Source organism: Emys orbicularis, chromosome 2, assembly GCF_028017835.1.
Source record: "Emys orbicularis isolate rEmyOrb1 chromosome 2, rEmyOrb1.hap1, whole genome shotgun sequence".
NCBI lineage: Eukaryota > Metazoa > Chordata > Testudines > Emydidae > Emys > Emys orbicularis.
The window spans coordinates 58,845,947-59,134,304 of NC_088684.1; the positions used below are offsets into that span (position 1 = coordinate 58,845,947).

Sequence of the window (288,358 nt, forward strand, 5' to 3'; positions counted from 1 at the left end):
AGGTATGTGTAATTTAGGGAATGACTATACCTCGTGAGGATTTAATTCCCGCCTTGAGGAGACATACCCACAGTAGTGCTCATCAAACTAGTGGACTAAAAATAAAATATAGCTGAGGCAGTAGGAGGAGCTCACTGCCCTGAGTACTTGCCCATCAGAGGCACTAGGTAAGTAGTCGGGCAGCTAGCCTCTCCTGCCACTTGCACTGTGGCAGCTACATTCAATTTTTAGTATGCTAGCTTGATCAGAGCTAGCGTGAGTTTGTCTCCTTGAGCTAGGAATCACACCTCCATATCGAAGGGTAGACATACTCTTAGAGGGGCACGGCAGCGCTATACCCTGCCAACTAAATTACATGTGGTGTAGAAACAGTGAACCCAAGGACTGACCATGTGGTTTTGTGACAAAAATCCAGAATCTGGCCTTGAATGTTGAATGTTCCACTCCTGTTAAATGGGAGTTACATGCATGCATCTAAGGCCAGAATTTGGACCCAAACTTTCAAACCTCTCTCTCTCTCCGCGCCCTCCAACTCCTCTTCTCCCCCCCCCCCCCATGTGTTGCTTGCAAGGAAAGAAATTTTTAATTCAAAATATTCCATGTTACTGAGAAGAAGGAAATACTACTTTGGACTGCAGATTTCAAACTGAATAGATATAAGAGCAATATAGTGCGTATACAGTTGTTTTTTTTAATGGATTTGAACTATTTTATCTATGGAAGTTATTTTTGTGGAGCATAGCAATAAATTTGAGTTTTCTAGATACTATACACTTATTACTATACTACACACTCTTTTATGTGTCTTATATAAATGATTTTTTAAAATGTATATAATATGTTAATACAAGGTAACACCGAGAGATGACTGAATAATAGCAAATGCTAGAATGAGTGATAGCAAATTTTAGAATTGTACTGTATTTTTTTAGCAACTTCTAAAACTAGGACCGAGTTAATGATCTTACTTTTCAGAAATCTGCTATTCCTACTGTGTGCAAGTGATGCTTCCATGAACAGATGGCTAAGAGACATAATTTTAGCACACACTTAAACTCTGAAAAATAAGAATGTACTGCCTTGTTGTCTTTTAAATACATGCAAATTTACTTAGTATAAATCTTTTAAAATGACAGCTGTCAAAGAATAATTGTAATAGTAATTTATTTTTAGGTGTGCTTCCTCAATTATTATGCATTTCAAATCTTAACTGCCTGCCTCATGACAGCTGTTTATTCACTTGTAGTGTAACCACTGGCATGTTAAGTTCAAATTGGAATGTCATGGAGAATGCAGCTAATATATTTAGTTCCTATCACCAGACAGCACAAGGCACCAGTGCGTCTCGCTTTCAGAGGAGAGGCCAGCCACTTTCATTGCACTGTTCTCCTTCAGTTAATATTTGTTATTAGGGGGAGTTTTAGTTCACAGCATTATCCTGAGTTTTACTGTTACCTAAGGTGATTTAAGTAAAATAGGTAGCCCTTGAAATAATGAGTTGTTTCAGGAAAATAATTATTCCTAAATAAGCAATAGAGAGAATACTCACAGGATTGATTTTGTTTTTAAATATGCACAGTCTTTGTATATATTTACATAGTGAATTGTAGCAAGAATGGATGCAGGAGGGTTCTAGGACCAAATGATCAGAAACAAGCCATTGTAAAATCAATTATAGAAAGGGGGAACTTTCCCTAGAGGGTAGTGCAAGGCTTCTCCATATTTCTAGAAAATGTGCAGCTGTCAGGCTTTCTTTTATTGCCCTGGCAAAATGCTGTGTCAGGCATTGTGGAGAAGTTCTGCAATGCATTTAGAAAATTAATAGCTTCCTTACATGAGAGGTATAAAATAAAAATATGTACAATTGTGTAGGTAGTATATTGATGTTTATATTGAATGTTATTTCTTTCAGTGTATAGTAATGTTCAATAATACTTAAATGAAGAAGAAACATAAAGATGTACTTTAACGGTCTTTCAAACAAACAAGTGTTCATGGGGTCAGGCCAATATTAGCAATGTCTACCTTACTAAAATAAGTAATGCACTCTCGAGACCAGTTGTCATTCAGTCACAGTGAATTCCAGTTGCAGAGCAAATTACTGCAGTACTTCCATACAGGGAAAATTTCGTACTGCCAAATTCATTTCTGTCACTTGGTTCCACTGGTGCGCGTTGATAGATTGAGTAAGGTGTTGGGCAGGCAAAGTGACAGCCATAGAAATGTCTTAGTTTCAAGCTCCACCCTTTCCTGTGAGGCCTTGCAGAGCTTTAATTTTAACATAATTAGTGCTCACATCAACAGCTTGAACAATCCAGAATTTACAGTGTTGGTGATTTCTTTCTGTGACTCAGTAGCTATCGCTGCAAATTGACAGGCCCGGCAGTCTTGGGAAACCTAGCAGGAAAGATGTGTCCTGTCAGAAAAGTTGACTTCCCCCAGAGAAAAAACATTGTGAAGAGATCTATATTGTTACCCCTTTTGACTCAAGGAGTTAGCCAGTATTTGGGGTCTTGTGGTTTTTTCCCGTGAGGAGGAGAAGCTGGTGAAGGAGTCAGGTATTTCTTGGATACAATCCAGTTCAAACAGCAGAAGATAGTTTCTTTGCCCACAGTTCCAAGCCTCTTTAAGCCAGCACTTTACCCCAGAAGTGCTCTCTAGGCTTTTCTTAAGGCCATGCTGCCAGTGCTTGTTTTAGTTTTTTCTTTGGTTTTCTGCTGCTCCTCCTCCCATCCACTGTACCTCTCCACAGCCTCCCTGTGTTGGAATTTGGCCCACAGTGAAACTCCTCCACCCTCATTGCACCGATTCCAGATCAGCCTTGCATGGGGCCTGTGTTTCATGTGATGGCTCCTATTGTTGCAGCTATCTAATTCCATTAAGGACATGTTACACCCACTGGCTTCAAGGACATTTCTCCAACCCCCAGTGTAACAATACGCTAAAATGAAAAACAAGGGAGTCTAGCCCATAGCGCAAGTGGCTGAGGAACATGACTTAGGGGACCCGTTGGCTGAAGAAAGCACATGCAGTCTGTAACGCTTTGAAAAAGTGTGGTGGGAACTTCAGGAGGTAACTGTCAGCACAATACCTTTAGCTACGGAGTCTCCCATTTCAGCTCAGAATCTGCAAAAACCTGAATAGATTGGTCATATTCTTCTGATAGGAATTGATTGAAACATCGCACGAGGTGTATATAGCTCCTCAGCATTTCACTATGAAAGGAGTGGAGCTTAGGGCTGTTGTTTTCTGCTCCGCGCAAGGCAGAGATATCAACATCTCTTCTTTCTCCTGATGGCTGTATTGAGTCTAACTGAGGATGCACAGAAATTGCAAAATTATTAAGAGTTGCTCCTGAAGACTCCTCTCATAAATCCAATGGATCCTTCTTCACTCCTACTGTTGGCTTCAGCACAAGTGTTGTAACAGCAGTGATGACCTAAATCCATCCAACCTTATAATCAGGAGTCTTGTAGAGCTGTGAGCAACAGCAACAATGTAAATAGCCCGATTCTAGGATGTTGGTGAGGGGCATTGTCAGGGAGGGATGTGGTGTTCCCCCGTTGCTGATAACATTGGGCTCCCTGATGAGCAATAGTCACATCTCTGCACTGACTTGTGACAAACATTGCTCCTGGGGTTTCTTTGGACTTGTCTTCACTATGGGGGTGAGTCGACCTAAGTTACGCTACTCTAGCTATGTGAATAATGTAGCTGGAGGCAACATAGCTTAGGTCGACTTACCCTGGTGTCTTCACGGCGCTGAGTCGACGGGACATGCTCTCCAGTCGACTACCCTTACTCTTCTCGGAGAGTTGGAGTACCGGGGTCGACTGGAGAGCTCTCTACCATCAATTTAGCGGGACTTCACTAGACCCGCTGCATCAATTGCAGCAGCATTGATCTCTCCGGTAGTGGAGACCAGCCCTTTGTTAGTGCCAATTAGTTACGTTCTCTTATAGTTCTCTTATTTCAGAGACTTCCTCATACTCCTGTATCATCAGAGACCTCAAGGTTTAGTATCATTTTGAAGGCAGGATGTCATTTCAGAAACTACTCATTATGCCAGTTACAAATGCAATTTGGGTTCTTCTCATTTACTTCATGGATTTTTCACAAATTTGGACCAGTACAAAATTCTGCACTGACAGCAAGAGACTTAGATCATTTTCAAACCAAATTCTAGAAAGGTAATAATTAGGGCTGTCAATTAATCATGGTTAATGCATGCAATTAACACAAAACAAATGAACTAGTTTTAAAAAATAGTTGTGATTAGTCTCAGTTTTAATGGCACTGTTAAACAATAATAGAATGCCAATTTAAATGTATTATAAATATTTTTGGATATTTTCTACATTTGTCAAATATATGGATTTCAATTGCAACACAGAATACAAAGTGTACAGTGATCACTTTATATTTTTTATTTCAAATATTTGCACTGTAAAAAGATAAAAGAAATAGTATTTTTCAGTTCACCTCGTACAAGTACTGTAGTGCAATCTCTTTATTGTGAAAGTGCAAGTTACAAATTTAGAATTTTTTTTTAACATAGTTTTGTTTTTGAGTGCAGCTATGTAAAACTTTAGAGCCTACACATTGAAGCATGAAGGGGCATATGAATGTTTATCATATCTGGCACATAAATACCTTGCAATGCCGGCTACAACAGTGCCATGCGAACGCTTGTCCTTACTTTCAGATGGCATTGTAAATAAGAAGCGGGCAGCATTATCTCCTGTAATTGGAAACACATTTGTTTTTCATAGTGATTGGCTGAACAAGAAGTGGGACTGAGTGGACTTGTATAAGGTGAATTGAAAAATATGATTTCTTTTGTTTTTCTTTTTTACAGTGCAAATATTTGTAGTAAAAATAATATAAACTGAGCACTGCACACTTTGTATTCTGTGTTGTATTTGAAAATTAGAAAACATCAAAAAATACTTAGAATACCAATTTAAATTTATTATATTATTGTTTAACAGTGCGATTAAAATTGTGATTAATCATGACTTTTTTTAATCTCGTGATTAATTGCAATTTTTAAAATCATTTGACAGCCCTATTAGTAATGGAAGGTGACCTGCTAAGAAGCCTCTCTTTTTTTTTTCTTCAAAACATATATTAGAGTTTGAAGTTTTGCTCCACAATAAAAATTGTATATACTTGTCACTAAGCTATTTAATCCATTTACAGATAAAGGAAGCTTAACAGCAGGACATGTGCTATCAATTTGTTTTTAATTTTGTTAACTGATGCCTTGCTGTCGCCTAGTGTGACATTAATGTTCATAATTTCTTTGATACGGAACTTATTATTTTAAAACAGGTTTGTAATGTCAAATAGCTTTTAGATCTTTGGAGTCTTAACTGAAATCTAAATTATACCTGTTCTGTTGACATTGCAGGCAAATCAGACTTGGATAACGTTCTTAGCTATAAACCTGATGCTGCATCCATTAGGGCACGTACTCTTGTGTAGAGCCAGGATATTAAGCTCAACATCTTCACAGAAAAGAAAGAGGACCTCATGTGATTTTTAACTTGCTCTTGGAGGCACAAGCATTTGTAAGCCTTACAGTTTAAATGAGTTGTTCAGACTCTCTAATCTTTATCTCCTTCAATTTTAGAGGAAAGTAAGTGTGTTTTAGTTTGAATTGGCCAGGACCATATGTGGATGAGGGACTTGATGACAAAAACAGAAAATAGCAGTATTTGTTTTCAGTTACTGCTACTCCGTTATTGTATTAAGAGAAACAAAGGTACTTTGTAATTATTACTCATTCAGTTTTTGAATTATGATCATTCCCAACGTTCAAATGTACTCTTTTTTTTTTTTTTTTATGCTTAATCTTTTAATGCTTGTTTACAACTTGATTCTGGAAATGCTTCCTGTCTGGGTGTCTTGCTAGCTATTATAAGTGGCTGCACTGAAGTAAGTGCTACATCTGGTAGTAAGTGTTTGCAGGATCAGGCCCCTTGCATTGCAATGCGAGGAGAGGAAGGAGGAAACACCTACAAGTTACACTTTTAATAAGGAGTCAAAATCTGCTGTGTATTAGCACAAATACAGATTTACTAGCATTGATACATTTAATTTGACAGTAAAGTAATTGAATAGCTTTATGAAGTGTAAAATCAGAACCATTGTAGAAACCAGAATCAGAATTGATTCAGGGGTCCCCAGTGCAGGTGAAAATGGAGAGGAAGGAGGATGAGGGGGTACAATTTATAGTTATGCCTCTTATGAGGCTGAGCTGCATTAGTGAGGGGCAGAAGGTGCATCAGCCAAGCAGGGATTCTTGGAGGAAGGATGATTTTGTTAAAGTATATTGCCTCCTGGCTGCTGGGAGAGCACATTTCTACAACTGTGTTACCATTGTAGCTAGCACTTCCCCAAACCTGTAGTGCAGTCATGTTTATAGAGGTACACAAAGTCATGGGAAGACTACTTGGGCCTTCTTCCTCTTCTGTACCCATCTAATTCTAAATGGTTTGGATCTGGGTATTTGTTGTTTTTTTAGTATTTTGGAACAATTATGGATACAGTAAAACCTACCTTAGCGACCACCCCTGAAGAGACACCACCTGTCATGAGTGACTACTTGCAGAGGCCACAGAACCTTTTTCCCTATAAGTTAACTGTGAAGAGAGAGCGTCTGTCATCACTGACAACATTTTCTTATCCCTTCAGTGTTGGGCACCCGGCCAGCGGCCACAACTCTTCAGCCACCCAGCTCTGAAGGCAGAGCAGAGAGTGGCATTGTCTGGTTGGGCACCCAGCTCTGAAGGCAGCGATGCCACCAGCGTAGAAGTAAAGATGGCAATACTCTTTTGAAGACAGGTTTCAGAGTGGTAGCTGTGTTAGTCTCTATCAGCAAAAACAACGAGGAGTCCTTGTGGCACCTTAGAGACTAACAAATTTATTTGGGCATAAGCTTTCGTGGGCTAGAACCCACTTCATCAAATGCATGGAGTGAAAAATACAGGAGCAGGTATAAATACATGAAAGGAGGGGGTTGCTTTACCAAGTGTGAGGTCAGTCTAATGAGATAAATCACTTTAACAGCAGAATACCAAGGGAGGAAAAATAACTTTTGAAGTGGCAAGAGAGTGGCCCATTACAGACAGTTGACAAGAAGGTGTGAGTAACAGTAAGGAGAAATTAGTATTGGGGAAATTAAGTTTAGGTTTTGTAATGACCCAACCACTCCCAGTCTTTATTCAGGCCTAATCTGATGGTATCCAGTTTGCTAATTAATTAATTTAATTAATTTTGAAGAGAGACCACCTCTTACAAACGACCACTTTTGCTAACTCCCATGAGTGGTCGCTCTTGGCAGGTGTTACCTTAGTTGCTTTTGTTCAAAGACTTTAAAAAATTGCAATAAATGAACAGACATTTGGCTAGAAATGGACAATATTTAAAGCTGGATGAATGCCTTGGTTCAAGTGAAAGAACAAATTAGGCAATAGCTGCTAGTATCGTTTGTGGATATAAAGCTAAGCTTCAGACCGAATAAAGGAATATTATGAAAATGTTCCTTTTACAGAAGAAAACAAAGTAGTTATTAAATTTTGAATGAACATTCATTTCCATTAATGCTTATTATATAATCAGCGGTCTTGATTTCTAGGGAATAATGGTGGCCTCTTTACAGAATTGCATGGCTCTTGGGAGAAGTTTATACTTTAGAAGCTTTTCCAAGCACATGGCCAGTAATTTTATATCAATTTGTTTAACTGATATTGTTTATGGCAAAGCAGTAAACAGCTTTTGTGGCAATTTTAAAAGCTGAAACAAAGCTGAAAGATTTGATAACCTCAAAAATTATTTAATGCAACTAATCTCTAATGCTGTGAATGTTGTTCCCATTATATGAAAACACAAAACAAATTCAACAGACCACAATGCTATTTTCCCCTTGCTTCTTGAGTTTGGAAATTGTCATTGCTTTCTGAGATTTTTCCACTGATGTCATTTTGGGGACCACTATATAACTAGTAAACCATGATAATTAATTGGGTAAATGCATTTGTATACAGATGCTAAGGCACCTTCCTACTAATTACACTGGTCTACAATTTTTGAGAAGTCGTCTGCTTCAGAGATAAAATGTGCTATTTATTATGTATTTTGATGTGCTGAATTCAAATATGACAATTAAAACAACTGATTGGCTACTGTTTCTAAGATATTTAAGTTTTTACATTTTATGTCTATGTATATTGTGTAGATAGTAGAGTTTTAATCATAAATTGTAAACCTAGGTCTTTTCATGTGTTTATGGTTGCTTTACACGATAATATTTCACCTGTCCTGTTTATGTAACACTTTAAAAATCAGCAAAAGGGTTATATAAATAAAATTTATTATGAAACAAAAGGCAAAAAACTATTATGTACATAGTTTAGTCCAATTCAGTGTCTACTCAGCGCTTCTTGGCTTGTGTCTTGTATTCATTAAATGGAGCATCTCCTGTCACTGTCCAGCAATAGTCTGCAAGCATTGATGGGCTCCATTTGCCCTGATAGCGTTTCTCCATTGTTGCAATGTCCTGGTGAAATCGCTCGCCGTGCTCGTCGCTCACTGCTCCGCAGTTTGGTGGAAAAAAATCTAGATGAGAGTGCAAAAAATGTATCTTTAGTGACATGTTGCAACCAAGGCTTTTGTATGCCTTGAGGAGGTTTTCCACCAACAACCTGTAGTTGTCTGCCTTGTTGTTTCCGAGAAAATTTATTGCCACTAACTGGAAGGCTTTCCATGCCGTCTTTTCCTTGCCACGCAGTGCATGGTCAAATGCATCATCTCGAAGTTGTTCACGAATCTGAGGACCAACAAAGACACCTTCCTTTATCTTAGCTTCACTTAACCTTGGAAATTTTCCACGGAGGTACTTGAAAGCTGCTTGTGTTTTGTCAATGGCCTTGACAAAGTTCTTCATCAGACCCAGCTTGATGTGTAAGGGTGGTAACAAAATCTTCCTTGATTCAACAAGTGGTGGATGCTGAACACTTTTCCTCCCAGGCTCCAATGACTGTCGGAGTGGCCAATCTTTCTTGATGTAGTGGGAATCTCTTGCACGACTATCCCATTCACAGAGAAAACAGCAGTACTTTGTGTATCCAGTCTGCAGACCAAGCAAGAGAGCAACAACCTTCAAATCGCCACAAAGCTGCCACCGATGTTGGTCATAGTTTATGCACCTCAAAAGTTGTTTCATGTTGTCATAGGTTTCCTTCATGTGGACTGCATAACCAACTGGAATTGATGGCAAAACATTGCCATTATGCAGTAAAACAGCTTTAAGACTCGTCTTCGACGAATCAATGAACAGTCTCCACTCATCTGGATTGTGAACGATGTTGAGGGCTGCCATCCCACTATCGATGTTGTTGCAGGCTACAAGATCACCTTCCATGAAGAAGAATGGGACAAGATCCTTTTGACGGTCACGGAACATGGAAACCCTAACGTCACCTGCCAGGAGATTCCACTGCTGTAGTCTGGAGCCCAACAGCTCTGCCTTACTCTTGGGTAGTTCCAAATCCCTGACAAGGTCATTCAGTTCACCTTGTGTTATGAGGTGTGGTTCAGAGGAGGAGGATGGGAGAAAATGTGGGTCCTGTGACGTTGATGGTTCAGGACCAGAAGTTTCATCCTCTTCCTCTTCCTCGTCTGACTCAAGTGAGAATGATTCTGGTGCATCGGGAACAGGCAGTCCTTCTCCGTGGGGTACTGGGCGTATAGCTGATGGAATGTTTGGATAATGCACAGTCCACTTTTTCTTCTTTGACACACCTTTCCCAACTGGAGGCACCATGCAGAAGTAACAATTGCTGGTATGATCTGTTGGCTCTCTCCAAATCATTGGCACTGCAAAAGGCATAGATTTCCTTTTCCTGTTCAACCACTGGCCAAGATTTGTTGCACAAGTGTTGCAGCATATGTGTGGGGCCAACCTCTTGTCCTGATCTCCAATTTTGCAGCCAAAATAAAGGTGATAGGCTTTCTTAACCATAGTGGTTATACTGCGCTTTTGTGATGCAAAAGTCACTTCACCACAAACATAGCAGAAGTTATCTGCACTGTTCACACAAGTACGAGGCATCTCTGCTCACTTTGGCTAAACAGAAATGTGTCCCTTTGCAAAATCAAACACTGACAAATAAGAGAGCACGACATTGTATGATTTCTAGAGTTGATATAGGGCAATTTGTTCAGCAGAGTGATGTAAGCTTCGTTATGATTGCATCATTCATGACTTCTAGGAATAACATGATGCAATTCATATCATGTATGACGCAATACCAGCTTCAGATTGCATCATTCGTTGTTTTGCCTAAAAAGCAAGTACTGTCCAAACCCAGTCATAGATTTATTCATAGATCCAGTCAAAGATGTATTTTAGTCATTTCTGGTTTAAATTGAGATCCCTTCCCTTTATAACTCACTTATCCTCCGCCATTCCCAAGTCAAGGGTCGTATATACTGACCCAATAGCATATCTTGAAAACTAGAGCCAATCAACAATTTTAAGCATCATTTTCGTTCCCAGAATTAGTAAAGTTTGACTACATTTATTTCAGAAGCATTTTGGCTGTAGAGCAGTGTTATTGGTGCACACCTGTACATGCATATTTTAAGGCAAACTCAGATGAGGAATAAATGTTTGAGTTTGTGGCTGAAACATGAGGAACCCATTGTTGAAGGCCGTGACTTGCATACAAAAAGGTTATGACTTCCTTTGCCGTTTTCCAGCCAATCAGGATTCATAACTGAAAACCCAGAATATTGCAATTTATTTTGTAATAGCCACTTAGATTTCAAGAATGATTACCAAAGACTAGTTTTAACATTGGAGTCCCTCACATATCCAGTCAGTTTTCATGCAAGCAAACTGTTGAGTCTGCTCAGACTGCCCCAGTGACCTTCATCCTGACCCCTTCCCAGGAGCTGGAGGTGAATCAGACTCCATGCTAACTGAGTTGTCGGGGTGTCTCTGCAATACAGAATTTCAGTTGTATTAAATTACGAAATCCTAGTTTTATAGTGTGGGCTGCGTTCTCTAGGGACTGAATTGGGACTGCCAAAGTTACTTCAGTTAAGGCCACACATTCACTGGAACCAAGGGCTCAAGATGTTATACACTGAAGTACCACTGTGGTAGCTTCTATTTTTTTTAATGTGGGGAGGCGATTTAGATTTAAGGGTTAATCTCTCCACAGGGCCGGCTCCAGCATTTCTGCCGCCCCAAGCAAAAAAAAAAAAAAGCCGCGATCGGCGGCGGCAGTTCAGCGGCAGATCCTTCGCTCCTAGAGGGAGTGAGGGACCTGCCGCTCCCGAATTGCTGCAGGTGCCGCCCCTCTCCCTTGGCCGCCCCAAGCACCTGCTTGTTAAGCTGGTACCTGGAGCCGGCCCTGTCTCTCCATAATCCTTTGGCATGAGAATTTTCCAACATCATTTAGAGTTGTCCCAGTACTAAAAGCTCCATTCAGCAGTTTTTTAAAGATTGTTTTTTAGGCCTGTATGATCTTTATATTTTTAAACTTTGAGACATCCTTTCATCTAAACAACAGGGAATTTCTCAACATGCATTAGTCAGACTTAGTAAATTATTCAAAAGGTGGAAGAGGAGTTCTTCAGTAAGACAGCATTGCTCTGATTTTTAACAAACGTATTCACAAGTTCAAGTGTAAATACCATGGTGATATGCATGCAGATTGTAAGCTCCTCACGCTGATGACTCTTATCTCTCTGTAAAACACCATACATGTTCATAAAATATATAAATGATAAATAACTGGTTAAATTTATTTGGAAACCACTAGTGAGGTACCTCACTAATAAATGTGGGTGCATCCTGTACACATGCATCCTGTACATACACATGTGACATCAGGTTTCCATAATTTAAAGAAATTTTCTATAATGGACTACATTTACTTATCCTAGTCAGAGTATACAAATATTTGTACTCAGTCTTTCACTCAGCCCCTTTCTTGTTTTATTTGTTTGGGTTGTATTCTTTCAAAACCCCAAAGAGCAACTTTACCGGTCATGACTCAGTGAGGAAGGTGTGGTTCAAATTCAAAGTGCCCCAATGATGCGTGTGTGTGGGCGGGGGAGGAAAGTCACTTAATTTTTCTAGGTATTTGACTTTTTAAAAAATTACTGAGAAAATTCTGTTAGTATACAGACTTATTTTTAAGGTGTAGCTGTATTTCTGAAACATGACTAGTTTGATAGTAAGACTAGTTATTTGTCATGCTGTGATGATTTGCCATGTATTCCAAGTCTTTGGCAACTATTTTTGAAAAATCATGGTTTCTCAATAGTCTTCTGCAGAGCACCTTTTAGCATTCAGTTAAAAAAAAACCCTGTTTCTAGCCGTTATGGTATGAAGATAATCTTCCCAACATGAACCAAGTGTAGCCAATGAATTGCTGGCTTACTGCAGTAAGTCCTACCAGCAAATAGTGCTTCTGCAGGCCTTTCCTTTGATATTTATGTATTATCGTTATTATTAGTATTTATTGTTTGTATTCCCATAGTGCCTAGCACCCTAGTCATGGACCAGGGCCTCATTGTGCTAGGTGTCATACAAGAGATGTGTTTAGAGATGACTGGAGAGGTATAAACAATGTAATTAGCAATGTATAACTACATTGTCATGAATAGTGTGGGTGAAATCATGCACATGCTGAAGTCAATGGGAGTTTTACCATTGACTTCAAAGAGGCCAGGATTTCACCTTTATGTGCATTGTGTATTTTCCTATTTTAAATAATTTAGTATGTCAGATTTGTGCTGGTATAAATTGTCATAGTTCCATTGTAGAGCTATGCCAGTTTACACCAGCTGAGGAGCTGGCCTAATGCATTTTAAAGTATTTTTTAAAATAAAAATACTTTGTATAATTATTGTAAAAATGTGTAATTTAATTTTTGTCATAGCAAAAAAGGTAGAAGTCACAATTTAAGTTGAAAAAATGCTGTCTGTGCTGTTTGACTTTGATGTGTTAGCTTCAGTGTCTATTTTAGAAAAAGCTCATAGAATTCTTTTGCAAAGACCTCTACATCTCCTCCAGTTATTTCCTTAGATCCATAATATTTAATTGCCTTAATTCATAAGGACAAAGATAAGCTGTCTAGAACCACCTTTTATGTAGGGTATCCTGCTGAAAAGATTTCACTGTTCCCTGATTTCGTCACTGAAGTTCAGAAATACAACTTTATAGCAGTAAACAAACAAAAAAACTGAGAGAAAAATAACATATTTAGTGATACTCATCCCAACATGTTTAGGATTCAGTGTTAGTGAGAAGGATGTGGGGCTAATCTGTAATAATTTATGAATATTATATGTTCTGTCTGTTTGACTTTTGTAAGGGAGGTACTGTATGAATAAAAGCAGTTTATTTAAGCAAGGGTTGGCTGTACCTATGCAGGAAAGAGGACAATAGCTTCAGATAACCCACACATGAGGGACAATACTAGACCCATTAGTTTTGATATCCTACCTCCGACCCCCTGTCCAGTTCAATGGACCAGTTTGTAGACACAGGAGAACCAAAAAAACCTAGGAACCTGAGACAAAATGCTTCTGGAGTGATAAAAGTGACCTTCTTGAAGGAGAGGAAAAGTGTTTTTTGAGAGCTCTTGATGAGAAGTGGTTCTCACAGGGATACACCACAGGTCAGGTCAGTGGTATAGAGTAAAGAGGGACCAGGCTAGGATTTCCACCAAGGGATACCAAGCCTCTAGGAGAGAGAGAGAGACATGCATATAGGCCTTTTGTTGTGTTGAAATCTTTTTTCACATATGTTACACTTTGTTCCTACTGTTAAGACTAAACAGCACTTTTGTATGAGAAAGCTGTCTGGTCACCAGTATTAACCACTGGTTGCAAGCAGGGCCGGCTTTAAGCCGATTCGGCCGATTCCCCGGAATGGGACCCCGCACCTAAGAGGGCCCCACAAAGTCCGGGGCTGCCGGCGGAGCGGGGAAAAAAAAAAAAAAAAAGCCACGTCCTGCTTCTCCCCCCTCCCTCCAGCGCTTGCGCCGCCATACAGCTGATCAGCGCAACCCTGGGAGGGAGGGGTGAGGAGGAGGAATGCGGCATGCTTGGGGAAGATGTGAGGCCAGGGCGGGGATTTGGGGAGGGATCCAATGGGGGCAGTGAGGGGAGGTGGGGTGGAGGTGGGGCAGGGGCGGGTCCAGGGCGGGGATTTGGGGAGGGATCCAATGGGGCAGGGAGGGGCGGAGTCGGGGCGGGGCTGGGGCGGAGTTGGGGCGGGGGGGGGGCGCGAGACAATTCGCGTCCCAGCGTGGGGCCCCGCACCTGCTAAAGCCGGCCCTGGTTGCAACCTGACTTGCTGGTGCTAAATCCAGTTGGACCTGCTTGAGAAATCACTGTTGGTACATCAGGTGCTGGAGCCCCAGGACCTATTCTAAAAAGCATGAGAATTGCAGGATTCCCTCCCAGAGAAGGTAAGGGCATGAGTCTGAACACCAGAGAGGGTGCACTCAGAGACAAGGTGCAGCTGGCTCTGCAGCTGTGACGGTTAAAAAAACTGAATTCTTCACATGTAAGGTGAAGAACTTTTTTGATGGCAAACTTAATTGCAACAGTGGAATTTCAAGAAATTCTAGTGAAAGTGTAACTAGATTCAGGAAACTGAGTTCTAAAAAAGCTCAACCACTCCTAATAACCTTCTGTGAAATTACTCCAAATCACTTTGGTGCAAGTTACTTTTCTGTATTAGATTCCTTGTTTGTTACTGAAAGACTGGTGGTAGAGCCTCTGAAAAGTACGTGTGTGGATTTATTAATAATCTGTAGCTGCCTCTACTTTCTAACGTAAGTAAAATTGATTACACTTCACACCAGAGAGCTTTGTGGGCCTGACTATCCATTGCCTTGTCCATGTGTAGCCATTTACACCTGTGCAAAGTAGATATAAAACATGACCATTTTGGTTTGGTAGCATTATACCCACTCTGCACTGATGTAAATGTCTACACAAGTGCAGAGCAGTAGAGAATCAGGACCTATAAGTTCTCACTTAAAAGAAATCTCTCAAGCCACATTCTCTATATGTAGGGGAAGCAGCATGGCCCAGAGGATAGGGCATTGGACTTGGAGTCTTGAAAGCTGGGTTTTATACTCAGCTCTGCCAGTGACTTGCTGTGTGACCTTGGGTAAGTCACTTTACTTCTGTGTATCCGTTTCCTCATCTGTAAAATGGGCATAATGATACTTTTGCTCTCTTTTGTAAAGAATTCTTGAGATCTATGAATGAAAAGTTTCCCTAATGTGTTTAAGGCTGCTTAGGGACTGGAGGAGGCAGAAAAGGGATAACAGTGATAGACTAAGCATGTGCATAGTTTGTAGAAACAGATGTTGGTATTTCTTAATGACATAAGTAAATTAGGAGATACACCTCTACCCCGATATAACGCGACCCTATATAACACGAATTCAGATATAACGTGGTAAAGCAGTGCTCCGGGGGGGCGGGGCCACGCACTCCGGTGGATCAAAGCAAGTTCAATATAATGCGGTTTCACCTATAACGTGGTAAGATTTTTTGGCTCCCAAGGACAGTGTTATATCGAGGTAGAGGTGTAATTGCTTCTGGCTGTACCTGCCTAAATATTGTCAGTTGACAATTTGTCATTTGCAAAAGACAGTCTTAAGGAGGGACCTGAAGGAGGACAGGAGTAGTGGTTTTATGGTTGAGTTTGAGAATGGCATTCTTTGCAGAAGGGTCAGTGTGGGAGAGAGTGCATGGGTGCTTCTGTGAAAATCGGACAAATGAACAATTACTACTGATACCATTGGAGAGTAGAGGGCACCAGCAGTATTGTAAGATATGATATTGTCTGATCAGATAAGAATGGAAGGGCTAAATTGTGAAGGTCCCTAAAGGTGAGGAAAGAAAAATTGTATTTGATGAGATGAAGGAAAGGAAGTCAGAGAGATTCAGGGTTAGTGTGGTTAGAGCAATGGGCTAGGAAGATTATTTTAGCGGCAGTGTTTCAAATGAAACTGAGGGGACAAGTTGGCCGTCTTGCCGACCAGAGGAAGTTGGAGTAGTCAAGTCTTCTAATTTTAGAAATACAAATTCTTTTAGTGTTGATGGCTAAGTTCAAATGCTTTTTATACAAGAAACTTGCCTGCCTACTACACAAATACAAACATTAAAGCAGTTATGGGTGAAACCAGTATTTTTAGCTACTGAAATCTTAATATCAGGAAACAGTGACTTTAATTGGTAAATCTTTGCTATGGAAGGCCTCCCAGGCACTCTTAGACCCAAACATAATAAAGTAGTTATAGGATGTTTATTGGGGAAACAAATACTTCCAGTCTCTGAACATGAATTGCATCCCCCTCACCCCAATTACTTTAAAATAACTAGTATTTAGCTCCATTTCTTCATAACTTACTCTTTGAGGAAGAGATTTTGTATATCCATTAGATATGATAGTGGATCAGTCATTAATGGCCATGTTCACTAGGCAAATGGACTTCAAAGCTGGTATAAGATAGCTAATGACTTGGACTAGTTGAAATTTGTAAACAAGAACCCTGTTTCAAGAATCTTCGTTTTGTCCTTGGCATGTAACTCACATTCTTATATAATTTTTCTCTTTCTCCCTAAAAATTCCTTATTTCAAGTTTGTGAAACAAAATACCTATCCAGGGCTTCCCTGATTAGTTACCATATTGGCCCAACAACAAAATATCCTGATTACCAGGCACTAGTAAAGTATTCCCCCTTTACTAACCCACAATGGTTTCCAGCTTTCTGAAATGCAACTGCATTAGATATTAAATGGGAAGTTTTCAAAATCACAATTAAGGCACATGCTATATTCTAGAGCACCTGTTTTTTAAAAGGAAATGACTGAAAAAATTAACACGCACTATAAGACACAATCTGAGTTATAACAGCAACATGTATTAAATCATTCAGGAGAAACTGCAGCTGAACTAACACAGTCTGAACAAATAAACTCTCCATAACAGATTCTTCAGCCACTGAACACTTGTCATTTAAATCTAAACAGAAAGGCTATGAATGATTTGACAAAATAAGAAATTGCTGGCATGGTTACTTGGAAAAGATATGTCAGAATTATTCCTGCCATAGAAAAAGATGATTCAGTTATGTACAGTTGAGAAACTATTAACTGCACCTTTCAGTTTAAACCTTGTGTTTATCTGGTATTTAACTCAGAAATAGTTACATGTTTCTTATGAAAATGCTCTTTCTATAAATTAAATGAAAAATCATGCTTGATAAGCCTATTAGTAAAGAAGATGTCGTGCATATCATTAGAAATCAATTCCAGTGTGGGTAAACATCAAGCCAAATTGTTTCTTAATAAGCACACCTACATAATAAGTATTCCATTGAACATTTTGAGCAAAGGTTCTGCAAACTGGTCAATCATGCTTTCACCCAAATTAGATGATCTAACTCAAATGAAGGTAATATTACAGTCCTTGCTAAGCCTAATAAAAATTCTTTGGAGGGTGCCCTTTACAGCCAATAGTACTTCTGAATTCAGATCTTAAAATATTATCTAAATTACTAGCTAAATAAGCTGGAACAGGTAATTTGTTTTCAGTGCATTATAAAATTAATCAGGATGTATACCATATTGTTCTACATCAGATAATCTCACAAGATTATTTCACATATTTTATGTACAATCCAATTTCAAAGAACAGGAGTAATCTGTTCTTGGTAGACCTGGAAAACGCTTTTGATTCTTTAGAATGGCACTACTTATTTTCAGTTCTTAAAGCCATGAACTTTGGAACACCTTTATATACTAGGTGAAAGTAAATGCCTAACAAGGTAGTGCACTAGGAACCAATCTTTTTTCCCCCCTCCTGTCTCTTTTACCAAAAAAACCCCAGTACTCCCCAGAGCTGTCTTCTGTTGATCTCACTTTAGGCAGCTGCTGTAGAGCCATTAGCTTTGCATTTTATGTCATTATAAAGAAAGGAATCAAGGTTAAAATGTGGCCAACTGCATATTTTCATATGTTGACAATGTTTTGATTTAGTCATCAAACCCAGAGTTTACAAATGCCTCAAACTGCATTAACTTTTGAAGAGATTTAGTGCTAGATGTTAGGGGGTAGAGATGCAGAGGATACAATTTACTTATGTATGGATATCCAAAGTATTCACCATGTGGATGGGGCCATGGAAATGGCTGACCAGGGGATCTCTGTTCACATGGAAGGGATCCTCCACTCATTGATCCTACGGACAGAATGATTTCCACCAAGATGTTCAGTAGAGAATTATTGTACGACAGCATTCATTATCATTAATTGGGATAAACCTGTGAAAACAGACATCTCTGGATCTTCTAGCATGATCCCCAAATGATAATTTACAAAAGAGGAATGTAGACAGAAATATCATGAGATATCAGGAGCTGGGTTTTATTACATTTGAGAGCTTCAACAATTTCTCTCATCTGCTTGTACCATCTTACCAACAATCAGCTGGAAACCTGGTGAAAAAAGCTTCTGGTGGGGTAAGCAACCTTTATAGAGGTCTCAGGGGCAGTTGCAAAAAGTGAAGGCTCTGGCAGCGAGGATGCAGTGGAGTCAGGAGCAGGTGGGAGCAAAAGGCCTCCAACTCCTCCACCTGGAAGTTTCTGTCTTTTTGTGTAATTTTATGAGGTTGACTGAGTTCTGGGTGTGGAACTGCACCTTCGTTCTACAGAGCTGCAAACTTCACACTCGGCTGAATGTTTGGGGAAAATGGCATGAGGAATTCCCCATGAAATAACAAGCTTTGATCTTCAGTAGGACTGCTGATGTGGGTAAGACGGTCAAAAAAGTGGCCTTATGGACCTGATTCAGCAAGGTAAGCACGTGCATAGCTTCAAGTGTATGAGCGGTCCCACTGATGTCAGTGATACTACTCGCATGCTTAAAGTTATGCACCTACTTTGAGACCTTTATTAGAATTAACAGAAAGCGTCCACTGGTTCCATATTTCCTTTTTTTCTCATTTATTGAAAGATAGTACACTGAACAAATATCAGACCAAATTCATAATGCACTTTTATAAGGCATATAACAATCCATTGTAAATTGGAACATCCACTATGTAATAAAGGACACGCCAAATGAAGAATTCCTTGTAAGAGCTACTCATAATGGAGGAAAGTGAAAGAATTTTACTTAATTTAGGACTCCCTTATACTGTACATCTCCCAAGAGCTACACCTACTTCACTGGTCCAACTTCCTGCTTTTTTGACTCAAGTAAAATGTTTTTGCTTAAACTGGATGCTGTTGTGACAGAAGTGGCAATTTCCTGCAATATCTTTGGGAGATTTTACTGTAGTAAGTTTATGTACGATTGTGGGCCAGGGATTGTATGTAATTCCACAGGGGAGGGTGATCGCACCTCCTCCAGAACTAAGAACAGTGCGGGATGATGAGGACAATTCATTCAGGTTGTACTACCTTCAGAGAAGGATGGCGCCACCTGAAGACGTTCACATATACTAATTCAAACTGGATTCTCCAGAGACCAACAGACAAAGAAATTACTCTTGAATAAATAGCCCAAGTTTACACTAACACGAGGCTTCTGTCTGGTCCAGCAAATGGACAGAACCTTCTGTCCAACCAGGAGGTAGGGTGGGGAGACCAGCTAATCCTTGTGGAAGATTAGAAGGATTGACACTGACCAGAACCCTTGTTGGAGTTGGGGGTGATCTCTGGTAAACCTTTTAGCATGTGTGTAGGTTCTTTTATTGTTTTTGCTGTGTTTTCTCTGTAATGTTTTTATCATAAGAATAAATGTGCTTGCTTAGAAAGAGCTGTGTGGTAACTTACAATTGTTGGCAATTATGTTCATAGACTTCAAAAAGAAAGCAAAGTGCAGATGCTAGCCTGTTTAAGCTATCTGGTTTGCTGGGAATATCACAGTTTAGGCAGGGAACTATGCAGCCTGGAGAAACCCCTGCTCAGGCAGGAGAGAGACCCATGTCCCTCCACAAGAGAGGTGATAGCTGAGAAGCCAGGAGCCTAGAATTGGTGTCTGTCACAGGGCACTCCCTCTGCTCTGTGGTGTGCCACATTGCATTGTCTCATTCCGTGACTTCATAGACCCAATTCCATCATGGTCATAAGCATGCCCAGGCTGTTTTCCCTTAACCACATATACCATTTATTCCACCGTTCTTTGGCAAACAGAACAAGACACAGGCATATTGCAACAGGAGCTTTCCACACAGTGTGTCTCTTTTACATAGTTTTCCCTCTGAGCCCTCCCCTTCCTGTTCCTCCTACTTATATCCTCCCAATTACTGCCAGTTGTATCAATAGTTTGGTAATTACAACCCAAGTGCTCATGATCCCACAATAGAAAGTGATTAACTGCTTCCCTCAGAGCCTGCAGCTTTTTTTGTGCTGGAACAACATCAGTGATCAGGGTGCTGCTGCTAGCACTCTGTCACAGTGTCCTCAAGGGACGACGGAGGGGAATATGGGTGCTGTTGCCCTGAACTGTGACAGTTTTTACTTACTAGTTACATTAAATAGTATTTTTCATTGATCAGGAATGGGGACCCCGTTGTATTAGGAGTTGTAAAATCACAAAGAAAGGCCCGGTCCGTTCTCCATAGAGCTTACAATCTAAGAGGTTAACAGTAGTAATGGTATAAACAAATTCTTATCTGGTGATAAATCAACCAGGGTAATTTCATATGATTCAAGTTATATCTAGGTACTTGGGGCCTGGTTGCCTTTCCTTCATTGAAAATTGTGAGCAAGTTCACTGGAATCATTATTAGTGAGAGGAAAATCAGTTCCTTAAAACGATGAGCAGCTTTGGATAATGACAGTTTTGAAGCGCTATTGTAACAAGTATTTGAATTGTGTGAATTTTAAAGTGAACAATATGTTATGGGTTTGTTACAGTTTAATTTATATATTTATTTTATTTTAAAATGATTACAAATTAATTATATGGATCTGGGAACCCAATTTTATGTGGTTATGAGTAGGGGGAATCTTTCAGATGTTATCTGTTTGCATCTTTAATTCAAATTGTTTTATTATACTTCTTGCACAATTTATAATTTGCCAGAGCTTGAAATGTATACTCAACATATACTATCCTGAGAGCTAATCAAGAGAGAAGAAATCTGCCCTCCCTCCTCAAGTCATACCACTTGTAATTTAAAGGAGTGGAATGTTTGGTACTGTTACCGTTAAATAAAGTTGACTAACGAACAGTACACAATCAACTTTTCCTCTATTTTTTTGAGGGTTGTTTTGGTTGGAAATTCAATTGACCATAACTGTAAGCTCTAAATTTTCGTGATGGTGCGGATATATGTATATAAAGTATGTATTTTGATTGCATTCTTCTTTCCTATTCTTTGAACATTGTTGTTTTAGGCTCTGAACCGGCAAAGACTTACATGTGTGCTTAACCTTGTGCACTGAAAGTAATATGGTTTAAGTCAATGGGACTGCTCACAATGGATATGAATGTAAGCATGTGCTTACAACTTTGAAGGATTGGGCTTTTGTCTGTAAGCTCTTTGGGGCAGGCACTGGGCTGATGTTTGTGTGTGTGTGTGAGCAGTGCCTAGTGCATTGTGTGTGCTACCAGGACAGAAATTAATAATAAAAATAGTGTATAAATTTGCTCACTCCAGTAAACCACTAGAGGAGAATAAACTAACAAAATTTAAAAGTACCTACAGATTTAATCAGCAGATATTCTTGTTGAAGGCTGATGACCTTTTCTTCATTAGTATGAATTTACCTTCAAGGCAAACATTTTTCAATCAGTGCTAATTTGCATATAATTTATCAAGAGAGGAGAGCAAAATAATTTTATTTAAAGATTTCCCTTTGTTTTAAGTGTCATTAGCAGTTCTGACTAATCAGATTTTTACAATCTCATCAGGCGCTTTTAGAAAAGCTCTGTGAACTCATCTGGAGGATGCATTTATTCCTAAGTGTCCTGTATTGCATTACAGCACAGTAACGAGTCACCGACTGCTACAGATGTTTATGTGAAATGCAATTAACACTCTGCCAATTTAGTTTTTATAGGAACGCAATCAATTTTTATTCATTTTAAAACCAGAATGCCTTCTTTTATTGTGTGCTGCCTCTCTGCTGATTATATAGCTAAACAAATTATTCTTCTGTTTGTAGTAAATGGCAGTGTTTAGGCAGTAGAGTGGCACATTATAAACGGAGCACACATAAAGCAGATATTAAATATTGGTTTATGACAGTACATGCAAGAAATGTTCCTTCTAAAGGCTAATTCTAAAAATAAATTTTAGTTTTGTTTATTTAAAAAAGCACTTAAAAATATTTTTTGGCAGTTGGATTGCACAATTTGTAGATTGATCTTTTTGGAGGGAGGAGAATTATGATGTTTCTAGATGCTTATAAAAGGCCTGTTCCTATAAGGTGCTGAGTATCTTTAATTCCCATTGCCCTTTTGGGGAGTTAAGGATACTCAGCCCTTACAGAATCTTTCCTAAAAGTTGTATATTGTGCCACTTCAATTAACGAATCAAACTTATTATCTAATTGCAATGAAAAGTACTAAATTATTATAAATAATGGTCTCTAAGTTGAGAGAGATCCAGAGGAGTCAGTATACTCAACAAATAATGAGCTTTATTCTTCAGTGATATGCAAGGGCTGCAAAGGCTCATACAGACTAAAGATGGATTGAATATAGACTCATCGTTGAACTCTCAGCTTGTCTACTGATGATATTGCTGTGGTGTTAGGCATTCGAGATCAGATAGGCATTGTGTGTGCAGGGGGAAGTGCAGAGCCAAAAAGAGTGTGGGCAAACTGGAAGGGGGTTTAAGACTCTTTTGCATACAATACACTTTGCTGCAGTGGCCATCTGTGCTAGGAAAAGGCAGTTAACACTCCCATCTTAATATAGGTTCCCAGCTAACCTTAAATGGGGACAGATGTGTGCCATGTACCATTATGCAAAAGGGATTGCTGTGTGTTAGGTTTTCTTCTGTTTTGGAAGCATGCATGCACTGCTTCCTACATTTCCTGGCCTGTTTTTTCTCCTCTTGACTGCCTTTTTGGTCCACATGTAGCCCAAGAATCTATAAAGCAATAGTATCAGAGGGGTAGCCGTGTTAGTCTGGATCTGTAAAAAGCAACAGAGAGTCCTGTGGCACCTTTAAGACTAACAGATGTATTGGAGCCTAAGCTTTCGTGAGTGAATACCCACTTCGTCAGACACATGTAATGGAAATTTCCAGAGGCAGGTATAAATATGCAGGCAAGAATCAGTCTGGAGATAACGAGGTTAGTTCAATCAGGGAGGGTGAGGTCCTCTGCTAGCAGTTGAGGTGTGAACACCAAGGGAGGAGAAACTGCTTTTGTAGTTGGCTAGCCATTCACAGTCTTTGTTTAATCCTGATCTGATGGTGTCAAATTTGCAAATGAACTGAAGCTCAGCCGTTTCTCTTTGGAGTCTGGTCCTGAAGTTTTTTTGCTGTAAGATAGCTACCTTTACATCTGCTATTGTGTGGCCAGGGAGGTTGAAGTGTTCTCCTACAGGTTTTTGTATATTGCCATTCCTGATATCTGACTTGTGCCCATTTATCCTTTTACGTAGTGACTGTCCAGTCCAGTTTGGCCAATGTACATAGCAGAGGGGCATTGCTGGCACATGATGGCATATATAACATTGGTGGACGTGCAGGTGAACAAACCGGTGATGTTGTAGCTGATCTTCATCATCTGGACCCATGGGAAGGAGACTCTGGAAGAATTCCACCACGATTTCAACAGCTTCCACCCCACCATCAACCTCAGCCTGGACCAATCTACCCGGGAGGTCCACTTCCTAGACACCACAGTACAAATAAGTGATGGTCACGTTAACACCACCCTATACCGAAAACCCACCGACCGCTATGCCTACCTTCATGCCTCCAGCTTCCACCCTGGACAACACCACACGATCCATCATCAACAGCCAAGCGCTGAGGTACAACCGCATCTGCTCCAACCCCTCAGACAGAGACCAACACCTACAAGATCTTCACCAAGCATTCTCAAAACTACGATATCTGCACAAGGAAATAAGGAAACAAATCAACAGAGCCAGATGTGTACCCAGAAGTCTCCTGCTATAAGACAAGCCCAGAAAGAAACCAACAGAACTCCACTGGCCATCACCTACAGTCCTCAGCTTAAACCTCTCCAATGCATCATCAGTGATCTACAACCCATCCTGGACAACGATCCCTTGCTTTCACAGACCTTGGGAGGCAGGCCAGTCCTCGCCCACAGACAACCCGCCAACCTTAAGCATATTCTCACCAGCAACCACACACTGCACCATAACAACGCTATCTCAGGAACCAATCCATGCAACAAACCTCGATGCCAACTCTGCCCACATATCTACACCAGCAACACCATCACAGGACCTAACCAGATCAGCTACAACATCACCGGTTCGTTCACCTGCACGTCCACCAATGTTATATATGCCATCATGTGCCAGCAATGCCCTTCTGCTATGTACATTGGCCAAACTGGACAATCACTACGTAAAAGGATAAATGGACACAGGTCAAATATCAGGAATGGCAATATACAAAAACCTGTAGGAGAACACTTCAACCTCCCTGGCCACACAATAGCAGATGTAAAGGTAGCCATCTTACAGCAAAAAAAACTTCAGGACCAGACTCCAAAGAGAAACAGCTGAGCTTCAGTTCATTTGCAAATTTGACACCATCAGATCAGGATTAAACAAAGACTGTGAATGGCTAGCCAACTACAAAAGCAGTTTCTCCTCCCTTGGTGTTCACACCTCAACTGCTAGCAGAGGACCTCACCCTCCCTGATTGAACTAACCTCGTTATCTTCAGACTGATTCTTGCCTGCATATTTATACCTGCCTCTGGAAATTTCCATTACATGAGTCTGACGAAGTGGGTATTCACCCACAAAAGCTTATGCTCCAATACATCTATTAGTCTTAAAGGTGCCACAGGACTCTCTGTTGCTTTATAAAGCAATAGTTTATCTTTTGTTAGCAATTCATCTCATGTCACCCCCTGCCTTTAGTTAGCTACCTGTAGTTTATATGGCAGCATAAATATTGCCAATAGCCAGCAAAAACAATTAAAGACTGTATCATAATGAATATGCGGCGGGGGAGGGGGAGATTAAGGTTACTTAATTCTGGCATTTCCTAACTTTTTAGTTCTTGACTTTGAAACCTTAATAATCTTTTAGCATAATATTTTGTGTGTTTAATTTCCTAGATTTCTAAAATCCAAATGGAAATAACAGAAATGCCATCGTGAGGCATCATATTGATACCTGAATGGGTCATCAGCAAGAGTGGAACCTTTAGATTTACCCCACCCCATTAGCTCAAGTGGCAGAGGTATGTAACTGAGAGCAGTAGTACATTGTCATCCTGTGTGTGGGCCAACACTAGAAGATTGCCATTTGGTTTCACAGATGTTTTCTCGCAGCAGAGGATTGGTGAGACTTAGGAATCTTGGGTTCCATTCCAGTCTCTGGAGGGAAGTGTTCTCTAGTGGGCATAGACTCTTTTGTCCTCCATCCCCCAAGCATGACTCCTTCTGGCCTTACCCTTCCAACTTGTACTTGCCTTAGTCCTGTCTCTTCCTCACCCCCGACTCCTCATCCTAGTCCTATTCTCCTCACCTACACAGTGCTGCTCTCCATTCCTCAGGCTTCTCATCCCAAGTCCATTGTCCTTGCATAGCAAGTCCTAGTCTTACTCCTCCAGAGTCCCTACCATTCCCAATCCCAGTCTCCTTGCCCAGCCATCCACAGGTCACTGCCCACTTGCAGCTCCTTGCCAAGATTCCCCATCTTCTGGCTCCTCATCTATTTATCTCTCTGCCTCACCACCCATGTTCCCTATTCCCACCGACTCCCAGACTTAATCTGCCCTCCTTTCTTTCTGAGTTCCTTATCCAATCTGTCCCTTCTCCCGCTACTTGTCCCAGTCTTTTTGAACTATCTTTTTCCTCATTCTCCTCCCCCCAACTCGTCATCTGATCTGTCTTCTTGCTCCACTGATTTTGAGTCCTAGCCTGCTCCCCCACAAGCCTCAACTGATCTAATTGCACTCAATAATGTATTTTCCCTTGCTGCCATCTCAGAAATGGCCAAAAAGTTGAACCCGAGGTAGAAACCCAGCATAGAACATTTCAGTCTGAATAGTTAAAGTTTGGGGAAATTATAAGCAATTGAAAACTGTGTCTTATAATGGGAAATGTTGGGCAATCTTAACTGGCGATGCTACCAGCCCCATCTATAATCTGATTCAGTTCTTTTGCTAACTGTTCTGCTATATTTTTTTTAAAAGATCTGGTTTGAAAAATAACATGCAGTACCAAAGATTTTTCATTATAGACCTGTTTCACCATTTCTTTGACAAATCTTTGCTCAACCTGTTTTGTGATGAGCAGTTCCTTTTTGGATCACTTAACTTTGGACCTAAGCATGGCTGTGTTTTGGTTTGTTTTTCTTCTTCCAATTACCATAGCATTGATCTGTTTGGTTACTGTGTGATCATAACTCCTTGAAATACTAATGGAAGTTTTATATGCAGGCCTCAGTGCAGGATTACATTCCTAAAAGAAGAAACAGAATGAAAAGTGAGATTAGGCTGAGAAAAAAGAGTAATGATAGCTAGGAAATGAGAGTACTGCCAAGGAAGGAAGGAAGTGATATGGACCTAGTTTTCTTCATCTTTAAAACTTCCATGTAGGGTGTGTATTTGAGTCTTCTGGGCTCCACCAGCCAAGGGACCAGGAGCTGCGATGCCATCTGTGCCAGAATCTGAGACTTCCATGACACAGTACTTCTTCCAAGCTTCAAGGCCAACTGCCAGAATCCTTCTTGCCGCAAGACTCTTACCGGTTCATTAAGATTAAATGTAGCCACATACGGAACATCAGAACAACCTACGTTCACGTATGGAACAATTCATATGTTCAATTGAACTAAAAATGTAAATAAAGGAAAAAATGTGAGAAATTCTACCCGGCCACCATCCTCTTGTTCATCATGGCTCTTCCCCACCCTCTCAGTATGTCTGCTGTGCTCAAATTGTTTTCAGTCTACCTTGACAGTTATAAGCCCTTGAGAGCAGGGACTTTCTTGATATTTGCCTATAAAACACAATGTATATTCATGGTACTGTGCAAATAATTGGTTATAATGTTGGCTTATTTAGGGCTTCGTTCTGCAAGGCGCTGAACATTTTGGCTCTCATCAAGCCAAGCACTTAAGCATGTGCTCAGGGCTGTCCTTACTCATACGCAAAGTACGCAGCTGCGTAGGGCACCAAATTTCCTGGTGCCCTGCGTGCTGCTCCAGCCCCTGCTCCGCCTCTTCCACAGGGCCCCCACCCTGTTCCACCCCCACCCTGCCCCAGCCCCGCCTCTTCCAGCCCCTGCTCTGCCCCAACCCTGCCCCCACTCTCCTGAGCTCTGCAGCATGGCCAGGCCTGCACTCACCGGCGGCGGGAAGTACAGACCCGGCCCCAGCCACGCCGCCGGTGAGTGCTGGAGGGTGGTTTCCCCCTGCCCCCCACGCCAGTCCCCTTGCTCCCACAGAGGCCTGCCCCCCCCGTGGGGGGCAGCGTAGGGCCCCAGAATAGCTAGGGACGGCCCTGCATATGCTTAATTTTAAGCACCATGCAACATAAAGCTGAGCATGTGTTTAAATGTGTGGCTGGATTAGAGTCCAAATGCTCAGCACCTTGCAGCTCTTAATCTTTAATTTTCCTTTTGAACCACGATTAATATCTGAATTACACAGATATTTTTGTGTAATTAAAAAACTACTGAATTTTCCATCACAAATCTAGCCATAAACCATTACATAGTTTTATGTATTTACAGAAGAGAAAAGTTGAAGTTCACTTATTTGTTCTTGGTAAAATACATTCCCTTCCTAATAACTTCACAAAGTGTTGCAATTCAGATTTAAAGAGAACATTTGTAAAGTTTAATGAAAAACTATTTTAAGTCTGACACCTAAAGACAAATCATGTATTCAGATTTATTCTGTAGAGATTTTGTTTTTCTTATTCAACTATTTTGACCTCATCTAGCTTGCTGTGGAAAGTAACCAAATACAGCCACCAAAGGTGCTAATACTAATTATTCACAACCAAGCTCAGAGGTTTCCTAGGCCTCCCTGCAGACAGCATTAAGGCCTCTTGTTTCACTTCTAAAAATTTATTAGTATTCAAGTTCAGTGAAGCCTTGATGAATAATTGCAGAAAATAAACACCCATAGGAAGTATGGAAAAGGTGAACTGTAGGAATTGTTCTGACGCTTTGCCTAGAAATTAGATGAGATACATATTTGACTTTCTTTCCTGTTTCTGCTGGCATTTTTCAAAGGAAATGCTAAAATGACTGTGATGTTTTAAAGTAGTATTAGAAAGATAAACCATTGTAAAACGGGGAGTGAGGGGGAAAGGCTGAGGGGGAGAGAAAAAAAATCCAAAAATGACCAGTTAGGATACTTTAATGAATGGTTGAATGCACCTCAAAATGAAAAACAGATGTTCTGTGTTAACTTTAATAGCAAGCCTTCTATTCAGATTGAGGTAACTGGACCATCTACTTGGATAGAGGACAGGAACAATATAGATCTTGTGCAAGAAGAATTTATACATGTTATATGTTCCATAGATAGTATTGTACTGGTATGTTTCCATACTTTTTTTTGCTGTTAGCTTTAAGGCATATTTAGCATGAGGACTGAAAATAGATAACCTTGTTGTACCATAAATGTTGCTTTGAACAGGGCTTTTAGCTGGTATTTAAGAGGACTCTGCTTTTATATGAAATATAATTTGCATGATATACATAAAAGTTTTTTGTAGTCTGACCTTTCAGTGGACCAAAAAAACAAATACAATATATAATTATACAATATACAAATAAAAGGAAATTGGAAGTTTATCTAAGATCTTCAGTGTGGTGCAGTATATATTTTGATTTGGTATTTGGATAATGCATTCTTTTAAGAGTTCTGTTCCTCTTGTCATTCATTTGAGTTGGGCAGCATAGATGTAATAGATTGGGTATGGAATGGAAAACAATTAACTCTTGATTTGTAATCCTGAATCTCCGAATGACTCAGTCTTATTTTCTTCATCTGTAAAATGGGCATGATAATGCAATTGATACATACCTGCCTCATGGCGATGTTATGAGGATTATGAAATTCAATAAATACTAATGCAGAGTACTACACTTAGGAAGGAAAAATCAAATCCCCAACTACAAAATGGGTAATAACTTGCTACATGATAGTACTGCAGAAAAGGATTTGGCCATTATTGTGGATCACAAATTGAGCAGGAGCCAACAGTGTGATGTAGTTATAAAAAAGACCAGTATTCTGCGGTGTTGTACATGAGATATAGGATCTAACTGTCCCACTCTACTCAGCGCTGTTCAAGCCTCAGATTGAATACTAGATCCAGTTCTGGTTGCCACACTTTAGGTGAGATGTGGACAAATTGAGGAAGTCTAGAGGAGAGAAACAAAAATGATAAAAGATTTTGAAAACCTGACCTATGAGGAAAGGCTAAAAAAAGGGCATGTTTAGTCTTAAGAAAAGAAAACTGGGGAGACCTGATAAGTCTTCAAATACTTTAAGGGCTGTTATACAGTGATCAATTGTTCTCCATGTCCACTAAAAGTAGGACAAGAAGTAATGGGCTTCATCTGCTCAAGGGAGATTTAGGTTAGATATTCGGAAGCTATAAGAGTAGTTAAGCACTGGAATAAGCTTCCAAGGGAGGTTGCAGAATCCCCATTATTGGAGGCTTTTAAGAACAGGTTGGATAAACATCTCTCGGGGTGGGGCTAGAATCATAGAATCATAGAATATCAGGGTTGGAAGGGACCTCAGGAGGTCATCTAGTCCAACCCCCTGCTCAAAGCAGGACCAATTCCCAACTAAATCATCCTAGCCAGGGCTTTGTCAAGCCTGACCTTAAAAACCTCTAAGGAAGGAGATTCCACCACCTCCCTAGGTAACCCATTCCAGTGCTTCACCACCCTCCTAGTGAAAAAGTTTTTCCTAATATCCAACCTAAACCTCCCCAACTGCAACTTGAGACCATTACTCCTTGTTCTGTCATCGGTACCACTGAGAACAGTCTAGATCCATCCTCTTTGGAACCCCCTTTCAGGTAGTTGAAAGCAGCTATCAAATCCCCCCTCATTCTTCTCTTCTGCAGACTAAAGAATCCCAGTTCCGTCAGCCTCTCCTCATAAGTCACGTGTTCCAGCCCCCTAATCATTTTTGTTGCCCTCCGTTGGACTCTTTCCAATTTTTCCACATCCTTCTTGTAGTGTGGGGCCCAAAACTGGACACAGTACTCCAGATGAGGCCTCACCAATGTCAAATAGAGGGGAATGATCACGTCCCTCGTTCTGCTGACAATGCCCCTACTTATACAGCCCAAAATGCCGTTAGCCTTCTTGGCAACAAGGGCACACTGTTGACTCATATCCAGCTTCTCGTCCACTGTAACCCCTACGTCCTTTTCTGCAGAACTGCTTCCTAGCCATTCGATCCCTAGTCTGTAACAGTGCATGGGATTCTTCCGTCCTAAGTGCAGGACTCTGCACTTGTCCTTGTTGAACCTCATCAGGTTTCTTTTGGCCCAATCCTCTAATTTGTCTAAGTCCCTCTGTATCCTATCCCTAGCCTCCAGCGTATCTACCACTCCTCCCAGTTTAGTGTCATCTGCAAACTTGCTGAGAGTGCAGTCCACGCCATCCTCCAGATCATTAATGAAGATATTGAACAAAACCGGCCCCAGGACCGACCCCTGGGACACTCCGCTTGAAACCGGCTGCCAACTAGACATGGAGCCGTTGATCACTACCCGTTGAGCCCGACGATCTAGCCAGCTTTCTATCCACCTTACAGTCCATTCATCCAGCCCATACTTCTTTAACTTGGTGGCAAGAATACTGTGGGAGACCGTATCAAAAGCTTTGCTAAAGTCAAGGAATAACACATCCACTGCTTTCCCCTCATCCACAGAGTCAGTTATCTCCTCATAGAAGGCAATTAGGTTAGTCAGGCATGACTTGCCCTTGGTGAATCCATGCTGACTGTTCCTGATCACTTTCCTCTCCTCTAAGTGCTTCAGAATTGATTCCTTGAGGACCTGCTCCATGAGTTTTCCAGGGACTGAGGTGAGGCTGACTGGCCTGTAGTTCCCCGGATCCTCCTTCTTCCCTTTTTTAAAGATGGGCACTACATTAGCCTTTTTCTAGTCATCCGGGACCTCCCCCGATCGCCATGAGTTTTCAAAGATAATGGCCAATGGCTCCGCAATCTCATCCGCCAACTCCTTTAGCACCCTCGGATGCAGCGCATCCGGCCCCATGGACTTGTGCTCGTCCAGTTTTTCTAAATAGTCCCGAACCACTTCTTTCTCCACAGAGGGCTGGTCACCTTCTCCCCATACTGTGCTGCCCAGTGCAACAGTCTGGGAGCTGACCTTGTTCGTGAAGACAGAGGCAAAAAAATCATTGAGTACATTAGCTTTTTCCACATCCTCTGTTACTAGGTTGCCTCCCTCATTCAGTAAGGGGCCCACATTTTCCTTGACTTTCTTCTTGTTGCTAACATACCTGAAGAAACCCTTCTTGTTACTCTTAACATCTCTTGCTAGCTGCAACTCCAAGTGTGATTTGGCCTTCCTGATTTCACTCCTGCATGCCTGAGCAATATTTTTATACTCCTCCCTGGTCATTTGTCCAATCTTCCACTTCTTGTAAGCTTCTTTTTTGCGTTAAGGTCAGCAAGGATTTCACTGTTAAGCCAAGCTGGTCGCCTGCCATATTTACTGTTCTTTCTACACATTGGGATGGTTTTTTCCTGCAACCTCAATAAGGATTCTTTAAAATACAGCCAGCTCTCCTGGACTCCTTTCCCCCTCATGTTATTCTCCCAGGGGATCCTGCCCATCAGTTCCCTGAGGGAGTCAAAGTCTGCTTTTCTGAAGTCCAGGGTCCATATTCTGCTGCTCTCCTTTCTTCCTTGTGTCAGGATCCTGAACTCGACCATCTCATGGTCACTGCCTCCCAGGTTCCCATCCACTTTTGCTTCCCCTACTAATACTTCCCGGATTGTGAGCAGCAGGTCTAGAAGAGCTCTGCCCCTAGTTGGTTCCTCCAGCACTTGTACCAGGAAATTGTCCTCTACACTTTCCAAAAACTTCCTGGATTGTCTGTGGTCCTGCCTTGGTGCAGGGGTCTTGACTAGATGACTGCTTGATTTCCATTTTAGCCCTATATTTCTGAGAGTCTAAGTTTAATGAATTAAAGTTTGAATAGCATATGTATAAAGTGCTGTACATTTTTAGAGCACATATGTTCACATGCAAATAAAGGGACCGACTCACTGCTATGTGACTTTAGTTTTACAACGGAATTGCACTGGTATAAAGCTGGAGTATTCCAGTGTTGAATCAAGCCTTTAGACTGCAGGGATAAGGATTTAATCAGGGTAGTTAAGATTTTAGATTGAAAATCTGTCTCTAACTCATAATTATGTGTTTTGCCTTATTGGGCTGGATACTGCAGTCCACGAGTTCTCTTTGCACCATCTGTGCAGTGCAAAGTGAACTTAATTTGGTTGGACATTTGGTTTGCAGAGTCTCTGGTGTGTAGGGGAAATTTCTGAAGACTTATAGCTGGTGGAGGCAGCATAGCTATTTCCTACATCAGCTGTTCCATCTTTCCTAGCATAAGAGGGAGGCATAGGTGCTGACTCCATGGGTGCACTGGGGCTGGAGCACCCATGGAACAAAAATAGTGGGTGCTCAGCACCTACTGGTGGGCCCCACTGATCAGCTCCTCCCCCTACCTCCCAGCACCTCCTGCCCACTGGTCGGCCCCACCGATCAGCTCCTCTCTCTCCCTCCCTCCCAGTGCTTCCCACCCACCATGGATCATCTGTTCAGCGGCAGGCAGGAGGTACTGGGGGGAGGGGGCAGAGTGAGGGCGGGGCGTACGGAGGATGGGGTGGGAAGAGGCAGGGCAGGGGCAGAAAGAGGTGAGATGGGGGTGGTGGTTTGAGGGAAGGGGTGGAGTGGGGGGGTCGAGCAACCCCGGAGAAATGAGAAAGTCAGCGCCTGTGGAGGGAAGTGTAGTGAAAGGAAAACTCACAAAGAACTGTTCCAGTTTATCTTGTCAATAATCCACAAAGTAAGCCATCCCCAAGTAGACGGTGACATGAAGCATTATGCTTTCCAGAAGTAGACCTTGATGTGGTAGATCATAATGGCACATATGGGGGGACAGGGTGTGGTGAAGCCAAGCTGCCCTATACCTGATCTTCTCAAGATTATGGCAGTGGCAGAAGTTAGAGTAGGCCCCCTGCTGCTTTAGCTTGACAGCTGAGTATCAGGGAGCCACAACTGGCTCTCTCTGGCTGCCCCTCTCCATTATATCTGAGCAGTGCTCAGGCATCTTATGAAATGGAGGCCATTATTTTTGTATAGTTCATGAATAATTTGTCATATGTGCCATTATGATCTACCAACGTCTACCATAAGGGCTAATATAGAATGGCTAGTACTGTTGTACATACCCTGTAGTGATAATTGTATCAGTTCTAACTCTGTGTTAATTCTTCTTTAATGGTTGTTATGATGTTTAGATGTTTAGTTGCTTGGCAAAATTGAACCGATGAAACCATAGTGCTAAATCTTCTTGTTCTTCTGATGTCATAGGCCCAGATTCCTCTCTTTCTATAGATCCCAGAGATATCAATTGAAATCTGTTAATTAGATCCCGTAGGCTTGATTGTACTCTCCTTTCTCTGATAGAGCAGAGGTGCACATTCTCTCTGCACCATTAAAGCATCAGTCTGTTTCCACTGAGTGACTTTGAACATTGTGCCCAGGGTTTCAGTGTTGGGGGAAGTAAAATATTATTATTTTTTATTTTGCATAGCCAGTGGATGTTTGTTGTTCTCTGTTGGCTGCAGAAGGTTTTTTGGTTTATATGTCTCATATTTTAAATAGTCTGTTACTTTTCTTAGTCACACAAGTTTTCTCCAGAGGTCAGTGGATCTTTCCTCACTTGTACTGTTCTAACATCCTAATCTAGTCAGATGAACAAGCTGTGGCCCCTTTCCCCTAGTTACATTCTATGCCCTTTCTTCACCTCTTCAAGGTTATCAGCCCTGGGATGAGGACAGAAGGATGAGAATGAAAGAGTTAGTCCTTATTGGTGGTTTTCTTCATTAAATTTTCATTTCTCGTCCAAAAGTGATTTTTTTATTTTATCATTTCACTTTTGGTCATTGGTTTCTTCTGGAACTTTTGTAATTACTTGTTCATTTTTCCATCTGTAGCCATGATCTTGGCTTTCTATCTTCACCAGTGGACTCAGAAGTCAAATATTGTCATTATTAATGAAATCCTAGATCCTAAATTTCCTCTAAATTTGCTTCTGAGAATTTCCTTTAATTTCTCTTTTTAGACCATCTTCAGCAAATTAGATCATGTTTCCTGTTTCTTAATGGTTTTCCTAAACATTTTGGGAGTTCTGCTCCCCTTCCTCTCCCCAAGGTCCTTATCTTGTCTCCTTATGTGAAATCTTAGTGAGTTCTTTAATAACACTTAATTTTCAGGTTAAGGAGCAGTATATCAGGCTTGGTCTACACTTACCCCCCAATTCGAACTAAGGTACGCAACTTCAGCTACGTGAATAACGTAGCTGAAGTTCGAAGTACCTTAGTTCGAACTTACCTCGGTCCACACGCGGCAGGCAGGCTCCCCCGTCGACGCCGCGGTACTCCTCTCGTCTAGCTGGAGTACCGCAGTCGACGGCGATCACTTCCTGGTTCGACTTATCGCGTCCAGACAAGACGCGATAAGTCGAACCCAGAACTTCGATTCCCAGCCGCCGAACTAGCGGCTGGGTGTAGACATACCCTCAGAGTCAATTGACCCAGGCTCGGAGACTCACTGCTGCAGGTGTTTTTGCAGTGTAGACGTACCCATGGGCACAGCACATGGTTTTACCAGCCACTTTGTGTATGTCTACATTGCTGCTCCCCACCCAGCTAGACAGATTCTTGCTAGCATGCTAAAAACAGCTAGGTGGACGTTGCAACACAGGCTAGCGTACAGGCACGCAGGCTAGCGTACAGGTTCCCACGCTCACCAGAGCCCATGCTCCAGCCCGAACCACAATCTCCACCTGGCTATTTTTAGCGCACTAGCTTGAGCCCCACCAGCACAAGTTTGTCTATCCAGGCTGGGAGGTTCACTCCCAGCTGCAGTGTAGACATACCCTAAAAGATCTGGCAAACTTGTACCAGTATTGGAATGGGTAGGGTATTGCTTTTAGCTGCCTCTTTGGTCACAGGCTTACAACAGTGTTGCAAAATAGATAGTCTTGGACAGCTAGGCCAGATTTATTAAACAGAAGGCAAAAAGAGAGTGATAGGAAAGAGGAAAAATAAGGTGGGGGGAAGAAAAGGACATGTGGGGAAGAGGGAGGTGTATGACAACAGGAACCCAAGTCTCGTATTCTAGGTGCTGTTCAGGATTTAGCTCAAGTTGGTGGAGATGGTGATGTCATCTGGGTCCCTCTCTCTGGCCTGGAGTGGCCAAGACAACTCTCAGGATCACGAGGATGAAGGCCCAGTGGTGTCAAGGTGGATCCTGGGGTGGCAGCCATGATGATAAAATGGTAAAGCTTGCTCTTTTCAGTCCATCTGTCCTTCATGTCGGCATCATAATTATACCTCCCCAAAATCATTTTTAAGGACCCCCAAAATGGGTGATAAGCAGAATAGCTCACCTTCTCGTTATTTTGTCGACCATTTAGGCCTAATTTCTGACACACCTATTTTGGTTTATTAATTTCTAGTTCCAATCTCCTCTTGTTTACATGATGTGATGTTAACATAGTCCTTGCATTGTATTAGTAGATCTTTTTGTTTGAACTAATTCAGCCTTTCTGTCTCCTTTTTGTCTCTTTTCTATCAACGTTCATTGTTACAGGTTCCCATAACATTTTGTGAACCTTCATCCACATTCCAACAGTTGAGATCACAATAGGGATAGACCTACTAGACCCCTGTTGTTACAACTCTTTAGGAAAGCCTCAGTGTTACAGAATTGCTATTAGTTGTCTTAGTTAATTTCTAAACAAAAATAGTTATGTTCTGTTACTCTGACTGGATTAGGACATTGTAACAAAATCTAAGACGCACCTTGAGTCGCTTTACTTTTGACCCAAAAGCAGTTGCAGACCTTGATCAAGCCCTCCCTCTTCCCCCTGCCCTTTTTTTTTAGATGCTCCAAAAAATGGTTGTGATATGTCTGGAGTTACTCATTAAAACCTGTCACTTACAAATTCAAGGGTGCAGAAATAATTGGTTCTGCTTTGTGAATTCAGAATTAGGGCTTTGCAGACCGCTCGGTTTCAGGTGAGCTCTGGGGAGTCTGTGCAGAGTGTATTCTGTGGTGTTCGCCAACAGGCGGTTCATAAAAGTTCCTTCAGCTACCCTACCTGTTTGCCCAGCCCTCTGTAGGTTTGGTGCCTTCAGAAGAAAACCAGTGGCCTGCTCCTGGGCTGCTTCTTCCTGAGCCTCGGTCCTCTCACCTGGCCCCTGACACCATCACAAAGATCTCTTGGAAGTACGTCCAGCAGAAAATTTGGGGGCAATTTGTTAATGTCAACAGGCTTTCCAATTCCTGACTGACAATCTGAGGGGTTTGGCAGGAAGGCTCCTTCTCCCACCTCCCCAAAGGCCAGAGTGAGCTGCTTTAGTAAAATCAAAGGTAGAGATGTCTAATCCCTAACACAGTAACTGGAGAACACACGAGGGATTACAGGGCTTCTCTTCCATATGTGGTCACTAGGGATGATGGGGCATTTCTGGTCCAGAGCCCAGTATTCTGACTGGAGGTGGAAACAGGAATGTTTTCCCTTTTCCTACTGCAGTATAGGAATGTGTGTGCTGGGGATTTTGGTGCTTCCTGCCCACCCCTAGAAGGCCTTTGGGAAATCCACTACCCCTTAAGGCTGTAGGGAGGTGTAGTAGAGGGCCATTTGTCCCCAGGAGATTGGAATGGAAGGGGAAACCAATTATTGGGTCCCTCTGAAGGTGACAAAAGGTAAGAGAGGGCAGGGGAGGGATCTTTTAGTATTGAGGTGATGGGAGATGTGCGATGTCTATGAAGGAGGAGATTGGGGTCTCGTGGAAATTCATGCTAGCCTCTCTTCAAGCAGATTTGCTAAGGGTAGTTTGCCAACACCCTGGCAACAGACCCTGAAGGTTTGTGTTCACAAAATACACACGTGGTTATGGTCAAAAACTGCAACTTTGAACCGTTCTGTACAGAACATCCCTCCCAGCCTCTAAGCAGGAAAAATATTACTGTTTTGGTTTCTTTTTATTTTAAGTAGACATCTACTGTGTAACTGAAGTTTTGTTGTTCATTATGCTGACTAGTATGTCTCAGAGAGAACTCAGGTCATGGAAATTGTCTGGGGAAGGATTTCACAGCAGCAGGAAGAAATCCAGAAATGGCAGTACAAATGTTGCTTTTGATTGGTTATTGCAATCTGTTAAATTGATGTGGAGGTGGGAACACTTATTACATATGAACTGGTGAGTTGAGAAGCAGAGATTTTATTTTATTTTGGCCAGTAGCAGTTTAAATTGTAATTTCTTGTGTTTCTGTTACTATTTTTTGTAAAGGGTAGGCCAAGATCTTATAGTTCTAATTTGTTGAGAGAAGGCTCTAACGCCTCTTCTGGGAAGCCATTTTTCAGCCCTGAATTCAGTTTGAATATCAGACCCAAAGTGTATCAAAGTTTCTCAAAGATACTTGTAGAAAATTGATGGATTTCTAGATCTAAATGATAATTGTAGTGTGGTAGAGTTGCATTTACAGGAGACTTCCTGTGAATCTGAGTTTCCTGTTTTAAAAAAAGAAAAAGAAAAATTTAAAACACACATGCAAACAAAAAATAAGATCCCTAACGCAAATTATTTATACACAAAAATAGGGTTTAAAATGAGTTTTGGCAAAATGGTGAGTTCACATAACTATACAAATATTCTTTCTAATGTTAATTCTCTTTCCTTAGTGTCCTCATCTGGGCGTATATCAGTGTAATGCATATCAGCAGAAAGAAGAACTTTTTATAAAACGCCTTGCTAATTGACTCACTATTGCTGGATACTCATTCATTGCCACAAGATGGTAAAGCATTGAATAAGCAGCTAGAACAAAATGGATTAACAAGCTTAGTTTGTTACTGAAGTTATTATATTTTCATATTATGCAGTGATCATAATACATTATAAGATGCATGGAAACCAGCCTCATGGCAGTGTTAAATTCTGGGCATTCAAATGAGCCCAACTGGCTGCCAAAGTTGGGAGTTTAAATTGCCTGTCAGGAATTAGTACAAAGTAAAAATGAGTACAAATATGTGAAGTAAAGAAAGAAAGGCAGTTATGTTGGGTAGATTTGTTTATGGTTTGATTCCCCACCAAATTTAATCTTTTTTCTTATTTGAGCTCTCCACCCCCCCACCCTCCTTTGTGACTCATTTGATTGCTCTCTTACTATGTGGGGACTTGTGGGTTGCAAAGGAAAATAGAAGTTGTCAGTTATAATTTTGATCTATGTTGTGATATCTGTTGCAATGCCAGATATGGTTGTCTGCTAAGCTTTTTTTTTTTTTTTTTAATGAAAATACTAGATCCGAGACACAAACTGAAATAAAGTTTGTAATGTTAGCGGGAGAAAATAAATAGAACATTCTAGCTTTTTTTTAAACCACCAATATTTGAAAGCCAAGAAATTCAAAATTAAGGTTACACTTCAAGCAATTATGGAAAGGATAATTTGAAGGCGACTTGCAAAAAGGAAAAGAATTTGTGCCCTTTGTTGTTTATTATATAAAAGAAGGCCCAAAACGTAATTGCACAATGTTCATCTTAGTTTTTTTTAACCTTAGAAGTGCGATGAATATCAAGTATCATCATACTTACTTTTGCTGGCCATCTCTTTGGAGGAGCGGAGAACTAGACTGGGAGCTTCCTTAGCTCTTAATTGAAGGGTGGGTTATTAAATGTTCAGCAAAGAAATCCTTCCTCCCAACTGTTTCTATGGCTTTTGAATTAAATAGACTTGAATAAAAACACACACAAAACCCAGAATTTTAAACAGTTGACTGTGCCTTAGGAAGTGGGAGAATGGAAAAGGACAATTAGTTTCAAACCTGGGTTCGTGAGGCAAGGCATTATAGTAGAAATGACCTGGTTTGAACACACTCAGCTTTCCCTGAAGTCAGTAGGAGATGAAAATCTCTGAAAATCAGGCCACTTATTTAATTGTTGAACTTTAAGCAGAAAATGTTGGCCTTGATGTCTCTCACAATACGTAGAAATTGCTGATTGCCTTCAGAAGCATAAAACAAACAGACTACTTTAAAAAATAATTTGTGATCATTTCTCTAGGGAGTTTTTGCTAGTTCCCTTAACAAGAACCATCTCAATCATTCATTTTCGGAAAGTCAGTGAGAATCAGTGGCTCCTCTGAACCACCAGGTAGTAAACAGAAAAATTAAGGAGGAAAGGGACTTTCAGAGAAGCTAAATGATTCCTTTGCATCATATAATAAAGAAAATATATACAAAGACGTACTCTTATAAGGTAACAAAGATGAGGTACTGCTGGAGTTTGCGGTTCCAAGAGGAGGTGCTGAACAGACTAATGAACAGTAACAAGTAACCAAGAATTCTGAAGGAAAGTGAGAAGTGAATGGCTGAACTGTTCATAAATAGAGTTGGTCAAAAATTTCAAAATTTGATTTTTTTTTAATGAAAGATGGTGAGAATTTCCCCAAAGTATTTACCCAGTTTTCAACCAGTTCTATTAATTAAAATATGAATTCTCTCATTAAAATCACCTGCTATACTGGAGGTCTGGAAAGCAGCAAATGTTTGATCTTCATAAAGGGTGCAGGTGATCTTGGAAATTACAGGACAGGTGAGCTATACTTCCAGGTAAATTGGTTGAAACGATTATAGAGTTATAAAACACTTAGATCAATATGGATATGACATGGACAAACATGTGAGGCTTCTGAATTCTTTGTGTCATCAAGATATAGTGGATAAAAAGAACTAGGATATAGAATTTATTTGAAATTTCAAAAAGCTTTTGGTGAAATCCCACACTACATGATATTCTGGGAACTAAGTAGTCATGAGGTTAGAGGTAAAATTTTGTCCAGATTAAAAACTGGCTAAGAGACGAAAAACAGAATGGGAATAAATGGTCAATTTTCACCATGTCAAAACTTTAATTGTGTAGTGTCCCAAGAAATTCCATGTTCAGTATTTTCACTTGTCAATCAGAATAAGGGTTAAGTGCTGAGGGGGGCAAAATTTACTATTGAGACACAATTATTTAAGATCGTAAGGAGTAGAAAACACTGAGGAATTTCAGAGGAACATAACGGGGCTGGGCAACTCGGAAGCACAATGACAGATTAAATTTAATTTTGACAAATGTAAGGTAACACACATTGGAAGGGATGATATGAACTATTTGTGCACAACATGAGATTCCAAAGTAACTGAAACCATTGAGGAAAAAGACCTGGGCATCATTGTGGACATCTCACGGGAACTTCTGTTTTATGCACAACATTAATCAAAAAGGGAAATATTAGGATGTTGAATGAACAACAAGGGGGGACATCAAGGAAACTGAAAGGTAGTTAATTTAAATTGATAAATGAAAACACTTTTTTTACATAACACATAATTAGCCTATGAAACTCACTTCCAAAAGATATAATTGATGGCAAAAAATTCACTTGGATTCAAAAAGGATTAGACATTTATTTGGATGCAAACATCTACAGTTACATTAAATGGGATTGTTTAAAAAGTTATGTAATTATCATATTTCAGGGCAGAAGCCAATGTCTAATTGCTTGGAGCTAGTAAGAAACTTCCCCTTATGGGCAGGCTGTTCTATAAGGGTTTCTCTCTTTAAAACCTCTAGCCCTTGCTAGCTTTGGAGAAAACCTGCAGGACTGATGTGGCATGGCAATTGCTATGTTGACAGTTTGCGAATGAACACAGCATTTTCTAATATAATGGTAGTTTGTATATCTCATTAGAAAAGAATGTCTCCTTAGTAGTTTTAGATGACAAAGCCACTCTGTTCAGTTTTTAGGTCTTGTACTTTTACTGTTTACAAGATGACACTTTTCTTATCTGAAAAGATATACCCTTCATCATTGATATTAATTCATAACTGATCACCTGTAAATGAGATAACTGCTTAGACTCTATGGTTTTAGTATCCTAGTCTAGCTAAGTGCTTCTGGAGACTCGAAGCACAAAACTCTGCTTGCTCAAAAAGCTTGTTAATGGGTCCCAGATGACATAGCTATCAATTTTTTAGTATCAGATATACATGCTGTATCCATTATAACTTTCACTTAGAGGCAGACTCGACCTAACTGTACAGTAGCTTGTAAGGTTTTTCTCTTATTTTCATTATGAGAGGGGGACAAAATTTAGCAATGTTAGTTGAAGTGAAATTACATATCTGAAAAGAAAATGTATGGTGTGTATGACGACACTGAGACAACTGATGTCTTTCCAAGAACTGCAAGACTTTTTTGTTCTTTTTTTTTTTTTTTAACATTTCCCAGGTTGTTTAAATGTGCTTTGTAAGCAATGATAAAATGACAAGTTATCATTGATCTGTCCTTTCCTCCATCTCCGAGGGATTCATTAAATAATGCATGTACCCATGTGAATTACCCTTCTTCACTATACTATCCCCAGACCATTAGCCAAATATAGCAATACTAGCATCTTTCAACCCCTAGAAACCCTTTGGCTTTCATTTAATTAAATTATCCCATTATGAAAACTCTTATAATGAGATTAAATTTAATTATTTATCAGACACTTATTTGCACTAGGGATCCTATCAATTATGTATGGTAGTGCTAAACATTTTTCAATCCATCACCTTTTCTTTTCATGGAAGGTGCAATTTATTAAGTGCATCTGAAGTACTGTAACAGTGGAGCTATAGTAGAAATATGCATGCCATCCTGGTTCAGTTAAGAGCAAATGAAATGGGAAAATAGAGAGGAAAATTCATTTCCCATTCATATTTAAATACAAAACACAGATACAGTGTCCTGTGTTGCTTTAATTATTTGGTGTAACTTTTTCAAGTGTTGTTTAATAAGGCTTGCAACCAGTCTCTTTGGATTTGGTTTATTTTTTCTGGTTGTATTATGCCATGTTGAGCAACTAACAGATACCCAAGTTATGCACAGAAGTTTTAATGTCTAATTAGAGCATTTAAAAGAAAATATATAAGATAGCTTAAACTGATATAACTATTAAGCATATAATAATTTCTTATGCATTACTGGAAGAATATAACATTCTGAGAATATAAAGTAATTGACCGTAGAACTACATTTTAAGGCTGCACTTAATGTATGTAGGAAATAAAATGTCAGTAACCAAGTCTGCAGTTGCCAGAAATACTGCATCACTTGATCTTTCAAAAAAAGATAGAAAGAGGAAAACATTTAGGTCTCCAAAAATTGTTTCAAATGGAATACTTTCTGGTGAATGTTATGAAGAAGACATAAATGTCAACACAGCTCAGAGCTCTTTTTTATCAGATCTCGTCAATATGTAATTAATTATTTATCTGGAGTTCTGTGGGGCTCAGGGCAGGATTTCAGAGAGCTTGTCATTTTCAAAATTGCATAGTCATCACAAGATTGCTTGTTTTTCGCTTTTACAAATAACACGGACATAACTGATCAGCAGCATCTGGTTAGATGATGTGTACAACTGAATGGTAAACTTAACAACAATAGCCTTTAAATATAGCAAATGCTTTTAAAATGTTACAAAATTCTATCCACCTTCAAGAATGCTCATGTTTCTTGTTCAAGTGAGACTGTACGGGGGAAGGGTGTCAAAGTGTTTTATACCCTTGTTTCCTCACGTTAGTGCTGAAAGAGGATGTTTGCTTCATTAACTTAGTAATTCACTGCTAGAATAAACTAAATATTTGAGAGAATTTAACTGAGAATGGCCACAAATTTTGACAAATTACTATTGAATATTTTAATCCTTCTCATATTGAAAGAACTAGATATGATACATATAATTAATAGAAAAATAACACATCTGACAAAAGTCAATTGCATCCCCTGGCTATCATGTTATCAAAGGCTATATAATGTAATACATGGCACTTTCCACCTGAGATAATAAATATTAACTGATTAACCCTCACTACACTCCTGTAAATTAGATAAAGGTAGGTAAGATATTTTGATAGCCATTTTTCAGATAGGGAGACTGGGGCACAGCAAGCCAGTGTCAATGCCAGGATTAGTAATCAGGTCTCCTGGTTAGCAGAACCAAGCTATGAGAACAAGTACAAACTCCTACTATAGCTATGAAATATAATTTTGCCCAAAAAAATGTATCACACTTTAACCGATGGGATTGCCATATACAAACAACTGTATGGTGAAATTAGAGTTAGAACGCACATTAGAATCTACAACAAGGTATAATAAAAAAATTAGCAAAAAATAGAAAGGAGGTTAAATAAAAGTTATAGAATTAATAGAAGTTAAGAGAAGAACTCTTGTCTCTTTTGCCATTGGTACAATGTTGTTGTGAATGCTGACTGAGCAGTTCTGTACAATTATATCTGAAGGTACAGATCTCCTTTCAAGGGCTTACATACTAGTATATGCTCAGTCAAAACAGTTAGGACACATTTAGGTGGATGCCAGCATTGGTTGGAGGTGGTGGTGGTGGAAACCTGGAAGGACATTTCTGAAGGCTTTGCAGAATAACTATGTTTGAAGGAGGGATTTGAAGGTGAGGGGTATTGCTGTTTAGTCTTTGAGCGAAGAGTAGGAGCCACCAGGGAAGAAAGTGTGAAAATGAGAGTGGAATAAGGATACAAGAGTAGATAGTAGTAAGTGGAGGATAGGAGAAAACAGAGATGTCTACAGGGGTGGAGTTGTTCAAAGCCTTGACTGTGCATATGAGATACTTCAGTGTGATTTAGAAGGCAAGGAGAAGCCAGTTAAAGGATGTGGATCCTGAGAGTGGAATGCAGAGAGCTGGACAGGGTAAGAAGAGTGTTTAATAATAGTTTTTTGGATAGGCTGGAGTGGAGTGAACTGAATAGCAGCGAGTCAAGAAAGGAGGATACCGTAGCCACTATGAAAGATGATCAATGATTTTTAGGACCCTTTGGGATACAGAGGGCAGGACAGATGTTAAGGTACTTTAAAGGAAGTACTGACAATATTTGGTGCATGGAGTAGAGAAGAGTTGAATATGCCATTGAAGTTGTGAACTTGGGTGACAAGGAGGCTGGTGAAATTTTCTATTATAATTGAGAAGGGAAGGATGGCAAGGGTTTGGAGGGAAAGAATTAAATTTTCACCATGTTGAATATGACTTGGTGGTGAGACAACCAGGACGAGAAGCGAGAAAGAGCATTAAAACAGCTTGACCACAGCTGGAGAAGATATGGATAAAGAAGTGGATTTGAGAGTCATTGGCGTAGATATAATTTAAACTATGAGAGTAGATTGAATCACGTAGAGTAGAAAAAAGGAGATTCCTAAGGAACTTGTAGGGATACCAATAGAGAGCAAGAAGAGGGAGTAGTAGAAGCCATTGAAGGAGAAACTGATTGGTTTTCTTCTGTACATTATGTAAGTAATTTTATGGTATGTATGTTTTGTTGATGACTCTTAATAAAAAGAGCACAATCCTCCTTTCCCCACCCCACAAAAACTGTATATTTTTGCCATTAGCTAACAGTTCCAAGCATTTAATTTAAGTATTCAGAGTAACTAGGATTCGGAAAGCCGTAAATCTTAGCAAATACTTGATTCTTCTCCCTGTCTTTTGCATTCTGAATCTTGAAAGCTTTGTGGGATGACTGGCTGGCAGACCACAACTATATTTGAGATTGAGGGTTGGTAAATTGGCAGTTTTCCCCTTCCTCCTTCGTTTCTTGAACTGACTTTTTTTTTTTTTTTTTACATTTTCAATATGAGCAAGGAGATAGTGGGCAGTAATTTAGCAAATGAGCTGGATGTGTGCATGAATCTTTTATACCTTGAAAATATCTACACCCAGCCACCTGTTTAAATTATGACCAACCATGTGGAAATTGTTTACTGGTAAGTCTATTCTAGTTTTACACGTATATTTCACAAAGATTTCAATATTTTTAAGTCATCTGTGATTGTAGGTCCTTGTTTATTTCTCTTTCTTTTTTCAGGTGATAGTGATTATTCTCCGAAGAGTTATTAAACCCCTTTTGCTTCCTGCAAATTCAAATTCAAAATGAACATGTAAATAGATTTGATCCTCAGTAAGAGCTTTAGATGATGGAATAGTAAAGAATCTGCACATCCAGCTGGTATCATGAACAGTCTTCCAGGAGCCTGCGGCTCCATAAAATGGTCCACAAAGGAAAAATTCCAAGACTGAAGATCCCAGTCAGCCAGAGAGGTGATCACTGGCAAGCTACTGTTTCTCCTTGATGTTTTCATCATTAATAAAGCAAGCTGATATCGCGAACGTCCTACATAAGCTTTTCATTTACAACTCAAGAGTGTAAGGCAAGAAAACTTTTAGAGTAACATTTTCTTATGATCCTAGAATAAGTTAAATTTTAATTAAATGCAAAAACTTGTTAATAGAATACTGTACAAAAGTCAAGACATCAAAATGTTATAGTTTTTAGACTTTGCACGTGTCAAGCTTTAAATCTTTGCATTGTTAAATGTATACCTAAATGTCTTCAAATTATATTAAATGGACAAGTAAGGTTATGATAACTTTTTTTTATTCCTGATTGTTGTGCATTTTTTCAAGCACTAAATTAACATAGTTCTACATTTAATTTCTTTGTTTTAAAAATCATTTAAGGAAAAGGGAAATACAATTTGTGCATGCTTAATAATGATATCACTTAGAGCCTTTGAAGTTTCCACCTTGTTGAGCTGAATGGGGTGGGGAGTGGTTGTGTTCACGGCTTGTCTGCTGTTGCTGTTTGTTCAGAAACAGTTTTCTGCACTTTTGGGTTAACAGAGGAATAACATATCAGTTTACACTATGATATCTATGTCTTAACAATATAGAAAATTTGATTTAAAAAACAACTCTTCAGATTATAAAACACAGCAAAATTTGTGAAGAAACCTTAAAATCAAGGGACCTTCAATTTTTTTTAGTTTTCTTGTCGTACTTTTGTGTGGGGGGGGGGGAGGGTTGTTATGGAGAGTGCAGTAGTTGCTTCTGTTTCAATGGAACATCGACAGTTTTCCCAGTGCAGATTGTCATAGCTTGAAATTACCATCCTCTGTGTCTAGCAGACTCCATGTGGAGATGAATAGTGTTACCAGGCATCCAGTTTTCGACCAGAATGCCCAGTCGAAAAGGGACCTTGGCAGCTCCAGTCAACACCACTGACTGGGCCATTAAAGGTCCGGTCGGTGGCGCAGCAGGGCTAAGGCAGGCTCCTTGCCTGCCCTGGCTCTGCGCAGCTCCTGGAAGTGGCTGGCATGGCCCTGCGGCCCCTAGGCGCAGGGGTGACCTTGGAGGTTCTGCGCGCTGCCCGGGCCCTGAGCACTGGCTCCGCAGCTCCCATTGGGCAAAGGTGTTCAGTTTTCTGATATCAGAAAGTTGGAAACCCTAGAGGTGAAGGAGGGAGAATTTGTGGTTCTTCCAGCCACTGTGAAGCTATCTGTCTTCACTTTGGGGCCCAGGGTGCTGAAACGCTTCCTTACTTCCTTGAAATAGCCTGAGGGTCTCCAGGATTCCCAGCTTACTATACTAAGACCGGGTTTATATAAAATGAAGTCATTCTGTAGCTAATACACACAGTCATTCTTGTGGGGGGGTGGGGGAGGCAGGGGGGTTATTGCTCTTTTTGGAGTTGCTAAGCCAAGAACAGCCCTCTTCCCTCAATACATCCATAATGTGCTCTCTCATTTTATTCTCTTATACTCAGCCAAATAAACACCAGTATCATAAATACCTCTGCAGCTTCTTGTCACTTCAACGGGAAAATCATTTCCCTTACTGATAGCCAGTTCACTCTTGATCATCTGCTAATGGTGAGATGGAAGAATTGAACTTCTGATGAATACTGCAGAATGTTCATGAAGTGGTGTGTACTCCAGATGAGAGAGGATAGCTACTTCCTTGGCCATAGCTGTGTACAACATCAGTTTGAGATGCCTCTCAATTTAGGACACTGGAATGACTTATAATATGGAAGAATGGACCTCTCAAGCTGAGATGCATGAGCTCTGGCAAGAAGAAAAACTCAAAGAAAAGGTAGAAGGTTTCTGCATCTGTAGTTTCCTTTCCTTTCCTCCATTGACTCTATGATGAACTTGTTTTCTTGAGATGTAGTTTTACTACTGTGGCTAGGTACATAAGAGATTTCCAGTGACTGAGGATGTATCGCATTATTACTTCTCTCAATCCAAAGAAGTTGCTCTGTCAGCAAAAAATGGAATTGGCTGAGGTGGGAAAATTGGATTAAATAAAAACCCTCAATATAATTTGGTTTGATGATCATAGAATCATAGAATATCAGGGTTGGAAGGGACCTCAGGAGGTCATCTAGTCCAACCCCCTGCTCAAAGCAGGACCAATTCCCAACTAAATCATCCCAGCCAGGGCTTTGTCAAGCCGGGCCTTAAAAACCTCCAAGGAAGGAGACTCCACCACCTCCCTAGGTAACGCATTCCAGTGCTTCACCACCCTCCTAGTGAAATAGTGTTTCCTAATATCCAACCTAGACCTCCCCCACTGCAACTTGAGACAATTGCTCCTTGTTCTGTCATCTGCCACCATTGAGAACAGCAGAGTTCCATCCTCTTTGGAACCCCCCTTCAGGTAGTTGTAGGCTGCTATCAAATCCCCCCTCATTCTTCTCTTCTGGAGACTAAACAATCCCAGTTCCCTCAGCCTCTCCTCATAAGTCATGCACTCCAGACCCCTAATCATTTTTGTTGCCCTCCGCTGGACTCTTTCCAATTTTTCCACATCCTTCTTGTAGTGTGGGGACCAAAACTGGACACAGTACTCCAGATGAGGCCTCACCAATATCGAATAAAGGGGAACGATCACGTCCCTCGATCTGCTGGCAATGCCCCTACTTATACAGCCCAAAATGCCGTTAGCCTTCTTGGCAACAAGAGCACACTGTTGACTCATATCCAGCTTCTCGTCCACTGTGACCCCTAGGTCCTTTTCTGCAGAACTGCTACCTAGCCATTCGGTCCCTAGTCTTTGGCTGTGCATGGGATTCTTCCATCCTAAGTGCAGGACTCTGCACTTGTCCTTGTTGAACCTCATCAGGTTTCTTTTGGCCCAATCCTCTAATTTGTCTAGGTCCCTCTGTATCCGATCCCTACCCTCTAGTGTATCTACCACGCCTCCTAGTTTAGTGTCATCGGCAAACTTGCTGAGAGTGCAGTCCACTCCATCCTCCAGATCATTAATAAAGATATTAAACAAAACCGGCCCCAGGACCGACCCCTGGGGCACTCCGCTTGAAACTGGCTGCCAACTAGACATGGAGCCATTGATCACTACCCATTGAGCCCGACGATCTAGCCAGCTTTCTATCCACCTTACAGTCCATTCATCCAGCCCATACTTCTTTAACTTGGCAGCAAGAATACTGTGGGAGACCGTATCAAAAGCTTTGCTAAAGTCAAGGAATAACACATCCACTGCTTTCCCCTCATCCACAGAGCCAGTTATCTCATCATAGAAGGCAATTAGATTAGTCAGGCACGACTTCCCCTTGGTGAATCCATGCTGAGTGTTCTTGATCACTTTCCTCTCCTCTAAGTGCTTCAGAATTGATTCCTTGAGGACCTGCTCCATGATTTTTCCAGGGACTGAGGTGAGGCTGACTGGCCTGTAGTTCCCCGGATCCTCCTTCTTCCCTTTTTTTAAAGATGGGCACTACATTAGCCTTTTTCCAGTCATCCGGGACCTCCCCCGATTGCCATGAGTTTTCAAAAATAATGGCTAATGGCTCTGCAATCTCATCCGCCAACTCCTTTAGCACCCTCGGATGCAGCGCATCCGGCCCCATGGACTTGTGCTCGTCCAGTTTTTCTAAATAGTCCCGAACCACTTCTTTCTCCACAGAGGGCTGGTCACCTTCTCCCCATATTGTGCTGCCCAGTGCAGCAGTCTGGGAGCTGACCTTGTTTGTGAAGACAGAGGCAAAAAAATCATTGAGTACATTAGCTTTTTCCACATCCTCAGTCACTAGGTTGCCTCCCTCATTCAGTAAGGGTCCGACACTTTCCTTGACTTTCTTCTTGTTGCTAACATACCTGAAGAAACCCTTCTTGTTACTCTTAACATCTCTTGCTAGCTGCAACTCCAAGTGTGATTTGGCCTTCCTGATTTCACTCCTGCATGCCTGAGCAATATTTTTATACTCCTCCCTGGTCATTTGTCCAATCTTCCACTTCTTGTAAGCTTCTTTTTTGCGTTTAAGATCAGCAAGGATTTCACTGTTTAGCCAAGCTGGTCGCCTGCCATATTTACTATTCTTTCTACACATCGGGATGGTTTGTTCCTGCAACCGCAATAAGGATTCTTTAAAATACAGCCAGCTCTCCTGGACCCCTTTGCCCTTCATGTTATTCTCCCAGGGGATCCTGCCCATCTGTTCCCTGAGGGAGTCAAAGTCTGCTTTTCTGAAGTCCAGGGTCCGTATTCTGCTGTTCTCCTTTCTTCCTTGTGTCCGGATCCTGAACTCGACCATCTCATGGTCACTGCCTCCCAGGTTCCCATCCACTTTTGCTTCCCCTACTAATTCTTCCCTGTTTGTGAGCAGCAGGTCAAGAAAAGCTCTGCCCCTAGTTGGTTCCTCCAGCACTTGCACCAGGAAATTGTCCCCTACACTTTCCAAAAACTACCTGGATGATCATATAGTCTGTTTTATTTCTACAGTTTTACACTGTGTTGCATTCTGAATGCAGTGTGTGCAGCAAATTTGCTTCTATAGTTTGAGGACCAGTGGGACCTGCAGGGAGAGAGCTACTGATGAAGTGAAGAACTGAAAAATAATAGTGTGTGGTTTTCTCTTGTCCTTACTCTTCTGGTTGATTTCTAGCAAGGGAGGCTAGACTTGAAAACAAAAAAGGTGCATTGTTATTAATATTTCCAAGTTACAGTCACCATTTATTCTGTAACAGAAGCTAAGTATTATTACTAATTACTAGGTGCATAGTGTGTTTTATTAAATGCAAGAGTAATTTTAAATATAATTTGTATTTTGTTGCTGCTTTATGCACATTAATTTCTTGAATATTTAAAGACATTAAACATTTGCATTTTTACACATCTACACATCTTTCAGTGCTTGGCTCGTTGATCAAAATACACAGGAGAATAACAACATAGACACATGAATGGATTTAACTTTATTAACTTGAATATTCAAATGTTGTGGAGAGGTTGATCTCTGCCTTAACTAGTAGGCATTAATTGGGTCCAATAGAAGGATGAATGACCTCACAACCAAGGAATGCTCCCTTAGCTAAATCCCTTGTAGCCCATTGCTGAGTATCGCCATCTTCTCCTGGAAAAGGTAACACAACTAACCTAGGGATGAGAACTGGCTCTTGTAATCAAATCCCCAGTACTCAATTCATAATTCAGCCCAGTGATTAAATCCACCACTCTGTCTCCAGGAGGGGGAACGAACATTCAGGTGAGGAGCTCAGTCTGGGAGGATTTAAGACCTCCTCTCATTTCACAGGCTAAATGGGTCCACCAATCTCTCCTGGGGCCTGTACTCAGGTTTATCCCGGGTGCTGGCCCCTTGAAGCCTCTGACCCTCACTGAGTACTCACTGCAAGTTGTTTTCTTTTATTACCTCCTCTTCTTTATTTTTTTTAATGTACCCTGTCTTATCCTTATTATGTACCAGTATGTTCCAGGATGTTATGAGTAAGGTGGAAAAAAACCCACTGGATATCTTGTCAGTCTTGCCCCAACGGAAAAATTCTTTCCTGATCCCTAAAAGATTAGAGGCACAGCAAACCTGGAAACTCGCTATGACAACTACACTGCCTGTTGGGTAGGGTGGGTGGACAGGCAACTTTCAACACCAAAATGCTTAAACACACAGGGAGGCAAGGTTTGCTGGAACCAGTCTGCTTTCTCCCATTCCTGAATTGGCCAATGGGCAGCTTGGGGAGGTGGAGGTGTGCTCCACTGTCTCTGCCACACACATGAACTCTGCATGAATTCTGGGTGTGGAGAGAGGACAAGGATGAGTGCACACCCATCCTCCAACCAGGACCCTATGGGTTGGCCATTCCCCATCAGTCAAATTAAACTCCCCCTGCTAACATGAGAAGAGAGATTCTCAGTGGGCTCAGTTTTATGCCCATTGCTGTTTAGCATGTATAGCTACAAATACTAATTAAGGATCATGTTCTAACTGGACAGTTATGGGCAGAGCTTGCCTTTGTGGTCCCATAAAGCCAGCAGACATGGGATCCCCATTATTTTAGAGGTCCAAGAAGTATAAAAGAATCTCAGCTTTCATTTTATTAAAAGTAAGTTTCTTGGCTTTTTCCTTGGGAAGTAGCCTTGAAAATATAAACCAATAGCGAGGATTTTCTGAGGCTCACAGGTTACTCACCATTCCCTCACAGCCACCAAGGACTGGGTTTTGGGATTCAGAGGAATCCTAACTATAGGTCTCTTGCTATTTTTAGGAAGATCCCAGAATCAAGTTGATAGTTACAGGTGACAATGCTGCCCAAACTGCTGTTAACATCACTTTGGTTCTGCGAGCCCCCACCAGCTGGCTGCCTGAGGCTGAATCAGAACCTCTGCTGGGCAACCAGTTTGACCTCTAGCCAAACAATGGGAAGCTTAACAGCATATAAAGCAGAATCAGGGCTACACCGAGGTCTTGGGGGGCCCAGGGCAACATCTGAAACTGAGGTCTCCTGCCCGTCCAAAAAAATTGCCATGCAGACAATAGAGGGTAAGAAGAGGGCCCAGACCTGTAAGTTTGCTGTTCTCCCCACAGGCATAACGAGACTCTGCCTTGTGTGTGTTTGTTGGGGGAGACTCTGCCTTGTGTGTGTCCCTGAAGTCCAGTCCCGCTGCTGCTCAGAGAGGTACCCGTAATCCAGGCTGTCAGCATGACAAGTCACCTCAGGCCTGGGCGATGATGCCAACGGCAGCAGCAACAGTGGTTTCTGGGCCCAGTTGGGCAGGGGAGTCTGTCCAGGTTGCAATGCCTCCCACTCAAATTTGGTCTGGCCACTCCTCTGTAGTTTTGGGAGGCCTCTCAAACAAGGAGTGTAGGGCAAACTGCCCCTTTTGCCCCTGCCTTTGTGCAGCCCTGAGCAGAATAGTCAAGGTCACTGAGCAAGGACCTATTCCCAGCTCTGACAATAACTCCCTTTGTGGCTCTTGTTAAGACACACACATGAAAATTTTCATCAGGCACCTGTAGATGCTTAACTTATACACCCATGTTTTAAAATGTTAGTCTCAACCTCTTTGTGCCTTAGTTTCTACATCTGTAAAATGGGGGTGATAATTCTTACCTACCTCACTGAGGAGTTTTGACAACTATGTAAAGTGATCTAAATCCTAAAACTTACAGATTGGAGGCAGACCCTTCCAGAGCCTGCGCACCTAATGAGAGTGGCTAAGGAGAGAGGCACTGTTAAGAAGGGTCTGTTAAGTTTGGAATTATTTCATTAAACCTCTCCAAAATCATCAGGCTAACAATAGTGAGAAGTCATGGACAGGAATCCTTTTTCCAACAAACCAAATGTTTTGCAGGCCCTCCTGAAAATGCAAAAGTGAGACAACTTTGAGTATTGTCTGTTAGATCTTGATTCTTGTCAATCTGGTTATAGACCTGGTTATGGGATGGAGTCTGCCTTAGTAGGAATGATAGATGATATCATGAATGAATATCAGATGTTCATGATGATATTGTTAGATCTATCAGTTGCCTTTGATGCCTTTGATCACAAGTGTGTGTGTTTGACTTGCCAGCAAATCATAGTAGAAGTCAATACTGCTGCACTTATGTGGGTTTGTTCATATCTCTGAGAGAACTCAGAGGGCAGTTTTGGTTACTCATTGTTTTGCTCCAAGTGCTCTCTCATGTGGGATTCAGAAGGGTTTCATTTTGTCCACCTCCCTCTTATATAGTATAGCAGTGCTGTCTCTCTAGTCTGGCTTTGGGCTAGCTGCTTCCACAGTTGCTCTCCCTCAGATTGGCTCTCCTGACCTTCCAGCCTGCTTTGGATGCTGTGGTGATTTGCTGCAGTAACTTTGCCCTTGGGTTAAATAATAAAAGTTAAAGTCCATCCCTTCCAGGGTACCCATGTCCAAACAAGAATCTTCCACCCTAGCCTCAAGCTGGGCAAAACCCTTCCTGAGCGACTGTCTTTTCTTCAGATTTCACTCTTCAGCCCCCCACGCTGGGCTCATCTCTCAGTCCTCAGGCTCTCCTGGGCTCCCTTCAATCTCTCTCTGCTCTCTACCAAGCACCAACTCTCAGGGCTTCCTATCTGGAATCTCTCTTCTCTTTTTGGTTCTCCACAGGCTTCTGTCTTGTGCCTGGTTTAGTCACATGACCTGCCTGTAATTTTTTCCACATGTGGAGATGAGCTAAGTGTGTCACAGGTAGATCTGGACCCATCTCCCCTTGAAGGGCCAGTCACCTTGTGACATATAGAAGTATAGGAATTGCTTTACCAGATCAAACCTGTGGTCCATCTAGAACTGTGTCCTGTTGCTGGCCAGTGCCAGATGCTTTAGAAGTAAATGCAAGAAATGCTGCAGTAAGCAGTTATGGCATAGCCTACATATATAGAAAATGGTTTGCTAAATCACATCTGTTGGAAGTTGGATCATGCTGTGAACAAGGATTCATCCTTTCCAAAACTCTTGGGCTTTTGGGCAGGGGGTGCCCAATTATATTGAATGCTTTAGTGTTTTAATAAAGAGAAAGCATGGATGAGGACTAGCAGGTTGAAGCTCAGTCCAAATAAGACCAATGTGATAGGCTGGGGAAAACATCTGGAAGATGGGGCAAGGCTTTAAGACGGGTATATACTCACCATTTATTGTTAGAGTTCATAATCTGGGGATACGGTTGCACCCGCAGCTGTTGTTGGACAAACATATAGCAACAGTAAACCAGGAATACTATTTTCTTCTTTGATAGGCCTAGAGATAGTGATGATTTTTTTTGGATGTAGACCTTGACCCTGTAATACATGTCTTTGTCACCTCAAGATTATACTATTGCAATGCATTCCGTAGGGGGTTATACCTTAAATGATTCAGGAAAATGATGTTGGTGTAGTAGGCAGGCTACTGCATTCTAAGCTGCCTAGCTTCTCATGAGCACATAACACCAAATTGGCTGGGTGCAATTTAAGGTAGTGGTTTTGTTTTTGTATTTATAGAGCCCTAAATAGCTTTTATCCTGTCAGTTTGAAAGACCACCTCTCTGCCCACACCACACTGCTACATTTGCAATCCACAGAGCTCTAGCTAGCGCTCGCTTGCTATCTAAGATGGAGTTGTTGGCAAGGTATAAATCCTGGGGAATCTCTCAACTTTGGAATTCACTCCACCCACACCCTGGGTCCAAAATAAGTTGGATCTGACCTTCAGGGCACCCTGAAAGACATTACCCAAGCTTTGGAGAAGGAAAGGCTGATACAGATGGGTGTGGTGAGGTATTTTTTGCCTTTGAAATACCTGGTTGGTTATTTCTTATTCTGGTTTTAGGGAAGCTGTTGGTTTTATCTTCATGTAACTATACTTTTAATTATGTAAGAGGCTCCCAGGATAGGCGCTTTTTTTAGCTTGTATATCTAAATAAATAAGTAAATTGACATAGGATTTGGTAGAAGCAGCTTTGGAACCAGGATAACAGCAGCACTAGGAGTTTTGTAATGTGATTAAGTTGAGACTCTTCCTTCTGTGGATGAAATACTATAGGAGTATCCTGAAGTAGCTATATGGAGAGAGAGAGAGAGAGAGATGTCTCTTGCATATTTATAGATTGCAGAATAGGGAGATGCAAAGACTACATACTTAGAATAGTACACTTACTTTAAATGGTGAAAAGCAGAAGGCAAATTTTCAAATTAGAATGCGAGAATGTAGCCATGTGACTCTCATTAACATTAATAGGAACTGCTTAGCTCAGTCTCTGTGCATCACTTTGAAAATTTTCCCTAGGTGTCTCCCTATGAATATTTATGCAATCAGAGACAAAATGCACAAGGAAGCAAAACCCCAAGATAGTGACATAACCACCACATTCACACAGAAGCAGAAAACAAACTTGACTGGAAAAAGAGATACTTAAATACAAAAACCTGTAAAATAACTCATTTTTCAAAAATATAAAAAGAGAAAAATACTTTTCTTATTTAGACTTCGAGTCATCTGAACCAATAAACACTTGTAAAAATAGAAGAAGTTATAGTTAAGGGTACGTAATGAATGGCAGATGACTGTCTCAATCAAGAGGGTAGATACAGGGTCAGATCTCCCAGTATAATAAGACTGCTTTGCACTGCGCTGGCACTGGCCATACAAATCAGTCCCAAAGCTGGCTTAACCTGCTCTGAAGCTGCTCCGTCTGGGGACTGGACCTATGATCAAATAGCCCAAAGATCCGGGGAGAACAAAGTTGGGCTTAGAGCCCACATCTACAGTGTTCTCCAACACTGTTGTACATTAAAAAGTTGGGGTGCTAATGCTTAACCAAATCATGAATGGAGTTAACTTCATTAGTCACCACCTTTGCATTCAATGGCATAAACCCTAAAGCAGATGACTGACATCTGATAGTCTATTCACCAGAAGGGGAAAATGCAAAATGAAGCCATAGTATACATCTGGAAAATGATCATCATCTTTTGCCATCTTCTCCCTCTCCCATGATAGGACTTGAGAGAATGAAGCTCCCCAAAAGAATTTCCAGTCCCAAGAGCATTGTATTACCCTCTTGGCCATCCTAAAATGGCCATCAAAGAGTGCTACAGCTGACTGACAGAACAGTGACCTCCAGGGAGTATACAAGGGCTGTCTAGATGCAATAGTACCTTAAAACCTTTCAAGTAAACTAGCCACCCTCTAGCTGCTCCCATATAGTGCTAAACAAATAGTTGTCTAAATAGCTCCTACACCCAGAAAGCTGGTCACATGCACCAATAATCTCCCCTCAAAATAGTATCCCTGGATTGTAGTTCAACACCAATTAGTTCCTCGCTCCTATAGGTTAGAATCTTGTCAACTTATCTTAACCTCTCTACCACCACCAACAGAATCCTATGATAAAAGACAACTGTTCAAAGATACTAAAAATAATAAAACAGCTTAACATATGTTCATAGCCCCAAACCTCCCGCATTGGAAGGTCCAGTAGACTTCACATGTAACCTCCCCCTCAAACCGTATCCCTGAATAGCATGCCAGTTAGATCTCCTGGGTCTCCTCCCCACATGACGAAGGCTGCTTGCATCCCCTTCTAAACTGTCTGCCACCAAGGTTAGGATACTGGAATAATTTTAGGAGGAACCTAAAAGAGATGAGGAGAAATGTATAGCAACCTAACCCTGGGGCAAGAAAAGTGGTAAAAAAAACCACCCTCCCTATCAAACACAGAGGTATAGGCAGTGCAGCCTCAGAGGGCAGAATCCGAGGGGAGAACTAGAGGTGTTGTTAGAGGACAAGCCAATGTTGGAGGCAGAACCGAACCGAAAGACAGAACCAGAGCAGTAGTCAGGAGACAAGCCATGGACAGAGTCAGGAGCCAGACTAGAACCCAAAGGCAGAACTGGAGTTGTGGTCAGGAGACAAGCCAATGGTCAGAATCAGGAGTCTGAAGTTCAGAGGAAGGTGGGGAGTAGGGTTGGACCAGGAGAAAGTTTGGGTTGGAGCAAGGACCAGTGCAGGAAGCAGGTCTGGTGACGTCGTGGGGATACAATGCATCGAGCAGCTGTTGTTGGCTTCAATGGTGCTCTGTTGGCCCTTCTGTCCAATCAGGGACCACAGTCACTGAGCAAGAATTGATTGGGTCCAGCAAAGCTTATTGGGTTGTGAGGTGACCGTGGCCGGAGTCAGCTGAGATTTTCTCTCCAGTGAAATTTAAATTAGATTTTTATCTCTTTCATTACTCAAGCTTTAGAGAGCAATGGTCCTAGTCGTGTAGTGGTACTAGGTAAATACAGCAGCTCAGCAATAGCTCACATGCAGTTGGATTTGGAATCTTTTTTATTGACAGGGAGAGTTGGCCAGTTCAGTGATGTTATCACCTACTATGGCATTTATCTAGGCACTACGATTATAGGAATAAATCATTCAGAATCTGTACTGATAGGCTTATTCCTCTCTGGATGTTGAGATATTGCAATGTCTTTGGTGATTCAGAGCAGGAGAACTGAGACAGCCGACAAAAGAACACGTTAACATGAACTGTCTTTACTTTCTTCTGTTCCCTCCTCCCACCTTCATCGGTAAAGTTCACAGGAGGGAAATGAGCTTCTCATACTCAGCTCCACAGGACAGTCACCAAGGGGTGTGGGAATTGGTTCTCCAGTAGATACTATAACTTGATTAGGGCCCAGACACGGTGTTGAACAACACATTGACTTTTCAGTAGGCACTGTCTGAAAAGTAATTTCCTGAGCTAACAAGGAATTATGTAAATAGAGGAAAAAGCAAATAAGATGGTTGATCAAGATGGAATAAATTAAACACTCTTGCATGATATAGATAACATGAAAAGATGATTTGGGTACATTTAGCAGAGTTGCACTAAGAAAGCCAATTGTTGTGATTACAGGCAGATGAGAGAAAATAAATTAATTCACTCAATAAATGTGTGTTTATTCTTCTGTATTTCCTCTTGGTTTGTATGTAATCAAAATTGTGTCTGTTTCAGGATAGAGCTGGTTGTAAAATGGAAAAACAGTTTTGTGTGAAAATTTGAAAAAAAAAATCTGTTTTGACATGTACCCATTTTCCATTTTAAACAAAATTTCCATGATATTTTTATCAGTACTTTATACTGAAATTTATACCAAAATCATACTCAGTAACTATTTCAAAGATGACTTTGATAAAAATGTGAAATCTTGCGAAAAATGGAAGATTTCAAAGAAGTCAATGATTTTGCACACAAAGTTCTGTTTTCAAAGAAGGTCTATTTTCTTCAGTTTGTGTGTGTGTGTGTGTGTGTGTGTGTGTAACAATTTCTGTTAAAAACAAGGTGCACTTCCAGGTTTCATAGAGAATAGATACAAATATTCTAAATGCTTAGACCACAGACAAAGGGACCGATTCTTCCACTGTTACTCGTATTAAGTAATATTTTACTGCAAAAGTAGTTCAGTTTAAATCATACATTCACTGTGAATGGAATGGTAGAATCAGGCCAAAAGAAAGTCTAAAAGTTGTATCTAATTGAAAGGAGATCATGTTGTGTTGAAGCAGGTGTGTCTGCAAGTGTGACTGCTTCACAGGTTGTGGCTGAGAAATACACTAAGCACCCAAGTATGGGCTAATTTCTGAATGTGAAATTGTGGGGAAAACTGCTGAAGTGGAAAGATAACACTGCTCTACAGCCAAAATGCTTCTGAAATAAATGTAGTCAAACTTTACTAATTCTGGGTCACTGAGAACAAAAATGATGCTTAAAATTGTTGATTGGCTCTAGTTTTCAAGATATGCTATTGGGTCAGTATATACGACCCTTGACTTGGGAATGGCGGAGGATAAGTGAGTTATAAAGGGAAGGGATCTCAATTTAAACCAGAAATGACTAAAATACATCTTTGACTGGATCTATGAATAAATCTATGACTGGGTTTGGACAGTACTTGCTTTTTAGGCAAAACAATGAATGATGCAATCTGAAGCTGGTATTGCGTCATACATGATATGAATTGCATCATGTTATTCCTAGTAGTCATGGATGATGCAATCATAACGAAGCTTACATCACTCTGCTGAACAAATTGCCCTAGATCAGCTCTAGAAATCATACAGTGTCGTGCTCTCTTATTTGTCAGTGTTTGATTTTGCAAAGGGACACATTTCTGTTTAGCCAAAGTGAGCAGAGATGCCTCGTACTTGTGTGAACAGTGCAGATAACTTCTGCTATGTTTGTGGTGAAGTGACTTTTGCATCACAAAAGCGCAGTATAACCACTATGGTTAAGAAAGCCTATCACCATTATTTTGGCTGCAAAATTGGAGATCAGGACAAGAGGTGGGCCCCACACATATGCTGCAACACTTGTGCAACAAATCTTCGCCAGTGGTTGAACAGGAAAAGGAAATCTATGCCTTTTGCAGTGCCAATGATTTGGAGAGAGCCAACAGATCATACCAGCAATTGTTACTTCTGCATGGTGCTTCCAGTTGGGAAAGGTGTGTCAAAGAAGAAAAAGTGGACTGTGCATTATCCAAACATTCCATCAGCTATACGCCCAGTACCCCATGGAGAAGGACTGCCGGTTCCTCATGCACCAGAATCATTCTCACTTGAGTCAGACGAGGAAGAGGAAGAGGATGAAACTTCTGGTCCTGAACCATCAATGTCACAGGACCCACATTTTCTCCCATCCTCCTCCTCTGAACCACACCTCATAACACAAGGTGAACTGAATGACCTTGTCAGGGATTTGGAACTACCCAAGAGTAAGGCAGAGCTGTTGGGCTCCAGACTACAGCAGTGAAATCTCCTGGCAGGTGATGTTAGGGTTTCCATGTTCCGTGACCGTCAAAAGGATCTTGTCCCATTCTTCTTCATGGAAGGTGATCTTGTAGCCTGCAACAACATCGATGGTGTGATGGCAGCCCTCAACATTGTTCACGATCCAGATGAGTGGAGACTGTTCATTGATTCATCGAAGACGAGTCTTAAAGCTGTTTTACTGCATAATGGCAATGTTTCACCATCAATTCCAGTTGGTCATGCAGTCCATATGAAGGAAACCTATGACAACATGAAACAACTTTTGAGGTGCATAAACTATGACCAACATCAGTGGCAGCTTTGTGGTGATTTGAAGGTTGTTGCTCTCTTGCTTGGTTTGCAGACTGGATACACAAAGTACTGCTGTTTTCTCTGCGAATGGGATAGTCGTGCAAGAGATTCCCACTACATCAAGAAAGATTGGCCACTCCGACAGTCATTGTAGCCTGGGAGGAAAAGTGTTCAGCATCCACCACTTGTTGAATCAAGGAAGATTTTGTTATCATCCTTACACATCAAGCTGGGTCTGATGAAGAACTTTGTCAAGGCCCTTGACAAAACACAAGCAGCTTTCAAGTACCTCCGTGGAAAATTTCCAAGGTTAAGTGAAGCTAAGATAAAGGAAGGTGTCTTTGTTGGTCCTCAGATTCGTGAACTTCTTCGAGATGATGCATTTGACCATGCACTGCGTGGCAAGGAAAAGACGGCATGGAAAGCCTTCCAGTTAGTGGCAATAAATTTTCTCGGAAGAAACAAGGCAGACAACTACAGGTTGGTGGTGAAAACCTTCTCATGGCATACAAAAGCCTTGGTTGCAACATGTCACTAAAGATACATTTTTTGCACTCTCATCTAGATTTTTTTCCACCGAACTGCGGAGCAGTGAGCGACGAACACGGCGAGCGATTTCACCAGGACATTGCAACAATGGAGAAACGCTATCAGGGCAAATGGAGCCCATCAATGCTTGCAGACTATTGCTGGACAGTGACAAGAGATGCTCCATTTAATGAATACAAGAGACAAGCCAAGAAGCGCCGAGTAGACACTGAATAGGACAAAACTATGTACAGAATAGTTTTTTGCCTTTTGTTTCATAATAATTTTTATTTATATAACCCTTTTGCTGATTTTTAAAGTGTTACATAAACAGGACAGGTGAAATATTATCATGTAAAGCAACCATAAACACATGAAAAGACCTAGGTTTACAATTTAGGATTAAAACTCTACTATCTACACAATATACATACATAAAATGTAAAAACTTAAATATCTTAGAAACAGTAGCCAATCAGTTGTTTTAATTGTCATATTTGAATTCAGCACATCAAAATACATAATAAATAGCACATTTTATCTCTGAAGCAGACGACTTCTCAAAAATTGTAGACCAGTGTAAGCATTCCCCAACTACAAATTAAGGAAGATCAGACAGTATCCTTGATATATACACTGTGGGTGAAATCGTTGCTCCACCGAAGCCAATGGCAAAACTCCCTTTGAGTTCAATGGGACCAAGATTTCACCCTCTATTTCTCCCCATCTTAAACATAATTAGTAAAAATGTGTGGCAATGAATATGCAGATTCATGACATGATTTGTTTTTATGTAAAACAAATGTTAAGATGCCTCAGGCTTAAAATCATGAAGATGGATGATTATCTATGGCTTATACAAAGTACCTTTTTATTGGAGTAAGCCTGGAGTTGTAATACCTGTTGTTTTCAGGTTTGCCCCAAATACCCCAATTGCTTGGGCTGGACTCAGTGTTTTCTCACCAGCCTTCAGCACACACTAAATAGCTATAGTTTGGACACAAATTAGACAGGTCTAAGACTGAGGCCACTCCGTGCTGAAGCGTTTTGTTTCTGATTATGACTGTTAGCTAACAGTCAATAATATAAGATGAATAATAGAATACACTTCATAAGTAATGTATATTACTGTGGCCTCAACTCAGTGTTTAGAGACCAGTTTTAATGTAAGGACTTCAAACTACACATTTAGAAGACCAAATGTTTGATTTTGGGGGGGCGGGTGTCAAACAATTTTAAAAAAGGATATTCCAGACTTATTCATGTTTAAATTAGTCTTTGAAACTAGTTTCCAAATAGCTTGAATCCAATTGCACATTTTACAGAGGAGAATAAAGATCCAAATAATAAATTATTAATTGGGACTTATTTCCTGAGCATGGACCTGATCCAAAGCCTGTGGAAGTGAATGGGATTCTTTCCATGGAGTTTTCTCTGCCTTGGATCAGGTCCTATGTTAGTGGAAAAACAGGTTCTGCCTGTCCTCCACCCCCAACCATGGTCACCTTGGGTTTCAATAATAAAAAATGACTTATGGGTATTAAGTCCTACATTAGGGGACACATCCTACTATGCAAAGAGAATACTTAACAAATTAAGCATCTCCTCAGCTGAGCCACACTGATATGGTTATATTATACAGATATAGGCATTTATAAGGTCTGAATGTTGTCATATATATTCTTATTATTTATTATTTTAGATACGTCCCACTGATCTCACCACATGTATTTTCGTGTTTGTTTACTGTCAACTTTAAAATTGATGCTCTGTTGTTGTTTATGTGCCATTTGAGTTTTCAGCTATTTTGAGGGAAGACTTATTGGTATTACAGGCTTAATTAACTGACATGAGTAAAGTTATGCACATGCTTAAGTTTTCCAAGATCAGAGCCAGAGCTTGAAATTTTTGCCCATATCTTTAAATTATTCAATAAGATGTTAAGGTTAGGGTGACCAGATGTCCCGATTTTATAGGGACAGTCCCAATTTTTGGGGCTTTTTCTTATATAGGCTCCTATTACTCCCCACCCCCATCCCGATTTTTCACACTTGCTGTCTGGTTACCCTAGTTAAGGTTAAAGATTTAGCAAACCAAGACTTTAGAAGTACTCTCTTAAATCAATATGATTCTTTTCCCCAGTGGATTTCTGAACCAATACAAAACTCTGAATCAGGGCCTGTAAGGGTATGTCTACGTTGTAGCTGGGCGCAAACCCCCAATCCAATTAGTCAGACACACACTAGCAGGGCTCAAATTAGCATGCTAAAAATAGCATTGTGGATGTTGTGTCTCAGGCTCTCAAGCCTAGGGAGTAAGGTGGGCTTGAGAGTCCAAGCTGCAATATCCACACTGCTGTTTTTAGCGCACTAGCATGAATCTGTCTGCCCGAACTAGGCGGTTCACTCCTGGCTGCAGTGTAGACATACTCTAAAGCAGCAAGTCAATTTCTCTTAGGCCTGGTCTACACTAGGAGGTTATGTCGAATTTAGCAGCGTTAAATCGAATTAACTCTGCACCCATCCACACAACGAAGCTATTTAGTTCGACATAGAGGTCTCTTAAATTCGACTTCTGTACTCCTCCCCAACGAGGGGAGTAGCGCTAAATTCGACATGGCCATGTCGAATTAGGCTAGGTGTGGATGGAAATCGACGGTAATAGCTCCGGGAGCTATCCCACAGTGCACCACTCTGTTGACGCTCTGGACAGCAGTCCGAGCTCGGATGCTCTGACCAGCCACACAGGAAAAGCCCCGGGAAAATTTGAATTCCTTTTCCTGTCTGGGCAGTTTGAATCTCATTTCCTGTTTGGACATCATGGCGAGCTGAGCAGCACTGGCAATGATGCAGAGCTCTCCAGCAGAGATGGCCATGCAGACTCAGAATAGAAAGAGGGCCCCAGCATGGACTGATCGGGAAGTCTTGGATCTGATCACTGTGTGGGGTGATGAGTCCGTGCTTTCGGAGCTGCGATCGAAAAGACGGAATGCAAAGATCTACGAGAAGATCTCAAAAGCCATGACAGAGAGAGGATACAGCCGGGATGCAACGCAGTGCCGCGTGAAAATCAAGGAGCTGAGACAAGGCTACCAGAACACCAAAGAGGCAAACGGACGCTCCGGATCCCAGCCCCAGACATGCTGTTTCTACAAGGCACTGCATTCCATCCTAGGTGCGGCCGCCACCACTACCCCACCAGTGACCGTGGACTCTGAGGATGGGATATTGTCGACGGCCGGTTCCTCGGAGATGTTAGCGGACGGGGAAGATGAGGAAGGAGATGAGGAGGACGAGGCAGTCGACAGCGTTTACAATGCTGATTTCCCCGACAGCCAGGATCTCTTCATCACCCTCACAGAGATCCCCTACCAACCGTCCCCAGGCGTTAACCCGGACCCAGAATCAGGGGAAGGATCAGTCGGTAAGTGTTTTAAACATGTAAACATTTATTTTGAACAGAACATTAATATTAACAGTGTGTTTTTCATGATTTGTTTGCCCTAGGCGCTTAACGTTTCAGTCCTTGGCAGTGCAACTACTGCAAAAAAATCTAACAATGTCCGGTTTATCATGATTGGTTTGCCCTAGGCGCTCTACTGTTTAGTCCTTGGCAGTGCAGCTACAGTAAAATTCGGTCTATATGTCCGGGGATAGAGCTGAAATCCTCATGGGACATCTCCATGAAGCTCTCCTGGAGGTAATTGGAAAGCCTTTGCATGAGGTTCCTTGGGAGAGCGGCCTTATTGTGTCCTCCGTAGTAGGAAACGTTTCCGCGCCAGGCTATCAGCAAGTACTCCGGGATCATTGCCTTGCAGAGCATGGCGGCATACGGCCCTGGTCTTTGCAGGCTTTCACGAAGCATCCGTTCTTTCTCGGTCTCTGAAATCCTCATCAGAGTGATGTCGCTCATGGTGACCTGCTTTGAATTAGGTAGGGGAATGTTAGTATTGGGACTGCTTGCCTGTTCCTTTACAGAACTGTAACCGGCGGTTTACAGCCACGCGGTGGAGGCGGGAGAGGGGCAGCATACAGGGATCTTTCCCTGGGACAGCCGCGAGGGGTTGGGACAGGGGCAGAGTTAATGCTTGCCGGATTGCTGGCAGCAGGAACTGGCCAACGCTAGGAGCATTGCTTTGAACGTGAAAGGAGGCCAGTGCTATTATTAAAGTTTTAAGCAGCCACAAGTCTACGGCTTACCATGTCAGACTGGTACCCAAATTCCGCTGTCCTGCCCCGCTTGTCAGATCTGCACTGCAAGACCCCAGGCACTGAATGCGAAGGCCGAAAATTCGACCTTGTCCTGAGTGCGCATGTGATAGGTGCTGTGCATGGTCTTGTTCACAGAGAAAGACTATGTTCTTTGTTCACAACAAAATTTATCTTTCCGAGGAATTCACTCCCTTTTTCCCATCCCACAGCTGCAACTGTCTCCCGACCTACCCTGGCATCACACTCCCAGAGGCTAGCGCAGATTAGGCGTAGAAAGAAAAGGACACGGGACGACATGTTCTCAGAACTTATGGGCTGCTCCCGAGCCGAGGCAGCCCAGCAGACCCAGTGGAGGGAGAACATGTCCCAAATCCATCGATCACACATTGAACGGGAGGAGAGGTGGCGGCAGGAAGACCAGCAGGCGACTCAAACACTGCTTGGACTAATGAGGGAGCAAACGGACACGCTCCGGCGCCTTGTGGATGTTCTGCAGGACCGGAGGCAGGAGGACAGAGCCCCGCTGCAGTCTATCTGTAACCGTCCTCCCCCGCCACAAAGTCCCATACCCCCCCTCACCCAAAGTCCCAAGAAGGAGGGGCGGCAGAGTCCGTGAAAACTCTCACTCCACCCCTGCAGACCGCTCAAGTACCAGAAGGCTGTCATTCCCCAAAATTTGATAAGTCCTTTCCTTCCCGCCTCACCCAAGCCCCCGTCCCAGTTTCATCCCCTAAGTGTGTAGTTGCTAATAAAAAATACGCTTCTGTTCATTACTGTTTCCATCATGTTCTTTTAGAGGAGAGTCTGTTTGAAGGGGGGGAAGGGGGTTGGTAATTGGACAGGACAGTCACCTTTACCAGGGTACAGACGCGGGGGCATGTTCAGCAGCAGGTCACACACACATTGCAGTCACTAGGCACCCTGGTCAGTCTGGGAGGTGGTTTTCATGTTCTGTGTGTGTGGGGGGGGCGCTATGTGACTTTGTGGCGTGGGAGGGCGGTTAGAGATCTTATGCAGCGGTCCTTAACCTGGATCACAGAGCCACGCAGCAGGGGATCTGTAACCGTCCTCCCCCTGCCACAAAGTCACATAGCCCCCACACACAGAGTCCCGAACAGGAGGGGTGGCAGGCTCCGTTGAAACAACCAGTCCACCAGTGCGGACCACTCTAGGAGCAGGAGCCTGTCATTCCTCGAGTTTAGAAGCATCCTTTGCATCACTACACTACACCCGCTCCCCACCACAATCTGCGTCCCAGTTTCAACACTTTACCGCAAAAACAGTAATAAAGAAAACTGTGTTCATTAACAAATTTCCAGTGATTTTATTTTTAAACGTGTGTTGGAAGGGGGTGAACGGGGTGAACGGGGTATGTGACTGGAGAGGATAGTGAACATTCACTGGGTAAGGAAACGTGGGCAGGTTCAGCTTCTCTGTAAACAAACTTCATAGTCACAGGTTACCCTGCTCACTCAGGAACCTAGCTTTCAAAGCCTCCCGGATGCACAGCGCGTCCCGCTGGGCTCTTCTAATCGCACGGCTGGCTGGCTGGGCGTAATCAGCAGCCAGGCTATTTGCCTCAACCTCCCACCCCGCCATAAAGGTCTCCCCCTTGCTCTCACAGAGATTGTGGAGCACACAGCAAGCTGCAATAACAATGGGGATATTGGTTTAGCTGAGATCAGAGCGAGTCAGTAAGCTTCTCCATCTCCCCTTGAGACGGCCAAAAGCACACTCCACCACCATTCTGCACTTGCTCAGCCGGTAGTTGAAGAGTTCTTTTTCACTGTCCAGGGCGCCTGTATAGGGCTTCATGAGCCAGGGCATTAGCGGGTAGGCTGGGTCCCCGAGGATGACTATAGGCATCTCCACATCCCCAAGAATTATTTTGTGGTCCGGGAAGTAAATACCTTCCTGAAGCCGTCTAAACAGACCAGAGTTCCTGAAAACACGAGCGTCATGAACCTTGCCCGGCCATCCGACGTTGATGTTTGTAAAACGTCCCCTATGGTCCACCAGTGCTTGCAGCACCATTGAAAAGTAGCCCTTTCGGTTAATGTACTGGCTGGCCTGGTGGTCCGGTCCCAGGATAGGGATGTGAGTTCCATCTATAGCCCCACCGCAGTTTGGGAATCCCATCGTGGCGAAGCCATCTATGATGACCTCCACGTTTCCCAGGGTCACTACCTTTGACAGCAGTACCTCAATGATTGCGTTGGCTACTTGCATCACAGCAACCCCCACGGTAGATTTGCCCACGCCAAAGTGGTTTGCGACTGACCGGTAGCTGTCTGGCGTTGCAAGCTTCCAGAGGGCTATGGCCACTCGCTTCTGGACACTCAGGGCTGCTCACATCCGGGTGTCCTTGCGCTTCAGGGCAGGGGACAGCAACTCACAAAGTTCCAGGAAAGTTCCCTTCCGCATGCGAAAGTTTCGCAGCCACTGTGATTCATCCCAGACCTGCAGCACTATGCGGTCCCACCAGTCCGTGCTTGTTTCCCGGGCCCAGAATCGCCGTTCCACAGCATCAACATGACCCATTGCCACCATGATGTCCACGGCGCGGGGTCCCGTGCTTTGTGACAGGTCTGTGCCACTCTCAGACTTCATGTCCTCACCGCGCTGCCGTAACCTCCTCGCCCGATTTCTCAGCATCTGCCTCTGGAAAAGGTGGATGATAAGGTGCGAGGTGTTGACAACGGCCATAACTTCACCGATGGTCGCAGCGGGCTCCATGCTCGCAGTGCTGTGGCGTCCGCGATGTCACTCACCAGAAAAGTGCGTGAACTGATTGCCCGCTGGCGCTTTCAGGGAGGGAGGGCGGGAGTGACGGTTGGATGACGACAGTTACCCAAAACCACCCTCGACACATTTTTTTCCCCAGAAGGCATTGGGGGCTCGACCCAGAATTCCAATGGGCAGCGGGGACTGCGGGAACTGTGGGATAGCTGCCCACAGTGCACCGCTTCCAATGTCGACGCTTGCCCCGTTAGTGTGGACGCACAAAGTCGAATTACTGTCCTTAGTGTGGATACACACGTTCGACTTTGCAATATCGATTCCACATATTCGATTTAAGTAAAATCGAACTACTCTCGTAGTGTAGACATACCCTTAGTGAATTAATAGGACATGTTTTTACTCTGTAGTAACCTTTGGCTATTTTTTAATTTGCTGTTGTGCTTTTCAGGTAATTTTATGGTACATCTCACCAGTTCAGATTTGAGGAAACCAGGGTATTGGCAGGCAGCAGGAAGTCCAAATGTCATGCAGAGATCCTGCAATCTGATCCATGCGGGTGGACTTTTATGCCTGCACACACTCCCATTGAAGTCAATGGGGCTCTGTGAGGGTCTGCCCATATGGGTCAGGTCGCAAGTTTGGGGCCTACCTCACGCAACTTCTGAACTGCTATAAATATTCACAGCATTGTCCTACAAGAGTGTCTGATATACCTATAATATATGCACAACTGAAACATACTGTGCAGTGCATACATGTTTCAGCTGCTAAAAGTGAAAGAGAGATTCTATCACTTGCAGACTTCTGTCACAGATTATATTCAGAAATCTTTGATCAGCCCAGAATTATTTTATAACCGATTAAAATGTACTACAGTGTAAGTACTTTATTTACTTTTGAAGACATAAATAAATAGACAAAAACTCCATAAGCCATCATTTTTGGTGGCACATTTTTTATAAAGGCCCTGCTATACATGGAATACTATATTGCATATTGTTAAGTTCAGCAGCTTTCTGGAAAAAATTGATTCCACAAAAGGAGGGTCCAATGCAAATTGGTCTTCTTTCAATACAGTGTCTAACGGCTGTATTAATTATTTGATCAGTTTGTGGTATTTTGAAGGTGAAGACATTTATAGTGTTCTCTTAATTAAATCTATGTGAAAAGTTTTAAATAAGAAAAATACCTGCAGATGTACATCCTGGGCAGGGTAGAAGGGATCCTATTACTGTTACTAAGGATACTGTGATAGCACCTAGAGAGCACAGGCCCCACTCTGTTAGGTTTCAGACACACATAACAAAAAGATGGTCCATGTTCGTTCTGATTTTCCCCTTCTCTTCTGAACTAGGGTATTATTTGCATCAGGGGGTAGCCGTGTTAGTCTGTATCTACAAAAACAACAAGGAGTCTTAAAGACTAACATTTCTTTGGGCATAAGCTTTCGTGGGTAAAAACCTCACTTCTTCAGATGCATAGTATTATGTATGGTATTATTTGCATGTGCTAAATAGTTCCTGAACCTCCTGTTGAATTCAAAATACTTTGTTATGCATAAGAATCCTCATTAGATGTCTCCATTCTGGGGTTTTGTTTGTTTGTTTGCTTTGCCTTTCCCCTCCCAGCAGGAGAAACAGTTCATCTCTGGCTGGCTGGGAAAGGAAGAAAAAGTGAACAGCCCTCCCTTAAGGCCACAACTAATTGGAGCTCTATGGATCAGCCAGCAAGGGTTTCATGATTGCTGTACCAAGAGTATCCTCTCTCTCAAACAGGCTGACATCTCCGTTATTTGTTTTCCCAATGACAAAAGACAATTACTTGAATCGCAGTCAGTCTGTATCAGTACAATTAGAGTTTTGGTTGGATATGTCAAAATATACCTTTTCTCTTCATTATTTTTTGTTTAGCCTTCTTATTAGTCCAAAATCTATTGAAGGGAAAATAAAGTAGAGTGTCAAATATGCTTTAAGCCACCTTCCACTGAATTGTACACAACATATCTAACTCCGGTTTTGCTGCTTCTAAAGAATATCGGAAAATGTGAACGTGACGAATCCTCAGTGAATGAAAAACATTAGACAGAGTTTCTGTATCGACCATATTTTTAAAAAAATAGACGCAAGTATCTTAAAATAATTATGAATAAAAGGACAATAATATGGGTCCACAAAGCCTGCCTATAAATGTTGTATAAAAGTTCTTATCACAGATGCACCCTATATACAAATATAGCTGTCAAAATCTAGCTTTTTCAAATCAAAATACTGTATAATAGTTAAAATTTAGCAATGGAATTTGACTCTCTTTTTCTCAGCTAGGCTGATTTGGATATCTAGGCTTCAAATTCTTCATATGTATTGACCCACTGTGTTTATAGTCACATTTCTTGTTTCCCCTGACCATGTTGACTACCTGTAACAATTTTTCTATTATTAACTATTCTGTAAACAATGGGTTGCTTATGGTCAATTTTATACACCCAGAGACAGATCCTCAGCAGATGTAAATTGGCATAGTTCTATTGACTTCAGTGGAGCTATAACAGTTTGTCAGTTGAGGATTAGGTCACCCATTTCCTTTTTTTCTTTTTTATCCATGAAACTCTGAAATAATAATTTAGCAATAGTGTTGGCCTATTTGATGTATTTTGCTAACATAAGAATTTTTACTTCCAGATATTTACAAGACGACCTTTCGGCCTGGTCCACACTAACCCCCCACTTCGAACTAAGATACGCAACTTCAGCTACGTAGCTGAAGTCGAAGTACCTTAGTTCGAACTTATCGCGGGTCCAGACGCGGCAGGCAGGCTCCCCCGTCGACTCCGCGTACTCCTCTCGCGGAGCAGGATTACCGGCGTCGATGGCGAGCACTTACGGGATCGATCCAGGATCGATTTATCGCGTCTAGACAAGACGCGATAAATCGATCCCAGAAGCTCGATTGCTTACCGCTGGACCCGGAGGTAAGTATAGACGTACCCTAACAAGACAAACTTTCAAAAGGGAGGCCTAACTTCTGTGGGTGATTTCAGAAGTATCTGGGCCTTTGACTACTTGATTATGGGAACAAATTAGATAGTTGGAAGGGCAAGTACTCGGGGTAGTGCCTGCAAAAAAGGAAGCCGAACCCTGGCCTTTGAGAATTTAGCCCTATATTCTTATTGGTCCATCCTGAAGACTTCGGGCCAGTCTCCCCCAGAAGTAGGGTGACCAGATGTCCTGATTTTATAGGGACAGTCCTGATTTTTGGATCTTTTTCTTATATAGGCTCCTATTACCCCCCACCCCCGTCCCGATTTTTCACATTTGCTGTCTGCTCACCCTACCTGGAAGTCAGTGGGAATTTGGCCTGAGAGAGGAACTACAGAGTGCCCCCTATGATATTTGCTCTGCTGCTTCTAACTCTGAAAGGGTCCTGGCATCTTGTGTTCATGGAATGACAATATAGGTTTTCTTGATCTATAACTGAATTGATCACAGTGGCTCAGGAATTAGACATCTCTTAAAGGAGCTCTGTTTTCGGGCAGGAAGTATAGATTGAAACACATCAATAATAATGTGCTTAATTATTTTTTCAAAATTATTAGCACCCTGAAAGTATGCAAGGACTAAAGAGTTTAAGGTTTGTTTACATTTAGGCTGTAAGAGGTGCCTCTTGTAAGTATTAAGATAAACAAACTGAAGCTGTTGTTTTCATTAGCATGTAACACAGAGTCCAGTTTCCTTACCTCACATAACACTAAAGTAAAGTTCAGTGGCAGAAAGCAACTTGATCTCCTGCAAGTATGAGTCTAGATAAACTACAGTACAGGAAAAAAATCCAGATTGTATACCTATTGACATTGCTTAATAAAAACATCTAGAATACTGGTGCTTCTGGGTGTGTTTCCAATAGCAATGTGATTACAGTGCTATATGGATTAAGTTACAATCCTTTGAATTCTGACCTTCAGTCTAAAACAGCTTTAGAGGTTACTCTTTTTCCGATTTGTGAGATTGCAGCAAAAAAAGAGTTAGTGCTGCTGGAAGGAAGCAGGAGGAGGTGGGGGAGGGGACTTTGAAGCCATATGAAAGGTTTTCCTCTGCAGTTGCTTTGTAACAACAAATATAGCAGCCCGATTCTAAGTGATTATACAATGTTCCAAAATCTAGTATGCAGCAATTGGGATTTCTGTGAATATAATTACAACTGAGACCCAATGGGAGAAAGATTGGACCCTTGGCAAACAAATGAATGTGCATGATGTAATTGCTAGTAAAGATCAAAGCAAATCACTAGGGTTGATTGCAATTAAACAATTCAATGGGGAAACAATTGATGGAAGTGTGAAAATAGTTGTCCATGTAATGATTATTTTAATTTAGACTTGCACTTTTTCCTTTTCATTACAAGGCCCAAAGCATGGAATATTTATGAACTTCACTTTTAGAAGACATTTCACCATTCCTGTACGTCGAAAGAAAAATACTTGTGGCTGATTGAGTATTTGAAGGTTGAGGACATACATATTTATTATATTCAACTAACCCAAGGTTTGTGATTTAGAAAGTTATGAACAAACTTACAGTGTGTGTTTTATGAATAATTGTAAGTCTTTTCGTAACTATTTTGTCAGATTTGAGCTTGGACATTTAATTTTTACCATTCCTCTTAGATGCTTAATGTTTTTAAATTAAGCAGCAAATTCACCTTTTATTAATTTTAGTCTTGTCTGTCATTGGTCAAAAACTTATCCAGATACTGACAAATAACCAAGATACAGTAATTACCCACTACTCCATCTACTGTTGAACAGTGACTTTACCAATGCTAGGAGGAAAAAAATATATGGCATAAAGTTAGGAAATAATAACAAAATGGGATTCACAACAAATAAACTCATAATTTCTGTGGTTAGTTGACATGCATGTTGTTCTTGCAGAATTTAAAAATTATGAGCTGGTTTGTAATTCAGAACTGAAAAACAAACAGTGATTTTCCAGCTCCTGTTACACCTTATGGGAGGTACTCACAAAACTGGTTTTGTGCACGTTACCGGAAAAATGGTTAGAGAAAAGACAATCCAGTGTTGCTGAGATGGCTTATGTTATACAGTGTACTGAATTTAAGTAGCTGGCAAAGTTATTGCTCTGAGCAAACTGGTAATGATATTGCTACTTCCATCTTATACGAGGTATCAATAAATCAAAGATGAGGAAAGTTTTTAAAAAGTAGGTCTTGGAGAACTAACTACCTAAAAGCTTCAAATTTGCAAAATAATATTTTATATTGTTTATAGTGGCCAATTTATCATAATGTCAGAAAACACCTGATTATTCAGTTAGTTAAAACACAATCTGTAAGTTGCGTTTAATTCTTTTATATACTGTCACTAAACACTGTTAGGAACTGTTCATTATAACTTATATTAATAATAATAATCTATACAGTTCATCATTAGTGTATTTGATGACTTGCTTGTTATAATGAATAAACAAATTATCTATAACTCTTTATAATGACTGGTGATTATATTACTGGTTTTGAATATATTCTGTCTTTTCATGCTGAGATAGCATAAAGGCGGTTATGTAAATCATTAAAAATAGTGTTAGCAGTTCCCAGCTTGCTCTTTCCATTTAGGCCCTCATCCTACAAACATTGCATAGCTTTACCCAGGAACAGTCCCATAGATTTCAGTGTGACTGCCCATGTGAATAAAGTTACTCACATACTTAAGTGTTTGCCAGATTGAGGTTTTAATATTAAAGAGAGAGATTCTCAAAAGTACCTAAGTGGCTTAGGAGCACATGTCCCATAGAATTTCAATTGGATTTGTGCTCCCAAGTCACTTAGGCACTTCTGAAAATCCCACCTTAAAAGGTATTTGAGGGACCTGCTTACCATTTAAATAATATTCAGAAATTCAATTAGCTAGATGTAATATTATTAAAATAAAGGATGTTGTCCTTAGTGGAGTTGTTATAGCATCTTGCTGGGAATCTCTGAATCAGGAGTAAGGTCTTGATCCCGCAGCTTGGGCCAGTAGCATGTCATGGCAATGGCCTGCTCAACTGTCAGGGAAGTGGTGCCATTGCTGACTAGAGTATCCACTTCAGAACATTCGATGGATCACAGCTATTAGTGGTTTCATATGAAAGCCAAAAACATGTTTTCAGTACAGAGACTGCTGAGAGAGGAGAGTGATAGATTTGGGGGAATGTGGAGTAAGACAAAATACAGGAAATCTCTATATATAGTATTACAGATATTTAAAATGTACTGTCACGTTTAAACAAACAAACAAGACAAGACAAACCCCAAACACCGCAAACAAACTTTTTTTGATTTTCTACTGGAATACCATATATATCTATATTCCTCTATATTATACTATTTATATATGTAATATATATACTTCTGTCTTACCTCTTACTGTACCTCTTGTTTAGTGAAACCCTTCAAACATATATACTCAGTGCATGCCTAGAAGAGCAAATGATAGACATAATCTTCCATTATGAGGGTAAAAAAGAAAGTGCACATCACACAATTTTTTTGTTCATGTATTTTTAGATGAAAAATAGTGAATCTTCAAGATAAGTGCTATCAAATTAGATTTTGAATACAGACAGTATGCATTCCTTCTGCAGAAAGTCTATGGGTTACTTGACTTTATAGTCATTTTACAATCTATAAGTACTGTATCTCAGAGTCACAGAAATTAATGGATTATTTTAAAAAGTGGTATTTAATTTAATGTAGCCATTGGTATATCTTTTGACTAATAACTAGTCAGCAGTTTGCATGTTTAATGATTATGCATTATACTTTAATTCATCATTACACATATTAAGTAGAACATAATTGAAAGAACATAATTCAATGTGAATAATTTATTAATCAAGCCCTGTCCTTCCTAATCTTAGTGATATTTTTCAGAAGTAATTGTTTGAATGGATGACTTCTGCCACTGTTTTTCTTTGCTTGTAATCACCAAAGACTTTCTATTTTTGATCAACGCAGTAGCATGAAGCACTAAGAGCTCCCATCAAACATTGCAAACTTCTACTACAGCTAGGCATGTATCTAGGCAACAGCTGCTGTGTGTAAAATAAAACTTGTTTGGAGACATAGGAAAGATATTGTCTATTTGAAGGGATTCGAATGTTATATTAATGTTGTTGTAGGGAGTCCAAAAATGAACTTCATTCAGTAATAAAAAAATCTTAGAATGTATTTTATTTTTGTTTTCAAGCTAAAAAATATACAGGTAGTCATCCTGTGCATCGGTTTAATGTTTATGTAGTACTTTTTATGTGGAGACAAATACTGAAATACTTAATACCACTGTTCTACATCATGATCTTCTGTTTTTATCTAGTCAATTTTTGTAATATGCCTGTCACTGCAATATATGTAAATGCCCCAAAATTACTGTTCCAAGGGATCCCAGTTTCAAAACCAGTGGAAGGACTTGTGGAGCAAGGAATTATTTAGTGCAAGTAAAGGTGGTGGAACTGCTTCCTATGAGCTTATCTTACACTTGATATTGTATACGTATAAAGAGCCCAGTCTTAATTTCTTATAAATCCTTGGATGGCGATTGGGTATACAAGGAATACAGAATAAGGACAAATTCAGACCTGGCGTAAACACGTGCAACTGTAATGAAAGTCTCTTCCAAATTCAGCAGTAATATAAAATTATATAATTTACTGGTGGGGTGCAAGTGGTAAATAGCATAATCTGTGCTGATTGGGCATTCGGTGACATGAGTGTTCAAACCAAGGTGGCAGATCAAGGAACACAGCTAAGGGGAGGCTGTAAGGTAAAGCAGAACCCTGCTTTATGTATTAGATATACATAATCTGGCCTTTTATAGCTATCTAGGATGAGATCATCAGCTAGTATAAATCAGCATATTGTTACTGATATCAATGAAGCTATGCTGATTTAAACCATCTGAGGATCTGGCCCATAATATCAACTGTATAATAAGTTCATAGTTTAGACCATAACATGAAATAAGTATATTGACTATCTGATGTCTGAAGACTGGAGTTCAGCATAAAGAACTTTAAATCACAGTTTAATGTCTATATAAACAAAGTGAACCCTATTTTATCTACCAGCCTCCTCTTTTTTGCTTTATTATATATGAAACTGTTGTGTTTAAATAGCTCCAATTACCATATTATCTTCTACTGCCAACATGAATGCTATGGAACATGTTAAAATATTCAGAATAGATTTTTTTTCCTGCAGTGCTAAGGGCCCTTTTCCTGACCATCTTATACCTGACTGTAGCTCACCCCATGTCTGCCACCACTGTATTAGACTGTCTGTGTGTAGTTTTTTTGAATACAGATATAGGACACACTCCTGATATTCTTATTCAGGCACTTCCATTAAGGACTGATCCCTTAGTCATACAAATACAAAATTAAACCATAGAAGGTGTATCTGTTTTAGTAAGCAAAGGTTTCAAAATGGCTACATTTATTTCATATAACTGTGTATTTGATTTAAAAAAAAATAAAATGAAATGTGTTTGTGTGGCAATAATCTACATTACTAGGAGTCTTGAGTCTTTACTTATATGTTTAAACTATTTTTGTCTTTACATAGCAACTTCTGGATTTTTAAAGGTTTGTTTGTTGATTTATTTATTTATTAAAAAGGGATATTGAGTAATGTTTTAAAATGTTAGATAATACATAACAACATGTTTCAGTTTTGAAATTTCTCCAAAATAACTCGGGCCTTCATTCTGCAAAAGCATGTGTATAATTTTGTTCATTTAAGTAGATGGATCTCCTGAAGGGAGTAAAGTTGAGCTTTTTTTTTATATATTTTTTTTAAGTGTTAGCAGGATTGGCTAGAGTTTTTTTTTTTTTTTTTTAAACAAAGTAATTAACACTTATACATGCCACACCAGTAAGGACTTCAAACTAAACCCTTTTTGAAACAGGCTGAGATTCCACAGAACAATTACTGTTTATTTGTATTTCATTCTCTTATTTAATTTTACCTGACAAAACTGGATATCTCCATGATAACATATTTGTATTTCTTTTACAACTTAATATAAAACATCATAAACAGTATTTTTAGCATGCGAAATGTTATGTGAGTATAAAGAAGTAAACTAATTCAGTTTATGCTGGCTACATGGGCAGGCCCAATAGAAATCTGCTTATTTTGACCTGAACTCCCATATATGGTATGTGACTATCCCGAGATTGCTTTTCTGCACTAAACAAAATGCAACCCTAGGTGTGTTTGCAGCTTGAGGTCGTCTTGTAGCTTTGGCAAAAAGGTTTGCTTTTCTGAGGTGCTTTCTCCAGAAAATGTCACTCACTTGGATATGATAGCCAGAAGATTTTTCTCATCTAGAAGTATTGCTTTCATTAGTTAAATTAAGGTAAGGCTATGTTACCAGTACAGTATATAACAACAAATTTTGTCAATGAAAAACATTTTAAATCTGTTTATTCCAGATAAGACTAAATTTTATTTAATACATTAGAACTGGGCATAGTCTCAAGTATTTCTATTGCAAATAATCAGACTGGTTTTCTCATCATACTTTGATTATTTTTGCTCTAAAAGTTTGGAAAAATAAGAGTTAAGCTAACTGAAAAATATTTTATAAAAGAACAAAATCATCCAAAGAAAACGTGTCAAAATTTAGTTACTACATATTATATATTCAATGTTTTACACTTAATTTATATATATTTTTTAATTTTTAATAGGCCGTTTTCAATGGTGAATAAACAAAAATGCAGTAATATTAACTTAAGACATCTGAAATGAGTTTATATTAAAATACATTTTACATTAAATAAATTATTTAACTACAAGAGTGGTGAGATCTAAACTTTATATATTTCAGTGTTTAATTGATGTCACATCTAACTTTTTAACTACATAGGTGTACATTTCCTCTCATTTCATTGGAAATGGCCATTACACATTTTTGAAAAAATGATAAAACATTAATACTGATAATTGAGTACTAATACTTTAAAATACAAGTCAAATGCCTTGTAAACTCAGTTCTGATTGTTTTGAGACATACAGGTATTTCACGTGTATCTGTATGTTATGCACTGTTAGGAGGTTCCAGATATTGTGTTAAATAGCTTAAAATTGCATTGGGCAGACTTCAGTGTGAAAAAGGTTGTACAGTATGAGCAGACATTTTCTTTACCAGGTAATCTTTGAATTTGTAACATTTACCATCAAATATCTATCAGAATTGCATGTCTACACTTATATTTTGTGTGCTTAAGAGTTTCTGTGAATATCCTTGTTTAGCTTCACTTATTGAGGTAATAATGTTTGTTTAATTCCGGCTTTTCTATTTGTTGTGGCTTTTCTTTAAACCTGGCTTAATGAAAACGGGCACGTTTAAACTGAGTTAAATTTTTAAAAATATATTACTGAACCAAAAAAAGTACTCACTACTTTTTCTAGCGAGAAGCAGAAAAAGATGGAAAAGAAATCTTGTATAATTGCCACCAGAAGATATGAATGGCTAGCTGGAGGAGAGACACTGCTTGTTGACAGAGCGCTTGAGCTATGTTCTTCACCCACAGCAGCTGTTTATTCAGATATCATAGGCTCCTTCATTTACATACTAAATTTTTCTATAGCAGCAGGGTTGAGTCAGACAGCACAGGGCTCATTTCAATTGTTACATTTAAACCAATAAGGTTAGGACAAGAGAATAGCTGTGGTTTGCATTACAAAAACAAAACAAAAAGCCCTGAAGCTACATGGGCAGACCTACAAGACTGAGCAAACAAATAGAAGGGATGAAGATTCTGCTGTTTCTTTGTCTAAGGCTCTCAGATATTATCTGTTGCTGTTCAGTGGGGGGAACAGCCCATTCCTCAAAGCTGTTACTAAACAGAACAGTGGGAGCTGATGGTTCAGAGTTTGGTGCTAGACACAAACTCCCCAGTGCCACTTCCGACTCTAAGTCTTCCTGTGAAAGTCCACTTGGTGGTTTTTCTTTCTGGAAAACTTGCTCCCTCTCTCCCCCCCCCCCCCCCCCGACGCTTTTGCAGGCAGAGCCTGCAGCAGCAATCACACAAGATTTTGCTCTGAGCTCGGGTTTGCCCTCCAGAGACGCTTCACTTCTGTTCTCGTGTTCGAGTGAGAGCTACTAAAAACCAGGGCAGTCGGCAGCAAAGCTCCGCACTCTACTTTACCCAGGAATAAAGCTATGTGAGGAATGGTGGTTTAAGTCAGAGAACGTGAAGGGAGCACATAAAACTGGTGGATACAGCAGATCCAATCACTGTAAGTACAAACCGGCTGTTTTAAAAATTGCATGGAGTGACAACAGCTGTCCTGCGATGCAAAGCAGGAAGATAACACTAGGTCTTTTCTGTTGAAGCTTAAAAAAAGCCAACAGCCTCATGAAATGGCCTAACTGCAAAACAATGTGTACTTTTCCAAGTACTTCAGCAACTTTGCATGAGATCCCATCCATAAGTACTTTCTCTATTTCATGGTTAGGTTAATACCCAATTATAAATCAACAGTTTTAACAGTTAATTTTCGCTATGTTTCAGGCTTGGGTTTGTAGGCTTCCCTCAAAGCAGATGTTACATGGCTCTATTTATTGTATTCAGTCAGAATTTTGTTCCTCCTATTTGGTTTCCTGCAGTGTTAATGGTTCATTGAAAATAAATAACACGATGATGAGTTGTTAGGGGCGGAAAAGGGCGGGAGGCTATATCAAATCTATGGACCTGTGCAGAAGAGGTGCAAGAGCGTGAGAAAAATAATGAAGAAATTTGGAGGAAGAATGCATGACAGAGATCTTGACAGTACTTTCTGAAGCAGGAAATCCTTTTGCTTAATATGTTTAAATTTTCCAAACACCAGGCAAAACATACAGTTCCCCAAAGGAGAACTTTTCGAGAAGACAGAACAAACATCTACACAGCTAAAATATGTGACGTTTATTGACATTTTATGTGGCTCGTTTAGAACTAAGAACTTAGAATCCGGAAGTTAAAGCTCTTTAAAGTATCATTAAATTTTACATCTTGCTTTGGAGCAATCAAGACTCACAAAAGATTCACAAGTATGTATTTCTTAAGGTGTTTTTGACAAACATCAATAAAATGGATGGCTGCTGTAGTAAAAGACTTATTCTATAAAAATAAAGGTGTCACTGACTTTAAAATCATTCCTTAGATGCAGATATATTTCAGCGAAGAGACAAGCAGGAAAACTTGTGTGTAACTTTTTAATGCTGTTTGTATCTTAAATAATTAAAAAGACAATGTTGACAGGAAGTTTTTTAAAATATTGTTTTCTATGTAGTCAGAATTCTTTTTGCCCCAGTCATACTTTTCAAAATAAGTATTATTTACAGTTCCTTACTGAAATTTTGTCCAGAGTATTTGAGATAATTAAGGGTGTATAAATGTGTGTATATATACACACACATACACACTCACAAATCATGGAGTTCCTTACTGCTTTATTTCTAAAGCCCAGTATGTTCTACTATTGAGCAGCCGTAGTCTTTCAAACCTCAAAAATCTGTGTGGTGACAGACACAGAAACCTAACTGAGCCGCTCTTCACCTTCTGGAGCACACAGCATAAGAATGCGCAACTCCAAAAACAGGGCTATCATTTTCTAAGTTTTGATAGATACAATTTTTTTTGTAAGAGCCAAAAAATGCTTTGAAGACCAGAAAGCTAAGGGTTCATTTTTAAATTTCAGTATGTATTAGATGTATTGACGCAAAGTGGTACTGGTCTCCTAAAGAGAATAATACTGTTCCCATTTCAGTCAGATGTCAAAATATTTCATTCGTAAGTGTTGGGAATAGGTGAATGAGAGAGAGTATTTTTTTTTAAAATAAACTAGTATTTAAAAATTAGAGAGCTGTGATCATCTGCTTCTGTTCTGAAAATTATTCTTTTTAATCTCGTCTTTGAAGTAAGTACTTGAATTAAAAAAACTGGACTTCCTCATATATTCTGTACTTCTGTATATTGGTAGGATTACAAGAAGAGTGAAAGTGTAATGAAAGAGTTTGCCAGTTTTTGAGCTGACTTTTTCTCTAGTATCTTTTTCCTTTAATTTCTTCATATTTAGCTTTTGAAATCATTACATTTATTTGTGAATGGAAAATGTTTTCAAAGAGAAAAAGAAGGCCGTTTTGAAAAAAAATGTATATTTTTTGCTGTTGAAAAAGACAGTATTTTCCTACAAAGAAATATTCTGATTAGAAAATTGCCATTGTCTTTGAAATTTTGGGGTAGAATAGAACTGTGGTTGAAAAAAACTAGCTCATATGCCAGCTATATTTATTTGGATAAGCTTAGTTTTTTCACTTTGAAAATTTATTTTCAGCTGGAAAAAATGTTTTAAATTATAGTCATTTTATAAAAATTGCTTCTCGCAAGCAAAAAAAGTCTGTGGAAAACCCATAATTTAGACAAGTACCTACACTTTATTTGCTCTGTGCTGCCGAGATTTAGAATCCCTTCCCATTTACAGTTTACTTTTCACAGAACATTATTAACTTTTTGGCTTCATACATGATCTTCTGTCAGATGCTTTTGATTTGTAATTTAGCAAAGTATAATAAACAGTGCAAAAGTCATGAATTTTCCTCCGCATCCTGAGCTCTGTGGTAGGGAAAATGTGATAAAATGTGTACCTTAAGTCTTGTTTGATGATCTCTCAAAGCAAGTTTGCCTTCTGGAAATAATTTCTGGGGTTGAAGAGCATGGTATTAACAGATTTAATGTGGCTATTCAGTGGATTGGTGGAGTACTATGTGAGGTTTAACAAAATGAGAGAGACAAATTGAACATCAACAAAACCTACATCTGTGAAGAATTATAAATTTAATTAGTAAAAAAGGCAAACTTAAAATACCTCATTAAGTAATCAGAATTTGATGTTACTGGTTTAAGATTCCTAAATAGGTGAATTTTAAGTAGCTCTGATGTCATTGTCCTTTCTTTTCCTTGTCATATATAATACAGTCCCAGAATCTGTTGTCCATGTTAAAGATGAAGAGGTGAATGTTACTTAAAATAATTTAAATTATAAATAGTAATAACTTGTGATGCATTTTGAAGAATCTATATATCATTTATCATTTTAGGCAATTTTAGTCTAATCAGGATGCAGAGTATAAGTGAGCAACAGCAAAAAAACTTTCATTGTGTATTTTTTATGTGCCCCCTTGAATGGACTCTTAAGGCCAAAACAATTTTTTCCCTTTGCTTAAAGGAGAAATGTATTTAAATATTGAGTTACTAAAATTATTTTAGAATTTCGTTTATATAGAAGCCTCATGGCAAAGGTGGGCAATCATATAAGAGTGAGCCAACGCCACCCAGAAATGTGTTTTTCTCCCTAGTCGTCATAAGTTTGTTTCTTTACAACATTGTAATTTTGTACCACACATAAAAAACTGAAAGCATGTGAAGTGTAGCATTTTGTAAACTGTAACTAATTTCACTCACATCTGTGTCTAATTGTTGTCTGCATTCGCATTCTTGAGAGTAGATTTATTTTTCCTGGACCACTATGTGGATTCAGCTGACCAGCCTAAGTGAGGATTAGTTGTTTTAAAGTTTTGATTAAAGAGTCATTTTTAAATATGGTAACGAACAACACATGGTTTAAATAATCCTTGAGACACAAAGGAATATATCTGAAGTATGCCTAATGAAAATGAAGATCCTGGATATGAACTTTCTGATTTGTGACAGTGTGAAAGGACATATAAGGTATATATTTAATTTTCTAGGCTACAGCTAGTTGAAAAACATACAGCCAAGTTGTTTTTTCCCCACACTAAATTGATCTAAGTTTTTAAAATAAAAATAAATAAAAACTATTATTTTGGGAGTAATTACATGTTTGTTAATTTTTATTTTGGAATTAAAATTGTTAGGATTAAATGCATTTCAGAAATTGGTAAAGTAATAATAATATTAAATATATACTTCTGAGACTATGCCATTTAGAGTGTGTGTGTGTATATATATATCTTTTAAAAAGAAAATATTTTTTCTTGTGTTCATCTGAGACGTATTTTAAATGACCTTCCACATTACTAAGCAGAGATAGCTCTTAAAACAAAGTTAGTTCTCACCTATAATTTATTCCAGGTGTATAGAAGTACCAGTAGAGAAACATATCCTTAAGGCATTCTGCTGCAGTTTCTGGGGTTAAGAGTAAAAAAGTTTCCATCTTACATTTTACTATTTTTCTTTTTCTTACTTAAAAAAAAAAAGTATGGTGTAGCTGCTGCAAACACACATCTGATATTTCAGTTTGATTTGGCTTGGTAAAGAGAATTGAAAAGCATACTATGCAATACTTTAAATACACAGTTATAAAAAGATTGAAGTTTTTCTGTATGCATTATTGCATGCTTCTTGACATCACTTGTAACGTTATACATTGCCTGGCTGCCTCTAGCAGTGGTTTACTCTTGCTAAAGTAGTAATTCTGTCTGTGATTAAAAATAACAAAAACTACACACACATAAGTGAGATTTGCTTGGATGGTTTTTATGGCACTTAAAATGCCTCATCTCTCTTGTCTTTGTTCTGTGATCATCTAAGAGATGTCAGTTCAGGTTGAATGGAAATGCACATGAAAGATTCTGAATGTAGACATTTAGACATTGTATACCCTTGCTGGAAAAGTTTGTTTGTGCATTCAAGCCAACAGCCTATCTTCACCTGCGCGTTATCACCTGTTGGCAATTGTTACTGGCTTTAGAGAAAAGTTTACTATCAAAGGCAATTCATTAAGTGATGTCCAGCAGAATCCACATTCATAAAGTTTTTCCAATCACATCAGATGAAAATATACTAGTCAGCTGGGGTTTTGAAATGATTGTTTTTATTAAACCGGGAAGACTGCTAATTGGTTTCCACTGTAAAATCCAAGTTCCCTTCTGAATCTCAGTATGACCAAAAGCAAATAATGGAAGGGTCACACCAGTTACATTTTTAACAAGAGAACTATAGTCTTTTAAAGTTTGGTATCTGAAATTCTTACAGTTAATTAGAAACCTTACTAATAGATCTCTGTCGTGCAGAAGTGTGTTTTCTGCATTTTAATCTGTTTTGTTTTGCAATATGGTGACATCTTTTAAAACTCTAATCTGCACTGTTTAGAGATGGACATGGTTTTCAGATAGTTGCACAAAGTGGTTGGTCATAAACGATTTTCAGCTCTACATGGCAGATGTACTTCCCATTTTAAGAAAATATCTGATCTAGTGAATGTTAAATGACAGACAGATGAGGAAGAAAACCAACATGATAAGGTTAAGAAACTGTTGAGTTAAAGAGTGGGAGGGAGATATATTTCAACCAGTGATAACAAAAGATGAAAGATCTTCTGAGGATGCTGAGCTTGAGCTACTTCTGTACAACATGTTCCCTGTGTTAACACCTACCTTTTTCCAGACACCTCTTTCTAGCTACCTTAGCAAGGCTGCTTTGCATGTTGATTGGGGGAGGGGTAATCCAGTTTGCAGCTGTCATAGGCCGGTGATGAATCACTATCCCGTCATTTGGCTGCCTTCCCCCTGACATGGGGAGGAGGGGGATAGACCTGCAGGAGGAAACAACAGTTGAGACTTCAATTTAAAGACAATATGCTTTTCACTGTTGCAGTATGCTCCTTTTCTTTTGGTTAAAGGACAGTATTGTCATCCGCAGTAATATTCTTGTTTAGATTAAGAATTGACATTAAAGCAGAATAATAGAGGCTTCTATTTGTTTCCTGGGTTTGCAGGTGCAAAAATCCCAAACCAGTTCAGATGTTGCTGTTTTCTCAAGTTGCAGGTAAGGCTATGATTGATATTTGGCCTCTCTATAGAAAGTACTGCTTAGAAGAATGTTTTTTTACTTCAGGTAAAAGTAAATGTTAATTATTATTTTCCACTTTAAACTGAAGAATATTACGTCAATGCTTGGAGATTTCTGATGGGAATAAATACAATAAAGTCTGTAAACTATGAATAAATTCAGTTCTGCACTAAAATATTTTTCATTTATATGTTAGATAGTCTCTTGCTTCTGAAAAACAAAACAAAAACACCGTAGAACTGTAGTTGGGCTTTCAAAATGTGTGGTTTGGCTTTACTAGTGAGAGTTAAAATGAAACAATGTATTAAAGACTTCCACAATAAAATCTCATTATAAATGTGAAAATCAGATGGTTAAAACAACATTTGTGTTTAAGAATATTTACACTTCTACTATGGAAAGAAAAAGAAGTTTTGTGTTTTTTAAATAAATATTAAAAAGTGCCTTCACTATAATTTTTAAAGTGGAAACAGTCCAGGTTCAAATGCATTCGTAGAAAAGTAAACTATACACATTTTCTCTCAGGAGAGGCTATTTAGAAAAAGTAAGTCATTGGCATTATCATAAGTTTTTGGAACAATGGAAACTAAAGCAATATATACTTGTTTACAAACTTAACAAATGCAAGCTGAGAGATTTGTAACTGTGATCATGGCCAGAGGCCTGTTTTCCTTTTTATGAAACTGTTAATTGTTGAATCGAAGATATTTCTGGGGAATTTAGCTGTTTGTGTACTGCATAAATGTTTGGGTTTTTTTGCATTGAATCTGAATTGTTTTTGTTTTATTTTGACTAACTGACAGCTGAGATACTGCAGAGTGTTAAGGCATACTAACGCCTGTATGGATTCACTGTAGGTTGCCTTATCCCTTTTCAATTGGGCACACTTTATGTAATCCACAAAGCAAACAAGGGAGCAGACATAATAGTGTTTTAATGCTGCATTTGTTTCAACGGAAACAGGAACAATTAAGTAGTTTGCCAGAGTAAACACATACATCAAGAATATCTCATTCCCTGTCACTAGACTATAGGTTTCAACAATTGCTTCAAGTGTTTTATTTGGTTTGGAGGCCCATTAAATTCCAATTGGGTGGTAAATTTTGAGAAGGCACAGTGTTATCTTATTGCTAAGGGAATGTATTGTTTTATACATTGATGAAACTGCCCGTTAAACATAATTTAAAAAGTGTAAGATTATAAGAATCTCCTAGTTATAGTTTTCTATATTTATATTTTATTCTATTAAGGGTTACAATATTAGATATGACTGTTTATTATGAGTTGAATATATGGAGTGACAACGCAAGAGTTAACACTTTGATGATGAGAAAAAATGATCATGATAGGGAAAACTATTGATTATTTACAAAGTATTTTATAATCAAGTAGAAATAATGGATTAGATGTTGTATGGACAAATCCTCCATAATTAAAGTTGAACGTATCAGTAAAATTGTCTGCTTCTTGATTTTAGGTCTATGGAAATGCAGGATCTAGCCAGCCCGCATAGCCGACTAAGTGGTAGTAGTGAATCCCCCAATGGTCCAAAACTTGATAACGCTCATATAAATAGTAATTCCATGACACCCAATGGCACAGAAGGTGAGCTACCATTTTCTCTGACTATGTTGTTCTTTCTCAAGAGATTGTTTCATCAATCTTTAAGTCAGTAAGTTATATATAGAGAAAATTGTACTATTTTAGGTGTTCCATCTTTGTGTAATATGATGTATAAAGGCTATGTTCAATGTTTGTCAGTAATTAATATTATCGGCTTTCAACAATAGCTCTCATACCATGTTTATATTCCCTCCACATATTTTCAATGCATTTGAGTGGTATTATGTTGCTTAAATTAAAATAGTTGAAATCCATCAACAAAATAATTTGCATTTTAGTGATGAGAAGAACAGGAAATATCTACAGTTAGCTGCTATAAACGGTAAATTCTAAGCAGTCATTGCCATTTCTCTATTTTAATTTTGGATTTTCATTTTGTGCAAGTTACTAAGTTTATGAAAGCTTTGCCATGTAGGCTAATACAAAGCTGTCCTTAAAAATTATGTGTTGATATTTCCTAAAGATAAATTGATTGGCTGTATTCAGCTTCCGTTCTTATGATGGATTGTCCAAAATTCAAATAGTTATAATAATTCAGTGAAGGTAAAATAAGATACATATTTTTCATATTTTGATAAGAGGAGAAATAGCTGAAACAAAAAGCAATTGACTTATCCACTGGCTATATTTGTTCTCAGTATAATACTAAGAGTATCTCAACACATCTCCCCTACAAATAATGCCTTCTGTAAAAATGTAGAGCTGTTCAGGTAATTGTGGAAAGCAGTCTTTACTACAACCCTGCAGCAAAAGAAAATAAAAGATCATGAGTTTCTAATGTATTCTCAGATCTGAAACTTAGACTCACATTTTGTTATAAAACAGATTTTTATAGCGTACATTTGAGTATTACTTGTTGTAAAGACGTACTGTGTGTTAAAAGCCAACATATAAATAATGAGCCAAACTGTTTTAGATATGCACTGCGTTCTTCCAGGAAAGACATCTGTCAATCAGATAGATGTTGTCCCCCCTGAGCTCCCTAAATATCTCTGTTATCCACTCTAATTGGAGTCGACTGTTGTTTGGGATGGCTTATCAAAAGCTGACAGTAAATTGTGCTGGAGTTGTGTATAATTTACTTTATGCTATTGCTACAAAATAAGGTTTGTAAGATTAAACTTTAAGCAATTTTTAATTCTAATAACCTATAGTATTAACCTCTCGGGTTCTTTTTGTTTGTTTTTGTTTTTAAATAAATACTTACATATGATTGTGGTTTTCCTGTTATTTTAATTAAAGTAGAAAAAATTAAATATTCTATGCCCACAAAAGACTCTTCTGTCATTTATATGTTAACAGATATAATTTTGGAACAGGGTAAATGTCCCATTTTCAAAAGTTACTTGGGCACCTGAGAGCCTAAATTCCATTGACTTTTAGTGGGTCTTAGGTTCCTAAGCCTTGCATGGTGACAGGTTTCAGAGTGGTAGCCGTGTTAGTCTATATCAGCAAAAACAACGAGGAGTCCTTGTGGCACCTTAGAGACTAACACATTTATTTGGGCATAAGCTTTCGTGGGCTAGAACCCACTTCATCAGATGCATGAAGTGAAAAATACAGGAGCAGGTATAAATACATGAAAGCAACCCCCATCATTTCATGTATTTATACCTGCTCCTGTATTTTTCACTTCGTGCATCTGATGAAGTGGGTTCTAGCCCACGAAAGCTTATGCCCAAATAAATGTGTTAGTCTCTAAGGTGCCATAAGGACTCCTCATTGTTTTTAGGTTCCTAAGTGACTTCTGAAAGTGGGACTTAGGCACTTTTGAAAATTTCACCCATATCTTAATTTCATTAAACCAGCACATAGCTATTAATAGTGTGAGTTCAAAGCCCTGATGATCACTAAGGGCTTTATTATAAATGTTCCCAGTTTTTGGCCCTTCTGTTCAATCTGGAGGCACTTCAGCAACACAGAAGTCGAGCATGTTTCTTTGAACCACAAGACCCTTCCCTTGATCTGGCCACAGAACTCCTTATTGACCTAATCGGAGGTGTGCACACACACAGAACAAAGATCACCTAGGGCCCTAAATGCTTTGTTTTTAAGGAATGAGTTATATGTATAGTTTCCACTTGTGCCCCAACTTCAGCCAAATACCATTCAACAAATAAATTGCAAATAATGTCTGTATTTTAGTGAGTGTAATGTTGAGGTTTATTGAGAAATGTAAACTACTGTAATTTGTTTTTAACATAGTTCATTTCTGACTTTAGAATTTTTAAGTTCATGTCTTACTCATTTAGGTTAAATTCTACCAAGAAAAATGTAGTTTTTCAAAGAAATTTTACAACCTGAGATGAAGCCCAACAGTTTTCTTTTGTTTGCAATTTTCCTTCAGGTGACATGACTCTGCTCAACACTGCAGACTGGTTGCTAAGTACTAGTACACAGACCACTGCAGGTTTGTGTAGCCATGGTGAACACAGCAAAAATGTTAGCATGCATTTTAAGATGATGTCAAAAAAAATTTTTTTGAAAAGTATCTCATGCCCACTGTTTCCAGTGTAAGTTTAAGTTTATAGACGCTGCAGTAGTAATTCCTATAATTGTGGTTACCCTCAGTGACAAATAATTAATTTAAGTCTGTGAAAGAAATATCAGATAATTCATTCTAGAATCAGATATGCACTTAGGGTCAAATTCTGTTCTCAAATACAGGAATAATTCCAACTGAATTTAGTGGGAGTAGCATAAGAATCCAAAAGCAGAATTTTCTCCTGAATCTGCCAGTGTATATTTCTTGCTCTGGGGAAAACTTTTTTTTTTTAACTGATTATCAAGCTTTAGAAAAACAAGATGAATGTAGCGGGCTTTTTTTTTATTTTTATTTTTTTATTTTATTTTTTTAAATTAAGCATAAACTAAAATTATTTTTTCTTGCACACTCTTCTGAAGTAGGACCTGGTTTAAAATGAAATTACAGATTCTAGGGATGTACATTGTATATGGCTGCCAAATACTTCCCTTAAAATGCTACAGTATGAAAAATGTGTGGTTTGCTTGTTTGTTGCATGTGGAGTGGAAACGTGTTGTTGAACATTCACGTGTTAAATGTAATATGCGAAAATGACTGTTCAAGATGACTATGGGCTTCATTCTCATTTAAACAAAGGACCCCTTTACATCACTCTGCTGCTTTAAAGGGACCTTAATGTAAATGAAAATCATGGCCTCAGGTGTATACATTTTTGCAAGTTATAAGTTTGTTATAAAGATATGTTAAGTTTCATTTCACTATGGGTGTGAGTTGGGCAGAATTCCATACCCCATAGTGCAAAATGTGTTCTGTAAATTAGGGGGAGGGGGGGAATCTGTCCCAAAGTGAAATGGCCCTGTTTCAAACAAATGTTCTTTAATTCCTCTCAGACACGTTTTCAGACATGCCTCTTATTGATGTTGTACTACAAGAGGATGTGGTTGCTAGATAGATGACTGTTACTAGCTAATATTTTTAGCTTCACACTTAGTAGTAAGCTTTCAAAGCACTGAATGGGGATTTAGTTGTGTGACTGAATCATGCAGTTTAATCCTTGCATACTGCTTTGATAATACACCCTTTAGATTGCTTAATGACACATGGTATGGCACCCACATTTGTTGCAATGCAAAATGTGCCCTGGTACAAAGGTGGGCCACACAATCTTAGGCAATTATGAACACCTTGTAACCATGGTTGTCAGTGCAGAGATTCCATTTTATTAGCTATTTACCTGTTCCTAATAGGTTGGGTAAATTTTTTTACCTATCCAAAATAATTTCAAAGAAGTTTTGATAAATCTGACTTATTCTTGCTTCAGATGCCAATTTCTCTATGAGAAGATCTCTCAAATTACGGCAGTTTCTATAAATCAAAGCAATATTCATTTAAATTCATGGCAGATCATGAGAGAGTCATTACGGCCTGTGTTGGTGTGTGGTGAGGAGGAAATAAAATTTGTTCATCATTTTAGGAAAAGCCAGAAATAATACAGTAATTTCTTACTGGTTCATTTGGTTTCTCCTATCCTAATATGCCAGCCTAGAGTGTAAATCCTCCTACCAGCAGATGGAGAGGGAACAGGGAAAAGGAGAGCTCTTGTCATATACTTCTTTTTTAAAGGGAGATGGCTGTCTGGCTGATCCTGCTTAGTTGGAGGCTTCCCAAGCAATAAATTTGATAGTAACACTAAAAGGTTTGTTTGAAAATGTTCAGGAAAAAGTCATCTCAGATACCAAAACAGGAAAGGATATCTGTAATATTTGTACTTTACCCCATTACTGTAGTATCTGAGCGCCTCACAATCTCTTAATGTAATTATCTTTACCACACCCTTGTGAGGTAGGGAAGTACTATTATCACCGTTTAACTGAGGTATGGAGTGACTAAATGACTTGACCAAGGTCACACAGGAAGTCTGTGGCAGATCAGGGAATTTAATCTGGGTCTGGGTCTACTGCTCTTACTGCTCTAGCCCCTGCGCTATTTTTCCTCTCAAAGAAGGGCTGCCATGGTAGGACTGACACAAAGGGACTGGGAAAATTCAAATTAACAGGTAAGAGATTACCATTCTTCAACTTTACTTTTTACCAGCCAGCCAGTGGCAGTTTCAGCAAGTGTCCAGCTTCCGAATGCATGGGGTGGTGGGTACAGAGAAAAGGCTGAGTTTAGCAAACCGTCCTGCACTAAAGCCACCTTCTGAAGGAGCTCCCAAAAGTGGCTGCTACATTAGATTGCTCATTCTACCAAGGGATAATCACTTCGAAACTAAGAATTAGAAATGACTCTCAGGGAATTAACCTAGGCAGAAACTGGAACCTCTGCCCACTTAGTGTCTTTATGCAGTATTAAACCCACCAAAAATAAACAGGGGATCTGTTTTTTCTAATTTACAGCATTCTCTTCACACTGAGGGTCATAGAGGTGCTTCTGTCTCATTTTGAGGGGCCAGATAGGAGGGAAAAGAGATTTCTGGTCCCAAATAGATGTGGGAAACCAGATAGCAAAAAATTAGGTTGAGATTTTCAAAGATGTCTAGTGGCACATTTAATTTCAAAAGCAATTGGATGTCAAAAATCCCTTAGGTGGCTCTGAAAATCTCAGCCTTAATCTGTAAAGTATCTGACTTGATGGAGAACCAGGATGAGATGCCTTCACAAAGGCAATAAAAGCTCCCCACTGTCCTGGCCAGGCAGGCGTCCATTAGGTAGTGTTAAGACTGTTGAATCTGAATCCTCCTTCACGGATTCAAAAGAAAGCACTGGGACTGTTTGGCATGATCTTAAAATACCACAGGGTGCAAAATGTTAGATATTAGACTGGTTGTATATTTAAAATAAAAAAAAACCCACCTTATCCCTTCTGGATGGCAATTTGCAGAGGAAAGCTGTACCTTATATTTCAAGATCCCATTGCTACTTCCTGGGTGCTATGGAAGTTGACTTTCTTCCTTTAACCAGCCCATATTGAGGGAAGGCAAGTTTGTTAACTATGTTGCATGTTCTCCAGACTCTGTAACACACATACAAACAGAAGTCTTTATTAAAAAGGATTACATTTAAAAGCATGTTTCACTACCCAAAAGTATTACATTTTCTTTAGAAATATTCTCTAACTTAAAAACAAAAACACTTAGTCTAGAAATAAATCCCACTCTCATAATTCTTCTTTATTCACTTACCACTCCACCTGACTTACACTGTCCAATCAACCTTTACTTTACTTCTTTGTTTTCTTCTGTAATAGAAATATATGTTTGGATACATACTGTAGATATTATATATTATTTATTAAATGTGTAGCTCTGTAAGTTGTCAGTGTGATGTGTTGGTGGAGTAGAGGAATATTTTAATCTACAGAAATGGAATAATTGATTTGTTTTGTATTATGAAATATGTTGAGCATATGGTGGGGCCGGTTTCTATTAGCATACAATATGTTGAGCTTGCGGGTTTGTATTTTTAATAATATAGCATCTAGAGCCGCTTTTTTGCAGTGGCTAATGTTGTAGTCTAATTTTATAATATTTAGGAAATGGATCCCTTTAATAGGAAGTAGGATTTTTCAAATTTTAGTAATTTGGTATGTTAACCATTATAAATAATCTTGTATATTATAGGGAGCAAAATTAAGGTTTAGTGGATGATGATAGTCAGAGAGGTAAATGGCCAGTGATGAAGAATTCTTTGGTAGTAGGGGAGTGTCTGGTTCCATTCTTTGTTCATTTCCAGCTTCTACCACTTGGCTATTTTGAAGTTTCTAGATCTCATGATTGTGAAGAAAAGCTTGTAAAGGTTAAACAAGTCTAACTGATTCAGAGACATCTGCCTGTGCGCATATAGTGCTCCTGTGAGAATTCTGTGCCACCGCACATGCGCAGAATTTATGTCCCCCGCAGATTTCTTTGCTTCCCTGCAGAAAAACGACTTTCTGATGGGGAAGCAAAGGGAAGCCACAAAAGTGGTCATGCGACCCTCCCCAGCAGTATGTTTCGGGTGCCCAGGGCAGCTGGCAGAGAGGTAAATCACTGTGGGGCAGGGGATGGGACTGGGACTGGGTAAGACCCAGCTCTCTACCCTGCTCCAGGCTCAGCTGCTAGTCCTGACTGGGCTGAGAAGAACGGGACTTTCTCTTCCCCTGCACGGCATCTGGAGCTGGGTCAGACCCTCCCCCAGCTGCAGGAAGCCCTGCAAACTCCCCCCACCCCAGCTTCCTGCTCCCATCATTCCTCGCTCCATCCAACCCCTGTGCATCCAGACCCCCTCATACCCAGACCTTCCCGCTGATCCTGACCCCCCTGCACTCAGAAGCCCCTCCCCCCGAGAAGCCCCACTCTCCCTGGACTACCCCGACGAGCCACCCGGATCCCCACCCCACTGAGCCCCAATCAGCTGCACCTGGATCTCCACCTCACTGAGTCCCACTCCCCCAGCATCTAGACCCCCCCCGCACTGAACCCTCCACACCTAGACCCCCCTGATGAGCTCTATTGCCTCCATATCCAGATCCCCCCTGCTGAGTCCCAACCAAATTCACCTGGACCCCCCTGCAGAGTCCCATTACCGTTGCACCCAGAACCCACCAGTAAGCCCCTGTGCATCCAGATCCCTCCCGCACCCGGATCCCCCACTGAGCCACCCGCACCCAGATTGCCCTATAGAACCCTCTCAACCCACATGTGGATCCCCCCACTCTAAGCCCCTCCACACTTGGATCCTGCCTTTCTGAGTCTGCCTGCCCACACCTGGTGCACCTTCCATGGACGGGGGGGTGCTTCTAGGACAGTCCTAGTCCTTGCGCTGTGTCAGGGTTGCGTGCAGCCTCACCGCTGAGTCCGTGTCTGGGGTGGGGGGAGCTGCACAGTGATCTCCCACCTCTGTGCAGCCAGTGGCCTGTGCTCCCCAATGCAATGCTGGAGTCTCCACATTTATTTGACAAATAAAATTTGCAGAATTTTAAAATATTGTGTGCAGAATTTTTAATTTTTTGGCGCAGAATGCCCTCAGGAGTAATATAGCCTAAAACAATAGCTCTGAGAGGTGGAACTACCCAAGCATCTTAATGGGGTGTGAACTCCAAGACCCCTCTGCCCTTAGGGCTCCACCCCAGCAGAGGACTTTGTGTGTGACAGGAGAAGAAGATGACAGTGGGCCCAGTCCAACTACCCATGCAACTACACCCTGGTTGTGGGTGTGCACTGGTCCCCCTCCTGCTACCACATCTGGGAGGAATAAGGGAGATGCATACGACTGCCCCTGCTTCTCTTGGAGGAAGGTAGAGCTGCCCCTGCCATAACCACTCCAAGGAGGCCCCCCATCACAGTGTTCCTAGGGCCCTGGGCAGGCTTAATCTGGCCATCCCTCCCCAGCTGTCTGCTTCCTTCCATGCCGCTCCTCTTTACCTACTTCCATCACCTGCCAGTCTACTATCCCATCCATGCTCTTGTTCTTCTACCTCCCCAATCCAACTCTGTGCCTCTTCTTAGCCTGCCTGGCCTCCTGTCCCGCTATATTTCTCGGCTCTCATGCCTTATAACCGCTCCCCCGCGCACGTACACACATATACACACACTCTTCTCTCTCTTGTGGCTCAGCCCAGTAGCCCCATACCAAAGTTTAATCAGGTGGAATCAGGAACAGGACAGTTTATAAATGTTTTTAAATATAAATATATTTAATATTGTATTTTAAACATTTATCTGTATATATGTGAAAACAGGATCTTTGTAATTCCTCCAAACCTTCCTTCAAACACAAAAAGGTGCTTCATTTAAACATAGGCCAAGAGCAAAACAAACTTGGAGTTTCTAGGCCAAGCCATTTCAGTGAAAGATAATGTTACAAAAAAAAGTGATGGAAAATTTAAAGTGGATGAAAGTGACATTTCTGAAATACCCTAACTTCAATAAAACTTCTTTTTCTAAGCTTCCCAAGTAAACCTCTAGTCTGTAGCATGTGACATTTCAGGGAGATTAGAGGTCTTTAAGGGGATTTTAGTGGAGAGTAGGGATGTTTAAAATCAGATTTATAATGGCAAGTGGCTTCAACCATAAGTATGGAGCAGCTCCCACCATTCCATAGTGAAAGATGGAGATCTCTTAAGCACATGAAACAGCATGGACATCAACTTCCTTCTGTGTGGGGCTGCTCAAGGTCCAGGAAACAGACATTGGTAATCAGCTTGATCCTTAATATATCGGGCTCTAAGTTAGAAGTTCCTGCTGTAGCAGAAGAAGAGGGTGCTGTAGAGAGAGATTTAGTGGCTTCAACAAGTCATGCCTCCTAGGATGGTTTGGAGCTATCAAGACGACACAGTTTGGATGTTGCAATTTTCTGAAAAGCTCTGCTTATCATAGGGGGAGAAAAAAGATGTACGCCTCAAAGAGTAAGAGAGTATCTGATTCCAATCCCAATGACTCCTGGAAACTAGAGGAAACTGTCTGTACCTTCTTGTTTGATTGGGAGGCACTGGTTGGATACACTCTGCCTAAAACTTCAGATTCTGCTTGAAGGTGAAACCTCTCTGACTTTTAGCCGGCCGATTCTCTGTCATTGGCTGATGTTCTTGTGACATCATGTGCCAATTGCATTAACATCTAAGCACTATTTACAGAAATTAAAGAACTCAAACAGTTTAGCCACAGACTAACAAGGGTAACACACAAGCCATTGTCCATGCTCAGGAAGGTCTCCACAGCCAGATTATTTGTGGTGGGTTTAGTGAGGAAAAAATTAAGTGTGATCTCCATCCCAAAAATCATCTCAGCTCTACTGTCTGAACGAAGGAGAGATTAACCTAGGAGCACCCCAACAGATACTCTAATTTTCTAACCACCAGCAAAGAGAATATTTCAGCTCTGTAACAATGATAAATGGGTCAATCTGAGGTCAGATTAAGGTGGCCAGTAGTAGAGAAGCCAAAGTTGCAGTGTTGGAATGTTAGCAGAAACTTCTTGATGGTGGAATTGGTTAGTTGTGGAAGTCCCATTGCTTGGGTTTTGAAAACTAGACCAGAAAAATCCCAAGTAAAATTCCTGCATTGGTAGAGAGATGTACTAGGTGAGGGTCAACTTCATTCTAGTAACCATTGTGCATAAAGCAGGACAGGCCCCCTGTTGATCTGCTGAGCTCAAAAGGCAGTTTTGCCTGTCAGGCAAGCATTAGGGGTTCAATCTCAATAAAGCTGGCACATGGTGACTTTTGCTGAACAACGGGTTCCGTGGATCAACCCAACACTCAGAAATTATTCCTGGGGGAATTCTGCAGGACTGCGCACCCGCAGAAAATGCCCCCCCCTTCACCCTCCCCCCCAAAATTCCTGTGCTTCCCTGCAGAAAATGCCAGGGAAGCAAAGGGAAGCTGCAGGGGAGAGGGGTAGGGTGACCAGATGTCCCAATTTTATAGGGATAGTCCCGATTTTTGGGTCTTTTTCTTATATAGTCTCCTATTACCCCCCACACCCTGTCCTGATTTTTCACACTTGCTGTCTGGTCACCCTAGAGAGGAGGGAAGAGGGGGAACTACCATGGATGCAGTTTTTTGGGGGGGATTGCCCTCCCAAACAGAGGCGAGGCATGGGGGGGCACATGGGTTACGTGCCACTGACCCCCCACCCATTTCTGCAAGCCCAGAGCTAATGAGCTGAAGGAGGCTGCGTCTTTGCTCCACTGACTCTGCAGCTGAATGCTACCTCCTGGGTCTTAGTGCCAGTTGTGCTCCCCTTCTGTGTTTTCTGTGCAACAGTGAGTAGGGCTGGATAAGGGGGGAAGGGGTAAGGAGAGAAGGGGGATGGCGGGAAGAGGTAGTGGGGAAGGAAGGGGGTGGAATAGCCCCAACCAGCTGCACCTGGACCCTCACCCCATCAAGCCCCTCTCCCCCAGCACCCAGACCCCTCCCCGCCGAGCCCCATTTCCCCACAACCAGACCCCACCCCCATTGAGCCCCAACCACCTTCACCTGGATCCCCTGCAGAGTCCCATTGCCTCTACATCTGAAGCCCCCCAACGAGCCCCTGTGCATCCAGATCTCCCACTGAGCCTCCCGCACTCAGATTGCCCCACACAGAAACCTCTCACCCCACACCTGGATCCCTCCACACTAAGCCCCTCCATACTTGGATCCTGCTGGGCTGAGCCTGCCACCCACCCCTGGTGCACCTGGCACAGAGGAGCAGGGCCCCAGGGTGTTTCTGGGGCAGGCCCAGCCCTTGCACTGTGTTAGGGTTGAGTGCAGCCTCACTGCTAAGTACTGTACTGGGGGACATGGGGGCTTCAGGGTGAGCTCCCACCCTAATGCGGCCAGTGGCCTTTGCTTCCCACTGCCATGCTGGAGCCACATTTATTTATTGACAAATAAAATTTGCAGAATTTTGTAGAATTTTAAAATATGCACAGAATTATATATATATATATATATATATATATATATATATATATGGTGAATTTCCCCAGGAGTAAGGAATCTAGTGATTCATGGCTGCCACATCATAACTTTAAATGGAAATCTGTGTATCTCCACAGATATTTTGTTAAGAAAGAGGTGGGGTTTTGTAACAATATCTACTGTTGCATCTTTGACTTAAGTTTTTTCACTAAAAAGCAGAATAGGGTGTTTCTATAGCTATGCTTTTCAAATGATCATTAAGAACATAAGAATGACTATGCTGGGTCAGACCAATGGTCCATCTAGTCCAGTATCCTGTCTTCCAACTGTGGCCAGTGACACGTGCTTCAGAGGGAATGAGCAGAACAGGGCAATTATCGAGTGATCCATGCTCTGTTGTCCCATCCCAGCTTCTGGCAGTCAGAGGCTAGGGACACCTGGAGCATGGGGTCATGTCCCTGACCATCTTGGTTAATAGTGAGAAGTTACAATAGTGTCCAAAGTTGTGATCAACATTTCAGCCTTAATTAATAGGCAGCAGATTTAAAACAAACCTAAGGAAGTACTTCTTCACACAACACACAGTCAACCTGTGGAACTCGTCATGGAATGTTGTAAAGGCCAAAAGTATAGGTGTTCAAAAAAGAATTAGATAAATTCATGGAGGATAGGTTCATGAATACAATTGTTGGTGTTATTGTAACTTATCATTGCCTAAATGCTTTTATTTAAAATGTTGCTTTTGGACATATGGTATAGTGACTATGCCATAACTTTTTAATATTAAAGAATTTTTTGTACTAGATGTCTATGTGCTTGGGGGTATGTCTGTTATAATGTATTATATACTCAAGAAGAGGAGAAGATGAATGCAGTCAACAGTTGTCTCTGTGGGAAAATAATAATTCTGCGGCAGTAAGAGCTAGGTGGTATTATTATTTCTATGTATTTATTAGTGCCTTATATATGATTACTTGTGACTTCCTAACATGAACATGACTTTCTACGCTGAGGCTATAGCTGCTGTAGGACGTTAGAGAAGACAGCAATGTCCCTGATCCTGCAAATACTTACACATATGCTTAACTTTACCCACTGTGAGTGGTCCCAAGCAGATAAAGTTAAGGATGTATATAGGTGTATGCAGGACCCAGGGTAAGTAAGTTTTCACTACAGTGAACACTAAGCCTCAGGTAATGGTGGTGCAAATGTAGCATCTGTTGCAACTATTTCCTTGATCTTTTTAATATTTCTTTTTTTTAAAGACATTTTTTTGCCGCCTCCTTTTTAAGCATCAGAAGAAATATTGGGGCCTGATTCTCATTTTCATTAACGCTCCTTTACATTTGCACCACATTTATGAATTCTTTACTCTGCCAGAGCAGTGTTAAGATGCCAATGTAAATGAGAATCAGCCTCTTGGGCCCAGATTTTTAAAGGTATTTAGGCATTGGTGCGCTCGGCATTGCGATCCCTAGTAGACTGAGAAGCCTGCATCTTATTTTCAAAAGTGACTTAGACCTAGTTTATACTTAAAATTGAGGTTGTCATAGCTACATTGCTCAGGGATGTGAAAAATCCATGCTGACCTAAGCCCCAGTACAGGCACAGGTGGATCAGTGGAAGAATGCTTCTGTCGACCCAGTTACCATTGCTCAGGGAGGTGGTGTTCCTACACCAAAGGAAAAACCCCCCTTCCATCCGTGTAGGCTGCGGGATTATGCTGATTAAGCTACAGCACAGTAGCTGTGCTGTTATAATCCCTGTAGTGTAGACATGGCCTTAGGCACTTGGCAGCCAAAGTCCCACTGTCAGTAGTAGTATAAAAAGGAAGTAATGGATTTCAAGGATGAATTTTCACTATTGTGTTATTTGCTATTTTGCAAGGAAACTAAGAGAGAACACCTATCTTTCTTGACATGGACCAAAATTAATGCCATTTGGGAGTTTGTCTGGTTACACAAATGTTAATGGGAAACAAGTTTTGGAATCTAGTTCAGATGATAGTTTGGAGATAAAACCACATCAGATTAGAGACTACCAAGCAGGCAGAATGTTGAATTACCATAAATGACCAAGTTCTCTGAATTTTCAAATGAACGTTAGACTTGAATTGGACATATAAAGGATGTTGGACTAAACAAATCTTGTTGTTTGATTAGTGGTAGATATATGAAATGATATTTCAGAAAAATGCTCCATCACTGAAAGCCTGTATCTCTACTAGCATAGCATTTAACTGCTGATATAGTGTGGCATATTGGGAATCTGATGATTTAGATGTGAAAATTGTCTACATATGTATAATGTTAATGTATACATTTTAATACCTACAGAAGCCTATTACCAGAGCCAAATAATATATAGCAGAAAAGGAAATTAAGAAATATAAGCAAAGAAGAAAAGAGATTTTCAGATGAAATTTGGAATGAGATTTAGAGTTGATGAGGTAGAGAGAGAGGTTATTCCAGATAGTAGAAACTGCAGAATAGAAGGCTCTTTAAATGTGTATATTGCAAGTATAATTTTAAAAGTAGATATAGATAGACGATTATGCTAACTTTGCTACAGAAATCAGCACTGGAATGTCAAAGAAATCCAAGGGAAAATATAAAGTAAATATATTTTCTTAGTTTTTGCTGGTGCTATTAGAAGATTCTTTAACTTCTAGGCTTATTAATTCTGATATTTTCATTAAATTTCGTCATTAGAAAAGTAACATCCTTAAGTGAACTGGCACTTCCTAAGAGAGGAAAGCTTATTTTGCTGAAGCTGTTCAGAAGTTTGATTCTTAGTTCTACGTATAATGTAGCAATGCTTCCTGGCATATTTCCTTGAGATCAAATAAAGAAGATAAAATTGGACCCCGATCCTGCAATTGGATTTGTCTGAGTCGATGCTTGTGCCTGCATAGAGCCTGAATGATTTTAATGGTGCTCTGTGTGCCACATGGATGCAGGCAGCTGCCTGCCAGGATCGATTTTATGATTGAGGTCTTAGGGAGTAGCTGTTGTATGTTTTTATGAGTGTAGGGTATGTGTATTTTAGGATTCACTCAAAGTGAACATTATAGGTAAGGTGGGGATATAGGTTCCATTCTTTTAAATGAAAAAGGTAGCATTAATTCAGTATCAAAGATGAGAAATCATGCACTCATAAATGAGAAGTTCCAGAAATTAAGGTTTGTACTACTGCAATAATTCATATATATCTGAGCCTACCTCTCATTTTGAATACATCTCATATATATATTTTCTGCCCTTGTTTAAATGTTAATTAACAGAGAGACAAGATGGATGAGGTAATATCTTTTACTGGACCAACTTCTGTTGGTGAGAGAGACAAGCTTTCGTGCCACACAGAGCTTTTCTTCAGATCTGGGAAAGGTACTCCGAGCATCACAACTAAGGCAATGTCTACACTCCAAAATTATATCAACCTAATTTACATTGGCATACAGCCACTGAAGTTACTAAATCACTTGTGTGGGTTGGCTCCTTGTGTTGGTGATGCATGTCCTCACTTGTTTCAATTGTATTGTCAGTGTGGGCATTGTGGGACAGCTCCAGAAAGCCAGTAAGGCTACGTCTACAGTACGAAATTAATTCGAAGTTATTTTATTCGAATTTCCAGAATTGAGTTCATACATTCGATGTTATGTGTCCCCACTAAAGCGCGTGAATTCGGCGGAGTGTGTCCACAGTACCGAGGCTAGCATCGAATGTCGGAGCGGTGCACTGTGGAAGCTATCCCACAGTTCCCGCAGTCTCTGCCGCCCATTGGAATTGTGGGTTAAGCTCCCAGTGCATGATGGGGCAAAAACATTCTCACAGGTTTTTCTGGGTGTGTACCGTCACTCGCTCCTCCCTCCGTGAAAGCTACGGCAGACGCCATACTGCCAGCAGACGGTGCAGTACGGTGCACTGCCTGTCTCCTGGTTTTCTCCTTCGAATGTCCTCGGCCATCGTGAACAGAGCCGCACAGCTTCCGCCGCTTTCTCCAGATTGTCGGTCCTGGGCTCCCGTGAAAGCTACAGAAGGCAACAATTCCCCGCCGTTTCTCGGCCATCGTGAACAGAGCCGCACAGCTTCCGCCGCTTTCTCCAGATTGTCGGTCCTGGGCTCCCGTGAAAGCTACAGAAGGCAACAATTCCCCGCCGTTTCTCGGCCATCGTGAACAGAGCCGCACAGCTTCCGCCGCTTTCTCCAGATTGTCGGTCCTGGGCTCCCGTGAAAGCTACAGAAGGCAACAATTCCCCGCCGTTTCTCGGCCATCGTGAACAGAGCCGCACAGCTTCCGCTGCTTTCTCCAGATTGTCGGTCCTGGGCTCCCGTGAAAGCTACAGAAGGCAACAATTCCCCGCCGTTTCTCGGCCATCATGAACCGAGCCGCACAGCTTCTGCCACAAACTCTGCTCACGTTTCCGCCGCAATCTCTGCTCTCGCCGCTTTTTCCATGTTGTCGGTCCTGGGCTCCCGTGAAAGCTACAGAAGGCAACAATTCCCTGCTGTTTCTCACCCATCGTGAACAGAGCCGCACAGACAATCTGGAGAAAGCGGCGGAAGCTGTCCTGGGCTCCCATGGAAGCTACAGAAGACAACCATTTACCGCCTTATATCAGCCATCTTGAACCGAACAGCTCATTTCGCGCCCTTTTTCCAGGATTACCCATGCAGGCGCCATTGCGCGGCAAACATGGAGCCCGCTCAGATCTCTGCTGCAGTTTTGACCATTGAAAATACCTCGCGCATTATCCAGCAGTATGTTCAGTACCTGCAAAACCGGGCGAGGAAGCGACGACATTGTGATTACTATACTGATGAGGACATGGACACAGACGTTCCTAGATGCACGGCATGTGGCGATTGGGAGATCATGGTGGCATTGGGCCAGTTCATGCCGTGGAACGCTTATTTGGGGCCCGGGAAACAAGCACAGACTGGTGGGATCGCATAGTGTTGCAGGTCTGGGATGATTCCCAGTGGCTGCGAAACTTTCGTATGCGTAGGGCCACTCTCATGGAACTTTGTGACTTGCTGTCCCCTGCCCTGAAGCGCAAAGACACCAAAATGAGAGCAGCCCTCACTGTGGAAGCTTGCAAAGCCCGACAGCTACCGGTCAGTCGGGAATGAGTTTGGAGTGGGCAAATCTACTGTAGGGGCTGCTGTGCTGCAAGTAGCCAACGCAATCATTGACCAGCTGCTATCAAGGGTAGTGACTTTGGGAAATGTGCAGACCACTGTGGATGGCTTCAATGAGCAGGGGGTTGGACTAGATGACCTCCTGAGGTCCCTTCCAACCCTGATATTCTATGATTCTAACTGTGGCGGGGCGATAGACGGAACGCATATCCCCATCTTGGCCCCCGCACACCGTGGCAGCCAGTACATAAACCGCAAAGGGTACTTTTCCATGGTGCTGCAAGCACTGGTGGATCACAAGGGACGTTTCACCAACATCAACGTGGGATGGCTGGGAAAGGTGCATGACACTCGCATCTTCAGGAACTCTGGTCTGTTTGAACAGCTGCAGGAAGGGACTTACTTCCCAGACCAGAAAATTACTGTTGGGGATGTTGAAATGCCTATAGTTATCCTCGGGGACCCAGCCCACCCCTTAATGCCATGGCTTATGAAGCCGTACACAGGCACCCTGGACAGTAGTAAGGAGCAGTTCAACTATAGGCTGAGCAAGTGCAGAATGGTGGTAGAATGTGCTTTTGGACGTTTGAAAGGGCGCTGGCACAGTTTACTGACTCAGTTAGATCTCAGCACAACCAATATTCCAATTGTAATTGCTGCTTGTTGTGTGCTCCACAATATCTGTGAGAGTAAGGGGGAGACTTTTATGGCGGGGTGGGAGGTTGAGGCAACTCGCCTGGCTGCCAATTTCGCACAGCCAGACAACAGGGCGATTAGAAGAGCGCAGCAGGGCGCGCTGCGCATCAGAGAAGCTTTGAAAGCCAGTTTCATGACTGGCCAGGGTACGGTGTGACAGTTGTTTGTTTGTTTCTCTTGAAGTTACCCGCACCCTATATATATATGAAAGGAAATAAAGTCAAAATTGTTTAAAAACTGTTCTTTATTATTTGATGCACAATGCATTGAGAGAAATTAAAAGGTAGATTTGGATGGAGGAGGTTAGAGGGGTGGAGGAGGGAAGGACAAGTCCAGAAACCAAATCAAAAGTTCGCATATGCCAGCTTTATGGTGCTTGGGCGATCCTCTGGGGTTGAGTGTGTGGGTCCCCGTAGCCTCCCCCCTCGTGTTCTTGGGTGTCTGGGTGAGGAGGCTATGGAACTTGGGGAGGAGGGAGTTTGATTATACAGGGGCTGCAGCGGAAGTCTGTGGTCTTGCTGCCTTTCCCGCATTAGATCCACCATACAGCGGAGCATGTCAGTTTGCTCCCCCATGAACTTGACCATAGCGTCCTGCCTACTCTCATCACGCGCCTCCCTCCTCTCTTCGTGTTCCTGTAATGCTTTACGTGACTGCAATTGTTTGCCTCCATGCATTCAGCTGGGCCCTATCAGTGTGGGAGGACTGCATGAGCTCGGCGAACATGTCGTCCCGAGTTTGTTTTTTCCGCTTTCTAATCTGGACCAGCCTCTGGGACGGAGTAGATAGGGGCCACGTTGAAACATTTGCACCTGTGGGAGGAGAAAAAGGGAGGGTAGTATTTTAAAAAATACATTGCAGAGAACAAAGGGGGCACTTTGGTATGAGTAAGCCATCACACACGGCCGGACAACAGAATTCATCTTGTAGGCAGCCCCTAGGGGCGCACGGGGTTCTGCTTCTTCTACATTCATTTCAATGCTTTCAAACTACTGGGCCCCCTTTCCCACAGCAAGCAATGCCTGGTGGGTTTGCCATATAAAAGGAGGGCCTGCGGGCTCTCTGGGATGATCACTGCACATAACACCTCTCGCCCCCCACCGCGTGGCTCCGATCAGGCTCAGAGCAGGGATGAGCTGAGTCATTTACTCTAAACGCGAACAACCCAGCGCGGCTGGGTTCCCCCCACCGCGTGGCTCTGATCAGGCTCTCACTCACCAGAAGTACCTTCTCCAGGGTCAGGGAACAGGAGCCCGCCTTGGGAGTGAGGGGAGGCTATTGGATCCAGCATTAAGATTAGTTCTTGGCTAGGGGAAAAACGGATTCCCCACTTGCCGCCTGTACACTGTCCTCCTCCTCCTCCTCTTCGTCCTCCAATGTCTCTTCCTCCTCGCTCCGTGCAACTCCCCCCTTGCAGGTGTCCACGGACAGTGGTGGGGTAATGGTGGCATCACCCCCCATAATTGTATGGAGCTCACGGTAAAAGCGGAATGTATGGGGCTGTGACCCAGAGCCCGCCCGTTTGCCTCCCTGGCTTTTTGGTATGCTTGCCTGAGCTCCTTGATTTTTGTATGACACTACTCTGTGTCCCTGGAGTAGTCTCTTTCCGTCATGGCCCTGGAGACTTTAGCGTAGGTATTTGCATTCCTTTTTTTGGAACGTAATTCTGCCATAACAGACTCATCTCCCCAGCATGCGATGAGATCCAGTACCTCCCGTTCGGACCATGCTGGAGCTTGTTTGCGAATCCGGGACTGCGTGATCTCCTGTGATGGTGGACTCTGCATGGTCACCTGTGCTGCTGGTGACCAAACAGGAAATGAAATTCAAAAGTTCCCTGGGCTTTTCCTGCCCACCTGGCTAGTGCATTGGAGTTGAGAGTGTTGACCAGAGCGGTCACAAGGGAGCATCCTGGGATAGCTCCCGGAGGCCAATAACGTCGAATTGTGTCCACAATACCTTTAACCCGGGATTGTGATCTCGATTTAAGCGCTACCCACTTGCCGAGGTGGAGTACAAAAATCGAATTAAAGAGCCCTTTAAATCGAAAAAAAAGTTTGGTCATGTGGACGGAATCTTTTTTTTTTCGAAATAACTCAGCTAATTCCGAAATAACAGGCCTTACATTCAATGTAAGCAACACGGTTGTCTACACTAACACTGTGTCGACCTAATTACATCTACTGTTACTCTATGCCACTCACGGTGATGGTGTTCCTAAATTGGCATAGAGAGGCACTTATGTCAGGTGGAGCCAAATTTAAGTGAAGACCTTCCACTGCTAGGTCAACCCAAGGCATCTTACGTTGACCTAACCATGTAGTATAAACTGCTCAGTGCAAGGTGGAGCAGAAACCCCCTCTTTTTGTCGTATGACTACAGAAGTGTTAACAGGCCACTCTGCCTTGAATGGACCCTTGCAATATGCACTAACTACTTATGCTAAACAATCTATTCCACTTTGCATTTAGCTGGGACTCTCAGAGTACCTTTCCCAGACCTGAAGAAGAGCTCTGTGTGGCTCAAAAACTTGTCTTTTTCACCAACAGAAGTTGGTCCAATAAAAGATATTACCTCACCCATCTTGTCTTTCTAATATCATAGGACCGACAGCTAAAACTACTTTGCAATTAACTAACAGTAATACAATCACTATTAAGTGTACAAGATGTGTGACATGTTCAAGTTCATATTGCAGTAGGAATCTTATCTTCTGGAACCTCTGACTTCAGCATGCTTGAATTTGTAATCTTAATGTTGCATTAATGCTAATTTTTATATTTTTTATTATCAAGATTTTAAAAAATAGCTTGAAGGTAGCTTCCCAAATCTATAGTTAAGAACAGGGTTTTAAAAAGTGCTTATTACCTGGCAGCTTCTAGTGTTGTGTGATATTTGTGCATTTGCGATTGGTGTGGCAGGTGAGCCAGCTAATGCTTGTGGGTTGTGTTGTATAGCTATTTCCTTTAGTGGTGTTCAAAAACTAATATATGAGTAATTCTTGATAAATTTTTAAAATATCTATGCACAAACAGGATCCGTTTAATTTATATTAAATAACAAGTCTTCTATGAAAGTAGCTCAACATGCAATGAATCTAATGCTGCCTCAACAGCTTTGCTAACTCCAGTTTTTGCCTGTTGTATTTTCTTGTTTGTGTGTGTGTTTCATGCAGCTTTCTGAACTCTTATCTGCTAGCCTTAATAGTCTGCTTTTTGTTTTTTTGGTTCTGTTTTGCTTTTTAAATCTGATTAAAATGTCAGAAATAATGGGGAAAGGAACAATTATACAAAAGAATAGTTGGCGCAAACATTCCACTTGCACAGATTGTACAGATTCCTTTGATTTACAAACCAATCTAAATGAGTTGTGCATGATGTTGACGCTATTCCTTAGCAAGGGATGTTTGCAGCAAAGAACCCATCTGGGTTCTATTCCTGGAACTCCTACGAACAGCCTGGGCATGATTCACCTCTGTTTTAGTGCAGCTTTGTGTCACTGGTGTTTCAGCAGCATAGAAACTCAGCAGCACAGCGATGAATTGTGCGCTCTCTATGAAGAAGGAGGGATAATATTTCACTTCTGAAAATACCTTGAAGCTGTGCCATTGTAAGCGATGTAAACCCAGAGTTATTAGAACTCGATTTAGCAGTCCCTGGGTTTGTTAACCAAGGGCTTGAGCATCTACACTCATTTGTAACCCCAGGTTAGGAATTGTTGAACTCTGGGTCCCAACCGGGAGTTCCAGCATCTATGCTGCATTATGCAGGTTCGAGTCCAACCACCCATATCCCAGACTTCCTAGCGCCTTCTCAAAATGTGGCTGTAGGACTTGAACTGTAGGTCCCAGCTTGATACAGGCTCAGCCTCTCCATCCCTTTAGGGTTCTGGGACCCTGGGTCCAAGCCCTGGGTTAGGGCAATTTGTGTGTAGACAGAAGGGGAGCTAGGCTGGAGCCTGAGTTTGAACCCTGGGCTTGAGTTGATTCAAGTGAAAGAAATCAAAACATATCTTAATTAATAATAGTGCCACCTCCATTTACTAGCTTAACATTCAGTTTGAGCTACTGAGCAGCATCAGTGGGAACTGTCAGCCAGTCCTTTCTTCTCTGTCTCACAATTGTTAAAAATTATCCAGGAAAACTTGCAATATGTGTTCTGCATCGTTGTGGTACCAGTCCCAATGGTAGCTCAGAGACATACTGAGCTTAGAGCAGCTTGCACATACTTTATTGTATGGGAGAGAAGTAGAGAAGTTACAGTCCGCAGCACATTTAGGAAGCATTTACTAGGCAACAGGGAAAAAACAGCACATGCGGTAAGGAAGGGTGGTACTGTACTTGCTATGAACAGAATAATGTACCATGACTTTCCAGAGTTTTGCTTCATTGGATGGCTCCATTTCCACTTGATACACATAGATCAGTGAAAAGAACGAGGAGTACTTGTGGCACCTTAGAGACTAACAAATTTATTTGAGCATAAGCATGCATCTGATGAAGTGGGTTTTAGCCCATGAAAACTTATGCTCGAATAAATTTGTTAGTCTCTAAGGTGCCACAAGTACTCCTGTTCTTTTTGCTGATGCAGACTAACACGGCTGCTACTCTGAAATAGATCAGTGAAACGATGTTCTGATAGGGTTGCACGTCTTGCTTTTATTCCCAGCTCATCTCTTCTCTTCTCTTTTATTCCCAGCTCATCTCTTCTCACTGCCCTCTTTTAGCTTCTCTCCTCACCATTCAGTTAGGTCAGTTTGTCTTTTGGATGGGTTGAACAGTGCTCTCTGCCGTCAGAATCCATGGCTGTTTGTAAGTGATTTCTGCGGGATAGAATGCTATGCTGTCATTTCTGAATGTATTTCTTTGCGTAACAAACTATGAGCCTCCAACGTTACTTTCTTGGGTCCTAGGCAGATCAAAGTATGCAATTACTTGCTGACATTTTGATAAAACTGTGGCTGCTTGCGGGAGGAAGGCTCTTCAGTTCCTATTCATCACTATTAAATTACTGATTAACTGCAGCATGAAGCTCTATGAGGGTCATGATTCTTCATCGTGAAGGTCTAGTAAAGCTTATTTGTAAATTACACTTACAAATGAGAATCCAGATCAGGAACTCTGTTGCATCCTCACTTTCTTACCCTAATTTTCATATATGCAAGAAACATAACAGTTGAGATGGGACGTATTGTAGAGGAATTTGGGGTAAATGGTGTCAAATTTAAATTGTGTCAGTCATCTGTTAGTGTTACATTTCTTGCTTTGACCATGCAGCTCCCAGTATATTTTATGTATTTGTTTCCTCTTTATTTTAGGAAGCATTATATGGTTGAAAACTTCTAAACTGTTTCTAAACTCTAAAAATTATTGCAGTAAAATATTGTTAAGTCATAGAGGGTGAAGCTAGACTTTGATCATTTTTTTCCTTTAATGGCTCTGTAACAAAAATATGAAATCCAGATGAAATGCAAGCAGCAGATATGAACCAGGTTTTTATTTCAACTATGGCATTTTCTTCCAGTTAGAAAATTAATATTCCTCCAAAAAAGGCATTCTCCAGAAGAAATGATATGTTAGAGCTCTGAACCGTGAGAGCACCTGAATTGCTGCAGATGCCAGCAATGCAGTGGCCCTGCATATCTGGGAAGAAGGTTATTCTATTCCATAAAAGCCAAAAAGGCATAGAATGGGCTCCACAATACTGAACAGCGGAGAAGCTTGGGGAAACAGTGCTAGTGTAAATTAGCTTCCATCTATCGCAGCTCCCAAGCGAGGTTCAGCTTTTTCTTTTCTTTTTCTTTCTTTTTCCCCCATCCCATTTGTTAACCAGAGAACAAATCCCCCAGCATCATTCCCATGAGAATAACTGCCTTATGAAAATTGGGCTAGAAAGAGTCACAAAGTGGTGGGCAGGGTGTGGAGTGACACTTATTCACAGTGTATAGAGGGATACATGCATACTCTGCAGAGAGGCAGCTGGTCTAGTGTGTAGGGTACTGGACTGGTATGTGTCCCAGGAGACCTGGGTTCTATTCCTGGCTCTGCCATTGATCTGCTATGTGACCATGGGCCAGTCATTGGGCTCTTTCTGCCTCTGTTTCCCCGCCCTTTCCCTATTAACAGGGATTTTTTTTGGTGGAGTTATTAGAAGTAGGAGTAGTTCAATGAGTGCACTAGAGTTTATAAACTCTGCCTGGGCCTAATCTGGATCTCCGTGAGATAGGGATTACAGGCAAAGAACCCTATATGGGAGTGAAAAGAGAGTAGCCAGGAAGGAGAAGAAGCTTGAGGGGTTAGGGATAGATCATTTGGCTGAGGTCAAGTAAAAGGGGAAAAGGCATGCACAGAGAGCTAGGGAAGACAGGGGCCCCTTCTGTCAATCTAATGACTCCCCCTGAATAAATTATATTACCTCACACAGTCATGCTAATATGCACACACTAACATGCACACTCATGGCTGGGAAAATGGGAGATAGGGCATCAAAAGGGGATTTGATCTAAGGACAGAGAGAAAAAGATACCTGGGGAGACCCCTGCACATTTTGCAAGCTCCACGTGGATTCCTGTCAATGATTAGCTCTAATTCCCAGGCAAAATCATTTGCTAAGCTGGATTCAAGGCTGTAGATATACATTTAGTTGCTTAAAGCATGGTGTACTCGGAAAGGCTGGTATGATGAAATGGCATTGTAGGGTAGCGTATGTTGTCTTAATGATTTCTTGTGCAAAGCCGTTGCCTTTAAATTTTGCCCATAGTTACATCCAAGCTAAATTAGGGCCAGATCTGTGCCCTGCCTTCTACTTGAGGATCTGGGCACTAAGTAAGGTTGTATTGGAATAACTGAGAATAGAACTAATAATTTTGTTGATGAAGCATGAGCCGGAAGAGAGTCTAGCTCTCTTGCTCTTAAAAATCTGTGTTGGCTCTGCCATGTAAACCAGAGTAAAAAGTTGTAAAAACTTTTCTGTCAATAAAGTAACTAGCTGCGTAGCTGAATATGAACAGAGTTGCTAAGTAAGAAGTCATTCTTATGCAGTCACTTTTCAGAGCAGAATTCTGAGAAGAGGCCATTGGGAGATGTCTGGGAACCCAGCGGGGTTGGGGGGGAGGCAGCCAAGCAATTTGCTGGCACCTCCTTGTGGCAGATGTCCAGTGCAGGTACTCCATAGGGAAGGGACACAGTGACCCGATAAATGGCCTGGTAAAGGATTTAAAAAGGAGGTGTTAGTTAAAGAAACGGAATGGGTGGGGGGTAGGGGCTCCTATGGATGGTATGGCAGGGAACCAACCTCCCTTTCTTACAGCCCACCTTAACCCTCCTCTGAGGGGGAGGGGTGGATGGTAAGGTCCCAGCAATGGGTTGTCTGGGGGACCTGGATGGAAAAAGAGGGAGAGCTGGCAGAAGCCCCTCAGGTACTTACTGAATGAATATGGCGTTACCTGCACTATACACTTTTATCTGCTGTGTTGTTCCAGACATCTAATAATAAAGTTATGGCCTGATTAAAATAATATAAAATGTCTCCCATCCTTCTTTCGGTATAGCCGGACAATCACTTTTCAGAGCAGAATTTTACTTTGAGAAAGAAATTAGAGCTGGTTGGAAAATAGGGATTTTTTTCCAAGGAAAATTTCAGTGAAAATTGAAGAAAAAATTTGTCTAAATTTCCCATTGACAATTCTGGTGGTTGTTTTTTTTTGTTTGTTTGTTTTTTGAAGGAAAAAATGAATACTGAAAATAATGTGGATTTTGGCTAAAAAAAAGATAATTTGTCTGGTGTTCAATTCTTCAAAATACTGAAATTTTCAGCTGGAAGCAGACGCTTTCCATGAAAAATTTTGTTAGGTTGAAAACCCAAATTTCCATCACAAATATTTTGGACAAAAAGTTTTCAACCAACCTAGAAGAAATCCATTAAGAGAATGCTTCAATTTTTGCCTCATTCAGATCATTCTGAAAACTTATTTCTGCAACCAACAAACCATGGCTCTCTGAATTGTTCTTATAGATACATTGGTTCTAAAGGATAAAGAATCCTAGGAGTGCACAAAGTTGCATGGGGACTCATTGGGTGATCTGTCCATGACAATATCTTCTAGTTTGTTACAGTGGCTTTTATTCCTTGGGGACAGAAACAAATCTTTGTGTGTGTGTGTGTGTTTATATTTACACAAAAAGACAGGTAGCAAATATTTGTTAGAAGATTGTGTTTAAGTGGTATTTTGTGAATAATGTGTGTGCATGTGTATGTGTGCATGAATATTAGGAGCATTTAGATTATTTATGGTTTATACTTCTAGTTAAAACAGAACCAATGAGCAGCAGTGAGATTGCTACGACTACAGCAGACGAGTCTTTAGACAATTTCTCAGGATCAGGTAAGAAATAAATAAAGATATTTTTCACTTACTACACCGCTACCTCGATATAACGCAACCCGATATAACACGAATTCAGATATAACGCAGTAAAGCAGTGCTCCGGAGGGGCAGGGCTGCGCACTCCGGTGGATCAAAGCAAGTTCGATATAATGCGTTTTCACCTATAACGCAGTAAGATTTTTTGGCTCCCGAGGACAGCGTTATATCGAGGTAGAGGTGTATTTTCTTCCCCTCTTACAGTCTAAATACTGTATGCAGAAGTTAAAAATAAAAGGTTGTGTACAGTCTGTAGCTCGCACATTCTATCGGGGCCTGATCTTACACACCTTACTCAGGTCAGTGGGAATTTTCCATGAGTAAGAAATGCGAGATCAACTCATTGAGATCCATGGATAACTTCACTGGGAGCTCCACTCAGGATTGGGGCAGTATTATGGCTCAAACTGTTGTTTTGTTTTGTTTTTGTTTTCTGATGGCTAGCAGATCCATATCTGCATGCTCTAGTTTGCATTGTGAATGGGATAAAAGTTTAAAATCCTCCTCCTTGCTTGCTTACCTTTATGATGCCTTCTGAATTCTGGCTGCTCCCCAAATAGTGCAAATATTTACATTTTCCATTTGTGCAAATAGGTCTCTAAAAGGTGGGGAAAGGGTGCATATTAATCCAAAATGTGTGAATGAACACTGTTATTTCTATATTACTGTCTTTATCGTTTGGAATTTCGACCTAATTCTGAACTCATAAGTTACAATCATGATTGCAGAGAGATGCAATAGAACTATGGAAATTACAGTGGTATTTGCAGACTCAGGTCGACTTCAAAGATTCACCTCAAAAATTGACCAGATGATGTGTCTTGATTGATTGATATAGGCCACATATGTGTGTGCTGATGTGCTAAAGATTGGCCAATAACTGCTTGTAATACCTTCAAGTACATTCAGAGATCTAAACTCAAGATTTTGAACTTAAGAGGAATAGGGATCGGTTGTACATTACACTCCATCCCCTTTGAGCCTCTCAGACAGGGCAAAGAGGATAGATTCTGGCTGTAGCTGGCCAGCAAACAGTTCCCTAGTAGCGGGTAACTGCCAACTGACATAAACCCACCAGAGGCAATTCCTATACTAGACCACACATTCACTCTTCTCAGTGTAGGGTATATGTGAGGGATATGTTGGAGGTAAGATGAGGGGTGTGACGACAGAGCCTTGTGTCGAACCTCTAGTAGTATAAGGTATGTGGGCGTAAATTTCAGCAGATCCTAGACAATCCAGATGCTTGGTCTACACCAGATTGGGTAGATATAACTGGTTCCATGACAGCCTCTGCTGTACAAAACAGAGGTTTGATGAGGGAAATATTGAGCCCATCATCATTGACTTTAACAATCCTTGGAATACTTGGGTGCCAATACACTAACTTCTCTGAAAGATACTGTCCTGATTTTATATCTCCATTTTTTCACAGCTGTTTGAAAGCACAGTGTGTGAGAACACTCTTAGACTGTACATTATTTACAGAGATTCCTGTAATATATATATATAATGTCATGTAGATTATACAACTGGGGTGTATTTACTTTGGGCTTGACACAAATGAGATAAAGGTAAGGGAAAACAGGAAAAAAATTCTTTGCTATCTTTCTTGGTAATGCTCACTCAGAAATAATTCTGTAGTACTGAGAACAAATCTGCATGCTTCATAGGGACAAAATCAGATTCTGCCCAGCTTGACAGTCTTTGGAAATTATATCAGGTGGTACATTGTGCGTGCTCTATTTGATTCCAAATGCCTGACAATAGGCATGTAATTTTCTGCTTGGTTCATACCAGGAAAGATATTTTACGGTGATCTCACAACCTGAAATTGACCTCTTCCCTGTGAGGGACTCAAAAGAGATCTTGGGCGTAGAGAAGAAATGGGACCCAAATAGTAATCGGAGAGAAGACGGCTTTCTTCTTGGAACCTCTAAAAAAAATAATAGGGACATAGAACTGGAAGGAACCGTGACACTATGCCCCATATTCTTCATAGAGACATTATTGTGATATGAGTATGGCATAACCATAATGTGTTTGTGCAAGATAAGGTTTGTGAGATATCATTGAAAAGGTTATGATTTACTGAATATGATTAGCCTATTTGGATGCATTTATCATTTTGGTATCTGAAGTTAGGAATATTGTCTATGCATCGATTACAAATGTGTTTACACCTGGGGAACGCCCACTAAGCAGAATGCAATCAGTCTAGATGGTTGGCTGAGAAGGGCCATTAGGGAGAACAATAGGTCTTAGAAGATGCTAATCTCCCACCTGGGAGCCTTCCTGAGGATGCTACAAACAGCCTCCGAGTCATGGCTGCTGTGTCCCTCAGGGGCATGTGACCAAGTCATCTGGTACTGGACTCCATCATAGAATACTAGTGTTTTTCCACTGACTGGGTGTGAGAATCAAACTGGGAGACAAAGGATTCCCGCCATATGCAAAAGCTATTTAAGGCAGGGGAGTGACATCATTGTGGTTCTTCACTGATTCCCCGCTCAAAGGAGACACTTGGAAACACCTAAGAAACAAGGACTGAACTGGGGGAGAAGGGCTGAATCCAGGCTAGAGGGATTTCTAGCCTGTGAAAAGCATACCTGGGGTTTTAAACTGCAAGCAAGTGCAGCTTGCCCTTGAGAATCTTTGCAAACTGCCTAAACCAACAGTTAGGTGAGAATTTGCTACTCATCTCCAATTTCTTTAGTATATTAAGCTTAAATAGCATTTTTGTTTTATTTGCTAGGTAATCTGCTTTGATCTGTTTGCTATCCATTATAATCACTTAACATCTATCTTTTGTAGTTAATAAACTTGTTTTTGTCTAAAACCAGTGGGTGGAAATCATAACTGGGGGCAGAAAGCAGTTGAATATCTTCAATTGAGGGAGGGGGTGAATTTCATGAGCTTATGCTGTACAGCAACCTGTGTAGCACAACATAGTATAATTTTGGGTTTGCACTCCAGAGGGGAGTGCGTGCCTTAGGAACTGGGAGGTGCCTTAGCTGAGCCTTCCCATGGAGAGCTGATCTCAGCATCTGTGTGCAGCTGCAGCTGGGTGTGTCCCTACCTGTATGTGTGCTGGAGGGGGCTTGAGTGCCTGTCACAGCAGTACAAAGTAAAGAGAGCCCAGACTGGTGAGTCAGGCGGGTTCAGGGATACCCCAGTTCCAGGTGACACCCTGCAGGGAACCTGACACAGGAACCTCCTGGATCCTTCAATCCAGTCCTCTGGTATCTTTAGAATTTGTCATATAATCCCATTAATAAATTTATCAAGCCCTGTTTTAAAGCTAGTTAGATTGCTTGCCCTCTCTATTGCTATCGAGAGGCTATTCCAGAACCTCACTTCTCTGATGGTTAGAAACTTTCTTCTAATTTCCAGCCTAAATTTACTCATAGCCAGTTTATACCCATTTGTTCTTGAGCCACCCTTGTCCTTTAGTTAAATAACTCTTCTCCCTCCCTTATATTTAGTCCTCTGATGTATTACATCTCCTCTCAGCATTCATTTTGTTAGACTAAGCAAGCCAAGATCTTTTAGTATCGTCTTGTAAGACAGGATCTCCAGTTTCCTAATCATCCTAGTACCCCTTCTCTACACCTGTCTCAGTTTGAATTCCTTTCTTTAGCATTGTATGCAGTATTCCAGATCATGTCTTACCAGTGCCTTCTTCAATGGCATTAATATGTGCCTACCTCTAACAGAAATACCTCGCCTGATGCCATTTGGGATCATATTTGCCTTTTTCATGGCTACATCACATTTGTAGCTCATAGTCATCCTGTGATCAGCTAATACACTCCCAAAGTGTATGGCCTTGCACTTTATAGTATAATGATGAGCAGAAGGCACAGCATACAAATGCATAGCTGACCTTCTTTCTCTTTAGTACCCTGAAAGGTCGCAAAGATCTTCTATGAATTTTAAACTTCTGTGTTAACAGGGATTGGTTGTGGGGTTACAAATAGGAAGTTGGAGCTCTTAATCTGAGCTTCAGAAAAAAACACCTGTTAGGTTAATTTCTTGGTCTTACACACTTAACAGTGTTTCATTAAGACAATATGCTATTTCATTATGACATCTTTATGAAATACTAAAAGTTATCAAAGTCTGAAAACGGATTAGAAATAAGTATATAGTGCAAGGAAAGAAGCTGAAAGTGGAAGCTGTAGTATAGCCTTTGTACAACAGAATTATTTTAAAACGAGACACTTGCTATGAAGTTACCTGTATGTTTTCAATAGGAAACATACTTAGAATTTTGTTATGAAATACAGATCTTTGAATACAAAAAGTGGAAACTTGGACAAATTGCTAAGATGGAGTACAAAAGAATAGCAAAAAGTATGGAGGGACAAAATCAGAAAGGCTAAAGCAAAAAATGAGTTACAAAAGGAGTTATACCTAGCAAGGGACATAAAAGGCAGTAAGAAGAAGTTATATAAACACATTAGGAACAAGAGAAAGACAAAGGAAAGTGTAGGTCTTCTACTTAGTGGGGAAGCAGAGTAAATAATGGATGACATCAAGAAGGCTTAGGTGTTTAATGCCAAATTATTAAACAATCAATTTGTAAGCATCTAGAGAATAATAAAGTTATAATAGCTAACCTGTATTTGTCAAGAACAAATCATGCCAAACCAACTAATTTCCTTCTTTACCAGGTTTACTGAGATAGGGACTATTATAGGGAAGCTGTAGAAGTGATATATTTTGATTGTAGTAAGACTTTTGATAGAGTGTCATGTGACATTGTCATAAACAAATTAGGGATGTGCGGTCTAGATTAAATTACTATAAAATGGGTACAGAAGTGGTTGAAAGACCATATTCAAAAAGTGGTTATCAATAGTTTGCTGTTGAATTGGGAGGAGATATCTAGTGGGGTGCCATAGGGGTCTGTCCTGGGTCTGGTATTATTCAACATTTTCATTAATGACTTGGCTAATGAAGTGGAGAGTATGCTTATAAAATTTGCAGAATACACTAAACTAGGAGGGGTTGCAAGCACTTTGAAAGACAGGATTAGAATTCCAAATGACCTTGACAAATTAGAGAATTGGTCTAAAATCAACAAGATGACATTCAATAAGGACAAGTACAGAGTGTGACAGTGAGAAAGGAAAAATCAAATGTACAACTACAAACTAGTGAATAACTGGCTAAGTGGTAGTAATGCCGAAAAGGATCGGGGGTGGGGGGGGACATAGTAGATCATAAATTGAATATGAGTCAACAATGTGATGCGGTTGTGAAAAAGGCTAATTCATTCTGGGATGTATTAATAGGAGTGTTGTATGTAAGGCATGGGAGGTAATTGTCTCATTCTACTTGACACTGTTGAGGCCTCAGGTGGAGTACTGTGTCCATTCTGGGCACCACACTTTAAGAAAGATATGAACAAATAGGAGAGAGTCCAGAGGAGAGCAACAAAACTGACAAAAGATTTAGAAAATCTAACCTATGTGGAAGAGTTACACAAACTGGGCTTACTTAGTCTTGAGACAAATAAACTGAGGGAAATAATTGGCTTAAACTGCAGCAAGAAACATTTAGGTTGGATATTAGGAGGAACTTTCTACTATAAAGGTAGTAAGGTCTGGAATGGGCTTTCAAGGTTGTGGAATCCCCATCATTGGAGGATTTTAAGAACAGATTAAGCAAACACCTGTCAGGGATGGTCTAGGTCAGTGGCTCTCAACCTTTCCAGATTACTGTACCCCTTTCAGGAATCTGGTTTGTCTTGTGTACCCCAAGTTTCACCTCCCTTAAAAACAACTTGCTTACAAAAGCAGACATAAAAATACAGAAGTGTCACAGAACACTATTACTGAAAAATTGCTTATTCTCATTTTTACTATATAATTATGAAATAAATAAATTATAAATATTGTACTTACATTTCAGTGTATGTATATAGAGCAGTATAAACAAATCATTGTATGGAAAATTTTTAGTTTGTACTGATTTCACTAGTGCTTTTTATGTAGCCTGTTGTGAAACTAGGCAAGTGTCTAGAGGCAAATATCTAGATGAGTTGATGTACCCCCGGAAGACCTCTGTGTACTCCCAGCGGTACACATACCCCTGGTTGAGAACTACTGATTTAGGTTTACTTGGTCCTGCCTCAGTGCAGGGGGCTGGATTAAATGACCTCTTGAGAGCCTTCCAGCCCTACATTTCTATGAGTCTAATATTCTAAACATTAATAAAACATTGTGCTGGAGTATCGTAAACCTTTGAAAATATGGAAGGACATGGTTTCCAATGGCAATCATTTGAGAATAATTTGTTTCCCTTGAAAATATTGTCTGCCTGCAAGCAAAAATAAATTATTGCTCTGGAGTTGTGCAAAGAGGGGCAATTTAATCAAGCATTTAATTTTAATATTGAGCATTCCTATACTGGTACCTGTCCCTATTAAAACATTACTTTGTAGGTCAGAATATTAATGATATTTGGACTTATTTAAAACCTTGTTAAAATTCTGAAATTCTGTTACCAAAAAGTAATACTTAGCTTAGATGTGTGTGTTTACATTTTGATGTGCTTTCCTTTCTCCTTGGGGCAGCAATTGGAAGCAGTGGCTTCAGCCCAAGACAAACTCATCAGTTCTCCCCACCACAGATTTATCCTTCCAAGTAAGTTATCTTCTTTAAATAATAATAATCGAAATAAATAAGCAGATTTTAGCCTCATTTAGAATCATAATTGGGTTTTCCTGTTAAATCAAAGTTTAACCCAAAGCTTGTTCTTGAGAAAGTGTGTGATTTTATTTTATTTTAGCTGTTTGTATTTTAGGCCTGGTCTACAATGGGTGGATCGATCTAAGTTACGCAACTTCAGCTATGTGAATAACGTAGCTGAAGTGGACGTACTTAGATCTTCTTACCGCGGTGTCTTCACTACGTTGAGTCGACTGCTGCCGCTCCCCCATCGACTCCGCCTGCACCTCTCGCCGAGCTGGAGTACAGGAGTCGACGGGAGAGCACTCGGGGATTGATTTATCGCATCTAGACGAGACGCGATAAATCGATCCCTGCTGGATCGATCGCTGCCTGCCGATCTGGCTGGTAGTGAAGACATACCCTTAAAGGTTTTTTAAGAACTTCTGTTCTCTCATGCAGTCTATGACCATGTGCTAATCAAGCTAATATAATAAGGCTGTCAGTTAACACAAGTACTCATATGTCTTTGTCTAATACAAATTCTATTTTCTGTCATTTATAATCAATAGCAGACCATACCCACATATTCTTCCTACCCCTTCCTCACAAACTATGGCCGCATATGGGCAGACGCAGTTTACGACAGGAATGCAGCAAGCTACAGCTTATGCTACATACCCACAGCCAGGCCAGCCCTATGGAATCCCTTCATATGGTGAGTAAGAGTCAGTATCAATATTTTTTAATTCTGGGGTAAATATTTTTACCCAGAAGGCTCTATGACCCTTAGAAAGTGTTTTCTCTGTTTTTAATATGACAACTGTTCATGCATGTTTGTAGTCAAAAACCTACATTCCCTTTCGGTGAAGTGGGGAAAGCTTAGAATATGTATTTACTGGAGTCTAATTAAGAACGTACATGACAAATGTGTCTTAGACAAATCCATAACAACTCTCATAACCTCCCATGGAATAGTTGCTTTTACCTTTTGTTTCTGTTTTTAATGCGACCTTTAATAGAAAACATGGAAACAAATAGGTTAAAGAGATGCATTCATCAAATGTTTTATGTTAGAAATGGTCAAAGCGGAAATGTAATTTAAGGAGCTAGTACTGCCCTCTCTTACTCCTGTTGACTTCAGTAAGAATTGTGCAATCCAAGTGCATTAAAGGGTAAATTGATAAATACAGGGCTTGATCCTCAACTGGTGTAAACCAATCAAGCTCTTCTGATTTATATCTGCTAAGGATCTGACTCAAGAAGTCTAATTTGAGTAATTTTGGAAATCTGCTGTGGTGGAAATTGAAATAATGCCATTAAGGCTCTAAAATGCTGACAATATGATGATATATAATCCAATTGCATTTTTCATATTGTCCCTATATGTATTGCATATGTTGATATATATTATAAAATAAATAGCTATAAACATAGTTCATATATTTCAACTCTTTTCTGCATATTTTAAACATCTAAAACATTTCATTTGAATATTTAAAATATATTTTCAGTGATGATAATGTATTTTTCTTACATATATTGTAAATGTGTGTTTCTCTTGTTTGAGACTTCTATTGGTCCTTGGCTGTCTGTGGTGGGTTGGGCAGCCCAGATGGTGGCTTATCTTGTTCCCTTGGTCTTTCTGTGTGAAATCCTAGACCCATTAAAGTCAGTAGTAAAACTTGCATTGACTTCCATGGGGCCTGGATTTCACCCTCTCAGTTTAGCTGCCTCCGTGTCACCTGTGCTCTGTATGTGAGTTGCTCTATTTGGACTCTGCTTGCTGGTTTGGCTAGTATGCTTATCTAGTCTCTTGCTTTTTTTTCCCTTTCCCCTGCCCCATCCATCCACTGTGCCGAGGACTTTAGTTATTTTTGTCTTGCACATTTTGCATTACAGAACTTCCGTTTACAACTGAAAAACTGGCTAAGTGATGCGTCTTATTGCATTTTTTGTTTTCCTACATGTCCACCTCAGGGCTTGGCCAAGGTTCTTTTAGCTATGCATCTTGTTGTTTAACAGTAGTATTAAAAAGTAAACATACTGTGGGAGTGTGGGAGTTGACATCAGAGTATTTCCTTGTGAACAGATACATTTAAGTACATCTTTAGGCCCCAGTCGTGCAGTCTGTGCTCACATGAGCAGTCACACTGAAGACAATGGGACTGCTCATCTGCACAAAGCAAGCAGGATCGGCACCGTAGTAGAGTCAAAATTCTCCTCCCAGGTCTGCAGGTGAATCCTATTTTCTGAATTGTGTGCTTTGTCTTTCTCTTTTTCCATGCCTACGGGTTCCAACACTTGTAGAATGAACAAAATAGCAGAGTTAGGATATGTCCTGCTCATCTGAAAGGAGAAAATCTGCTTTTTAGGTCACTTTCTCTCTCTCTCTCTCTCTCTCTCTTTTTTTTTTTTTTCTTAAAGTCTGGGGGCAGGTCTACACTTAAAACTCTGCAATGGCGCAGCAGTACTTTGTGAAGATGCTACTGTGCTGACAGGAGAGCATCTCTCATTGGCTTAGTTAATCACCTCCATGAGAGGCAGTAACTATGTCGATGGGAGAAGCCCTTGGGGATTTTTCACACCCCTGAGAAATGTATTTACACTTCTGTAAGTTTATAATGTAGACCTGGCATGGGACTTACTGAAAAGGAACTTTTCAAAATTTGAAAGACTGTGTTCTCTAAAATCTAGTTGGGATTTATTAACTTTTATGTCACTTTAAATTGAGGTTGAAAATTAATATCTCAGCCCTTTTCAGCTTCCTTGATTGAGGCAGTTATTGGGACGGTACTGCTCTGAAGGCATAGGGAGCACCACTCAGAGCAGTACTTAAGTATCTGCCAGGAAGAGGCCCAGTCTCTCTCTTTCTCACCTCCTACATCTCCACCATGCTGAAATCATGGAAGCAGGAAGTGGGGTGGAAGGAAATACCACTGACAAGTAGCTCCTAGGGAGCTGCTGGCTCTGGTACATCTGCAAAGCTACTGAGGAGGCTGGAGAAGTGTAGCTTTTCATTTCCTGAGGCACTCCACTGCAGTCTGCCTGTGTGTTTTCTTAGTGGCATATTGTAAAGGCTTCATTTACCAGCTTCTTCTTCCCCTAGATCCTGATAGTACCTTCATGATCCCTCCCCCTTACCTTTCTTTGCTTGTCTGGATTAGTGAAGAGAAAAGCAGAGGGTAAGGGAGCATGAAGAGCTGGTAAGTGAAGCCACTGGAGGAAAGCAGACAAGGAGTTGTGGGGTGTCAGGAGGTGAAAAGCTCCTCTTCCTGCTCCTTAGAAGTTTGCAGAAGGGCCAGAACTGGAAGCTGTCAGTGGCACATTTTCTTCCAGTTGGCATCCACCTCCTGCTTCCTACCCGCTACGTCCCTTGTCTGCCGCATGTTGGAAGGAGGCATGAACTAGGAGAAATGCTCTCTGCATACACTCAGAGACTGGGAGTTGAAGCAGGGGCTAAAATTTCTAAACTTGATCTCAGTTTAAACTAATTAAAAAAAATTCACATGAACATTTCAAGGGTCTTTCGAATTATGAAAGATGAGTATAACGTTCCTGGGAATTGTTGATACCAACACTGTAAAGTGGAAGTTTCACAGTGAGACCATATGTCAGATTCATCATTATGATTTAATTGCAGGGTGAAATAGAAGCGGAAAGGGAACAGCAAGGGGAAACAACCCTTATTTAAACACAAATTACTTTGGCAGTTATTCAGAAGGAATTAGAAAAAAGTGAAGGGCCATAATTTCAAAATGGGTGTCCCAGGAGCGCATGAAAAATATGCAGTCATGCATATCGGACTGTTTGGGGCATATAATTGCATATTGTACAATGTAATGACTTTTTGCACCTCCCTCCTTCATACATCATAGGACATACATTTTTAAGACTTGAACCAAATGGTAAATGGATTTATAGTTTGTCATTTACAAAAGACTACTCCTCATCCACACTTTATGATTCACCCCAAATAATGGTGACCTCTGAGCATAGAGGTAATCACAGACTGCTGCAATAAGATCCGAGACTAGTCTTCCATTACTCATATTACTACTATATTGCTAAGATTATTATTTGTGTAAAATATGCATTATGAAATATCACTAATAGCTAAAATTAAACTCCAGTGTCCAAATAATGTACCTGTTGTGATGTCTGTTCCTGATATGTATTGCTTATTCATTTAGGTCCTGATCCAAAGCCCATTGAAGTCAGTGCAAGTCTTTCCATTTCAGTAGGCATTGTACTAGGCTGAATTTTGTTAGAGCACAATTCTTTAATGGATTTCCCTGTCATTAGTGCAGATTAATGAAGCTTTGCTGTATCCTCCCTGTTTGAGAGCTCCTCTCTAAGGCATATTTAGCATCCTGTATGTCTATTTTGGTCTATTGGTTAAAAACAGTATATATTTTACAATACATACCAACTTTGAAAAGGTATATGATGTGCTAATGGGCCTAATTTAATCACTTTTTAAAGAGGATTTTCTTTTTATAATACTGTAAAAGCCTCTTTGGAGCTGTGTAACCTAAATGTAGGACTGTTGATCCTTTATCCATAAACATTGCACAATGCAAATCTCAATTGTTATGTAATGAAAAAGAGTGGGTTATGTTACACTTCATTGAAACTATATGAAATTGGTGTTCTGCCATCTATGAAATTCATGAACTTATGGAAATGTTAGCTTCTGACTGAGTTGGCAGGAAATGAATAAAAAATTATGCAACTTTCTGGAAAGGGCAACTTGCCATATATTCATTTCTCTTGCAACTCTTGATTTTTAAAAACCACAGCTGAAACTGTCCCTGGTGAACTTACATTTACATGCAGCTTCTCCCTTGCCTCTACTGCACATACCACTAGCATCATTACAAAAATGCATGCAGTGATTACTAACTACGTGTATGTTTAAAGTACTGCTAGTTATGTGATTTTATTGTCTGTCGGTGTTTGAATATGAACAAATAGATTTGCTATCACTAACTGATTTAGGTGCATTGTGGGCAGGCATCAAGACAGAAGGTGGATTGTCACAATCACAGTCACCTGGACAGACAGGATTTCTAAGCTATGGGACAAGCTTTAGCACGCCTCAGCCAGGACAGGCACCATATAGCTACCAAATGCAAGGTCTGTATACATATGTATTACCATTTATAGTATATTTCATTGTTCTATTCATTTTTCCTTTTAGAATAAAACAAATATCAATGTAGGGTGGGATTTTCAAAAGTGCCCAGCATTGGCCTAACTCCGCTCTCTTTGCTGTCAGGGATAAAAGTCCCACTGACTTTAATAGGAGTAGAATTAGGCCAACCCTCAGTGCTTTCGAAAATTCCACCCTTATGATTAAACTAGCATTTTAATGTAAATATTCTATTCTTATTATAACAAATAATTTTGTCTTCATAAATAGTGCACTAATGTGCTTCAGAGCATAGTACTGGAAAAAATTGTCATGATTATGAATATAGGAAGTGACAAGATTTAACTTAACACCTGAGTCTGTTTTCTCTATCCATAAAACAGGTAAATATTTTTTTGTCCCTTTCAGAGCCTTTGTCAGAGTTAATTAACATGTTTATAGTATTTGGAAGGTGTAAAGCTTTGTAAGTGCTAGCTAATATTGTCAATTAATTTTTTTCTAGATGCACTTATTTGTTTCTTTTAAATATGGCATTAAAACACATTTTTTCTATGTTATAAATGTAGCATGCATATTCCTACCTGTTATTCACTGACTGAGTGTGACTAGTTCTGGAATCTGACCATCATCTAGGCCAAAATTTTTATAAGTGGCCTCTCATTTTGAGTGCCCAACTTGGGACATCTTTGACCTGATTTTCAGAGATGCAGAGTACACACTTCTCTAGTTGCAGTTTGTAGGAGTTGTCGGGGATAAGCACCTCTGAAAAGAAGGGCCAGGGTGTCTCAGGCACCCAAAATTGAAGGCTGTTTCTGAAAAAGTTGGCACCAGTTTTTATGATACCTGTTACAGTTTCTAGATGTAATTAACTCTCTATCAGATGTTCTGAAGCAGACATGTATTGCTGGATTAACTGGACAGGGCTTCATTTATGTTTGACGGCTTTTAAGGAGTATTGATCCAACCCTTAGTTCAGATACAGCAGAGCAGCTGCAGTATTGAAAAGGTAATCATTTGACACATAGCTTCTTAAATATAGATCTAGGTACGCTGCATCCGAGCAGGCAGGAAACAAGACAGTACCAAATAAGTATGTTTACTTTTATCTATTTGGTAATTAAAAGTTTTCTATTCTGAATGTGAATAATCATAACCAGGTTATTGGTTTCACTGTCTGCTGATAGTTACATCATCAGAACTGAAGGAAACTAACTTGATTGCGTAAGAGCTCAAAATACTTACCAGTGATTTTACAAGCAACTCCCAGAAGGCAGATTCTATCAAGAAATCTTATAATCCATTCTCACTAGGAAATACTTGTGCTGAAGAACATGTTGTTGTTGTTAACAATTTGTATTTCAGTAGTGCCTTGGTGCCACAGTCATGCATCAGGACCTTGTTATGATAGGCAGTGTATCAATACCTAACAAAAAGACAAGCTTAGGGCCAAATTTTTATAGGTATTTAGGCATCTAACACCCATAGAAGCTAGACATATAGATACATTTAAAACAGTGGTTGCAGCACACCAGCTACCTAACCATTATTGAGTTTTTTGTAGGCATCGTAGCAGAGGATAACTTTAAGGCGGGTTTTGAGGGAGGGCAATGAGGGTGATTTTGCAGCTGTTTATGGGAAGCTCCATGGGAGAAAGTGAGAAGGTACTTGTTGGAAAATTTACAAATTGGTGATGGAAACTGGTATCATTGGCAGAGCGCAGGCAAGAGTCAACACTGCAGTAGTATATGGGAGATGATAGCTAGAGTGGGCATAGGCTCTGAAAGACCTTGAAAGTCATGCAGTGAATAGGGAGCCAGTGGAGGGATGAAAAGAAAGTGATGACAAGTTCGAAGTGATGAGTTGTATGGATGAAGAAGAAAGGCCAGATCCTAAAGATATTATCTAAGAAACAGCAGCAAGATTTAAAAACTGCCTGGATGTAAAGATCCAGAAAGCTGGATCAAAGACAAGGCCCAGATTATGAGGGTGAGTGACAGGGAGGATGGTGGTAGTGTCCAGGGTGACTAAGAGAAGAAAGGGTTTGAAGGAAAAGATTACAAGTTCTGTTTTGGCATGGTTAAACTTAAGATGATGGCTAGATATCCACAAAGAGATGTCAGAGAGGCAGGCCACAATTTTATTTTGACCAAAAGGAGAAAAGTCAAGAGTGCAGAGAGCGAACTATAAGTCATCAGTTAAGTCATGTTTGAATGAAATAACCCAGAAAGCAGGTAGACAGGGAGAAGAAGAGGATGCCAAGACTGGAGCCCTGTGGCATACCTACAGAAAGTTGGCGTGGAGTTGAGGGTGATCATCCAAATGAAATGCTGAAGTAGTTTTAGCGAGGTAGAGGAAAACCACAACCTTTCTAGTAATTTTGTTCTTACGGTTAGGACCTGTCTAAATGAACCCTTAGTTCATGATAGGCTGGGGTGTAAACCTATCTTACTAGCCTGAAATGCACAAAGTGTTTGTGTGGACCCTGCTACCATGCACCAATGGTTCCTTAGTATGCTTTGGTTTACCCCACTTTGAAAGCAGATTAGATAAAAGTGCACTAGGAACTGCTAGTGCATGTCAGCAGGACTTAGTGTAGCAGGCTTGTGTTGGGTAGAGTTACACCCCAGCTTGCTGCAAACTAAATGTTCATCTGGAAAAACCTGTTGTAAGAATAATATTTTACAGGATTTTTCTACACCATGTTTTCCTTGTCATTATCTTTTTAGTGTGTCTTTTAATTGGGTTAATTCTATATTTTTAAAAACTTGGTACTAGCTTAATTTTGGGGGGTATATCTGCATTGGTGAGAGGGCATGTAGTTAAGTGGTAGAGTGCATGTAGGAGTAGAGAGGTTATTTTACTTTGGTATTTGGTACTGATTTGACTGCTGCTGGAATAATGTGTCCTGTTCTGGTATCCACAATTCAAGAAGGATAGTGATAGATTGGAGGGTTCAGAGAAGAGCCACAAGAATGATTAAAAGATTAGAAAAGATGCCTTATAGTAATAAACTCAAAGAGCTCAATCTATGTATCTTAGCAAAGAGGAGGATAAGGAATGACTTGATTAGAATCTCTAATACTACACAGGGAGCAGATATTTCATAATGGGTTTGAGTCAAGCAGGCAAAGGTATAACAGGATCCTATGGCTGGAAGTTGAAGCTAGACAAACTCAGACTGGAAATAAGGTGTACATTTTTAACAGTGAGGATAATTAACCACTGAAACAATTTACCAAGGATAATGGTGAATTCACCATCACTGGCCATTTTAAAATCAAGATTGGATGGTTTTAAAAAAATATTTCCCATAGGAATTATTTTTGGGAAATTCTATGGCCTGTGCTACACAGGAGGCCAGACTAGATTATCACAATGATCCCTTCTGGTCTTGGAGTCTTTGAATCTATGAATTTTTCATTCTGACATGATAGGTGCTAGGAATAAACAGGAATGTTTGTTTCCCCTTCACAATTTTAGTTCTGGAAATTCAACAGCTTCAAGTTTTAAATTACTCTTCAAGGTTGGAATTAAGCTTCCCCACACAAAACCACAGTCGTCATTGTTTGTTCAGAGACCTCCAGAGTGGGAATGGATTTATTCCCCTTCCCCCCGTACGAATGCATGGGCAGGCTGCAGGTTCTCAAGGCATCCTTTCCACAGAGGCTGAAATAGCAGCTGCTACTGCTCCTCATCCCCTTAGTGTGGTTTCTGAACCACTGAATCAAAATTATAGACCCTTTGGCCTGCTCCATAAACAACCCACCAGGCTGGTGCCTCTGGTGGCATCCCTTTCTGTTACAGGTAGGGCTGCAAGATAACCCTGAACTGCTGGTGTGCCTGCACTGCCACCACACCTCCTCCCCCCCTCCCTTTGTGTCAGGATTACCACCCGCACCTGCAGCACATACATTGTGTGGAGGCCACTATGCTAGCCCTTCCCATTAGGAGCAAATATCACCTGAAATGTAGATATGTTGTAGTGCATGTGCGGGCAATTACACAATGCCTTGCCTGTCCATACTAAAATTCTGGCATGGTGAGTAGCTGAACAATAGGTAAGGGAAAAGCTGCCAACTTTGAAAATCATGAGGCATATGGCTGTGTGAGTATCCACACAGACATTATCTTGGTACTTGGGCTTCAGTTTGTTTTGAATTTTTCATCTTTACATTCAGAGGGGGGGATTATTTCTTCCTAACTACCATGCTTCTCACTCCGCTTTTGGTAAGTGTTCCGAAGTATGATCCTTGAGTTCTTACTCATGTAAGCAGTCTCATTGGAGTCAAAGGACCAGTCACTTGACTAAAGACTGTAGCCCTGAGCCCATAGTTTCTGAATTGATGGTACATGTGGGAAATGCTCAGTCAGATTAAATGGAGTAGGGAGAAGGCTGGGGGTGGTGGGTTTAGAAAAGTGTAAGGGAATCAAAAGCAGAGTGAAGGACCACACTTGCAGCTATGCAGTTCTGTTTAAAAATCAAAGAAATATAAGCCCTTGTCTGTATTTAATTGTGTATATTACTTTGTATCAATGTATCATTCAGCTGTAGTGGTGTTAAATTTATGAGTGCTGCTATTCTTTTAGTTACACAGGTTGTTGTGATTCAGACTATACTAACCAATGGGTTTGGGAATTCATCCATAAAAAAGTAAATGTTAAGGTATTTAGTTATTATTATGGAGTTTAAAAATATTGTGCTGGATGGACAAGCAGTTACTAGGGAAAATAGAGAGTTTGCCAAAGATTTTTAAACAGCATAAGGAAGAGAAAGAAACCTTGGGTTTAAATAGCCCATCTGGCCTTCATAGTGCAGCTCTCCAGGGAAAAGCCCAACTTCTGCCACATATATTGTGCCCTGATGATAGACATAGCCCATGGCAAGGAGGCTGATCAAGGAAAGCAAATGGACTTCTGTAGAAAATACACAGGGGAGGACAGCATCCTGCCTATTTTAGAAGTACTGGAGAAAAGTTCTACACATGGGAGCTGCATACTAGTCCCAGCAGGTTCCAGCATTCTTCATATGCTGACTGAGATTCCTCGCTTTAATGTGGGTCCTTGTTCTTTGCAAACTAGACCTTTGACCCACAATTTACAGCTTTTATCACATTAGAAATCCTATGGTTGGCCAGTTTGTTGCAGTAAGCCTATATATTTCATAAATATTCACAGTTCTTTGTTCATCTAATACAGGAACAGTATGCTCTGTGCCATGACACAACTGATTAAAAAATGTGGCAAAATTGAAGTATTTTAAAAACAACTTTTTAGGCCAGTAGCCCTGGGTGGCCCACACAGCAGTTTCTGAGAAACCTGTTTCATGTTTGTTATGGTCTGTGAGGCCCCCACCCCTCCTCTATAGGAGCCAATGCTGACCATAAGATGAAAGAGATTATTATTATTATTATTATTTTTTGGTGATATGTTGACCAGGGTGCAATTACTTTTTTCTTTTGCTCTTGTAAATTATCTGCCAACACACATTGTGAAAAGATAATGCAGTAACTAAAGAAGAACTTTTAAAATATGAGAGGCCCGGTACTTCTTTTTCAGAATAATTCGAATGACAAACCTATAATGCTTGTACATGTATTTCTGCATCAGTGAATTAAAAAAAAAAAAAAATCTTATTTCCCCTAACCGTGGCATTCATGGAAGTAAAAAAAGCTTGAAGACTTTTGCATTTTAAAAGATTTTGCATCTTCATTCTGACTCTCTGGCTTATGATAACGTAAAAAAAATAATTTTAAATTCTTGTATTTTTTCATTAGTAGTATTTCTCTGTACCTAGTGCTAAACATGGATGCAAACTCTTCTGCTGAAGCACTCTGATTTAGCTCACAGGTTTATGAGCATCTATCAACCACTGTGCAGCCGCACCAGTAATAGTGGAAAGTAATGAAGATTTATAGGAAAAAATCTAAATATTTCTTACGGTTACTGTCTCTTGCATTACATTCAGATTGTATTTTTACTCAGAACACGGTTGGACATCCCCCACACCCACTGTGTACAAGGTCTTCAGTGGCCATGGAGTATGCAAGTTTTTATTAACTTTCACAATTTAATTGTTTTAATATTTTTGCCCCATGATTTTGGGGATGTACATTGTTCCTGACATGGCTTATTTAAAAAAAAAAAAAAAAAAAAAAAAAAAAAAGGGAAGAGCAAGCACCCCGATCTGCACTCCTTGCAGTTAACATACATTTTAGATGTGAAGCCTGGAATTAGTTCAGAGTATGTTTTTATTTATTTTTTAATCTCATCATTATCTTTTTAACCCAAACCTGCAACAGCATCAGAGTCATCTAACCCAGGGGTTCTCAAACTGGGGGTTGGGACCCTTCAGGGGATAGCCAGGTTATTACATGGGGGGGTTGCGAGCTGTCAGCCTCCACCCTAAATCCTGCTTTGCATCTAGCAGTTATAATGGTGTTAAATATATAAAAAAGTGTTTTTAATTTATAAGCGGGGGTTGCTCAGAGGTTTGCTATGTGAAAGGGGTCACCAGTACAAAAGTTTGAGAACTAGTCTTCTCTATTGTTAAATCTCAGGATTATGTCAGTGTCTCAGTCAATTGCACCAAAGACTGTCTCACCAATTTGGAGGTTGCTATGATCTTGACCCATTTCAGCCAATAATGTAATGTGGCAGTGCTAGGGAGCAATGAATTTATACACCTCGCTCTCTATCTGTTTTCATTTTTCAACTTATTTCCTTATCACTTATTTGCTTACCCTAGGTTCTTCTCCCTAGATTGCAGTATATCTTTGTTTGCATTGTGTTTCAAAACTGATTTGAAGGAGGGGAGGCTATAAACAAATAATGCAGGTTAATGTGCAGCTTTTCTGCATTCTCATTTACCCCCTCTCAGCACTTCAGCAGTTCTGCCATATAACAGGCTTTCTGCAGCTCCTATAATTTCTCCCTATGTATCCACATGTCTCACCTCACAGCAGTGTTGCTGCTGGGTGCATAACCAGTGAAGGCAATCCATTTGGAATGGGGTTGCTGCCCTTCTTTTAGAGCCACGGCTCCTCAGATTAGACATTAAACATCTGTCTATGTTTGGTGGCTAGTGGTGAGGGAGTAGTTCGGTCTCTGTGTTCATTCAGTCTTTGGCATCTATGTTGATAGTTCATGTAGTATATTTATTTTTCCTGGTGTTATGGACAATAACCCCTTCATAAAAGTTTACTGCCCAAGGCTATCTGTGATCAATTAGTGAACCATAATGGCTTTCACAACTGGACAAGCTTGTAAACTGCTTAGAGCAGGGACTGAGTCTTCCTCTGTGTTTGTAAAGCACTGAGAACAATGTCAGTTCTCAATCAGTGACAACGTTTGGCCTGATTCTGTGATGTGCTAAGGACCCACAACTCCTATGGACCTCAGTGGGATTTGTACGTGCACAGCACCTTTCACAATCAGGCTTATGGATACTGCAATATTATTTAAAAAAGAACTTTAAAAGCTCATTACTTTGTTAAGTAAGAACATAACTGGGTCAGACCAGTTGTCCATGTATCTCAGTATTTTGTCTCCCACAGTGACCAGTGCCAGAGCTTCAGGGGCAGTGTACAGAACAGGGCAATTGGAGTGATCTACCCCTGTCTTCCCCTCCCTGCTTCTGGTAGTGAGAGGTTCAGGGTCACCCAGGGCATGGGGCGGCATCCCTGACCATCTTGACTAATAGTCATGGATGGACCTATCTTCTATGAACTTATCTAGTTCTTTTTTTAACCCATTATACTTTTGGCCATCACAACATCCCATGGCAATGAATTCCATAGGTTAATTGTGCATTGTGTGAAAAAGTATTATAAACCATCTGCCTATTAATTTAGTCAGGTGCCGCCTGGTTCTGGTATTGTGGGGAGGGTAAATAACCCTTCTGTATTCATTCTTTCCACAGTATTCATGACCTCTACCATATCCCCCCTTAATTGCCTCTTTTCTAGTCTTTTTAGTCTCTCCTTGTATGGAAGCCATTCCATACTCTTGATCATGTTTGTTGCTCTTCTCTGAACTTTTTCCGGTTCCATTATATCCTTTTTTGAAATGGGACAACCAGAACTGAACACAGTATTGAAGGTGTGAGCATATCATGGATTTATATAGTGGCATTATGATATTTTCTGTCTTGTTTTTTTATCCCTTTCCTAATAGTTCCTAACATACTGTTAGCCTTTTTGACTCCTGCTACGGATTGTGCTGAAGTTTTCAGACAACTATCCACAGTGATTCCAAGGTCTCTTTCTTGAGTGGTAGCAAATAATTTAAAACTCATCATTGTATATATGTAGTTGGGATTATTTTTTCCAGTGTGCATTACTTTGCACTTGTCAATGTTGAGTACATTAGGTCTGACAGGCATTATATGAAACCAAACCAAAGATATTTCTAAATTTGATCCCATTCCATTCTGTGAATTACAGGTGTTCCATCAGATTCATTTTTCCTCTTATACAATAACTACATAATGAAATATAGGGGTCAAAAATAATGAATTATCACTTTACCTGTTTCTGCATGTTTAGTATTGATGACAACCAAAGTGATCAACATATGGGAAGTATTACAAGTTTGCTGTGATGGAGTTATTTTCAGATAGAGTGTTTTAGTAATTAACATCATCTTTCATTTCATTTCAGGGAGCAGCTTTACAACATCATCAGGATTATATGCAGGAAATAATTCACTCACAAACTCTACTGGATTTAATAGTTCACAGCAGGTAAATTTGTAAATAAAATTAAACAAACGTTTGACAAAACTGTATTTCAATCTAGCAAGTCACTCAATGCTTTCCCCTTCAAAAATATTAAGCTCAGTAGATTTTGCTAAGAAAGATAGTGTCATTTCAAGGGAATTTTTTTCCTACTTTTTATCTCATAAAAGAACTCGCTGCATGGTTATTTTTCACATCTGTTTACATAACTGCAATAATATATCTAATAATATTCTGTTTGTGAAAGAAAATTTACTAAAAGTATGTGAAATTTAGGTTTACTTTTACAGTCTCATGTTTGTCAGCTCTACTGTGTACAGTCCAGTGAAGACAGTGGAACTCAGACATGTGTTTTTACTTATATTTTGGAATGTATACTAAAAAGTAGCAAAACCTTGAAAGAAAACTCTGATGTTGCTTTTTGTCTGGTAGGAATATCCATCTTATCCTAGTTTTGGCCAGGGTCAATATGCACAGTATTATAATAGTTCACCGTACCCGTCACATTATATGACAAGCAGCAACACCAGCCCAACACCACCTTCCACAAATGCAACATACCAGCTTCAAGAACCACCATCTGGCGTCACCAGTCAAGCAGTTACAGATCCTGCAGCAGGTAATTACATGGATTTTATTATCCCTATGGGCCACATTTCTGTTAGTTGAAAGGTTTGGGGTTTTGGTTTGGTTTTGGTTTGTTTTTTTTGTTTTGTTTTGTTTTTTCCAAATCTTTAATGTATGGTATCTCTTGCACAGATTTTGATAGAGCACTGGCTAAGAAAATTTAAGATGAATTTTTAAATAAGGTTTTCAAGAGAAATACACAGTAATTTTTATTTATTTGCAATATTACTAATACTTTTTTTAAATTAGGGTTAAGGGAAAGCCTTTATACTGGGCCAAGTTCTGAATCCCTTATACTCAGTGTTTACTTAGGCAAATCCCATTAATTTTGTCTGAATAAATAAATAATGAGTAAAACCAAAACCAAAAAGGCCTTCAAGATTTAGCCCACTGTACACTTAGAAAGATTGTCTTTATATTGCACATATTATAACCAAACCCATAATAATTTTTTTTTTTTTTTGCAAGCTTGAGTCAAACTGGGCCAGCTGTTTTTAAAAATGAAGAGTAAAAAAAATGCCTTTTTCATTATTATGAAAAAAGGTGTCGTCCCCCCCCCCCCCCCCAATATCTCAAGCATATCAATAGTAGATGGCAGAAGCTTGAAATTTCTCAGGGTAAAGTTCCTAGGTTGCAGATGTGCTTCTCAGTGGTGTGGTAAAAATCCCGTTGTAATTTGGCAAAGTTATAAGAGTTCTTAAAAAACATACTTTGCACATGCACTATGGATTTGGTAATGTGATCTCTTAATGTGAGCTGCCAGCATTCTGTCGGTTTTGTGCATGAATCCATAGCTTAAGAAAATGTAGGGAGTGCTGTGTCTTTCTGTACAGTTAGTGAAGGTGAGCTGGGAAGGAAGCAGGTTACAGAAGGAGACAGGACTCCTTCTGTACAGTTAGTGAAGGTGAGCTGGGAAGGAAGCAGGTTACAGAAGGAGACAGGACTCTTTCTGTACAGTTAGTGAAGGTGAGCTGGGAAGGAAGCAGGTTACAGAAGGAGACAGGACTCTTTCTGTACAGTTAGTGAAGGTGAGCTGGGAAGGAAGCAGGTTACCGAAGGAGACAGGACTCTTTCTGTATAGTACATGTGAATGTGTATGGAAGGCAGCAGGATTCACCTATTTTTTTTTTTTTTTTTTTTTTACTTATGCTTTGGTTTGGTTTGTTGTTTAATACTCTCAATGGCTCACTGACATATAATGTTATTAAAAAAAATCCCCCTTACTACAAACAAACAAACAACTTTTATTAAAATATATTTACCATATAATTCTGATTCAGTAAATAGTTTTTTTTAAATTGCATTGGGAAAGTATAGACTGTTTGTTGCTTTTCTTTTTAAAAGTGATGTTCCCAGTTAAAACAAGGGACCTAGCCTGCCTTACTTAAAATTAGTGGCACAATCAAAGCTTGGTTTAATATTTAATAATATCATTTTCAAACAGTACCTCCACAAGTCTTGGCAAGGTCTTGTGTCAGCTGCTTTTTTAAAGAGCCGTGTCTAGCTAAAGTCTCGCTGAGAAATGAGGAATTGTCTGAGGTACCATAAGGCAGCAGTTCTCAAAGTGGGTCTATGAACCCTTTCAGGGGGTCCACAGGGCCCCGTGGCTAAAACCCAGAGCCCCAACACCTCTCCCGGGGTTGAAGCCCTGATTCCCAGCACCACCCGCGGGGTTGAAGCCGGGAGCAGCAGGGCTGAATTCTGGAGCCCTGGTGCTCCTCATGGGCCAGAAGCCCTGAGCCCATGGGCAGAGTTGGGGGACGTGGAGATGTTGCCCCACCCCAAACTACAGTGCAAGAGCAGGGCAGTCCCGGGGCACTCCACTCCCCACCCTCCACCTCCTTCTCTCCGTGCCCCCTGGCCAGGTTGGAGGCCGGAAGCCAGAGCCGGGCAGTTCAGGACAGCTGCTGCTCTGGCTGGTGCCATGGAGCAGGCAGCCACCGTGTTCCTTCATCTCCTGCTGCTGCAGGGGGTTGAATCTGCTCCTCAGTCGCCTTTTCTCACGCAGCTGGTAAGAGATGCTTGGGCCGGGGGACCCGGCTCTGTGGCTGGCAGAGCCCTCGGGGAGCATCTACCACAGGGGGAGCCCTCCTGGCACACAGCCCCTAGCTAACTGCCTGCCCACACACAGCCCCTAGCTATCTCTCTCCCTGCACCCTGAGATACCCCCTTGTCCGCATACAGCCCTTAGGTACCCCCCTCCCTGCACCCTGAGCTACCCCCCTTCCCTCACTCAACCCCTAACTACCCGCTCCCTGCCCCTTGAGCTGTTTTCAAACTTTTTGAGCTGAGCTCCCCCACCTTTGAGTTATAATTTTTGATTGTGCCGTGCCCCTCCCCCCCACAACCCAGACGGGGGTGGCCTGCTGAGGTAAGTCAGGGGGTGGAGGTGGCACTACCTCCTCAGACCCCGCCAAGCGGAGCCTGCTCGACGCCTGCTGGCCCCTGCCCACCCAAAATAGAAGTCAAACTGCACGTATGCCCAAGGCGCCCCCCGCCCCCCCAAGGCCCTGGAGTTTTTGTAGCATGTTCTGGGGGGCCCTCAAAAAGAAAAAGGTTGACAACCCCTGCCATAAGGTGTGGTCTATAAACTTGTGTGGAAAAGTAATTCTTGGTGTAGCTTTCTTTACAGGGATGGCCTGTGTCCTCTGTCCGGCCCCCTTTCTGCTTCTCTTTCACTCTTCGACAATGGAATCCATACATGTGGTTGCATTTGTTACCAGCCCTGCCATTGCTCCACAGTATATCCTTTGTTCCACTTGCTATTCTTCCCTCTTGGGTGTGATAAGTTGACAGGGATAGCTTTGCAATTGAAATATTTGTGTTATGGATTTAATGACTATAGGCAAGTTTGTAACTCATCCTAATCCCCTACACAGGGGAGTGAGGGGGCTGTGTCACAGGTAGCAGCGAAGGAAGGAGAGAAGCCTCTGCAGGGTAGGGTGACCAGATGTCCCAATATTATCGGGACCATCACAATATTAGGGGCTTTGTCTTGTATACATAACTGTACCCGCTGGAAAAAAAAGCGTCCTGATTTTTCACACTTGCTATCTGGTCATCCCACTGTGGGCCTCTAACCCCTTCTTGTGCAGGGGCAGGGCATGAATGGAGTCTTGTCTCTGAGCTTGCCAGGAAAACTGAGCTGGTATGGCAATAGAACAAGATATAGGGCTAGCACAGGTTGTTTTCCTTCCTGCTCCACCTTGAAACAAGGAGGGAATCAGGATCCAAGCGGTGACTCTGAGTCACAATTTAGATCCTGGCCAAAGGCAGCGCAACTTTGAACTGCCCCTTAGTCGGGGCTTATGGCATGCCTCAGTTGAACCCCCATAGTATTTTAAAGACACATTCATGTGGGTATGTAGTGCCCCAATGTGCTAGGCAATTCAGAGAATGTAGAAAAGACATGGTCCCACTTCTGAAATGCTTACAGTCTAAGCTCGCAGTTGTACAGCGTGTGCATGTGCTTAATTTCACTCAGATGAGTAGTTCTTTTAAAGTCAGTGTGACTGTTCACACGGATAAACACTTGCAAAAAGGTTGCAATTAAGATTATGGGGTGGCTTATTCATGTACATACACATCTTTTTGGGTCTACTGCATTTTAAAAATGAAATTTTGGGAGGTGGAGCAGGGATGGAGTACACAGCTGCAGCATTGGAACTACACCACTGTAGCACTTCAGTGTAGACACTTCTTGCACCAACAGAAGAACTCTTCTATCGACCTAGCGCTGTCTACACCAGGCGTTAGGTCGGCTTAGCTATATCACTCAAGGGTGTGGATTTTCGAGGTAGCTAGGTCGAGCTAATTTTTTATGTACACCGTGCCTCATTCTAGAGCCACTGAAGTGTGAACAGCATGTTCCTGTCCTGTATGCAATCCCTGGAGTGTTTAGGCAAGTCATTACTAGAGCAACTGTGTAACAGGAGTATTAATTCTAAAACGTTTAAAATCTCTTGAGGGAAAAGCATAATTTTAAAGCAGCTACAGTTTAGAAAATGACTAATTTCTGTTGAGTTTTGATATTTAAGTTTACTTTGGAAACATTTTCTCTCCCATATCCATCTATCATCATAGTTTGTGACATAGATATCCTTGGTTTGTGCAGTTCTCAATTAACTTTTCTATATTTTATACTGTGTTAAATAATTTAGTTTAGAAATAGTGAGTAACTCAGAGTTATCCTCCTATCTTACATGAAACCACAATCATAATTTATTAAGTTACATTTCCAGGAAGAAAGAGTTGCATTATTCTTGAGATTGGCCCCTATGAGATTTTCCTGGTTTCCATAATATAGTATGTTTAAAAGATATTGCAGGTTGTTTTTATATTGCTCACACACTGCAACATCAAACAATAATAATAATAACTCAATTAGCCTGCTAAAATTATTCTGAACCACAGGTTACTGTTTTATCTCTATAGGCTAAACATTTTTTTCTTTAGTACCATGCCATGCTCAGTGCTGCAAAATAAAAAGCCACTATGACTCCTTCTCCTTATCAGATTTCATAACAGTAAATCAGAAGTAGTTGAGTGAACCAGAGCCGAGAGTTCATATAGGCAAAGCCTTTCCATAATAACTGAACAGAAACATATGCTGTAGTGTGAAGTTCTATGCTATATTTATAGCACATTAGTAATGTTTTAATCTTATTTATTGATTTTTTTCCATAAACATAAAAGATTAAATATATAGTATATAGATGTAGGAGGGAAGTACAGTATATACATAGAACATAAAATATTTATAATATGACTATGTAAGGGAAAAATGGTATTACGTACAATAATGAGGGGCATAGAGAAGGTACATTGGGTGCTCCTATTTACCTTTTCTCATAAACAAGAAGGCATTCAATTAAACTGAAGGCAACAAATTTAAAACCCAATTAAAGTAAATATTTCTCACAACACATAATTAACTCAAGGAACTCATTGCCACAAGATAGCTTGAGGACAAATATAAAATATATAGAGATAGAACATCCATAGTTATTTTCAGTAGGATTTTAAAAAAATAATTTAGAAGAGAGAAAACATTGACTGATTGGTAGTAGGAAGAAACTTCTTCAGTAGGTAGTACCTTTCCATTACAAGGTTTCTTGCACCTTCTTTTGAAGCTGCTGAAAGAGAGAAGATTCTGAGATAAATGGACCACTGTGCTGATTGTCTGGGAAATTCCTGTACTTTTGTTAACACAATAAATGTAAAATTATGACAGAATGATATATGCTAAGTCGAAGACTAGCTGGAAACTTAAAATAAACTGGAGCTAACACTAACCAGATAGTACTAGTATAATTTAGTCAAACATCCATGCTATAAGCAAATAGACAAATATTTTAAATTTAGATGACCCCCAAATTAATGGTTACCCCAAAGAATTTACATTTACAGTTTAAAAAAAAAATCCTAAATTCTCTAGTCTGACCACCTGCATAACACAGGTCATGGTGTTTCCCTGTATTGACTTGGCCCCCATTGTGCCCCATTCCTCTAAAAGTACCCACACAGATCACCATCCATCCCGGATTTGGGCCATAGTGTTTAGTATTTTCTACCCAATAAGCTTGACTGAACTTGTCTGTTGTGAAAGTAGAAACATATCTTTATTACACTGACACATACACACCCATGCACACTCCTTTAGATATGTTTTCTCTTATCATTTACTAAATCTTCATTTACATTTTCCCCATGTTATCCATCCACATATACTTGTTATCTTATTTAGGACAATCGGTATGTACCCAAAAAACAATAATTTACCATCTTGGGCAGCTAGGCTCTATGGTCAGAATTTTCAAAAATTAGGTACCTGAAGTTAGATGGCTAAATAAATTTTCAGAGGTTCGACTCCAGTTGAAGTCTATAGGAAATGCAAGTGTTCATCACCTCTGAAACTCATGCCCCATCTCTAGAAAGATTTGGTTCTATTTGTGTTATTGAACAAATGTCTGTTGTTGGGTCAGAACACTTTTAACACGGATTTACTGTATTTTTTCCTTTTTTTAAAAATTTACAGCTACTAAAAAATTAACGGTGAATGTCAGTTTAAAAGTAGAGAAGAAGTATTATTTGAAAGCATGTATTTGCATTAATATATTATAATGTATTACTTATGATGTCATCTCCCAGGAAGAAGACTGTTTTCAGTCAAAATATTAATTTGAATATTATGTTGGAATGTACTATATAATGGAGTTTATATTGGAATGCACATGCCAGCTATTGTTTAGGAAATTACATTTTTAAAGTTTAAATTAAATAACTGTATCCAACAATGACTTCTGTGTTTTGTTCAAAGATTACATATCTGCTTTATACAGTTGAATTATTTTTATAGTTCAACATGAAAATAATCCGATTTCAGACTTGAGTCCCTTTTGGAGATTCTCTCATATGGTTTAACATTGTATATTTTATTCTGGTTTGTTGTTTTTTCTTCTAGAATATTTCAGGTTAATTTAGTTGTTTAAGTTAAGTACAAATTTGAGGACCAAATACATGTCTTAGAGAATATCAGCCTTGTTCATTCAGTACACACAATCCTTACTTGTTTGAGTAATTCTGACTCATATGAGTAGTTGCATTGACTTCAAAGGCTTTTGGACCTTTAACTTAATCTAACCCTTTCATTAGGAGAAAGGGTTACTCATGTGAGAAAGGATTGCCATCCATCCATCCAAACTGCAGCACTTTGTTTATATACAGATAGACTGCTGCACATATTAAATTAATATTGATATGAGCATCAGGACTTACTGAACTTGAGAAATGATTAATCTTGATGTCCAATGAAATAAGAAATCAGTATCTGTGTTGTTGCATGATGGAAATTCTCACTGCCTTCATGAGAAATGTCTGGAAATCTTTTCATTATGGCCATGGAAGCGAAATATGAGAGGTTACTCTTTTGAAACTAAAATTCTGAAGAGAGGAATTAAAAAGAGATCCAAAATACCACCCAGCATCCAAACCCTACTACTTATCTCATGAAAGGTAAATTTTCACATTTCCCTGCAATCAGTCATAAAGAATAATTTGCACAGGATACAGGGGTGCTGGAAGAATTTTTATCGTGGGAGTACTGAGAGCCATTGAACCAAACTGTAAATCCTGTATATAATAGACCCACTTCAAGCCACGGGGTGTGGCAGCACCCCCAGTACGCCTAGTTCCAGCAACTATGACATGATATCTGTTTGGTTAACATTGTTCAAGACCTCAATATTGTTGAACCTAAGGATGTTAAGAATAGTGTAACCCTTCTGCCAGGTGGCGCCAGCAGCAACAGGGCCGGGTTCAGTATCTAGGGGTTTCTTTTCAACAGTACAACACAAAACCGGCTCAAGCCCCCATCCAGTGACCTGGGACAATTACACACCACCCCTGGGTGCCTCTGAGAGGCAATACTTTCCCTCTTGCAAGCACAGAGTCTGAGTGTAGCAAAAGCTTTTCATAAAAGGAGGGAAGTAAGTCAGCATTAATTTGGGAAAACACCGTAACTAGGGTTCATAAACATAAACCATGAGCAAAAGACCCACCCCCAAGTAAGTTGGGCAGTGTCCTTTTCCCCTCAGGTTCTTAAGTCCAGCAACCCAAAAGTCCCTTTAATGTGCCTATCCCTTCTCTGCACCCTACTCACAGTTGCTGTCTTTGTCCAGTGCAGCCCCAGAGTTCAGAGGTTCATTCACAGAGTTCACCTCCCACCCTGGGTGGAAGGGAGGGGGTAAGGAGGCCTTACACGCTCCATTGTTCAGGCACTCACTCTTTGCCCCAATGGCTGATTGCCGTGCCTCTCTGTGGGGCCCTGCTGGCCGTGCCTTTCCACCAGCCGCCTGGCTGGCCACTTGCCAAAATGTCTTCAAGTCCCCACACTTAACACAGCTCTCAGTGATTTCAGCTGTTAGTGGTGGGAGTCTCACTGCTGGTGCACACTGGCCAGTCTCTTGCATCAGAGACACTGTCCCAAAGTAGGTCTAATACTTAGACCTAGGTATGAGTGATGCCTTGTAACAAGACTCTCAATTGAGTCTAAATTAGCTCTTTTATTATACTGTGGGGCAAGGAAAGGTCAAATGGTGTCTAGGACCCTTAAATAGGACCCACAGAACAAGTACCTCTCTCCCCACTCACTGGGCTTTGGAACTCATGTCCCCTGCCTAGCGAGTGCTATTCAGTTGAGGGCGAGTCCCTCCATTGGGGTATGCCAGGTACAGTTCTGCTGCCCTCAGTTCACACAACAAGGAAAACAACCTTTTATTACTCCTGCCCCAATAACAAGGAGACTGGGGATCCAACACCAGCCACAAGTGATAATTTGGGCAAGCAATCCCATCATGCTGAGCACCTAGGCAGGGTGGGTGTGTTCATGCAAACGAAATCAGCTCCTGAAGTCCTTTTCCACAGCTCACCACTAGATGTCAGGGGAGAGCTCATTCAGACTCTGCTTACATCAAAAACATATTTTCTTGCCACAGGAATGTTTTCAGCAAAACATATATCAGGCTTTTTCTTACATGTGTAACAATAGTAAATATTTTTGTTTATACATTTTGCTGAAACATAATATATCATGCATTTGTTAGGAAAGATTCTGTGTCCTATTTTGAAATTACTCATCCAGTAATCTCAGTGTTGAGGAGGTCTTTGAAGAATATCTTCAAAAATATAAGGAGTAAAAAAATAGGGCCGATTTTAAAAAATTAATCCTTATCTGGAGCAATCCAGCACTCTTTGCCTCTGTTTCATTTTATACTTAGAAATAATTCCTTTGAACAAAAAAAGTGACTTATAGTCTTATTAACTTTCCTGTTCTTAAAAGTTTTGAAGGTTAATATTAGAATTCTAATCTATATCATTTGCACTGTGACTTTGCACTCACTAGTCATTGTGGAGATAATGGTAGAGAGATGTTTTGAAAATTTGGCCCAGAGTGAGATTAACAAAGGTGAAAAAATTATTCCAAATTACAACAAACTTAAAATTTTTGATAGGGATTTTGGAGAAGGATAAGAGGTATGTTCTTGTGTATGATTTGGAGTTGTGAAGATTTTCTGGAGTTTTTTCCATTTTTATTGTCAGTTAGCTGAGGTAAATTGTTACTTCTGTCTGATTAATTAACGCTGCTGATGGGTGGAGTTAGTTGATTTTTATATCAGTTGTATTGCTGCTTGGTGGTTATTGTAGGCCTAATTATCGTCAATGCAGACCTAATTATTGTCAGTGCACTCAGAGCTTTTGTACAGATGTTATATTTTTTTAACATCAAATCTAAAGAAATAAATAAAACAAAGTAAAATTGACCCCTGGATTTTAAACTGAAAGGTGAAAGTAATTTCTTTATTACAGCAGAATACAGTACAATCCACAGTCCATCAACGCCCATTAAAGATTCTGATTCAGATAGATTGCGTCGCAGTTCCGATGGAAAGTCACGTGGGCGAGGCAGAAGAAACAATAACCCTTCACCACTACCTGACTCTGACCTGGAGGTATGTTATATACCCTGTATTTACTGTAGACTCTGCTATCTTTACAATGCTTTGAAGAGCGGGATTTATTTACAGATCAGCAATACAATGACAGTATGGCAGGTGGAACATTTTCCACCTTAACTCTTTTTCAATGGAAATTGAGTTTTCAGCTAAACATATTTTTTAATGAAAAAATCTGCTTTCCGTGGAAAACTTTGGTATTTTTTATAAAAAAAAAAAATGAATCGAAACCAAAAACGTTTCATTTGGATATGTTGCTACAGTGCCTCATAGTGCTGTAGTGGCTTCGTGTCCCCATTCTCTTTGATGGGCTGCACTCCCTGGCCAGACTATATCTCCCATGATGCATCATGGCCAGGGACTCCCAGGATCCACTAGCTCCCCTTGGCAGTAAGGAAGACTGTTGTACATCATGGGAGGTATTGTCAGTCCAGGGAGACGAAATATGTTTATTTTGGTTTTTGAATTTTTGCCAAAAGTCAAAATTTTCTTGGAAAATTTAGATAAAAACAAAATTTTGGGGGAAAATAACATTGCCAACTAGCGCTAAATGGGAAAGATGCAATTTATTGTGGGAAAGATTTTTAAAAGTGCCTAAGTGCTGTTGAAAGTGGGCTTAAACTCCTAAAGTAATAAGTGCTTTAGAAATGTCACCCTTTTGTTTTCGTTTCAGAGGTCATACTGAATAGAAATTTAACAAGGCTGTTTAGTTTGAATACTATACAGAAGAAGATTTAAATCTGATAGATTTCATTTTCAATTGCTTTATTTAATGTATTTCAGATTTTCCCCACAAGTGGCTTTTGAATAACATACTGTACTATTCTATTTTTGTTTATTTAACAATAACTATATTTATATTTTAACAGAATAATTTAGTATAGTAGTAATTGTAGTACAAAACTAGCAGATTGTTTTACTCCGTTCTGGAGCAATTTGTTAGTTTTTCTGAAAATAGTAAGGAAACCATCATGTTAGTATGTGACCATTTCAGTAAAGTTTTCTCATTTGTACACTTATTGATTCAAGTATCAACTTTACAGAGGGACACATTGATTTGGTTCTTTTTTTACAGAGAGTATTCATTTGGGATTTGGATGAGACAATCATCGTTTTTCATTCCTTGCTTACAGGGTCCTATGCTAACAGATATGGGAGGGTAAGTGTCAAGGAACTAATTTACAATAATGTGCTGCTGCATAGGTGTTTTGTTCCACAGAAAGGACCGGTATGTTAGGGGAATGTCACGAGAAACAAACTAATGTTGAAGTATAGGTAGGTAGAAAAACTAAGAGAGAGAGGACTTTTCTCACCTCCATTTCTTCCCTACCTTCTATAAGAGAAAAATTACTTTATTGGAAGCAATAATTGCGCCACTTAAAGGTTTGATCATAGGGGCTGCTGAGTGTCTGTAGCTCCCATTGGCTTTTTTCTGAGTGCGTGTCTTCACTACGGGGTAAGTTGAACTAAGTTACTCTAGTCGACATTGCTTAGGTCAACTTACCCCGATGTCTTCACCGCGCTGCATCGACAGGAGACGCTCTCCAGTCGATTTACCTTACTCTTATCGGGAAGCTGGAGTACCGGAGTCAACCGGGGAGCGCCCTGCTGTCGATTTAGTGGGTCTTGACCCGCTAAATCGACACCTGCAGAATCGTTTGCAGCAGCGTCTATCTCCGCGGTGGTGAAGACAAGCCCTGAGTGACAAAGGCTCAGCTCCTTTCAGGAAGTGCTCAGTGACTTGTGGGATAAGGTATTGCATTTCCTTTTGGCACACTAATAATGAAATAGTACATTTGAATGCCTCAAATAGGCTATAAGTGAGGGAAAATTATTTTTGTGTCTGGGACAGATTAGTGTAATATTTTTGTCCACACTTTAATTTTTTATTTTAATGTTAATTGTTAATTTTAAAGTGTCTGCTTGTGAGTTTAACCTTGCTGCTATTCATGTCCTAAAAAATGTAGGAGGAGTTTTGAATGTTATTTTGGAATAGTGGTTTCACAATCACTTGCCACAAGAGAAATGCAGTTGTAAAGTGAATGAAAGCAGTTTGTGAATTGATGTGTCCTAGGAAAAGATTACATAATTCTCTGTGTTTTTATAAAACAAAATGGCTTGCAATTGAAGTCTGATCTGTTTCTTGTTTGATTTAAATCTGTCTTGTTACAGGCCAGATTGATTATATTATCTGTTTTTAAAAAAATCACATTAATTGCTTGTGTGTAGTTAAGGAATTCTCATGTTTGACTTTGGAATAATTTTGGAAGTAATAAGTGAATGAATAGATAGTCTAGTAGCTTGCAGCATACTGCACACACGTTACAATCCATTTTATAAGATTTATAAAATCAAAAGATGACCAACTTGGAATCCATTGCTACTGAAATAAAGCTCTTAAGTTATAATTCTGTATCAGTTTTTCGTCTTCATGTGCTTGCTCATGTCCATTCCGTGCTAGGTGTGTGCACGCCCTGGGCACTGTTGCCAGAGATTTTTCCCTTAGTGGCATCCATAGGAATCACATGCATATGTGCTGCTATAAGGGGCGCCACTGGCCCCGCACCTTCTCAGTTCCTTCTTACCGCCTGTGACGGTTGCTGGAACGATCCTTCTTGTTGTGGCAAGGCCTCTTGAGTGTAGTTATTGTAGTTAATCTACATAGTTCTTAGTTAGAGTTAGTATTTATAGAAGTGTAAATAGTCGTCCCTATCGTCAAGACATTTGTCATCCCAGGGGCTGGGCATGCCCATGTCCTCGGGCTTAAAGCCGTGTGCCTCTTGCAGCAAGCTAATGCCAGTGAGTGACCTGCACTCTCGATGTCTAAAGTGCCTGGGGGAATCACTTAAGGTAAATGCCAGATCTGCAGGGACTTCGGACCCCAAGCTAGGAAAGACAAGGACATTCAGCTTCCCATTCACATGCAATTCACCTCGTTGCCTTTTCCTCGTGCCACAATTCGTTTCTTCACCCAGAGGTCATCAGTATCATCTTCTAGGTGGACCTATTCACCACCAGACAGAACAGGAAATGTCATCACTACTGTGTTTGCTGTGCAGGCACAGCACAGGTTCCCTCTCGGATGCCTTCCTGCTCTCCTGGGCAGACCACCTACTGTATGTCTTTCCTCCAATCCCCTTGGTTCACAAGGTTCTTCTAAAAATCAAATGAGACAAGGCAAGGATTATCCTGATAGCACTGGTGTGGCCACGCCAGCATTGGTTCGGCACGCTTCTGGACCTCTCAGTGGCAGCGCCACTCGCACTGCCACTTCGCCCGGACTTGATCTCACAAGACCACGGCCCATTGCTTCACCCAAACGTTGCCTCCCTACATCTGACTGCATGGATGCTGCGTGGCTGAACCCTGAGGAACAGGTCTGCTCGAATCAGGTTCAACAGGTCTTGCTGAGGAGTAGAAAGCCTTCCACCCAGGCTACTTACTTGGCCAAGTGGAAATGTTTCACTTGTTGGGCCTCTGAACAGAATCTCTCTCCATCCAGATCTCCTCTGCAATATATGTAGGACTATCTGCTCCACCTAAAGTAGCCAAGGTCTGGCTCTCTATTAAGGTTCATTTGGCAGCCATCTCAGCCTTTCACCCTCCAGTGAATGGCAGATCAGTGTTCTCCCAGCAGATAAACATCCGGTTTCTCAGGAGGCTGGAAAGACTCTATCCTAAAGTTTGAGAGCTGACCCCACCCCTTTGGGACTCAAACCTGTTCTTATCAAGGCTCATGGGCCCCCCTTCGAGCCGTTAGCATTGTGCTCCCTACAGCTTCTCTCCTGGAAGGCTGCCTTCCTGGTGTCTATCACGTCGGCCAGAAGGGTTTCTGAGATCAAAGCCCTTACATCGGAACCTTCTTACACGGTGTTCTTCAAGGACAAAGTCCAACTGTGCCCCCATCTGGCCTGTCTACCAAAGGTGGTGTCACAATTCCACACAACCAGATCATTTTTCTACCTGTCTTCTTCCCAAAGTCTCAAAAGTCCGCTGAGGAACGTCGACTTCATACGTTGGACGTTAGGCAGGCCCTCGCCTTTTATATTGAGAGAACTAAGCCCTTCCACAAATCCACGCAACTCATTGTAGCAATAGCGGAAAGGATGAGAGGGCTACCTCGGTCATCCCAAAGAAGCTCTTCCTGGATAACTGCCTCTATTCAGGCTTGCTATGAGCAGGCAAATGTCCCAACTCCAGCCATTGTGACCACTTATTCCACAAGAGCCCAGGCTTCATCAGCCATATTCCTCCTGCAGGTACCAGTCCAGGATATCTGCAGAGCTGCAACCTGATCATTGGTTCATTCCTTAGCGTTTCACTAAGGCATCACCCAACAGGGCCAAGACAATGCCCTTGTTGGAAGAGCAGTGTTGCAGTCAGCACATTCAAGAACTCTGAGCCTACCTCTGGGGCACTGCTTGTGAGTCTCCTAGCATTGAATGGACATGAGCAAGCACTCGAAGAAGAAAAATGAAGAATGGGTTACTAACCTTTTGTAACTGTTTTTCTTTGAGATGTGTTGTTCATATCTATTCCATGACCTACCCTCCTACCCCTTTGTCAAAGTTACTGTCAAGAAGGAACTGAGAGGGTGTGGGGCTGGCGGTGACCCTTATACCAGCGCATATGGGCACAACTGCAGAGGGCACTAGAGCTGGTCCTATGGATACCACTAAGATAAAAATCTCCAGCAGTTGTGCACACATCGTGCGCACACCTAGCATGGAATGGACATGAGCAACACATCTCGAAGAACAATTAGTAATTGTTTTTTTTTTATTATGTGAAAAGGTTAGCATAGGATTGTCAAACACTACTTTTCAGTTTACTGGTTTACTCTTCTGTCAACTGGTTTACTATGTTAATAAATCCTCATTTTCGCTAATTATAAGTAAAATTGGCTGATGTATTCTAAGATATATAAAATTGTTCTTAATCATTGGAATCTACTTGTTTATTAGTCACAGTGAGTAATACACATTCAAAAAAATAGTCTTGTTGACTACAAGTGCTACTCAATGTGAGCAATGTTTATATAATCAAACCCTATATTTTCAGTGCTGATGCCTAAATTTTATCAAAATATTCGTTTGATTTCACATGCCAATCTTGTATTTAGGTGTCGCCCAAAATGATTGAACCCTAAATTCTTCTGACAAAAACTATGGGTTAATAATTTTATAATGAATTATGATGTTTGATTCCTGACTTATTACTTTGTAGCAATATGACATAAACACATACTGTAGGTAGCTGAATATGCAAGTTAAAAGGAGATGAGTGACACATGATAGCACTTCAGTCACTATAGAAACCAGTTACTTGAGATGTAGCTTAGTTGGTCTGCTGATGCGTATGTGACAGAATGTGTCTACCATTCAGTAAATACACACTAGATCTCATTGGCACATTGCAGAATTAGGCCATGTTAAAGCAACATGCATTACAACAAGTTTAGAGTTTATTCCACCTTCTTTGGACATTACCTGTGGGAACAAAGCATGTTTGATATTAGAAGGAACTGTTGTAACAAAAGTAATGGGAAGAAGATGGTGATTCAAGGTAGCCTTTGCTTTGGAAGAGAATATTGGAACATCTTAGAATAAGCAGGGTGTGTACATGGCTTGCAGGTTCCAGCTTTAATAGTAAAATGTGCACTTTAGATTCATGTGCGCTTTGTTATGTTACATTAGCCCCACAAGTTCTTCACAATTTAAATTGTTATAGGAAAAATATTAACTGATTTCCATGGTCTTTGGATCACAACCAAAGTGCTGTCAAACGCACAACAGTGAACAAACTGGAAAAAATAGGGAAAAATACTTTTCCCTCTTGCATAGTAATCTTAGGGGCTTCTTGTGACAGTAATAGGTACATAATTTTTAGATAGAAATCTGATTTTCCCAGTTGATGGTGTCTTTAAGTTTTCTGACATCAGTATTACCAGTCCCAACTGTTAAAAACATCATAATCCAGGTCCAAAAATAATGAGATTTTAATATTTTTTTATTTGCTTTCTGGTTTTTAAGCCTTGAGGATTCCCATTTTCAAGCTTTTATCCACAACCAGGAGAGTTAGAAACTTAATTTTAATGGAATCTGAGGTTCTCACATAACCAATGCACTGGAGGAGCTGGATCTTAAGGAAAGCATTAAATATAGTGAGAAATGGCAACACTGTAACCTGTCTGTTCCCTCTTGATCCACTTTTCTAATGCCTGAGTGAGCTCTTCTTGAGGATTCCTGTGACTAGGACAGGAACTGTTGCTGAACAGATAATATATTATTTTTCTTGGTCTCTACCTCTCTTCTACTATTTTTCTTCTGTTTTTTGCTCCCCTTTTCCATTTGCTCTTCCTTCATCTTTTCCGTTTGTCACCTTCTCCGTTTATCTTTTTGTTACTTTGTTTTCTCCTCTATCCCTCAGATGTTGTTTATGAGCAAAATCATAAACATGCTCTAGTGTTAGCATTTAAACTGGAAGACTGGGACATTTTTCTTCCCAACTGAAATAAATGTTGCTATTTCCAAAAATAGCAGTCTGAAATGAGTATAATAATACAAATGTACTAACTAAAAAAATATTCTTGGAACAGCAGTATGTTGTAATTTGCTCTTAGGCAAAAACTAAGTGTAAAAGAGAAAGGGAGATCTGTCTGCCCCGACACTTGTGGTTAACAGTTATTTTAATTGACATTGGAGCTGCTAGCATCCACATAAACCTGATGTTTTGAGCCAGCTGCCTACTGAATGGGTCCTGGAAGCTGGGAAGAAGTCGATGCCCCATGTATAGTATTGATAATTTGAGACAGGTGGATATACAGTTGGAATGGCACTGGAAATGCTGTGGCCCTTATGTATTTCCATTTTCTGTGCAAACTTTTACATTAGATACTTTAAGGAGATAGTCTTTTACGTATAAGACATTTTGTGTGTGTGTGTCAGGGGCGGGGGGTGTTATATATTTTAAAGATTTAAGAAAAACAAAAATCTTGTTTCACTTAAGCCTTCAATTGTTACCAGTCAGCCTAAGTAGAAAATAAAGCAAAGCTGTGTAATCAGAGTGATCTTTCCTGTTTTTCAGCTTCTTATTTTTCCCCTGACAAAGGCATCAAATGGGTAGAAATTGCAAATGACATATATACAATGTTTGTGGCTCTGATGCCAGTATTCAAAAGAAAAGGCCTGGTTAACAGATTCAACAGTGGTATTTCTTCTTTCAACTAAGTGGTTTATTTCTCTGAGATTTGCACCTGATTGTGGCCATTCCTTAAAAGATGCTCACATTGAACTGCAAATCCTAATAAATGAGAACAGATTGTTAGCCTCTTTTCATTGTGTTACATCTCACAGTAATTGCCTTGCAATTAATAGCTTTAAATTCCAAAAGAGGGCTCGGCGTCATATATTATTCTGGCCTTATCTAGCTTTGTCATCTTTAGGTTTTAGCCACCATTGTAACTAATCAAAGTACACACTGCACTGCTGTAAGCCACCCTGGGTTGACACACACGTCCTGTTTTTTATTGGTGCAGTTACATCAGTGCAGCTACAGTGGTGGCTAAAACCCTAATATAGAGAAGTCCTTATAGCCCACTAAATGTGGTATCCAAGGCAGCAGTCTAAGTATAGTTTTAGGCACAACCAACCCTTCTAATCAAGTATTTGGTGTTTAATCAAAGAGTTACGTTTTATTTTAAAAGTAACCTGTTTTGCTTCATGTCATGCGTTTATGGGATTTGATGTGACATTTTTTCTAGTTAAATTAACAATGTAGCTTGAGAGAAAACCCCTCTCTGTTGTGTGTAATAGTTTAAAATAACATTTGAGCTAAATGGTCCACATCATGCAATTTAAAAATATACCTATTCTGACTCAAGTGTGTGTTTTTAAAAAAGTTGTTAAAATTAATCATTCACAAAATCAACTTTTCTTTACAATATTCTTTAGAGACCCTTTTTTTTTAAGTTTTGATTGTAACATTGTAACAACTATGGAGAGCCAGTATCTCGCATTGTTTTCCCAAATAATGTGCAAGGTCGCGAATGGGCATGAGCATAACATTTGAATGGGACTGGTTCAGTTATCTGGTGGTGGTGGGCGGTGGTGGTGTTTTATTATTGAAGTGCCATAGTGCTGCTTGGTGTTAGTGATCTGTACTGTCGTGTGGGAGTCCAGTGTCAGGTGCATAGTTCCAGTGTCCCAGCTCCCTAGGTTGGCAGGAGCTGGGAGTTCTGTGGGGCTAGAACAGTCAGCCCTTAGAAGGAGGGGAGTGTTTTACTTCATTGAACAGCAATCCCTGCAACTGAAATAAGAAATGATACCAATGAACCATAAAGGATGCTGAGATAACTGTCCACAAAGATGGCATGTGTGGTGAGAAGGAAAGCCATCCTTAGGGCTTCTACGAGAATATAGACCCTTCCTAACTCCTTACATACACACATCCCTTCCAGGAAAATAAAATAAAACTTAGTTCTGTGAAACTACGAGCATTACAAAAGAGGAAAAACAGTAGTCTGATTCATACTTTAAAGCAAGCAGATGAATCTTCACATTTGCAGTACGAATCAAAATGTTCTCTTCTGAAATTTTTGTTGATGCAAAATATAAATACAAGACTGATTTGTAAGGGCAAAGTGCTTAATATTGCCAACAAACTGGCATGATGCAGTTGTAGCAATACACTAAAATCCTCTTTTATAGGGGTTCAGAAGTATTTATTTAACTTAGAAAAATGCTCACTTTTTATTGTGTGTCAACTTGTTAGTGAATTGTATAAAAAATTTTCTCTGTGTGTTAGAGCTTTATTATTTGGACATCTGCATGTCTAAATGCTTCTTTGCAAAATATTCTTTCAGATTAGCTTTGATTTCATTTTCTGTTCTCTGGAAATGTCAGACTAAGCTGCCAAATTAACAGATCTTTTTTCAACTGTTTTTTGCCAATAATGCATAGTGTCTTGTGACAGACAAATGTTTGGGAATTTCAGAAATCTTGTTGAAAAACCTATTAATTTGATTGATACAGGAAAAAACTGGAGGCTAAACCTATTAAAGTTCCCATTTTGAGTTTCGTCAGTTGTAGAATCTAAGCAGATTTAAGAAAAAAGAGAACTGTTCCTGCAATCCAGTTTTTATTATAAAATGTAATTCCTGATGAACTAATGTTTGGTTAATTGATTGTGTCGTGAAGCACTATAACGTAGTCTTTGAAGGTTGTATTTTGTATGCTCTCGGATATTCTTGAGAAAGCATTTTAAGTGAGGGAATGTACATCAAATAAATATATTAGACTCTTATTTCAATTTTCAGATAGAAAATATATAAAACACATACAAATCAAAACAGGACAAACATCTGTAATGCATTTGGTAACCACAATGCTGAACACACTTCTTGAGTTTATTAACTCAGTAAGGAGTAAGTTGTTATGGTAATTTCTGCAGAGAATTTAGTGTGTTCTGTATTAATAACAAACAATAGATTTGTTCATTCTGCATGGGTGGGCTATATTTAAAGAATAATTAAAGCACAGTTTTGCAGAGAATTAAGGAGTTATTTTATATGTTATTGCTGTTTGTAAATTAAACATTAATGGTGATTTATTAAAGGCAATAGTTAGGCTAATGACCAAATCCTCTTACTCATGGGAGTTTGCTTAAGTGAGGACTGTATTATTGAGACAATGGTTGTTTTAAATCTGTGCACAGTACTTAAATCTTGGAGGGCAGGGGAGGTCCCAATCCTGCAATTGGAACAGCATAAGTGGACCCCTTCTATCTATTCAGAGCTCCATTGAAGGCAGTGAAGCTCTGCATGGGTGAAGAGGTTTGCCCAGTTGCAGAATCAGGGTTTTCATTATCAACAGATTTAAAATGTCCTTTAAAACGTTGACATATTGAGATATTACGGTGCAAGGTTTTAGGGGAGCCCAACTTTAACTATGTAGGCAGACCCATCAGTTGATATCTTCAGTATTCTCTGCTTCTGAGGAATATTTCTTCTAGCATATGAAGTATGCATGTTACTGACTATATTTTGTCATTTCTTCTTTGAGGATCCACCTACTTCAGTTTCACTTGGACTACGGATGGAGGAGATGATATTCAATTTGGCAGACACACATCTGTTCTTTAATGATTTAGAAGTAAGTACTGATTGTTTATTTACACCGAGCAGTTATTTAACATTTATTTCATATTGCATGATAGCAAATAGCTCGAAAGTCTGGTTTGGTATAACAACTTTAAAATGCAAATGTTAGAGTACATATATTTTTAAAATCTCCAACAGTTTTTGTTACCCCGAAATACAATGCTTTTATTTAATGTAAAGAGTATTTTGTGCCATCAAAGGTGCAATTTTAGATTATTCAACTATTGTATATATGATCATGATTGACCAGCTTTAGAAGTGGATACACCAAAACCATCTATAAACATTAGAATTCAATAGTCTGTACAGGCCATTAAATATTAAACTTCAAGCTTCTATAAACAGTCAATAGCTGGGTGCAGATTTCTCAGTTACATCCCACTGTGAGGAAATATTACCCTAGAACCCAAGGGAAATCATTAATGTTGCATATGCTGTCAATCTCAGAGGCTTATTACAGTGGGTCTTCTGCCTTCCGCAGTGGTAGGTACAATTTGTTGCATACTGTACTAGGATTTCTTTGTTAGTTATGCCTCTCTTGTGTGGCATGCTGAGAGTACTTGGTGTCATCATGCCAAGGGCTTTCTCAGCCTCTCTGCACTGTGGATTTGGGATTCTTGTGAGATCATTCTAAAAACTATCTGGATTGCTGATAGCGACTGTCACCATGATGTGTGGCAGTTTCATCTTAAAACGGAAAAAGTGATTTCTGTTCCTATTTTCATAACAAGAAAACATGAAAATAGTCAGATTTGTTTTCCATCATCATAAAGACAGCCGTTTATTTAAAATCCCACTGTTGAGCAAGCTTGTGGTTGGACTGCCAACGGGCATTAATCATCAAGTTGTTGTTTTGCTAGATTTTAGGAATGTGTGTTATTCCAGACAGGCAAAAGAATCTTAAAAGATTCAAATGTAACTTTTGCTGATCAAAGTTAATTGGCATCAATTGGCCTTTAAATATTTCCTGATGTTTCCCTTTTCAAAATCAACAAAATACACCTTATTTAATAGATGAGCCAAAATCATTTGAAAAATGCCAGTGTGTGACAGATCTTAAATGTGGTTTGTACAACATCTGTCCCTTGTTTTGATTTCTTTTCATCTGAGAAGAAACTACTCACAGACGAATTGGCAACTTACAGTGTAATAAAATTATTTAAATGTGCTTTATTTTTTCTTCCATTCCTTAGTGAAGTATTTATTTTTACACTTACAGTAAAACACAAGCTTTCTTGCATTCAAAACGTGTTTTCTTTCATTAAGGAAGCTGCATATAAAGACATTATTGGTTTTGATTAAAAAAATGCCATTAGTGAATGTCATGTGTAGAACTGATTTTTCAGACTTTAGAAGAGCATAACAAGACAAGCTACTTACTTTCCAAATCTGTTTCTGATTTACAATTACATTTCATTTTATCCAGAGCGGCAAAAGATAGTAGTATCAAATCTTAACAGTGTGCTTAATAAAGTTTGCACTGTGTTTTCATTTGCTTTGCACAACCAAATACGAGTCCTGTAGCCATCCCTTGATACTTGAATGTAAGTGCCATTGGCGTGTATAGGAGTTAATCACATACACCCTGGGGATAATTGGCATGTTACAGCCTTAACATTACAAAATACTGTCTTTTAATCATTCATTAATCCTTGAAGCAGACTGTACATTTGAAGAAATACTGGCCCAGATCCTCAGCCAAGGCCAAGAACCTCACAGAGCACCTTGGCCATCTTTGCATTTTCCCAATACTGTGCCAATTGTCTGGTGTTCCCAGCATATGCCAGAGCAGTCCAAATGCAGGGAGATTGTTAAATACAACTGTACATGGTTCATATTTGGTGACGTTTAAATACTTAGGGACAGATTCTATCCTGTAGTTCATGGGTGCTCTGAGAAGAAGGAAACAAGGTGTTGGCAGCCCCTCCTTGTCTGCCATCACAGCCACTTGGCAGCATCGCAGCCTTTTAAGTCAGGGACTGTCTCTTATTCTGTTGCACAGTGCTTAGCACACTGGGTTCCAGGCACTGCTGTAATAATAGCAGCATTCCAGAGATCACTGGTTGTGGAGGCTGGAGAAGGAAATTTCTACTGCACCTACTAGTGCTCCACAGTCCTGGTAAAGCGTGGTGTGACTCTGTCTCTTAGCATATTGTACACACTGAAGCATATATGCTCATCAGGGATGTAGATTAGTATGTATTACCTTTGCTGGAATAGGGTTATGGTTATAGTCGTTTTATTCAGTTGAGTCATTGTTTGAGAAGTGCAAACTTAACTCCTGATTACTTGGTTTCACAACATTTAGTTAGTTATTTTAACTCGGGTGTTCTTGGGAGGTAATGTACTCCCAAATCACAGACACATGCCCATAACCTTAACTCCTTTTAGCAAAGATTTGATCTGGGGATATCCCAGGTTTTTTTAATAGTCGTAACATGAGACTGAGGTGAACATGGTGCCTGGGGACCATTCTTCCCTCCCCTGCCTTCTGAGGTCTGCAGGGGCAAAGCCTCACTCTTGTATATCTTCTAAGATCCAAAGGAGTAGAGACCATCTCCTGCAGCCCTTGGAAGGTACACAGAAGGGAGGATACCCTCTTGTGGACCATAAGAGATGTGTAGAGAAGTGAGGAAAGGGAGGGCAAGAGGGTTGTGGGGGGACAGCACATCTGGATATTTCCTTCAACCCGTAGATCTTCTGATAGACACATTAGGAGAAAATTCTATTTTATTACAATACTCCCTAATGATCACTTTACATTATGAATTCTATCTGCGAAGAAAGGGGCTAGGGTTGAGATTTTCAAAGGCAACTGAGAGATGTAGACAACTTCCATTGGGAATCTCTGGATGACTTTGAAAATTTCAACCTAGAATTTTGTGGCAGTGTAAATATCCAGCAGTCATTTCATGGTCTGTTTTAAGTTCGTTGGAGCCATTAAGACATCCTGATATTAACAAAATTTAGTAACTTTCAGATCTACAGTTTATTCAACTAATTCTTGGTTCTGTGCACTAGAGCACAACTATCTGAGCCTAAAAAGCAATTTTAACCTATCTTGTTTTTGTTCGTTTTGTTTTGTTACAAGCTGTTTTTAAAAAAATAAACTTTTTGAACTCTGGTGACAGTCTCAGGCTTTAGGATGTGATAATTTATTAATCTTATGATGATTAAATCAAACTTGGTAAAAAAATAATTCTGCCCTGCCACTGGCCTAATTTATTAGTTTAGAAGCCAAAATTGCTGTATCTGTGGCTTTTAGGAGAATCAAAATTGGGTTTATAATGGAAGTGTAGTTCCAACCTTAACTTTGCAGTGATTCCTGTGTTTTAGAATTTTTTAATTGTAATAAAAGTAATAGAATGGTGGGTTTCACTTTTTGTTGTTTTTATTAGAGTAATAAAATCAATATAAGATATAATTGTAAATCTTGAAGGATCACTCTCAAATTCTCAAATTCTTATATGGTACGTTGAATGAGACTGATACGTATTTTAATATACTAAAAGAGAGGCATAAATATTTGTAAATGTATAATTAAAATACATACAGTAGACTTGGCAGATGTATTGGTTGAAATATAATTTTTTAAATTAGATTATGAAACTATAATATATACATAGATCAAACAGAAGTAGAAACTAAGGACCATATTTTCAACACATAGTCTTCTAAGGGAACATCTACACAGCAAAAAATCCCCTATGGCAGCAAGTCTCAGAGCCCAGGTTTTGTTTTGTTTTGTTTTTTGTTTTTGCTCTGTAGATATACCGTGAATCTATGTTTAGGCACCTAAATAAGTGGCCTCGTTTTGAAGAGTGAGCATCAGTGAGAGTTAGTTCCTAAGTGCAGGCTTAGAAGACATTATCATTATGTAACTGGGGAACTATATGTATTGGCATAATGTTCTCAAGAGAACCAGAATTATCTCACCAGACAAGAATGATGTAGTAATGCCTGAATTCATGCTACAATTAGCACTATGTTGTGGTAGGGGACATAAAGTATTATGTTTTAATCACTTCTTTTACACTTTTTAGCATTTTAGAGTCTCTGCTACAAGCATTTTTAAGGAAGTTAGCCACTTGATGACTAGATTAAAATGTGATATCCACCCGTCACAACTTTTAACATTTGTCCTGCTGACTACCTTTAAAAATTAGTTCTTCTATTTCTGTGGCAAATTACATGACCTTTATAATTAGGTACATTGTAGAAAGAACTATTGGTTACATCTACTGGTGATACTTAAACTAGTGATTAAGACTAAGGTTTGCAAGGTATTAAACTAGATTTCATTGGTCCTAGTACAGTAACTCCTCGCTTAACGCTGTAGTTATGTTCCTGAAAAATGCAACTGCAAGCGAAATGATGTTAAGCGAATCCAATTTCCCCATAAGAATTAATTTAAATGGGAATTAGGTTCCAGGGAAATTTTTTTCGCCAAACAAAAGACTATATTATATATATATATATACACACAATTTAAGTTTTAAACAAACAATTTAATACTGTACACAGCAATGATGATTGTAAAGCTTGGTTGAGGTGATGAAGTCAGAGGGTGGGATATTTCACAGGGAATGCCTTGCTGCTAAATGATGAACTAGCACTTGGCTGAGCCCTCAAGAGTTAATACGTTGTTGTTAATGTAGCCTCACACTCTACAAGGCAGCACAAATGGAGGGAGGGGAGACAGCATGGCAGACAGAGACAGAGGCCACGTCTACACTACCTGCCAGATCAGCGGGTAGTAATCGATCTATCGGGGATCGATTTATCGCATCTCGTCTAGATGCGATAAATTGATCTCCAAATCAATGCCCGTACTCCACCTCCGCAGGAGGAGTAAGCGGAGTCAACGGGGGAGCCGCAGCAGTCGACTTGCCGCCGTGAGGGCGGCCAGGTAAGTCGAACTAAGATATCTTAGATCGATCCCCCCCCAGTGTAGACCAGCCCAGAGACACACACCCTGTGTGTGAGAGAGAGAGAGATGTGCATTGCCCCTTTAAGTACGCTGACCCCACTCTAAGTACATTGCCTTTTTAAGTAGATCAGCAAGTTGAGACAGCAGCAGCTGCCAGCAAGCTTCCTCGGTCCTGAGCCCTGTTGTGTCGCCCTCCCTCCCCCCGCTCTATAGAGATGGGGTAAGCGGGGGGCAGGAGCAGAGGGGAGGGGGACACCCTGACATTAGCCCCCCTCTTCTCTCCCCCCCCCCCCCCCCCCAGCAAGCAGAAGGCTCCCAGGAGCAGCTCCAAGGCAGAGGGCAGGATCAGCACATGGCAGTGCGGGGAGGGACAGCTGAACTGCCAGCAATTGATAGCCTGCTGGACGGCTGCCACACAGGGAACTTAGGGAGTGGGGAGCTGGTATGGGGGCTGCTGGTCCACCCTGGTTCCAAGCCCCTACCAGGTAGCTCCAACAGGCTGCTCTTTCTGCAAGCAGTGGACAAAGCAGGCGGCTGCCAAACATTATAAGGGAGCCTTGCGCAACTTTAAACGAGCATGTTCTCTCATTGATCAGCAACGTAACAACAAAACAACATTAACCAGGACGACTTTAAGTGAGGAGTTACTCTATCTTAAAAAGTATAGATATAACTTCATCTCTGAAGCTGTAGGTGTTACTTTATATATTAGTTGACCAAGATCATAAATCCTTTTTTAGAAACCTTAGCTTTATGAAATCTTACCTGATATATTTTATGAAAGATACTTTTCTCTTTAGTTTAACAGAAAATGAAAATTTTCTTATAGGAAATAAAGATCCAATCAACTAATTATTCAATTCAGTTCATTGGGGTTGTTATGTTTGTCTGAGCTTTTTGTTTTCTGTTTGTTTTTTGGTTCTAGCTTTTTCTTTTGTTACTTTTTTTTAAAGCAAGTTTGTCCCTTTTTATTATTAAGTTATTAATTTAATTTTGACACATCAGAGAAGGTGAATGATATACATGAAGGTACAATACTGATTGGCAATTGGTTTTCTTCCACTAGAGAAAGACACATAAACTGTACTCAGAGATGCATAATTCATTTCCTTCTTCTCTGTTTGTGAATCTGAGGAATGTCCTGTATGTTATTTTACAAAACTGCCTCCATGTGCAGTCTGATGAAATGTATATGGAAGTCATTTATTATGAATGTAATATGGAATTAATTTTTCAGCTACTTTAGGGAAGGTATTTCTATCTCTGACAGAGAGAAGAAGGAATATTATCAGTCATAACTGTAAAGCAATAGTTCAAGCCGTCCAAAAAATGGGGGGGGGGGAGAAATCAGTTTGATGTTATGTCTTAACTATACCACTGCTGATCTTAAGCTACTTTTTTACATTGGTTGTTTGCACAAGACAAGGAGTAGGGGGGAACGAATCAGAGATTACATTCATGTTATAGGCAATATTTTGATGTCACAATAAGGATTTACATTAATATCTCCTCAGACTCTGACTCAATGACCATCCATCTTGTTTTTAATGTGTTTTGATTAATGTTTGTGGCATAATCCTACCTGTATGTAGCAACCAGCTAACGTAATCACTTTTAACTTTATGGTTACAATATAAACTGTAGGTTGCTTTGAAATGATTGACCTTTAAACCACTATATTAGCATATTCTTCCACATCAAGCCCACTCACTTGTTGCCTACATGAGAGCTGCAGTTAATTTGCATAATGTAAAGATTTCCAGCACACCCCATAAGGCAGTTCATGCCATGGAGAGCAGGAGTGAGATTTTCAAAGGTGCTCAGCATTGATTTAATTCTGCTGCATTTGCAGGTAATGGGAGTTTTACCATTGACTTCAGTGGGACAGAGGTAAACCAATGTTGATTGCTTTTGGAAATTCCTCCCTATCAGTATTAGTTTTCAGTATGCCACTGAGTTCCAAGTGGAAAATCAAGATGCCAGATTGGATGCTGGGTCGTGGAGTCTCCACATCCCCCATGTTAAAACAGACGACAGATCAGACCCACATTGTAAAATATTTATGGGCTGCATTTGGCCCCACTTTACTCCTCCCCTCCACAGTCTATAATTCTGTAAACCTATAAATCTTTCTAATATACCTAATAATTTGTATTTGTTTACTTGGTGGATTTTACTCAGATATAGTAAATGGATTAACTGATATGCAATGATAAGGTGCTCTTTATTCTTTATAAAATCTTAAGTATACTTCATTGACTAAACTGTGTGTTGTTTTCCAATAGTTATTCCACTAGCCTGAGAAAAGGCATTTAATTTCAAGAAGTCGTTATTACTGTAACATTGTTTTCCCAGCATGCTTTGAGCCCTTGTTAGTCTAGTTGAAACTGATTTTAGCTATTCTGTAATTAATACAGTCAAAAGGCCTGACTGTTGTGCAAAAAAACCCTAAAAAACCACAAAGACTATTACAACAGAAAACAATGAAAGATTTCCCTTTTTTTCATTGCCACTGCTGCCGTGTGATAGATCGAAAAGACAAAATACTTTTTTTCTGGAAAAGGTTAAAAGTTGCAATTTCATTAAAATACAACTTATAGGGTGAAATCCTGGCCCGTTTGACCTCAGTATGAATTTTGCCATTGACTTCAATGGAGTGAGGGTCTCGCTCATAAGAAATAAAAACATTTCCTGGTAACTGAATGAAAGTTCTCTACAATCACAATTTTAGCAACATTTTCAGTTCTTATAATAAATTTATCCAGACCTTGTGAATTTGAATAGGTTTTCCCTTGCAAACTTACCAATATTTTCTGCCTCTGGCTGGGCAGTGACAACACACTTTCTTCTTTGAGTATGTGTCAATGTGGATACCACTGTAAAAGCTCATGTGCGTCATGCGCACGAGATCAGAGCCTTGTGAGTAGTAATGTCCAGCAGGGAGCACACATGCCCCCTGAGTCTCCTCGTGCTACTGTATGAAGGCATGAAGTGCGGGGCAGCTGCAACTCTGCTTCACTTCCCTCTTACCATTCGTGGCAGCAAGATGGAACCGAGTGAGTGTCCAACCTGCTAGGCTTTAGCTTTGGCAAAATCTTCAAACCTTCTTCAGAACTCAGCTGTTTCATCTCTAAAGAACTGCCGTGAATGATGTTAACCTGTTTGGACTGAATTTGGACTGTCAGACACTCCCCACCCCCATGTACAGCCTCCCCTTTATCGTCCACCTCAGCATGGCAGATTCATGCTCTGCCCTTCCCATGACACACTAATCCCATTAAAAGTCTAAGAAATTCCCATATACCAAGTAGATGCTTGCTATGCCTTTCATTCTCTGGTACCAGACAAGCCAGCTTCTTACAGCCCCAGTGCCAGATACTTTAAGTCATTTCAAGACTTCTGAGGATTGTAGAGAAAGGCATCGATTATACAAGAAAGATCCCATAAGTTACTGAACTTTTTGGCCAGGGCTGATTGACCCTGCTGAGGCTCTGTGGCAAATGTCAGCAATAAAACTACCTGTGATGGGTTGCCCCGCTTAGGATGCCATGGGATGTGCTGACATACCACTGAGCCCACCTGTTATGCCAGCCTGGGCACTCTTTTTACCTGTCTTGCTGAGCCAGGCCACTAAGCCTCCACCAGCCCACACACAGGCAGAGCCACACCCAACTGCAGAATGACACAGACACTGAGATCAGTTCTGTGAAGACTCAGTTTAAGGGACTTGCCCCAGGACTCAGATGTCCACCTCCCTTGGAGTGCAGACCCAAAGGTATATTATGAAATCTACCTCCTCCCTCAATGTGGAGGAAGGTATGCACAGCCTCTTATTCCCCCCCCCCCCATTATGAATTGTACAAACGGAGTTATATTATAAACAAGAAATAAGTTTATTAACTAAAAAAGGTGAATTTTAAGTGAATATATGAGATAACAGACAGAACAAAGCAGATTACTGAGCAAATAAAACAAAATACGCAAGCTAAGCTCAGTATACTTAAGAAACAGGTTACAAAATGTAATTTCTTACCCTAAATGTTATTTTAGGCAGGTTGAAAAGTTTCTGTAGCTTAGCGTAACAGTTATATTTCTTTTCAGACTAGACCCCTGTCTCAGTCTGGACTCCCCCCTTGCCTTCCCTTCAGATGTCTTTAGCAGTCTTTCTTCTTGGGCAGCCAGGCCATGGAGAGGAATCCCGTTTCCCTCCCTCCTCACCCTTAAATAAGATTTACATAAGGTGGGAATCCTTTATTTTCCAAACTTGATCCCCCCCCCCTTCCCTTTTAGGTGAAAGCTACAAGAAGTCCAAGATAATGTTTAGTATCAGGTGACAAGACCACCTGACCTAGTAGTGTCTCAGTTACGTCCCAGGACGCCTCCCAGGAGGAAGAGAGATGAGTATCTTCACAGTTTTGTTGTTCCTTCCTAATAGCCCATCAAATCTGATAGCCTGTCATTTGGTGGGTGTCTTCCCAATACACACCTAGTTGTAATTGTTGCATAGTCCATATTCCTAACTTTAGATACAGAAATGATACATGCATACAAATTAGATAATCACATTCAGTAAATCATAACCTTTCCAATGATATCTTCCACGAGCCACCTTGCATAAAGTACATCTCAGTTATGTCATATCCATATGATAAGCATAATTTCATAAAGGATATGGAGTGTAATGTCACACCACCAATTGCAAAAAAGGTAGAAAAGCCAGGTCCCTCAAAAAAGTTTAGCCTATGTCTACTCCCATTCCAACCTGGACTGTTTGGCCATCACAGAGGTGCAGGAGAAATCCAAATCTAACAGAAGCACTTCAAAGGACGAGAAGGGTGCATTGCAGCAGCATATAGTCTTCATTCAAGGTGCCTTGTTCTGACTTCAAAGCAAATAATTTAGGGTGTCTCTCAGGGGAAGGTACAGTGATCATTCACCTAACCTGGACTAGCATTAGCCTGTGTCTGTCATGGTAGCACCATGATTCTAACTGTGATTACTACTCCTAAGCATATGGCGCCCATCTGCTGAACCCGCGCCCATACTCCATTCTTTTCCCGTGGGTGGAGGTTGAGGAATTAAAGCCATCACCTCTTTCAAGGAGATAAAATGCTAAGACTTAACAGGCTGTCTACCGTGGGGATTGTACGGCCACCTGTACAGTATAACTAGTTTCAACTGTATCGGAAGCACCACAACATCTGTTGTAATTCTGCCCTTCCAGGATATTTGGTATTCAGAGGCAGAGTAGGTAATGTGCCTAGAAACCTGGTGATGGTCACATGAAATATACGTAGATAGATCCTAGCACTAAGATCACAGTACTACCCAGCAGATTGACTGTATTATCATCAGATATGCATTATGATACTGCTGCAATACCAGGGTCCTGACAGAAAATCTAAAGATCGTTTTATCATGAATTATGCCAGACAGCATTTAGCCAAAAATGTCACATCACAAATATGAGCCAGAGGTTTAAGAAGATTGCCTATACAATAACTCCTCACTTAACATTGTCCCGGTTAACGTTGTTTCGTTCTTACATTGCTGATCAATGAGAGAACATGCTCGTTTAAAGTTGCTCAATTTTCCCTTATAACGTTGTTTGGCAGCCACCTGCTTTGTTCACTGCTTGCAGAAAGAACAGCCTATTGGAGCTAGCTGGTGGGGGCTTGGAACCAGGGTGAACCAGCAGTCCCCCTATCAGCTCCCCTAAGTTCCCTGTGCGGCAGCCGCCCAGCAGGCTATCAATTGCAGGGCAGTTCAGTTCTCCCTCCCCCCACTGCCATGTGCTGCTCCTGCCCTCTGCCTTGGAGCTGCTCCCGGGAGCCTCCTGCTTGCTGTGCAGAGGGGAGGGGGGGAAGACGGGGACTAATGTCAGGGTACCCTCCGACCCCCCACTCCTTTATCACATCTCCACAGAGCTGGGGGGGGACACGACAGGGCTCAGGACAGAGGGCGCTTGCTGGCAGCAGCTGCTGTCTCAACTTGCTGATCTATTTAAAAAGGCAATGTACTTAGAGTGGTGTCAGCGTACTTAAAGGGGAAATGCGCATCTCTCTCTCTCTCACACACACACTGTGTGTCTGTCTCTCTCTGCCATGCTGTCTCCCCTCCCTCCATTCGTGCAGCCTTGTAGAGTGTGAAGCTACATTAACAATGTATTAACCCTTGAGGGCTCAGCCGAGTGCTAGTTCATCATTTAGCAGTAAGGCATTCCCTGGGAAATATCCCACCCTCTTCAACCCTCTGACTTCACCACCTCAACCAAGCTTTACAATTATCATTGCTGTGTACAGTATTAAATTGTTTGTTTAAAACTTATACTGTGTGTGTGTGTGTGTGTGTATGTATATGTGTGTGTATATATATACACACACATACACATACACACACACACATATATATATATATGTAGCGAAAAACATTTCCCTGGAACCTAACCCCCCTCCATTTACATTAATTCTTATGGGGAAATTGGATTCGCTTAACATCGTTTCGGTTAAAGTAGCATTTTTCAGGAACATAACTACAACGTTAAGCGAGGAGTTACTGTAGTTGCACAACTGGCTGTAAGAAGCTTACCAGACATTTCAATTAGCAATTAGTCTGTGGCTGCTTCAGTGTTTTCAATATCTGATCACTAAGGTGCTTCAAATATTGAATTATGTATAAACCAGTAATGCAATATACCTGACTCTGCATTTCAACTCTGTGGAGTAAGGGTTGCAGCATTGTAAGCATGCATGCTTATAGCGCTTTAAATGGTGTAAGTCACTTACTACACAGGGTTCTGGGACACTGCTGCTTTGTGGTGTAAAACACAGCTTAGATGGCAGGCTAGATTCAAAAACAGGTGGTGACACGCTTCATACTTCATTGGTGTCTCCTTTAACACCATAATGCCATCTCAAATTCAGATAAAGAGGTTTTTATTTTTTAATGCATCCTAAATGCCTGGTATAGGAAAAAGATGGTGCCAAATGAAGGTTCATATATAGTTATCAGTTGATTTATGCTCAAAGGGGCTTTTCTTTGGCTTTGAAATTTCAGAAAGCTCGTGTGAACAAAATGTTCTTCTTTTTCTTTATGCATTGTGAATGCCATTGGAAAAAGATCCTCTCTGTTCCAGATGTAAATGCTATAGTTGTGACTCATTCTGAATAATAATCCATTATTGGATTATAATCTCAAAAATATAAGAAGTTTCACAAATTTGAATAACATTCCTCAGTTCTAGGTTTTGCATTTGAGTGTCTGATTTAGCTGACAGATGTGTAAAATCACATGCAACCAGACAACTCCCTAGTGCAGCTGCAAATGCTGAAGAGCGCAAGTTATTCCAGGTAAGATTAACATTAATTTACACTCAAATAGCTCTCTAATCCACCTTTGTCTGATAATGTAATATGGCTACATATTGTTTTCTGCTAATTCCCCCCATTTTGGGTCAAGTCGCACCCTTTTTATGAACTCTTCCAGCTCAAACACTGCAGACAAACAGTGGGATGAGAGTATAGTGGTGTCCCTTAAAAATTTACCATTTGTTTCAGATAATACTTTAAATAATTTTACATGAGGCGTTCCGAAGTTAAGTACAAAGGTTTGATACCACAGTGATAGGCACATGGCAGATAGGCGCAAAAAATAATGTCTTTTAATACAGCTGAATGTAAATGTATACATCTAAGAAGCATGGAGGCCATACTTACAGGATGGGGAACTATATCCTGGGAAGCAGTGATTCTGAAAAGGATTTGGGTGTCATTGTGGATAATCAGCTGAACATGAGCTCCCAAAAGAGCTAATATGATCCTGGGATGCATAAACAGGAGAATCTTGAGTAGGTATAGAGAGTTTATTTCACTTGTGCAACAGCTGCTGGAATACCAAGTCCAGTTCTGGTGCCCACAAATCAAGAAGGACTTGATAAATTGGAGAGGGTTCAAAGAAAAGCCACAAGAATGATTAAAGGATTAGAAAACCTGTTTTATAGTGATAGACTCAAATGGTACATCTACACAGGGATTAAATAAACCTCTGGCTAGCCCAGGTCAGCTGATTTGGGCTCATTGGGCTCATTGGGCTCAGGGGGGAGGGATAGCTCAGTGGTTTGAGCATTGGCCTGCTAAACCCAGGGTTGTGAGTTCAATCCTTGAGGGGGCCACTTAGGGATCTGGGGCAAAATCAGTACTTGGTCCTGCTAGTGAAGGCAGGGGGCTGGACTCGATGACCTTTCAAGGTCCCTTCCAGTTCTAGGAGATAGGATCTCTCCATTGTGCTTGGGGTCTGGGCTGAAAAATTGCTGTGCAAGGGTGGAAGGTCTCAGATCATGCCCAACCACCTACACAGTAATTTTTAGCCCCATGAGCGTGAGCCTGAGTCAGATGACCCAGGCCAGCCATGGCTGTGCTGCAGGTCTTTTATCCCAGTGTAAACATACCCAAAGAGCTCAATCTGTGTAGTTTAACAAAGAGAAGGTTAAGGAATTAATTGATTACAGTTTATAAGTATCTACATGGGGAACAGTGGGGAACAGAGAAAGGTACAACACAATCCAATGGCTGGAAGTTGAAGCTAGACAAACTGAGATGAAATAAGGCATAATTGTTAAGTGAAAGTAATTAACCATTGGAGCTATTTATCAGCGGCTGTGGTGAATTCTCCATCACTGACAATGTTTAAATCGAGATTGAATGTTTTTCTTAAAGATCTGCTGTAGGAATTATTTTGGGGGTGTTCTGTGGCCTGTGTTATACAGGAAGTCAGACTAGATGATCATAATGGTCCCTTCTGGCCTTGGAATCTATCAATGAATCTATGAATCGGTTGCTGTCACCCTTTTAACATAGGTGGTGGTGTTTTTTTAAAGCCAAATTTCAAACATTCCTAATGCATGTCTGGCATCCTGAGGGCCACATTGTAGTTTGGACTGAAGTATCTAATTGTGACAAATCTACAGCAATCCATTAATTTGGAAATAAATACACTGGTTTAAAAAACAAACAAAAAAACTCGTGCTGTTTCCTTTGCAGGAAGTATGTCAAAATTTTACCTCCAAGGGGACAAAATTAAGATGTGCCTTCCACACATTTTCTTTGAAAAGTGCAAGAGGAGTGCTCTAACTCAGACTTCCCAAAATGTGTTTAAGTTCCAGGGTCTCAAGAGGTTTCTACTGTTTCAGTGTGGTCACATTAAAGCCTCTACCTGAATTTCATCCAGTTCAATGGTCTGACAAAACATTAAAAGAAAGGAAAAAACTGATTCTCTTGACCTTTTAGTCTCACTTTATATTTTATGTTTTAAAGTATAATTTTGCTCCAGATAATTGTCTGTTTTAATTTTAAAAGTTTCTCTATTTCCTTCCTTAAATGAAATAAAAGAGGCTAACAAATCTACTGGGTTATTTTGAAGTGAGCTGAAATTATCTCAATGTGCTGTTTGAAACATTAGTGTCTAATCTGTATTTTTAAGAACGGGTGAGAGAAGCAGTAAGAAGAGAAACTCTTGATGAAGTGTTTGTTTATGTATTTAAGCTTCTTGGATAGTTACAACAGTACAGATTTGAGACAGATTTTTCCTCAATACAGTGCTAAACAGTACATTGACAACTATGCACATATAAAAGAATTCAACTATTAAACACACAGTGACATAAAAATACTGACCCCCTGACATCAACACTAAACTCAGCTGAAACATTATTGCCACAAGAGAGGAGAGATCAGGTAAATCTAAACACAAGCTCCTTACAGAACTCTAGAAAAGACCATTTCAGCCAGTCTAGGGTCTCTTCTTTTTCTCCCATTCATCTGTGTAACTCCCATTGCTAATAAGAACAAATGCATAAGGACAGAATAGCCCCTTAGCCTCTATGCAGCACGGAGCATACATTGGTCCGATACTATTGTATATTTAAAGAATATTTGATTACAGCATTTCCAAATATTTTAAATTGTGGTAAGTACTGAGAGAAGATTCCACTGGAATGAAAACACAGCTCTCATTGGCCCTTTCTCCATTTTGTGTGTGTGTGTGTGTATGTATGTATAAGTATTGGTCCCAGTGCAGCTGTGTTTACACATGCAGAACTTCCATTGATTGTAACAGGGGTTACACTCATTTAACAGCATGATTAGAGGAGATTTAAGCTGTAACCACCTACAACAGAAGCCAACAAGCTTCACAAAAAGGACAAGATAGTAAAGGCATTCACCTGGTTTTGTTTTATAAAAATGAGTTTTCTAATTCCATTGTATTCTACAAGAATAATAATACTTTTTAAAAAAATCCCTATATCATCTGGCTCCTGCATTGTCAAGGTATATTGAGTAATGAGGATATTGACTTTGTCTGAGTCTAAATCTACACTATTTTGGTATCAAAGTGACCATTTGGTAACAAAAAGATCCTAAGATCCTACTATCATAAAGCAAAACAGGAGAGGAACATATGGTTTTGAAACTATAAAACTGTATATTTTGTAGCACTTAACCCCCATTTGAAATAAAATGGGCTTGTAGCACAAGCAAATATACAAAAATATTGAGAGTATAAATTATGATCCTAAGGGATTTCTTTTAGATTATTATCAAAACTAGCATTTGGCAACAATACCAGTGTTTTATTTTAGATATTGGGAAAGCATCTGAAAGTTAACATTCAACATTTTTTTCTTAGGCTGTTTGGTCTAATTCATTTTGATCTTTTAAAAATAATTGTAATAATTTTAAAAGATTATTTTAAAAATTATTTTAAACACTTTTACCAGCCACAAAAATGTTAATTAATTTACTCAAAGTTAATAAAAAACCTGCAAAGAAGATTGTTAATATTTACTAAAGTAAATCCTCAAATAGAATAAAGGGTTAAAATAAGTGATTGAAGGAAAAGATAAAAGGTTTCCTGGGTTGACTATTATTCCAGTGGTCTGGCTTCAACTTTGCAATAAAGGGAATGATTTTTATGGGAATGTGGTTATTCACAGCAAGACTACAGTTGGTGTCAGTGTGAAAAATTCTTCTTTAGTAGAGTGTCTCAGCAGGAATAACAGATCTAAAAGAAAGGCAAAAGAAGTTTCAGAGAACACTGACTGGTGCAAGTGACAAATTATGTTTACAAATTGATGGGCAAACCCATGGGAGAGGAAGAAATGGGGACAGCAGTAAATCAGAGATTTGTTCCTAGGAGTATGTGGTCTGTTTAAGCTTTCACAAATTACTTATATTCTGAGTTATGATCGCTTTGTTGTTGTTGTTCTTCTTCTTGTTGTTTTGGTTTTTGGTTTTGTTGTTGTTGTTGTAAAGTGAGTAAGGCTTTTAGACTGTCAAACTAGATTTTGATCTCAGTTGTTTTGGTCCAAAATATGGAGTAACTCCATTGAAGTCAATAAAGTTACTCCAGATTTACACCAGTGCACCTGAGATCAAAATCTGGCCCACTAAATCAAATACTGCTCTGATTTACATCTTTACAAACCAGCGATCGTCCATGAGGTTGCAGAAGTCTGAAATAGGTCAGAATTTGACCCTTTTTAATGTTTTTTTTTTAAAGTTATATCTCATTGCATGTTCTCTAAATTGCTTAATACATTTGTAATTTTTTAATGAAAAGGACACTGTTAAGTAGTGGAAGCCTGATTCTTAGCTCACTCTACAGTACACTAAAATTGTTTTAATTTGGTGAATGTTATCTAACATGATAATATATTGCACTTATGTGGCTCACGTATCTGAAAATTTCAGAGTGCTGTATAAACAATTAGGCCACCCAACACCTCTGTAAGATTGGTGTTATCTCCCATTTTCAGTAGGAGAAATGGAGGTACTTAGAAGTTAAGTGATTTGTCCGAGATTGCACAGCAGTCTGTGGCAGAGCCAAATGGAGAATTTAAGTCTTATGGTTTCCAGTCACTCATTTGACTCTAAAGAAAGCAAAAAAAAACCAAACCCCAAAACCAATAATACTTTCTCTTTGTGAGGCAGACACAACGTGTTGGATTCTCTTTTTTTCTCATGTCTCTGTAAAAAACATTGAACTTGCAGATTTCTCCCAGAGCTTTAAAAATGCCCACGTAGCATGAGGGGGTAAACGTGTGCTTCTTATTTCCTTTGCTATGATGAGATCACTAAAGTGGCTACATCAACAGAGAAGTAAATCAACAGTTGTGTCAATTTCAAGAAAAAATTATAATCGCAGGGAAAAAAATGTTTGTCAAATAGGAAAGGACAATCTTTGTAGTCAGTGGACATTGACTACTCTTAAAGCAAAAATCAAGGTTTCAGTATTTTTCTCATAGGCCAATGAGCCTGATATTCTCCGAAGCCAGAAGCCAATATAAACATTCTTACATATATTCTAAATATCGTACTTCAAAATGTTTGGAAATTGCCCCATTATTGCTCCAGATACTAAACAAATTTTTGTTTGAAAATGACTTTCAAAACAGGAAATGTAGATAGAGGTAGATAAAACTGTTGACCTCTGATAACCATCTCAGGATGCAATCATTTGCATAGGTAATCTGCTTGATGAAGCCTGATAATATCAAAAACTGAAGAAGTAAACAATCTGGCTTGTCATCTGCTTTTGGATTTTTGCTAGATGATCTCCATTTAGCCATGGGCATGGGGCCATCAGCCATGGACATGTTGCTGGGTCTGTCAGCAGTGTTTTGCACTGTTGATCGTGAGATGTGGCTGACTTCCAGAGAGAACTGGCAGGAGTGGGTGAACAGAATGATCTACTTTGAAATGTACGCCTGTCTTTGTAAAAGTCACAGGTCTTTTGGCCACAAGGCTGAATCCTGTCTCCTATCTAAGTCAACTTGTATGTAAAACTACTGGAGGAGATTCAGGATTTTTAACATGGATTTCAGACCCATCAGAAAGCAGATGGATGAAAGACAACTGGCTAAACTTAGTCCCTGAAAAAGACACAGGTAACACTGATAGGAAAAGGAGGATGCTATATGGCCAGACTATAACTTCACTCTAAATTGTGTGAAGGCATTTCCCCACTCAGTCCCCAGTCGTCATATATGGAGTCCGTGTCATTCTGGACTCTGCATTGCCCCAGAATTCCCAAACAGCATCAGTCATCAAAAATGTGTTTTATCATTTTTCAGCTAAGTTTCAAATAATAGCTTACAGAGGCTGCACCTCTTCCTGTCAAACAAGGACCCAGCCACAGTGAGTCAAGTGTTTAGCACGTCCAGGCTTGATCGCTGCCAGATTCCCTTTATGGAAATAACGGTGAATACCACGACGAAGCTTCAGATAGTCCTATATGTCATGGGCCACCTTCTGAATAACAAAGCCTTCTGAGAACACATCATCTCACTGTTCCATATGCTGCAATAGACCATCAGATCCTATTTAAAAACCTAATCCTCATCTTCCAGACACTCAACAATTCTGGTCATCAATGATACAGCTGAGATTAACTCCTGTAGGAGTAGGAGACTGTGCCTTCTCAGCACCTGGCCCATTGTTGTGGAACTCCCTTTTGCTAAGTATCACAGTGATGATGGATCTCAGCATATGGAAAATGAGATTCAAAACCCATCTGTCTACAGTTGGTTTCCCTCAATAACAATCCAAGAACAGCTCAATTTCTCATCCCTGAAGAAGAGGGAAGAAGGGCGGAAAGGGAAGTAGATAGGACGAGAAGTGGGGGAGCGAATCTCCCCTCATTGCATATACAAGGGAGTATATGCAATACTGGATATGGATAATACAGTTTTCAAACTGCCTGTCTGCAAATGTAACCATTTGTTAGTGCCCAGATACCCTAGTGATGGGTGCATTAAAAATACCTTGACAGATAGGCGTAACATTAATAATATTTTGTACTTGTTTAGTACCTTCCATTTGAGGATCTCACGCACTTCGTGAACATTGAATTAAGCTGCACAACCCCTTTGTGATGTAGATAAATAAGCAATAAAACTAAAGTGTGCATTCATCAGGCAGTATCTTAGCTGAAAGTCTTAACACATCCGAAGTTGGTTGGTGAATGCTCACCCTGGAACATGTTGTTGCACTTGTATCTTCTTGATGAAAAGATAGGAGAGGATAAGAAGTCCACTAATTTGCTAAAGCAAAGAGTTCCATTGTGGTTAAGCAAAATATTAGCCAGAAATGGACTAGATCAGTGTTTCTCAACCTTTTTGATACCAGGGATCAGCTTGCTGCCTTCCTAAACTCTGTCAAGGAGATCTCAGGGACCGCTGCCGGTCCACGGACTGGTCATTAAGAAACACTGGATTGGAGGAATCCGTGATTGGCTTCTGTTTGTTTCCTATTCTGTGTCCCTCCATATTAGGTAGAGGAAGCAAAGGTTAAGTCTCCGCCTACCTTTCCCTAGCAAATCAGCTGGAGGGAGTATATTTTACACACCCACACACACCTCTCAGCTGGAGAAAGCAGGAGCCATTGGAGTAGTAGTTTAAAATGCTATGTATTAACCACCCTTTTGCCTCTTGCTTTTTCCAGATCATTGAGTGGGACTGTGGCAGTAATGGGCATAAAAGGAGTAGCCACCAGCCCTGCTCAGCTAACAGACATTAGCAAACCTTCCAAAAAGTAACTACCATTCCTGCTCCACTCAGCTCAGAAGCAGCAGCATCTCCTTTGATACCCAGCTACTGCTGCTGAGCAGGGTAATTGGGGTCAACATCTGCCCTGTGTCGTCTGTAGAGAAAGAAAGGGGAGGAGGAGGAGAAAGGAAAGGATTTTATGGAGAAGTTCATGCTGCTCGAAATGTGGCAGATTTAGATATGCATAGTGATAGGTTGGTGAAAAGGTTTTTTAATCCCAATGTTTGTGCACATTAGGAGATAATTACATGGGAAGAAAGACTCATTAGCCAATTGGATTACAGTTTTCATCCAAGATATTTTATAAGTAGAAGTATATCTGTCCCAGCAATAAGGAAAGTGAGGCATAGAGAGAGGTTAAGTGATTTGCCGGAGGGGGCACACAACTGAAACAGAATCAGTGTCTTCTGACTCGCAGTCCTGTGCTTTAACCACTAGAATCCTTTCCTCTCCCAAGAAAGGTATTTAATTTTCAAGCTTCTATAGAAGATACAGCAACTTCATCGTATTGCAAAGATTTGTAAGTGTGAAGTATCCAAACAACTCTCAGAAGAAAATGTCACTAAAAATTGTATGTGCTTAAAAATGTACCTTCATTTTAGTTGGCTCTTATAGATTTGCAATGAAGTAAATCTTGAAATATTAGCCATGTTCATCGATTTTCTTCCTTTCTTTTAAAGACAGTCATTTTTTTATTTCCCCCTGACTTTCATTAGTCACAGATTTGATTTGATTTTTTAACAAAAGTATATATCCACAGATAGCATGAATCATGTCATAAAGAAGGTATTTACAATGTGAAGTGCTGAGATTTTAAAGTAGGGTGAATCTGACACTTTAAACTTAATACTGTGCTTTCCAGGAAGGAAGAATCCTTTAAATAGATCCACCTGGGTGGTGTTTTTGTCAATCATATGGCAGATCTGTCAACAGAACTACACTTTTCCTAAAAGTATATTCTGCATGAAATAACGAGTCAGTTTGGCAGACTTCTAACAAGTATTTGTATTGCTATACTGCAATTCTAAAATATTTCCCACCTTCCCCATACCTTGGCGAAATGCAGAAAGAAAACAACTACATCAAATACTACATTTCAAAACAATAATTCAATCATCTGACCACTTTCTAGGTTCCAGTTTTGCAATATGATGAACACATCCGGTATGGTGTGGTGTACTCTCAGAATAAGAACCCTAATTATAAAACTATAGTAATCTTTGAGGGAAGCTGGGGGCCTTTGGATTTTGGAAGTGTAATTGTGGTTATTGTAGTTTGCTCCAGTACACTTACTGTGGTATACCAGGATGCTTTATATTTTCAGCCTTCCCTTTCAATATCAGAAATATTTCAGTACGTCGGGTATATTTTAAAGCTGGTAAAAATAAATATATAAAACTAGAATTTCAATTCTGAAAATATCTACATCTACTCCAGTTTAGCGGTAAAGAAAAACTAGCAAAACAGGTAGACGGGATGAAATTGTCAGCAGTTTAACTTCTCACACAGAACCCAGTGCCAGATCCTGCTGTACACCTATTCGTACAGGTAGCCCCATTAGGTCAGATTCTGATATCAGTGGTGTTCTTCTGGATATATTTGAGTGTAACTAAATTGAAAATCTAGACTATTGATTTTTAGTGGGACTACTCCCATGGGTAAAGATTGCAGATGAGGTTCCTATTCATGTTGGGCCACATTGTGAGTACTCTATTTAATATGAATGGAACTGGTCATGTGAGCAAAGAGACTAGGATTTGGTCATTTATATTATAATCTCCAGGGGCTATCAAGGGTAATCAGTTATTTTTGTCAAGGTCCAGATTTCTTGGTCAAGGTCCAGACTCCAGAGAAAATACAAAATAATAACTAAATCAAAATATTTTTCATCCATTCAAAAGCATCTGGCAGTCCAGCTTTGGCACCCAGTCCGCCTATTGACTACACCTGGGCTAGATCCTCAACTTGTGTAGGCTGTCATAGCTCAGTTGAAGTCAATGGATCTATGGCCATTTACACCAGTTGAGGATCTAAAATATTAGTGATTAATTAAAATTCACTAAAATACGATTTTAGTGTGTGTGTCACTTCAATTAGTGCACAAAATTGTGTTCTCATTTACACGCTGACGAGTGAGAACAAAACGTGATCCAGTGTGTCTCCTGACAGGGGCTGGGGAGGCGGGGGCGTAGACTTGCAAAGTAGTAAAATGTTCCTTACTTACTGTTTGTGAAAAATCAGCTCACTAAATAATTTCAGTTTCCAGCCCTTGGTGTTTGGAATACAGTTTTCAGTCCCTTTGTGTCTGTTTAGTCACTGATTTATTCCTTTGTCTAGACCTGTTACTTAACAGGCATTTAAGAATGCATTTTTATGTGAATATAAACTGCATAGTTTCTTTCTATCAGTTAAGTAAAATAGGAGTATTTTAAAACTCTTCAAGGTCTGTTTTAATTCCTTGACTGTTCATCCACAAATTGTCAAATGGAATGAAGTGGATTTCAAGAGCTCTCTTTGTTTTTCATATCCTGTGCCTGACCTACAGGTAATCCGCACCTTTTTTCTTCAGCACAGAATAATTGTGGTGGGAAAGTAGAGAAAATGGTAGGGTCACAAAGTGCAGACTAGACAGGGATGACAGGTTCTGCCAATTGAGTGCCAGTATTGTGAACCTGCGAACCATAGTCGCTGCTTTTTCACATGGATTTATGTTGTATGTTAACAGGAATTCCACAATGATGGGTTAGGCAGTTCAGAGCAGCACTTTAGCTTTTATTACCTCTGATTGAAAGGTAATGCAGGTTTTTGTTGTATATTTAGCAAGTACAGAAGAATAGCATTGTACACAAGCTAAATATTTATTGCATTGGCAAATGTTTGCCATTCTGTGTATAAATATAGATGTACTGAACTGTTTCTGTAAATGAGATGTTTCATGATCTTTATAACCAAATGAGAGATCAAGTTTTTTATATAAAATTTAAATACCAGAATTAACAAATGGCAAGATTTCTGCTATTATTTTTCTAAGTTTTAATCATAAAGAGCCATAAGAACTCTATTTATTTTGAAGAGGTAATATCAGAACTAAAATTACAATTGTGTAGGAATCAGTAGGTTTGTAAACACATACCACACACATGAACCAGCTCTAGTACACACATCTATCACTCAAGCAGATGTCATCTTGTAAAGCACCCTGCACAATTCAAGTTTCCTAAAGGAGAACAGAGTTTACAGGGTGATGTACGTCTGGTGTGGCAGATATCCATGTAGAAATTGCATACTTGTGATATCTGGAACAGACACACTAAAAGATGGAGCAGACTGAAAAAATCAAACAAACAAAAAACCTAAGCACAATAGTCTAAACTTCAAGGAATTTTTTTTAGTTGAGGAATTTTATGTAGATCACGTTTTTAAAGGATTGTGACTTTTAACTTCCTATGCCAGATCTGTTCTCACATGTACATGACCAAATTTCTCTACTGTTCAGTAGGGAAAACGAAGCAGTGGATATAATTGCGTAATGACAGATATGAGGTGAACAGAGAATCCCCAGGATCATTTCCTGTGAGTTGGCGAGCTTCCAGCTAGTCTCAATGGACACACTGATGTAAAGGCTAAATGAAAATAGCTTGTTCTGAAGGGATTTCCCCCCACCCCATTCTCATTTTACTTTGTAAAGCAAGGTATTGAAACAATTAGTTGACAGCATGGTGTTAGTTTTCTCACGGTAAATTAGGAAGATTAAGCAAACGTGGAAGTGCATTTTAGCTATAATCAGCAGATTTGGGGCTGTAATACTTCTGCATCCTCTTGAGGATATGTTCATAACATTATTCATATTCTCCCTTTTCATAACGTGCAAACTTGTCCAAAGCCATCTTTTTATTCAAAGATTACAGTATTACTGTGGCTTTTTTTTTTTTTTTTTTTTAGTTTTGTAGCACAGAAATATAGAGGATCCACATGCTAGTTATTACATCACTGCACTTGGCATGTACTACTGGCACAGATAAGATGAACCATTGCAATGACCTTAATTTCTTTTTTATTAATTTTCCTAAAGTAAATTGAATAGTGAGGCATACTTTTATAGAATTATGGCACAAGCGTGCCATAGGGATGGTGAGATGAGCAGAACAATGTAAATATTTGCAGAACATTTCTGTCATAACTTAAAATTTTGCATATGAAGCTATGTTCAGATTCTACTTTAAGGGGCTAGATCCAGAAGGAAATACCTATGCAGGCTGGGCAGGCTTTTAAGTGTTGTGAGTGATGGTTCTGGGGAATTCACAGGAACATTTGGCCACTGTATAAGAGCAAAAAAGGGCGAAAGGAAAAAAAAGGTTGCAATAGGGAGTTAGCAAACTCTTTGGGAATGGAGAAGAGAGAAGACTTGAGCTGTTTGTGCACTGGAAGACTATGCCTGACTCTTCTATTCATCCCTTCTTTCTGGCTTTGCTGTATTTCATCTCACCTTCCTCATCTCATCCAAGGCCCATTTAAATCAATTATCAGGCCCAAAATGCAGCTGCTAAAGTGATATTTCCCACTGCTCTTTTCAAATGGCTTCACTAGCCTCCCCTCCCCTTCCACAGCAAGTTCAAGCTTCTTGTTCTCACCGTTATGGCTCTGCAAAGCCCTACCTGCTCGCTATCTGTACTCCAAAGAGCTAGGACAATCCTCCCCCTTCCCATCGCTGACCCCTTTCTCCCAGGTCTCCCTCCTAGAAGCCTCTTTTGTATCCTTCTGCTTTTGGCTTCATGCTTTCCTGCAGGCTCCTCGGTGTGCTGAGAATTCCCTCCCTCTCTGCCTTGAAATCCTCTTTAAAGCTCACTTCCTCCATGAAGCCTTTCAGCAGCCTTTACCCAAGATTTATAAAAACCAAGAACAAAACCTGCCCTGCTTCCAGACTTCTAGCTATGCAACATGGTTCTGAGTTGAATTGGCCTTTTAGGGTTGGCGGCTGACTTGCTCTGTGTGTATAGAGCTGAGCACACTGACAGTGCCCAATAAATGATAAGGTAGCAGCCTCCGTAACTACATAGCCAGTGTTTTCTCCTCAATAGTAGGTACACGTGCGCCACGGGTAACATGTTCAAATGTGTGTAAGTGACTTAGGAGCCTCTGTCCCATTTTCAAGTGTCTGAGTCGCTTGGGAGCCTAAATTTCATTCAAAATCAATGAGATTTAATGTTCAGTGCGAAAGTCACTGAAAAATGGGACTGAGACTCCTAAGTCACTTAGGTGCTGTTTAAAATTTTGGCCCCAGACAATACTGACTGCATTTTCCCTCCCAGTGATCATTCTCACCATGCAGAATAACATCTCAGGTTGTATGATCAGAATCCCCAAACTGGATACAAACATGTCACCACTTGCAGTCCCTGATGGGGATTTCCAACTGGATGTGCTGAAATTACAAGGTCAACACACTTCGAAGTAAAGCACAGCCTTTTTTCAGCATAATTCACCAGGTACTTTTACTGCTTAGCGTGCTGACCCATCCTGCCCATCTACAATAGAATCTAGCACCTTTAATGCAGAGATGGTATCTATGCTGATTCTAATATAACAAAATACATGTTTGAATGAATCATATACATTTATTCTGAGTTCAGCATGAATACTGTGTTTCTGAAGGGACTTATACATTTTTCACAAAGTTATAAACCTACATATGCTAAAGGCATGAGAGGGAGAATAAAAACAATGCCTGGATATAATTTATCATACACTGTATTTACAGTATGAAAACTTAAATTTTATATGTGTGTGATTCAGTGGCCTTATACATCTATAAGAGAGGTAAAGGAAAGATGTTATTCATAGCTTTCTTAAAACATTAAAAAGGTGTGTTTATAAAAAGTTGTTTCCATCTTCTGAGGTAGCGCCCAATCAGTGAGGCTTTTTTAGAAGTGCTTTAGGATTTTCTGAAAGTCTTTGTGTTTTCATTGAAAGAGACCTTTGCAAAAATGTACTGACAAAGCATGAAAATTGTCTCACTCTCAGTCACTCCATCAAACTTCATTTAATCAAATCTCTATGATATCTGTTTAGTAACCCATGGTTTTAAAATGTTAAGACCTGACATTTGTTGAGACTTAATTATAGCTAACAAAGATACCAAACAAAGCTTCAAATAGCTGCCTCTGCTCGGGGACAAGCAGCCCCAAAGCAAGCAGGTGAAAACAAACACAGGATATTCCAGAAGAATAGGCAGACTAGATTAATTAACAGTCAAGAGATAATTGGCTTCTGCAAAAAGATTTCCGGCTAAATGAGTTAAAGAAGAGCATTTTTCCTTCTGGTGTCCAGGGCTTGAAAAATTTACTGAACATCCACTAGCCCAAACTGTTAGTCAGCTAAACAGAATGAAAAATAGCTGTCCCATCCCTGTCTCAAACCATACTTAGCCCCAAAGCCAGAGTCCAGCATTTAAAAAGAACAAAACTGTTGCATACTGTTTGTGACCTCTGTTACTTATAACACATTGTCAGTCAATTTTCTATTTTTAATCCTTTCTAAATTATAATTTGCCTCCCTTGCTTTTATTTTACCTTCTTTCCCATCCTGACTTCACTTTTTCTTTTATTTCCTATAACAGATCATAGAATATCTTTCTCTTTGTTGTTTTCCAGGTGTTTCCTTTTTTTTTCCTCATTCCCTACATTGTGTTCTCTGCCTCTTCCAATATATTTTCTGTCTCTCTTTTTTCCCCCCACTTATCTTTGCAAAATCAGTCAATCTCTCTCTTTCAATCTCGTATTTTAATTTATCCTATCCGTTGTTGAGCTCAGGAGGGGAGGAGAAGGTTACAGGGTCAAAGTCCTTTTTATCGATCCATCCAGGTGAGCAGGCAACTACCTCAATCCCAGCTGCTGGGAAAGGAGAAGGTGCTTGTGATGCCTACTAGGATGCTGTCCTTAGATCCTGTCTTTTGTATCCACCTCTGACAAGTGGGGGTCCTGTCTACTTTGTAATTCCCTAGGCCCTAGACCTTCTCTGGCTGTTGGAAGGAACAAGGAGCATTCTTTCTCTCACTATTCCCATCTACTGTCCAAAAGTTTCTGGTGCATGGGTGAGTTGGGAGGTTTCCACTACTCTACCCCTCCCTCAGCCTCTCCTGTGTGATGGGATGGGTCTCTGCTGCTTCCCTTAGCTTGGTGGCCATTGCAAGTGGTGTGTCTCCTTCCCATAGTCTCAGTTTGAACCTTCCTCTCCAGTGACTAGCTCCAGCTGCAATTCATTGCTCTCCCAGGCTCTGATAGAATGAAATTGACTTGATTCTTGTTCATTTCACTACTGCAAACAGGTTTCTGAATAGCTGCATAGAAAACTGAAGATTCACGTGTCACTCTGCAGCAGCTTGGAAAAATCTCTCTGAGCAGCAGAGGCACTAAAGCATATATTGTGTGTAGACTCAGAAAGATGACACTGCATTAATTTACATCTGCAGTTCACATTTGAATGATTATTGTCAGACCTATACAGACTAGAAACTAGTTTTTGTTTGAAATGAAAACTTAGATTCTACAGGAGTTGATGTCACATGACCACGAAATTTTATACTTGTATCAGCCAAGTTGATTTTCAAGCCTTTCTAGCAAATGTGTAGTTTAATTTTTGACTTTGATTGTGCGTCAAATCCATTGTATCTGCCAAAGCAGGCAATGCCTTGGATGATGGTTAAATCTGAGCAAATATAGTTCTGCCTCTCACATCATGGTTCATTTTTATTTCTCTTTTAGCCAAACTACTATTAATTCAAATACAAAGGTGCAACAAAATTCTTGTCACTGTATGAACTGCACACTTTACAAATATATAGAATAGTTATAGAGCAAATATCATTAATTTTCTAAATAGCTTTAGAAATTTTCTAAACTGTGTCCTCAGATAGCAACCTATGGGTTTTTTTTAAATCTTAAATTCACAACCATCATGTGAGGCCAGATAGACTTTCTTTTCCTTTTTTCTTATCTGAGGTTGTTGACCTCAGGAGAGGAGGAGAAGGTTACAGGGTCAAAGTCTTTTCCTCCTTGGAGCTTGCTGCTTGCTGGGAGAAGACTGGCTGGAAAATAGATGTTTTAGAACAGGGGTTGAGGGTCATGATTTTAATTCTGTTAGGGAACAGCTGGTTTGAGTTTCTTTCCACTTCTATCTTCCCTCCATCCCTCACAAATCCATGGAGAGAGAAAAATTTGTTCAGAGGGAAGCACTAACACAAAAATATACAATTCCAGTGTTTTAGCACATCAAATGTATCATCTTTGTTATGGGGCTTCACGTTAGGCAGGAAAAGAGGGCATTATTGAAATAATTGGGACATACTGTTTTATACGCTGGATTCAGTTTGAATTACAGTGCTAGAGGTTTGCTTATTTACCTGCCAAATGTCAAATTGTTAATAGTAATTCATGTTCCACTGCCCTTTAATGGCAAACAACATGTACTATTACATTGTAATTTACTGAGATAAAGCTAATTATAAATGTATTGTATATAAACTTTAATACAAGGGACTGAAGAAAGGTCATTTGACTTGGCTATTTCTATTTAGATTTTTTTCATCTTTGCATGCTGCTTTCATACACTAAGACCAAAGAGAAAGAGAGAAGCTCACAACTCTCAAATGAATGGCAAACTAGGAACAGATTTTTTTGTCTGCACTCCTCTGAAACATTGGCCTCAGGCTATGTTGGTGTGTGGCTCAACAGCAATCAGAGGTCATAATTTCATTGGCGGTTAGCATCAGGTTTAATTTTTCTAATATGTTACATTTACCAAAATGTCTGGTTTCAGTTATACTTATGCACTGACTGAATCAGCTTTGAGCAGCATGATGTTTTAAGGTACCTGAAAGGGTACAAGAACATTTATGGAACACATACGCTAATTGTTTTTAACCGCTTTCCTTTCTAAATACAAAAATGTGTTTTCAGAAAGCCATATAATAGTAGTAGTTAATGACAGTGCACATTTCTTCTATGAATGGAGCATAAAAAGTGGGTAAAATTATTGATTTAACAAGACTGCCATCTACTGATTTACACAATCAAAAAAAAGCCCCCGATGAGCAGATCTTTAAGCCTTTTTTGTTTTTGTTTTTTAATTTAGCCTAATAATAATAATTAATAAGGAAAAATCTGTCATCTTAGGAATGCGACCAGGTTCATATAGATGATGTGTCTTCAGATGACAACGGCCAAGACTTAAGGTAAGTCAGAACCAACCAAGATAATACATTGGTTTTGCAAGTTATTTTCCTGGAAAAATTGTAAAATACCATGAAACATATATTGGGCCAAGTTCTGCCTTCAGTTATACCTTTGAAACTCCATCAGTGTCACTAGTATACCTGACAGTTAATTTTTGCTCATCATATTTTGTTAATTTGGGAGTTTTCTTCACTCTAAATAGCACCTATAACTTCGGAACAGACGGCTTTCCTGCAGCAGCCACCAGCGCTAATTTATGCTTAGCAACGGGTGTGCGTGGAGGAGTGGACTGGATGAGAAAATTGGCCTTCCGTTACAGACGCGTAAAAGAAATCTACAACACCTACAAAAATAACGTTGGAGGCAAGTGTCCATCAAAAATATTACTCATCTGTTTCTTGAGAGACAAATGAGAAGTTATAAATAAAAAGGATTAGCCGTGCCTTTGTTTGCTGATCCTTTTCAACGTGATTCTGTTTACTCAGAGAACTGTTCAGTTTGTAGTCTCTACAGAAAACTGTTCTTACAACTAATGGAAGCAGAAGGAAATAACAGAAAGGTATCTGAGTTTAAATACAGACATATTATTGAGTACCCTTTTCTGCACCACAGGTCTTCTTGGTCCCGCAAAGAGAGAAGCTTGGTTGCAACTTAGAGCAGAAATTGAAGCTCTTACAGATTCTTGGTTAACACTTGCACTGAAAGCACTCACACTTATTCATTCTAGGTAAGTGTATAAGAATTATCATGGCAGCACAGAATATTCATGAAACCTATCAGTGTGTTACACACACAAAACTTCATTAAAAGAACATTAAGTTTACACAGTCAAGCACTCAAAAATTAGGAAATGCCACAATCAAGTTTGATTATGCAATCTTAATTGGGCCTTCTTGTTGCATATGCATTATGATGCAATGTTTAATTACATGATCACACACTATTTTTCCCCAGAATTCTCTGCCTCATTTAGTGCACAGGATGGACAGTGCTCATTTAGTGAGCAGCTCTTCAATACTTTGTTTTCTCTTCATTGTATGGCTCTAGGACTTATTTACAGCACACTATTCAAACTGTGACATAAAGACAGAATTAATCATTTCCTCACGTGCCTTTCTGTTGCAGTCATCACTGTATATCTGAGTACCTAACAAACATTAATCAATTTATTTTCACAACACCTCTGTGAGGTGAAATTGAGGCACGGAGAGATTAAGATCAAAAGCATCCATTAACTTCGGGTGTCAAATTTGAGACCTGGACCTGATTTCTCAGAGTACTTAGCATTTACATAGCTCTTCATATGTTCAAAGAACAGATCCCATTGACTTCAGTTGCAGCCATGAGTGCTCAGCCTTTCTGCAAATCAGACCAAGAGACTCAAGTCAAGCATCAAGAAACTAAGGAATACGCAATTAGTGACCAACCCCTGTGCAAAGTTTGGTTTAAAGGATGTAACCAGAAACACACAAGAACTCTGTGGCAGATGCAGGGATAGAATCCAGTTCTCCAGGGCAGCATTCAGCTATCTTAATTATGAGACCAGCTGTTCTCTTCCAGAAGTCCCCTGCCTCGTTCACTACAGATTTTCCAGTTTCTGCAAGAGATGAGGTGAGGGTCTTGCAGACAACAGTTTCCTTCTCCACAAAGTGCCCCCAGAGCAGGTCTGTCCTGAGGCAAGGGTCCTGTGGGAAAAAAAGAGTACAGTAAAAGCTGTGTTATCCAGCTCTGTACCAACCGGAAAGCTCTCTAAACCGGCATTTCTAATCTCCATACAAAGTCCAGTTTATAGTCCTGGTTGGCGTGGGGCTGGCAGGCTCCCTAGAAGCTCCCCAGAAGACATGTCCCTGCTGCTCCTAGGCAGAGGAATGGCCACGAGGGGTTCGGAGTGCGAGCACGGGAGGGGGTGTGGGCTCTGGGAGGGGGCTGGGGTGCGGGAGGGGGTTCGGGGTGCCAGATCCGGGGGGCTCTCACCTGTCCTGGCTGCTCCTAGGCGGAGGCATAGCAGGCAGCTCTGTGCCCTGCCCCCGCCCTGCATTGAGTGCTGGCTCCGCAGCTCCCATTGGCCATGAGCCATGGTCAATGGGAGATGCAGGGGCAGTGCCCGCAGGCGGAGGCAGTGCACAGAGCCACCTGCTGTGCCTCTGCCTAGGAGCAGCTGGGACAGGTCACCGCTTGAGGGGAGCTGCCCGAGGGGAGCTGCCCAAGGTGAGTGCCCCCCCGGATCCGGCACCCCGAACCCCCTCCCATGCCCCAACCCTCTGCCCCAAGTTCCCTTCCGCACCCAAACTCCCAGAGCCCGCGCCTCGCGCTCCCTCCCATGCCCCTGCCCCAGACCCAAACTCCCTCCCTCTTAGTTAACTGGCATTTTTCATTTACCTGTACCCCCAATATGCAGGATAAAACAGCTTTTACTGTATATGATCATGTAATTAAAAACTTCATCCTAATGCATACACACAAGGGGGCCAAATTAAGGTTACACAGGGAACCTTAATTCTGACATTTCCCAACTTTTCAGTGCTTGAATTTGCAACCTTAATAATGTTGTTTTAATGTAGACTTTTGGGAGTACTTTCTAAGTTTTTAAAAAAGAAAGTTAGAAAAAAACAGAACTTTCATCATGTGGCACCTTATTGACAGCCACATGGGTGGTCAGCAGGGTTAGAACCCTTACATCTACCACAAAGATCTCTGCCACTTGAGCTGATGGAGTAACTGTAGCAGGAGTAGGTCATCCTCTATGTGGATCAGCACTAGAGGCAGGTGGGTTGCTTTGCCAGTGGGCTTCACTGATATTTGCTGACAGCAGCAGAGTGGTGAAACTCAGGGATGTGGGGTTCCATTCCAGGCTCTAGAAGGGATTGTGCTGTAGTGGGTACACTCTCCTCCCCATCCCCCCCCCCCAATCTTGACCCCTTCTACCTTGACCCTTCCAATCTGACCCTTCCAAACTTGTCTGTACCCCACCACTGGCTCCTCATCCCAGGTCCATTCTCTTCACCTTTAGTCCCAGTTTTCATTCTTCAGGCCACTGATCCCAGGCTTCTTGCCCTGTAAGTCCTTGCCTTATCCCTCCAGATTCCCAGACTGCCACCCCCTTATCCTGCTTCCAGTCTCATTGTCCAGCTGTTCCCAGTCCCCTCCACTCACCTTCCTGACTCCTTGTTCCCAATCTCCTTGCCCAGCCAGTGCCATTTCCCTCCCCTACTCCCTGATCTCTCTGTCTCTCGCTTTCTCATTTCCCAGCTCCATGGTCTCCAATCACCACCCACCCACATTTCCCATCCCCATTTGCACCCAGTCTCCTTCCCTGGGCTTCATTGTCCTCGTCTCCTCTGGCTCCTTGGCCCAGTCTCTCTCTCCATTCAGTCCCAGTTCTCCCCTGTAAGGTGGCCCCTTATCAGAGCTGTCTCCTCTCCTTCTCATCTCCCCTCTCCCAACTGGTTCCCAGTCTCTTTGCCCTGCCATTCCCATTCTCTTTCACTCTCACTCACACACACACACACACACACACACACTCTCTCTCTCTCTCTCTCTCTCCAGTTCTGTATCCTATCACTGTTCCCCCCCACCATCTGTCTCCCTAACTCCCACCCGCATTTCTCTCCCCTGCTCCCAGACCTGGTCTCCTTTCCTATCCAGTCCCAGTCTCCATCCCTGGTTCCCAGTCCCAGTTTCTGCCCTCTGCCAGCCTCCAATCCCAGTCTTCATCCCCTGGACTCCCTGTCCCAATATACTCCTCCAACACTGCATCTCAGAGCCCTGAGTCTGGCCCTTCTCCCCTTGGTTTTTTAATTAGATGGCTTCTTCCTCCACACTACCTGGGTGCCAGCACTGGGATGGGTGATCATTAAGAGCACAGGAGAGACAGGCTCCATGCTCTCAGTTCTAGTGCCTGGGTCCACACCAGCCCAGAGCAGCCATTATAGGGAAAAGTCCAGCTTCACCTCTGTAGCTCTGGGCGGGAGGATGCATACTCAGTCACTCTGTGGGGATGGTGTGTGAACATTCCAATCACACACAGGAACTATGAGGGGATGGAGCATCTTCAGTGGCTCTGTGCAGATGATATCTGTGGAGTCTGGTCATCATTAGGAGCTGGGAGAGACTAGAGCATGCTCAATGAGGACGGAATCTTCAGAGGTTTTATCTTTTAAACTCTAGCAAGTCTCTTCTGAGCATGCGTGAACTGTGATTTTTTTTTTCAGAGGTTTATGACTTGGCCAAATGTGGGTGGGTTTTCATGATGATGGTAAAACGCACATCCCTGACATAAAAGTCCCACCCCGTTGCCAAATTTCAAATCCCTGCTCCGAAGTATGTGGGCACTAGAACTTTCCAAAGAGAACTGGGAAATTTTTCACATTAAAAAGCAATGTATTTTTTCCTTGCCTCATTCTCAGAAACAGCTGAACCATTTTGGCTGAAATTTTCAAAAAGAAAAGAAAAGAAAAGAAAAGAAACCTGAGGCAGACATGGAAAATTTCATCCTGAATGGTTAAAGTTTGACAAAGTTATAAGCAACTGAAAATAGGGTCTTATAATGGGAAGTGTTGGGTAACCTTAATAATAGGTAGCGTTAACAATCTGCCTGTAATGCCTATGGTTTAGGAGATGCTGCAAGGTGTAATAGATAGAATTTTGGTCTTTGAATCAGGAGATTTGAGTTCTTTTCCCTGTTCAGCAAATGTCCTGCTGTGTGCACGTCACATTTCTGTGCCTCTATTTCTACACCTGTAAAATGGGAATAATTTTTCAAGTAGTGTCCTAGGGGTGCTCCACTATAGGTGTGCTTGTGTCCCTGCACTGCTCATCGGCAAACTTTGGCAGCAGTGTATGTTAGGCCTGCACATGCACTGTCTCTCCTCATGACCTTCCACATGGGCTAACCCTCCTCAGTTCCTTCTCAACTGCCCCTGGCTAGAGATGGGACCATTAGCAGTCTGTTTGTGATTGTTAATTTCTTTAGCATTTCTAGTTGTTTGCTAGTGTCCTTAGTCTTAGCTGTAGTCTTTCTTTCATTTTTTCTACCCCCAATAAAAAAATACTTTATTTTCCCCCATTTTTCATTGGGGGCCCCTTCCCCAATGATCTAGTTCACCTGCAAAGAGGCCATCCCTGTGGCAGAATAAATGGACACAAATCAGTCATCAGAAATGGTAACATACAAAAGCCAGTAGAAGAACACTTCAATATTTCTGGACATTCTATAACAGATTTTAAAGTAGCTATACTTGAACAAAAAACGACAGAAACAGACTTCAAAGAGAAACTGCAGAACTAAAATTCATTTGCAAATTTAACACCATTAATTTGGGCTTGAATAGGGACTGGGAGTGGCTGGCTCATTACAAAAGCAGCTTTGCCTCTCCTGGAATTGACACCTCCTCATCAATTATTGGGAGTGGACTACATCCACCCTGATTGAATTGGCCCTGCCAACACTGATTCTCCACTTGTGAGGTAACTCCCTTCTCTTCATGTGTCAGTATACACCTCTACCCTGATATAACGCGACCCGATATAACACGAATTCGGATATAACGCGGTAAAGCAGTGCTTTGGGGGGGCGGGGCTGCGCACTCCAGTGGATCAAAGCAAGTTCGATATAACGCGGTTTCACCTATAACGCGGTAAGATTTTTTGGCTCCCGAGGACAGCGTTATATCGAGGTAGAGGTGTATAATGCCTGCATCTGTAATTTTCACTCCATGCATCTGAAGAAGTGGTTTTTTTACCCACGAAAGCTTATGCCCAAATAAATCTGTTAGTCTTTAAGGTGCCACCAGACTCTTTGTTGTTTCTGTGGCAGACAAGCAGTCTCGCTGCATACGCTGCCTCAGGGAAGACCACATCCCACAAAATTGTGGTCACTGCCAGCAACTCAGACCCAGGTCTCACAAGGACAAGTCGTTGAGACAGAAGATCATCTCCATTGAGGCAGCCATCCAACCCTCCCTAAACCCTCACTGAGTGTCACCTGGCAGATGTGAGTCTTCCCCACAGCCCTCAACATCCAAGGATGGGTCAAAGAAATCATCCATAGACCCCTCTTGTAAAGTCATTCAAACAGTGAGTCACCAGAGTGAGCCTCAAGCTAGCCACAAAAGATCTCCAGCACGCTCGGTATCGTCAGTACTATTGGCACCGAGACAATCCCAGCTCACAAAGATCTGGAGTGGCAGGTACCGTTGACAGGCCTAAGGACCTAATGGGCACTGGCACTGAGTCAACAGAACTAACTGACAAAGATAGGAGCGAACGGCACTCCAGTAAGAAGATGCCGCCGGTACACGGTGTACCTTTGGCACCATCATCGATCTATATGGGCAAGATCCCCAACACCCTCTATACCACCAACAGCACTGGGTCGGTCGGCTCCGCTGGCATTTCAGCACTCAAGAGACCTCTGGGTATCTAGCATACCTCTCCTATTCTTGGCACCGGGACCTCGGCACAGTGTCTCCCCCTAGTGTGGGAGTCTTCTCCAGTACCCTGCCATGCACCCCCACTTTTGAGTGAGGAGTCAGTGAGCCAGAGGAGACCATTTCCCACTACTCCCATGCTCCCTATTGTGCCCACTACCAAGAGGCTCCCCGAGTATACAGCCCCAGTGGCTGTACTGGGATCCCTGGGCTGCTTATTGTCCCCACACGTCTCGAGCTCCCAGCCTTGCTTGTGACATTCCCCCTCGGCTATGGCGTCTAGAACCTCAGAACTCCCAGAGGAGATTGCTGAGAGCAGGAGGGTGGAATTGAGGAAGAGGTGACTCCAAGGACCAACATCTCCTCCTCCGCCCCAGTTTAAGCTTTCATGCCCCTGCCACTGTGCTTAGCTGATGATTTCCGGCTTTTCCAGTACGTGGGGAAAAGAGTTGGAGGAAGTCAAGGACACCCATCACAAACTCCTTGACATATTACATTGTTCCTCGGCCTCTAAAATAGCCTTCCCCATCAAGGAGGCTCGGCAGGACCTTGCAAAAACCATATGGCAGACCCCAGCATCAGTGATACCTACTTGTAAGCAGGCTGATAAAAAAATATTACATGCCAGCTTCCCTAAAGAGGTGCAATCGACTGTTGAAGACCTTCCCTTTGAAGGCATCTAGCTCTTTGAAGAGAAAATGGACACCTCTCTCCATACCCTGAAAGATTCCAGGGCCAATCTCTGCTCATTAGTAATTTACACGCCAGGACAAAAGATAAAATTTAGTCCTCAGTCCCAACACAGATCACACACCTCTCGATACTCAACCCAGCGCTTTTACAAACATCAGAGGAAGAAATCTAGGTTCCCCAAGCATAAACCATCAGGCCCACAGCTTTCCACATTGCACTCATCCACCTCCAAACACCAATTTTGACATGTTGGTCAAGGTGTCGACAGGCCACTCCCCTCAACCGCTACATCTGATCAAGCTGTTCTATCCATTTGGCTACCGTCTTGCTACGTTCTGCAACACATGGGAATGCATAAAATCAGACCAATGGGTCTTGGAAATTATTCGCAATGGGTTTTCCATTCATTTTATCTCCCTTCCCTATTCACAACAACTTTCCCCATCCCGCTTCATGGACCCTTCTCATGAGAGTTTACTACAACAAGAAATAGATCATCTCCTCCAGCTAGGAGCCATAGCCAACAGCTGTGAGGTAAGGTCTGTTGTTATCGCTATTTCCTAATACCCAAGAGGAAGGGAGGTTGGAGACCTATACTCGACCTTGAGCGCTCAACAAATTTGTGAAAACTCAGAAATTCAAGATAGTCACACTAGCAACGATCATTTCAGCATGGAATGGAGAGACTGGTTTTCAGCCTTCAACCTTCAGGATGCCTATTTTCATATCTCAATCCTATCATCCCTCAAACGGTTTGTCTGATTTACCCTAGGACAAGACCACTACCAGTACAGAGTACTCCCTTTGGGGCTTTCATTAGCCCAGAGAATGTTTTCCAAGGTTCTCTCAGTAGCAGCCACTCACCTATGCTCCCAGGGGATCATGATCTACCCCATCTGAATGATTGTCTCCTCAGAGTCCGCTCCTTTGCAGGTTACCGAAACTGCAATAGCCTTGTTTATGGCACTGGGCCTACAGATGAATACCAAGAAATTAACCCTCACTCCAGTGTAGTGCCTGGAATTCATAGAGGCTAACCTTGACTCATTTTAAGCTAGAGCTCTCCTGCCTCAACATGGTTCCTCTCTTTGGCCACAGTCATAGAAACTGAACAAAACAGTCCTCAAATATCAGCCAGACATTGCCTCTAACTCTTTGGGTGTATGGCTGTGGGTACACCCACATGGGTGGGTAGTGCCACATGCCAGGCTTCACATGTGATGTCTCCAGGTGTGGTTCAGCTTGGTGTATAGACCAAACAAAGGCAGACTAGACAAACCTCTGTCACTGCCTGCCAAAGTCAATATATCCCTGGATTGGTGGAAGGACCCAGCAGATGTTTGCAAAGGGATTCCTTTTGTGAAAATTTCCCCATTGTTGCTTCTCACCACCGACACATCCCTTATAGGATGGGGCGCACATCTAAATGGCCTTACAACACAAAGCAAGTGGTCATCCATGGAGATATCCTTGTACATCAAACTCCTCAAGCTCAGGGCGTTCAGGAACGCCTGAACCCATTTCCTCCCACTGATCACACACCAAAGTCCTAACAGACAACATAGCATGCATGTATTACATAAATTGACAAAGAGGAGCCAGGTCGCCCTCCCTCTGCTCAGAAGCGATAAAGCTATGGAACTAACTGGTGCATCTCCCACGACATTACGCTATCAGCAGATTACCTTCTGGGCACACAAAACTCTATAGCAGACATCCTAAGTTGCAAGTTCCCTCACAAGCATGAATGGAAATAAACCCATGAATGGAAATAAACTTTACGACCTATTCAGATGCTGGTGGACACTGACCATAGATCTTGTCGCTGCTCACTTGAACAAGAAATGTCCATACTGCTGCTCCAGAGCAGGGATAGGACAACACTCCCTAGGTGATGCTCTCCTTCTTCCATGGGACAGGGACCTTCTTTATGCCTTTCCTCTATTCCCACTACTGTCGAAAGTCCTGTTGAAAATAAAAAGGGAAGGACCATACGTCGTATTGATGGATCCCACTTGGCCGAGACAGACTTGGTAACCTTACCTGTCACAACTGGCGACGTGCCCACCAATCTTTCTCCAATCCACTCCAAACTTCCTCTCGCAGAACAGAAGACACACTCTGCATCCCAACCTGGGCATTCTTCACCTCAAGGCTTGGCTCCTTCATGGTTCCAATGCTTAGAGAATTCCTGCTCAAAGGAGGTACAAGAGGTATTTCTACACAATAGAAAGTCCTCAACATGCCGTACTTACCTGCAGAAGTGGTTCAGGTTTCAGATTTGGTGCAATTCCCAACAAATCTCCTTGACATCCTCAACCTTTCCAAAGATCTTAGATTATATACTGACTCTAAAAAAAAAATTGCGACTCTCTCGTCCACCAACAAGTAGAAAGGTACATAATGCTATCACACCCAACCTCTAAACGATTCCGCCGGGGTATAGTAAACCTTTCTCCACAATCCCAACACCCCACACCTACATGGGACCTAAACCTGGTGTTGAAAGGCCTGACTAGACCGCCCTTTGAACCCAGGGCCACCTTTTCGCTTACATACCTGTCGAAGAAAAGGGCCTTCCTGGTAGTAATCACCTCAGCTAGGAGGATAGGAGAAATAGCAGCTCTGATGGCACATCATCCTCCATGGTATTCTTTCAGGACAAGGTTACACTCATGCCGCACCAAAAATTCATCCCTAAGGTAACCGCCCTGTTCTATATAAACCACGTGATTCACCTTCCGACTTTTTACCCCAAGCCTCACCATGACAGCAGGGAGACTATATTATACACACTAGCCTTCTATCTGAATAGGACAAAGTCTTTCAGGAAGTCCCCGAAGCTGTTCCTCTCTGTTGTGAAAAGATCCAAGGGCTCAGCAATATCAACCCAGAGACTCTCTGGTCTCGGGCTGCATTAGACAATGTTATCAGATTCATAACATGACCCCTCCAGATACTATTCGTATGCACTCCACAAGGTCGTTCTCATCTGTTGCCTTTTCAAGAATGTCCCTATCTCAGAAATCTGTAGAGCATTGATGTTGGGCGTCAGTCCACACCTTCGCGGAATACCATGCGATTACTGTGGACCTGCCTTCAATGCCATCTTTGGCTCCACAGTATTGTCATCTGTAACTGACCCAACTCTGAAGCCCCAGGCCTCCAGAAGGGACACTGCTTGGAAGTCACCTAAAGTGGAGCACCCATAGGGACACTACTCGAAGAAGAAGTTACTGACCTTGTGCAATAACGATGACTCTTCAAGATGTATCCCCCATGGGTGCTCCACAACCCACCCGCCTCTCCTCTACTTTGGAGTTCTTGCCAATGACTCTGCGGTAGAGAAAGTACTGAGGAGGGTTAGCCTGCACATGCTGGCTAGCCTCGTGGCAGGGCACGAGGAGAGACAGTCTCATGATGGGGCATAATGGACACTGCTACCAAAGTTCTCTGATCAGCAGTAAAAGGACGCAAGTACACCTACAGTGGAGCCACCCATAGGGAGACACATCTTGACGAACCATTGTTACAGCACGAGGTGAGTAAATTTTTCTTATGATTCCCTCCCTTTCTAAAGTACTTTGAGACTATGGTGGTGAGGTTTTGTTGGGGGAGAATGGAGGATGGTTAATTTTCCCCTTTTTTTTAGTTTTAATATATTTACATGCATATTTAAGGGTGTCTGTTTTTGTTTTCTTGCAGGACAAACTGTGTGAATATTCTAGTAACAACTACTCAGCTTATTCCCGCTCTGGCAAAAGTCTTGTTGTATGGATTAGGGGTTGTATTTCCAATAGAAAATATTTACAGTGCAACTAAAATAGGTGAGGTTTTTTTACAACATGATGAAATATTTGAGGCTATAGTTTTAAATGAAAAACCATATGTATCTGTGTATTCATATCACTGTAGCATCTAGGGACTAATGATAAATAACGTACCTTACAGTAAAACACCATTCAGACTGAGTGATCCTACAGCACCTAACTGTCAGGGTGGTTAAGCACTGGAATAAATTGCCTGGGGAGGTTGTGGAATCTCCATCATTGGGGATTTTTAAGAGCTGGTTGGATAAACACCTTTCAGGGATGGTCTAGATAATACTTAGTCCTGCCTTGAGTGCAGGGGACTGGACTAGATGACCTCTCGAGGTCCCTTCCAGTTCTATGATTCTATGATTTTACAAATTTAGGCCCTGATCCAGCAAGCTTGGTAGACCCTTTGCTGAACTGGAACCATAAGCTGCTATATAACCACTAAAATGCACTGCATCATCCACAACTGAAATGCAGCCACTCCTGCGATGAAATACAATAGCTTTTTAACAGCTCATTGCAACACTATATAATAGTTTGGGGCAGGAAAGTCACTATTCTGTATGTTTGATTTTAAGCCTCAGTGTGTCCAAAATGAATTCATGTTTTAGTTCATAGAGATTCACTGTACTGTTTTTTTCCCTGCATCCACATGTAAATCAGACAAGCTGCTATTAACTGTAACCTTTCAGAGCTATCTTCTAAAACAGAAATTCAAAAGTTCAGTCATAAGTGTAAAGCATTCCGTCTAAATCTAGAGAAAACTAAAAAATTTATATGGTGAAATTCCAGGGCTCGGTGTCCTCATCAGAATCCATTGACAAAAGAATTTACCAGAAGCTGAAATGTTTGCCTCCAGAATTTAATTATTTTAAGTTTATTCAAACTGAAATTAATAAATTTGTGCCAAAGTCTATGCAGATTTCTGTTTCTCGGTGAAATACAGGAGAAATATCATTTTGGTAAACTAGAAGTACATAGTACCAGATATTTGAGAGACAAGGTGGGTGAGTTAATATCTTTTATTGGACCAACTTATTTTCGTAAGAAAGACAAGCTTTTGAGCTTACAGAGAGCTTTTCTTCAGGCCTGGGAAACAGAGTGTCAGCTAAATACAAGGTGGAACAGAGTGTTTAGCATAAGTAGTTAACACACATTCAAGGGACCATTCAAGGTGAAGTGGCCTATTGACACCTCTCCAATCATAAGGGGAAGAGAAAGGAGTGGGAGGAAAGGTAGCTAGTTGTCACCTACCATCCCATACTGGGAACCCATTTGAGGTATCATCAAACAAGTACAACCCATACTCAACGGGGACTCCATCCTGGAAGAAATATTTCCTGAACCCATTCTTCTGGCCTCCAAACTACCTCCCAACCTCTCCAAGTTCATTATCAGAAGCAAGCTCCCCACAGAACCAGGACACATCGGCCCAAAGCAGCACCAGACCCTGCCAGAACAACAGATGCAAAACCTGGAGACATATCTCCACAGCGACAATGAACAACATCCTCCATAACACACCTCTCAATATCCTTGGGTCCTATGCATATCACAGCATACGGTGTATCTCATCCAGTGCACTAAATGCCCCAATAACAATAACAATCACTACACTCTTGAATGAACTCATGCAGGAAAATGATAAAAGACAAAAACACCACATCACCTGTGGGTGAACACTTTTCACAGAGCAATCACTCTATATATCTGACCTATCAGTCCTCATTCTCAAAAGAAACGTGCACAAAACTTTCAGAAGACTAGCCTGGGAGTTTAAATTCATAACTTTGCTAGACACACAAAATCATTGATTGAATAGACACACTGGATCTATGGCTTATTACAGCAATCTATAACCCACTACATGGGCAGCACTTGAGCCCCCCCCCCCCTTTGGGGAGGCTAGCCATGCAGCCCCACTCCTTCTGCCCCAGGCCCCGCCCCTACCATCCACCAGAGCCCTCCAGCCACAATTGAGCTCTCACCTCCCACTGGCTTGGTGGAGCCAGGGCTTGGTTTAGGGGAGGCTTAGCCTCCTCTGGTCTATTATACCCACCACCTATGACCCACTAACAATTCCCCCAGCTGTCTTCCTCCCCCACACACACTTCCTTTCCTCCCTGTGACTGGAGGCCACTTCACCTTAAATGGGCTCTTGAAATATGTGTTAACTACTTATGCTAGACAATCTGTTCCACCTTGTATTTAGCTGTGACACTCTTGAGTATGCTTCACAGACTGAAGAGAAGCTCTGTGTAAACACGAAAACTTCTCTGTTGCCAACAGAAGTTGGTCCAATAAAAGATATTACCTCACCCACTTTGTCTCTAATATTCTGGGACCAACACATTTATACCACCACTGCATGGTACCAGATAGTAAGATGCATTGTAGTTTTTTCACTTGGCTGGGACATACATGTTACTAGCTCAGATTAGCCCTAAATGGTCAGTTACATGAGCACTTTTTTGTTATAATCTGAGAACAGGCATCAGTAATACAGTGAAACTCGTATTAAGCAACCATTCAAAGACCACCAAAATGTGGTTGGGAATGGATTTTTTTTTATTAAAGGTGGCTAAAAATTTCATGTAGAAAGTTGAAAGCAATCCCAGAAAAGATGAAATCCTATTTCCTGGGTACCCAAAGTGATTGTCTTGTTTGTGGAACACTGACAATAATAAATTCTTCAATTTGAATACGTGAAATACAAATCCTTAGTAAAAACATATTTTAATATACCAAAATTCACTTGTTTCGAAAACACTAATCTATGCTTTAGACATACTGTAGGTGGGAAAAAATTGTAAAATTAAACCTAAATTGTGAAGAACTAAAATGATCTTTTACAATGAAAGCACTTAGGCAATCTTGACTAATGACATCACAATGTACTCTGTCTGGATTTCCAGTACCAAACTTAAGACAATGCACAGAACTATGAAGAGTGCAGAGTTTCCTGTTCACTAACGTTGGACCCAGTCTTGGATTGGGATTCATTAGCATAAGCCTTTGCAGAGATCCCACTGAAGTAAGGAGTTGTGCTTATATTAAGTAACCACTCAGTGGATAAACAAAAAAGGTTGTCTCCTGAGGGAGATGCTCTCTTTTAATTAAAGGTGGCTGAGAATTTCATGTACAAAGTTGAAAGCAATCCAATGAAATCCAATGGAGGATCAGGTCCCTTGTCTTTACAGATGTATGACTTATGGGCATTTAAATCCAAAGCATTATTCAGGAGGCTGGCTACAGACAAAATTCCCCTTTCAGAAGGGAACTCTCTGCAGTCATGAGTGTGTCATGGTGTGGGGCTTGCGCCTGCTTGCCATAGGCAGTGGGCAGGTGGTGGGGCAGACTTCTGCTTTGCTATGTCTATTTTCCACAAATATATGCTCTGTTAAAAGACCCTAAGTAGATCTTACAGCTGACTGTCAGCAGCTCTAACTGGTGTCAGGAGCCGTGTCTCCGACACTCTGCTCTCACACCTATGCTGAGCACAGAATTGATGCAGGAGAGATTCTGCTCTGTAATCTCTCAGTGAGGGTAATATTACATTGCAAGCGCTTGGGGATATCTTGGATGGGTGCTTAATGAATGTGGTTTCATTATGTTCTCTCACCAGCTGTCATGTCCATAAAAAGCAACAGAGGGTCCTGTGGCACCTTTAAGACTAACCGAAGTATTGGAGCATAAGCTTTCGTGGGTGAATGCCTACTTCATCAGACGCATGATGAAGTGGACATTCACCCACGAAAGCTTATGCTCCAATACTTCGGTTAGTCTTAAAGGTGCCACAGGACCCTCTGTTGCTTTTTACAGATTCAGACTAACACGGCTACCCCTCTGTTACTTGTCATGTCCATCTCATCCTTAATAGTTTAAATTTCTTTTTCAGGAAAAGAAAGTTGTTTTGAGCGAATAATTCAAAGATTTGGAAGAAAAGTAGTGTATGTTGTTATAGGTGATGGCGTGGAAGAAGAACAAGGAGCAAAAAAGGTAGTAATTCTTTTTCAGTGCAGTTTTATTTCAAATGTTTGAAAGTAAAGATGTGCGTTTTCTCACACCTGGGATTGTATGCATTGGGGGTTGATTCTGATCTTAGATCTATTCTAGTTGGGTCTTGAATATTGCTGTCCTCCAAAAGATGCATTAGGATAGCTATGTGTATCTAATATATCTGTATGAAAGATGTTAAGTATGGATTCTGGTTTGACTAAAACTGATAATTCCACTTTTCTAAATGGTATCCCCTAATGCCATGAAATATAATAAACGTAAGCACAGCTATTACAATTTGTGTTGTTCATATACATTGCATTGTTTTGTGAATTTTACACCTTGAAAGAGTATCTGAGAAATGGAACACATACATTAATGTTGACCTCCGCGCGTGTCAGCCTGTACATAAATTGGGAGCCTGCATTTTCGGCCAAATATTGGTTATTTCTTACTATTCTAATCCCTGTTGCTTTAGCTCTGGCAGAAGATGCAGTTGAGTCTCTAATTACATGTTTTTTCCTTCCTCCATTAGGAAGGGGAAATATCACTGTCTCTTCTCTTGCAATGTGGAGTGGGCATCTCAAAAAGCAGTACTTTACGTCTTACTGCTAGGAGTTACTACTGAATATGTCAATCTAACAGAGTGCAGGGGGAGAGGGCCTGGTCTGAGGTCTTTGACTGAAACCATAGAACATTTTACAAGATGTGACACTAAATGGTTTTGCAACATGAAATACCAACTTACATCCCTCTGAAACTTTCTGTGTAGTTTCCCATCTTGTTACATCACTTTGCGAACTTGTCAGTTTCATGTGTCCCTTTGGCACACTAAAGTGAACAAATTCTTCCTTTCTCCCTTCAGAAATGCCTTTAATCTTTGCAGAGAAGTGTTCTGCTGTAAATGATTACATTTTAACAGCTACATTTAAGATCAGGAAAAGCTGTTGTCTTTGTTCCTTTCTATTGCTCAGCGAAATAGTATTCCATGTAACAGTGACAAAAGTACTTCTTTCAGTAACACCTAATTCAGCAGTTTTTAACTGGAAACACCGTGCAGGAAGGCCTAACTAAGAAAGCCTTTCCATTTGTTAAATGAACAGGTAGTAGAGAAAGTTCCCTCGGAGCATTTGTTCCATGTGTTCTTTGTTGCTGGAAGGAATGTTCAGATTTGGAGAATGTAGGAGGTTGAGGATCTACATTCTTTGCTCCAGAGTGAGATTGTGACTCCAAGTTACAATCTCTCTGCCAGATTCCCTGCTGCTCTGGGAAGGGGGTAAACTTCACCTGGTCCAATGTACACTCCCTGGTGCATTGGCACAACTAAGATGGCTGCCCCGTTGTGGGGGCAGAGCTAAGGTGCCACCTGTTCAGCCCGCCTGTGTAAATTGGGAGCACAGTGGCTCCGCAAAGTCTATCCATGTTGTGGGTAACCAGGACAAGTAGATGAGGTGGGTGCCTTGCACTCCATTATGCCCCAGAGCCACTGTGCTAACTAGACCACAATTTGACCGAAAATGATTAGATACATGAATGATAAACACAGTGAAAAACTGTTCAGCTCTGAAGAATTATGTAAATCAGCACATTTTAGCAATACTAGAAGCACTAAACATTTGAGTACATATTTGTATTCAGATATATTATGCTTAAATAAGGGGAGATAAAACTCTATTATACTATAAAAACACTTAACCTTCCACACAGAGAAGCGCCAACAAAATGGTAGAAGGTTTATAATGATATAAATAAAAACTTGACAAAAATGGTGTAACTATGAAGACACCTATTAGAGTACCCTGCTCCTCCACTTAACTTTTTACCGCATTCCATCCTACCTTCCCACCAATAATCTGTGTGTTTGTGAGTTTCTCAGGGCAGGGAGAAACTTTTTATTATCCCATTGTCAGGTAGCATTCCATGCCTTGGCCCATGATTGAAGGCCCCTACATAGTACTGCTCAATAATAAATATAAACTTTCTATAGACCAGGGTTCTTTTCTTTTTCCTTGTTTGTAAAGCATTTAGCACTCCAGTGGTGCTGTATAATGAACAATATTGTTTTATTCACAGAGACCTCTATAATTTATTAAAGTAGCCAACCTATGTACTTCACAGATTTTTATTTTCTGTTCTAGTACTGAACAGTGATGAACTTCCAGATTAGTGAGTGAGAAAATGAGGGTCTGTATTAAAAACCACTTCACTAACAAACAAACCTGTTGCTTCATCGTAGAAGGGTGGTAAAATGTTCCTACAAACATAGGTGCTGGCTGGAACTAGGGGCGCTGCCGATCCCCTGGCTTGAAGTGGTTTCCATCATATACAGGATTTACAGTTTGGTTCAATGGCTCTCAGCACCCCAACTATACAAATTGTTCCAGCACCCCTGCCTACAAGTCCTTTATTTACTGAAAATGCTAGTTCAGTACAGGTGATGGATCTAAAATAAATTCTTGTAATTATTATAAAGCTGAGTCAATAAATACAGTTCTTTTTAAAAAGATTTTCACAATCCACATTTTTTCACTTTTCCTTTTGATTGATGAAAATAAGTGTGATACACTAAGGACACTGCACCCTCTTATATTTCACTTAGCACTGGATAAGTCATGGTATTGTCACCTTTCCCTAAACCATTATTTCCTGAAAACTCATTTTTATAAGACAGTTGAAATACTCAGGCCTTCACGTTTATAGTACAGACCAAGGAGCAATAGTAAATTGTGGAGCGTTCTCTGGATCAATTCACAGAACACTTGATGTAGTTAGGATTTTAGAGTTCAAGGTCATGCCACATGAAGGTTGCTGTCTTCCAACATCTGAAGGCTGCTAGAGTCACATAGTAGATACCAAAATAAGGTGACACTGGTAGGCTTTTTTGCAAGAAAACCTGCTGTCTTGTCACAGCCACTATCACCAAAACTCCATTTTTGGTACCACAGGCACTGTTCTTTAGGTTATACATTATACATTTGGAAGCAAATTTGCAAAATATTCTTATTGAAGGTAGAAAACTTAGTCTTTCAGCCCAAAGGATCCCTCAAAAAGATTTTCACTAAGTGCATATAGCAATCAGGGGAAGGAAGAATGCCATGTGGATAAGGCATTAGACTTGAATTCAGGATATCTGGGTTCAATTCCCTGTTCTTCCACAGATTTCCTGAGAGACCTTGGAGAAGTCACTTAATATCTCTGTTCCTCAGTCAGTTCTCTATCTGTAAAATGGCAATAATGCTTCTCCACCTTACAGGGGATATGTGAGAATAAATTCATTAATATTTGTGATTCATCATATACTATAATGATGGGTATTCAACATAGCCACTATGTAATAACTCAGAGCACGCTACACATTTTTATTTCAGGTCAGGAAGTGAAGAAGATTTAGGTCCTATAATTTGTCAGAAAACTGGCACCTACAACAGCACAGTATATCTTAGCACAGTGCAGGGATCTTAGCTAAGTACTTATTCAAGTGCTATATCACTTCTTCCAGCATCTAAGGAAGAGTCTCTACTAGGTATTGACCAGTCCCTAATCTGCCGAGTGAGGTCTAACTGAACCACAGCACAAGGTGGCATGACTGAAGGCACAAATGTGTGGGCTTTTTATTCATATTCCCTACAAAATCCCAGGTATAAATTTCTTTGTCATGAGCAAATACTTCTTTCAGGAAACAGAGATGTCATTTACAATTTGCCCTTCAGTGCTATGCAGTCGAAAAATGGTGTTTTGCAAAAATATTTGAAATAACAAGATTTTTCACTTTGTTCAAAATTGTTACTTTTTTTTTGTTTTGTACTTGATAGAAAAAATTGAGTTTATTTCTTGTTTCAAAAAGGAAACTCCCCCCCCTTTTTAATATTTCCTACATAAAAAGTGAATTGGATTTTACTCAGAATGTCAAAAAGAAAATTTTTGAAAATTTTGTCAACATTTTTTGTTTCAAAGGTTCATCACAAAATTGAAACATTTTGAAAAAATGATTTTCTTTAGCAAATAATTATCAGGCTACCATTTTTTTAATTTCAAAAGCTTTGTTGAAAAAATTACAAGCAGCTCTATTGCATAATATATAGTTTTAATAGGCAAAATGTTCAGACTTACAAATATTATGGAAATCTCATTTTGACCACTAAAATAATAATAGAGGTAGGTACATAGAATCATAGAATTGTCAGGCTGGAAGGGACCTCGAGAGGTCTTCTAGTCCAGTGCCCTGCACTCAGGGCTGGACTAAATATTATCTACACCATTCCTGACAGGTGTTTGCCTAAGCTGCTCTTAAAAATCTCCAAGTACAGAAATTCCACAACCTCCCTAGGCAATTTATTCCAATGCTTAACTACCCTGACAGTTAAGAAGTATTTCCTAATGTCCAACCTAAAGCGCCCTTGCTGCAATTTAAGTCCATTGCTTCTTGTCCTATCCTCAGAGTTAAGGAGAAAACATTTTCACACTCATCCTTTTAGCAATCATTTGTCCTTATTGAATTTCTTCCAATTTACTTAAGACCTTTTCTCCAGTTTGTCCAGATCATTTTGAATTTCAATCCCGTCCTCCATAGCAGTTGCAACCCCTCTCATCTTGGCATCGTCCACAGACTTTATAAGTGTACTCTCTCTGCCATTATCTAAATCGTTGATGAAGATATTGTACAGAACTGGACCCAGGACCAGTGTGCTCTTGTTGCCAAGAAGGCTAATGGCATTTTGGGCTGTATAAGTAGGGGCATTGCCAGCAGATCGAGGAACGTGATCGTTCCCCTTTATTCGACATTGGTGAGGCCTCATCTGGAGTACTGTGTCCAGTTTTGGGCCCCACACTACAAGAAGGATGTGGAAATATTGGAAAGAGTCCAGCGGAGGGCAACAAAAATGATTAGGGGTCTGGAGCACATGACTTATGAGGAGAGGCTGAGGGAACTGGGATTGTTTAGTCTCCAGAAGAGAAGAATGAGGGGGGATTTGATAGCTGCTTTCAACTACCTGAGGGGGGGTTCCAAAGAGGATGGAGCTCGGCTGTTCTCAGTGGTGGCAGATGACAGAACAAGGAGCAATGGTCTCAAGTTGCAGTGGGGGAGGTCTAGGTTGGATATTAGGAAACACTATTTCACCAGGAGGGTGGTGAAGCACTGGAATGCTTTACCTAGGGAGGTGGTGGAATCTCCTTCCTTGGAGGTTTTTAAGGCCCGGCTTGACAAAGCCCTGGCTGGGATGATTTAGTTGGGAATTGGTCCTGCTTTGAGCAGGGGGTTGGACTAGATGACCTCCTGAGGTCCCTTCCAACCCTGATATTCTATGATTCTATGATCTGCAGGACCCCACTGAATATGCTCTTCCAGCTTGACTGTGAACCACTGATGATTACTCTCCGGAAATGGTTTTCCAACCAATTATGAACCCACCTTATAGTAGCTCCAGTTGTATTTACCTAGTTTGTTTTATGAGAAGGTCATGTGAGACAGTATCAAAAGCCTTACTAACGTCAAGCTATACCACATCTACTGCTTCCCCCCATCCACAAGGCTTGTTACCCTGTCAAAGAAAGCTATTAGGTTTGTTTGACATTATTTGTTCTTGACAAATCCATGCTGACTGTTACTTATCACCTTGTTAACTTTTAGGTGTCTGCAAATTGATTGCTTGATAATTTGCTCCATAATCTTTACATGTTACGCTAGTCAATAATTATATTTACTGTATTCCACTTTTTTATTAGATATTAATGCAGTCCAGTTACACTCACTGCCATTAGGCATAGCATTTGCATTTGCCATCCAACAGTATGTGAGGTATTACCATTTCTCAATATGCTTAGAATAGAAAATACCTGAAGTGTATCAGATTCCACTGTGTAGTAACTGCTAGCAAAAGCTTACTTTTTAAAGGCAATGTCTGTCAAATACCTATGAAAATAAACCAATGAAAGCCCTTCCTTCCAGGTTATCCAATGAAAAAAGCAAATGCTTTGAGGCTGGGTCCCAGACCTGTGTTACTATTTTCAGCAAGTTGGATTTGTCATTATCTGCCCATTTTCTAGTGTTTTATAGAGGTTTGCTAATCTAGGAGTGTTCTCTGTGGTAGATTATTATTATGCATGTTTGGCTTGTAGGGTATATACTACCAAAAGATGAAGGTGCATAGATAGATTTCTACAATAACTTATGTTACCTTATTTAAGGTGAAAATCATTCTTTTTTTGTATTTTTGGACACACACACACACACACACACACACACACACACACACACACACACACACACACAATAAAATGTATACCATGGAGTGAAACTCATAATGCTCTGATCTTGCCAGGTCAGGCCTGTTAACAAAATTCCAGTGTAAATTGACATGTGCTTGCAGCTATAGCATTCTTGGCATGTTTCCATTGTTGGCAATGTAAACCAGGGGCCCTTTTGGCCTACATACAGAAGGCTTGAACATAATTATAATGCCTAGCATTTACATAACTCTTTTTCATAGGCCCTTTCAAGCATAATTAATCCTCACAATACTCCTGTCAGAGACATAAGTAGAATTATCCCTGCTTTACAAATAGGGAAACTAAGGCAAAGAGAATTTAAATGATTTTTCCAAGACCAGTCAGTAGCCCAGAAATAGCCCCCTGGAGATTTTGGTCCTGAATCGCACCCCAGACTACAGAGAATAATCCATAACCTATACTGCACATGGACAGTACTGTGATTGTTGGAGCTTCATGGAGGTGTGCCTAGTGATTGGGGGCGGGAGGGCGGTTCTTTTTTAATGTAGAACAGGGTTAGTAGGGGGAGCCTAGGCCCTCCCACTCCCCTGGGCACTTGTCCAGGGCCCTGTGTGGGTTAGCAAAGACTAGACACCCCAAGATAATTTTACGGCTGTCCTCCCTGGGCCACCTCCAACATCCCACTCTGTGGTCCAAGCTTCTGAGCTGTCTGGCTTCCTTTTAAGCTCCACCTCCATCTAGAGCATGCTTTGCAGGTGTGGCAGGGTGGAATCGTCTGGGTCTAGAGTTGTTCTTTAACCACTTCAGCCCTAGTGTGGGGTTTATACACCCCGTCACAAGTACAAAGGAGTAATAGTGACTTAATTTATTAAAAAGCAACAGAGGGTCCTGTGGCACCATTAAGACTAACAGAAGTATTGGAGCATAAGCTTTTGTGGGTGAAGTGTCTTGCAAGTGTCTTGTGTCTGATGAAGTGGGCATTCACCCACGAAAGCTTATGCTCCCAATACTTCTGTTAGTCTTAAAGGTGCCACAGGACCCTCTGTTGCTTTTTACAGATTCAGACTAACACGGCTACCCCTCTGATACTTAATTTATTAAATAGTTTGACACAAATTCTTTAGCTGCTCCACATATCTGATGAGTACCCAGCATGACAGTAGGGGGTATTACTTGGGAGGCAGTATGATCTAGGAGGCTGACCATGGAGCTAAGAGCCAGGAACACCTGACTATAATCCTGCCTGTGACATTCATTCATTTCTCTTTAACTCTTGACTTCTTAGTAAATAGCAAGATGTTTTCTACCATGTCAGTCACCATGCTCCGTCTGCTGTACATTGTTTGCTTATCTTTCCCTGGCATAATTCAGTGGGGAGACCTGGTGGCATGCATGATTCAAAAAGAGAAGCAGGGGACTGAGGTTCCTGGCTGGCCAATCAGAGAAGAAGGAGAAGTGGTGCCTAGCACCAGACAGGGAGCTACTTCCTGGATCCCAATAGGACCAGACAGGGAGCACTTCTGGAAGAAGAGCCAGATGGGGACCAGGAAGGAGAACTGCAGCAGCTCAGGCGAGGTGCAAAAACAAATGAGTGAAAATGCAGCCAGCTCAACTAGAACAGCATAAACCTGATGTGAACATAAACACTTCTGCCTTGGGCATTGTTTGGCACCAACAATGTGTTTGGTATCGTGCAAGACATACGGTGTTGATAGTTCCTGCTACAAAGATCTTGCTGTCTAAGTAAAATAGACACAGAGAAGCCAAGATACATTGGGAAGCCCAGATTGAATAATTAGCAACTTTTCCCCCCGAACCTTACTGTTGACTCATTTTGTGTCATTAGGAGGGATTTGGATGAAAGCATATACTTGAGCTTTGCCACGCTTCTCTGGAATTCTGCTCCCAAAATACCTTAAAGTACCCTAGTGCCTCTGCAAATCACTAGCTCATGGCTCATTCGTTGCTCTTCAGGTTGAAGTGCAGTTAGCTCTTTTTCAAGGCTTTGTGACAATCTGAAAAAGATAGCGTTCCCTCTGCCTTTCCATCAGGGCTTCTTCAAAGATTTTGTTTTTCTTCGTATAAAGCTCACCTGCTCTGTATTACAACATTCTGTGGAAGCTGGCTGCCTGTGTTTGCTCCCTACTTTTGCCCTACACTCATTTCTCAGTCTTCAGCTACCCCAGGGCTCCCTGATGTTCCTTTGCCAGTTAATTAACACTCTCCAACAAGGTCCTGCTGCAGCATGGTATTTCACTGGATAGTGGGGCAATGGTTGCTTGTTTTCAGTCTCCTCAACAGGCAATATGAGTTGTTTCTTGAGGCTGGGATTTTCAAAGGAGCCAATGTAAATTGGCACTCCCATTTATTTTCAAAGAGATTTACACGCCTACCTATCTTAAGCTCCTTATTTTTCCAGTCTTATTTTTTTCAGTCCAACACAGATCACCATGATGTTATTGCCAGGCTTGCAACGAAATTCTTCCACAGTTATTCATTGCTTACACAGTGGTTTACACAAAACTCTCCAGACAAAGAACAAATTATGGACCCATGTTGAGGATCTTACCATCTAACTTGCATAGAGTAACATATTAATGGTTTACAATAAACAAGGGACTAGAGAGAGTGTAAGGGATCTCTAAGGTTTCAAGACTGATGTATAGCTAGACATCTTGTAAATTAGGAGAAGTGGCCAGAATGAAAGCCAGAGAGAAGATGCATTGTAAGGATAACTATGGGTAAAATCCTGGTTTTGCCATTGACTTCATTAGGACCAGGATTTCACCCATGAACTTTTGAGGAGGGATTTGAAGAAGAATAAAGTTGCATGCCCCAGAAACTGTTCTTAAAGTGCCACAGAATCCCAGAAGCCATTGTAATGCCTACATTGTTCTCAGTGTGTGTGCTCAAATCAGCTGGATGTGAGTTGAACCAATGAAATATTAAACATGTTAATTGTAGCCTTGAGATTATTTGTTGCATTGAAACTATTTTCCTATGGGATTAATGGAATATTTTCTCTGACAGAGGAGATAATTATCTTTCTTTTATTTATGAAAAACTTCTTGCTGACACTGTAGTGCCTGCTTTGCAGCTTAAGGATAGTGAGTTTTCACAATCAGATTTTTACCCTTCATGGATGATGTAATCTGCGTTTGTCCCCCTGGTATTCATGTCTTTAGTTTATTCAGGTGTCTTGCAAATATGTTCAAGATTTAGACCTAGATTTTTTTTTTCAGCTAATGGGGAAAAAATTAAACATTCATTTTAAAATTCTCCCATATGGAAAAGCTGTTTTAAGGTCAGTGCAAACAATAACCACCATAATACAAACCACCAGGAAAAAATTACCTTCTGCGTGATTTGAATAGCATATTGATGTATTCTGAATCACTGCCAATGAGTTCTTTAACTCACCTGCCAGTAATAGTTTCTCAAAGACTAAACATGTTTTGACAGTGAACAAGTTTATCTTCATTTTTTTTTTTTTTTGTCAACAAGTTTCATCGTTTTTTGGTATATCCATATATTTCATGGGCAGGTTAGAATGTTTTCCTTGTTTCTATAGAAATATATTTTGTAATAGAGAAATTTACCTAATCCCTTTTGTTAGAAAAAGGAATTTAAAAAAATTACTCTTTAAATAAGGCCTACTAATGTGATTTAAAATTAATAGATTTGATATTACTGAGAGTTCAAGTTAGAAGCACTGAGAAATATTGATGAGAAGAGAGGTTATGAATTATTATAGCTCATCTTGAGTCATGCACAGTTAGAGAGCAGCTGAAGTATTGCTGTTCTCTTGCAGTGTTACCTTATTCTTGCAAAAGACAACGGGGTGGGCCTGCAGACCAGAATGCTCAGTTTTTTGACATTGTGTTTCTTCTGTTCATAGCATGCCATGCCATTTTGGAGGATCTCAAGCCACTCTGACCTTATGGCCCTTCATCATGCCTTGGAACTGGAATACTTGTAGCAGCTTAGCAGCACTTTGAAACTCCAGAACCTCCCTTATGCCCATGGACAGTATGCCTGTGTCTTGTGTCAGCATTGGACTACAGAATTTTGTGATTTCAACATGTTGATGTACAGCTGCAATTGGTCTTAACCTTTGCCCTTTCAGTAAATGGAGGAGCATGCCTTTTTCTTCAGAACAGCTGTTGACTCTAGTATTGCGAATCCAATGAAAACAAGCCATGAGAATGTTTTAACAGCGTGTTTTACCACATTTGATACAAAAAAAAAAAAAAGGTTCATACCTGTGAAGAAAGAAAGGACCTGCAAATGCTTTGTAGTTTTTAGAATCTTCAATGTGACACACACAGCTTCTTCAACACAGCAAACTTGATTGCACAATGAAGACTGAATTTTTCAAAATACCAGTGGAGTAATTTTCTTGTAAAGAAGGTTTACTTTTTTGGTTTCTCATACCCAGGGTACTCTGTACATCTTTACTTATTTATGAACAGACTGTGTTTTGACATCATATAACTGAGGATACGAATGATAAGATTAAAGGCTATTTATAAGCCTTTGTCTCATGATACAGCAAACACTTTTGATTTTAGCACATTGCAAAGTAGTTTAAAGTATGTCTAATTTAAACAAATAGGTACATCACTGAGACAATCATGTACAGGAAGAATTTTTTGTGTAAATTTGTAATAATGGATGATTCTTTTACATATTGTTTAAGTAAATGCTATTGAGAGGTAGTAATGCCTTGTTGGTGAAGTCTGAGGCAATGTGTACACAGCTATTGTGCAGTGCCTTATCAGAGTGTTGGGTATAAATATGTAGATAATGGATTTTTTAGATAAATTTGTCAAGACCAAAAGCATGGATGTCAAGTGTCAATAAGGAATTTGTTGTTGTTCTTTTTCAGCTTATTTCTCTTTTTCCCCCTCAGCTATTCTGTCTATAAAATGATGGTTGCCAGGTGTCCCCATTAAACACGTACACAGTGCTACACAACTTAATTGAAGAGGAGTTCCTTACTGTCTTTCATTTTCTGTTTTAATGCTAATGTATTAAATCTCCTTAAAGAATTGAATAATGAATCAACAGACTCCTCCCATAAAAAGAAGTTCGAGAATAGAAAATACATTATACAGTGGTATTTGAGTTGGAGACTAACAAATCAAAGTTTTCATGTCAGAAAATCAAAAATTACAACATGTGCTTTGATTTATATGTTAGAAAAGAGTATTTTGGAGAAACTGAGCAAAACATAATTATATGCAGTGTACACACTTAATTTTTTTTTTAATTCTCTTCCACCGGGAGTCAGATTTTCCCAGTATGTAACATCCATTGCCGGCAATGGACACAATGAAATAGTTGTCACCAACCAAGGATGTAAAATTTCCATAGTCTCTATTAATTTCTATGATCCACGTAAATTGTGTCTGATCTATGAGTTGTGACTTTTCTAAATCTTACAGGCCATGAGCAATGTCAGTTAAACTGAGTCTGACATCTTGGCCTGACTTGTACTAGTTCCATTTCCCTGATTTCTGTCTTTTCATTAAAAAGAAACCTCGGCTTTGTTGGTTCATTCTTCAAAATTTACTCCCCCTTTCTGTGCTTCCCTCCCACCCCACCCCACAAAAAACAACACCAGCCTTTTAAACAGCTACCTGCAAAGCAACACCCTCCTGTGTTGGAGGATTCATCTTGCTGCTAGTTAATCATTTGTGGATTTTCCAAATTGCTTAATTCTCAACTGAGGCCCCTATCTTGCTAAGCCTTACACATGTGCTTCATTTTACACATTAGTGTGAGTAGTTCTAACAAAGCTGAGGGAATTACTCACAGTGCATAAAGTTTAAGCACGTGGTGTGTCGTTCTTTTAGGATTGGGGCTATCATTCGATTTTTTTTTTCTTTGCTTCAAGCAAAGTAGAGAGTGACAGTTTTTTGTCTTTTCAATTTTTGTAGTCATTTTGCAGACTGAAAAAAAACAGTTTATCTTGGCCTTATTGTACAAAAAAGTGTGTTGTGTCCACAATTGTGTACAGAACTTTTCTTCATTAACTTTGTGTTTTAAATTAATAAAATTGATTTGTGAACTAGTAAACAATTCTCTGAGACGTAAGTATTTGATTATTTTTGCCATAGGTTCGGAAGGAGGTAACACCTCTCATTTTTTTGCTATCTCAAGAAAAAAGATGCTCACTTGTCTATGCTACCCAGATAAGAAGCTATATAGAACAGCAACCATGCCTTGATAAAATACCTTGGCTGTAGAAGTGTAAACTAGATGGGCAGCAGCTGCTTCTCTGCTCAGTGGGTGCTAGAGAAGAACAATATAGAATAGCCCACGAGAATGGGAATCAGAGTGCACTGGCTCTTCTTTTGTTTAAACTTGTGACTGAATTTAGTCCTCATAAAAGCAAGGAACTTGGGGTCCGTTGAAGTAGAAGAGAGTTGAAATTGCCTGAGGCAAGCAACGTGTGGGTTACTGAATGCACGAATCACTCCTACCCCATATTTGTTGTTAGCTGCAATAGCATGGCTTTTTCTGAGCCTGTCCAGAGCAGCGCTGTGGTGGTTTCCTGATGTGTGCAAAGGGTGATTAGCACACAACTTGGATCAGCAAATTCACTTTCATTTTTGGCACTTAAATAGGATTTGAAATTGTGTCTCCAAAGGGGAAAGGCTAATTCAATACTATACTAACCCCTGAGGCCGTCTTTTCTTTGGAAGTTATTACTGCTTTAGTCCATTACTTATACAAGCCAAGGGTGCTCAAGAAGGAACTTTCTCGGTCTCATGAAATACATGTGTATTAATTGGTGCTGTTGAAATCCAAAAAGTGAAATGAATTTTCCTTACAACTAGCATTGTACAACGTGCTCTGGCTCATGCATGGGGGTTGTAACCAGATGGATTTCTGTAATTTGCTTTTTCAAAGTATGAGAAGCAAACCCCCTGCAGATTTGTTAGCGTTTGGGAGTATTAAGTCTGAGTGGTTTTGGCAGAACTGGAAGCTGAAATCCACCAGCCAGCCAGCCAGCCCTGATAGAGGAGGCAGCTTTAAAATAAGCTGAGTTCCCTGACCCTCTGTATGTATGAGGCATTATTCAGTTGTGTTCCTCAATTTCTCAGGAGAAATGACGACCACAAGCTCAGCTGAATTCTTTCTGGTGGTTTTGTTGTTTAGACTGCTGTATTACCATGATGATGTGTTTTAAAGGCACACTCCTTCATTAATGTCGTTTGTGATCTCAAATTCGATTTAAACCAAGAACCCTAAATTGCAAGCGCTACTTGGCTCCAAACATGTGCTTTCAGAAGGCGACTAGGCCTGTAGCTATAGATTACTTGACATTACACATGATGTTTAAAACTGTAGCCTACATAACGATATACCCTAGGCTGTGAATCAACCTCTTTGATACATGAACACACACACACACACACACACACACACACACTTATTAAAAAATTGTTGCCTCAGGTCCCTTATTTTTTAAAAACTTTGACATCTTAAAATGATTAAATGTACAGTACTGTAAAGTTTTTGAAGCAAGAGAAACCCAGATGCTATAAATATATTCTGTAGTACTCCATTAAAGCATTAAGGTTACAGTGGCAAAACACAAACACAGCATTTCAAATGTTTTCTTGCAAGGTAGAAATAAAATATGACTGTGCTTCCCCCTCTACCCCCCTTTTTCATTTAAAGCTAACTGTTGCTCCCTACCACAGGGGTGTGTTCTGTCTGTGGTATTTACCAAGCACCATGAGAATCAATGGGGTCACTGAACTCCCCCTTGAAATCTATGGGGTTTTGTAGAATAAAAGTAAGTCCAAAAGATAGGTGAATAGTTGTTTTGCAATTAGTTGGTTGGCTTAAGTGTGAAAATGTCCATAAGTATGTGAAGCCAGTTATGCCAGCCAAAAACCTGTGGCAAACATTTCTTCCTCTCCATTCTAATGAGGAGGGATGCAGGAATTCACACAGAATTTAGATTGTTGTGTAATGCAATTTGCATGCATGTGCTGTGATTCCTTTTAGAAACAGTACTGCATAAAGTCCCCATTCATTCATTTCTTAGAAGCTCATTGATAAGATGACCAGCTGCAATAGCTTTACCTATAATAATAATTAATAATTATTACTAGGTGTCCAAATCATTAGGACTGTTCCTTCAGGGAAACACCAAGAAGCTTGAATTAATAATTACCGGGTATTTATGCAATGTCTTCAAAGCACCATTTATGCAATGGCAGGATATTGGTGCTTTGTAGACATGTAAGAAGACAAAGTTGCTGTCCTCAAAAGCGTACAATCCAAACTCATAAAACACTTTGTGTGTGTGTGGTTTCCCCTTTCGTCTCTCTAAATATTTCCTGTTTCTCTCAATTCCATGTTTTTTTCAAATTCTGTGCCGCAACCCCCCTCACCATACTAAATGGGAGTTAGTTGTGTGTGCATCTCTGATGGCAGTGCTTGTAGCCTAACTATATCACTTATAAATAATGACAGGATGGTTTGTGATGGCTGAACTGGAAGTGTAAGTGGCTTTTTTTAAGTATCTTTTGGCTTCCTGACTTGGAAGCAGATTGTTTGAGAAAAGGACAATCTGAAGTTCACCAGTAGGCCCTCCGACCAAGCCAAAGAAATGAAGCGAACAGTCTGCACAAGCCTTCCAGTCTTTCATGTTTAGCAAACATGGGTGGGGGGGGAGGTAAATTTACTTGAGAGTAATTTTCATTTCCATTTCTTTTTGGGGGGTGAATTTTCAGTGATGCTAGATTGATAGCAAAGTAAACTGAAGACCTTTATTTATCCACAGGAAAGGTATAGCATTGGGCAGCCACAATGTAAATAGCATAAATTGATATGCAACATTTAAACTCAGTGCAATACATACATAATGCAAAATTATATACAGCTTAGAGTTGGTTGACAAACAGCACAGCAATCATTTTGATGAAAAGAGGTGACTCTGGGTAGCTTTTATCTCCCACTCCCTTTGAAATATTAGGGAGGTTGCTGGTGACTACTTCCTGAAGTCTGCCTTTTTTTCGCTGGGGTTTCACCAGACCTGTATGCAGAGGCAACACTACCCTTCTGCTCCGTGACTTGATGCATCGGCAGAGGAAGCCCAAAATTTGATTGGCCTCCCTTGTTTATTTCTTTGCCAACTTGTATCCTATTTGATCTGGAAGTGAGATGAAATCTGCAGATAATATTAAATTGGGATGTGCTATGAAAACCATGGAGACAGGAGAAATAATACAAGGTGAATCAGAAGTTAGACATATGGACAGGAAATAAAATTTGTTTTGGTTAGAAAAATGCATGATGATAAATCTGGGGGAAATAATTCAAAACAATCTCCGTGGAAGGTGAAGTTGGTCCAGCAGTTATGGGGCTAGCCTGAAATTCAGGAGATCCAAGTCTATTTCCCAGCCACAGACTTGCTGTGCAACCTTGGTCAAGTTACTTTGTCTCTCTGTGCCTCAGTTCCCCATCTGTAAAATAGGGATAACAGCACTTCCCTACACAGGGGTATTGTGAGGATAAATCCATATAAGATTGTGAGGTGCTCAGTGATGTGGCCATATAAGTACCTAAGATAGACAGAGAGCTAGGAAGGGGAAAACCTGGAAAGCACTAATACCAAAAGAGAACTTGTGATGAGAGTGAGAGGGGGAAATAAATTGAATATGACTTCACAATGCAATATAACAAGAAACCAGCCCAGTGCAAAGGTGTCAGCAGCGGCGGCTCCAGGCACCAGCGCTCCAAGCACGTGCCTGGGGCGGCAAGCCGCGGGGGGCACCCTGCCGGTCCCTACGAGGGCGGCAGTCAGGCAGCCTTCAGCGGCATGCCTGCGGGAGGTCCACGGATTCGGCGGCAATTCGGCAGCGGGTACGCCGAAGCCACGGGACTGGTGGACCTCCCGCAGGCATGCCGCCGAATCCGCGGGACCGGGGACCTCCCGCAGGCACGCCGCCGAAGGCAGCCTGCCTGCCGTGCTTGGGGCAGCAAAAAAGCTAGAGCCGCTCCTGGGTGTCAGATCACAGAGCATGGAATTACACCTCTACCTCGATATAACGCTGTCCTCGGGAGCCAAAAAATCTTACCACGTTATAGGTGAAACCGTGTTTCACTTGCTATGATCCGCCGGAGTGCGCAGCCCCGCCTCCCCCCCCGGAGCACTGCTTTACCGTGTTATATCCGAATTCGTGTTATATCGGGTCACGTTATATCGGGGTAGAGGTGTAATAGTGTCTCTCTATGCTGTTCTAGTGACTGGATTATTGGTTCTGGGTTCCTGCATACCAAAAAAAAATTGTATGCATTGAACAATATTATAATGTAGCAATGCTAGTATAACAAAGAGCAGCAAATATCATGGGCTGGAAGGATTGATTTACAGAGGAAGATTTAAGAGTTCAGTGCTAATACATTAGCTTGGCTAAGCAAACGGCTAAGAGGGGATCTAACCATCTATAAAAATTTAAAATATGTAAAATCCTGGCCCCACTAAAGTCAGTGGCAAAATTCCCATTCACTTCAGTGGGGTCAGGATTTCTCCCTTAGGATGTAAAGGAATTATTTAGGATAGCACATGGTGATCTAACTATATAGCAAAGGGTGGCATGAAGAGGAAAAAATTAAGCTGCCTGTCTGGAAATTTTCCTGACAGTGGGCTCCATTAGACTGTGGAATAATCTGTAAAGTAAAAAGATGGAAGCTACATTGACTGAGATAATTAAAGCTAGACTGGACAAAGCATTAGAACATGTACTGAAGGGATTAATGTCACAGTGGCAGAGGATGGGCTAGCTGGCCAACCAGGTCTTTTACATCTCTAAATTTAAATTCTCTGGTTCCATGATGTGGTTTTGTTTGCAGAAGTGGTTAGAGGGCTAGCCTGGGACTTGGGAGATGTGGATTTAATTTCCTGCTCTGCCACAGACTTCCTGTGTGATCTTAGGCAAGTCACTTAGCCTCTCTCTGTGGTTTGTTCGATCAGTAAAATTGAGGATAATGGTACTACCCTACCTCACAAGGGTGTTGTGAGGATAAATACATTAAAGATTGGGAGGTGTGCAGATCCTACAGTCAGGAGAGCCATGTAACTACCGTAGATAGACAGATCTGAGATCAGGTTACCTTACTGGGGGAATATTGTGTGCTGATTCCAAGCTCCCCTATGCAACAGTTCCACAGAAAGATAGGAAAAAATACTGAGATCTCAGTATTCATAATCATTTATTTTTCTCAGTGCACTAATTAATTTCCATTTGATGTTTTAAACCATTTACCATTACTACATTATAAGGCAATATTTCAGTTAACAAGCCATGTTAAACTAACTACTCAGTGTTGGCAAAGCAGGCAACAAGCACACTAGGCCAAGTCATTTCTCTCCATCTGGAGGCTTCTGTTTCACAATCTGGTACCCACCTTTTAGTCTGAATGCATTTCCTTCAGCAGGTAAGTAAACTAATGACCTCATCTATGCTTTCATCTGTTGCATTATGCAACCAATAGAGTTGGGTCTATTTACTTTGTATGATGTTTTTCATTAAGCTTTTTTTTTTGTCAAAGATCCAAAAGGCATTTATCTCCCAAACAACCTGAAGAGTTATTCCTAACTAAAAGAGTGGCATAATCTCAGGCATCCAGCAGCTGGCAAGCTGAAGTACAGGGGCAAAGTCAAAAGGACCACAAAATAGGTTTAAGGGCAGAGGCAATTATCTTTATCCTGTTTGTTCCCTTGGGTGTTTGGGCTCTTTCAGCAGTTGTACCAATTAAAGTGATGCTAAAATGTTATCCTTTAGGATATGTTGTCTATAGTACAGAGCTGAGGACCTTTGAGAATTCTGAAAGAAAAAAGCAACGTATCTATAGAAAACCAGCGCTGACAGATGAGTACAAATGTCACAGTCTTATGCTGAGTAATTTCAAATAGCAGGGTGGTTCTGAAAAGATTTTTTTTTCCTCTTTGCAGCAAAGAAAATTGCAAACCACTGTTGGTTTAAAAGAAAATATAAAGGTGCTATAGCAGGTTATAGTCTGACCCTTACGCTACATGATTTATTATTTCAGTAGCTACATCAGCAGTTGGATACTTAATCCATGCTCAGGAGTGTAAATAGTTGATTATATTTATGGAATTAGGGCAAGCATTTTCCCCTCCTCCCCCCAGTTTAGAGAAACTAAACAGGTTGGCCTTGAAATTTAGAATAGTAATGTTGTTATATAACACCTTAGCGCAGGCTTCAAACAAAACCTTCTGTGGACTTAAATGAAACTGTATTTTTTTTTTTTTACCCTGAGCAACCCTTGGCAAGCAGTGAACACAAAAAGGAAGAAGAAAGCTTTCTTTCAAATCAAAGCTGTAAAGTGAATGAGACTGTCTGGAGTTAAGAGTTTTAATTAGCCGTGAATCCACTTGGAGCTGGGGTGTGTGTTTCCCAGGTAGAAGAGACATACCTGCACTAGCTTTGATTTAGCTAATATGCTAAAATTAGAGCCTGGCCACAAACTGTGGGACCGACTAGCTAGCCGGATTATGTGCCTATGGGTTTCCCTATTGCCATGAAGTGCAATGCCAAGAAGCCACACCTTCAGCAGCTATGGCAAAACGTGCTCACAAGTTTACTAAACTGATTTTGACTGGTGAATAGTGGCCAGTGGTAACTGAAAATAGAGACAATGAATTCAATAAAGGAACTCAGCAGATATATGAAATGTTGCTCTAGATGGGATAGGATACTCAACAACAGCAATGGCACAGTGCTGTTCAAACCCCTAGCATTAAATTGGCTAATCAAGTGAGATAGACAAGGACACATAACTGCTGCTGTTGCAAATGGGAGCCACTATGCACATGTGATTATGGTAAAAGAGGAAAATGGAGACAAGTAAAAAAATAATTGGTGTTTGTAATATTGCTGTGCATGAGATGGGACAGAATGCTTTACAGCACAGCATGTTAGGGGCTGCACTGTTCCCAGGCCAGAAATCTGGCACAAATGCAGTTAATCATACAAGACGGGCATGAAAATGTGACTGTATTCTTTTCGGCTGACATTTCTGCATGTTGATCATGGTGATGACAGAAAATGGAAACTAGTAAATGCAGTCAATGCACTTGGTAGAGATATGAAATGTTTTAAATGTAAAGGTCATGTAACACACTAGTATACAGCATTCTGGATAGCCTTTCACAGTGAGTTCTATATGATGATGTATAGTAAAAGGATCTGGTCACTTAGCTAGATTAAATAGATTTTATAGTTAAAATGAAACCTCAGATCAGAACACCTTTGAATTTTTGGAGTATTTGGATTTGAATCCCAGATGTGAAGCTGCCCCGCAAGTTTGGTTCTAAATCAGATCTAACTGGAGAGGGGCTATTTTCCAATTCTGGTTCAGAAACAGTGGGAATCTTGCAATATTTCTACTAACTGGGGATGAAGTCTTATAAATTTCAGTGCCAGTGAATCTGATGACAAAATCTAGTTCTGATGCAGCCTTAAACATAGCCTGGAATTCTAACATAAACCTAATGCAGGTCTGGGTCTGAAAACTGCTTCCTTAGGACATTTGTAGGTTCATGTTTCAGAATGAAGTTTTTACAATGGTTTGTTATTGCTTGACATAGTGTTTAGCTCATCATTTCAAATAAGATTTTTATTTCTTTAAAGTTATTGGTAATTAGTTTGTCATCTGGACAATAAAACCATCTGTCCAAAAGGATTATCACCCGGAAACTGAAGGCTTAGAAATCCCATGTACTTGTACTCTTTAGAACCCATACCTATACCACAAGCATTCAGTGGAAAGCCACTGTCTAAGAATTAAACCTATGTGTCTTGTTGAGCAGTCTCTTTTTGCCAGCATGTTTTCAGAAATACTAGAATGATTTTAGAAACCTGACCCAAGAGAACATTAGTGTTCGAAGTCCTGCCAGATACCCACACAAGTTTTGAACATCAGACTATATTTGCTACAGATGAAAGAGTAATTAGAAGCCTGTGGAAAATATTACTATCCGAGTTGGAGATTTCCCTGTACGTTTCAGGTACTGTATTCAGCTACATCGCAGAACAAAAGGAAACATACTATATAATGTTATGCAAGGATTAAATGGCTATTGTCTCAAATATCAATGTCAAAAACATTGGGGCATTTTAGAATATGGATTAGGACATTGAACACAGTGGGAAGAAGTTCAAATGGGAAGAACATTATGGTACATGCCTGCTTCTTTGCAGACAAATGTATGAGAAAAGAAGATAAAAAGGAACGTGCTTCCCAAGAGCTGAGGTAAGTTTCTTCTCTCCTCACCCAGTGGAGTAGCACAGAACTTGGCCTGCTGAACAGGAAAAAGGAAATAAAATTAAACTGTGTTCTCCAGCAAAACAAGGTTTGGGAACCAAATAAAAGTCCAAGGAAATGTTAATGGTTCAAGGGTTTACCACAGTAATTGTCCAGCTAGATGATCATCTGTCCCTAATCAAATAATAGAACAGCTATGAAGAGAAAATATCACTAAACATCTAGATCCTGATTAGGAAAGCATCCTTATTTAGGAATGGAGCTGCCGCATGCACTTTACTTTACTTTACTTTACTTTACTTTAAGGAGGTCAGTGCAGCTACTCATTGTGTAAAGTTAAGCACATCTGTAAGACTTTGTGGAATCAGGGCAGTCGAGAATAAGGAAGCCATGAGCAAATAGGACTACATCTCACCAGGCAAACTTGATGGGAATTTTGCCCTTGACTTCAGTGGGAACAGGATCCCAAAGGGTCTATGTGAAAATTTTCCTTTTAGCTTTAGCAAATGAATTCCAGGTCTGGTTACATGTAAATATAGAACTTTAAAACCTAGCCCATAGAAACTTCAGGTAAAATAAGGTGCTACCTGCAAAGAAAAGTAATTTCAAGAGGCAACCAGAATGGTCCTGGTAGTATTTACTGTGCAAAAAGCAGCTGGTTGCTTCCTGTGTGGGACTGGCCACTATGAGCATGTAAAACCAGTGGTCTTCCATCAGATCGTTGCACTGACTTCCTATTAACTTCTGGGGATAGTTTTAGAGGGTGGTTGTGTTCTCTAAGACCCTGAGTGGTCTGGACCTGGTTGCCTCTCAGCCGATTCCCAGTACAGCAGATGGAATTGGGTTATGCAGAAGGTAGAGTAGAAGCTATAGTTGTTACTAAGCCATTAACTAAGCAGAGAAGAAGGGTGGATGACAATTAGATTTAAAATGTGGCATCAGGGACTGCAAGGGGGAAAGGAAAAAGACCAGTTTACCCCAGGTCCACCTGCAAGAATGCATTTTTTTCTTTCTGACACCATATCTTGTTCAATTGCAGTTTAAAAAAAAATGTATCTCATCCACTTTTATTCCTAGAAAATATGCTCATTTGATTACCTTCCTTTATATTCTGAAGGGCTAAATTTTCAATTTGATCTCAAACATTTCCCAGCCAGATGACAAACACACATTTCATTTAAAACTGGAAGGGTCAAGGAAGGATGTTATTGGGGATGAATTTCAGGCCTGTATCTTTGAGAGCTCTGAACCCATATTTGTCATGTGATGTATCAGTGTCTATCTAAGAAGGATCTACTTGACAATGCTGTGTAGAGGAGATGTCACTAGACTGAGAAACCAAAACGTACTGGAAGCAATTAAACCACTCATACTTATGGCAATGAGTATTTACTTAAAATATATTATTAATAATAATAATTAATAATACCTAGATCTTATATACATATGTAGATTTCAGTAATTTGGCATGGATATAACACAAGATGTTTACTCCCTTTCTGAAGGTATAGTACCATTTACAGGGTTGAAAAGGTAGGTTATTTTTTTATTCCCATTTAGTCCTTGGCTTTATACTGAGAATGCCAAATGCTTATTTTAAAACAGAATGAGAATTTCTATGAGATGCAGTTACCTTGGCTATGATTTTATCATCAGCAATGCTATCAAGGGAAGGTATTAACAGTATTGCCAACTCTTATGATTTTTGTCACAAGTCCTGCAATGTTTGGTGTTTTCTTTAAAGTCCATGGCAAATAAAAAGAATAAAAAAGAATAAAAATAAAAGTAAAAATAAAAAGAACCCAACATTTCTTCTTTTGTAAGATCTCTTTATCTCTTTATGTTTTAGCCAATATCCTGGTGTTTTGAGGCCTGACTCATGATTTTTGAATGCTGGGCATTGGCAATAGCCATTTAGGTACCTGTATCAGTTAAAAAGGGTTGGCAAATAATATTGTACCTAGAAAATCTCTGTTTCAAGAATAAATGTCTCTCTACTGGGAGGAGAAGGATGATTCTGGCAGAACTGGGAATCAGGAAATCTGGGTTCTATTCCCTGTGTGACTTGGAGTAAAGTCACTTATCTGCTCTGTCTCTCAATTCTCCCTTTTGTAGAACAGGGAAAATTACATAGACCACAAAAGGGGTGTTGTGAGGATGAGGTCATTAATATTTGTGAAGTGCCTTGTGCTCTTCAGGTGTAAAGTGCTGTGATATAGGCTAACGTGTTTATATTGGGTATTAATGGCACCTACTAGTTGAATTTTTACTGGTAATTAATGTGATCCAACTGGGGGTATTTTACTCCTCATACATTTCCATTTTAAACCTTCATTTATTTTTATTTTCTTTACTCCCTACAGCTCCCTGTAGGTCAGCCAAATGCCCTGATGTTTGCCAGATAATCCTCCTCTTCCTGCTGAATTTCCATCTCCCTTGACAGTTTGTAATTGTCTTCTGATTCTGGCTTTGTCTGTGAAGCGTGGGGGCAATCTACGTTTCATCTCAACACAGCACAATCCTAAATGGTGATCTCTCAGTGAAATCATGCTGGAAGGGCACTTTCCCCAGCCAAATTCACAGTTGATGGCTGTATGTGGAGATTCTCTCCCTTTCCCCAGTGGCAGAATTTTGTGCAATGGTCAGAGGAGAAATTTTCATACACACATATGCTCAGAATCCAACATCTGGCCCTATACGTGGACCCGATTAATCCCACTTTGGCTACTGAAGAGGTGTACATCAGGTAATTAGTCAGCTGACCTTTCATGTTTGCGGGGGGATTAGAACTGGAATGGGATCCTACAGCTATTGTGACAGATAAATGGAAGCAGTGTTTTAAGTGGTTTCCTTTGATACGAAGGGTTTGATCTGAGTATGAGAGAGGTTATGATGAACTATTTGCAAGGAAAAAGGCTGCAGCAGCAACTCATTGTTTGTGATACAACAGCTCACTTTCTATAAGATGAATCCTGAGGCCATTTCTTTCTCTCTCCTTCCCCCGCCCCCAACACAATTCTGACTTCTTTAGAAACTTCCTTTCTGCCTCAGATTTCTAATGAATGGTTCCCTGTCAAATAATTTTCTTTCCTTTTCTAAAGAAAATTTGAGGTTAATTGGAAAACTAGTCTTGGAGAGATGGGTCTGAATAAATAAACAAAAAATATTTCAAGATTCTTCTAATAGATTTATTTTAAAATGGTATATCTCAAAAAATTGGTTTGGTTAAAAAGCTACAGTTTTGCCTTATTAATTTTTCCTCAAGATCTAGTCTTTGGATGTTTCTCTGAATAACGGCATTGTGAAATTTGGAGTTAGCCATTATAAGAATGTGACCCTTTAAAAACTCTGCCATGTCCTTGTGAAACTATTGAGCTCCGCTGGTAAATTGGGCAGACTTTGCCAATTCTACTAGTTGAACCATGTGTGTTGAAAGAGAAGTGTCAGGAGAAGCCTCAACAGTAGAGCTTGGTGAAAAAATGCAGTTTCAAAGCTCCACTATTCTAATAGTTCAAGTATTATCGACATATTTCCCGGCTTTCTGGGTCCTACAACTCCAGTTTCCCTGGTCACTTGGGATGCAGTGATCTCAAGGTCTATGTGGTAAGGGTGGGAGAGGGTTAAGTCTCCAGCTCATCATTAGTAGGTGGACTCCTAGTTTACAGATCAATATGGAGAGCTCTCTCTGGACTGGGGGCAGGACTATTGCCTGTTGAAAGGTAAATGAGGACAGAACTGGAACCTTAACTGAATACTTCTACATGCATCTGACGAAGTGGGTATTCACCCACGAAAGCTTATGCTCCAATACGTCTGTTAGTCTACAAGGTGCCACAGGACTCTTTGTCGCTTTTTACAGACTAACACGGCTACCCCTCTGATACTTGAATACTTCCAGGCTTCCTGACATAGAAGTTTTTGTTATTTCTACAACCTTCTGATTCCTTGACTTCCAATTTTTTGTTTTTCAACCTTAACTCATAACTCTCTCACTTTCATTCATAATTACAATGGCCTATAAATATTTGTGTATATTTCCTGTTTACTACCTTAACTATATCTTAAAGCTTTTTAATTTTGTTGGGAATAGTTCTTAGAAAGCTCCTTTCATGCCATCTTTATTTTTACAAGTATTCCACCCAATCTAAAGACAGCAGTAGACACTTCAGTCATTGCCCATTACTTCACATGAAGTGATAGCCTCCTTCTGTACGGCGCCCAATCCTCACCAAGCAGACTGACATCAAGTCCAACATTACTTTTATGTAGCATTTGTTCATTCAGGAACATTCATGGTCAACTGTAAAAGGAAAAAATTCTTGGTCAGTTCTTTGTGTCCGTTGTAGGACACTGGGAATGCATTTTTGGTTTTGGAAAGCATCTAGTCAAACAAAATAATTTCATTGTTGTTTACAGTGTTCTTGTAGCTGTGTGGGTCCCAGGATATTTAAGAGACAAGGTGAGTGGGGTAATATCTTTTATTGGACCAACTTGTGTTGGTGGAAGATAGAAGCTTTTGGGCTACACAGAGCTCTTCTTAGCAGGAAAGTTTGTCTCTTTCACCAACAGAAGTTGGTCCAATAAAAGATATTACCTCACCCACCTTGTCTTTCTAAAATAATTTCAGTTATTTTCCCTCATGTCTTGGAATTAATGATTTTTAGAGAACGCATGTAAATCAGGCGACATTTGCTGTAAGTGTTTTATTCTTATCAGCAAAGAGTAAGAAAATTTGTGACCTGATAGTGATAGAACATGTCTTTCCTGGGTTAAAATATAGTTTTACCTCTGCTACCAGTTTAGAAATACTTTAGAAATACACAGAGGATTTTTAAAAATAAAAGCACAGTGCCTCAGGGAGTGCCGCTAGTTTAAATAACACATGAAAACTATTTATGAGCTTTTTTTTATGAGGTGGTCAAAGCAAAGACCATCCAGCATGTAACATAAGACTGGCTAAAGAAGAAAGGTTTTCAAAACCACATTGGAGAGTTAAGCATGAATGGAATTTTATTTTAGTCTCTATTGCTTATTTAAATTAATGATGTTTTCAGATGGGGGCCTAAATGATAATGCAGATCAAGGTGAGTCCTGCCAGAAAGACAGTACACTAGTCTATTATTCAAAGAATGTTATTGAATAATGTTGAAATAATCCTAAATAGATAATGGGTTTAGTGAAAGCGAATTTTCGAATCTGGATTGGAGAACATTTTCAAGTACATTTCAAATGCACCTGAACTGCGTGGGTTCATACTTCACAGGCAGAGCCAATGCTTTTGAACAGCCCCATGTTTCTTGGCTGTAGCTCCCCTAAATATTTGTGGCAGAGACTGTCCAAGATGGTGCAGGGAGGTGCAGACTAAATGACATTAAACGTCACCTTGATAGGTAGCTGTGTGTTCCCAGTGGGTACCTTCCCTGTGGGTGAATTGCATCACTGTGGAAATAGTTATGTATGCTGTGGTAAACTGTACATGAGGAAGAAGCTCAGGATTGAAGGCTAAATTCAACCCTGATGTTGGGAAACACAAATCCATTAGATTTAATTATTGATATTAATCTAATGCCCAAAATGTGTTAGGTGCTGTACAGCTATATAGGAAGATACCATTCTTCTTACAATCTAAAAATACAAAAAATTGAAAAAGGCAGGAGGAAAGGGTTACAACAGTCATCGGGGAGGAGGTTGCTATGTCCACAATTACTGAAATTTCAAAAAATATATTTGTCATTTTCTTTCCCTACCCCCTTCTCTTTTCCTCTCCTACCCCTTCTTGGCCCATTGCCTTCTCCCAATCTTCTCTTCTTCTCCCCATCTGCCCTCATCCCCTGACTTTACAGTGTAGTCTGGTGGGTCCTGAGGGGGTTGAGACAGGGGTCTCTTCCTGTAATTCTTAGAGAGCCTCGGTTTTTCAAGGGCTACAAACTCAAACTGACTCCATCACAGCCTGGGCTACACTACAAAGTTAGATCAACATAAGCCACCTTGCACTGATTTAGTTGTGTTTGTCTACATTTAAATTTGTCCCCTACCAGTGTAAGTGCTCCGTTACACGGACACAGTAACAGCACCTTCCCAAGTGGCATTGAGCCATTGTCAATGTACTGAGATCGATGCAGTGCGAGTGTAGACACTGTTATTTATGTCATCCCAAACAGTCCTCCAGCAGCTGTCCCACAATGCCTGACACTGACCACTCTGGTAATAATTGGGAACTCCACTGCCCAAGGGTCACTGAGACTGACAGGCCTCTCTCCCCTTTAAAGCCCTGCAAATTTTTTAAATGCCTTTTCCTGATTGTCCAGCTTCATGAGCACACCTAGCAGCTCTCCACTGCTGTATGCAACTGCCCAGCTGACTATGCCGGCTGCATACCCCAGACGCACTCTGGCTTGCAGCAGCCAGGAGATATTGGATCTCCTGGGCCTGTGAGGAGAAGAGGCTGTGCAAGCACAGCTATAGACCAGCTGTAGAAAAGTCTGAGCAGCTTGCAGGGGGGATGCAGGAAAAGGGCTATGACAGGGACCAACAGCGGTGCCGTGTGAAAGTGAAGGAATTGCATCAGGCATATCAGAAGGCCAGGGAGGCCAACAGTTGATCCAGTGCCAAGCTGCAGACCTGCCACTTTTACAAAGAGCTCCACCAATTTGCATACTTGGTGGAGACCCCAACTCCACCCTGCACACCAACATGGATACTTCTGAGCAGCCCAATCCACAGGCCCCTGGTGTGAACAGGTGGAGGAGGAAGAGGCTGGGGGACATGTGGTTGGGGGGGGTCCAGCTATGCCGCGAGCCAGGACCTGTTTGAGACTCAATTGCATTCCAGTCAGTCCTGGCAGTTTAGCACAAGTGAGTCCGTTGCAAGGGAAGGAAGCTCAGATAAGTGTGTAATTGTATGTCCCATTACAGTGATGTGCTGATGACATACCCCAACTTAGCAGGACACAGCTCTCGACTTTTCAGTAATGTTCTCCTACTAGAAGAGGTAGGGGTACAACAAGGAGAAGGAGAGTTATCTGTTTTTATTCCACTGTAGCGTTATGCAAGGGCAGCCAAGTGGAACAGTTTGGTTACGTACACAGGGATGTCCCTTGAATCCTCCTTAGAGATCTCAATGAAACTTTCCCGGAGGTACTCTACAATCCTCTCCCAAAGGTTTCCAGGGATGGCAGCCTTATTTCTTTCTCTGCGGTAGGACACTTTCTCACACCAGTCAGTGATTACTGCAATGGTGCCTGCTGAAGTTAACAGGCTAGCAGCATGTGGCCCCCATTGGCTTTGGGGCACCATTGGCTCTGTGCCTTTGTTACCATCAGGAGTGAGATATCTGCTAAACTCACCACCACCTGTGGGAAATGATGCCAGTATTCAGTGCTAGTGTCCCAGATTCATGGTTTCATGCAACCAAGCAATTCCCTCCTCATTTGCCTCACCCCTGGAGGGCCATACTTGCCCTGGCTAGTGCTGTGAAGTGGTACCATGCATAAGCATACCAAAGCAGAAATGCCAATAAGCTTGTCTTGTTTAAAACTTCAGGGGAACAAGGTCAGGGAGTTCTGAATTTCAACTTTCACTTTCCATTGTGATTATACTAAGATTGGTACCTCTGTGTGTTTTATCTGCAGCATCTGCCATTGCAGCCTTGAAGCGATCCCCCTCCGTGCCCATGGAATGCCTGAGCCAGATAAGGAGGAGAAAGAGGAGGACTAGGGATGACATGTTCAATGAGATCCTGCAAGCCAGTGCTGCATCACACTGTGAGTAAAGGGCCTGGAGGGTGAACATCGCAGGCAGCCTGAAGAAGGAAAGAGCGGATGGGAGAAAGGCCCAGGAGTCCCAGTAGGAAAAGGAGGAGATGCACCAGGACATAATGGAGTTTCTCCAGCAGCAAACACAGATGCTGCAGACTCTTGCAGACCTACAGGTTCAACAATCATGGGCTCACCTCCCCTTTGCAGTCCATGGAGATATGCATTACAGCACATCCCTATGTTCCTCCCCAACATTCCATGTGGTATCAAGGTCTGCATCCCTATCCCTACCACTCCACACCAGGGGACATTAAGGACAACCATAGCTTCATATTTACCTACCTGTGAAAGCCACAGTTGCTGTATGTGTAGCTAAACTGGACATGAAAGTTTTTTCCCCTTGTTAAGTTCTGTTCCATTAATTTATTAAGTTTTTAATTTATTTGCTTTTAAATTGCTCAGGATTTCTTTGCACTGTACTGTTACACAATAAAATTCTATTTTTTGGAAAATAATTCATCCTTACTAGTTCTCAACACATGCTGCAGAGTGTCTAGCAGTTCGGAAAGCACCCGCTCACTTGTTATTATATAGCCTGGCACAAGTGATAGGTTCGGCCACAAATTACAGCAAGCACCACAGAATTAATTGGTGTACTGACAGTGTTACAGTCATAGATTTAAATCAAGCACCACACAATTCCTAATTGCAGGGCCAGATGGAGCACAGTACACCGCAAAACATACTGTGACTCACTGTTAAAGTACTCTTTCAAAGCCTCTCTAAGCCATCTAGCTCTACATTGACCTCTTCTAATACCCCTTGTGTCTGGCTGTTCAGTCTCAGCAGACTGCCTCTCTACCTGCACCTTCCACCCTGGCGGCTACTTTCCTCCCTTTGCTTCACAGATATTATGTAGAACACAGAGGCAGCTATCACCATTGGGATGTTATTTCTACTGAGATCCAATCTTGTGAGTAAACAACGCCAGCAATCCCTTCAATCTACCAAAAGTGCATTCAACTGTCATTCTGCACCTGCTGAGCTGGAAGTTGAATCTTTCCTTGGTGCTGTTGAGGTGGCTGATATATGCCTTAATGAGCAGGAGAGCAAGGAGAAGGCTGGGTCCCCAGTGGTCACTATTGGCATTTTAATATCACTGTGGCAGGGCAGAGGTATAAACCCCTTGGATGCCCTGCCAAAGGTGTGGCTCCCCTCCCTGCTTCCCGGCAGAGCGGCCAGGTGTGGGGGCCCAGACACTCAGCAAGGAGCTCAGCTGCAGGCCCTAATGAGGGCAGGCTCAGGGGAAACAGCTGAGTCAAGTGGAACCAGCTGGGCTGGTGACTGGGAGGAGATATAAGCCCAGAGAAAGGCTCAGGCAGGATGCTAGCCAGGGGAGAAGACAGGGGGACTGCAGCTCTGTCTCTACCGGCTGCAGGAAGTCTCAAGGGCGAGAAGACCCAGGGAAGGGTCAGTGTGGGGATTGGTGTTGGGCAAATTGGGATTACACTAAGCACTTTAAATAAAGAGACACAGGTGGAACACCTGAAAGAGGCGTTGGGACCCTTTTCTTTGACCAGCCTAAGCACAGAGTACAGGGACAAAAGAGAGGGAACCTGTGCAGACCCTGTGACAATCACCAATGGCAATCTGCTGGTTGGCTTTTAGCTTTTTGAACATTTCTTTAAAATGTGAGCTTAATGCTCCTTCCCTCACCAGCCAATATTGATGTCAGTGAAGCATCCCTGGTGATCCACCAACATTTGGAAAAGTAGCCCTTCCTGTTGATGTACTCTGTAGCAATGTGGTCTGGTGCCAAACTAGGGATATGCATGCCATCTGTTGCTCCACCGCAGTTTGGGAACCCCATTACTTTAAATCCATCCACTATGTCCTGCACATTGCCAAGAGGCGCAGTCCTAATGGCCCTGTACACTTGCCTGACAGCCCCTCACAGTGGATTTTCCAATCCCAAAGTGATTTCCCACTGACTAGTAGTAACCCAGTGTTGTAAATTTTCACAGTGTGATTGTCACTCATTTCTCCACTGTCAGTGCAGCTCTCATGTCCCTGCACTGGAGGGCTGGGGCAAGCTTGGCACACGGATCCAGAAATGTGGCCTTATGCATCTGAACATTCTGCAGCCACTGCTTGTCATTCCAAGCCTGCATTATAATGCTGTGCTCCCAGTCAGTGCTTGTTTCTCAGGCCCAGAAGTAGTGTTCCACCATCTGCAGCTGCTCCATGAATGCCACCAACAACCTTAAATTGGTTCTCACTATGTCCTACAACAATCTGTCTTCCAAGAAATCGTCATGTTCCCCATTGATTCGGTTGTTCTTATGGCTCTGCAAATATCAGAGCTTGCAATGCTTATGACAATAGTGCAGAGCTGTGCAGGATCCATGTTTCTGTCAGAAATGGCAGACTGTGAGGCAAGCCACTCAGATTCATGGGTTTTTAAATAATGCATGAAAATTATGGGATATAGATAGGATGGAGACAGTTGCACACTGAGAAGTTGACTCTTGTCTCAGTCACCCCTGCATGACTCATTTCTGCCTCACCATGCATTGTCAAAACTTCCATGCGCTGAACAATGGTGGGTTGTGCACTGACTGGTGGCAGGTTTACTAGTGGAACCTGTGGTGCACCTCACTATGATCGACACAACCACTCCTGGTGAGCACATGTAGCACCAACACAAGCACTATACCAACCGCTGTGGCCTTATGCTGATGTAACATGCGTTGACCAAAGTTTGTAGTGTAGACATGCATGTTTTCCCTCCAACACTCACTCACAGGCTGGTTCCAACACTTCTCCCCCCTTCCCTAACTTTTCCAGTCATATTTAGATCTTTGCTATATTCAGTCCACACATATTCAGTCATATTTAGCTCTTTGCTATATTCAGACCACACAGAGTAGGAAAGAATGAGACAGAGGCACTATAGACAGCTGCAGGGCCCACAGGGCCCTGGGCCTCTGTCTCATTCTTTCCTACTCTGTGTGGTCTCCGCATAGTTACATTTCACCCTCACCACCATTTTCTGCCACACTGTGACATCGCCAAACAAATTTTTCAAGATTGGGTCTCTAAAGTTAGGCAGCTGAGTACCCAGATCTCCCATGGACCTCCAAGGCTAATGTGCAGTAGAATAATCCTTATACTTTTCTGCTTTCTAAGCAACTGAGTAGCCCCATTGACGTCATACTGATTGACTGTGCCTGTTGTGTGCATTTTGAATTCAATGGAACTACTCAAGTGCTTAAAGGTAAGCTGGTATGTAAGTGTTTGCAGGAGCAGGGACTTAGAATGTAAACTTCTTGGAGAAGGACATTGTCCTTCTTATGCCCTTGAAGTGCTGTGCATATCTATTGTGTCATAGAGATAAAGTTGTAGGGAGAAGCTGTTGCAATTATTATGCATTTAGGCTCCGATCCAGCAAGATTGATTTCCATGGTTAAAGTGATGCATTGAAAACCGAGTTAAAGTTACAAGTTATCACTTTAAATTCTAAGGGGTTTTCTGGTCTTTCTTTGCAGGTCAGGAGGCTCTGTGAGGAAACATGCTGCCTGGCTCCTCAGGACTCAGTCTGCAAAAGCGCCAGCTTGGAGAAAGAGGGGGTGAGTTGTGCTCCTCAGGGAGCAGCCTGCTTTCTGTCTCTCTGGTTTTGGTTCTTGTGTGTTAACATTCTGGCTTTTAAGAAATAAAATAGTTTTATGTTGCACCCTTCCAGAAAGTGAAGTTATGTTTTTATCTAACCTCTCTGTGTGTATGCTGTGACCATAACCATTACAATTAGAGACATACTTAAGGACCTTGAAAAAAGAACACGAGTACTTGTGGAACATTAGAAACTAACAAATTTATTTGAGCATAAGCTTTCGTGGGCTACAGCCCACTTCATCGGATGCATAGAATGGAACATATAGTGAGGATATATATATCCTCTATCTTGGTGGGTCCTGCGCTTATTGGCGGATTTTCTTGCCTCAGAGATTCACCATGTGGGTTGGGGAACAGCCCAGAGACCTTCCCCTCTGGAAGAACCCACAGTTCAGGTCAATTGGGAGGTTTGGGGGGAACCTGGGCCCGCCCTCTACTCCGGGTTCCAGCCCAGGGCCCTGTGGACTGCAGCTGTCTATAGTGCCTCCTGTAACAGCTGCATGACAGCTACAACTCCCTGGGCTACTTCCCCATGGCCTCCTCCAAACACCTTCCTTATTCTCACCACAGGACCTTCCTCCTGGTGTCTGATAACGCTTGTGCTCCTCAGTCCTCCAGCAGCACACCCTCTCAGCTCCTTGCACCTCTCGCTCCCAGCTCCTCACACTCGCACCACAAACTGAAGTGAGCTCCTTTTTAAAACCCAGTTGCCCTGATTAGCCTGCCTTAATTGATTCTAGCAGCTTCTTCTTAATTGGCTCCAGGTGTCCTAATTAGCCTGCCTGCCTTAACTGGTTCTAGCAGGTTCCTGATTACTCTAGTGCAGCCCCTGCTCTGGTCACTCAGGGAACAGAAAACTACTCATCCAGTGATCAGTATATTTGCCCTCTACCAGACTCCTGTACCCCACTGGTCTGGGTCTGTCACATATATATATATATATATATATATATATATATATATATATATATATATATATATATATATATATATATACATACAGAGAACATGAAAAGGTGGGAGTTCCCCTACCAACTCTAAGAGGCTAATTAATTAAGATGAGCTAATGTCAGCAGGAGAAAAAAAACTTTTGCAGTGATAACCAAGAGAGCCCATTGACTATAGACATAGACCGTTGACAAGGGGTATGAGGATACTTAACATGGGGAAATAGATTCAGTGTGTGTAATGGCTCAGCCATTCCCAGTCTTTATTTAACCCTAAGTTGATAGTATCTAGTTTGCATATTAATTCAAGTTCGGCAGTTTCTCGTTGGAATCTGTTTTTGAAGCTTTTCTGTTGCAAAATTGCCACCTTTAAATCTGTTACTGAGTGGCCAGAGAGGTTGAAGTGTTCTCCTACTGGTTTTTGAATGTTATGATTCCTGATGTCAGATTTGTGTCCATTTATTCTTTTGCATAGAGACTGTCCAGTTTGGCCAATGTACATGGCAGAGGGGCATTGCTGGCACATGATGGCATATATCACATTGGTAGATGTGCAGGTGAACGAGCCCCTGATGGTCTGGCTGATGCTCGAAAGCTTATGCTCAAATAAATTTGTTAGTCTCTAAGGTGCCACAAGCACTCCTGTTCTTTTTGCGGATACAGACTAACACGGCTGCTACTCTGAAACCTGTCGTTAAGTACCTTGGTGTGTCAGTGTCTTAGAACCTCAACTTCTTCCCTATACATCCAGAGCAATCTGTCCATGAAACGGGCTGAAACTTCACCAATGAAAAAAGGTCCAGGTGTCTCCTTTTTTGACACTGCCCCATGGATGCAGTCAGACCAGTCCAGATCTGATCAATCATATCTACAAAGTAGATGGAAAAGTCTTTACAGTTAGATGTGCTTCAATCTGCTCACTGCATGGAAGAGTTACACTGATCTGGATATTTGAGACTGATACTACGCAGAATTTTCCTAGATTTCAGTGGTGGGCCTTCACTGAATGAGTTTACTTTGTTCAGACCAATGCTATGGCTGAATGGATTGTTCAGTAGTTTTTTACCTAATGATGAGTACAGTACATATATCTTGGTAGCAATTATTATTCAACAGCATGCAAAACATTTCTCTATGGCAATGGTAATGGAGATTTAAAGCATTTTTTAAAAATGAAACGGCTGCAGTTTCTCAGTCATTTTTCATTAGTAGTTCATTGTTCAATCTCTTGTATTGATTTTCATATTGTATAAAATATACAAAACATGCAACAAATCCAAAACCATACATAAGAGTGGTACAATATACAGAGAATAATGCAGTATGAGAGATTAAAATGCAACATACAAGATATAGGAGCCCTGTCTTGCTCACATTATAGTCAGTGGGAGCAGGAGCTGGCCAAATAGACATAGCCCAAAGCCCATGGAAAGACTCCTATTAAACTTCAGCTGGTTTTGGATCTGGTCTATTATGAGATTATTTAATCAGCTGAGCAGTGAAAGTGAATAATGTAAAATACTGAGCTTCCTGCTCGTGGTAGCCATTATGCTAAAAAGTTAAGTGGTCACATGACAGTGATAGTATAATAGCAGTGGTTTACAATTCCATTTCCACCCTCCGAGTTTAAACACACAGAGAATTTTGCTCTTCAGGCCCTGATTCAGCAAAGTGCTTAAACCCAATCCTATTCAATCCTATAGCATCAGCTATCTCAAGTGCTGCTGTTCTGCCCCTAGATTTTCCGCTGCAAGGGACAGGACCATGAACCCATCTTGCTGGTACATGCCCCCTTTGGGGTGTGGAGAACTGCCACCAGTGCATAGTGCACCTTCTTCCTGCAATGAAGATACACATGCATCTGTAATATGACTGTGGGGGAAGGGGCTCTTTATGCACCCGCCTTCCTGGTGCACCCATACAGTGTAGCCATAATTTACCTTTCAATGTGCATAACAAGTAACTTCAGTGTCTTTTAGTGGATAGCTGGATCTTGGCACGGGTACAAGTTTGAGCCAAAGCTACTGTTTTGGGGGCAGCACATATACAGTATGGTTCAGAGAACAGCCTCAAACCCTTTGGCTAAGCTCTGTGACCTCGTTCGTTAACGTCCTTACCTAAACACACACACACATTGTTTTGGGGAAGTGGATTATCTGAAATGCAATATTAGGTTTTACACTGTAATATAGAATATATACTTCAAATTGTAGCAGCAAAACACTGACCCTTCACTACATCTCCCCGTAGGACAATTTCTTATGTGGTTTTCATTTTAACTCAGATTATCAACTATTCTGGGCAGGAGTACTGTGTTCTGTAAAGTGCCAGGCACATCTCTGGCACTAGAAAAGTAATAATGATAATAATCAGCTGTCTATTAGTGTTTATTTGAATGCATCTGGTAAAACCCAAGAGGAAGTCTGCATAAGCTGATGTATTTCATTAAAAGACAGCTGATGCCAGCAGATCGAGGGACGTGATCGTTCCCCTTTATTCGACATTGGTGAGGCCTCATCTGGAGTACTGTGTCCAGTTTTGGGCCCCACACTACAAGAAGGATGTGGAAAAATTGGAAAGAGTCCAGCGGAGGGCAACAAAAATGATTAGGGGTCTGGAGCGCATGACTTAGGAGGAGAGGCTGAGGGAACTGGGATTGTTTAGTCTCCAGAAGAGAAGAATGAGGGGGGATTTGATAGCAGCCTTCAACTACCTGAAGGGGGGGTTCCAAAGAGGATGGAACTCGGCTGTTCTCAATGGTGGCAGATGACAGAACAAGGAACAATGGTCTCAAGTTGCAGCGGGGGAGGTCTAGGTTGGATATTAGGAAACACTATTTCACTAGGAGGGTGGTGAAGCACTGGAATGCGTTACCTAGGGAGGTGGTGGAGTCTCCTTCCTTGGAGGTTTTTAAGGCCCGGCTTGACAAAGCCCTGGCTGGGATGATTTAGTTGGGAATTGGTCCTGCTTTGAGCAGGGGGTTGGACTAGATGACCTCCTGAGGTCCCTTCCACCCCTGATATTCTATGATTCTATGATTCTATTTAACTTGGTAATTAAAACTTTTACAAGAATCACCTCAGGCTGGTTTTAGAACATCAGTTTCAACTGAATGCCCAAATCAACAGGTGTAGTAATAGTCCAAGAGAATATTTTTAATAGAAGCAATAAAGTTTTAAAATGATTCAAATGTGTTTCCTCAAGACGATGTCAAATGTATCTATAGTGATCACAAGGACTATATAAATTACTCCATTGTCCCCAGATGCACAAACTGTACAAGCCTCCCAAAAGATTTTGTGCATAGAATTTCTTTCAATATTTCAGCTGTTTGCATGGAGGGCTGTAAGGTAATAGTACATGGGGATGCTTATGCTGCTGATTTGATTCTGACTCAAAGATTACTTAGATTTTAAGGGAAGGATGGTCTCTTGCCTACAGCAAAACATTGGGAGGCAGCAGATCAGAATTTTATTGTTATCATTGACTTAATTTATATTTATAGATGAGCTTTCTTAAATAAGAGGGATTTCCCCCTGTTTTCAGGACAGATCCTCAGGTACAGCTAAAATGCCGGGAGTATTTAGTGTGTAAAGGTGGCTCAAAACTCTCCCTTGCACTTCCCTGATCCTGGTGCCACTCTACGTGCAGTCTGTCCTGTGCTATTAGAATGGCCTGAGGGCTACTCTAATTTGTGCAGGCCTGCAACAGTCACATATGCTCTCTCTCCCTTCCCCATTTCTGCTGATAACAGTATTATCTTTTTTGTCACCAGGGCTTACAATGTCAGTGTCATCTTTGATTTGTCTCTTGCTTTTCCTCCATCCCACACACACATGCATGTCCTTGCTAAATCCTGTCACCAGACTCCATCCTTTCCTCTCTGCCTTGCCACATTTTACTTCTCTTCCTATTTTAGTTTGGCCAAAAGGCTGCAGTAAAGATCACCTTCTCAAGTTATTGTGGCAACCATCCATTCTTTGCATCTATTCACTGGCTTCCTCTCTCTGTGCCTGATTCACAGCCAACTGAAGTCAATAGAAGTCTTCCTACAGTCTTCAATGGGATTAGATCTGGGCCCCTCTCTGAATCAAGTGTGAGGACCTCATCCTCACCTTTGCTTGCTTGCACAATATTTGCCCCTCTATTCCCCGGTCCAACTCTCTGATCACACTTCATACTCTTGCTCTTACTCCTTTCTTTCTTCCTACCCTTCGCTTTGTGCCTTGTACCAGGAACAGCTTTTATATCTCCTGTGACAAGTGACTTCCTATGTCTGTTTAATATCTTTCCCCGACACACACTTCTTAGGTGGATCATTCCATTCTTAACCGCCTCACTGACCAATCTGCTTCATTTTCAACTGATCTCTTAGCCTGTATGGCATAAGGCTGAGTAATCTCCTTAGGATAGGGGCTATGGGACAGACCCTCAGCTGGTGTAAACTGGCATAGTTCCATTGACATCAATCAGTTATGCCTATGTACACCAGCTGTGGATTTGGCCCTTGGTCTTTTATGTGCTTGTATAATGCTATGAATTACTGTATGCCTGCATTACAGTGTAGATAATAAATGCAATAATAATAGCAACAATCTACTTCTTAATCACAGTAAAGTATGAACATGAATTGCTATAAAATTACCATAATATTGTTTATACCAGAGTATATAAATGGTACCATGAGGCTGATTACAGCTAAAGAGCTACTCTCTTTCTAGCTCACTGATTACAATTAGCTCTTCACTGAGTTGCTTTCCAAAGGATTCCATTAAAAATGTTCAAGCTACAGTCAATTGACCTTACAGGCTGCATTTTCAAAGAGTGCATGTTAAACACACAGTTAAGAACTTACACATGCAAATCCAAGAATACTCAGACCTGGAGTTATATTCAGATCAACGGAATCATCTAGTGCAAATGGGATGGGAACAATTCTGTGGGGTTTTTCATGTTATTTTGCATAACGTCACACTTCACAAGGATGCTTTGAAAATGTAGCTTAATGTGTTTTTCAGTCATTTACAATTCCTTAAACATGCAAATCTATTGACTGTGTTCACTAGCACAATTTTCATTATACACATATGTTCAAGTCCTTCTCCCAGCCACATGCTTGCTCATTTATTTAGGTTAGCAATATGATTACATTTAGATTTCAGGGGCTTCAGGAGAGCAATTGCTCGTAAGCTCTTAAGGACCACCAACTGTGACCTGAGTGTTCGCTTTCCCTCTGCACATACACAGCTCAAGCTCAGCTTTATGACGCTGAACTTCCACGTGACCGGTCCATAGTTTCAACAGAACAGTTCAGCCCTACACCTCACAAATCTCACTTTCTCTGTTTCCTTTCTCTCTAGTACTAAAACGCTTTTTTCCCTTCGGTAACTGCTGTAATCTCAGTTATTCTATCTCGCTCAGACCCAGCCAGCTTTGTGCTTTTCTGGTATCTGCTTTTACTTTTGCAACTCAGCAGGGTATATTGCCTCTTCCAAACTCCAGCTAGGTTCAACATAAACCTTCACACACACACCCTTTGTTTTAGTATTTGACACCCCAGCCCCATCGCCTTCCCTGCTGATTTTCTTAAAGCACCATGACTGCTAATTTTGCTCTCACTGTGAATCTTACTGAATAACGTTGGCATTTAACAAAAAGCCTTTTAGGAACAAAACCCCTGAATGCTAAATGTAATCATGCTCATTTTGAGAGCTGCAGTCATTTGTCCTTGGCTCCTTTTCCCCAGAAACAACTGGCACAGGCGTCTTTTTTCGTAAGGGTAGTTGGGTCTGCTCTCACTTGGCTGGTCTTGGGAGATTATTTCAGTTACAGTTTTGTCTTCCAAGTCCCGTATTCCCTTGTGACCTAGTTTGGATTTGAAATCTCCAGCTAGACCACCTGCCTAGTGTTAATTAGTTATGGTTTCCTTTTTATATGTACAATTGTTTTAACTTCATGAGCCGGCACAAGTTTGCTTGGGCTTCCCTCCTAGTTCTACTGTACAAGCAGCACTGCCTGCCTGGACCTGTCCTCTGCACCACAAAAACAGCCAGTCTAGATCAAATATGGCAGGGGAGGAAGTGGGAAATAAGATCAAGCAATTAAAATATTTACCACCTCTATATGGTAGGTACATCCCCTTCTGGACTTAAAGAAAATCTATGTGTCTCTATGTATCTGGACTTTTTAATCGAATATATTATGAGAGGAAAGGTGTCCTTAATAAGTGCTAAAAGTTCATGTGCCCGGTTATTTTTAGTCAAGCAGTACAACTCTGGCAGTGTTGGTCTTTTACACTCAGAGTATTCACTGTTCATTTGTTAATATATCAAGCATGGCTGGTTATCCTGTTACTCTACTAGGTATTCAGGGGGAACATTAATTCCTAGTAAGATCTGTGCATCCTACCTGACGTGGTTCTATTATATTTAATAGCACGTCAGAACACCACTTCAGAATTCATTAAGGCCTCAGGTCAGCAAAGCATTTAAGCCTGTGCTAAAGTCCATGCTAACTTAGCAAACCACTTAACTTTCAGCATGTATTTACATCCCAGTGAGATACATGCTTAAGTGCTTTGCTGAATAGGGAGGGATATTGCTGCTAAACCGGGGCGTAGAAGCATTCACAGCACCATTTTCCCTGAAATTAAATAATATGAAGAAGAAAAATTAATCTTTGTTTGTTTTCATATGTACTAGAATCTGTATTTCATATATATCTTGTATCTAAATTACTTATGTATATAATAGGAAATCATTAAACTAACAGGAGAAATGCCAAGCTTTGCCTCAGTCTGGTTAGATCTTCATTTTTTCTGTCTGTTTAGGTTATAACCTGTTGGGGATCTCTCTGATTATGCATTATAAAGTGCCTAGCAAAGTTTTGTATATTGGATTATTAATACCAATCATGAAATGTCCTTATACACTTCATGAATTATTAATTTTAGCACATCAAAAACTTGATCTAATGTCAGATATTAGTACTGAAATGTGACTTTGAAATTCTAGTATGAGTAAACATGCAAAGTTATGTGCATACTGTCCATCCATATATTTCTTGACTGTTTAAGCAATAGAAACAGTACACAGTTTTAATTTGAAAAAGCTCATAGACCTTAAGGACAGAAGGGACCATTATGATCTTCTAGTCTAACATCCTCTATAATGTGGGCCACAGAATTTCACCAATTACTTCCTGCATTAAGCCCGTAACTTCTGGTTGAGCCAGAGTATATCTTTTAGAAAAACATCCAAGCCATAATTTACAGACTTAAAGGGCATATCTTCACTGCAGAGTTAGTCCAGGTGATTAGCACCTGGGTCTGAATACCCACATTAGCCTCACTGCAAAGTCATAACCAAATTACTGTGCACTCATTGGTGCCGCACTCTCCCATGTGTGTCACTAGGACTTCTGGTGACATATTCCATGGTTCTTTTGTGTAGCACTAAGCTGAATCACCCTATGATTCTTTCCCAGTAAATTATGGGAGGATTAGTCTGTGCTAGTGGGTACATGAAGGGAATTGTGGGAAGGTATCTGAATTTGTCTCATTTCAGATTCTCTCCACTGGCTGTCATTATGCCTTTCCCTGCTAAATTAAAGAGCCCACTACTATCAGAAATGTGCATCTGCATGTTTGCAGCTGTAAAACAACAGTATCCAACTAGGCCAGGGGTAGGCAACCTGTGGCACACGTGCCAAAGGCGGCATGCGAGCTGATTTTCAGTGGCACTCACACTGCCCGGGTCCTGGCCACCGGTCCGGGGGGCTCTGCATTTTAATTTAATTTTAAATGAAGCTTCTTAAACATTTTAAAAACCTTATTTACTTTACATACAAAAATAGTTTAGTTATATATTATAGCAGGGATTGGCAACCTTTGGCACGCAGCCCGCTAGTGCTTACCCTGGTGGGCCGGGTCAGTTTGTTTACCTGCCGCGTCCACAGGTTCGGCCGATCGCGGCTCCCACTGGCCGCGGTTCGCCGCTCCAGGCCAATGGGGGCTGCGGGAAGCAGCAGCCAGCACGTCCCTCGGCCCACGCCGCTTCCCGGCCCCCCCATTGGCCTGGAGCGGCGAACGCGGCCAGTGGGAGCTGCGATCGGCCGAACCTGCGGACGCGACAGGTAAACAAACCTGCCCGGCCACCAGGGGGCTTACCCTCGCGAGTCACGTGCCAAAGGTTGTCGCTCCCTGTATTATAGATTTCTAGAAAGAGACCTTCTAAAAACGTTAAAATGTATTACTGGCACGCGAAACCTTAAATTAGAGTCAATAAATGAAGACTCGGCACAGCACTTCTGAAAGGTTGCCGATCCCTGAACTAGGCCAACAGTTCTCAAAATGTGGGTCAGGCCCCCGTTTTAATGGGGTCACCAGGGCTGGCGTTAAACTGGCTGGGGCCCAAGGCTGAAGCCTGAGCCCCGCTGCCAGGGACTGAAGCCAAAGCCCGAGCCCCACTGCCTGGGGCTCTCACTTAGTCTTCAGCCGTGGGCGGCAGGTTACAGGACCCCAGCTGGGTATGAGGCCCTTGAGCTTTGGCCCCCCCTGCCCGGAGTGGAGGGGCTTGGGCGGGCTCAGGCTTCAGTCCCCCCTCTTGGGGTTGTGTAGTAATTTTTGTGAAGAGGGTTGCGGTGCAATGAAGTTTGAGATCCCCTGAACTAAGCTAATCATCCTTATTCAGTTAGACACCCATTGCATCAGATTCCAGATATGATATGGAAAATGCGCACCCAGTGTGCTTCGCCATTTTAAATGGGAGTGACTAATGTCAGTTTATAGTCATATTAATGTAAATTAATATGGATCTTGTTCCCTCACCTTATATGTTAGGGATTCTCATTCAGGTCACAGGACGCATCCTGTCATCAGTTCACTGATGTGAATAGGTAATGTGCGTCGTCTGATGCCTTGTCCTGTGTTTGCATTATGCAGGATTAATTTACTGTAGCTGTACAATGACCGGAAATGGAGTACAGGTAATCAGTGTGTGTGTGTAAAATATATATCTGTCAGTATACATGTGTATATACGGAGAATGCCCAAGGATGTAGTGAATTATAAAGGTTTTACTTATGAGTACGGGATGGCCATGTTGCTCCTGAGTGACACCGTTTGCTACATAACAGGAAAACACTGTGTCCTGCACAAAATGCATATTCAGTGAGACAAGGGCACCTCTAGAACACAGCTTCATTCAGTTCCCTATTCAGTAAGACACACGCTATCTTCAAACCTCTGAAGAGCTCCACTGACTTCAATGGAACTATTGTTTGCAGTGGTGTTGCAGCGGTGTTGGTCCCAGGATATTAGCGAGACTAGGTAGGTGAAGGAATATCTTCATGGGTCACCTTAAGGAAGAATTGCTGGACAAATGTACAATGAAACTAACAATATACCTGAGATACCTCAATGGTATTTTCATCCTCTGTACAGACACCCTACATTTCCTAATAGATTTCCACCACAACTTCAACAACCACCATCCATCCATTGGATTTTCTCTAGAAGACTCCTGCACTGGCAAAAACTTCCTGGATACCATGATCAACTTCAAAAATTGAACCCTACAGACAACTATATACGAGAAACCCACAGATCACTATACTTACCTTCACAGATCCAGTTACCACCCCAAACAAACAAGAAATCTGTTATCTACAGCCAGGCACTCATATACCACAGAATATGCTCTGAGGAGAAAGTCCAGGATACACACCTTAACACACTTAAAACCACCTTCACCAGACAAGGAGGCTTCACCAGAGAAGTAGATCACATCATGGAATGGGCCATCCAAATACCTCAAGAGAACCTGCTTCAATACAGGAAAAAAATCCCTCTGACCACACAACCCTAGTTGTCACATACCACGTCACACTGGAACACATATGGCATATCATTAAACAATTACAACCAATACTCAATGGGGACTATATCCTGAAATAAAACTTTCCTGAATCCCCTCTTCTGTCCTTCAAAAACTCCTCAACGTCACCAAGTTCATCATCAAAAGCAAGCTCTCACAGCCCACGACACACCAATTCAAACTGGCACCAGACCCTGCCAGAACAACAGATGCCAAACCTGCAGCCATATCTCTGCTGCTACACTGATCAATAACCCCCACAACACACTTTTCAAGATCCATGGGTCCTACACATGCCTATCACCACATGTGGTGTACCTCATCCAGTGCACTAAATGCCCCAGTAACAGCTATTGAGTGGAATGAGACTAAGCTCACAAATGAACTCTCACCGAAAAATGATGAAAGACAAAAACACCACGTCCCCTGTGAGCAAACACTTTTCACAAAGTGATCACTCCATATCTGATCTTTCAGTCCACAACACCTTCAAAAGATAAGCCTGTGAGCTTAAATTCATAACTTTGCTAGATGCTAAAAAGCATGGACTTTATAAAGACACTGGATTTATGGCTTATTAGAAAAATCTGTAACCCACTCACCCCTCTTTTTTGTCCCATGATTGTAGAGGTGTTAACTGGCCACTTCACCTTGAATGGTCTCTTACAGCACGTGTGTAAAATCCTTATGCTAAACAATCTGTTCCCCCTTGTATTTAGCTATGACGCTCCGAGTACCTTGCCCAGACCTGAAGAAGAGCTCTGTGTAAGCTGAAAAGCTTTTCTTTCACCAACTGAAGTCAGGCCAATAAAAGTATTGCCTCCTCCACCTTGTCTCTTCAGCGGAACTACTCGCTTACTAAATCAGGGCCTCAATGCACATGAGTAGATCCTGTAGAATGGGACAAACCCTGGGCTCTGTTCTACAGAAGACTCTGCATGTTCCGGGGCACCGTGCTCTCTTTCCAGTGGATTGGGTGTATCAACCATGTGGTGCCCTCATATTTAGCTTCACATTGTGTGTTAGCAGAGCAGAGAGAGGGGCATCGCTTTTCTTAGCTACAATCCGAGTGAAATAACTGATGATAAAGATTCTTCAAAGTGAAATCTAAGTAGCCATTAAGTAATATTGAAGATCCAGCATTGCATGGTAAAAATGTCAGGGCCAAAGATTCCTTAGCTGGTTCATCCTTGCAGTCAGTCATATTTTCATAGGTTTCTAGGTGTGCCCTCATGTGATCTAGGTGAATGTGCATAATGCAAAGCTTTGTTGCTGGGCCAGAAGGCTCCTATGCATGTTCAGCTCCAGCCATAGAATAGTTTTTATTTTCCAATTATTTTCCATATGCAAGATGCTAACAAATAATATTCAGATGATTTTTTTAAGTATCTCCCAGACATTCAAAACCTATTCGTTTCAAAATTGCAAGCTCTGTGTGCATTCCCATCCCTTGGAAGAACTACAATGATATGCAAATAGCATGTTATTGTTAATTCCTAGAATGACAGAGAAAAATATACAAAAAGCTTAATGAATGGAGGAAGAAAGGAAAGTGGTAACTGACATTTCTAGCTAGGGAATATGACAATCAACAGCAGGGCTACCGGCCAAATCCTCCTATAGGCCTGAAAATGCTAAAAGCTTCACTGAATGTAAACAAATGCCATGTTCGGAGGAGAGGAGTCTTAGGGGACAGATCTGTTAACCATCAGTGGGCATGTTTCATCTCACCGCTCATTTCAAGCTAGTTAAAGAGAGCTTTGTGTACCTGCTTACAGACGGGAGCTGGGAATCTGTGGCACAGGAAACCATGGTCTTCCCCCACAGCCTAAAAGTAGATAATATAGATTCTGCCTCTCTCTATAAAATATAATATACACCATATATAAACATAAAATTCTTCAAACACTTTCCCTTAGGCTAGAACTGTGCTATTTATACACAAAGGACAAGGAAAATGTAAACTTCAGGTCAAAAGTGAGGAGAGATTTATTTTTGAGTATCGTGTAAAAGGCAAACTTATCTTTTTATATGAACCTGGAATGGCTTGAAATGCTGCTCAAGACTTTTTTTTTTTTAAAGTAAACAGGTTAAATCTCTGAGCTCATACTTAAAAAAAAAATATATATATATATATATACCGGTAATTGAAATATAAGTGGCAAAGTGCTGTTCTAGTAAAGCATTTAACCAGGTACTTAACCTTAAGCATATGCTTAGTCCCACTGAAGTCAGTGGAACTACCTATGTGCTTAAGTGCTTTGATGAATCCTGGCCTACAACCTCATAAGCCTTCTCTCAAGGATTTATGCAAAAGGACAAAATTTCACTCTGTGAGCGAAGGGACTTGTCATATATCCTTACCAATCCTGAAATCTATACAAGCTAACAGGCAAGGCACATTATTTAGATGGTTCTGAGATTCTAAAGAAACAAAATAGCCCCAAAACTTTATTATTACATTGTGAAAGTTTGCACAGAGCATTGAGGAAGTTAAGTATTGTTCTTATTACTTTAGACAAAGTTGCTAAGTGTTTTGTTTTGAGGTGGTTAAAAATAAGAGTGGGGTTGCAAAATCCAACCCAAGGCAACTCCCAAAAAGTGGTGGCAAATTACAGCATGTGCAACATAGACACATAAAAACCCGTTTGCATTAAATTGTACGTAGCAGTCCCTCAAATTCAAAAAATGGACCGTGCTAAGAAACTGAAAAAAAATATTTAGGGCTGATTCTGATCTCAGTTACACTACTGTGGAGTCCTGATTCTGCAGCCATGTCTGTGTGACAAATCCCTGCATGCTCATGGGGCCCCAGTGACTTCAGTGTGACTCTATGCAAAGGCCTGATCACAGGAACCCAAATTCATGAGTCAGGAGTAGCTCCACTGAAGTGAATGGAATTAAGTTGCTGTAAAAGCAATTTGAGTGAGATCAGAACCAGGCCCTTAAATGGCAACCTGACAATCACTAAAGTCAGATAGTGCTATCGGAAATCTGGGATATTTGCTTTAATCAGTAATAATTTGTTTTGTAACTAGTGACAATTCATAGTTGGTAAATGTTAATTTAATTGGAGTTTGAAAAGCAAACAGACTCACAGTGTGCTAGCTTGTTAGAGGAAAAAATGTTATTGGCCAAAGTAAAGGTAGGTTTGTAAATGATGCATGCCACAATGTCAGTCCAAATGAATTTAATTTGCTGTGGCTGTTTGACAATACCAAGAAGGCGCAGTCGGTCACAAAGTCCTTTTTGATTTTTTTTTTCTGACCCAGTAATTTGAGTAGGGTTTCCTTAATAATAGTGCCTTTATCACACAGCAAGCACTATTGAATCCCTCACCAGTAAACCAAGGGACGCCTACAGGGATTTGTTCATCTTCTTTCTTTCTTTTCTCTCGCTGTCTCTTTTTGTATTTATGAAAATAAAATGGTCCTGCTAACTCATTTCTGTGAAACAGGTTTGTCTGTCATACCTGAAGGTGGCATGTTAATTATCACTGACACAATCTGCACTCTGAAACACAGTCTTCACAAATATTCACCCAACAGCCTGCTTTTTATTTTCCAGCATGAATAAATCATGTGACATTTTTTAATCTTCTCCTTCTTTTTTGCAAAAATTTGTTTGTGGATTAATCGACCTAGTAATTTAAATTAAGGTTCTCAATTATGGCCCAGAATCTCTATTGTTTTACACCTTGTTGTAGTAATTTGCCTGTGCTGAGTGGGTGTGAAATTCTGCCAAATTAGAAGAGTGGTATTTTACATCCTCTTTGCTCTCACTTTCCATAGGTGTAAATAACTATACAAAGCATAAGGTAGTGGAGAATGAGGTCTAAATGCATTGGCTTTACATGCAATACCTTCATGCAAAGTAAGTGATACAAAGTCCTATGGCCTGTGTTATACAGGAGTCAGACAAGATGATCACCGTGGTCATTCCTAGTCTTAGAATCTATGAAGATTTAAAATATTGTAAAATACACACTCACACACTCCACACATGTGATAAATTGTATTTATTGTGAATCTTTGACTGCTTCACCTGTGCTCTGCCCACTTTTCCACAACTAATTCTAACATTCCAAGCCTCTGATCAACTGCAGACATACACCATTTAACAGGAAAAAATCAACGTCACTAAAATTTTCTCTTCTTTCCCCTTCAGATTTAAACTGTCCTGACGACAACAATAGGATAATTGTCCTGCACCGGTAACTGATTGAAGATCTGACATCATGTGATGCTACAGAGCTACAAAGGGGAATTTGATACCATTTCATGGAGTGTTTCCTGGCTTTCCAGTGGGACACAAGTGCTTCTACCAACAGAAGACCAGCAGAACTCTCTGCTTGGTAGTGGGTGCAATGCCCCAGAATGACTTGCATTTCATGTGCTTAAAAAAAAGAAAGAAAAAACTTGAGCAGAAATGCGTGTCCTGGGGGAAGGCAGGATTTCAAGCCAGGCAATCTCCTGACTCTGTCAATCATCCAATATTGGTGACTGGGGAGGGAAGACACCAGGTACTAATAAGAATCAGGAGGAACACTGAATCAGATCTAGCCCCATTTATCAGTTAGCAACTGATGTTATTTGTCACCCAATCATCCCACCAGTCGGAAGGTGAGTTGTGGAGGGCTTGAGGATCCTGCAGTAATCCATGGGGATTGGGAGTTGCCCTTGTCTGTGCTGGGATATGGGTGGAGCACTGATAAGTCCCTGCCTGAGAGATCACAAGGAACATGGAAAAGTGTATTTTGTCAGGGCTCACACAGGGAAGGGTAGGTGACAAGTGTCCTTCGTGCCAGCAGTAGCGACATGAAAAACCACAAGGCAGGGGCACTGGAACAATTTGTAGAGTGGAGGTGCTGAGAACCATTGAACCAAATTGTAAACCCTGTATATGATGGAAACCACTTCATGCCAGGGGCTGTGGCAGCATGCCCAGCACCCCTAGTTCCAGCACCTGTGGCGCAAGGCACAGTAACTATTCCCCCAGGACTTCTGCTGAAGACCCAAGGCCAGGCTTCAAGATAGGAGATGACATACTTCCCTAGCTTTGTCTTGGAGGTAAAGGTAGTCTGCTTTAACTCAGTACTAAAACCACTGCTCTTCAAAACCAATAGCTAGAGTTTAAGGGACTGAATGTGAGATATGTTGAGGTCCTATGATTCCTAGCCATTTCATGAGAACTACAGGTGCCCAGCACTTCTCACTTCAACAATTGTCTTTTAGCTTAACAGCACTGTTTTTCGAAGGCTAGAAAAGAGATGCCTCACAGCAGAATTTGTCTGAAAACAAACAAGATCTTAGATCATAAACTCTGTGAAGAACACAGCCCTTGTAAAAAGCAATCCATTCGTGTCTCTGATTGTGAATACACCCTGGCCTTAACCAGAAGACTGTAACCATCACTGGGTGTATCCCATGTTTAAGAGCAGTGCAGTGAGTTGGGTAAAATATTGGTCCAGCAAAGGTTCTTATCACTGTTTGATATATCATGTACAGTTGGCTCTTGATTCAGTTTTATTTATGAAATGTGTCCCTGTTAAAGATTTGTAACACTTGAGAGATCATATTAAAACATAATTGTAACCAATTGTAGGAATAATTCCTTGACTATGGACCTTCTCTTTCTCCAGTTGAAGTCACTGGAGCCTTTTTATTGGCTTCTATTGATGCAGGATTGGGACCTACATTTCTATTATAATTTTTAACAGGCCTCATTAGCATGAATATTGTGCCAGGACCAGTTTCATCTGATGGCTTCATGGTACTTGAATTGAAATGAGCGTGGGCATAATTATTTGTGTGTGCAGCCCAGTGCTACCACTACAAATAATAATGATAATTAATAAATATTCTGAGGAATCACCTCACTGTGAGCGCTAATGAATTTAGAAATTAGGGGTGGAATCCTGGCCCTAGTGAAGTCAATAACAAAGCTGTTGTTGACTTCAATAAGGCCAGGATTTTACCCTGCTTGGAGACCTGAAACAAAATAGAACAAATATTGGAGTATGCACTTTACAATTGGCTTAAAAATTACATTTCAACTGATGAAATGATCCTAAAAAGAAACATTTATTGCTGAAGGTCTATATTCTATAGTCCTTTAATATGTTGTAAAAGCTACAAGTGGGTCAAGAAAAGTACTGTATATGCTGGCAAAAAGTAATGAAATGTGTACAAGTAGTTGCTGGCTTTGTTCTGCATACTTTCCAGGCATCTGCTGCTTTAAGTGACCCGTTATTGGAATGTATTATTAAATTATAAATATATATTTAATGAACAGAATAAGTATTCAGAGAATGTCAATCATAACTGTAAGGAAATACCCAGGAGAGAATAGTCAAAATGAAATTACTTGTCCATTGTATGGTAACGCATGTGTGTGGGATACAAAATGTATTATTGAGGTAACACTATACCATAAAACACATGGCTAGCAAAGCCACAGCTTACACTGCTACTGATCTGGCTGAAAGTACATTTAGCAGAGGGCTAGGACATTAAGTGAAGGAAGTTTAGGATCTTAAATAAGCCAATGTTCCAATTTAGCATTTTCCATTCCAAGAATGTCAATTAGAAAAATAAAATCATTGGCCAAACAATAATTACTTTTTATACATTTTTTTCATATTGAAAAATTCCTGGTGGAAAGACACAGAATTTGTATAGTTTCCATTTTAATACCTACAAACCTGACTTCTTTCTATTTGCAACATTTTGTGCTGAAGTTACCTGGGATCTCAGAAAAAAAGTTGAGAGTTATGGTGCATGGAGTATGCAAAATAAAAAAAATTCCCCTATTGAAGGTCAGTTCTGCCCTCTTTCTAAAATACTTACGCTGACTCCTGAAAGTTGTGTTAAAGGACGTAGCATTTTCTTCAGCTAGGGAAAGATCTGAAAAGGAGTCACTTGGAACCAGTTGGAGTGTTAGGACTTCTACAAAGGGAAATGGAGTAGCACTGGGATTTTAGAATACACTGCTCTACAGCCCAAATGCTTCTGAAATAAATGTAGTCAAACTTTACTAATTCTGGGAACGAAAATGATGCTTAAAATTGTTGATTGGCTCTAGTTTTCAAGATATGCTATTGGGTCAGTATATACGACCCTTGACTTGGGAATGGCGGAGGATAAGTGAGTTATAAAGGGAAGGGATCTCAGTTTAAACCAGAAATGACTAAAATACATCTTTGACTGGATCTATGAATAAATCTATGACTGGGTTTGGACAGTACTTGCTTTTTAGGCAAAACAATGAATGATGCAATCTGAAGCTGGTATTGCGTCATACATGATATGAATTGCATCATGTTGTTCCTAGAAGTCATGGATGATGCAATCATAACGAAGCTTACATCACTCTGCTGAACAAATTGCCCTATGTCAGCTCTAGAAATCATAGTGTCGTGCTCTCTTATTTGTCAGTGTTTGATTTTGCAAAGGGACACATTTCTGTTTAGCCAAAGTGAGCAGAGATGCCTCGTACTTGTGTGAACAGTGCAGATAACTTCTGCTATGTTTGTGGTGAAGTGACTTTTGCATCACAAAAGCGCAGTATAACCACTATGGTTAAGAAAGCCTATCACCTTTATTTTGGCTGCAAAATTGGAGATCAGGACAAGAGGTGGGCCCCACACATATGCTGCAACACTTGTGCAACAAATCTTCGCCAGTGGTTGAACAGGAAAAGGAAATCACTGCCTTTTGCAGTGCCAATGATTTGGAGAGAGCCAACAGATCATACCAGCAATTGTTACTTCTGCATGGTGCCTCCAGTTGGGAAAGGTGTGTCAAAGAAGAAAAAGTGGACTGTGCATTATCCAAACATTCCATCAGCTATACGCCCAGTACCCCACGGAGAAGGACTGCCGGTTCCTGATGCACCAGAATCATTCTCACTTGAGTCAGACGAGGAAGAGGAAGAGGATGAAACTTCTGGTCCTCAACCATCAATGTCACAGGACCCACATTTTCTCCCATCCTCCTCCTCTGAACCACACCTCATAACACAAGGTGAACTGAATGACCTTGTCAGGGATTTGGAACTACCCAAGAGTAAGGCAGAGCTGTTGGGCTCCAGACTACAGCAGTGAAATCTCCTGGCAGGTGATGTTAGGGTTTCCATGTTCCGTGACCGTCAAAAGGATCTTGTCCCATTCTTCTTCATGGAAGGTGATCTTGTAGCCTGCAACAACATCGATGGTGTGATGGCAGCCCTCAACATCGTTCACGATCCAGATGAGTGGAGACTGTTCATTGATTCATCGAAGACGAGTCTTAAAGCTGTTTTACTGCATAATGGCAATGTTTCACCATCAATTCCAGTTGGTCATGCAGTCCATATGAAGGAAACCTATGACAACATGAAACAACTTTTGAGGTGCATAAACTATGACCAACATCGGTGGCAGCTTTGTGGCGATTTGAAGGTTGTTGCTCTCTTGCTTGGTCTGCAGACTGGATACACAAAGTACTGCTGTTTTCTCTGCAAATGGGATAGTCGTGCAAGAGATTCCCACTACATCAAGAAAGATTGGCCAGTCCGACAGTCATTGGAGCCTGGGAGGAAAAGTGTTCAGCATCCACCACTTGTTGAATCAAGGAAGATTTTGTTACCACCCTTACACATCAAGCTGGGTCTGATGAAGAACTTTGTCAAGGCCATTGACAAAACACAAGCAGCTTTCAGGTACCTCCGTGGAAAATTTCCAAGGTTAAGTGAAGCTAAGATAAAGGAAGGTGTCTTTTTTGGTCCTCAGATTCGTGAACTTCTTCGAGATGATGCATTTGACCATGCACTGCATGGCAAGGAAAAGACGGCATGGAAAGCCTTCCAGTTAGTGGCAATAAATTTTCTCGGAAACAACAAGGCAGACAACTACAGGTTGTTGGTGGAAAACCTCCTCAAGGCATACAAAAGCCTTGGTTGCAACATGTCACTAAAGATACATTTTTTGCACTCTCATCTAGATTTTTTTCCACCGAACTGCAGAGCAGTGAGCGACGAGCATGGCGAGCGATTTCACCAGGACATTGCAACAATGGAGAAACGCTATCAGGGCAAAGGAGCCCATCAATGCTTGCAGACTATTGCTGGACAGTGACAAGAGATGCTCCATTTAATGAATACAAGAGACAAGCCAAGAAGCGCCGAGTAGACACTGAATAGGACTAAACTATGTACATAATAGTTTTTTGCCTTTTGTTTCATAATAAATTTTATTTATATAACCCTTTTGCTGATTTTTAAAGTGTTACATAAACAGGACAGGTGAAATATTATCATGTAAAGCAACCATAAACACATGAAAAGACCTAGGTTTACAATTTATGATTAAAACTCTACTATCTACACAATATACATAGACATAAAATGTAAAAACTTAAATATCTTAGAAACAGTAGCCAATCAGTTGTTTTAATTGTCATATTTGAATTCAGCACATCAAAATACATAATAAATAGCACATTTTATCTCTGAAGCAGACGACTTCTCAAAAATTGTAGACCAGTGATATCAGGAATACACAATAAAATGGGAAGAATTTAGCAAGGGTTTATGGAAGGTTTAACAAAAATAGCAACTTTGAAGGAAAAAGAAAATATAATGAAAGCTGGCAAAAAAAAATTAAAAAACATTAGTTTGATGGTAAAGTTAATTTCCAAGAGACTATTGAAAACATTTTTGAAGGAGTCTGGCTAAAGATAATGTTAGTGCTGGAAACAATCAAGTAGAGATTGAGGTTTTGTTGCTGTCTGTTGCATTTTCTTTTCTAAATACTGCACTATTTACAAATGTAACAGATCGATTTGTTAGCTGTGGTGGAGAATCTCATCAAAAAGCATAAACGTTTCTTCAGATTATTTCCAATGAGCAATTCTCAATATCTTTTTGTACCTCAGCATCTTGAAGCATAGGATGTCCACTGTTGTGTACGGTGTTTAAGAAGTGTTATGACAGTGTGTGTGGTTGCAGGGGTCGGCAACGTTCGGCATGCGGCTCGCCAGGGTAAGCACCCTGGTGGGCCGGGCCAGTTTTATTTACCTGCTGACGCGGCAGGTTCGGCCGATCACGGCCCCCACTGGCCGCGGTTCGCCGTCCCGGGCCAATGGGGGCGGCGAGAAGCCGCGGCAGCACATCGCTCGCCCGCTCCGCTTCTCGCCGCCCCCATTGGCCCGGGACGGCGAACCGCGGCCCGGGACGGTGAACCGCGGCCAGTGGGGGCCGCGATCGGCCGAACCTGCCACGTCAGCAGGTAAATAAAACTGGCCCGGCCCACCAGGGTGCTTACCCTGGCGAGCCGCATGCCGAACGTTGCCGACCCCTGGTATAGACAATGCACTGGTGTTTGTGCTAGTGTTTTAACTATTGATCCATTTAGGTACACTTATGTGGCTCTCACCACTATAGTATCTAAGCAGCTCCTAAAAGTTAAACAAAGAAAACAATGCTTTCTCTCTCTTGCTGTCTCCACCTAGGAGCAGCCTTGGGTGTGTTTTTCCCTCTCTTTTCCCCCCTTTAATAAATCTGTGAGAATGAGGGCACTATTGTGAGAAAATTGGGTCAAAAAGGTGGATTTTACGTTTAGCTCCGAATGTGGTCATTCTTAATTCTTTCAGTAGTGAGTTTCAGAGCCTTGGTCTGTTACCTGTGGTCATGAGTTACCCCTTCTTGGTCATCTTATCCAGCTCAGTCTTGCTCTGATTAGGATTACACACATGGTGGTTAAAATGGTGGTGGTTTGCCTGTGTTAAGGCTTCCTTTGTCCTACGGGAAAGAAGCTTAGCGTAGAAGGGATGCCTCCATTTTGCCAACATAGCAGTCTCTACAGCTTGAGTTAAAGAGACCAGTACCGGCTCTAGGTTTTTTGCCGCCCCAAGCAAAAAAAAAATCTCTGAGAGTGCAACTGCCAAAGCAAAAAAAAAAGAAACAAAAAAACCCAACCTGGAATGCCACCCCTGGAATTGTGCCACCGCAACCACCCGGAATGCCGCCCCTGGAATTCTGCCACCCCAAGCACGTGCTTGGTTTACTGGTGTCTAGAGCTGGCCCTGAAAGAGACAGACTCTCAAGATGAGTTTCAATAGACCCGTGTACAGACAGGGCCTCGTAACACACACGAGAGGAGAAGCAAAGTGTGAGTAAAGGGGATTACAGTATCTCTTATGGAAAGAATTACATTTGTGGGACCGATACTCTAAGAAAGATTCAAAGAATACAGGTTTTTTCAGGTAACATAGAAGATTTCATTTATTAACAATGGACACCTGTTGTCTGTTGCCTCCTCTTGATTGTAATTATATTCCTTAGAGCCATGCAAGTAGCTGATTACTAAACTCCAATATTTTTCTCCAAACCCAGGCTTCCTGGGTCACTGGTAAGTAAGAGACTACAGTCAGTTTACCTGAATGTGTTGGGAAGCAGGATAAATGAAAGCAATTAGTCACTGTCAGATCTGTATTGTCTGTGACTCACAAGGCTGCCTGCTAGTCTCTCAAGGACAGTAAATCACAAAGAAAATCTCAACTTCATGTGAACTGGGCTTTTATGAGTGGACTTCAAAACAAAACAAGAGAGAGAGAGTGATTGGTCTTCTCTTTAATGCCATGATCTTTACTGCTCCCATTACAATCAAAAGCAAAACTTCTATTAACTTCAGTGGTGCAGGATCTGGCCACAAGCGTGGAAGTTGTTTTCCTTTATAATGCTGACCTTACACATCAGTCTTCTATTCTAAACATGGGATATAATTCATATACATAGCTGAAAGTATCTTAAGTCATGCTTTTTTCCATCAAATAATAACAACAACTCATAAGTGTGCTCTATTTTCTGTTCTAGCAGAAAGTTTTGAAACTAGAGATGGGCCTGAGCTCCATGGTTCAAATCCAAACTTTCCCAAACTTCAGGAGGGTTCAGTCTGACACTGCTACTTGCTATATTATTAAAGGGGGACTTACAAAGCAACTGCTGATGTAAGGCACTTATCCCCACAGCAATAAGCTTACACATAAAAGAACATTTCCCATATATCAAGTTACAAGAGAGAATTGTAGTAGTATTTCTATATATTTAAATTCCTACTAACTAGGAGGTGAGAGTAAGTAATAACCATTCTACCGAGCCAGCTGTCCCTTTATAGTTATCAAGCAATAAAGTTCTCACATGAAATAGGTGCCAGTATACCTAAAGACAGCCAATCATTCTGAGGTGTTGAAGAAGGTAAGGATTTACTGCAGTACGGTACACAGCAGTGCATTAGCTAGGCTGCAAGTCACTGATGCAGTTGAAATGAAATTGATTTTCTTTTCTTATAGGCTCTGCCATTTTGAATGTTTAACTGACGTTTTATGTACCAGAAAATTATGTCTATATCTCAGCTTAAAGCAGAATAAACCTGAATATTGTAGTATTCTGGCTCATGCTATAGGGCCAGGTTCTGGCCTTAAACTGCTGCCATCATGTCATTCCCTCTGTTTGGATGTTCTACCCCTTCCCCCATCCTGTGTCCATCTTGTCTATTTAGACTGTAAGCTCTCTGGTGCAGAGAAGGTCTGCTACCCTGTGTTTGGACAGTGCCTAGCACAGTGGAGCCCCATTCTTGGGTGGCCAATAGGCACCACCCTAATACACATGATTGTTAATAATAATTAATAATACATGGGCAGTGAAGAATTCCTCTAGCTGAGGAGAACTCCTGGCTGGCATCAACCTAATGAAGGCAGCTCCTGTGTGAGGCACCTGACCCCAGCATAGGGGGCATGCCAAGGAAGGTAGAGTTTTGCTGGGAGTGAGGTGGGGTACAGCTACACTTTATCCTCTACTTGCATAAGGTTCTTTAGGGGCTGGGCTGGTGCAGAATGAAGGAGCCATAACTTTGTCTCTTCCCCTGCACCAAGTGGAGCTCAGATGCAGGGCAGAATTGTACCCATTATGTGTAGTTAAATGTCAGTTAAATGATACCTCATGAACAAAAACAACATACAATTCTTTCCTCTCAAAGGACGACAAAGTGCTTTATAATCCATATGCAGCTGGAGTTGCTTCACCAGTTAAATATAGTTCTCTCTGAGGTGAAGGAAAGCAGCCAGGCAGGCAGGTAGCTTACTGTACAATGAACAACAATAGGGGGTGGGGGTGAGGTGAAGTCTTGTCCAAGGACAACTATTCTCATGAACAGAGCCATGGGATCTTTAAAATTAATGCACAGCAGACAGGATGTTGATTATTCAGGCCTGTTCCAAATGAAACCCACATTGTAACTTGAATGTAATTCACTTTACCTACCTCTGGAAGATGAAGGGCTAAGTAGAACCTGATGGTAATTTGAACCTCCGGTGCCAGAAAATTCAATGTACCCTAAGTGAGTAGGTTTGAAGAACATTATTATGTAACTGGCTAAAGAGATCATCTAATATGTGGGGAGGCTGAGGGATGCCACACTGGAGACTCAAGGTGTATGCAGATACAACAAAGCAATCGGGCCAAATTCTGCTGTCTGTTAACAACGATATAAATCCCTAGCAACTTCATACAAGTCAATGAAGTTATTCCAGAATCATGCCGATGTTAAGAGAGCCTGATTTGTCCAGTTACGTAAGTTAATACATTTAAGTAAATGTTGTTCTAATTTGATTGGCATACTGTGCAAGAGAAAGTGATATGCAAGCTTGCTACAAAGGTTGAGAACTGCAGACATCTTTCACACATAAAGCAGCAAATAACACATTCCTACTGGAGCAGAAGAAAGTGGTAACTAGAGATGGTCAAAAAATATTGACCAAATTTTTTTCCTGGACAAATATGGGGTTCCATTTAAATTGAAATTTTGCACAGGAACATGTGAATTTCTTATTTTTGATGGGAAAATTCAAAATGAAATGTGTTTTTAATTGACGTTTTGAATCAAGATTTTAAAATGTCATCATTTGGAAATGAAATGTGTGACTGTGAATGGATATTTTGAAATGAAAAAATGTGGTTTAATCGAAAATGTCAAAATTGTCTATTGTGGCATTTCCGAACTGAAATTTTTCAGTGCTTTTTGTTCTGTGAAAATGTTTGATATTTTGATTTTTTTCATCCCATTTTGGGACAAAAACAGATGTTGAAATATCAGAATTTAATTTGCCAAACAGCATGAATGCAAACATTCTGACTTCCACCTGCAAAGTTGTAGACCAGTATGCTAGAACCCACTTCCACATGCTGGCAAATGCACTAACAAAATCATCATCAGACAAATATAATGTTTTCCCCTTTGATAAGGAAGATATAGCCAAAGTTATTTTCTGCTTTCGATATAAAGTGTAATCTGTGGGAAGCCTGCGTGGCCCAGCTGCAGTATAGTCACTTACCCCCTATAAGTAGTACACCACTGAATTAAAACTGCTAATCACCAATCTGTGAGATACAGAAGTTCTGTTAGACAGGTGCATGAGTACTTCCTATTTTTTCACCATTTTGCTTCTGATGCCACCAGTGAATATAAAGGTGCCTCTACTTGCTCTGTTATTTTGGTGAATAAACTGAAATTTTAATGTTAGCATGAGAAATAGGACCTCCAGTTGCTTGCCAGCTATAATAATATTACATGCTAAATTCCAGAGTTTTGGGTTCACTGATTTCCAGTTGGGAGAACTGCATATGTACTGTAGGAGAAGTAGAATATTGGAGTTTTATTATTCCGTGATTAATAGCTAAGTACACTGCAAATTCAAGGTTTATCACTCTAAATTTTGATTTTCTTTTTGAGATCTGCTACAGAGTAGGTTTGGTTTTAACAATCCACACTATGTGATGCTATTTCTTCCCAGGGTTGTTAGGCAGTAACCTTACTGATATGGCTTTTGCATTTCACTAATGGTGTATGTTTTCTAAAACCATATATGTAAAACCTCATTAGTGGCACTGAAAAAAATGTAAAAAACCTCCCTATTTAGATATATTCAAATCAAAACCATTTTTGATGTTTGCATTTTGTTTACATGGCCAGATATGTTTGTTTTTAATACTCAGTAGTTTTTAGTGAATATAATTTGCTTAGGCTATGGGGAATTGGAAATATTTTCAAAGGTGATTTTTTTTTTGAAGAAGGACTTTAATACTTATTAAAATTTAGTGAATAAAATTACAAAGCAAATGCCCTGAAAGATAAATTGTATCATGTCTTTTCCTTTGTAAAATGTATGTTACATGCATTATTATACAGCCTTCATGCACCATTGTAGTTCATTATCTAATATGGGAAGCCCAATTTTCAAACTTGGGTGGTCAGTTAGGACTCTAATTCCACATTTGGACAATCAGTTTGGCACTTAGGTGCCTAGCATAGACATTGGGAGCTCATTTGCCAATTTAATTACCAAAATAAGGGATCGCGAGTTAGATTTTAGCCCTGATACTGCCCTTTTTTTGTCACTCCAGCAGTACAAAAGGACCTTAAAGCTGGATTAACCAACTACCTGAAGATTCCCCTTGTATAATCTCTGGGTGGCATAAAGCCATCATAACATCTCTACACCACCCTTTTCATAGGGGTTATGACTGGGCAAAAGGAGAGTAGCTGTGTTCTAGTGAACTGCAGCTTCCAGAACAGCCCTTGGTACTATAGGCTGTCAGATATAGTTTAGAACATCCCTGAGACTCTTCTAAATAGCACTAGGAGGTCAAACCAATCTCTGGTTGATCCCAGAACTGTGTAGCTGCAAAAATAAAGTCACCTTTGCCTGTTTTTTTTCTTCCGCCCTGCATTGAGTAGAGCTTGGCGGGACTGAATCTGTTGTCGTAATTTAGATTCCCATTATGCAACCCTATAAAATTAAAATATGTGCACACACATGAAAACATTCCAGGCTAAATTGTGAGGTCCTTACTCAGGTTTCACTAGGCAAGACTCCTGAAACCTGGCTTTAACCAGAAGGGGAATTTCACACCCGCAACACACCTGCACTACTTTCACATAGAACCCAATTATATTGTATAAGGGAAGTAAATTTTACTCTTACATCATAGATTAAAAACAGTATTGGGTATAATATCATATAATGAAATGAGGTTTTTGAAAGACTGATGTCCTGAATTAACCAACATATTTTTGTTATTTTTATGTAAGTAAAAAATTGCTAAATTTCAGACCTATTTAACTAAGAGCTTATGCCTCAGAATTCTTGTGGCTATGCAACATATTTCTGAAACTTGTCTTCTACATTGACAAACTCAAGACATTGACTTCTGTAGAAGCAGGATTTTACCCCTTGCCATGTTTGCAAATTTCCCCGTATTCACTTCCCAGTGTTGCAAATGTTCATGTTTATCTACGGTTGCAGTCAGAGTTCTGCCTGAATAAGGACTGAATAAAAACTGGGGGGTTGAACTTGCAAATGCTTACCAACATGGATAGTCATTCTATACCCACATAAATGGCTTCATTGAAGTCAATAGGACTGCTCATGTCAGTTAAGATTTGGCTCGCAGATTTATATCCGCTATGCAGAAGGCAGTCAGAACATTTCACCACTCCAGTAATTTAATAGAACCTTCTACTTCTATGCACTTGTCAGGAAGAAAGGCTGAATGCAAGAGATTCATATGCCAGGATTTGTGAGGGTTTAAGACAAGTGTACAGATTTAGGCTCCAAAAACATACAGGCACTTGGGCCTCGCCCCATGTGGAATGTGCATGGAACCGTAATTTACAAACACAGGAATGTCAACCATTTACTTGCCCACATTGCACTGTTGTATCTCTTCCAGAACAGGCAGTAAATATATCACTGTAGAGTTACAGTACAGCTAATATGAAAACAATTATCACTAGTAATTTTAGACACTTTTGTAGAGCATTTATTTTAGCTGGGCTGAATGAACTCATTTTGCCTAATTTCAAACGCATTTGAACTTCATGGCTTTGAAAGTATGATGCAAACATGCATATTATTGGATTTTTTTTTCTGCTTATTAAAGACTGAAAAAATGGAACACAGAGGGGAAAATTCTAATGAAAAAATAAGTACAGTGAGTCCAAATCCTCATCTAATGTAAATCAGCACAGCTTGATTGAAGCCAGTAAGTTCAGTATGGCAATTTACATCAGATGAGGAACTGGCCCAAATCAATAGTGTAACCATTACAGAGAACTTCTTTGTGCCTGCCAAGCTTATGTATTTATTTTATTTATTGTGGGTAGATGGGAAGACTGTTATTCCATCCCAGAAACAGTACAGGCTACCCTTTAGCTAGAAATCATGTTGGGTTGGTTATTTAAAATGAGTCACTCTTAGCAAAGAACAATCCAAAACATGGATTTAAATTCCTGGGGGAAAAGGTTCAGAAACTCTAACTAGTTTTGGAAATAAAATATTAATTTGAAAAGTTCTCAAACCATCAGACTCCATGAGGCTGGCCCAACCCCGATATCCACCTATTTCATACAAATGAAATCTATGTGAATAAATGGTTTTCATAGGATTTTAAAAAGCACCAATGCAAATTTAAATGAGCTAGCTGCTGAGTAACTGTGGATATCCCTCAAAATACACACACACTCACTCACTCACATACACACTCACTCTCTATCATCAGTGCAATGATTCACAAACGTTTGTCTGCAAATGGCCTTATTTCTAGAGAGATTATAGCCGTTATTTTACATTGCAACATCCTTCACAAATGTACCAATTTATGTACTGTACATGCTACTTTGGGGAATGTCTGAAAAACATGCTGATGTCTATGATTTGTGGGTAGTAAAAGCCCTTCAGGCCTATATAACACTGACGCCAAAATCTGCTACCATTAGTCTGGTTCATCTTTTAGTATATGATGGGGGGGCGGGGGGAGATTTGTCATATTACATAGAAGTATATGAATTCCTATGCATCATTCTGAAACAAATCACAGAGTAGTAAAGGTCTTTCTATGAAATTAGTAATTTTAAATGAGTTTTAAAGAAAATACCATTTCTAAGTATTGGATATATTTCTCCCCTATGCTACCTCCATATCAATTTTACACTAATTGCAGAGTGAATGAAACTATATTAGATGATAATTTGAATCTGAACAGTTTGTCAATGCACTGAAATGTACAGTGTTCCAAGATATAATTAAGATTCCATGGCCATAAAGGTCCCTTATAAAACCAGTCTAGTCACTCACATTGTGCTGTAGGGCTAGAATTTGGCCTTAAATCAATTTTCTCTTATGTATTTTTCCAATTTTTATAAATAGTGATACTTAGATGGAAACTATACACACCACAGGCCAGATTTTCAAAAGTGCCACCTAAGACTGGGTCAGATTTTCAAAAGTGCCACCTAAGACTGGGTCAGATTTTCAAAAGAGCTCATTTATGCCTCAAATTAAGGCCTGGATTTTTGTAAGTGCTCAGACCCCAGTACCTCCATTTGTAACACTTATGGTCAGATTTTAAAATAACTCAGTCCCTATGCTGACCCTATTTAAATGCCTAAAGGGGAACTGAGTTGTTGTTTTTTAAAAGCTGCCCCCTTTGTGGTTGCTGAGCCCTTCTGAAAATTGAGGCCAGTATATATGACCAAGTGGTGAGAGACCCACCAGAAATGAGTATTGGTTATTACATAATACAGACATAATGGTAACCAGTTCAGACCAGCGCAGGTGTCCTGAGAGGAAATATCTTTTAAAAGTAAATAGCAGACAGTTTACTTGCTCTTCTGGGTTGGTAGGTCATAGAATGATAGAGTAAAGACTTGGGGTGAGATTCTGTGTGTGCCTCTCAAAAGCACAGCACACAACTCATCAGCCTGTGGGAAGAGTGCTGAGGTAGCTTTAAATCACCTTTCCATCCTGATCCTGGGCTACTCCAGGGGCCAGAGTAGACCCTGGCCAGGGCTATATCTAAATTATGGCAGCCTGTCTACACTAGGGTGACCAGATGTCCCGATTTTATAGGGATAGTCCCGATATTTGCGGCTTTTTCTTATATAGGCTCCTATTACCCACCACCCTCTGTCCCGATTTTTCACACTTGCTGTCTGGTTATCCTAGTCTATACCCACTTATGGGGCAGCAGTGTTTCCCAGAATCTCTGCAGGTGATACATGCAGTTGCCTCACCCATGACATGCCCCTTCCACTCCCAGCCATGCCTCCTACCCCAGGGCTTGCAAAGGGGTCCTCAGTGGATAGCTTGCTGTCATCCTCCTCAGTTCCTGTGCCAGGGAATTCTCTGCTCACTGGATCCAGGGCTTTTAGGGTATGTCTACACTTCAATTAGACACCTGCGGCTGGCGTGTCCAGGCAGATTCAGGCTTGCAGGGCTGTTTAATTGTGGTGTAGACGTTTGGGCTTGCAGACCGGGCTCCAGCCTGAGCCCAAATGTTACACTGCAATTGGACAGCCCCTCAGCCCGAGCCCCATGAGCCTGAGTCAGCTGGCATGGGCCAGCCACCGTTTTTAATTGCAGTGTAGATATACCCTCAGAGCCCCTTTATGCTGTGCTGGCTGTTTTACCTAATGTTATGGGGGACAAAGCATGGTGAAAACTTCACCCCAGGTATGTGTATAAGGGGGATTGGAATGAAGTCACAAAATAAAGGGATGAGGGAAATGACATGATACAAACAATGTAGCTTCCCATGGCAAATTAGTAGCACCTACTGTACAGTACAATATAAGAGTTTGCACCACAGTAATAAACACCGTGAGAGCAAAGACAGATACTGAAGTATTTATAGTGACAATCAACCATTTCACTGGAATTGAACTCACTTATCCATATAGTATAGCGAGGGGAAGGGGGGGTGTCTGATTCAAAAATACATTGGAAATAACATTTTCATCTCCTACTGCTGCAGTTGGCAAAGATCCATTTTCCCACCTTCCTTTCAAAATTCTTGGTAAGTAGAGCATCAGTCCTGAAATCTGAGTCATGCAGGATGCCCCTTGCACCTTTGCAGAGCCCTGTTGATTTCAGTGGAACTCTGCAGAGGCATAGGATCTGCACATGCGTATCAGATTGAGGGATCGGGGCCTTTTATTGCAATGTTCACACAGTATGATTCCCCTTGGAACATCACAGCTAGTTGCTAGCAAACACTGATATATGTTATAAGCAGGCACATGACTCCATTTTTATCAGCTGCCATCCAGAGTTTGGCTACTCCCTCTTCTGATCCAGCATATTAGAAAAATGTTGCAAGCCAAGACCCAGAATTGTAACCCCACTTATCCTTACCCTGGGACTCATGCTCAATCCCCTCTGAGATAGCTTCATTCAGCAGAGAAAATAAACCCAATAGACTTCAAACACAAATCATCATGCTTAATAGGTTATTCGTGCTTCACAGAATCTATATTTTCCTATGCAAATCATTATAGTGTGCATGCAAACTAATATATAAACTAATATGTCACACATGAAAAACAATGTTCAGATGAATCACTAAGGTATATGGTTCAATGCTTTTGTCACAACATTAAATGACTTTTTAGAAATTATTTCTTTATGCATAAATGAAAGGATTTCTGTTCAGCCATGTTCAAGAAAGATGAATTCCAGGTGGAACTGGTGCAGAAAAGGGCTGCTGGGATGATTGAGGAATGGAGAGCCTGTTTTACAAGAAGAGACTAAAAGAGCTTGGCTTCTTTAGCCTATCAAACGAAAGCTGCATGGGGATGTGGATTGCTGTCTACAATAGAAATGGGGTTAACACCAAGGAGGGAGAATTGCTATTTAAGCTCAAAGACAATGCTGGCACAAGAACAAAGGGTTTAAACTGTCCATGAATAAATTTAGGCTGGAAATTAGGTTTGTAACCATCAAAGGAGTGTGGTTCTGAAACAGCCTCCCAAAAGCAGTAAAGGGGGCAAACAACTGACGAGTTTTAGGGTGAAGTTTGAACAAATTTATTAACAGGATTATATGACGGAGTTGCTTGCAATAGCTATGAACCTGGACTTAATGACCTAGGACGTCTCTTCCAGTCCTAGAGAAGTCATAGAATATCAGGGTTAGAAGGGACCTCAGGAGGTCATCTAGTCCAACCCCCTGCTCAAAGCAGGACCAATCCCCAACTAAATCCCCAAATGGCCCCCTCAAGGATTGAACTCACAACCCTGGGTTTAGCAGGCCAATGCTCAAACCACTAAGCTATCCCTCCCCCATCAGTGTGTTCCTATGATTTAAAATACAAACTAGCACTATTTACAGACTGATAAATATTGCATTTATTTCACCCAACATTTAAAAAAAAAATCCAATACCTTTGTGTCAAGTTGTAAAGGCAGTCTGGCATGTAAAGGGTTACTGGGTTTCTGACTGTCACATGGCTGACCAGCGTAGGGTTATAAAAGGAAAAGGAAAGCTAGTGCAAAGAAGGATATCAGTAAGGAGAAGGTTGGTTCCCCTTTGCTCCCAGCTGGAAAGGCCTGGTGGTTATTACCCACCAGATTTGAGTTGATTTGTTCTGGTTTTGATTTCTCCTTTTTAATAAAGCAAGCTCTGAGGTAAGGTATGTGAAGTGACCTGGAATTGGAACTTCTATTTTTCTTTTCCCAGCTGGTGAGTCAGCAAAGTGCCTTACAACCCTGTGCATACAAATCAATAAAATCAGATATGGCGTTAGGGAGTTTGAACAAAAATTTAATTGCATAGTCTTTGTCCACACACCAATATGGTTTGCTCAGGATGGGAGTTAGTGGTTCTTAGGAAAAGCAACGGATGAACCAAACCATAATTAAATTTTTGCTTTTCATGGACAATGGGTGTAATTTTAGTTGGTAGGTTGTTTTATAGTCTTTTGTATATGGAAATTCTAGGGTTTCTTCTCCTTCTTTTTTAAATCTACACCTATGGTTTCTTGTACCATTGCCACAACTAGTCATTTTGTGCCTGAGCCTTTCTCAATGAAGCCAATGGGTGCTTTATCATTGACTTCAGCGGGAGCAGGATCGATGCACCATACGAGAGCTATTCATAGGAAGTTCTGCATCTCTTAAGCTACACAAGCACACAAGATATCCACAACTGAATGGTGGGGAAGGGAAGTATGTATGGATTTTTGTTCCATAAGCAAAGTTCAGTATAGGACAAAAAGTGGAGACTGGTTACATTGTTACAGGACTCCTGCAGGCTTCAGTTCAATAGGATGCTCAGTGGATTGCACTCAGATATCCAGCCACCAGTCAAAGCCCCAAAGTTTAGTGGGGAGTACATAAATATAGGGTGACCAGATAGCAACTGTGAAAAAATGGGACTGGGAGTGGAGGGTAATAGGCGCCTATATAAAAAAAAGTCCCCAAAAACGGAACTATCCCTTTAAAACGGGACATTTGGTCACCCTACATAAATAGATAAACTTACCTTGCTTTGACACACACACACACACACACACACACACACACACACACACACGGTCTCGCATGATATTCTTATCGATAAACTAGGCAAATACAATTTAGATGGGGCTACTATAAGGTGGGTGCATAACTGGCTGGATAACCGTATTCAGAGAGTTGTTATTAATGGTTCCCAATCCTGCTGGAAAGGCATAACGAGTGGGGTTCCGCAGGGGTCTGTTTTGGGACCGGCTCTGTTCAATAGCTTCAACGACTTAGATATTGGCATAGAAAGTACGCTTATTAAGTTTGCGGATGATACCAAACTGGGAGGGATTGCAACTGCTTTGGAGGACAGGGTCATAATTCAAAATGATCTGGACAAATTGGAGAAATGGTCTGAGTTAAACAGGATGAAGTTTAACAAAGACAAATGCAAAGTGCTCCACTTAGGAAGAAAAAATCAGTTTCACACATACAGAATGGGAAGAGACTGTCTAGGAAGGAGTACGGCAGAAAGGGATCTAGGGGTTATAGTGGACCACAAGCTAAATATGAGTCAACAGTGTGATGCTGTTGCAAAAAAAGCAAACATGATTCTGGGATGTATTAACAGGTGTGTTGTGAGCAAGACACGAGAAGTCATTCTTCCGCTCTACTCTGCTCTGGTTAGGCCTCAGCTGGAGTATTGTGTCCAGTTCTGGGCACCGCATTTCAAGAAGGAGATGGAGAAATTGGAGAGGGTCCAGAGAAGAGCAACAAGAATGATTAAAGGTCTTGAGAACATGACCTATGAAGGAAGGCTGAAAGAATTGGGTTTGTTTAGTTTGGAAAAGAGAAGACTGAGAAGGGACATGATAGCAGTTTTCAGGTATCTAAAAGGGTGTCATAAGGAGGAGGGAGAAAACTTGTTCACCTTAGCCTCTAAGGATAGAACAAGAAGCAATGGGCTTAAACTGCAGCAAGGGAGGTCTAGGTTGGACATTAGGAAAAAGTTCCTAACTGTCAGGGTGGTTAAACACTGGAATAAATTGCCTAGGGAGGTTGTGGAATCTCCATCTCTGGAGATATTTAAGAGTAGGTTAGATAAATGTCTATCAGGGATGGTCTAGACAGTATTTGGTCCTGCCATGCGGGCAGGGGACTGGACTCGATGACCTCTCGAGGTCCCTTCCAGTCCTAGAATCTATGAATCTATGTCATAAAACGTGGGCACTAGAGCTAGCTTAAACATGGGATATATTTTTCTCAAAAAATATGCCCCTGCTGCCCCCCCCCCTTTTTTTTTTTAAATGAAAACTGTTGCAATTCTAAAACTTTCAACCAGCTCTAATGGGCATGAGCAAGGATGATTTTGGTTTTGCAAAACTTCATCTGTTGGATTCTTGTTGCAAGGCCAAAAGCAGAGGTGATTTGTGTCCAACTCCCATTTTTCCAACTCTCCAACACTACTCCTATTCTAAGGAGCAGGAGGGTGGAGGTGATAATTTGTTCTGGTTTTGATCCATATCCAGCTAGCATCACTGATCTATGGCATCCTGCCCATGCAGAGTTAATATGCATCCTGTTTTCTGACTACCACCCCTGCCCTCTTTTTGTAAACAGTCCGACTCTTGTGTTGCTTTTTTAATAATGTAGACAAGCAGGCACCATGTCACTCTTTCCTAGCTAGTTTCAAACTAAGGTCTGCCCACCTTCCTTTCCCTTCACTAGCCCTTCTATCCACTAGTACCTGGGCTGAACTTACACAGCAGGAAGCAGAAATTCCTTTATATCACTAAGAATGTGTCATATCTGCAAAAGGGGATAGCTTTGCAGAGTGTGGGGATGGGAAAGCACATGGGGGATAGGGCAGACAATAGGGATGAAATCCTGACTCCATTGAATACAATGGTAAAACTCCCATTGGGGTCAGTGTGGCCAGGATTTCACCCTTGGTATATTTAAAAACTCTGAGATGGAGGGAGAACAAGGAAGGAGAAATCAAGCAGAGGGAGAGAGAGGGATCAGGACAGTTGGGGAAAACCCAATTCCCCATACACACAAGCACTACCACCACCACCCTTCTGAACTTCATCTCTGAAGTTTGATTTAGCAAAAGGCCACAAATTGCTCCATTCAGTCACCAAATGGTGAGTGACACCAAAGATGATTTATTATTCGTCATTATTTCTATAGTGCCTAGATATCTGATCGTGCTGTTATCCCTGAGATTTAACAAACAGGTACTGCCCTGCCTCAGGGACCAAAATCTGAGGTCCTTACTCAATCCTCACTCATGCAAAACTCCCTGTGGAGTGTTCCTGAGTGAAAGCCAAGGCCCTGATCATACAATCAGATCCCTGGGGACAGATCCAATTTCAGGCTCAGGGCTTTCATAAGGCCCTCAGGATATGGGCCAAAACACAGAATACAATGTTTCAGAGTAGCAGCCATGTTAGTCTGTATCTGCAAAAAGAACTAGGAGTACTTGTGGCACCTTAGAGACTAACAAATTTATTTGAGCATAAGCTTTCGTGGGCTACAGCCCACTTCATCAGATGCATAGAATGGAACATATAGTAAGAAGCTATATATACATACAGAGAACATGAAGAGGTGGAAGTTGCCATACCAACTCTAAGAGGCTAATTAATTTAAGATGAGCCATTATCAGCAGGAGGGGGGAAAAAAACTTTTGTAGTGATAATCAAGATGACCCATCTCAGACAGTTGACAAAAAGGTGTGAGGATACTTAAAATGGGGAAATAGATTCAATTTGTGTAATAACCCAGCCAGTCCCAGTCTCTAGTCAAGCCCAAGTTAATGGTATCTAGTTTGCATCTTAATTCAAGTTCAGCAGTTTCTCGTTGGAATCTGTTTTTGAAGCTTTTCCTTTGCAAAATTGCCACCTTTAAGTCTGTTACTGAGTGACCAGAGAGGTTGAAGTGTTCTCCTACTGGTTTTTGAATGTTATGATTCCTGATGTCAGATTTGTGTCCATTTATTCTTTTGCATAGCGACTGTCCGGTTTGGCCAATGTACATGGCAGAGGAGCATTGCTGGTACATGATGGCATATATCACATTGGTAGATGTGCAGGTGAATGAGCCCCTGATGGCGTGGTTGATGTGATTAGGTCCTATGATGGTGTCACTTGAATAGATATGTGGACAGAGTTGGCATCAGGCTTTGTTGCAAGGATAGGTTCCTGGGTTAGTGTTTTTGGTGTGTGGTTGCTGGTAAGTATTTGCTTCAGGTTGGGGGGCTGTCTGTAAGCGAGGACTGGTCTGTCTCCCAAGATCTGTGAGAGTGAGGGATCATCTTTCAGGATAGGTTGTAGATCTTTGATGATGCGCTGGAGAGGTTTTAGTTGGGGGCTGAAGGTGATGGCTAGTGGCATTCTGTTATTTTCTTTGTTAGGCCTATCCTGTAGTAGGTGACTTCTGGGTACTCTTCTGGCTCTGTCAATCTGTTTTTTCACTTCAGCAGGTGGGTATTGTAGTTTTAAGAACGCTTGATAGAGATCTTGTAGGTGTTTGTCTCTGTCTGAGGGATTGGAGCAAATGCGGTTGTATCTTACAGCTTGGCTGTAGACAATGACTCCTATTCCTATTTTTCTCCATTCCTCAACTATTTGTTTCAGTCTGTAACACTATAAAATCTAAAAACTTCCTTTGCCTCTTTTTATTGCTAGCCTAATGATTAGATGCCTTTTCATCTTCCGGTGATATTTAGTTCTCTTTCGGGACCACTAGTTATTTGTTCATGGTCACATACTGCTAGTGGGCCATTCACCAGCCCCTGTGCTCTGGATCAGAGGTGCTATATAAATAAATAAAATGTAGTGAAATGTACAAGACATTTCCATTACCCTGGGCAATTTATAGATTTCCTGCAAATGTTAACCCTGATCCTTTTCCTTTGAATCACAAAACTTAATTTAAAATAGAAAATCAGGAAGGTCAGTAGCAAAATGAGTAATATGCTTGAGAAATGCCAAGGTTTGAATGAGTTTGCCACCTTTCCACAATAAAGTATTAATAAACATGTAGCAAGATACACCATTGTTAATGGCTTATAAGCAATGTATTCATTAGTAATAAGAGTTAGTATCAAGTCATTAGTGTACCTAAATAAACCTAATTATAATATTGAATAGCTAATATTTTATGAGCAATTTGTTCTCTAAGGCAGTGTTTCCCAAACTTGGGACACCGCTTGTGTAGGGAAAGCCCCTGACGGGGCCAGGTTGGTTTGTTTACCTGCCCCGTCCGCAGGTCCGGCCGATCGCGGCTCCCACTGGCCGCAGTTTGCTGCTTCGGGCCAATGGGAGCTGCTAGAAGCGGCAGTCAGTACATCCCTCAGCCCGTGCCGCTTCCAGCAGCTCCCATTGGCCCAGAGCAGCGAACCGCGGCCAGTGGGAGCCGCGATTGGCTGGACCTGCAGATGGGGCAGGTAAACAAACCGGCCCGGCCCGCCAGGGGCTTTCCCTACACAAGCGGCATCCCAAGTTTGGGAAACACTGCTCTAAGGGATACATCCCTCCCCCTTGCCCAAAGCCAGAGTGAAGTGGGACTTCTCCATGGGAGCTAGTGCAGAACAAAATCCCTCTCCACTCATTTCCTGGGGCACAGACTACCAGCAGAGCCACCCTGGGGCCACTACTGCAGCCTGAGGTCTGTAGTAAGTGCCTTACCCACTGAGCTCTCTCAAAATCCTGTGTGAAGATTGATGAATCTGTCATCATGGACATGGACATGCTAGCTATATCCTCATTCCTCTCCAACCAGATCTTGCCTTGCAATTGCAGCCAAAACATTCCATCCTGGGGGTGGGGAAGAGTGGTCAGTGGATCCATGTACTGAGCGCACACACGCGCTTTCCCTGGTCTGATTCTGCCCCAACTCAGTAATACCTCTGCAGATTGCTGCAGCACAGAAGACGTGGGGTGCACCACATTGAAAGCCCTCTGTGTCCATGGAGGAAGGAGAAGGATTTTAGTATTTATACAAAGAGGAACAGCTTCTACAGGAGAGATTGGGTACAAACTACACCAGAATAGCCTATAATCTGGTGGTTCGGAGGTTCACCTGAGTAAGAGCTGAATTCAAGTCTCTTCGCCAGAGTAGGGATTCAAACCTGCATCTCTCATATCCCAGGCAAGTGCACTAACCACTGGGCTAAAGGCTATAAAGGGGGAGGAATTAGTGTGCATACATGTGAGCATGCAGAGGGAGAATGAGTCAGTGTGTGTGTGTGTGGTTTTTTTTTGTTTGTTTTTTGTTTTTGCTGGCCCTGAAAAACCTTTCCCTAGCCACAACTATTGTATCAAATTTGCAAATAGTTTCACGTCATCTGAAAATTTTTGCCCTGTTCTAGTCTCAGCACACCAGCAGCCTAGGTGGTGGCCCATTGGCCATAATATAAAACTCCTTATGTTATGTTGGGATGTGTTCTTATCTAAAATAAATGTTCAGAAATCATATATAAATATCTATGTGCATCAATTATCAGCTGTACCTGCTAATAGCTTTGAAAGCATAGGTACAGGCTTAATACATAGAACCGGTGGATTGCATGGACAGCAAAATGAGGGACGCATATTTCTGAAAACATGTTACATTATATCCCTCAGAGATCAATCTTTGTACTCGCCATACATTTTTCAAGATAGTATAAGATTGGTCCTAAATTCTTGCACCTATCTCACTACAGAAAGGATGGGTTGGATCCACCTAGGATTTGTTCATCTTCTGCTAGCATAGACCCCATAGAAGGCTCATGGTGACAGAACGTCCATCAGGGGTGGGGGTTGTGTGTGTATAATGACCTCCAAGCCTCCTTTCCCCGGCCTGCCCTCTATCCTCTCACACTTTTCCTCAGTGGCATGCCATCTATGTATGCAAGGCATGCGTTGCATGCTCTGTGTGCCCATCTTGCTGTGCGTTGTCCATCTGGTGGCCTGCAGGCCAGATCTGGCCTGTGGGACGATTCCATCCGGCTCCCATGGATAGGGTTGCCCACAGTCCCATATTACAAGGGACGTCCCTTATTTCAATAGAAAATTAGCCCGTATTTTGACATATTAAAAATATTATCATTATGCGAAGCCAGTTTTATTACCTTGCCTGCCAACAGTGTAAACTTAGGCAATGTAGTGTAATGCAGAATCAGGCCCATGATTTACTGAACCAATGTACCTATAGCGCACAGGTTCCCAAACTATGGAGTGTGCCCCTTGGGGGGGCACAATAAGGTTATCAGGAAGGCACGAAGCTGAAAGGCTGGAGTCAGGAGGGGGCTCTGTCCAGCAGGGGAAGCAGATGGGGCTCAGTGCAGGTGGTCTAAGCTGCCAGGACCAGGCTCGCTGCCCACCTCACTCTCCCACTGCTGTAGCTGCAGCAGCCACCAACCAGCAGTTATGCTCTTCTGCTGGGGACTTCAGCAGAATCTCTGCGAGCAGGGAATGGAAGGCTACAGCCTAGGAGTACTGACCCCTCTGCCAGACAGAGCCCCTTCCTGACCCTGGCCCTTCAGCGCAGCTCCCGGGCACACAGCCCTGTCCATTTGCTCTGCCTGACAGAGCCGGCTCAGGGAAAGCAGACAGGGCTGGAGTCAGCAGGAGGCCCTGTCCAGCAGGGGGCCAGGACTCACAGGTGCAGCTTTCCACTCCCCTCTTGCGCCTGGCCCTTCAGTGCTGCCCTGTTCACTTCTGGAGCTGGGTCCCGGCAACTAAGACTGTCTGACTGCTGCAGGGAGTGGAAAGTTTCCTCAACTGCCACGTGGTGAGTATCCCCACCCCCTGTGGTACTGGCACCCTACCCCGGCCCCCATTGGTATTCCTCCCCCATAGGGGTGCTAAGAAAACAGTCCTGTATTTTTTAAATACAATGTTGGCAATCCTCCACACAGGGTAACCTTGCTTGCACCTTATGTGCGAGGTCACACCACACTATTTTGGCCCACCTAAGGCATGCAAGTGAGTTGTTGCAAGTCTTACTAAAACTGTCATGGCACACCACTGCTTTCCCTCCACTAATGGGCAACAAAGTCTATTGAGGTGGTATGTCCGGGATGGCTGGCTTACTACATCCCCTGATCAGTCTGCACCAGTGGAATTCCTATGGAGCTCTGACTGCAATTTAATGCTGCCCTCCCTCAGAAGAATCCCCATATGGGAAGCGTTGCTTACCCTGCCATTAGGGGTGAATTCTCTCTGGATGCAGCAGTACCATGTGGCGTTAGGGTGACCAGATGAGAGGAAGAAAATATCGGGACACATTAGCCGAGTGCTGCCAGCGGAGCAAAAAAAAAAAAAAACACAAACCTGCCGGCAGAGTGAAATATCGGGACAAATTGTGTCCCGACCAAAGATCGGTCGGGACACGGGACAAACACCTAAATATAGGGACGGTCCCGATTTTATCGGGACATCTGGTCACCCTATCTGGTGTACCAACAGGAATGAACATGGAATAGAGTGCTATTATATGTTGTGTGTTATGGACAACTGGCTCAACAAGCCTTTCAGTAGCATGCTTTGTATGACAAATATCAACATCAGCAATGGAGAGAATTTAAAAAATAAATGGCCAGTTTCTGCAAGGTACTGCACAATGCCTGCTGCAGGAGGCTGAAGGTGAAATCTTGGTCCTATTAAAGTGCAAGGGAGTTTTGCCATTAATTTCAGCAGGGCCAGGATTCTACCCTGAGTGTCCTCAGCTCACGTTGTCTTCCCTGTCACAAAGTACAAGAATTTTTTTTAAAAAAAAGGTCATTCAGCAGCTTGAAGGATCTACCTCAAAACAATGGAGAGATTTAATGCAAGTTAAAGAGAAAACTGTTCAGCAAGGAGCTCTTATGAAAAAGTCTGGTAGTAGACTTGACATAAAACAAATCCAATACCCATCCCCCTCAGGGTCTCATGTTACAACTGTACTGACTGTTAAAAACATATTCAACACTGATAAAAGTTTAAATATTCCAGTATTGGTGGTAAATAGAAAATATACTTTTTCTATTTAGAAATGACTGTAGCTATGCACAGTATAATTAAATAATATCTGCTTTCAATTTTAAAATTTACACATTCAGTGTTCAAAATGAATTAATTATATTCCACCTTAAATTACAAGAAAAAGTTATTTCTGGTACTGGGAAAACGTATTGTGTTAAAGAAATATTTTTCAACATATTTTTATAATTTCCATTTTACTGTCAGCTTAGCAACTTAATTTAAAACATTATAATAAAAATATTTTAAGGAATATTTGAACATAAAACAATTTTATTTTAGACCACAAATCTTCTGAAAATGATGCAGGGTAAGTTGTCTCAAATGAATGTCAGTCAGGTAAAATGCAAGCCTTTCAGATCATGACAGAGTTTCGATTCTCCTAAGTATCATTTGTTGGAGAGATGTATTGCTATAATGAAGAGAATATTATATACAGCAACAGAAAGAAAAACCTATAACAAGCATACTGTCTATGTGTGTGTATATATAGACATACAGCCTCTGGCAATAAAGAAGATGCATACTTCAAAACAGTGACCATTTTCTACTGTACATAAAAAATATAGTCACTGTAAATATTATAGAATCATAGAAATGAAGGACTGCAAGGGACCTTGATAGTCATCTAGCCCAGTCCCCTGTATTGAGGCAGGACTAAGTATTATCTAGACTACCTTTGATAGGTGTTTATCTAACCTATTCTTAAAAACCTCCAATGATGGAGACTCCAAACCCTCCCTAGATAATTTGTTCCAGTGCTTAACTACCCTTACAGTTAGGAAGTTTTTCCTAATGTCTAATTTAAATCTCTCTTGCTGCAATTTAAGCCCATTACTCCTTGTCCTGTCCTCAGTGGTTAAAGAGAACAATTTATCACCCTCCTCTTTTTAACAACCTTTTATGTACTTGAAGACTGTTATCATGTTCCCCCTCAGTCTTCTCTCCTCCAGACTAAACAAACCCAATTTTTTAAACCTTTCCTCGTAAGTCATGTTTTCTAGACCTTTAATCATTTTTGTTGCTTTCCTCTGGACTTTCTCCAATTTATCCACATTTTCCCCAAAGTGTGGTGCTCAGAACTGGACAAAATAATCAAGCTGAGGCCTTATCAGTGCTGAGCCAAGTGGAAGAATTACTTCTCATGTCTTGCTTACATAGGGTTACCATACGTCCGGATTTCCCCGGACATGTCCGGCTTTTTGGTGCTCAAATCCCCGTCCGGGGGGGAATTTTCAAAAAGCCGGACATGTCTGGGGAACTAGGGAGGCATAAGCCAGGGTCCGCCCGGCCCCAGCATGATCCGCCGGGTCCGCAGGGCAGCCCAGTCGCCTCGGCTACATTGTAGCGAGCTGGGGGGGGCGCAGCCGCAGAAGGCGGCGGAGGGGCCGCTGCTGCCCCCACAGGCCGGGCGGACCGTGCGCCCCAGCCGAGCCTGCAGGACCACGGGGAGGCCGGGCCCAGCCAGCGGCTCGGGCTTCCCTCACAGGCGGGGACCCCCCGGCCACTGGGGGACCCTTCCTGCGGCCCCGTCACCCCACGCGGCTCGGAACCTGGCGCCGCGGGAGCTGTTCCAGCGGGGACAGGCCAGGGAACGTGCTCGGCGGTGGCAGGAAGGAGGCGGTGTGTGCCGGGGCTGCAGGGACCCGCGCCGCCCCGGTCGCCGCTGAGCCTCCGAAGCCCCCGCCAGGCAGAGGCTACTGGGGGAGCGGGGGAGCAGGGCAGGCGGGGGGGTGCAGAGGCTGCAGGGCGAGGAGGAGCAGGGCAGGTAGAGGCATAAAGGCTGCAGGGGCAGGGGCTGGGCAGGCGGGGGGCGCAGAGGCTGCAGGGGTGGGGGGGTGCAGAGGCTGCAGGGGCAGGGGGCGCAGGGGCAGGGCAGGCGGGGGGCGCAGAGGCTGCAGGGGCAGTAGGGGGGCGAGTGGGGAGCAGGGGTCACAGAGGCTGCAGGGGCGGGGGGAGTGCAGGGGCTGTGGGGCGGGGGGGTGCAGGGGTCACAGAGGCTGCAGGGCAAGGGGGGGTGCAGAGGCTGCAGGGCGAGTGGGGAGCAGGGGTCACAGAGGCTGCAGAGCAAGTGGGGAGCAGGGAAGCACTTAGCAACCCCCAACCAAGATCAGAGCGGGAGGGAGGAGGGGGAATGCAGGGTGCTCAGAGGAGGGGGCAGAGTTGGGGCAGGGACTTTGGGGAAGGGGTTGGAATGGGGGCGGGGAAGGGGCGGAGTTGGGGCAGGGCCAGGGCCCCCATGGGGTGTCCTCTTTTTTCAGTGTTGAAATATGGTAACCCTAGCTTACAACACTCCTACAAATACATCCCAGAATTATGTTTGCTTTTTTGCAACAGTATTACATTGTTGACTCATATTTAGCTTGTGATCCACAATAACCCCCAGATTCTTTTCTGCAATACTCCTTCCTAGGCAGTTATTTCCCAGTTTGCATTTGTCCATATTAAATTTCATCCTATTTAATTCAGACCATTTCTCCAGTTTGTCAAAATCATTCTGAATTCTAATTCTGTCCTCCTAAGCACTTGCAACCCTCCATTATTAGTTATTGAGCCCAAGATATGAACTCTGCTATGAATTGTAAAAATCTAACTAAGCAAGTAAAAACTTGATTAGAGCGCAGTCCTGGTCCCATTAAAATCCATGACAAAACTTCATTGACTTTAATGGGATTAGGATTTAACACTTACAGGTAATGCTTAGCACTTAATATGTTCAAATCACTTAAAAACATTAATTAGGCCTCACAACATCCCTGTTAGGTAAGCAAATATTGTTATCCCTATTTTAAAAATGGAGACAGTATTGCAGCAAAGTCACACAGCCAATGAATGGAGAAGTAGAATTAGATTGTTGGAGTTTCTGGCTCCTAGTTTAATGCTCAGGCCTCTAGAAGAGACTACCATTTAGAAAGAGTGTAAGAAGAGTTTATATGAGCAGAGGTTATACATAGGCTTTCTTATATAACAGCATGCACACCCTGCTATCCTTAAGGGAGGTGTAGACAACCTCCCATGACAGAATTTGGATCCTTTTGAGATTTAATGAGACATTTTGCTATAATGAAGAGACTACTATATACAGTAACAAAGAACATCTATATCAAACCTACTATGTATTACACAGTTAGGGGCCTGGGAAACCCTGAGACTACTTGATTGGGGTCATGCAAATAGTGCCACACCCCTGTTTAATGATCAGGTCTGTCAGGTAGAGAACCAGCTCAATATGGGTTAAATGAATGGAGAAGAAATACACCTGGGGCTCATTAAATACAAAGCCCAATTACCATGGAAAGAGGAAGAAGAAAAGGGTAGCTAGGAGTAATTCTACCCTCAACAGGAGGAGAAGGATGAGGATGGTGGACTTCCAGGGCAGGTGATCTGAGAAGGCAAAGTTTTGATTGTGTTATCTGCTTACAGGAGAAAGGAGAAAACTTTGGTTTGTTCTGTGAGTCACTCAAACTGATGGGGCAGCGGAATCCCCTCCTGTGCAGTCCAAAGCACAGATTGTCATAAAGTTCTCCTAGCACATTCAGAATCTCACACATATGTATAAACCTAGTGGCATTATTCCTATGTAGTATAGGTTCAATAGTGCAGGTATAGCAGTAAACCCTTATTAAGGACTAGTTACCTTGTCAAATAAAAAATCCAGTCTTGCTCATACAAAAAAACATCGCTCATACAAGTATTCCCATTGATTTCAGTGGGATTCATTATGTAAGGATCATTGGCAAGAATAAGGGTTGTAGGACTTTAACCAATATTCTTGAAAAACAAAGGTGCATTTTTAGTTGTGTTCTGTTGAGTTTTAAGAACCCCCAGCAAGGTAGAGAGGGGCCTAAGCCAGTTCCTCCTAACCCCCCATCTGAATACCTCTTAAGGAAAAGTGGCATCTGATCTGCACTTTAAAGTTTGGACCCCTATCAGAAAAGCTGAGTTGAAAGTGTATAGGAGTCTTTCATTTCTTGTAATTCCCTTCTCATAGGACAGGGGTTCTCAAACTGGGGGCTGAGATCTGTTGGGGGGGGGTCATAAGGTTATTACATGGGGGGTCACGAGCTGTCAGCCTCCACCTCAAACTCCACTTTGCCTTCAGCATTTATAATGGTGTTAAATATATTTAAAAGTGTTTTTAATTTATAAGGGGGGTCGCACTAAGAGACTTGTTATGTGAAAGGAGTCACCAGTACAAAAGTTTGAGAACCACTGTCATAGGACAACAAATTATAATCTAGGTAACACTGGAAATTTTCTTACTTTATATTTAAGTATTGAGTAACAAAATATGTTCGCTAACAAAACTGTTAACATATAAATTGGAGGTGGATATGATTGTATGTTATCAGCTGACATAGAGCATTACCTTCCACATCAGTAGAAACCAGTTCCACACCAGCAATATGAGCTTGTTACATAGTTGTAAAGACTAAACTGTGGTGGCATTTATTCTTATTGGTAGGTTTTAACATTGATAGAAATACTTGTAAGCCTCTGACACTTGCCTATCATTCACTTTGTTACTGCCCGCCTCAATTTATTTCTAATTATTTCTTCTAGTGGCAGTCTGCAGATAAAGACATTGCAAGTTATTAGGGTCCCAGTTCATCAGAACACTTATGCATGAGAATAAGCCAATTCCTGTTCAGCAAAGCATTTAGGTCTCGCTGAAGCTTCATTCTCTATTGGCCTCCTGTGCAGAACTGAACAAGGGTTTTACTTTATTCCACTATTTTGCCATCACATCAACTCATGCATGTCAAAATGTTGAAAGCCCTGGATATATCTTTTAAAATATTTAAATTACTGTAAAAATGCACTGGACCTTGGAGTACAGACATGTATCCCAATGTTCCTGTAATGGAACTTGGGCCCTTAACACCAGGAGCTGCTGGGAGAAATAGTCTGCAGACATGGTGCATTATAATGAAGGGTCACCTAACTAAGTCTCAAGTGACTTTCTGCTGGAGACTATCTAAAGGCTCTTGTCTCAGTTTTGGCAAGTTGAGGAAAGAGTCTCCACTGGGACCTAGTTGGAGGCTTAGCATATGTTTATACCTAGGAATCAGTCTAGAGTTAAGAATGGAAGTTTGTAGCCTGGAACAAGTGTATGGGAAATGTCCAGGCTAGTCTACAAACATGTTCAGTAGCTCAAGCTCATTGGCAGTCAATGAACTTAAGGTAAAATGTCTAGTGAAGGCAAGATTAGGGGATAGCCAGAAATGGCTACTTACAGGGAAAGACGTCTTTTCTCCCTCTCCAGCTTGTGGAAGCAGGACAGGACTCTGTTACCCAGCATCTTGAGTAATTTTTGTGTAAGACTTTTACATCTTCTGTTTATTAGTAAAATTGGTTCTGAGGAAAGTGGTGGAGAACTGAACTTGAAAGTCAGGGCTTTATTTTCATTATATTGGCTGGTGAATCTGCCCAACAGCTTATAACTGCTGTCATACAAGTCATAAATTCTGTAACAAAAATGCAGCTATGACTTTACTCAAGAGGTCCATCGATGCTATACAAAACCTGGATGACCAGGCTAAAACTCTTGCTGGCACAGCACATTGTAGTAAGATACTTATAATTTAATTAAAATTGGCATGTAAGCTCTTAAGAGCAGGGACCATGTCTACCTATGTGTTTGTACAGCACCTATCACAATGGAGCCCTGGTTCTAAGCACCAAGAGCTACTGTAACCAAAATAAGGCAATCAGCAACACCAGCTTAAACAATTTTACCACTAAGTGTCCCAAGGAAACAGATTAAATGGACATTTCAATATGTTACTGTAGTTAACTTACTTATTCTTCACTTCAGCTCAGAACAATGGAGAAGTGTTGACAAGTGGTTCAGCCTGCCAGTAGGGATATGGTAAGTCAGTCCTTTCTTCTCTTCAAATATTGCATATTTTTCTCAAGTTTTTAATATTCCTATTTCTTTAAATTCTGTACTTTAAAAACATCCTAAACTGCAGTATGATAAAAATGACTGACTTTTTTTTTTCCTTTAGAGGGCACTGAAAAGACAATTTTCCATTCACTAAAGCAAACTGTATTGGGCTGTTTACAGAGAGAGCAATGTAATGTGGGAATTTCATATACACATAATTTAATTGCAAAGGGAAGTTCTTTATCAATTATAAAGGAAAGTAAACAATTTGAGCAGACCCCACCTCCTGTCCCTGCAGGTTCAGAGAGAGAGAGACTAGTTCCAGGAAACAAACTCATGTTCTTTCAAATGGTAGTACAAAACCCTAACCATACAGGCAGCTATTGGATATCTCTTGATTATCCAAATGATTGTGATGCTGGTCTAAGAAAAACAATGGTAAAAATATATTTAGTGTCTTTGACTACAAAGTCTTGGACAGTCCTGGCTTTGGTGTACAGGGTTTTGTGAATTTTCTATGAAACATTGCCCAAAAGCAGGAAAGTTTATTCATTAACCTTATTGATACATCTGAATGACTCTTCTTGTGCCTTACAGGGATATTTAATATTAAAATAGAGGAAGGGCAAAAAAAATACAAATTTAAAACCCAACCGTTCCCATAGATTTTAGGGGATATCCTAAATTGCCATTGCCAGTGGCTGTAATATAGACACTGCTTGGGAAGGAGTCTGAATGTTTTTAGTCTGAAAAAAAGATGCTTGCCAGGTGACTTACTGGTAAGAAATACTGTATATACAGGGGCCACGCTGTAAGAAGGGAATTGACTTGTTTTCATTGTGAACCAAAGCTAGAAATGAGAAAGACATTTAGACTGGATATTAGTAAGAGATTTTTCACTTAAAGGGTAATTAGGATATGGAATAGTCTGACAAAAGATGAATATACAAACAGCAAGGAAATTAACAGCTGAGTGCTGAGAACATTTCTGGGTGTGTCTGGTGAATGGTTGTCCTAAGAAAAGGCAAAGGGTGGATTAGATGGACCAATAGTTCTTCCCATCCTAATTTCCTAAATTTCTATGTACCCTTTAGAATGGGGATTACTTATTAATTAGTCTCAAACAGCTCCTTTTGAATCCTTGTCACATAAAGGTTGACCAACAGACACCTTAATTAAGTGTATTGTGAGACATTTGGCATTGCTAAGATCAGTGTGGGGGCTGTGTGTGTACATGTGTCTCTGTACTAAAATCCTTTGGAAATGTTCAAAATACAAAGTGATTGAACATGCACAGCAACCTGTCACTAAAACATTAGGACTTCATTGTTCCTGTATAATTTGATTTTTCAAGTCACCTCAGAAAAAGTAATTAGTTCACATTATGGATCAATTGCCTCAAATTGTAGTTTTAAAGAATGAAGGCACTTTTGAGATTTACCCAGAACAAAAAGCATCTCGGGGCAGCATGGGCTGTGAGTCAGAAGGCCTGGATTTGTATTCCTCTCTGTCACTGACTGACTGTGTTAGCTTGAGCAAATTGCCTAGTGCCCTATTTTTTAAAAATGGCCTTTGATGTTGGGTGCTGCAGTTTTTGGGTGTGAAACTTAACTCACCTATGGCCAGATTTTCAGAAATGCTGATCACCTGCAGCTCCCATTGACTTCAGCTGATGTTGTGATGCTCAGCACCTCTGAAATCAGTCCAGTAACATTGCTGTCGGTTTGTTTGGCTTTTTTTGAAAAAGCATGCATAATTACTGGTAACTTTTGGAAGTCTGGGCCTTCCCTTCTTCTTTCTGCAGCTTCCCCATCTGTAAAATGGGATAATAGTGTTAGCCTACTTTTGTAAAGTGCTCCGTACTCTTCAGACAAAAAGCACAATACTGTACACAGTAACTGCTGTTATTGCCATTCACATTCCAAGACAAGTACACTAAGGAGAAGAGAATAAAACTTTGTAAAGGTCTTGAAAATTTGATTCCGATCCCAGATATCTGAGCCCATAACACTGTTTATCTTATACAATTAGTCACTGAGTAAATGTGCCAAAGAGAATCAAGTAACTTTACAAAAATAAGTGAAAATATGTATTTATGGATATGTTTCCGAGGTTGGAATCGCGTCTCTGTTTATGTCATATTTCAGCCCACAGCCAATTTGTAGAATTGAGCTGGAACCCCAGAAATATACAGTCAGGAAAAATGCTTATGAATCTTGACTGAAGAGTCACAGTAATTACTAGTGTAATAGAATCAACGTGACCAAAGGCCTCTATGGTGCAAAGACTTCAGCATGTGAAGACTTAAACTTCAGTGGGACTGCTGACAATGAGTACAGTTAAACATGTACATAAATCTTTGGAGGATTAAGGCCAAATCAGACTGTATTATTGGATAAAGAAGTCAGTTTACTGATGTATATGTCATAATCTGACCCAGTCCCTCTCTCTGGGCTCACACTCGTCTGTCATGATTGGATCCAGCTACTGAATCCCATGTGCTTCTAAGTCCCCTGGGTGGGTAATGTCTGGTCACTGTTCCTAGCTCTGGGTTTCTCAAGCATGCTCCCAGGTGCAGAGCCCATGTCTGACATCCTTCTTAGGCAATGGGACCCTGCAGTCCAGCAGCCTAAATCCCAGAACCAGTGCCAGAGCTTTCCTGAGCCCTTAGTTGAATTCCCCCAGAGTCTACATTGCTGTGAGAACCTCTGGTTTCTAGTTAAACCCTTCAGGGACAACATGGCAATAAAGCAAGGAACACAGACTCAGTCAAGGAAATTCTTAGCCATAAACACTTTACTCTTAAAAAAGCACAAGAAAGTTTCTGTGGAAAACAAGAAAATCCTGAATGCGACCCTCTCAGTCTGATCTCACCCCGTTTGTGAGTCCTGATTTTGAACAACATCATCAGGGTGAGTCAGAGTTTCTCCTATCCGTGATATCTCCAGCAAGTTCTGTTTACAAGGTGTGATGGAATGGCTCCTTGGGTAGAAAAGCAGCCACCTTTTAAAAACAATCTCTGTCCCATTTCTGCCCCATGGTTTGGTTGGGAGGTGGTAGTTCCCAGACCCAGATCCCCATCCTCCCACTATCAGCTTCTGTGTGGATGGCCCTGCCGATAGAAAATCCATTGCTGCTGTAGGAAAGAGTAATTCATCATTGATGGCCCCCTCATGGCTCTTGATGGCACCTCTCTCTAGGAGGTGTCTGACACACCAATATGATCACACAGTATCCAGAATAGTAGAATTAGATTTGGCAGAATTAGACTAGTTTTCACCACCAGCTGGGAGTCTTAAACCAATATGGATGTTACATGACAAAATGAAGGTTGCAAACTGAAGGTTGCAATCACCAAATGATGTTCTCCAAATAATATGGGGTTCTCCTATTTGACCTAAACATACCCCCAATCTGTCACATATACTTCACTCTATTATTTTCCACATCGTTGAATCACATGATCAAAGTGAAGAGACGATTGCAAGTTTCATGATCTGTGTAAAAACTTCTGTGGTGAAGTAAAGGTTCTGTGTAGATAAATAACATAATGTGCAGTTGAAAGAAAGAGAGAGACAATAAAAACAAATCTAATATATCCTCGCTCCCGCTGGGGACAGAGGGTCTGATTTTGATCTCTCACATTTTTTGCATTGATGTAACTCCATGGACATTATTGGAGATAATCCTGATTTATACTGATGTAAAGGAGACGATAATCAGGTTTAGCCTGGTTAGCCTTCTTGAAGACTGTGTCAAGCCACACTCTATGTAAATCAATGAAATTCTTTCTGCTCTTTCTTCCTGTGACCTGAGCCATTCTATGTTAAAGTTTAAAAAACAGATTTTTAAAGTTATTGTTCTTCTTTTAAACTGCGTTAGCATAGCAATGTTTCCTTTTAGGCAAGGGACTCTGATCATCTGTGGAAGCCGGTCACTACCATAAATGTGTAACCATTGCAGTTAAAGAAGGTTTTAAAACTGAATGTCCAAAGTGAAGCACCTAAATACTTCAGTGGCAGCTGTGGATGCCAAAGAAGAGGCCACTTTTAGTTAGATGCCAAAATATGGATTTAGGAACTAGCATCCATACCTGCAAGTGTAAAAATTTTGACCTGTATGATCAGAATGTCAATACCTAACTAAACATTCCTGTTTTTGTTTCTTTTACTGTAAAACTTTTGTTCCAAATTTTATTCATTCAGAATTTGATGCATTTAGTGTAATTAACATGGGGGCAACAATCTGAAGAGAGAACCAAAATGGAGACTGAGCAAATGATTCAGGGAGAAGTGAGAAAAATTAACTATGAAAAAGACAGGAAGGTAAAAAGCATAAGGCAAAGGAAACTAGATGAAATGGGAGAGGGTCTGGGAGAGAAATTCTTTCTGGCCAGAGCTATGGAAACTGGAGGCACAGTGATTATAATTTTGTTTGCAGTTTTTCTGTGATCCCTTGCCAATCTCAAATAATTTAGCAGTGCTGAGGGCTAAGGAGTGATTTACCTTGTTCCTCATGTGGCAGGAAAATCACTTTGCAATATATTTTGTTGGGATATAGAGCAGTATTTGGTTAAAGCTGTAGTGTGGTGCTTACACCTGATGGCAGCACAAGGAACTTCTAAGGAACTGGCAGCAATGTTAGGAAGAGGAAAAACCATAATTAGGGGGGATGAGGAACCGACATGAAGATATTTCTGTCAAAGAACTTAACATGCAACACTTGTTCATGCAAATACAAGATATCAACAATACTACTTACATGAGCAAAGGTTTCAGGATTGGGAATGGGGGGGGAAATTGTAAAATAAAGGGGAAATAATTTAGTTTTGCATGAAATCCCTTCTCATACCAGCAGTGGTTTGAACAACAGACATATATCCTGAGGGGAAGCAACTGTGAAGAAGGAAATAAGAACTAGGATATGTTGTTCAACCAAAACAGACAGTTGGCTAAGATCATTTTGGCTCCCTCCTTGCAAAGGCAGGGTAAACCAACAAGTGAGCTAAAGAGTAAAACACGAGTCCTTTAAATAGGTGTTTAAAGCTAGGGGCTGATAGGTTGGATGTTTTGGCAGTGAAAAAGGGCTAAAGCCAATCTCCATCACAAATGGAAATGATGATTCTCTTTCTGAGAATGGAGAATGCATCATCTTGCTGGGCGTAGATGAAGAGGACAGCCTCAGCCCTTGGGCTCTCATGTGGGATGATACTGTTTCAGATAGATTATTTTAATTTTGATGATAGGGTTCAGGTGAAAGGTGGCCTGAGCAATGGAGACTCCTGAGGCAGGAAAAGATCTCTCAGGTCTTCTGGAGGTATTGGATAGGAAGCTCTTTAAAAACCATGAGGTAAAATATTCAGTGAGCAATGCCCACACATCCCCTTACCCATATGTTGCAGGACTCTGTATTTCTGCAGTTGTGGGGGGGGGAGGGGAGGGAGAGGGGAACAGCTGTCAGTTGAAGCAAAAGCAGCTGTCCCTCGTTACAAGAGACATCCCTCACTTTAGACCTCTAGCTACCTCTGTCTCAGACATTTGTTTCAGTTCCAGCATTGTAAATGATTTCCTCTAGAAATGCTGAATAATAAAACAGAGTTAGCAAACAATATTATTTATGCTAAAAGAATTAGTTCCCATATGGTTTATCCTGTACTATTGTTTATTCCTATGCCGTTCATCTTGTATCCATGTTGTGTATGACATTTCAGCATTGGGACATTGAGGTAGATGGATGAAAGTCCAAGTGAAGAAAACTTGAAATTATTATCATTTACCCCGCATTATTAAGGTAATTTTAAAATAAAGCCAAGGCAGTTAGAGCTTTAAGATTAACAGGCGTGGATCCAAGGTGAAAACGGACTTGTGTCTGTGTTCCTATTCTCTGAGTCAGTCATCAGCTGGCCTCCAGTATTGCCCTTTGCCCTCTTTTATTCTCACTTAGCACCAGAAGGAAGGCTCTCTGAGATCACCTGCTTTGACCCTGTCTTCACTTCTCTGACGACAGTGTTACAGATGCCAGAAATAAAATGCTTTGTATAGATACAGCAGTTTCCACAGATATATATACAGTACCTCAGTTTTCTAAAAATAATCAAGGACAGGAAATACTTAGCTTAACACCCTCCTCCCCCCCCCATTCAGTGGCCCAAGTGAAAATGAGAGACTTAAAGCATTGCCTTTGTTACGGAAGCTCAAGGGAGTGTTTTAGTAATACACACCATATTTTTTTTATTCAGTAAGAGATCCAGATTCCTGGATGCCCTAATGACATATCTGAAGCATTATGTACACATGCCTGAACAATTTGCTTAAGCTCGTACATCATACTGTTTCATCACTTACTTAACCTCAGTGAATTATTTTGCAGCCAGCTCTTATTTTCAGATGTACCAACCATCCATACAACATCAACACGAAGGAAACATTTGTCTCTCTTCCATCCTATTTTGTATCACAGAAAGCAAATGTTTCATTACTTTGAAAGCAGAATACCCTCACTCTTGATGCCATTATTATGAAAAATACTCCTTTGAAGGCTGTTTAACTCTTGAATGAACCTGAGACCTCAGGCTGAATTTCTATCTCCCAAATATATGACCTAGAAAGCTGAGACAAAGCAAAGATAAAGCAGAGCCACCTGAAGCAGTATTGTTGAAAGTTCTGTATGTTTGCTAGTATTTGTCCAAGTTATTAGCCAGTGACACTAAACTTTTGTCCACAGAGCTAGTTTGCAGTGATGAACAATGGCCTGTGAAATATTATTTATTATTTGAACAGCACTATATGTGTACATGGCACTTCATAACAAGTTGATATAATAAACAGAAGACAAAGGAGCAGATTTTGGCTCGTGCTGCACCTACTATGCACTGCTCCAGCAGCCCAAAGCCAATGTAACCAGCTAACCAAAGATTCTCTCAGTCTTAGCCTGCTTCCCAAGGCTCTTCCAGTGTTGTTCGAGTGTGGTTACAAAGCTGTTCCATCAGCCTTTCTGATCCCTGGCTGTTGTAACAGTCTCTTGAAAATCATTAGCAGATGGCCAGCTCAGAGTTTCACCTTATGACCACACCATTCTCTCCAGGATTGCAGAGGTGGCTTAAAACTACTCTTACAGCCCCTCCTTCCTGAGCTTTGCCAGGTGCAAAGGGGCCACTCCTGATGGTCTCACCCACAAACCAGACCAAAGACTTTGCAGTTTAATGGAATAGACAGGTACAGTACACTGCACAAGCAGTAAGTGGCAGGTGTCCTCACTGTCACTGGTTTTGTATAACAGATGGGTTGTAAGAAGTGATTTGAAGGAGAAGTTGCAGTGCACATTAATCAGGGAGGTTTTTCCCAAGCTTAAGGGGCAGTATGGAAGAAGGCACAGTAGCAGGAGTGGGAGAAGTCAAAGGAAGTAGCAAAGAAAGACATTTGGGAGTTGTGTAAAGGTATAGGAGAAATCTGGAGCTGAGACTGGAGAATGATACAGTTGGGTAGGCTCTGAAAAAGAATATTGAAGAAGATATCCTAGTGATGGACACAGGGTAAAAACTTAACTGGAATAAAAAGACTAAAAGCTCAGGCAAAGATTCAGCAAGTGGGAGAGATGTTAAGAGTAACAAAAAAGGAAAATGAAGGACAGCTTAAAGTGAAAGAAGAAATCCTGTAGGTTTGACAGAGATTTTTTCCTTGGTTATTACTTTATAACTTTGTTATACCACTGTATAAATAGTTATTTCTGCATTCTAAGGTACAGGACTTTGGACCAGTGAGAAATGTTTGTTTTTTCAATTATTTCAGACTTTCTGGATTTCTTCATGTTCACAGTACTTCCTTATTTCTGGTGTTTTTTGTTGATCACTTCTATGAGCAAAAGCAGTGATACGTGTCAAACCAAATTAGCTTCTGGTTCAGGATAGTATGTCCAGTGGTGAGCTGGAGCCGGTTCTCACCGGTTCACGCGAACCGGTTGTTAAATTTTGAAGCAGTTTTAGAACCGGTTGTTAACCGCTTCCCTATGAGGGGGCGCTGCAGCTTTGATGGGCTCCGGCCAGGAAGTGATGTAATTCCTCCTCCGGCCGCCGGGGGCACTGCGCTACGGGAGCCATGTGGGCTGCCGCCTGGCCCTGGGCATGGGCCCTGTTGCTGCTGCTGCTCCCCCGACCCCTGACCCTGGGGCTCCCACCGCTGCCTGATGGGTCCCCAGCTGCTCTGCTGGGCTGGGCTGCGTCCCGCTGCTCGGGCTGCTCCAAGCCGCTCTCCCGGTGAGTACCCGCCACCCTGCCCACAGCCAGCCCCTGTCTCCAGCCAGCCGTGCACACCCTGCCCGCAGCCAGCCCCTGCTGCACCCCCTTCCCTGTCTCCAGCCAACCCCTTCCGCACTCCCCTGCCTGAAGCCAGCCAGCCCCGCACTCCTCTGTCTCCAGCCAACCCCTGCCGCACCCCCCTGCGGCCCTGCCCGAAGCCAGCCAGCCCCACACACCCGTCTCCAGCCAGCCCCGCACCCCCTGCCCTACCCGCACCAGCCCCACACCCCCTGCCCTACCCGCACCAGCCCCGCACCCCCTGCCCTATCCGCACCAGCCCCGCACCCCCTGCCCTATCCGCACCAGCCCCGCACCCCCTGCCCTATCCGCACCAGCCCCGCACCCCCTGCCCTATCCGCACCAGCCCCGCACCCCCTGCCCTATCCGCACCAGCCCCGCACCCCCCTGCCCTATCCGCACCAGCCCCGCACCCCCCTGCCCTATCCGCACCAGCCCCACACCCCCTGCCTGCAGCCAGCCCTGCACCCCCCTGCCTTGCCTGCAGCCAGCCCCTACCTCCAGTCAGCCCCTGCCTTGCCTCCAGCCAGCCCCACAGCCCCCGTCTCCAGCCAACTCCGCATACCCTTGCCTCCAGCCAACCCCGCACCCTCCTGTCTCCAGCCAGCTCTGAACCCCCTGCTCTGCCCGCAGCCAGCCCCTCACCCCCTGCCTCCAGCTAGCTCTGCCCCACGCCCCTGTCTGCAGCTGGCCCCACGTCCACTGATGCCCTGCAGTTCCCAGGACAGTAACCCTACACACTTGCTTCAATGAGGGGGGCAGGGAGCAGCTGGAACTCTCACATGTACACACCCTAGGGTGACCAGACAGCAAGTGTGAAAAATCAGGATGGGGGTGGGAGGGTAATAGGAGCCTATATAAGAAAAAGACCCAAAAATTGGGACTGTCCCTATAAAATTGGGATATCTGGTCACCCTAGCACACCCCCAGGGAGTGGCGGGGACCCACACATGTGAAACGGAGCTCATTTCTAGTTCAGGCCCATCTTTTTAAAAAAGAACTTTAGGTAGGATTAACATACATCCGTATTTTCCCGGACATGTCAGGCTTTTTGGTTCTTAAATCGCCATCCGGGAGGAATTTTTAAATTTTAAAAATTCCCGTAAATTCCTCCCGGGAAAATACGGGCGTACCTATTAGTATGAAAAATACATATGTGGCACATCCCTTAAATCAGAACTTTTTATAGGGAACCGGTTGTTAAGATTTTGGCAGCTCATCACTGAGTATGTCTGCATCTGAAAGTGCAAAGGCAGAATCAGCAAGAAAATACTACATAGTTAATAGAAAATTAATGCAAAAAGCTTCTTCTATATGTACATAAGACTGATCAATCTTGCATAACATCATTTTCCATCTATTGCATTCCCACCCTTGGTTTACCTTTTTTTGGCATTCAAAACTGAAGGGGCATTTTAAACATCTGCAGACAATTTTTATAGCCATTAGTGATTCATAAATGTTGATTTCAAAGACATTTCCTACAAGTCCTCTTGCTCCATGGGACCACATGAGTGAGTCTCCCCACAAAAATCCTTGATTTGTTTCCAGGGTGTATCTCAAAATTTCTGTTGTCTCGAGGATGAACTGGTTTTGTTCTAGCTCAGTCGTTGTAAGCTAATAACGCAGCCAGCGCAAACAAATTCCCTAGCCACGAAAGATCCTTCAATCATTTTTGTTTATTGCTTCTTCTGAACCTGATGTTAAATACTTCTGGACTGCATCTATACTGCTAGTCAATCAATGCAGCATTAAATTTGCACATATGTAATGTTATTTAAGCATTATAAACCATTTGTTCAATATATTTAGTTCTAAGAGAGGAAAAGTGAAGTGTGAAGAAGGAAAGTGATAGAGTTCTCCCTAGTAATGTTGAGAGAGAGAAACATTCCTTCTGCATGAGTGGCAGTAAACAAAACAAAACAAAGTCTACATTAAAGTGGAGTTAAGTTTTTATATATATATATAAAATCAGTAACAAGGGTAAAATGCATTTTGGCAGTGTCTTAATCATGCCCCAAAACTAACTCAATTACCTGGGTTTGTATAGCTTAAGTCTAAACTTAAAAGAAATCTTAATATGTTCAGATATAGAAAGGTACAGTTAAGGCGCCCAAATAGCCTTGACATTGCCTTGCAGTGAGGCCATGCAATAACTATCTATTATCCACTTATGCATTTCAGTGCTAAATGTGTAATAGAGATTGTGAAGTGCACAGGAATTATGGACACAGACTTAAATGTGACAGTTATTAGACTGGATTAGCTGAAGATGCAGGAGGATGCAACTGATGTCAAATGGAGACAGCGATAAGGGAAAAGTGAGTTTAGGAATTGGGCCTCTGGCAATTGCCCAAGTGGTTTGCGTAGCAAAGAGAATGTATGAATTCATAATCAACTTGGATTTCAGTATGGCTAATAACTGTAACCTGCTAGTAAAAGCATTTTGCAAATCCAGCCTGTGGAAATTCTCTTTAAAGATGTGGCCCATGTGAAACAAATGCTTTGTTGGCAACTGATTTGTGGTGAGCAAGTTGTCCTTCCCTCAGGAGATGCAACCATCATTGCAACCACATGTACAGTAACTTCCCAATAAGGGAATGAAGTAATGGCTGAGACCTACTTTGAACGGAGAATCTGGATAGAATTTTAACTGCTACTGTTCTTATAGGCATGAAGTAGAAGCAACTTCGTGTTCACTTGTGGACTATCCCTGATAAACAGCAAATGGTAAAGCAGGGGACAGAGTGGCAAAATGTGAACCACTAATTCCAGTAACTGCTAATATAGGATAAACATTACAAGATCAAGGGGTGATCAGGAGCTCCCAGAGTTTTATTGGAATTGCTCCAGACATTGCTGAACAATTAAATGAAGAGCAACAGAAAGGAATGAAAATCTTTCCAATGAGGAATTGGAAACAATTCTCCAAACGCAACAAGATAGGTTTTCTGTGCTGGTGCAGAACCGGATTCTTAGGTTGGCATCACCCAGTGTCAGATAGGCATCTCACAGCTTAACAATTTCAAGAAGAAACTTTACAGGGCATTGAAAAAATGTATTGGGAAGATATAACTGAGCTTTCAGCTAGTCTTTGTCTCACTCGTAGTTCTGGTTAAGAAAAGAGATAGCAACACTAAATCTATCTGGATTGTAGACAATTAAGTATAGTTGATTCAAAGAATTTTTATCCTTAGTTCTGAATAGATATTACACTGGATGCTGCAGCAGATTGAATTCATATTGATTTTTCCACACCAGGTTTCACGGTGACTCTTAGCAGACAGAAGTGAATCCAAAAGATAGGGAGAAGATTGATATTACAACAGATCAGTGGCTCCTGTCATTTCAGCTCCTGGCTTCAGTAATGCCCCTGCTACCTTTGAGAGGGTACTGCATGGCATGCCTCTTTCAACCTGTCTTATTTTCCTGGTTGATAACTTGGTACATGCTAAAACTTTCCAATGTGAACTGATGTATTTACAGATGGTCTGTGATAACCTTAGCATGCCAGTTTGAAACTGAATCCAAAGAAATATGAGCTGTTTCAGAAAGAGGTAACCTACCCCAGGTGCATAATTAGCAAGGAGGGAATTTCCACTGACAAAAGGAAAATTGAAGTGGTACAGAACTGACTGACTTCCCAGATGCACACAAGCATGCAGAGTTTTGCAGGGCTTTGTTCCTAGTATAGAAGTTTCATTTCTAGGTTAGCCAATATAAGCAAAACAGTTGCATGGGTTGGGTGAAAAAGGAAAACCATTTCTTCAGTCACTGAAAATTATTTGGAACTGGTAGAGTTAAAAAACCCTTCTGACCACTTCAGTCTCAGCCTTCCCATGTTTCAAACCCCCTTTTTTATTAGACCCAGCTGTTAGTACGTACAGAATGGGGTCGTACTGGAACAAGAATGTGAAGGACTTGAAAGGGTGCTCACTGAATGCAGGAAAAGTCTAAATTCTGTTGAGAAAAAATTATTGCACCACCAGGAAGGACCTTTTGGCAGTAATGAAATCTACAGACCGGTCTCACCCTATCTATACAACACAGTTGTGCTCACGATGAAGCATTCATTTTTACAATGGGTCTTTAAATTCAAGAATCCCGAGGAGCAGTTGTCCAGGTGGTTGAAGAAACTGTGGTACGTGGTGTCCTAGTCAGACGCAGACCTAGGAAAAAGCAAAGAAATGCTGATAATTTGTCCAGCTGGTCTTGTTGGAAGGACCTAATCAGATTACTGCCCTAATCAGGAGAACAAGGAATTGACTGCTCAAATAGAGGAGTGTGCCCATAGAGAGAGCCCTCAGTTCAGTCCCCAAGGTATACAGAAGAACAAATGTTCCCATTTCTGCTGCTAGGACAGTGGAGGCAGGGTTGCTAGAGTGAACCCCAGATCAGTTAGACTGCTCCAGTGGAGGATCCTGATATTAAATAATATGAGATTGGAAACTCAGTTGGCAGTTCCAGTCACCCTGGAATATTGTGTTTCTCAATATACCATTGTAAATGTTTTCCAATGGGAACAGCTGGAATTTAAAGATGCAATTAGTACAATAAATTGGAAAACCAAGTGAATGATGGATACAGGTAATCGCCAGACTGTACCAGGTTCATTGAAATATAAAGCATTAAGATTATGCCATAGCTTTAAAAGAACTGGATATTTGGGGTTACAACACCCTTAGCCAAGCTAGGGGAGAACTTTGTATTGAGTAATATGTGGCTATGATAGAAAAAGGATACAGGAACTAGTATGTTTCTGTTGCAAAAAAGCTGCCTCCAGTAGACATTGATTATAGTCAGATTGTTCTAAGAGTTCCCTTTGTGTTGCAGCTGGATGAAAGAACTGTTGATATTCAGGCCCACCTGAACTAATCCATGCTTAATATTGAGTACAGTACGCTCCACATGGTCAAAAGCTGGTGGTTTGGGCTGAGGGATTCCTCTGTGAAAGTATGGGGACAAGTAGGATTCAGAAATGGACAGTATGTTGAGAGCAAGAATAATGGAGAACAAGGGAGCAGCTTACTGGCTACAGGACAATGGTATCGGGCTG

At 40.9% G+C, this 288,358-nt stretch overlaps 1 protein-coding gene across 8 annotated transcripts; it reads left to right on the forward strand.

The window, feature by feature from the left end:
* The first annotated feature begins 84,601 nt into the window (after nt 1-84,601).
* EYA1 (EYA transcriptional coactivator and phosphatase 1) lies at nt 84,602-206,187 on the forward strand. Of its 8 annotated transcripts, XM_065397607.1 has the most exons (18): nt 86,151-86,274; nt 88,640-88,708; nt 103,112-103,123; nt 111,300-111,377; nt 118,000-118,069; nt 118,669-118,811; nt 123,071-123,232; nt 131,906-131,988; nt 132,415-132,601; nt 141,976-142,118; nt 143,197-143,280; nt 152,183-152,272; nt 180,983-181,041; nt 181,245-181,405; nt 181,655-181,769; nt 191,869-191,990; nt 195,880-195,980; nt 206,107-206,187. In XM_065397607.1, exons 1-18 carry the CDS (start codon nt 86,151-86,153, stop codon nt 206,185-206,187), a joined length of 1,884 nt encoding a protein of 627 aa, XP_065253679.1. The 8 variants fall into 8 exon arrangements, with proteins under 8 accessions (XP_065253682.1, XP_065253684.1, XP_065253685.1 ...); XM_065397610.1 differs by lacking the exons at nt 88,640-88,708; nt 103,112-103,123 and adding an exon at nt 84,602-84,645 and having other exon boundaries at nt 86,147-86,274; nt 118,666-118,811; nt 123,095-123,232; nt 141,979-142,118; XM_065397612.1 differs by lacking the exons at nt 88,640-88,708; nt 103,112-103,123; nt 152,183-152,272 and adding an exon at nt 84,602-84,645 and having other exon boundaries at nt 86,147-86,274; nt 118,666-118,811; nt 123,110-123,232; nt 141,979-142,118.
* The last annotated feature ends 82,171 nt before the right edge of the window (nt 206,188-288,358 follow it).

Bases quoted from the DNA above. Each gene is read 5' to 3' on its own strand.
- EYA1 (XM_065397607.1), top strand. From the start codon at position 86,151: ATGGAAATGCAGGATCTAGCCAGCCCGCATAGCCGACTAAGTGGTAGT. The intron at 123,233-131,905 runs GTCTGTATACAT...ATTTCATTTCAG, and splicing joins ATATAGCTACCAAATGCAAG to GGAGCAGCTTTACAACATCA. The intron at 181,406-181,654 runs GCAAGTGTCCAT...TCTGCACCACAG, and splicing joins CTACAAAAATAACGTTGGAG to GTCTTCTTGGTCCCGCAAAG.